This window comes from Zootoca vivipara, chromosome 2, assembly GCF_965207765.1.
Source record: "Zootoca vivipara chromosome 2, rZooViv2.hap1.1, whole genome shotgun sequence".
NCBI classification, from domain to species: Eukaryota; Metazoa; Chordata; class Lepidosauria; order Squamata; family Lacertidae; genus Zootoca; species Zootoca vivipara.
The window spans coordinates 73,365,606-73,639,856 of NC_142584.1; the positions used below are offsets into that span (position 1 = coordinate 73,365,606).

The 274,251-nt window shown below is 42.3% G+C and overlaps 7 protein-coding genes and 2 long non-coding RNA genes across 20 annotated transcripts in view; 3 read left to right on the forward strand and 6 right to left on the reverse strand.

Moving 5' to 3' along the window:
- The first annotated feature begins 21,370 nt into the window (after positions 1-21,370).
- On the forward strand, positions 21,371-82,405 carry PRKCD (protein kinase C delta). 4 transcript variants are annotated; one of them, XM_035106173.3, is made up of 18 exons: positions 21,371-21,505; positions 49,419-49,555; positions 56,031-56,230; positions 56,885-56,957; positions 64,887-65,043; positions 66,535-66,566; positions 67,414-67,499; positions 68,984-69,113; positions 69,729-69,829; positions 71,235-71,331; positions 72,334-72,455; positions 73,108-73,281; positions 74,400-74,491; positions 74,918-74,980; positions 77,241-77,379; positions 78,317-78,505; positions 78,983-79,111; positions 80,910-82,405. In XM_035106173.3, exons 2-18 carry the CDS (start codon positions 49,441-49,443, stop codon positions 81,066-81,068), a joined length of 2,058 nt encoding a protein of 685 aa, XP_034962064.1. In that variant the 5' UTR covers positions 21,371-21,505; positions 49,419-49,440; the 3' UTR covers positions 81,069-82,405. The 4 variants fall into 4 exon arrangements, with proteins under 4 accessions (XP_034962064.1, XP_034962066.1, XP_034962065.1 ...); XM_035106175.3 differs by having other exon boundaries at positions 56,885-56,945; XM_035106174.3 differs by lacking the exon at positions 21,371-21,505 and adding an exon at positions 21,686-21,824.
- Positions 82,406-85,904: 3,499 nt separating this feature from the next.
- Positions 85,905-164,765, reverse strand: PFKFB4 (6-phosphofructo-2-kinase/fructose-2,6-biphosphatase 4). Of its 6 annotated transcripts, none has more exons than XR_015948446.1 (16): positions 164,322-164,765; positions 117,536-117,652; positions 116,119-116,215; positions 115,648-115,714; positions 114,005-114,079; positions 111,645-111,701; positions 109,348-109,469; positions 107,920-108,127; positions 107,142-107,288; positions 105,843-105,947; positions 103,889-104,018; positions 102,626-102,688; positions 100,821-100,885; positions 96,787-96,836; positions 93,693-93,779; positions 85,905-88,564 (listed from the first exon to the last, which is right to left on the reverse strand). XR_015948446.1 is itself a non-coding variant. In XM_035106180.3 (15 exons), the coding sequence occupies exons 1-14, from the start codon at positions 164,401-164,403 to the stop codon at positions 93,720-93,722; spliced, it is 1,395 nt and encodes a 464-aa protein (XP_034962071.3). In that variant the 5' UTR covers positions 164,404-164,765; the 3' UTR covers positions 85,905-88,564; positions 93,693-93,719. The 6 variants fall into 6 exon arrangements, 4 of the variants coding, with proteins under 4 accessions (XP_034962071.3, XP_034962068.2, XP_088519322.1 ...); XR_015948445.1 differs by lacking the exon at positions 164,322-164,765 and adding an exon at positions 129,310-129,589; XM_035106180.3 differs by lacking the exon at positions 96,787-96,836.
- A 3,817-nt stretch (positions 164,766-168,582) lies between these two features.
- On the reverse strand, positions 168,583-181,010 carry LOC118076579 (uncharacterized). The gene is made up of 7 exons (XM_088663200.1): positions 180,790-181,010; positions 180,045-180,231; positions 177,935-177,977; positions 177,520-177,670; positions 175,669-176,046; positions 171,268-171,357; positions 168,583-169,014 (listed from the first exon to the last, which is right to left on the reverse strand). The coding sequence occupies exons 1-7, from the start codon at positions 180,872-180,874 to the stop codon at positions 168,968-168,970; spliced, it is 981 nt and encodes a 326-aa protein (XP_088519326.1). The 5' UTR covers positions 180,875-181,010; the 3' UTR covers positions 168,583-168,967.
- An 8,017-nt stretch (positions 181,011-189,027) lies between these two features.
- On the reverse strand, positions 189,028-195,858 carry LOC148686918 (uncharacterized). The gene is made up of 3 exons (XR_015948447.1): positions 195,420-195,858; positions 192,955-193,035; positions 189,028-189,635 (listed from the first exon to the last, which is right to left on the reverse strand). It is a non-coding gene; the product is annotated as an uncharacterized LOC148686918 (long non-coding RNA).
- SHISA5 (shisa family member 5) lies at positions 195,754-232,557 on the forward strand. The gene is made up of 6 exons (XM_035106181.3): positions 195,754-195,892; positions 208,568-208,730; positions 212,281-212,352; positions 225,054-225,169; positions 227,810-228,031; positions 229,779-232,557. Exons 1-6 carry the CDS (start codon positions 195,823-195,825, stop codon positions 229,838-229,840), a joined length of 705 nt encoding a protein of 234 aa, XP_034962072.1. The 5' UTR covers positions 195,754-195,822; the 3' UTR covers positions 229,841-232,557.
- Positions 232,558-234,790: 2,233 nt separating this feature from the next.
- On the reverse strand, positions 234,791-238,815 carry TREX1 (three prime repair exonuclease 1). Its single transcript, XM_060271495.2, has 2 exons — positions 238,195-238,815; positions 234,791-237,233 (listed from the first exon to the last, which is right to left on the reverse strand). Exon 2 carries the CDS (start codon positions 237,223-237,225, stop codon positions 236,218-236,220), a length of 1,008 nt encoding a protein of 335 aa, XP_060127478.1. The 5' UTR covers positions 237,226-237,233; positions 238,195-238,815; the 3' UTR covers positions 234,791-236,217.
- A 1,993-nt stretch (positions 238,816-240,808) lies between these two features.
- ATRIP (ATR interacting protein) lies at positions 240,809-258,576 on the reverse strand. 4 transcript variants are annotated; one of them, XM_035106183.3, is made up of 15 exons: positions 258,169-258,576; positions 257,957-258,049; positions 256,169-256,598; positions 255,293-255,375; positions 254,556-254,726; positions 253,435-253,550; positions 252,238-252,392; positions 250,861-250,935; positions 249,015-249,144; positions 248,007-248,714; positions 246,788-246,936; positions 245,473-245,564; positions 244,382-244,465; positions 242,855-243,107; positions 240,809-241,096 (listed from the first exon to the last, which is right to left on the reverse strand). In XM_035106183.3, exons 3-15 carry the CDS (start codon positions 256,578-256,580, stop codon positions 241,029-241,031), a joined length of 2,496 nt encoding a protein of 831 aa, XP_034962074.3. In that variant the 5' UTR covers positions 256,581-256,598; positions 257,957-258,049; positions 258,169-258,576; the 3' UTR covers positions 240,809-241,028. The 4 variants fall into 4 exon arrangements, with proteins under 4 accessions (XP_034962074.3, XP_034962073.3, XP_034962075.3 ...); XM_035106182.3 differs by having other exon boundaries at positions 258,368-258,545; XM_035106184.3 differs by lacking the exon at positions 257,957-258,049 and having other exon boundaries at positions 258,368-258,576.
- Positions 258,577-264,181: 5,605 nt separating this feature from the next.
- LOC118080648 (protein BTG1) lies at positions 264,182-265,822 on the forward strand. Its single transcript, XM_035106187.3, has 2 exons — positions 264,182-264,523; positions 265,176-265,822. The coding sequence occupies exons 1-2, from the start codon at positions 264,406-264,408 to the stop codon at positions 265,526-265,528; spliced, it is 471 nt and encodes a 156-aa protein (XP_034962078.1). The 5' UTR covers positions 264,182-264,405; the 3' UTR covers positions 265,529-265,822.
- Positions 265,823-267,087: 1,265 nt separating this feature from the next.
- LOC148686919 (uncharacterized) overlaps positions 267,088-274,251 on the reverse strand; it is a 7,851-nt gene continuing 687 nt past the window's right edge. Inside the window, exons 2-4 of the long non-coding RNA XR_015948448.1 lie at positions 269,676-269,707; positions 268,368-268,479; positions 267,088-267,202 (exon numbers count right to left, since the gene is read on the reverse strand). This is a non-coding gene — a long non-coding RNA (uncharacterized LOC148686919). The remainder of the gene's footprint in view (positions 267,203-268,367; positions 268,480-269,675; positions 269,708-274,251) is intronic.

The following is a 274,251-nucleotide window of genomic DNA, read 5'->3' on the forward strand; positions in this document are numbered from 1 at the left end:
TCCTTAACAAACTACAGTACCCAACATTCTTTGGAGGGGGGTAAATGTGCTTTAAATGTGCTTTAAAAGTTGTCAGATGTATCTAGCAAATGGTCAGCTAATTCATGACACTGGGTACCTCTCCAACATATTTTCTCTCCTTTTTCTTTTCCTTCTCCTTGTCCATGTCTATCTGTCTTTCTCTCTTTTTGGGTAAAAGGGGGCTATTTGGACCGACGCAGTGGCATGCTTGCTGTCTGACCTCGGGCCATTTGCTGTCTCTTTGCCCATCCTACCTCACAGGGCTGTTGTGTCGATAAGATGGAGATGGAGAGAATACATCACCCTGAGCTCCTTGAAGGAAAGGTGGCGTATAAATGAAATAATAAATAAATAAGGGTGAAGGGGATGTTAACTTTCCCGCACACCAGTTCCTCAATGTCAGTCACAGAGATGCACAAGTTGGTCTTGATGACGGAAAGCAAAATACTGTATACAACTGTAAATTGTTTGCCTGTATGTTTTCCAGACCACAGCTAATAACAGGAGGTTGGTTACAGATTGTGTCAGAGATTTGGTATGGGGTGTGTAAAAGGATTAGACCTTCTGTCATACTCTGTTCTTTTCTTCTGGGCTTCTGTTGCGCTCAGGAACTCCTTGTCAAACTCTGGATGGTTTTATTCTGTTCTGATAATGTCTGGTGTAAATTCTTCAGGCTTGAATCTCTTTCAAAGGAACTGGGTCAAATGAAGTTGTACTGTCGGTTCCACTGTAGACAAAGAACTGGGGAGGGTGTTTTGTGTGGTAGCAGTACATTCCCCATAAACTGCATCTATAGAAGAATGAATAAGAGGCTGAACATACTATGTTAGTTTCATGGTGGGATTTAGATTAACAAAGCATCCTTTGTTAAACATTTGCTATCCTCCCTTCCCTCTACAGTATTTACTCTTGCCTAAGAACGTTTTTCCAAGACTTAAAGTAGTTATATAACACCAGTTAATCAGGAGTAGATCCATAAGAAGGGTTGTCATGAGGGCATGTACCTTAGTCATGAAAGTTAATCAGTATGTAGTAAACAGCACATTTCCTGGAGAGAAATTTATCCTGAGGGAGAATTTATCCAAAGCACAAACAAAACACGGCTTCATTTCAACTATGCCTCAGCTGGAAAATAAGCTTTTTCTCCCACCCATTCCTCAAAATGGTAACATCATATATTTTTTTAAGGCAATAAAGCAAATTAGAATTGCAAATAACAATCTCACAGGGGAGTGTGCTGCTAATGCTGGAACCAAATCCTCTCCATAAATAAAAAGCCATAGAACAGGAGAACAAAGAAAATATACAAATTAATATTACTAAGTTATTTATTAACCAAAAAAATATCCTTGCATATTGAACTATGGCAGTTCTTCAGCATGATGTTTAAACAATGAGTAACTCCACTGGTTACAGCATTATTAATTATCTGACTGAACTATAGGCAAATGCAGTTACTCCTGCCAGAAGCAGGTCCTGCCAAAGGAGGGGGAAACCTTATGGTCCAACTCTAGAGTAAGCCACTGCATTAGAACAATGGAATTAAAAGTAAAAGGAACCACTAGACTAGACCAACGTCATGACTCAAAGTGTCATGTTCTGTTGGCAGAGAACGGCCTGAAGATTAAACACCTGGAGAGAAGGGAGTTTGACTCTGAACGGTGCCTGGGTTGCAGACCAGTAGGAACATGTATTTGTTTGTTTGTTTGTTTGTTTGTTAAGGTATATACAGCCCTCTCATAAAATAACCTAGTGGTATACATAACAACACATGTAAGCCATCCTGAACTGATGTCAGGGACTGGACAGAGGAGGAGTGGTGGAGACCGCCTCCCTAGTCTGAACCTTCCAGAGAAGAGGAACACAGTATAGATTTACAACATTGGTTTGCAGGAGGTCATAGCTCAGAAGCAGATGAAGAGCAAAGTTGGGAAATAATAGGAGAGGAGGAGGAAGAGCTGGAGCAGCTGGCTGACACGTTATCACTAGAAAGCATTCTAGACCCTCCTTCTCCCAGACCCCGGCGGGCATTGAAAGTAGGAGAGCAAAGGGCTCGGAGACAAATGACCCTAAGTGACCACCGTAAGGTGGGTGATTCTGTTGACAAATGAATGAAGTGGAAAGAAGGGAGGATAGAGATTTATTCAGAGCAACACCATTAATCCAAGAGGCTGCATTTCTAAGCCTCTCTCTGTGAGTATTGAATAAAATATATTGGTAAGAACTTTCCCTGTCTTATCTATTCCCGGCAGCCTACCATGTGGGGATCAGATTCCCTGACACCTGACAGCTCTTGAGAAGAAGAATAGGGTATGGGGGGGGAGGCAGCATAGCACTACAGTGTTTATTCTGTCAGTGCAAGCTCTCCTCTCCTCTTTGCACACAATGTTTTGAGGGTCTTCCTGACCCAGGCCTGAGCCATTTGGATGTGTGTGTGGGTGTGTGGGTGTGCAGGTCAAGATAGGGAGATGTAAATTCCTGTTGCACTAGCAGGAGCCCTTGTGCTGGTTTCAACTGGCGGAAGGCAATAAGTTGAATCCCACCCTGTACTTTTAACAAATAGATAAAATTGTGAACTGACTAAAGAACATCAGGCTGGCCACTGCTGCCATCACTATATTGTACAGAACACTGCTCTGCAATATGAGTAAAATGGGATACCTAATGAGGATTGGCACAATATGACCCAACACATAGCAAATTTGGCTACCTGATAACCCGGCAGGTGTTTCTCCTTACAAATTGTGCATTCTAAATGGCTTAAGGCAAATATTTATCTCCTGTTCTTTATACGAAGCAAGATAGGTCCATTAGACAGGTTAAAAAACAACCTGTGGCATGACCAGGAAGGGTGCCACCCTACCTTCTTTTCGATTATTCAGTTGTCATTGAGTAACTTTCCTAAAGTGTTCGTTCCCCAACATTTGGCCACTCTTAACTATGGCTTTTGTTGCCAATGCCTTGCCATCTACTAACAAAAACAAGTTGCATATGTGTTTGGTCTGACTACCACAGAAACTACAGCAAGCTCAACTAATTCTTCATGTCTTGACCAATGAATGCAGAAACCTTGAAAGATACATTTCAATGGAATTGTAAGAACTGATATTATACACCTTGGTCTTTTCAGTACTGGGCAGTTCAAATGATTTGTAAGAACTGGTGTGCAATTCAGCCTTTTCAATCCTGGGCAGCTCTTTTTGAATATAACAAAAGACACTGAAAGATAAACCTGGTCCAGAATCTTATCATATGTTCCACCTCAGTACTTTTACATTGTGTCTTCAAGCTCTTCACAATGAAACATTTATACACTAATGAAACCTTAAAATCTATTACAGTACTGTACTTTGGAAGTGTGGTTTTTAGACAATACCCTATTGCTTTCAAGCTCAAGAGTCTGGAAGCATTTTCATACATGAATCCCAGCTTTCTGTCCTACCCATACGGTTGTTTTGGGGGAAAAAACAGTAGTCCACAGCAGTTTTAAATTACCAGGGTTATGAACAGAACCAGATTCAAATGCTGGAAGCAAATGCAGGGGATATCCTTTATACAAAATGAGATAGATACAGGACAATGAATGCAGAACCTACCTTACTCTCACTTCCTAATTTACATTAAAGGTAAAGGTAAAGGACCCCTGACAGTTAAGTCCAGTCGCGAACGACTCTGGGGTTGCGGCGCTCATCTCACTTTAGTGGCCGAGGGAGCCGACGTTTGTCCGCAGACAGTTTTTCCAGGTCATGTGGCCAGCATGACTAAGCCACTTCTGGCGAAACCAGAGCAGCACACGGAAATGCTGTTTACCTTCCCGCTGGAGCAATACCTATTTACTGTATCTACTTACACTTTGACATGCTTTTGAGCTGCTACGGTAGGTTGGCAGGAGCTGGGACCGAGCAATGGGAGCTCACCCCATCGCAGGGATTTGAACCGCCGACCTTCCGATCAGCAAGCCCAAGAGGCTTGATGGTTTAGACCACAGCGTCACCCGCATCCCTTTTACATTACATTGCATTGCATTGCATTGCATTACATTACATTACATTAAACGTGCCTAAATTTATTGGAATAGATGTCATTGCCTTAACTAATAAATGAACTGCTTCTTTTCAAATTATGTTTTTATCACTTAACACCCAATTTGCAGGTGTCAGTATCGTTTACCATAATGCCCTCAGACACACACACAAACACCCAGGCCCTCTGTCCCTCCCAATTTTTATTTTTGTTTTTATATTGATTTGATTTTGCTTTTCACTCATTCTTTGGACTGGGTGGGGAGTGAAGTGCAAGCATTCAACCATGCCACCCCACCTCTCTTTCCTTTCCCCATAATGCCTCTGGACCACATTTCTCACAGGAGGAATGTTTGGAGATCCCACAAGGGCCTCCAGCGCCAGTCCTTGCCTCTTCTTCTGTAAACTGATACTGCTGAAGAGGCCAGAGACCATCTTGGCTGTAAGTCCCAGAGGACCTGCTCTCTGCCTTGCAGGCCTTTTCCCACCTGGCCTGGGAAGTTGGAGCCCTGACTGACTCCAGCTACTAAAACTGAGGCTGCTGAACAGATTACTAGGCTGGGGTGTTCTTTGAGGCTTTTTGTTGGTGGGTGGTTGTTGCTGGTGCTGCTGTTGGTTTTTGTAGTGTTGTGAATTCAAGGGTGATAGACTTCTCTAAATTCCTGGATCAAGTTAAGTGTTAGAATTAAGTTTGAAGTGTTAAGCTGGGTGCCACACTTGCTTTTCACCAAAAATTCCAAACTCCGCAAAAGCTCATCACGTTTATTGGTGTTTATACCGAATAATCAGTTTTTACCTAGATTTTATTGATCTTTGTGGTTTACAGTCATATCTCAGCTCCCAAATGATCCCTTGGGAGTCGAATGCTCCTGCTCCCAAACGATCGAAAACCGGAAGTGAGTGTTCCGGTTTTCAAACGTTCTTTGGAAGCCGAATGTCCAATGGGGATTCCGCAGCTTCCAATTGGCTGCAGGAGCTTCCTGCAGCCAATCAGAAGCAGCGCTTTGAAAGTTGAACGTTTCAGAAGTCGAATGGACTTCCGGAACGGATTCTGTTCGACTTCCGAGGTATGACTGTACATTGATTACATAATTTACTTTGCTGCTGCTACTCCAGCTGCAGCAGTGGCAGTGGTTGTGATCCACCCAGGCAGCCTCTTGATCCACCCAAGGCAAGGGGATTTGGCTGAGCAGCCTGAAAACTGGGTAGAGCACGCTGGCCTGAATGAAAAACTCCATGACTTAGCCCCAGCTATGAAGGTCCTCTAGCTACTGGTGTCTCAGGTCACCTGGGCTGGATCTAGACACATCAAAGAAGTGTTTCAGGAAAATGCATTGTAAACTTTGTATGAGAAATCACGTTGGCAAAAACGGAACTCCACAGCGCCATCTGGTGTCACACTATTATAATGCATATACAATGCGTATAAAACACTTTTTCTTTGCCAATCCAGCTGAGTCCCTGCCTGGAGCTAAGATGAATTCCAGCAGCCTACGGTATGTAGAGGGCATGGGAATAATTATATTGGCTTTACAGATAGATAACAGGTTCAGAGTCAGTGTTGTTTCCACAAATGAGAGGGTTCCTTCCATCTATTGCTACAATGTAGGGTTTTCAGGAGAGCACAGGAAGTTACAGTGGAGTCGGGGAGGAAATGATTAAAAAAAATCCTCTCCCCTTTTTTGTCCAGCGGAAGTTTCCCATGAGCCAAATTCTGCTTACAAAGACTGAGGATCCAAGCTAATATCTTGCATCTTATTTGTTTATTTATACCGTAATTGTTTCCTTGCACTCAGGTGGGAAGCTAGACATTTGCTGGGCTTGGATTTATGTATTACTTTATAATTAATAAAAGGCCAGGAAACGTCTGGCTGCTCGCTGAGTACAGGCAACATACTCTCTCCTTGAGCGCGATGGGGCCAACTCCAGAGCCTCCAGGCAGGCAGCATTATTAATGTCTTCAAGGTGACTTCCTAGGCTTTCATCAACATCACCTGCCTGAAGTTCAAGGCGGCCATCTAAGCTGCCTCTCCTTCCCAGCTCTAGGCAGATCCTGCAGAGACTGGTTGGACTGTCTCCCTTGAAGTCATTTGAGGGAAAGCAAGCTCAGAGAATCAGCAGCATTTTCATGATCTGCTTGTGTTGCATGTTTCTACATGCGTATCAGATATTTAACATGAGCAAATGAAAGAAGGGTTCTTTTATATACCTGCATCTTTTCATCTCTCTATGAGACAAAACCTTAGGTATCTTTGGATTCTCCTGCTTGGGGTTTTAATAGTGTTGTAATCTATTCTAGCTATTTGCATTCCATTCACAGAATTAATGTTCTAGACTTGGATCAATGTCGGATTTCAGTGGATATGGCAGGGTATTATTGCCTCGTTCTTCTCCAAAGCATCCTCTGAGATGAATAATTGAGCTATTCACATCGCATTCTCAGATGGTGAAACTCTGCAATTATTTAGTGAGCTTTCTGGTTCCAATTGAACATTATTGATCTAGTCAAATAAAGAGTACCCTTTTTTAAAATCTTATCTGAAACATAACTGAAATAGTAAGTTTTGTAAAAGCAAAAAACAAACAAATCTTAATATCAATTGTCCTGCAGGTAAAAAAACAGAGGTTTTTCTGCATCATCCAGTGCTTTAACGTGGGAAAATTATGGCATAAATTGTACTACAATGTAACATGACATCCTGATTTCGTGCAGTAGCAATAGGTTGTGTCCAATGGTGTCTTTACTGCAATGGAAGGCTCTTTACTGCAATGGAAGCTGTGTGCCACAGTGTGAAAGTATATGAATGTTTTTATGTGGTCTTAAATATTTTAGATGGATTTAATTGTTTAAAAAATGATTTATTTTAAGTTGTATTTGTTTAACATTTTGATCTTTGCTGTACTGGGCTCCTTTAAGAGGAAGGGCATAAAGGTAAAGGGACTCCTGACTGTTAAGTCCAGTCGCGGATGACTCTGGGGTTGCGGCGCTCATCTCACTTTACTGGCCGAGGGAGCCAGCATTTGTCCGCAGACAGCTTCCGGGTCATGTGGCCAGCATGACTAAGCCGCTTCTGGCGAACCAGAGCAGCGCACAGAAACAGTCGGCAAGCCCTAGGCTCTGTGGTTTAGACCACAGCGCCACCCACGTCCCTAAGGACCATGTGCTCACAGAAAAAGGTAGCAGAGATTTGCCAAGGTCAGGGAGCTTGTGCTATTGGAAAGACCCAAAATGGCCTAAGATGATTCTGCTGATTCATTGTTTTGCCTTCTGCCTTTTAAATATTTTTGGCTTTAAATTGCAAGCCACTCTGAGTGCCATAGCACTCAAGGCAGTATATAAATGGAGCAAGCAAGCAAGTAAGTAAGTAGATAATGCATATTTTCTAGGCTCCAGAGTTATTCTTGGATCTGTACATTATGCCTGTGGCAAAACAGAAGTTCTGTGTAATTTACCCATAATCATTTTTGCTAATCAGACACATTAGCAAAATTAGTTCACGTCAGTTATGATGAACAGATGTCCTTACTTGATATTCCTTGCTTTCACAGAAACATATTTGCAAAGACTGATATTACTTACTGATACTACAGAATGAAAGCCACAGAAAAGGGACTAAAGCATATGTGCATATTTCACTGGACTAATTAATGTCTTGTACATTGACCAATTAGAGACCTGGAATGATCCCTCAACAATGGCCTTTAAACAGTCAGAATCAGTAGAATATTTCCCCTCTTTTTTGCATGATCAACCTGACAGGATTCTCCAAGTGTCATAAGGAAATTAACGTTGGTTCCTATGTAAATAACTGAGGAAAATACAGGGTCACCCAACCCAACTTGGTGCGCTCCATATACTTTGGATCACAACTCCCATCATCCTTGATCATTGGCCATGCTAGAGCTGATGGGAACTGCAATGTAAAACATAGGGGGGGGGCGGCAGATTGAGGAAGGGTGATGTTGTAAGGTCAACAGTAATTTTGCCACATTTGTACCATTGTTCAAACTGGCTCCTTAGGAGTGGGACTGTACTCACAGCAAAATGCTGCACTTTTGCACCATTACGACTACTAATGGTATGCAGGCTGAGAACCTATCTGCCCGTGGACTGTCTCACCAAGTGGTGCATGCTTTAGTTATCTCTCACTTGGACTACTGCAATGCGCTCTATGCGGGGCTACCTTTGAAGGTGACCCAGAAACTACAACTAATCCAGAATACGGCAGCTAGACTGGTGACAGGGAGTGGCCGCCGAGACCACATAACACCGGTCTTGAAAGACCTATATTTGCTCCCAGTACCTTTCCGAGCACAATTCAAAGTGTTGGTGCTGACCTTTAAAGCCCTAAATGGCCTCGGTCCAGTATACATGAAGGAGCGTCTCCACCCCTATCATTCCGCCCAGACACTGAGGTCCAGTGCCGAGGGCCTTCTGGTGGTTCCCTCGCTGGGAGAAGCCAAGTTACAGGGAACCAGGCAGAGTGCCTTCTCGGTAGTGGCACCCGCCCTGTGGAACGCCCTCCCACCAGATACCAAAAAGAAAAACAACTACCAGAATTTTAGAAGCTTTTAATGTTTGATGCACTATTGTGTTTTAATATTTTATTGGAAGCCGCCCAGAGTGGCTGGGGAAACCCAGCTGGGTGGGTGGGGCATAAATAAATTATTATTATTAATTATTATTATTATTATTATTATTATTATTATTATTATTATTATTATTATTCTATAAAGGGAATTACGGTAGAAACAGGGACTGTTTCTTACAATGGTGTCTCTACATTAGCACATTCTTGGTGGTTGCTAACTACTGCAAACTTCCTCTCGTCACTCAAAATTCAAGGGAAGAAATGTTTCATTATGTCAACTAATAGCAGGATGACATATTCATTTTGTTGTTGTTGCTGCTGCTGCTGCTGCTGCTGCTGGATAAGTAAAATATTTCATCCAGGTTTTATGCTCCCTTTTTTTTAAAGGCAAACAGCCGGTGCCCTAAAACATATGATGACAAAATTAGATACAGCTGCCTATGGTGTTGCTCATAATCGTTGTGTGTATTTTAAAATAAAGTGTAGGTAGTCATTAGCTTATTCAATATTTCCTGAACTGCTGTGAATCTTTTGAGCTGTTTTTTCCTTCTCCTTCTCACAAGTGGGTTGAATATACAGGTACTCCTTAATAAAAGCCAGTCACCTCACCTTGAAAAGGATATTGAAGGTTCAGAAAAGGGGATGGCGATACCTCCATGTGAGGAGGCAGTGCAAGACAGGAGTGCCTGGCGTGCTGTGGTCCATGGGGTCACGAAGAGTCGGACACGACTAAACGACTAAACAACAACAACAACAGTTTAGAGAAAATGTGAGTAAGAGGTAACATGACAGAAATGTATAAAACTTGGGATAGCATGAAGAAAGTGGACAGAGGAAAGTTTTTCTCTATCACTCATATCACTAGAACATGTGGACATCCAATGAAGCTGAGGGCTAGAAGACTGAGGACAGACAAAAGAAAATACTTCTTCACAGAGACCATTGTTAAACTATGGAACTCTCTCCCACAGGAGGCAGTGATGGCTTTAAAAGAGTGTTAGACAAATTCATGGAGGATAAAGCTATCGGTTGCTACACACAGTCAAAGGCAGTATGTTTCTGAATACCACTTGCTGGACACTGCAGGAGGGGAGATTACTCTTATGCTCAAATCTTGTTCATGGGCTTCCCATAGGGCACCTGGTTAGCTACTGTGAGAACAGAAAAAGATAAAAGGTTAAAGACCCATGGATGGTTAAGTCCAGTCAAAGGCGACTATGGGGAGCGACACTCATCTCGCTTTCAGGCCGAGGGAGCCAGTGTTTGTCCATAGACAGCTTTCCGGATCATGTGGCCAGCATGACTAAACCACTTCTGGTGCAACAAAACACTGTGACAGAGCGTGCAGTTTACCTTTCCGTCGCAGTGGTACCTATTTATCTACTTGCACTGGTGTGCTTTCAAACTGCTAGGTTGGCAGGAGCTGGAACAGAGCAATGGGAGCTCACTTTGTCATGGGGATTTGAACCGCCGACCTTCTGATCGGCAAGCCCAAGAGGCTCAGTGGTTTAGACCACAGTGCCACCTGAATGTGAGAACAGAATGCTGCACTGGATAGGTTTTTCGTCTGACCCAGCAGGGCCCCTCTTATGTTCTTAAGTCTGGTTAAAATGAATAATATGGAGTTGATCAAATTAAATAATAAAATGCTAATACATGAAAGGAGGGGGGAAAACCTATCATTTAGGTCCAGGAAAAAAAATATGTATTTTATTAGCTTTTGGAATAGCAAGCCTTACATTTGGAAAGACTATATATATGCTCCTCTAATAGTTACAGCACAGCAACAAATGGTTGGTAGGCCTACAATAATTATTTCAGATATACAGTATGCAGTTCTGTAGTGGCGGTGGAAAGAAGAGTGAAGACGTATGAAAAATGGGCTGTTCAGTTGGCTGTGCTTACTTTCCTAGACCTTTCAAGCAATTTTGCATGGGAGCACACTGAGCACTGTATCCTATATGTGCTCAGCCTAGGAGGGGAAAGTGAAAGATACCACTTGGGAAAGAATTAAATGCCACAAAAATGACAGCCATGCCCTCAGAATCCTTAGTAATGCCACCAATTAGGAGTTGCGTGGCTATGACTTCCACATGCCATCCACACACAGAGGGAGACAATGAGCCCCCAATGACAGGGACACCCACCCACCCACCCATGATAACGCTGTTGCACCACCCTTTCCATGATCTCCTGTGCACAAGCACCAGCAACCCCACTGCTGTGAGTCTTCAGGCAAGGGTTGAGTCCTTAGAACAGGCACCCCCAAACTCAGCCCTCCAGATGTTTGGGGAGTACAATTCCCATCATTCCTGACCACTGGTCCTGTTAGCTAGGGGTGATGGGAGTTGTAGTCTCAAAACAGCTGGAGGGCCAAGTTTGGGCACGCCTGCCTTAGAGGTACACAACTCAGATGATGGGACACGCTTCATAGGGCTACATCTCTCCAGCACCATGTTGTGTGTGTTACAACATCACTAGCTACCAGCTTATTTTCAGGCGCAATTGTGATTACTAGAAGATGTACAACCAATGAAGTGGACTGGTGGAACAGACATCGCCTTTGCTGAACCTCTAGTGCATGACTGAGGTAATGTTTGGCTTTATGACAATTTTAAAAATCATTTTATTGTCCCATTTTCTGTGGGAGTTTTTTAAAAAAATGTTTGCTTAGAAATGTGAATACTTAAGTGTTATATAAATGTATTAAATACATAAGAAAATGCTGCTTAGGACTTACAAAGCCCAAAAGTCTGGGATTATGTTACCTGATCGACTGCCTTCTTCCATACAAGCCTTTTCCAAGTTCTGAAACTTCCCAGTTGCTTCTCTCAGTCCCACCAATAGCAGAGGCAGCTTTGACAGAAACACAAGAAAGGGCCTTCTTGTCAAAAGCTGCACCCACTGAATTTCAGAACTCAGACTCTATTTATTTATTTTTAAACCTCAGGCAGGCCTAGCCTAAGGGCTCAACAGTGGATAAAAACTATTTAAAAACAACAGAAGAAATGGGGGGGCACTCTAGATTGGCATGCAGCCACTTTGCATACGGGCAAAGCTATGGTGAATTTAATCTACCTTTGTGTAAAAATAGCAAGAAAATAAAGTTCTACTACAATATTTAAAAATAAAATCACCTAAACTAAATTAGAAAAGGGGAATAGAGAGCAGGACAAGGTAAAACACAAGAAATTATGTTTCCTATATGAAAAAGAGGTTGCATAAGGACAGTTGTAATAAGAAATTCATCAGTCCTTGAGGAAAGAACACAATGATACCTAATAAAAATATATACTTCTCTCTCTCTCTCTCTTTTACTATCTGTTGCCTGCTAACATCACGTAGCATTTATGTGGGGGGGGGGGTTATATAAAACAAAACAAAACAAGGAGATTCATCATCAACAGCATCTTTATTACGGTCACAGACCAGCATAAGTTAAAATAGAAACACACAGTAATTTTGGAAATAAAACAGATAAAAGGAGTGATTCAGAGAAGTGGGGATGCATGAGGGAAGCTGAACATCAGCTAGAGAGTTAAAAGCAAGCAATTGCAAAAGTAACTACAGAAGGGAGGGTGCAAGAGAGGGCACAGGTCTTGCGTATGAGCCTTCAGTTTAGGTCAGGTGTGTGACCCAAAGCATTCTTCGGTGAATGTCCATCATAGCAGCACAAAATCTGGCTGCCACGTATGTTACGTCTAGGTTTCCATCTTCAAGTAGCAAGGAGGTATAGAGTTGCTCTGTCCATCCAGGGAATTTGTGTAGCTGACTGTAACTAAAACTAAAACTATTGTAAAATGGTTTGATAATAATTAATAATAAATATTATTATTAAGAAGTTGATTGTACAGGAGCAACCTTTATCGAGCAATACACTAGTTTGCAACACTTTGTGTAAGAAAGTATATATAAGATTCACTGGGTACATTTACAGTAGAAACCATGTACCGGTATATTTTACTAAGAAGTTCCGATTAAATTTTTCAATAGTCATTTTAGCTGAGGAATGAAAGCCTGGCAAAGTGCTTCGATTGATTTTTTAAAAAATATATATATATATTCCTAAAACTTTTTGTAACCTGATGTATACAGGAAATAAGCAGAAATCTAGATACTTGTCCCTCTTCCACTTTATTGTGTGACATACCACTACGTAATCCTATTTTACGCATGAACACATGTGTACACACAGGTACACATGAAGGATGCATATCCATTCTGTCAAGTGTGGAGATGTATGTGCAGAATTGAGGGGGAGAGAGAGCATATGCAACAGATTTTCCCCCAGCACTAGTGTTATTTGGAAGTAAATGTTTATGCACACACTTATGTTCGAGGAAGAGCAGATGGAATTCTAGAGATGCAGCTCTAGTTGAGAAAAAGAGCACAGTGGGCAATGAAGCTTTTAAAAATCCAAAATTTGTGTCTTCATTTTTCAGTACAGTATAAATATTCAAGAGTTTAGCTGCTTTAAAATATAACTGAAATTTGAATCATTTTATGTTTGAAGCAGTTTAATGAGAATAATTTAAATACTTATTCCTGATTTGGTAATTCTGAATAAAAGATTTTTATAAAATCTTACAATTGCTTATAGAAGTTCACATAATGTAGCTTCTTTGGTAGCTTCTGCCTGAACAGGATGTAAGTTGTTAATTTTCCACTCTTTTATCAAAATAACCTTATCTGATTTTCATGGAAGAAATGACAAAAGTTTTGCCGTTACGAGTGGATTTGCAGCTAGTTACTTCAGTTTTTTTCTTTTCTATTTTCAGGAAATTCTTCAGGAGTCTCACAGAATAATGTAGCCAAATGCATTACATTACGTCTACTACATATTTTAGGAAATGGTTTGTTCATTTGTTCTCTATAGGATTTGGCCTCCTCTGTAGATATCATTACCAAACTTAGCACATTGGTTCCTGAGGTGGGGCAGCATACTTAATTGACATTTGCATGCTGACCACCATTTTGAATCAAGATGGCAGACCAAAATGTCACTTTGGCATGACTTCACCTGTTTTTTGACAGAGATTTGGCCGCCTCTTGAGATATCGCTGCCAAACTCAGCATCTGGGTTCCCAAGGTGGGGACTATGGTCTTTGTTGATGCTTGGATGCTGAGTGCCATTTTGAATCAAAACAGTGGACCAAAACATGACTTTATTTTTGGTGTGAAGGATCAAAACTAACAAATTACAGTCCTATCCTTTTTTTAAAGTTGTTGTTGTTGTTGTTGTTGTTTCTAAGAATTCAAAGTAATGCCAGGCACACCCTGCTAGTATTCAGCACTTTTAACTATAATATGCCTAGCAGAAGTGCATTTTTAAACAATTCTATCAATATGCATAAAACTAGCCTTGTTCATTCTACTCCTTAACTTTGAAATTGACTGTAACTGTAACCTTACAACCATTACCAGACAGTAAGTTCTATTGAGTTCAATAGGACTTACTTCTGAGTAGACATGCATAGGCTTGCACTGTAAGATACATGAGAGATATCTCATACTAGAAAGGAGAAGGAAGCTCCATAAATTGAGAAACCAAAATACAGGTAGGTATGTTCTTTTAATATTTATTAGCATGCTATGAGAAAGTGGCAATGGCGTAAGTCTTTAAACCCACCTCCCAGATAGAAGAAGCAGGCTTTAAAAAGCATTTTCAGGAATGGTAGTAGGAATGGAATTTCACATGGGTGTGTTTTGGCAAGCAGTTTTTTTATTTTATTAGGATAAATAAACCATTTATACAGTAGATGAGAATTTGTCTGCAAATTGAATGACCCAGCTTAATCAAGTCAGCATAGACAACAGCCCAGATCTGTACCTTTTCCTCTGGTGCTCTGGAGGACCGAGCTGCCCTGTCTCCTTATAGCCCTTAATTTGCATCTGGAACACTTCCCAGTTCCTCCTCGTTATGAAAAGAATATTGCCATCCTTCTCCCTAACTCACTACAGCTGCAGTCACATTCTGAAGCTGTACTTTACAGACTGTAAAAGGAGAGTAAGCATACTGCACCTACTAAACAAAGGTAATATAGCTTCCTTCTTCTTCCCAATGCTTAGGAAACTATTAGAGGGCTGGATACAATTGCTGGATAGATCAATTTAGCCATAGACAGAAGTAGAATCTACACACATATTTAAAAATGCTGTGAAAATGCTATTTTTAAAAAAAAAGTTTTGAAAAATACATTGAATTTTGCATATCAGTATCGCCATGTAGTGTCGCATTTGTATATTTCACTTTACAACACATTTAAAATGTTTTATTTGCTGCTGAATAGCTGAGTCCTGGACTTCTCTGTCAACAGGCCAGTTCAGTATGCTTATTCTGTAGTTTGCTGAAGTGGTTTGAAGTGTTTTACAGGAAAAAACTATCCAGCCACCTAAATTAGTTTTGACTCCTTCCAGAAACCTACATCCTCTAAAGTTTAAACTTCTCCCACAGGCACTACAGGGATCACAATCCCAAGTTTTGGGATCCCCGCAGGTATCACAATCACAATGGCCCACTGCTGTCCTCAGGAGTGAAGACAAATCTGCTAGATTCAGCTGGTGGGATTGACCTTGTGGGCTGCAGAAAAAAATGGTTCAACTTTGGAATAATAAGATGTACACTTTTCATTGGTGTCAAATTTCACTTGCTACTAAAAGTTAAAAAGTTCCTGAGGACCTGGCTGAGGTAGAGGTACAAAAATTCCTGCATAAATAACTATTCACAGTTGTATGTGTATGCAGAACAGCTTCAGTTGCCAGACATAGGTATTTTGATTCTGATGGTCTTAAATAATTGATATTTATATCCATGCTAATAAATGAGGTTCAGTAATATATTGTGGACACACATTTATTAGTCAGTACTTGGGCTTAACCTTTGTTTAACTGTAGGTAAAATATAATTCTTCAGTATAGATTAATATACCTAAGACATTATTCTCCTAATTATTTACCCAGGTGCTGGATTTTCAGTTATCTGAACTGACGTGATACTGTAACCATAAACTTGCCTTCTGAATTTTTACAAAGAAAATATAGATTGTATCAGGATAAGAAATGGTTTTTGGATAGCCTACCATGTTGCAATTAACCTCTGTACTATGCTTGTTTGTTCATTCAGAAGATTTTTTATATACTTTGCTGCCTTGCAGTGCTTGAGGTTCCTTACGCAGTCATAGCCAGGATTTATGTTTGGGGGAGGGGGCAGAACCAAGCTATCTGCCACGCGATTGGTTAGTTATTTAAGTATTTTTTTTATTTATTTACTTAATGGGGGGGCAGCTGCCCGCTCTGCCCCCCTTGGCTATGCCCGTGGTTCCTTACAAAAATTGCCTGCATGTTGCAGGAGAAGATGGTATAGAGGCAAATCAATATTTTATTTCATCACTTTAATAAAAAGGTCTGTTTAAAAATATTTTTAATTTTGTTTGTTTGTTTGTCACAAACATTACTTAGGCAAAAGGGCACCTTCCCTCTCTGTTTCCTAGTTCTTAGTGGGGATTTTTGGTTTAGAAATCAAATATGATGTAACAGAGAACTGTGGTTTAAAGGAAACCATACTAAAATCAGGATGGAAGGAAAGGGCAAGGGGGAGTACATGGATAGTTTACAGTTTAATAATACAAAATTAGGCTGTGTACTCACCATATATTTAAAGCACATCCCCTCTGAAGAATCCTAGGAAATGTAGCTTGATAAGCATGCTGGGCATTATAGCTCCGTGAGGGATAATTTCAGGGTGGGTGTGTACTTGCAATGTGCTTTAAATATATGATGTGTGTGCAACCTTATTTTGTATTCCAATATCTCAGTCTTCAATATACTTATCTACAGTATTTTCATTCTCCTTTGAAAATGAGTATAACCATTAGGCTGCCATGTGAACTTTAATCATTTTGTTTGAATCCCCAATTATCATTTGTAACATAAGATCCTTTATTTATAATTTACTACATTTTTAACCCACCCTCCCTCCAAATTCAGGGTGGCATACATTGTTTTCTGCCCCACCACATATGTTGTTGTTTAGTCGTTTAGTCGTGTCCGACTCTTTGTGACCCCATGGACCAGAGCACGCCAGGCACTCCTGTCTTGCACTGCCTCCCACAGTTTGGTCAAACTCATGTTCATAGCTTCGATAACACTGTCCAACCATCTCATCCTCTGTCGTCCCCTTCTCCTAGTGCCCTCCATCTTTCCCAACATCAAGGTCTTTTCCAAGGATTCTTCTCTTCTCATGAGGTGGCCAAAGTATTGGAGCCTCAGCTTCACGATCTGTCCTTCCAGTGAGCACTCAGGGCTGATTTCCTGAAGAATGGATAGGTTTGATCATCTTGCAGTCCATGGGACTCTCAAGAGTCTCCTCCAGCACCATAATTCAAAAGCATCAATTCTTCGGCGATCAGCCTTCTTTATGGTCCAGCTCTCACTTCCATACATCACTACTAGGAAAACCATAGCTTTAACTATACAGACCTTTGTTGGCAAGGTGATGTCTCTGCTTTTTAAGATGCTGTCTAGGTTTGTCATTGCTTTTCTCCCAAGAAGCAGGCGTCTTTTAATTTCGTGACTGCTGTCATCATCTGCAGTGATCAAGGAGCCCAGAAAAGTAAAATCTCTCACTGCCTCCATTTCTTCCCCTTCTATTTGCCAGGAGGTGATGGGACCAGTGGAGGTGATGGGACCACATATGTATACAGTACATTTTATCTTCCAAGCTAGCCCATGGAGCTAGTTAAGCTGAGAGATAGTGATTCGCCCAAGGTCACAGTGAGCTTTATGGCTGAGCGGGGATCTGAACCTGGGTCATCCTAAACCAGCATTAACCACTGCACCACTCCATCGCTCCAGTTTATGACATAATCTTCTGTCTGAAGTTCAAACATCAGCTTGAACCTGGCTGTTTTGTAAAGGTAAAGGCAAAAATAAGCAGAATACATCGCAATGTGATTTCTGAAGCAAGGGCTCTTGGACACCATGTGTCTGACATTTCAATAGGCTCCACAAAGCATATTATCAATGTTATTTTTACTATAGAAATGATTAAACAGGCACACTTCCTGTTTCACTCAACACTACTATTGAAAAAAAAGTTTTGAAAAAAATGAAAGCTAATGGACACAGACACATCAGTTCTGTATAGCATGAAAGGACTTAATCTAGACTAAGTATTGCAATTTGCGGTATTTTTAAGAAATGTAAAATGGATGAAATATAAAAGATAGGTTAGGCCAAAAGAACAATGTTCTCCAATTTTGTTGCTTACTCGGTTCTGAAAATATCCACCACCAGACAAACACCCACATCTCTCTCCCTCCCTCTGTCAGGAAAGAGGAAGTGAGACTTTGAATGACATAACTGCCAGTATTTTAAGGCCTAACAGCAGAATCCTATGCATGTTAACTTTGAAGTAAGTCCAGTTATTTCAATGAGGCTCACTTTGCACTGATACATGCTGGTAGACTGGCATGGAACCTACTTGTGCTGTACAGTTGAATGTTTGACTCTTCCTGTTGAGTACCAGGATGTCCCAGAGGCAAAACATGCTTATTGTGTTCCTGGTTGAGCAGCATCAACGCACTCCACTTGTCTCTTTTTTTCCAGAATGATGAGGAACCATTAGTGAGCACTGTTTGCGTTTGGTCAGTCAACCTGCTACAAATCCATCTAACAGTTACCTCATTCAGCCCACATTTTCCAGGTTCTGCACAAGAGTACCATGGGGGAGCCTATTGTTCTAGGATTCAGCTCAGTACATAACACTTACTGAAATCAAGACGTACTACATCCACAGCATTCCCTGGATCAATCAAGCTTGTAACAATATCAAAAAAAGAAATGAGATTTGTCTGCAAGGACTTGTTTTTGAGATCCCCATGGTGGGGTTTAGTAATCACATCATCCTTTTATAAGTGCTCACAGACCAACTGTTTATCTGTTATAGGACCTTTCCTCGCATTGATGTCAAGCTGAACAGTTGGTAATTACCATGGTATTTTTGAAGATGGGGACAAGATTTACCCATCTCCAGTCTGCAGGGATCTCACCTATTCCCCGGGAATTCTCAAAGCTTATAGGCAGAGGCTCTGAGATTACATCTTCAAACTCCTTTAGTACCCTTGGGTACAGCTCATCATGCCCTGGAGATTTGAATTCACTATTCTATATTAGTTGGTAGATAAACTGTGCAGCCCAATCCAATTTTTGACTCAACACAGACTCAGTCCAGGATATTTCAAAGAGTGCCTTCTTCCAAATGAATCACCCAATATACTAGGAGCCAGTTACAGATACTGCTAAAATGAAGAAAGGAAACTGGAATCTAACTGCAATCTCTGTAGTATTATGATTTAAATAATTATGCTGTATTATGGAATTATATTCAACAACAAAAATATTTTCTGTATCTTTTGGGTTCTGTATAGATTCTGTTAGCTTGGGCTAATTCAGCCAAACACCACCACTGGAGATGAACAGAGCATGAGGGAACTATAGCTCACATGGTATGGCTATTGTGCCATTTTGGCTGGAAGTCACACAACAGGTTTATTCTGCCCTTGAGACAGCCCTAAGTATTGCTGCTTCCAATATGACTCTTGGGTGTAAAACATTCAGGTGGAATATTGCAACATTTGTATTTTCCTAAGAGCTACAAGTGTCCAAAAAGCAGAGAATCCTTTACAAACTGGCAGTAGGATAGTTTGCTAGATCTGGCAGTAAAGGAACAAACAATAATTAGCAGATGGAATGCCAGTAATGAATTCAACAACGTATGCCTTGCATTCTTGGAATTATTTGAAATGTGGTCTGTTTTTATATAGACTCACAGCTAACTTTCCTTGTTTCTTTCCTCCTCTTCCTCCACCCCCTTTCCTTTTTTTGCTTTCTGTGTAAGATTTTGTAAGTGTATGTGACTATCAATTTTGAAATAGGGCTAAGCGAGTTAGGCAACAGGAAGTGTCACTTGTTAAGGAAGAAAGTCTATCAGTTATCGTTATTCATTTTTAAAATGTATATCCCACCCTTCCTCTCAAAGGAGACTAGTTTAATGTGGGACTGCTCTGCATTTTATGCAAAAATAGAAAACATACATTTCTCCAATGTTAATGAAAAACGAAGAATGTGTGCCCTTTCCCCTACTAAGCTAGCCTTAGGCCCTCAGGATTAGCAGAGGACACTATCCCATCGCTAGTGTTGAAGTAATATTCAGCTTTTCTACATGGAACAGGAAAGACACCGCCTTGCCCTTTGCCTCAGGCAGCAGTTAGCCTTGGGCCAGCCTTGATCCTAGATTCCACTAGAAGAGAAATGATAAACAGCAGAGAGCAGTGTAGAAAGGCCTTTATAGGTACCAGATGAGTCATGCAAGCCAGCCAAGCCACATGTTGCAGAGCAAAAAATAAAAGTAAAAATGCAAACTTCTATCAGACTTATTCATTTTTCAATTCAGCTCTACACTCTCACAATCAACTGGAGATTCCTGTAAAGCTGCAGACTCCACCCATTGTTGGCTCTACCCTGACTGCCCCTCACAGAAAGTCAAGCACCTTTCCAGGGCAAATGCACCACATAGGTCAGCTTACATTACAACATTAACAATACAATATGTTAGGGGTTGAGGGCACAAGGAGAAGGGGATGACAGAGGACAAGATGGTTGGACAGTGTTCAGACATGAGTCTGACCAAACTGCGGGAGGCAGTGGAAGACAGGAGTGTCTTGTGTGCTCTGGTCCAATGGTCCATGGGGCCAACTAAACAACAACAACGTTAGGGGGGTGGCGACACAGGAGAGGGGATTCTATGTGGCAGCCACCACCTTGTTGAACTCCCTCCCCACCAAGGGGAATCTGGCACTTCCATTATGCAGCTTTTCGTGAATGCTGAAGACGCACCTCTTCACCCTGGCTTTTGACACCAGAGGTGCATATTTTTAGAACCCACTGCCCTTATGGAGAGAGACAAGTACCGTAATTAATAAACAACGGCGACCATTTAATAAACAATTTTACTAAATACTGCATTGTCAATAAATACATTTTACTCTTTATTTAATTATAGTTATGAACGACTTCCCAGGAGGCATATCAAAGCGATTTACAATATAGTATACCACTTGGAAATTTTACGCAAGGGTGGCATATACTTTTTATAAATAAAATCATGGGCATAGAAACAGTTCAAACAATTGCACCAATAGCAACTAACCCACCCACCCCAACACACACACACACGACAACACATACATAAAATAGTATCAATTCCAATGCCATACATACGGTCTAAAATATCGGTAAGTAACCAGGAAACCAGATATTAAAACAGCATTGTTGCACCAAAGGCAGCGGCATACTGATGTTAAAAAAAAAACACCCTGAGAAATACTGATGCAGAGGGTATAGTAAAGGAAGCGGAGACCACCTCCTTCCAGGGCCAGTCTCTGCCACCCAGTTTTAATCAAACGAGACAACCGCGAGAAGCCCGAAGCCGCGAACGAGTTCCATTCGGCCCGGGAGAGTTCCTCGACGGCGACGGGAGAGACCGGGCGAGCGGCAAAAGCAGGAGGAGGGACGGGAAAGTGAACGGAGACGCTGAAGCCTCCAAGCGCCTGTTCCGTTTGGTCTGGCCCGCGCGAAGCAGGGGGTTCCCGCCCCGCTTTCTTCTCCTGCAATAGCAGCAGGTGAGCGCGTCCGGCAAAAGTTGAGGCGGAGCTCGCGGGGGGGGAGGGCGGGGCGAGCGAAGCGAGGGCGGTCCCGAGGCGGAGGCAGCGCCGCTTGACTGCCTCTCTCTTTTTTTCGGGGCAGCGCTTTCGGCCTCGGAGCGCCGAGCGAGTCCTGCGCTTCCTCGCGAGGGTCCTTCGCGCGAAACGGGTGAGTGACTCTTTCGCGCACGCGGGCCGCCTCTTACCTGCTGCGGCGGGGCCGCCACTTTCGCAGGGGCCGGTGGGGAGGGAGTAAGGGGGAGGACGAGGTAGTTCCTGCTCCGCCTGCCTCCTCGGTGAATGAGGAAGCGGCGCGGGCAGCGCCTTCTTCCCATCCCTTTTCGAAGTGAGCGAGTGTTTGTGTGTGAGAGAGATTTTCTCTTTCGCCCACCCCACTTTCCGGCGCTGAGGGGTTGTGCGAATGGGCTGAGCCCTTCTTCTCGTCAGAGGAGCGGGACCCTCCGGCGCTCGAGTCGAGCCTGGGCTGGGTGAGTTGGGCGCTTGCCTGCCTCTCGTCTGGGGCTGGGTGGCACACTTTCGCGACAGGCGCTCGGCGTTGCCCTTTCTCGCTCTCCCTCTTTCCTGCTTCTCGCTTCGCAATCAAGGGCAGCCCGGCACAGGGCAAGGCGCGCGCGCCCTCGAGCGGGTCCTGCCCAGGGCGGAGGGGGCGCGTTGCACAACCGTGGCGAGAACACAGGGCCACTGAGTTTTAACATCCCGCGCGCGGAGGTTTGTCTGCACCGGGACTTCCTCGTTTTAAGAGCCTCCATGTTTCCTTTTAAGTGCTCCGCCAAATTCTTGCAAATAGAATGGTTGACTTAGTAAGGGGAGGGGGTGGGGCTGATGGGCTCGGACTTTTCTCTCTTTCTCTGCAGCTCACTGCATATACTTGTATGGTGTGCAAGTTACCAGCCCCTCCTCAAATTTCTTTTCTGAATGGTCTCTAACACCTTTAGGTTGTTGTTGTTTTTTAAACCCTACAAACTTAAAGACAAACTTTGTTTAACTAGAAACACACACACGCGGCGCGCGGAAACTCCGAACTCCTCAAAATCACTTGTAAAAACTGCTTGTCTTGGTGTGCCAGAATGGCACTATCTGAAATCTAACCTCTGCAGCTTGGCGTTTGTAGGAATTTGGTTACCTTGCCATAAGGGACACAGGAGTCAGGACAGGGGAAACACAGCGACAGTGTTCTTCAGCTGGCAGTTGTTGACAGATGTTAAAACTGAAAGGCAGCCTCACATGACACCATTATCTGATAGAAGCATTCAGCATTTATCTGTTTGCCTGATCTTTAGTCTTACTACACCAGTGGGTGCCTGGGTGGAACACAATGGCTGCCACCTGTATTAACAATATTCATTGCATTTATGAAGTGCGTACTATGATTGCTATATCGATTGCCTCAGTTGTGCTTCACTGGAGTCCTGATGGTTTCCACCCCATTTTCTCTACTCCACAGCTAGAAACAGCATGGTGAGTAGTTTGGGGTTGAGGATTAGAAAGGGTTCCCCCCCCCCAGCTTGGTTAGTATCTATAGGCGTTTGCTTAGTTTGGAATGTGTTTGCCTTCCCATGCAGCGTATGGCTAGGTTTGCTTGCATTTAGTCATCTCAAGTTGTTTGCCATCTGAGTTTGTTTCTGTTGTGCACCTGTTCTCTTGAGCAGTGGGTGGGATGATAGAAATGGACTGGATGTTCATTTGGTATCTTCCAACAACTTTGTGGTCCTGTGAATGCAAACATGTTAAGTGTTCCTATGGCTGAGAAATTTATCAGATGTTTCAAACAGGTACAGGAGTAATGGCCAAACGTTTTGATATATGTGCAGCAAATGAACTTTCGATTTGTGCAACATGGACACTTAAGGGCATATTGAAGTGCGTATTGTGATTGCTATTTCGATTGCCTCAGTTGTGCTTCACTGGAGTCCTGATGGTTTCCACCCCATTTTCTCTACTCCACAGCTAAAAACAGCATGGTGAGTAGTTTGGGGTTGAGGATTAGAAAGGGTTTTTCCCACAAGCTTGGTTAGTATCTATAGGCGTTTGCTTAGTTTGGAATGTGTTTGCCTTCCCATGCAGCGTACGGCTAGGTTTGCATATTAATAGGTAATAATACAGAGGGACGCTGGTGGTGCTGTGGTCTAAACCACTGAGCCTCTTGGGCTTGCCAATCTGAAGGTCAGCGGTTTGAATCCATGCAACGAGGTGAGCTCCCATTGCTCTGTCCCAGCTTCTGCCAACCTAGCAGTTCGAAAGCAAACCAGTGCAAGTAGATAAATACTAGTAGGTACTGCTGTGGTGGGAAAGTAAACAGCATTTCTTTGTGCTCTGGCACTCATCACAGTCCTCCGTGCACCAGTAGTGGTTTAGTCATGCTGGCTACATGACCCGGAAAGCTGTCTGTGGACACATGCCGGCTCCCTCGGCCTGAAGTGAGATGAGCACTGCAACCCATAGTCCCCTTTGACTGGACTTAACCGTCCAGGGGTCCTTTACCTTTACCTTTATATGTAGCTAGGCACAAAGGCTTGCTGTAACAAATTTCCAGTTGTGACACCCATGCCGCAGGTTGACTGCCTGCAAAATATGCCAACAGCATTTGTTTGTTTGTTTGTTTGTTTGCCTGATCTTTAGACTTTCTATACCCAAATGTGACATTTTTGCACTTGAGAAAAATCAGCAAATTGAGCAATATGTTGCTTCTTCCTGTCATGCTAACCATTAAATTTCTAAATGAAATGGCTGAATGATCTGAACAGATGGGTTAGTCTAGGCTTAAGCCATAAAATAATTAGTTCCAGGAAGCGTAGCTAGCTGTGTCTGGGGAGCATACATGGATGAGTTAATAACTTTAGTCGTGAAGATCCGGGAATACTATGGATTGCTGCAATTTGCTTATCTTTAAGTTTGATTTAATGCAGATTGTGAAAATGCTGTGTCATTAGGTTAATGGGAGGGTGAAGCAGCATGTTAAACAATGTAATTCATTTACTCTTTGGCTACAGTGCTATGCACACTTTTCTGGGAGTTTCATCCATTGATTCCAGTGAGACTTACAGCTGACTGAACATGCATATGATTTTTCTGTATTCGCAACACAAATTGAGCATGATAATCACATCTTTAGTGTTACTTAAATTATCAAAGCACATGCCGGAGAACATATGGTTCTGACTGATGAGAACGCATGAGAATCTATGTGGTATAATGGATGGAATGTCAATAGTAGGATTGAGGAGGCCCAGGTTCAAATCCCTGCTCAGCCATGAAGCTGAATGGGTTACCTGGGCCTGTTGCTGCCTCTGAGGGTAAAAATGCTGGGGTGGGGGTACATTATGATCATATCTTAAAATGTAGGAAATAAAGGTCTACATTCTTGGTATTTGTGTGTGTGTTGGGGGGGGGGGTGTTGTACTTTAAGCTTACATTTATTAGAATATATTAGCCACACACACACACACCCTCAAAGCAGTTCTTTTTTTAAAAAAAAGTGAAACAATAAAATTATCAGTAAAACAGTTTTAAAAACTCAAATGTTTATTGTAATCAGGTCAAAATTATATATTTAAGAATGCAGCATATAATAGGAAAACAGATAGTGTACACTTGATATGTAGAATACTAAACTTTCCTTGTTCCTGAGTAGTCCAGTGGCTTTCAGATTTTGAGATGTGAATCAGTGGAGGGTTGCAGCCTGCTATTATTCATGAAATACGAAAATGTCCTTAATTTTGTCTGTTCCCCTGATATGGCAACTTGAGCCTATGAAGTACTGTAGCTTTCAGTAAGGCAGGTGAAATGGCATGTTGTACCTGTCAAGTAGTCTCTTTATATAATTACATATTACGAAGGCAAAGTAGTGCATTCCTGAGTCTTGGGCTTGTGGATGATTGGATGCTCTACAAGGAGTCAGTCAGTGCACAAAGCAGGAAATGAATCCACCTTGACGAGTTCAAAACCAGCCTTTGCCAACCTGGTGCCCTCCAGATGTTTTGGACCACAACTCTCATCAACCCTAGCCAGCGAGTGCACCAGCTGGATCTGATGGCAGTTGTATTTCAGACTGTCTAGAGGGCACCAGGTTGGTGAATAATGGTTTAAATAAATAAAAGAAGTACTGTAAAAGAATGTGACCCCAAGAGATTTTTAGTAGCAGCAACTGCATTTGTGGATGGGAACAAGACTATTTCCCTGGAGAGCTGGGAATATTCAGAGGCATGAGGGATGTGCTGCGAACATGAGACCAGATGAGTAAAAAAAAGGGAACAAAAATGTCCAGAGTTATTCACACTGAAGCAATCAAAGGTGCCTTCGGTTAATCAAATGTATTCTTTGTTATTAAAAATAATTACCAAAGAAACTTTTTTTAAAATTCTGTTGGTTTGCATACAAGAATTGACACTTGGTGGTAAGATTATAGTTGCAGCAACCTTTTCTAAGACCTTTTCTGTGGTGGCACCCTCTCAATGGAACTCTTGCCCGCCCTTCATAGCTTCCAGATGTTTTCAGATCCAATTAGTTGCACTTGTTGTTTTATACCCCACTACCACCACCCCGGCAGGTGCTACGATATTGTCTTAAGAAAGTAGTTCACCTGTTGGACCTTTTGAGGCCAGAAGAACAGCTCATAAATAAATTTATAAAGAAATAAATATAAATGCTGTGGGCTCTAAAATGTCCCTTATCAGTTTAGGAATATACATATACATATACAGCATATACATATGTGTGTGTGTAGCATTTCCTGTTCATTTCCTGGAGATGTCTGTAATCTGAATGCCAGAAAAGATTCTCAAAAGTATAATTGGTGTAGCGGCGGTCAGCCAAAATGACAATGATAAACGTGGGTGGAGAGGAAAGTAAATAAGATTACAAAGCAGTTTTGAAAACCATAGCACATTTAGCTTTTGTGAAACAAGGTGCTTATTAAATCCATATAAAAAAGCTCAGAAAAATATATTCTTATTTTTATAATTATTTTGTTACTTATCTGTCAGAGTTAAATGTCTGCATTTGAAGACAGCAAAGTGATATTAAAAAGTAATATTCTATAAATTTATTCTATAAATTTTGACACCACAAATGTTTTATAGTTCACCAAAATGTGTGTTGTTGACAGTTACTTACAATTACTCCTGTCACTGTAGAGACCAGTATGGGAGAGACAAGTTTGGTTGCAGCTGGGGCAGAGGAAGGTATATGGTTATGCTGATGTAGATGTACCATGATGTTGCTTCTCTTTGAATTCCTCCTCTGGTCACTTCTGTGGATTCATGACCTGACTGTGCATCTCCAGGCACTGTGATAGTCTTCATGGGATTTGCACATGATGGGTTTGATGTTGTCAGCCTTCATGTCTCATCATATGCGTATGAATACTTGTTTAAATCCACCTACAGGTTTTCTAAATTGTGTTTGTGTTTGTGCCTGCTTGCTGAACTTCATGCATTGAATATTCCTTTGGAAAATGAGGAGATACCACTCCAAGCACTTGCAGGTATTAATGTGTCATCTTCAAAATCTCTGAATGGGAAAATGAGGTTTTGAAAGATTTGAACCGTATTATGAGGAATAGCATGCATATACAACTGAAGCTTCAATTATTCATTATAAATGAACACTATCAATGCTGTATGCATCAGTATACTAGCAGAACATGTTTGATAGGCCAAATTCTTCTTCACTATCTCATTCTGTAAATCATCACAGTGGTACCTTGGTTTACAAACAGTCCTGTTTACGAACTATTCAGTTTACGAACTCCGCAAAACTGAAAGTACTGTCCCGGTTTGCGAACTTTACCCCGGTCTACGAACGGAAGCCGAACAGTGGAAGGGCACTAGCGGTGGGAGGCCTCATTAGGGAAAGCGCGCCTTGGTTTAAGAATGGATTTGGTTTAAGAACAGACTTCAGGAACGGGTTAAGTTTGTAATCCGAGGTACCACTGTATATTGCTGAGATCTAATGTGAAAATTCATGATCCATTTCCTTAAAATCACAATTTTGCTTAATATATGGCTTTCAAATCATTTAGGAGGCTACTGCATTTCTCCTTTTTTCTTGCATGCACTGCTGGTGTTTCATTTTCAGCCATGTACCCTACTTCTCTTACCATGGCAGAGAGCAGACTGGCTTGTCCTACCTCAGGCTGTTGTACCTTTCATGCTGAGATGGAGAATTCAATTCTTTTTTTTTAAAAAAAAACCTTCAGATTTTTACATGCAGCTATATCAGGAAAGGGGAGCCTCTGTCTCTCAACTGTTGTTGGATCCCAACCATCAGCCTCTGCCACCAAGATGACTGGTCAGAGATGATAGGAGATGGAGTCCAGAAATGCACAGGTTCCCCCATCCCTGAGCTGCATCCATTGAGAGAAAAACACAATTCTAATGTGGAGCAATAAAGCCCTGAATCAGTACAGCAGCTGAACTTGTCAACATACAGTCCTTTTCATGCAGTTGTTGCTGGCAGGCTGCTATAAAAGTAACACCAGTTTTTGCAAGCGGAATTTGAGGGCAGTTTAGAATAGAAACTTGGCTTTTAGGTATTTTAGTTCTCTGAATTACTATGCAATTTGTTTACCACACTGCCCAGTCATGTATTTTGGTGTTGTTTATGTAAGGTACCTTCTTGGACATATTTAGTGGTGATTATATTGTGATTGATAGTGTTATAAATTAATTGTGATGGCCATGTAAAGCTGTAAGAATCTTGCATTGCTGCATTTACTATTCCGATTCTAAGTGTATCTAAAACATTGAATTCACTCTGGAACATAGCTGCCAAGTTATCCCTTTTTTTAAGGGATTTTCCCTTATGCTGAATAGGCTTCCTCGCGAGAAAAGGGAAAACTTGGCAGCTATGCTCTGGAAGTGTGCTGCTCTGCATAATCTGGTTTATAATTATGCCTTTTAAACAGATAAGAAGCAACAGGGAATCAATCCTGTGCGAACTGCCCATGAACAGTAAAATAATAGATAGTAACAAAATGCATGTCTCTTCTAATTTGATTGCCACATTTTTCTGCTAGATCCAAGTTCTTGCTTCATCCTCCATGTGAGTGACAGCCCTTCAGATATTTGAAGATGGCTCTCATATCTCCTCTGCCTCCTCTTTTCCAGGCTAAACATACCCATTTCCCTCGACCTTTCTTGGTTTCCAGACCCCTGGTAATCTTGGTCACCCTGCTCTGTGCACGTCCCAGCTTGTCAATATCCTTCTTAGAACACTACTGACATGTGCTTCTCTGTCTCCATGTCTTGCAAGAGGATTGTCACCTTTCGTTTTTGTACATAACCATGTTTAGCATTATTTCTACACTAGCATTTTTGCTAACCACGGACATGGCTGATCCAGTTTTTCAACCATGACTCAGACAAGGTTTTCGATTTATATATAAAAATGATTATAGTGGCTAATTCATGAAATTATTTTAAATGGGTAAATCATAGAAATGATTATCATGGGTAAAAATGACCATGGGCAATTCAAAAAAAATGAAAGGGGGTCAGTTTTGTGCAAGAAGGGTACAATAGGGTACTGATGACGCAGCTCACAATTCCCACAAATGGTATTAAATGAGTGGATGTTCCCTAGCATGAATAAAGGAGGACACTCAGAAATAACCATGCTGTTGCAGAAATTCCAAACTAGGCAAATCACATTCTTTCCTCTAATAGTTCTTCTCCAGCTTGAAATCCAAGCCCTGCTCTGCTCATTTATCTCTCTGTGGATGGTGCAGGGAGGAAAGTCTCCCTCCCTCTTTCTCCCTCTTTAGCAATGTTACAAGGGTGAGATTGTAAACCCAGTTCAGCCCTGGACTTAATCCTAAATAAGCACAAATATGATCTGGTTGGGTCATTGACTCTAGCACTTGCTCCACAGTTGAGGGAAACCACAAAACTCAAAACAACAATACCTGTCATTTGGACGCTTAATATACTGTCATAACATAAAAAGAACTGTGCTAAATCAGACCAAAGGCGTATCTAGTGCAGTCTATTCTTCCAGTGGCCACTGGCCAACCAGCAGCTGGACATGAGTGGACTAGCGCACTCCCACTTGTAAATCCCAGAGGCAAGCTACTTCTGATACTTTAGGGCCATATCCTCATGAATTGTGTATTTATACATTAATAAATAATAACAACGCATTTGTTGTCTGTGATACAATATGCAGTGCCATCTTAAAAGAAGCACTGCATCTCTCGACCTCTGTGTGCTGCTGTTGCCATGTGTAGCATTGCACTGGGAGCTTCTTGGTGTGGAGCTGAAGCAAGCTCAAAACCTTCCATCTCTAAATGACTGCCTTGGACTGTTTCCTACATCTTGCTTGACTTACGATAAGGCTGCCTCTGAGTCCTATCTGAAATGTGATTAGTTTGGCTGTACTAATATGGTGACTGGCTTTGCAGTGATCCCACTATTGACAAAGTTGAAGGTTAGGTGCAATGATGCATGTGACAATTGTTGTGTCTTCATGAGCAGGAGAGTTAAAACTCCTGTGAGGTGGTGGTAGTCTAGAATGGTGCATTTTGCTAATTAACAAGAGTTTTCTTTCTTCTGTGCTATTCCCTTTAATTCTGAAAGTTTGGAAGAGGGACATGATTAATAGCTTTTATAGATACATGAGTAGCTGTCTAAATGCAGCGATTGGAAATTGCTTGGTTTGGGCAATATGCTTTGTGGGTACATTTTTGTACATGGGAGAAGAGCACTCAGGTTTTTAACTAAACAAAGAGGGGGCAATTATGCTTGGACACTTGACCAGCTTAAAAACTGAGGGTGGTAATTCATCAAGTATTTTTTAAATATTAATGTTGTATGAACAATAAAAGAAGATCATTATCAACAAGTTTCATACTTAGGTTACCGTAATAACAAAACCTGCATCAAATAACTATTATTGTGAAACAATATTTCTTTTAAAGTTAATGTTCATGAACTATTGATTTTATTACTTTTTTATTATGCGCTCTTCTCCAACCCTGTCACTGAAGGTTGTGTGCAAGGTCTTTTTCTCCTCACAAAAAAAACACTGGAGGCAGGGCTAACAATGTGGCTAGTCCAACATCACCACTGAATGCCATGGCTGGCATTCCCTTGTTCTAATCCAGGCATCCCCAAACTGCGGCCCTCCAGATGTTTTGGCCTACAACTCCCATGATCCCTAGCTAACAGGACCATTGGTTGGGGAAGATGGGAATTGTAGTCCAAAACATCTGGAGGGCCGAAGTTTGGGGTGCCTGTTCTAATCAAACAATTTACCCATGAAGCAGTGACCTTTGTCATTGATGGTTGCTTGTGTTCCTCCTGTTCATATAGCTAGTAGTTATTGCCCTATTGCTGCAAGGCTAGAGGGCAAGCTGTACTTGCTCCTATCCTTTCTAGCAAATAATACCATTATTGATATAAAAAATAAATGTGTGCCATCTACACAATGGTGTTCCTGTAATAACAAACAGGCCAAATGGAAAGAGGGCTCATTGTGGTAGAAGGCTGTAGCTAGCCTTGTTGTCATTTTCTAGTACTTCCAAAAATAAACAAATAACCTATTTTCTGTATCATAGCATTTTATCTGTAAACAAAGCATTACTAATGGCAAACAGTAGTTTTAAGGAAAAAAAACAACCACCTTAGTTGCTGCTAGTACATGAAAGCACAAGTCTTGTGCATGTTTACCCAGAAGTTAGCCCCACTATATTCAGTTGGCCTTATTGAAGTGGGAGTTATTGCTTGAAATGGAACTTATTCCTTAATAATTTATTGCTGCAAATATGCAAAACCACAGTTTCCTTAAAACACAGGTTTCAGAGACATGCAAGGCTATTCTATGTTTGTTTGGAATACAACATTCCAGTTTCATTTCTCATGCTTTCTAGAGCAGGCATCCCCAAACTTCGGCCCTCCAGATGTTTTGGACTAAAATTCCCATCATCCCTGACCACTGGTCCTCTTAGCTAGGGATCATGGGAGTTGTAGGCCAAAACATCTGGAGGGCCGCAGTTTGGGGGTGCCTGTTCTAGAGTCTTGTTTAATAATCTGGAAATTCATTTACCATTGGAAACATTTTTTAAAAATCAAATTTACAAGCCTTTTAAAAAATACTCAGAATGTCCTTTAAATGTTTTGTAAAACAATTTTGTTGAGTTTACGTCTGCTGCTAATTGGTGATGTAATTAGAATACTGTGGATTGAACTAGTGCAATTTCACCCCCACCCCCTGTGTTTGACTACTGATATAAAAATTACTTCTGAGACAGTAGCACTTTCAAATGAAGAGAGAAGTAATCTAGTGCTGCTTGCTGGAAGGACATGGTGTGGGGAGGGTCTGTAAATGTAAGGATCTACGTAGGGCATAATACAATTCTCACATCCACGTAGCATCAGACTATGCACATTAGAGCAGTGTGCATGTTTCCTGTAATGACCTTGTGTGATATTATGTATGTGCAGCCAAGGCAGGCAAAAAGGGAGTTTTATATCATCCTGAGGGAATCCTGCCTGTATGAGGCAGGATCAAGCACTAAGTGTAGGCAAATTTAGGAGTCAGGCCTAAAAAAAACCCATGAAAATTGAGAATGAGATTTTTCTCTAACAAAATATATTAAAGGCTCCTATCTTTGGTTGCTATAGTGTGGCAGTATCAACTACGTATGTTTACCAGAAGTAAGTTCCACTATATTCAGTGGGGCTTACTTAGCCTGAGACATCTTTATTTTAGATGGAGCAGGGGGGAGAGAAGCAATTTTGTTTTCTGTATGAATGTGTGTATTCAAATGGCTCATGAATGAATGCTAACAGGGATATTCTTGTGCCCAAATAGTTAATATATAATGCAGATATGTAGTTCATTAATTTTGAGTTATTAACACTGGTCAAATAAATGAGATTCTAACATTCAAGTATTCTCTCATGTCTATAGCGCGGACAGTGATACACAGTAGTCTTGGCTACTGTTATTTGGGATGAAACAACTTGACTGCTTTCTATTATAACTAGCAGCTCTCTATATTAAGCATGCATGATATATAGAGCATTTTGTTGTTGTTGTTTAGTCGTTTAGTCGTGTCCAACTCTTCGTGGGCATTTAAAGAATAGATTTTTTAAAAAATCCAAAGACACGGATCATATTTCTAATCTTTTTCTTTAAGCGTTATCTCAGCCTAGCCACATGCAGATTTAAATGGGATGCACAGTGCAATCCTAAACAATGTCTATGCAGAAGCAGGTCCTATTGAGCTCAGTGGGTCTTACTACAAGATAAGCATGCAGAGGATCACAGTCTAAGTCTATGGAAATAAATGCCTTTAAGCCCATCTTAATGCTGCTGAGGATCAGACCGTATTGATATAAACTCCTTAAGCCACGAAGCAGACATCTCTCTGGTTTACTGGATTCTTTTAAGATCTTAAGTTTTAAAGCATTTAAATGTTGATACACCCTAGAATAGGGTGGTAGCAGAGACACACAGTAAGGGTGGGGTGGGTGCAAATGGTTAAATGAAAGCAATTTCAGTGATGAATTAACCAGTTCTTCCAGCAAACTTCTGGGGATAATTTTTGCATGTAGCCATGATGCAGCTCCTTATTGTACATATTTGTACAGTCGTAACTTGGATTCGTTCCGGAAGTCCGTTTGACTTCCAAAATGCTCGGAAACCAAAGTGCAGCTTCCAATTGGTTGCAGGAAGTTCCTGCAGCCAATTGGAAGCTGCGGAAGCCCCATTGGACTTTTGGCTTCCAAAAATAGTTCGCATACCAGAACAGTCACTTCTGGGTTTGCGGCGTTCAGGAGCCAAAACCTTTGAGAACTAAGCTGTTTGAAAACCAAGGTGTGACTGTACTAGGTTTATTTATTCAGTTGCCAGTTGTTGTAGGTATGATAAACTTCCACCAACACACATGAGCATTTCCTATTCTCTCTTATCAGTGACTAATGTAACTTTATTAATATTACATTTATATCCCACCCTTCCTCTAAGGAGCTCAATTCCCCCTCTCCCTCTTTTATCCACACAACAACCCTGGGAAGTAGTTTAGGTTGAGAGGCAGTGACTAGCCCAAGGTGATCACCGAATGGGGTTTTGAACTCCCAAGTCCTAATCTAGCACTCTAAGCATTACAGCACACTGGGAAATTCACTATTGGCCTTAGAGCTGTTATTGCTTATTATACCCAGCATAGTGCAACAAGATTCTGTAGTGCAGTGCTGGGGAACCTCCAGACTGGGGGCCTAATTAGGTGCTCCAAGCCTCTTCATTTGGCCTGTTAAGCCATTTGGACCAAGCAACACCCACCTGTCACAAACCTGATATCACATAGTATCACATGCGACGTCAGGCATGTGCTAGGTAAACTAGTGGCTGCACCAATAAGGGGTTTGCAGGCACTACTGATCTCCTGATTGTTGACACCTCCAAAATCCTATGTGCTGCTCTTTGCAAGTGAGCTTTTATAGAGCTGTGTGCAGTGCTTTGATGCCCCAACAACCAGCTGATTACCAGTGCCCAATTGTTGGGGTTTGAGCCCACAGTGTTTACCACACAGGTAAAAGTTGGTCATCTGACATCAGATGTGATTGACAGTTCCACTTCCCCACCCTTTTGATAGTTAGAGATGGTAAGTGGCATTTTGTGAGCCAACTTTGCCCTTCAAGGGAACTGCCTGGCCCCTAAGCAGCCAACCCACATTTCCCCTTATTTTTTTGCTTCTTTGAAACTGCCATTTCAGGCAATGGGAATTAAGAATGGGAATGAGATAACTGATGCAGACGCTCTCCCCTCTTCCTCTTTTCTCTCCACACTGCTTGTGAGAGGGCGGGAGTGCCGATGAATGTGTAAGAAAGGACGGGTATGTTTTCATGTTTTCTCCCTCTTATCATTTATGCAACAGCTGCTTTCCAAAATGCTCCTTCCTGGAATGTGAAGAAAGATGAGATGGAATTCTGGGCAAGCAGAGCCATTGTTAAGCAATGGCTTATTGCTGCTAATAAGAAACAGTAGGAAACTGTGCCATTCAGGGCTGCAGTTCTCTTCCAGAAGAAATGCAAGGGGGAAAGGAATGAGAGCTGGGAGTGGGGGTGCGTCTTGAGAAATGGGCAGTGGAGAGATGGGGAAGGCATTGCTTGCAAGATGCCTATTTTGGAATTAAATTGGTTTGTTCCACCACCTCCCAGCATTTTCTCAATGGAGTCTGCCAGAGTTGTTGGAAAGTAAATTCTAATTTAAGTGCAGGGCTGGGTCCAAGATAGTTTGGTGCCTAGGGCAAAGGACAAAATTACACCTCTCTCCCATTCCATATACTAAAGGAAAACCAGACCTGAGAGCAACAGACCAGCTGCACAGGGTGGATAGCATTATGCACGCAGTTCTGTCCTCTACCATGAGACGTTATTTGGGCAGTACTCCAGCATCTGATTTTTTTAATTTTTTTTGTCAGTTTAGTTGTCAACAATCAAGCTTAAATACATATAAAATGTGACCCTCTTTCTGGGGTCTCCAGGTGTGATAATTGTATGTAGGCTGAATCCCTGTTGCTGAATTAATAAAGCTGGCGACTCAAAAAGATAGGCCTGAACATTTTGCATGACAGGACTCATCACAGCTGGAAGCTGCAAATATGCTTCCTGGTTGTTCCAAACACCACTGAGGTGTGGGCAAATTAATAAGCAGAGGTCTGGGTGGCACATGCTAGGCACATAGATTTGGGTTTTTTCTTACTGCAGGTCCTAGTTTGAGTTCCCTGTCTTCCATTTATTTCTTCCTATGAAGATGAAAATGTATTTGTGATTCTACTGTTTTCTGTACATCAACATTGCCTCAAAATGGCACAAATCCATTTCCCTTGGACACACCAGTTCTGACGTTGATTATTTTCACTTCTTTAACAGTCCCATAGCATGCAGAGCAGCTGTGACTGAAACATACATGAGAGTATGTGGGTTGTGTTCCGTGTTCTCTATGAAATGTCTTCTCAGTTTCAAGAGTGCCTTGGAAGTGCATGTGTTCTTTCTTACCTTTAACAATATTATATTGATCCTGATGCTGTAGAGGAGCTTGAATCCTAAAACAAAATGCCACTACATAATGTCTAGGACAAGGCATGCTGTACCGAGATCACAATTTCAAACTAAGGCTTCTTTTTAAAAATTTGGAAGTACTTTTCACTTTGGTGCCCTTTGTTGTTTTTTAATCCTTGACACCAGTAGAGTACTATTGGAAGGAATATTTGTGGTTCTTTTATGTTAAATTTCACCACAAATAATTGGTACGTATTTGTGAGGTTAAGCACAATAATAGTTGTTAACATTCTGGTCATAAATTAAATACTTAGACATGAAACCCTACTAGTTATTTCTAGTAGAGCTTGTTGAGGACCAGAGCCTAAACCACATGATCAACAAGTTGCCAAGAAATAATGCTTGCTTTATTCATGTCTGGAAGATAAGAGCATTTTCCTTTTGGCCTGGGAGATGCATGCTCAAATCCCAGCCCAGTCAGTGTTGTTCAGAGTCATTGTGAAGCTGAAGGCAGTCATTTCATTGAAAGCCACTGAAATAATAACTGACTGCCGCTTCTTTTCATGGTTACATGTTTAGAGGAGAATGAAGCCTAATGCACTTGATAATTATAGGAAAAGCTTCATTTTAAGGCTCAGCTGGATATTTTACAGAGCTGTAATGCAACTGCCAAAATAAAAGTGACTATCTGAATATCGCTCTGATGATCAGCAGAATGATTCTTTTCTACAAATATAAACTGAATTTAATAGGCTTTTTATATGGGTATTAAATTTTATTCCATATTGTTCCTGGCAACCTCTGGATTTGGTGTTGGAGAAGTACCGTATATACAAGCTTATTAGTTCTAGGACAGAGTGCAATAAACAGAGAAAAAGAAAAGTTGAAACGTGTTACCAGCCATTGATTGACATGCTAGGGAGTCATACTCAATTACTTCTACGCTGTCCTCTGACAGCAGAAATTGTGTATCCATCTGTTCCTCAAATTTGAAACACAGTTTACAGTCAAATGCACCAGCAGGCTGTTCTTAGTTCAGGGCCCTGAACTAAAAATGATATCCATGACTAGACAGGTAGCCACTCAATGGTACCAGCCAAATGATGGCTTGATTTTTTATTTGAACTACCGGTAGGAATCAATATAGGTTTTTAAGAAACAAACACTTAATGTGGGCAGAATTTTTGTCCCATCAACAATTTCCTTGTAAAACTGCCAAAATATTTCTTGGCTTTCTCACAGTGTTGTTATCAGTCCCTGGATTAGATGTGGAGCTGTGAGAGACATACATCTTTAGGAAGCCTCTGGAACTATGAAAGAATGTAATCCTGAGAAGAGTGTGTATGTTAAATGGCATCATACTTCCCCCTGCCCCAGAATGTATGGGGAAAATGGATTTTAACTTCTATCTATTTTATCCATTGAGGATAAAGGAGGTTTGAGATGAGAGGTTGGATTGTGGGATAATTGGACTGGCTGGGGGTTGATTCATAGCAAGCCACTGATTCAAATGCAAATGCTGCTCACAATCAGCAGTGGGGGGGGGGGGGGGAAATGGCCTGAATACTATTCCTCTCTAGTAACGGAATTATGATGAGTTGCCAGCTAATGCATAGATTGAAAAAAAGTAATGATGGAAAGAAACTAAACTCTAGAAATGCTGCAGATAAGGAAGATCCATTCTAGACTTGGACACCTATGAGATTCTGGTGATTCTACCCAAGTAAAGCATAAGGGTTGCCCCCATAGCACTACAAATGAGAGAAAACTCAGGTTTGGGATTTTTTTATTGGCAACAAATTTATTAGAAAAACTCTGAAGGATCTGCAAATAGGGATTGCTGCGGTGTGAAGTGGTTCAAAACAGTGTGGGCTCCTATAAGTCAGAGGATCATAATACATACCAATCCTTGGTTTTTTGGACAAGCTTTAAAATGATTTACTTGATTTATAGGTCTCAGACATGCATTTTCACTATGCAGCAGCAATAAAATAATGCAGGCTAAAATCATCTTAGTTGAAATTCAGCAAGATGGCGCTCCATTGTTTGCAGTGTGATGTGTGGGGTGGATGACAGGAAACAGGCCTTATTTACTTACTTTCAGGAGAAGAGAGAGTGTGAACTAAATTAGCCTACTGTAGCAATTAGAACTCTGTGGTCCTTAGCTCCTTCATATCCTAACTAGCAAATATGGATTGTTAGGTTTGACTGCAAATCTCCCACACCTGGGACCTTCTGCATGCAAAACAGATGTGTTACTTTTCATCTCCTAGAAGGTGCCTCAAGGTGTTCACCATTTTCCCCCTTCACCCCAATTCACCTAACGCAGCACTGTATCTGCCAAATGGGGAAAAGGTGGGAGCCTGGAGAATTGCCAAACTTCCCAAGCCCAGTGTGACTTAAGCAGAAAACCTGTAGAATCAGGAACTCCAGGGGAGGAAAAATTCCTCTGTGGCTGCAACCAAAATTGGAAACCAGGGAAAAAAATCCCTCACTGGGTCAAGGGTAGGTGGGTGGGTACTGGTCAAGACCCCACTGCAGAGGCAGCACTGGATAAAACCAGTCACAACCCGCGTCCTTCCCATCAAAATAAAACCAGTCATTTTGCAGTTAGTTCCAAGGTCATCTCTGGATGGAAGGCTGGGTGCAAACCATGTTCCCCTCCCCCCTGCAATTCTGAGGGAGGAGAAAGAGTGTGATTTGATCTTCATGGAATGCATGTCACAGCAAACATGGTTATGGCAGCTAGCAAACAAAGTGAGAGTATGCAATAAAGGGACAATGTGAATTTCTGATCCGGGTGTGTGTGTGATATGAATGAGTGTTTACATCCATCTGAACTCTCATTTCAATGGTGCAGTCTTGCTGGGAAGCAGCTAAAGTCTTCAAACCAACCAGCTATGTGAGTGGGAGGAGATCGGTGATTACCATCAATTAGAAACTCAGCATAGAGAATAGAAACTAGAAAGCTAGCATTAAAACTACATCCTCGGGCATGCTGCTAAATACGATGCCGTTCTTTTAGTAGCAGGCACTTATAGATATATTTATCTTTTTGCTTTTTTTTGGAGGGCATGTAGGGAAGGAGCTAGAAAATATCTGAAGGTATGTGCTTGGGGGGGGGTATCTTATTACTGAGGGTCAAACTACATGTGCTTGTCTTTTTTGTTATGTAAATATAACCCAAGGGAAAGCCTGAGCAGCCTTGCCACTGTGGAGGATGGGGAAGAGAAATGTAACTCTTCCACTCCCTGACACAACTCTGACCATCTCAACATGTCTGGTAGTGCTGGGGAGCAGGAGTCCATTGTCATGTCACCACCAATTACAAGGGGGAAATGTAACCATGCAGTTCCTGAAGCAAAGGTTTAGATAGGAGATTAATATTTGAGGTAGTTTTCTCAGAAGCGGTGTGCAGATGCTGTGAAGAAGGTAAATTCCATGTTAGGTATTGTTCAGGAAGAGATCAGAAATGAAGCTGCTAATATTATAACGCCTACGACTTCACCACACTTGGTTGTCTAAAGCGTTTGTCATTTTTGTCAAAACGGATACCGTAGAGCTGAAAAAGGCACAGAAAAAGGAAACTTAAAATGATCAGAAGCAACTCCCTATAATGAAAGGTTTCAATGTTTGTGGTTTTTCAGATTAGAAACACACACACTTAAGTGGGAAGATGATAGAGGTGCATAAAATTATACACAATGTGGACAGAATGGGTAGGGTTACTAGAACCCAGAGTAATCCAGTGAGGATGGGAGATTCACAACAGACGTGAGGGGAAAGGTACTCCTTCATGGTCTATGTAGCTGCACTGGTGAAGCCAGGGCCACAAGGTAGGATGATGGCCACCAATTTAGCTTTAAAGTAAAATTAGACGAATTCATGGAAGATAAGGCTATCACTGACTACTAATCATGAGAATTATATGCGACCTCCATGATTAGTGGTGACATTCCTCCGAATACTGGTCTCTGAAGGGGGGGGGGAGTAGTAGATTGTTGTTGCATTCATGCCCTGCTATTGGCCTTCCCAGTGACATCTAGTTGAGAATTTTGATGCTGGACTTGGGTGGGCCTTTAGTCTAATACAAGAGGGATCATTTGTGCTTTATCTTCCTACGTGACTTCTAAGAGAAACTCCCATTGGACACTTTCATTGAAATCAAAATGGTAACTTTAAAGGTTAGATTCCCACCCCCACCCCCCACGAACATGCAAGAGTGGTGGAGACATAAACTCCCCCCTCTATAGACCCCACTGTTCCAGGGCTGCTGAGACTTCCCTTGGCCTTCTGTTTATGTAACACACATCCTGATTGCATTCAGACAAATAATATACTGTATCTAATTTAGCCCTGACCTGAAAGCTTATCTCATTCTGGTTTCTCATACATGCTCCAGAATTGTTTTGTCAAATAATTAATTCTTGAATTTCGGCTTTAAAATAAATAAATAAAATCAGTTTATAGCAATGGATTCCTCTGCAGTCATTATGACAGGTTCACAAATCTTAAATAGTTTGCTTACATCCAAGTATCTTACCTTATTTTTCTTTTTTCTGATTGATTATAAATCCTCTGAACAGGAACTGTAATCATTTCTTTGTTCTGGGCAACATCTACTGGTAGTACAGTCAGTGCTTGTTCAAAAGAAACATTGCCTATGAGAGAAAGCTAAAATAGAGATTCAGGTTGAGAGTAATAGATTTAATCCTTGAATTAAGGCATTTTATACTCTTTGGTTTGCTTTCACAGTTTTTTGGTGTACAGCTGGGATAAAGAATGTATTTCTACATTCACCCCTTCCCCCACCCATGCACTAAATTACGTGTATATGGTCCAGACTCCAGAGGCTCATTATTTACACTTACATTTTCTTTCCATTGAGCATAATCCCATGGAAACTAGTAACTTTTCCACTGTAGATTTTGTATTTTATTAAAAAGTCATGTTATAATGGAAATGGACTGTTTATGGATTGTTCAAAACAATTTATCTGAAAAGAGCTACATCCAACTCTTTGGTCTGTAAAATTTCCATTTGGTCTTTGAGAGTCAGGAGGAGGATGTTGGAAAGCAAAATATGAATGGAAATTGCTCCATTAGCTGTTTGGGACTCCTTAACATTTGTGAACTATTGGTGCAGCAGAATCCCTGTAGTTAATCCATTATTTCAATTATGTTAAGCATTGAAGTTAGACTTGTGAAGGAAGTTGGCATTCAGTAGTGCAGAGCATAACTCTAAATGGTAGAAAGCTGAAAGCTGCCTATGCAAAATAAAAAAACAAAACCACTAACACTTTCTACAAGCATTCATTATTCTTAACATAAAGAAGCTTTTAAGTTGCTTTACACATCTTGGGAGTTGAATTACTTTAATGAGAGGAAAGAAAGGATACATAAATAGATGAAGGACATTCTTTTAAATGACCACTTGAGACATGTAGGAATGGAGAATAATTTTTCTCATCAAATAAGCTGTTCTGTTCTTGTTATTTATTGTGTTTTTATATTTTGCTGGAAGCCGCCCAGAGTGTCTGGGGCAAACCAGTCAGATGGGTGGCATATAAATAATAAAATTGTTGTTGTTACATTGGTCACAGGACATATGCCAGAAAACCTTTTTTCCCATATGTCCAGTCAAACTTACTGTAAGTTTGACACTTGCCCATGAAACATTAGCTCATTGTGTATATTGCTGCAAGTGGAATTTTGGTTTTGATTCATGTTTTAGTGAGAACAGTTTTCATGAAGTAACAGATCAATTCTTGATGTTGTAAAACTGTTACATGAATCACATTGATTATATTTGTAGGGAAGATCAAGCTGGTTAACAAATAAATAGTTTAATGTTGCAAATAATGTTCAAATAATATGAGCTAAAACACAAATATTATGTAAAGAAGCTTACAAATGTTACATTTGCCACTATGGATTTACACACTGCAAAGAGAAAAATGCCAAAAGAAACCATACAATTCAACTGGATTAACTGCAGAAGTCCCTAGATGTGTTGTATTGCCTTAGCAGCCCCGTGTGCTAAGGACAAACATAGGGGGGGAACCTACCCACAGGCTATCTCTGCATGTTTTGAACCTACTATTATTCACCAAGGGTAGGAATCTGTAAAAACAACATGAGGAACTGGTCCTTCTACTTAATTCTGTTAATTTGAAGGCATTGAATTTACAGTACAGTAGTTTCAATGTTGGGTGTGCCCTGATTTCCTAGCACGCACCCAGCTACATTTCATCTTTTTTGAACTAGCCAATAAATTTTACATTGTGTGGCTATCCAGTTTTCAAGTGTGTAGCATACCAAGAGGGGAAACCTGTCAGGCAGTGCTGGAAAAAATGGATATAACCTTGGTATAAAGAACAGGAATAAAATTGTATTTCTACTCACACTATTAGGGATGCGGGTGGTCTAAACCAGTGGTCCTCAACCTTGGGCCTCCAGATGTTTTTGGCCTACAACTCCCATGATCCCTAGCTAGCAGGACCAGTGGTCAGGGATGATGGGAACTGTAGTCTCAAAACATCTGGAGGCCCAAGGTTGAGGACCACTGGTCTAAACCACAGATCCTAGGGCTTGCCAATCAGAAGGTTGGCGGTTCGAATCCCCGCGACGGGGCGAGCTCCCGTTGCTCAGTCCCAGCTCCTGCCAACCTAGCAGTTCGAAAGCACGTCAAAGTGCAAGTAGATAAATAGGTACCGCTCTGGCAGGAAGGTAAATAGTGTTTCCATGCGCTGCTCTGGTTTGCCAGAAGCAGCTTAGTCATGCTGACCATGTGACCCAGAAGCTGTCTGCGGACAAACGCCGGCTCCTTCGGCCAGTAAAGCAAGATGAGCACCGCAACCCCAGAGTCATCCACGACTGAACTTAACGGTCAGGGGTCCTTTTACCTTTACCTTTACTCACACTATTAGAGGAAGGTTGTTGTTTTTAATGTAAGGTTGCTGTTTTAATATGACAAAAGCTGGGTGATGAATTTGCCAAGGAAAAAACAATTTCACTTGTCTTCAGAATAGAGAACAAAGTGTCACTGTTGTTGCCCTCTTGGTAGAACAAATTGTGAGATTATTAACATTCCAGTTTGCAACAATGTCCCTAGTTATGATTTTTTTACACAACAAATTACTTAATTGTATCACTCAATTCAGAATACTCCTCTAAAAAGGAGCTAAATATGCTTGTTTAGGTACATTTTAGTCCACCTTTTAAAACAAATGCTGGGGGGGGGGACAAGATTTGTACATCACAGCCAGTGTTAGAAATTGAGATATGAAATCTAGGAGCTAAATGGCACCTTAAACCTAGGTTATGGGCACAACGGAATGTCTAGGCGCACTTTTTTATAAGAAGAACACAAAGTTGAAAATGAATGAACTGCTGCTAAAATATTATGTTAATTTTTCACATGGTCCAGTCCTTCCCTTGCACCCCCTTAATATTCTTAAGAGGGTCTTTACTCCAGTCTTCAGAGAGTACAGTATCTGGAAGTGAGGAGGCAGAAAAAGGTCCTCCTTTCCTTCCACTCCGCAGTTTTAATTTGAAATCTTAGGCACAGTACTGCACCCAGAGCTCAGACACTGCTCACAGTAATGAAATTCCATTTCGCAAAATGAACCTAGAAGTTTCAAACACTGATTACAGCACAATTTGCTAATCAAAGCCTACTACTGATCTTTTAATCTCAACCTTTTCCAAACACCAAAGCTTTGCATAATAAGTTGCGGTTCTAGTGTGTTTATTATCTCATTTACACAAAAGCATCTATAGCAAATAGCAACCTTTTAACTACTTGTATATTGGTAAAAACATAGCTTACACTGATACAGGAGAAAAACAAATAAACAGGAAGCAAAGATATATAAATATTGATCCAGAGATATAAGGGGCTAACTTGTGAAATGGAAATACATATTTTATTTAAATACATATTTTATGTAACCAGCAAGTATATAAATTGCTGTTTATATATATAAAACAAAACATCTAGTCTCATTAAGAGCTTTTTTTTTTTGTAGACAGGGTTAGGGATGGGCAACTGGGAGCAGGGAGGTTAAACTTGGGCCTTGGAACTCAGTAGCACTTTCAAATCCATTTTTGCCTTGAGCAGGCATCCCCAAACTATGGCCCTCCAGATGTTTTGGCCTACAACTCCCATGATCCCTAGCTAGCAGGATCAGTAGTCGGGGAAGATGGGAGCTGTAGTCCAAAACATCTGGAGGGCCGAAGTTTGGGGATGCCTGGCCTTGAGAGTTGCAAGAGATTCTCACTTTGAAAACTGATGTCTGTACCTTCCAAGCTTTATGCATGTGTATGGAGTGGCTACTGGGGGTCTTTTGCCCAGATAAGAAAGTTCCAGTATAGTTCCTTAAGTTTTTTTATAGCATGAAAGGTAAAGGGACCTTGACCGTTAGGTCCAGTCACAGACGACTCTGGGGTTGCGGCGCTCATCTCGCTTTACTGGCTGAGGGAGCCAGCGTACAGCTTCCAGTTCATGTGACCAGCATGACAAATCCGCTTCTGGCGAACCAGAGCAGCACACGGAAACGCCGTTTACCTTCCCGCTGTAGCGGTACCTATTTATCTACTTGCACTTTGACGTGCTTTCGAACTGCTAGGTTGGCAGGAGCTGGGACCGAGCAATGGGAGCTCACCCCGTCGCAGGGATTTGAACCCCCAACCTTCTGATCAGCAAGCCCTAGGCTCTGTGGTTTAACCCACAGCGGCACCTGTGTCCCCTTTTTATAGCATAGGTTCATATTTATTTTTTGACTGAGAGGTTTTCAACCTTTTTGGGTCCACAGCTCCCTTGACCAACTACATTCTTTCTGTGTGGCACCCCTGTGGGACTCAGGAGCCCAGTTCGGTCACCCCCTGCCTGCAGAGCTAGCAGCCTCTCACCCTTTTTCGAACACCCTCCATTGTTGTGGAGTGTTCCCTCAGCCTCCTCTCTTCTCCCCTCAGCCACAGCTGCCACCCCTGGTCTGTGAGCTCCCCCCCCCCCCCCCGTCCCAGGTGTACTTGGTGCTGCTGCTTCTCATTAAAGCATAGCTTATTTTTAATGGCCATTTAATGTGTTATCTGAACCAGGCCAATATATTTTCCACAACACACTGAAATAATGTGAATAGATATTTACTTTTATTTCTCATAGATAACTGAAATATTGTTTCTACATTTTGTAAGTAGCTTATCCTTCTCCCACCTTAAAGCTATCACAAACAAAATATCTTAACATTTTGGTTTTGGTTTTTTTAAACAGATAAAGCACTATGTTTCTTTCCAGTAAACATTGTTTTGTTAGCAGCTGTTATGTTCCTTGGAGTGCTATGAGAGCTGCTGTAGAGACCTCTGAAATAAAGGAAAGCAAACAGTTTCTGCCCGGCTTTTGTCAGTCCAGCAGTACTTTGTTTTAAACATAATAATAATAATAATAATAATAATAATAATAATAATAATAATATAATAATAATAATAATAATAATAATAATAATAATTTATTATTTATATCCTGCCCATCTGGCTGGGTCCAGTTCATGCACAATGCTAAGCCCAAACATGGAACAGAATAAATGAGCAAATTTGGGTTCTCAGGGTGAAGTTTGCATCTGCTGTGCTCTTTGTCTGCTGCTGCTGCAGCTGCAAAAAACTAATATTGCTTACAGCTAGAGATTTGTCTGGAGCAAGAAGAACCACAGGCTGGGCTCAGATGTATTACTAAGCCCAACATCAGCAGGACTGGGGAAATAATGCAGCAGGCGTGATCTTCACTTTTGACGCCCATTTCTGCACCCTGAATCATGCTTATGTGTGAACCAGGCCAACGAGTTACCAAGTAATTGGAAACTATCATACCTGAATTCTTCTTTTCCTGTTCTTAACAGTCAATGGCATCTTGAATAAAATTTGTGGAAAGCGTGTTGGCTGTTAAATGTATTTTAGGATCCTTGCTAAGCACCACTTGCTTGCAATGGGTGTATCTGTATACGGTACACAAACACTTATGCAAATATCAGCTCAAGGAGTAGATGGGAAATGCTGACTTGTCCCCCTAAATGGTAGTCGAATAATCATGTTGGCAGTGATGAACTACTAGGAAAATGCTCACCACAGCAAAAATAATAAGCATTTGATCCACATTACAATCTCTTCCTCTTTAAAATAATATTTCATTTATCTTTGGTTTTATAGCCTGCTGTAAGGGCTTTCATTTTCAAAGAAGGATGCGTACCTTGGAATGAAAGGGTTTATAATAGTTCGTTCCCTAATCAGTAGCAAGCAAAGCATATTATCTGAGCATGTCAGTTCAGGAATATCTACTACATTAATTCAAGATTTGTAACTGTTGAGAATATTGAGTCAGAAAAAAAACCTTTTGGTTTGATCTGTTTAAAAGGATCGGATTCATACTCTAGAAACGGTGTCTTTCATATCTATGTTTGGGATAAATAGAAATAATTGGTGGAGGGGGGAGCTACGCTCACATAGTCAAATACTCAGCTAGGAGATGTACTGGCAACACCAAGAAGTGACTCTGAAATATGAGCTGCCAATGAGAAAGGCCTTATCCTGGCTCTGTTTCTGGCCATCCCCATCACCAGTGTTATTCTTCTAGAAAGAAAAGGTGCCAGGACTCACCACAAAGTTGTTGTTACAGTAAGTGCCACACTTTTACCCTTGAGTACCCCCAGAAAAAGCACTGCCCATCACTGATACTGTCTTAATTCATGGCAGCAAGGGATAATAAGCCTCTGGCAAAGGTTAGAATCACAGAATCATAGAGCTGGAAGGGACCCTGATGATCATCTAGTCCAAACCTCCTGCAATGCAGGAATATGCAGCTGCCCCATATAGGGATCGAACCTGCCACCTTGGCATTATCAGCACCACGTTCTATCCAACTGAGCTGTTCAGGGTTATGTTATTACTGTAAAATGTGTGTTCTTCTCACTTCCATTTTGCTTTGAAATCTACTCCATTCATAACGTAGGCTGGAGTGAAACAAAAAGAAAGGGGAACTTTCTGCAAAGTGGAACTGGAAAAATCTGGAAGGTGGCATACCTGTACCAATGACTGGAATGACCAATGGATGGGATGGTGGTGATCTGAATAACAAAGACTGGAAGAATAACCCAAGAAAATCTTTAATAAAACATTTTTTAAAAAAACTGGAAGAATTGAAGGCTGGACCTTCTTCATTTATTCACACCAGCCATTGTGTGAGGTAGCAAATAGGGGCAAGGAATTTGTGGCATCATTCAGAATCAGTTTATTTCAGCTTTAAGCTCATAAAAATACAGAAGCAAACAAGGCACTCATAACTGAGTTACAATTAATAAAGTAAAATATGGATAGAAATAAAATATTAGGGAAATATACAAAATCAGGGATAGGATATAATAAAGAGTTTCAATTTTCATATAGGAGACCATTACATCTCTTATATTATAAGACGGTACAGAATTTAAAATTTTTGCCACTTGCAAGGTTATAAACAGGTCTGTATCTTGCAATAAGAAGGCAAGATGTGCCTCTGCCGGATACCCGACCAGCACTCTATAGAGGACAAGTAAACACTATATGGTGGAGGGATTCAATTGAACGATTATCACACAAACACAGAACCGAGGCTCAACCCTTGGAAAATCTATGCAAAAGAACGTTGGAAGGAAAAAACATTAAAACGTGCTTTAATAAAAGCAAAACGATGGCTGGCAATCTGGAGAGAAGATAAATAGGTTGGTACATGAGATGCAGGAATAACGCCCAAATGATGAGGGATTGTGGCATCATTGTGTATCTTATGGTTGGCTTTGCTTATGTAGTAATCAGGGTGTATTACTCAGTTTAAGTTATAACATAGTAAGTGGTGCTGATTTGAAATTATACACGTTATTCTTGGTTATGTTAAAATACAACATTAAAATAGGACATTTTAATAATAGCAAATGAAACCCTTCTTTGGACTGACAAAATAGTATGCAAGAGTGTGCTGTGCATTAAAAAAATGGTTTTAAGCTAATTTAAGACAGAAGGGACACTGCAACAATTCATGTTGTAGTATGGTTTCTGGAGATCAATTACTGATACAGTGGAAAGAGCGCCACCTACCGATTTGCCAGTATGAGCCACTGACAAGCGAGTTTGTTGCAGATCTCATGTGGAAATCTACCTGTGGAACAGAATTGCTCTGTGATTAAGATTGACTTCAGTGTAAGGAAGTAGGAAAGGTTATATTTGTGTGGTTGCTAATGCAGGACAGGTGAAGAGTGTTACCAAAAGCAATGGGGAAATTAAATATAGATATAGATATAATGGGGATTACAATTGTGAATTCGTTTTTGTCTTTTAATGAGGAAACCAAGATGTGTGTTTGCCCTACAGTCTCATGCCAAAATAGACATCAGAACTGAAAATATTTTTTATAATAACACGCATGTAATTGAGAGAACAAGCGGACAGTAGGGAATGAGGTACAAATAATTTCCGAATGAGTTAAGCAAGCAAACGGGGGAAAGAAGAAAGACAGGATAGAACCTGATCTGATTTGTGGGTTGGAGTAGCTTTTGTTTCTTTAAAGACTGAAACTACTAGGTGGTAGGGGAAAGTACTAAAACCAGATGCTTTTGTACTTCATGCATATTTCACAAGTGAAATACTGGATTTCTTAATTATGCAGGCAAATAGATCACAGAAGTTTATCTGTGTGAAAGATTTCCCATGCACAGGAATGATGATTCAAGCAAGCGTCACATATTTTAAGGTTTAGATCATAGTTTTTGGCTGTAATGCTTGCAGCTTATACTGAGAGTGTGCAGACTGAATGTCTTGTGATATGTTAGAAAATGTAAGGATGACCTTGTGTCTAATTGTAACCCTCTAACAGACTTCTTTTTAGTTTATCTTTCATTACAGATTTTGTTTTTCTTTTATAGTAATATTGGACCACAGGCTTTCTAAAGCAGAGTTTTCTCTTAGGTCTGAAATATTTGTCATCTAGTGTTGCTTTAAAAGATGCATAGCTAATATATCAAATTGGAAGTATTTTAACTTTAATGTTTATATGTATGTAAGAATGCATGATTTACTTATAATTTTATACTGTATTTTTTATTTATTCTATGATATGCTTTTATGTAAGCCACCTTGATTTCAATTTGGGGATTGGGTGATACCAAGCTGTCTAGACAAAGTAGGGATAGTGATTTATTTAAAATAAGATGAAGCAAACAAATGAACAACATTTGTGCTCTCATTTAGTCCAGAGAAGAATGAAACATTCTACTGATGATGTGTTTTTGGTGCTTGTGTCAGCCTTAAACACAATGACAGAACTGCAGGGAGCCAAACACGGGTTTGCTTTCTGTTAATAAATTTGTCATTAGCTAAATGCTGGTGGGGCTTACGTGTCTTATCAAGATGGACAGTGATCTAGAGCAATAAATCTAGAGCAATAAATTTCCAACAGCAGGATAAGAAAAATGAAGAGGTTTGTGTATGATGTGTTAACTAGAAAGGTTAATTACCTGTATGGCCACTAGCCAAAGATATGTGGTTTGGTTCCAAAAAGTGTGAACTGTAGGGGCTCCTGCAGTTTTCAAGTCTTCCGGCCATCTGCAGCCTCTCTTATGCCATATCTCACACCATCTTCCAGGGTCCTCAGACCTTATAGATCTGGTTTTGGGGGTACAAAAAGTGTGAAAACCTCTATTCCATGAGCAGAGCAAGACACTTAGTTCTTAGGATCTGAGCCAATCACACAATAACATGATGCATTTTTGGTTTTTTGTTTTAAAAAGCTGTATGTGAACTAGAATGTCTGTATTCAGATTTACTCTGAATTGGATTTATTATAATTAGACCGGAAAGAAAGAAGCATCTAATATTTTTCCTATAAATATAGTCAACTAATCAGATGGGTCTCAGAACACACCAGGAGTTGATTTCAAGCAAGGTTTACTGAGTCCTTTCTTCATCTTATTTTCTCCACACAGCCCAATTTTTAACTTTAGCCTTAACTTTTTTGTTTGTTTTTTCCCCTCTGTAGGTTTACAATTGTGCTATGAGAAATGGCTCCCTTCTTACGAATATCATTCAACTCCTTTGAGCTAGGACCTTTGCCGAATCAAGGGGAGCAACTACAGCCATTCTGTGCAATAAAAATGAAAGAGGCCTTGACTACAGGTAAGAAGATTGATCAATTGACGTGATTCCATTTGTGGTCTACAATTCCTCACATATGCTCTGGCAGGACTAATTGTCCAGTATACCTGAAGGAGCGTCTCCACCTCCATCATTCTGCCCGGACACTGAGGTCCAGCACCGAGGGCCTTCCGGCGGTTCCCTCGTTGCGAGAAGCCAAGTTGCAGGGAACTAGGCAGAGGGCCTTCTCTGTGGTGGTGCCTGCCCTGTGGAACGCCCTCCCAACAGATGTCAAAGAGGAAAACAACTACCAGACTTTTAGAAGACATCTGAAGGCAGCCCTGTTCAGGGAGGCTTTTAATGTTTAATAGATTATTGTGTTTTATTTTTCCGTTGGAAGCCGCCCAGAGTGGCTGGGGAAACCCAGTCAGATGGGCGGGGTATAAATATATTATTATTATTATTATTATTATTATTATTATTATTATTATGTGCTTGTTATGAGAAAGGAAATCTCACTGAGTTGGTAGAGATGTACTCCAAAGTAAATGTTTATACGATTACAACCTTAAGGTGTCAAAGGATGCAGTTTCTAGTCTAATGTAGGTGACATAGGCCAGTTTAATCCCAATGACAGGTAAAGAGTGAAGAATGTGGCTATTTGTGAACAGCATCATTTGGATTTAAGTCATCTGATCATAGGCAGTGTATCAGGAAGAGAGATAAAGGTAGCTTCAAATAAAAAATTCAAATGGATGTACCACCATGCTGGTATGTACTACGGATTTTTAACACCTTATTTTTTAATGTGAAAGCTGAAGTGAATTATTATTTCAATTTTTATTATTTTAGTCTTGTTGCATTATATTAAATCAGAAGCATAATGTGAGAATGGATTCGGTGTGAAATGTCATCCCCATTGTTATAAGAATTTTGAGGTCATATATATATATAATAATTGTTCATAAAACATGTACATGAATGTACAGAAACATGTCTGAAGCAGCACAGGAAGACAGGCCTGACTGACACCATTTTGACTCTCTCTCTCAGACCTGGCGTTCCTCTGCAAGGAAGAAGGGGGGGGGAACCTTCTCATTGTCCCAGGAATTAAAGTGATAATCCCTGGCATCCTGATACCTGGGTGCCAGACAAAAGGGTGTGATTAACTTGGCTGGGAAACAGGGAAATGTAAATATATCTCTCTTTTGTTGATTAGGTTTTGGGGGCAGGGGGCAGGGTCCAGGATGCTCAGATTACTGCCACCAGACCTCCCCTTTCATGATGTACCTATGATGAATCTAGGGAGAGGGGTCTTGGGCTACACCCCTTCTGTGACATATGGATGATGCTTCTGGGGGGGTGGGCTGAAACCAATTTCAAATTTCTTTTTAAGGGCAGGACACCTTTGTTTGGGGTTCCTTCCTTGTTCTCCTGCGTGAGAGGAAGGACCCTGTTGCAACAGCGAAAATAAAGGCTTTGCTTCTCAAACTTCTCTGGTTGGCCTCTGTTATATTCTCCAACCGATGGAGAACCCAATAAGGGAATAAAGGCAGATTTTTGCCTATATCACCATCATGTCTTGAAAGGAGACTTCTTTACTACAATCCATTACTAAGGCTGGAAGGCTTTGTTGTCCAAGTAGCAGAAGATTGTTTTGTTGCCTGCTTTTCTTCTCTCTCCAGAGACCAGTATTCAAAAGTCATTTTTTGGGTGGAACTCAGCTCATTAGCAGGAAATGTCTTGTGGTTCCACCTACATATTCTATCATTCTTATTAGAAGAAGACCACTGTACCCAGGCATGCAAAGGATTATTATTATTATTATCATCATCATCATCATCATCATCATCATAAAATCATAGTTCAGAGAGGGGTGTGCAAGAAGAAGAAGAATTTCTCCTTTCGTTACTGAAAGCCTAGTTCAGGTTGTTGTCTGTGCTTTCTGTTCAGTTTCCGTGAAGGTTTTACATACATGTTGATACAGTACTTCCGTGTGTGTGTGTGTGTGTGTGTGTGTGTGTGTGTGTGTGTGTTGGTTGCACTGAAAACTCTCGGCATCAGGAAGGAAGGCTTTCCAACTAAAAGAAAAAGAAAAAATCACACCTTTGGCTAAAGAGATCAGGGAAACTTAAGATATGTCTGCATCTTAGGAAACAGTATCTTTGATGGCCTTTTATCAGGATAAGGTTCCCTAGAGCTGGGATAGATAAACCCTGGCCCTGTGTGGTTCCTTTCTTAGAAGACTCAGGAGTATTGCTGGCCTTCCTTGCTGATCTTTAGACCCTTAAAATATTCTGGAGGCCTTTTCTTTTGCACTGCATGAAAACCAATTGTCACCCAGGACTTGGACTAAAAATAGTTACATAATAAGTGCTTTCTTGCCCTCTAACTTTAAGCAGACTTGGCTGTTGCTATTAGAAATAGAAAAGCTTGTTCGTTTCCATTCTATTTGTTCCATGGACCCTTTTTGGAAAGAAATGAATGGACCCTTTTTTGTTTGTTTCATTTATTATGGAACAAATGCATATCCATACTATGAATGAAGATTTAAAAGTATTGCTCAGGTTTATTTTGAATACTTTTAGGTACACAAATTGTTCAGCAAAATGGATAAACTGAAAATCTTTACTATTTTATCTGTTCATAAGTAATATATATACACTTTTATGTTAGTGTAATCAGGGGGGGGGGACATGTTGAACTTGAACCAATAATAATAATAATAATAATAAATCCTTTGCCCTCTGTCTCATAATTAACATGTTCTAATTCTGGTCTTTCTACCAGTAAAATTGTTGCACCCGAACGTCACTCAAGTGAACATTTTCTGGCCAAATGTAAAATGAGGAAAATATTTTCTTAGGCCCAGGCTGATTGCTGCATAGTTGGAATTGCTACTTTTAGACCAACACAAGCATGCGGACTATCTAGCCAGAGTGGTGCATGCTCTGGTTATCTCCTGCTTGGACTACTGCAATGCTCTCTATGTGGGGCTACCTTTGAAGGTGAACTACAACTAATCCAGAATGCGGCAGCTAGACTGGTGACTGGGAGTGGCCGCCGAGACCACATAACACTGGTCTTGAAAGACCTACATTGGCTCCAAGTACGTTTCCGAGCAAAATTCAAAGTGTTGATATTGACCTTTAAAGCCCTAAACGGCCTCGGCCCAGTATACCTGGAGGAGCATCTCCACCCCCATCGTTCTGCATCTCCACTGAAGTCCAGCACCGAGGGCCTTCTGGCGGTTTCCTTGCTGCGAGAAGCCAAGTTACAGGGAACCAGGCAGAGGGCCTTCTCAGTAGTGGCACCTGCCCTGTGGAACGCCCTCCCACCAGATGTCAAAGAAAAAACACTACCAGACTTTTAGAAGACATCTGAAGGCAACCCTGTTTAGGGAAGCTTTTAATGTTTGACAGACTATTGTATTTTAATATTTTGTTGGAAGCCGCCCAGAGTGGCTGGGGAAACCCAACCAGATGGGCAGGGTATAAATAATAAATTATTATTATTATTATTATTATTATTATTATTATTATTATTACAGTGGTAACTCTACTTACGAATTTAATGTGTTCCAAACACACATTCATAAGTCGAAAAAATTTGTAAGTCGAATCCCATAGGAATGCATTGGGAGAAAAAAATTGTAAGTAGAAAAAATCCTATCTAAACCGCATCCAAGATGGTGGACAGAGCTCTGTTCGTAAGTAGAGGTACCACTGTATTATTATTATTATTATTATTACCACCACAACAAATGGGTAGGGTTTAAAAAGCTTCAAGAAAAAATGTAACAGATGCTGGAGGGGATACTAGAGCAGCATTTTTCTTTATCAGGAAGTTCATGGGCTGCCAATCTGTCTTTGAGGACATTGTGATAGAAGTTGCTACAACAAAATTGCAGAAGGAGGGGGGGGAGCTCTGGAATTCACTTTTCATTAATTGAAAACATCTGCTCTGAATAGCTGTTACTAGAAAGGATCTCTGAGACCAGGTAAAAGCTTTTTGACAGAACCAGAGGAGATAAAGCAGAAGTCTGCAGAATGCAGAATATCCTCAGGTGGCTATTTGTGAACATTTGGCAAGCTAACATCAGCCTGCTTGTCAAATACCTAATTTATAATGTTAGTTTTGGCAGTCCTTACCTAATAAAGCCAAACTGAGGTGCTATTCTTTACTACTGTTTGGACAGTCCATCATACTGAGAGACGTGCATCAAACAAAACAGCTGTTGGATAAACATAAACTTAACTCTGAACTTAAATCCTATGTCAGAATATTAAGGAACCAATCACTCTCCATACAGTTTACAGAGATTCAGCTATTTATCATGGCTCAACTAATACAGTTGCCAAAACTGGGCCTGGATTTTAGGCCACATTTGGAAATCTGAGAAACCCTTGTGGGCACAACTATAAAATGGCTGCCATTGGGCATCTATCTAGTCACAGAAAAGCTGCCCAAGGGATCTTTGTTGTCCTGGAGGACAAATAAATTTGCAAAAGAGAGAGGGAGAACATGCCTATAAGAGAGAAGTTGGCTCTGGTTCCCAAATTTCAAAACAGACATTTCCCATGCCCCAAAGCACAACCAAATAACCCGTTTCACAGAAGTAACACACATCCACCCCCCAAAAGCAGCTAAACAATTTTGGCAATTCCCCAAATCTGGAAAAACTGTGGGGGCATTGGGAAAACCAGGCAAAATTCACTCACCACCATAAGGCACAAAAACAGGCAAACTCTACTGAAGAAGTCAAACAGGCAAGACCCACCCATGTACCCCCAAAAGCAACACACATGTTGAAGGCAAAATCCATCAACACATACAAGAGAAATATCCCACATGGGTCCCAGTAGCATTCTGGGGAAGGAAAGGGAAAAGGGGCGATGTGGTTGGAGGCCTGTACTTGGTTTTCCTAGGAGCTCAGTGCCACCCAAAGCACAATAAAGGAAAATAAACTCCCCCCCTTTCCCCCCCCCCAAATTTTATATATTTTTTAAACACATGTAAAATAAACAAAACAGTACAAACAATAATAACAATTCAAAAGAAAACAAACATTAACAAAACAAAGCACAAAAAAAATCATAATCCTAACCTCAGCTCTAATCATTGTATTAAGACTTCCTCGGTTCCTCCTTACTGCGATTCATTATATACTACATTATTAGCAATTTCTACTTCATATCCCTTTTTAACCTTGCTTCCAAATATATTTATACCTTACTCCATCCAGAACCTTAGTAAATATTTCAAATTTCCTTCAACACAAAACTATTTTCCTAAGCTACAGCAATATAAGTCCGTCAAAGACCCTTTCTTGTTACTCAATTTCAATACTGTTCTTTTTCAAATAGTCTTTAAAACTCTTCCAATCTTCTTCCACCAATTTTTCTCCCTGGTCTCCCAGTCAGGTCAGCTAATTCCATATATTCCATCATCTTCATCTGCCATTCTTCCACCGTCGGTATTTCTTGAGTCTTCCAATGTTTTGCTATCAAGATTCTAGCTGCTGTTGTGGCATATAAAAAAAAAAGTGATATCCTTTTTGGGTATTTCTCTCCCGACTAGTCCCAATAAAAAGGCCTCTGGTTTCTTTATGAAAGTGTTTTTCAACACTTTTTTCAATTCATTATAAATTCTTTCCCAGAAGTCTTTTATTTGGGGGCAAGTCCACCACATGTGATAAAAGGTTCCTTCCACTGCATTACATTTCCAACACTTATTATCATGTGTATGATAGATCTTGGCTAATTTTACTGGAGTTAAATACCATCTATACATCATTTTCATAACATTTTCTTTCAAAACATTACATGCAGTGAATTTAATAGATTTTTTCCACAACCTTTCCCAATCCTCCATCATTATATTATGCCCAACATCTTTAGCCCATTCAATCATTGCTGATTTCGTTAACTCATCCTTGGTCTGCCACTCCAGCAGCAAGTTATACATCTTAGAAAGATTTTTTGATCTCGAATTCAAAAGCAGCGTTTCCAATTTGGATTCTTCCAATTGAAAACCTATTTTTTTAATCATTTTTGAAAACCTCATTAATCTGGTGATATTGGAGCCAATCACTCAATATACCCTTCATTTGTTCATATGTTTTCATTTTACATTGGTTTCCTTCTTGTATCAAAATATCTTTGTATTTTGGCCATTTGGCTTCCATGTTTCGCCTTTTATGTGCCTTAGCCTCTAATGGTGAAATCCACCTTTTCAACAACAATGAGAAGGACCAGGGTTCTCCATTGGGGCAATGGGCTGGGGACCCTAGGGATAAGGCAGTCTAAACAATGGCTAGAATAAGACTTATTAAATGTTCATTGACTGTTATTGCAGTTGATGTGTTTGGAAAAATCCTTCCTTGTTATCTTAATATTGTTGAGATTATTTCCTGGCTATAGTTTTAATAAAATTAAAATCGTCTGTTGGTCATGCTTGTGAAATTTAGTGTTTTCCTGGCAACTCTACATTTATGCCTTTTCTGTGGCATTTCCAGAGAGAGGCAAAACCTTGATTCAAAAGAAACCCACTATGTACCCAGAATGGAAATCGTCATTTGATGCCCACATTTATGAGGGCCGCGTCATTCAGATTGTTCTCATGAAAGCAGCAGAAGAGCCATTATCTGAGGTGACTGTAGGTGTGTCTGTTTTGGCTGAAAGATGTAAGAAAGGCAATGGGAAAGCAGAATTCTGGGTGAGTATGACACCATAAGATTAATGATTTTGTATTGTGTTACCCTAGGTTTATACAGCTTAGAACCAGATCTCTAAAGGACCACATGCTCATAGCATATGAATTTTGCATTTGTTAAGATTATTCTCAGCAGAACTTCATGTTCTCAAAAAATGGGAATGCTCCTTGTCTAGCTCCTTACAAAAGGAACATAATGTGTGCTTCAACGTGCTTCATGTCCTCGATGTTATTACTGTGTGTATTTCCACAACCTTGCTCTGTATCCCTGAGTGGGGTAGAGAAAAGATTAGGGTAATATGTGATAAACTGATGGGCCTTGCAATTGGTAGTACATAAATCTGGGCAAAACTCAAATGATGTTCTGCTTATTTAGAGAAGCTGTTAGTGGGAAACTGTGGGTTAATTCAAATTATGTGGAACTTCCATACAGCCGGGCAATGTTTCCATTCAGCTGACGATAAATGAAATGTGGGGTGACTCCATAATAATTAAGAAACTAACAGTATCAACACTGTTGTCATTGCGAAATAGATGTGTGAGAGAAGGAAACTGTGAGTTGCTCCTCTGCATGTGATATTTTCAGAATGTAGCACAAGAGGGTTGCAGGAATTTTAGTGTAACTGGAATGTAATTCGTTGATTTTGTTCTTCTTAGCTTGACTTGCAACCTCAAGGGAAAGTATTGATGGCTGTACAATATTTTCTAGAAGATGGAGGTAAGGAAATGGGTGAATATTATTATTATTATTATTATTATTATTATTATTATTATTATTATTATTATTCAATATTATTATTGTCCAATATATAGTAAACATTAAGTTTAAATTTGATGACATGTTAGCTTGGATCCAGAGATGTGAGAATGGAAGGCGACTTCCCTGTTCCTCCGTCCCTCCAGCAGCCTCCTAAGTCCCCTGAAGAGCCTCTTGGGGGAGCCTATGGAATGGAGTGAGTTGTGGCATGGGAGCTGAGGAAGGGGGGATCTCCCCAGATCGAATGGGAGGTTCCCCAACCCTCAAAAAAAGTTAGGGGGCATCTCAGAGGGCTGCCAGGGGAAGAGTGTGCACTGCTTTGCCTCACCCAAGTCAGACATGTGTGAGAAGAGGCCCTGCGCACATACTCACATGAGCATTCCTCCATGCAAGGGGGAATAGGCAAAGGACCATAGCTCAGTGGTAGAGCATTTGCTTTTCATGCAGAGGGTCCCAAATTCAGTCTTCAACATCTCCAAATCGGGCTGACAATGTGTGAAAACCTGGAGAGCTGCCGACAGACATTGTAGAAAAAGCTGAGCTAGGTGGGACGATGATGTAAGTCAATATAAGGTACTTTACAAGGTTGCACATAAATGAGCATAGATGCCCTTCTGATGTGTGCATGGACATTGATGGGTGGGTGACTGGCCATGGGATGTGGTGAAAGGCCAGCTGATATAGACTCTTAACCACCTTATGCACCCCTTTTGTGTGTAGAGGTCACCTGGCACACAAACTCAGAAGCTTCTGCTTCATAAGCGTTGCTGAAAATTCATTTTCTATCAAAGTGTTCTTATTACCTGAGCACTGGCAGACACTTTGCTTCAGCAAAAGAAGCCACTTTGATCCTCTGCCACCCTCACGAGGTTGCACAGGGTATGAACATTTCTGCCGCTGCTCTTCATTTTAGCCCATCATAGTTGCTCAAGGTGTTACAAAATCCAGTGATTCTTTGGGCCTGGCAGGACTGGAGCAACACTGGTTGATGCATTTGCATACTATGCCCAGTTTAAATAAACCAGTGTTTTGCTTCCAGGGAAAAGGTGTTGCATCAGCACTGAAAGCTCACTGATTTGGTGAATTTTCAGTGGATAAACTACCAAAAGCACATCTTTTACTTGTCAGTCACCTGAGGTCACCATGATCTCCTGTGAAGTGTATTCTTTTGCCCACTTGGTTTGATTGCAAATGACATGGGCAAAGAAATTCTCAAGGGGTTGCAGGCACCATGAATCATTGCCTGTAAAGCCTGCTCCCATTGCCTGCATGGGTTGATTTCTGACTATGCAGGCAAAACCTTGGGGGATTGCAGGTGATGATGGTCATATGGTTGGCATATGGACTGCAAGAGGCCACATCTTTACTTGCCCCTATATGTGGGGCAGGTGGGCATGTCTTGTGGAAAACTGCCTTGTGTGCCTAATTAGGACCTTTGCTGGATCCATAAGCCAGAGGTTCCTCGCTGATGAATTAATCAGTTAAATGTTGTAACGTTAGTTTTCAAATGTGGGGGTAAATTAAGAAAGGGAATGTGTAAGCAGAAAAATAGGAAAATATTCTCTTATATAGTATTTGTAATTTATTGTGCAAGTTTATGGCAAGAAATTTCACGATACATCTGGTCTAGGAGCTCCCTGCACATATCTCCAATGCACACATGGAGCTCTCTATTCAGTGGTGTAGGCAGCTTGCTGCACACACTTCATTTAAAAAATTAAGACATTTATTCAAAAGTTATAATACAATTACTATACAATATATTTTCAATCAATATATCCCCTCCACAGACAGCTCTGTGATGATGGCGGCATTAAAACATTCTGTTCCTCTTCAATAAAAGAGAAAAAGTGAGACCAGATTGTCTCAAAAGTATCTTTTTTGGAGATGCCTTTGATTAGTTGCTGATGATATGTGAGGCATTCTGATACAGCAAGGCTCCAGATGTTATTAGCCCAAGCCTCTATTGGTATATTAGACATTTCCTTCCATCGTTTCATGATGTACAGAGCAATTCACTTGTCATTGAACTAAAATGGCATGCTTCCAAATTGATGTGCCCTAAATTAAATTCTCTTCATATATATATATATATATATATATATATATATATATATATATATATATGAATGAAAACAGAAAGAGAATATTCCATCATTCCTGGAAATTGAGGGGTAGAAGGTGGTTGAGCGCTAGACTTGGGGTCCCACAAATGAGTCTCTCCCCCCCCCCCATATATATATAAATGATGCTTATAAGAAGCAGAACTGGTTGCCAATTTCTTTGTTTATTTTAATGAAGTTACTGACCTTATCCAGTCACAGAACTTAGCACCTCAGTGGTTCGTTTACTTTAGTGCTGAGAGTCTCGCTCTCTGCGTTAAGCAGCTTTGGAGGCAGCAAGAATAGTTTTCTCTTTCTGGAATTATGCCGCTGACTTCAGCAACAAGACGGAAGGGTTTGTCAATTGCTTTCTTTGAAAAATAGGTAGTTTCAGTAGGGAACAAAGTATTTTAGCACTTTCAGTGGGTGGGGAAGATTATATGGATAATCGAATGCTCATTAACTGCAGGTTAATGCAGAAAAGAGTTATCTGAAAAGTGTTGCCTGTTTCTGAGTGATTTATAGATTGTATTAATACATAGACATGTTTTCCATAGCTCAATTTCTTTTTAATGGACCTACAGTCAATGGCAATAACTGGCAATATTTCCATCTGATAAAACTCTTAATGGGAATTGTAGCTTTCTTGCACTGTTCATTCACTACCCCCATTCATTTCAATGGAAACTGTGCAAGAGGTCTGAGCAAAGGTTTTTCCTTTGTTTGGTAAGATGTGAAAGCTTGGTGGCATGTTCTAATATTTATAGGCTTTGCCAGCTTTCCACACTTTTTTCAAGATAGTTGCTATCACTTGAACTGCTGTACACAGCAGAATTTCCTAAATAGTGTGTAAGTTTAGATTTCCATTTTTTAAAAAATGCAAGATTTTGCTAAAAAGTTGTCCACATCTTCGTGGCTTCATAAAAATAGAATGTAGGGAGGATGAGGGGTAGGGCAAAAAGGATAATTTTTCCTTCCACTTTGTTCCAGATGCTTCTTATCCTTGATTCAGTTAAACAGATTGTATATAGAGGACAACTTCTTGTAGGCATGTCACTTAGTGGATCAGGAATTATGTTTGTAAATTGCATCCAAGATCTGAATGTGCATCCCATTGAAAACAATGTAGTGTTTACAGGCTACCTGTACACTTTTTGGTGCATTTGTATGAACATCTGTCACAGTGAGTGACTATGCATGGAGATGCATAATTCTGAGCACAGATCTCCTTTCCTGGATTGGCCCATAGTTCTGGCCACCGATTCTGTAGCCAACCTGGACTTCAGAATGCCTATGAGTGTGAGTGTGGGGGATTCTGTGCATGTCCTCCAATACTAGTTCTTCCCTTGCAATCCTTTAAATAGCAATGGGGAATTTTTGAGGCCAAGCTCCCAGACTGAAGCCACTTTATTCACTTCAGCCAATCTCCCATTTCTGACTGGATGAAAGCTGATCCCTCAATTATAGGGGAAAGAGATGTATAGTCCCTGCTCTTGCTAGCCTTTGGGCAGCTCAGTATTCTCTTTTTTCCTGCATGCCTCATGAATCCATCTCCCCAAGTATGCAGGAATCTACTCCTACTCTCTTCCTAGAACCCTGTTATGCAAACCTTTTTGGTGCCTTGCATTCATACATAACATCTTGTTCAATGCTAGATGAGCTGCCACTTTCCCTTTCCCTCTCCTCCTCTCTCATGACCAGCAGGAGGATTTCTGCAGTCATTAGCATCCCTTTCACATTAGTGTCATGTTTTGTCAACCAGAAATCCTGCCTTAAACTCTGGGAAGTTTCAACACAAGACACCTTCAAACCTGTGGGCTTGTTTTGAAGCTTCCTCAAATTCATTGTAAGTCTGGGTTCCTCTTTCATATAACATGACAAGCCGTCAAAGGGAAGAGCATGTGAGCCCAATGCATTGCGTTCTACATCTCAATTACATAGTGCTAAAATATGGCTTAGCATTATGTGTAGAGTGCAGTCAGTGTATTACATACAAAGCACTCACTTTACTAAAGGGAAAGCGAAACTCTATGATGTTAGCAAATACCTGCAACTTCCAGCAGCATCTAGTATTACACCAGTTTCCTGATGTGTATATGTGGATGTGGATGTATTGTAAAAAATGTTTCTTTAAAAACGTGGAAAATAAAACATCTCAGTGTTGGAAGAGGGGAAATTATTGCCACTCTTTTGACTTTAACTCCCTTTATTGAAAGGCCAGTGGTGTAGCAGTAAAACTGCTAGTACAGTTTGCAAAGCTAAGCAGGCTCCAGTATGGTTTCAAATGGGATGGGAAACGGTGTGTTGAGATTCCTGCATTGCAGGGGGTTGCACTAGATGACCCTTGGGGCTCTTTCCAACTCTACAATTCTGATTCACCTGGTTATCATCCAGATGAATTGACTGGTTGCTTCAAAAACTGTTCTCTTTCTAATTCTAGTGATTTATTTTTAAATAGAGCATCATTTTTGCATATATATATATATATATATATATATATATATATATATATATATGTTGTTGTTGTTGTTGTTGTTTAGTCGTGTCCAACTCTTCGTGACCCCATGGACCAGAACACGCCAGGCACTCCTGTCTTCCACTGCCTCCCGCAGTTTGGTCAAACTCATGTTCATAGCTTCGATATATATAGTTAAAAATCATTGGTATTTCAGAAGCATTTTATAAGTTTCAAATGTTATGAGCCACATGCAAAATCTAATTTTGACTAGTAGCTGCAGTTCCTCCTGTTACTTCCTTCCTTTGCAACAGAGCTCTCTGCCACTTCTTCTTTCCCTGACACCCTTACTTTTCCTACTTCTGCTCTGCTGATGTTCTTTTTCAGATGTACCTTTTATACACTTGATGCATACATTCGTAAATAAAAAGAAAAACTTAGGGAAGCAGTATCCTTCCTTTCAGGGACATGGGTGGCGCTGTGGGTTAAACCACTGAGCCTAGGGCTTGCTGATCAGAAGGTCAGCGATTCGAATTCCTGCGACGGGGTAAGCTCCCGTTGCTCGGTCTCAGCTCCTGCCAACCTAGCAGTTTGAAAGCATGTCAAAGTGCAAGTAGATAAATAGGTACCGCTCCAGCGGGAAGGTAAACGGTGTTTCCGTGTGTTGCTCTGGTTTGCCAGAAGTGGCTTTCTCATGCTGGCCACATGACCTGGAAGCTGAATGCCGGCTCCCTGGGCCAATAACGCGAGATGAGCACCGCAACCCCAGAGTTGGTCACGACTGGACCTAATGGTCAGGGGTCCCTTTACCTTTACCTATTCTTCCTTTCACCATGCAGAAGGGATCCCTACTGGCATTCAGCTCTCATCCCCTAAATACTGCAAAGCATTCAGCCATTCCACCTAATCCAGGGTCCTTCTGCTCCTCCGTAATCAACTGCTGGTCTTCTCTTCTACAAGACTCCAGCCCACATCACTCTGTATGCTCTGAATTGTAAAAAGCTTGTGGGAGAGCCTGAAGAAAGCACTGGATGACTATAAGGGAGGCAGAGCGGGACTTGGGGCTTCACAGGAATTGCTAGGAATGTTGCAGTGAATTTGTTACAGTGGAAGCACACCTTTGAGGACCAGGATTGTTCCAAAAAAATGTGTCACTGGAGTAGATAATTTTGTAATTCCTGGGCTGCAATGGAGAAATTAAACAGCTTGGGCTTTTTATCTTGGTCCTAAATGCATTTGCTAGATTTAAGTGGAGCATATATTTATTGAGATCAGTTTGAGATTACAAAAACTAAGGAAACATTGGAATAATTTTCCAGACTTGCAAATGTACTGGTTAGTATCTTGCTCCTGTCTTCTAGGCCTCAAAGTTCACAGAAACTAGCTGTTGTTCCATTCACTTTGAGAAAGGCAGAGTGCTAAAGTTGAGTAAGCCAAAGAGAAAATGGTGTCTATGTACTGATACTCTTTTAACGTGAAACTCATCAAACTCAGGTTGTTTCTAGCTTTCCATTGCACAAGAGGAAACAGCACTTGTGTTGGAAGAATGAAAAGGTCAGAAAGGGGATTTCCCCTTGTCTTTGAGACACATCCACAATTTAACTGTTTCCTCCCTATTGCTAAAGGAACACATTACACACAGCAAAACCAGATTAGTTTAGCACTGTGCTGCACATGTTCTGTGCATGTGGGGATAATAAGGAGTAGGGAGATGTGGTAGAGAAAGGATAGCAGACCAAGCAGAGGGAAGCCAGGGCAAATTTTGCATGTTGAGTCAGTGCATTTGCCAAGTTCTGCAATATTTGCTTAAAATAAAACTGCAGGGGAACAAAACACTTAAAAAAAAACCTACTACTCTTGTGTATTTACAGAGAAACGATTTCCTAATTGCATTGGTTTGAACTAATACTACCTGAAGCAGCGCCATCTTGCTTATTAAAACACTTCCCCTTCTTTTCATATACAGTGGTACCTCGACATCCGAACGACTCGACTTCCGAAGGTTTCGACTTCCGAAGTCGACAAACCCGGAAGTCTTTTCGCCACACGCGCGCTCTGCGCCTGCGCAGAAGTGGCGCGCGCAGTCGGCACATGCGCAGAAGCACAAAAACGTGCTTTGCGCATGCGCCTAACGGGCGCTTCGACAACTGAATACTTTGACTTACGAAGAGCTCCGCGGAACAGATCGTCTTCGTAAGTCGAGGTACCACTGTACTAGTGCCAGGCACTGTGATGTCATTACTTCCCCTACACTGAGAGTAAGTTGTTTTGGATCCAAGCATCATTCTTCATATTCTTGCCTAACTACAAACACCTTGCACATGGAAACAGAAGTTGTGCCCAATCTCTTGGTTGTATTTTCAAGTGATTTTAGCTCACATTTCCATCACCTTTATTTTCTCCTCCTCTGTCTTCCACAGACTTTCAATCTCTCTGCATCGGGGGTGGAGAACTTTGTTCAGCCCAAGGGCCATAGAAACTTGTGGGGAATCTTCTGCATGCCTGTGTTGGGTGGGACCAGAAGCAGAAGTGGGCAGCAGAGCAATGGATGTGATTCTTATCTGTATACAGTAAACAACATTCCAGCCATGTGCAGAAATCAAGACTTTCTGCACACATGAATATATCTGTACACATTTTTCTATCATTAACACAGGCAAGCAAGAAGCATAAGTCAATGCCACTAGGCAAAAGCAGTCAAAGTGTGTGTCGGCTGGAGAGAGTCTCGAGCTGAATAGGCCAGGGTGCAGGTTCCCTAAGCCTGCCATAAATAAAATCATTTGATTTCCCTTCGTGTACTGAAAGGGCATTTCTATAGCAGAATAAAAGAAAAATGATGTATTCATTAATCTAATTTCAGCCTTTTAAAGGTATAGTTTCACAGTAATTTGGTTCCTGAAGTTGGCCAGCAAATATTGTGTACCTTTTTGCTCATGGTAATATTTTGAATTGTAAACTGTCTTGGGTGCCTTGGCAGAAGGGGGGGGGATGCAAAAAGGGATGTATGTGTTCTGATCATTAAGTTTTAGTGGTCAGTATGGAAATAGGGGAAAGGTTGGGGTTTTGTGCCTTTTCCCCCAGCACGGTAGTTGTGGCTAAAGTGCCTGCTATCTGATATAAAATTTGCATATTGCTGAGTTTTTCTAACACGCTCCATATCTTCAGTTCATTTTAATTTTTATATTACTGCAGCAGCACTTGATAGAAGACAGTCCAATGAGAGAAGGAGAGGAGAGGAGAAGCACATGCTCTTCATTTTTTAGTGATTGTGTTAAACTAAACAATGAAACAATTATTCCTTTTATAAATACAGCAAGTTCCACTGTTTCATTTCTTTGCTTCCAGACAACAAGCAGTCAATGAGAGAAGATGAAGGAACTGTGACTATGAACAGGAGAGGAGCAATCAAACAGGCCAAGATCCACTACATCAAAAACCATGAGTTCATTGCCACCTTCTTTGGGCAACCTACATTTTGCTCTGTCTGTAAAGATTTTGTGTGGTAAGAGCTATTGTCTGTGTTTTATTTATCTATATCAGACATCCCCAAACTGCGGCCCTCCAGATGTTTTGGCCTACAACTCCCATGATCCCTAGCTAAGAGGACCAGTGGTCAGGGATTATGGGAATTGTAGTCCAAAACATCTGGAGGGCCGAAGTTTGGGGATGCCTGATCTATATTGTGAGGGACAGAACGTACCGGCAGGTCCCTCCCATCTTAAGCAGCAGCTCATCACCCAATGGGAGCGCGAGTGGGGAGGAAGAGATCTCCAGCGGAGATTCAGGAAATGGTGTCCGAGGCTCAGGCAAGGTAGCGGAGCCCATACCCAGTGTGGGAAGGGAAGTGGGAAACAATGGAAGGAGACCAGTCCCCCCGACCCCGGAACTGAGGAGGAGGAGAAGGGGGCGGAGATTCAGTATGCCGAGATTACTTTGCTGGAAGAAAACGCGCGAATCTCCATTCGGAGGTTCTGACCTGTAACGGACAACATGTACATAGTACTGCTCGGCACTGTAAATAATCAGCACTAAATAAAAGCATGAAAAGACAACGCCTGGAGGAGTCGTTACTCTAGAGTAGCCACCAAAGCCCCTGTGACATATATGTTGCACACAGCTCTGGCCTACAGCAAGAAGTGAAGGATTCAGTTTTACCATTTTCTTCTGTTAGCTTGAATACTACTCATAGGTACCATTGTGGCAGGAAGGTAAACGGTGTTTCCATGTGCTCTGGCTTCTAGCATTAGTTTTCCATAGAGTTTCCATAGAGTTACTCTGCCTCTAGGAAACCCTGAAGATGAATTTTTCCTGAGCTTTTTAAAAAGTTTACAAGGATGGCTTAAGTGGGCTTCTTTAACCAAGAACCTTCAGAACCACGTCAAAACAGCAACAACGCCTGCATCAACCACTGATGGATTAATCAACAACCTTCCCCAACCTTGTACCTTCCAAATGCTTTGGACTGCAACTTCCACCCAAAACACCCAGAGGGCACCAGTTTGGGGAACACCCGATCAGAACCACAGTTTATGTATTTGACAAATTCATACACTGCTTCTCATCATGAAGCCATCAAAATGGTATACAAGATGCACAAACGCTTAAAAACAAGAAAAGCATCTCTACAAAATCTAGAAATCAAATCAAATCACTTCTGCTGATGTGCAGTTAATATTCCATACAGTGTTCTGAAAGTTTGTGACAGCTGACTTCTTCAGCTTGGCTGTTGTTCTCTCTCATCCACTCGGGTACAGCCTCCATTTTCTAAGACACCTTCTCCCATCTGGAGCCACTTTGAAATGCATAGCTAGGTATTAACAGCAGGTTGATGTTTCCCTACTTCAAAAGTGTATTGTGACTTCTGTAAGGAAAGGAAGATTCAAATATTTCAATGGGATATTCTTAATAAGACCCTGGCCTGATAAAACAACTTGTATGTCTGAAGATTTTGTTTTATAAGTTTTGCTAACCCCCCCCCCAATTTCCTTTACAGGGGCCTAAACAAGCAGGGATATAAATGTAGACGTAAGTTGATTGCATTGTCTTTTATTCTTGGGTGGTAATAGCCGGTGAGAAACTTTACTAGGTGTAGTATAAATTGTTGATAATCGCTATAGGTAACCTATTCTTTTAGATGCCAGGTAAACCGCTACTTTTTCTGTCAGGCTTTTAGAGGCTGATCATTTAAGTCATTTTTATGATGCTGTTATGTGGTTTATGAGAGTTATTTTAACGTTTCTGTTTATCTTGTTACCTTATGTTTGTAAACCATCCTGTGACCATTTTGGGTGAAGGGTGCCATAGAAGTAGCTGAATAAATAAGATTAAATAGCAACAGTCCCTAATTATTCATTTTTGTTTTAACATTTAAACACCTGCTGAAAACATTTCTGTGCTAACAGGCTTATGCAGGCAATTAAGAAAACATGTTCCTGTAGTACTTAGTTGGTGCTGGTTTTAAATTTTATGTAGTTTTTTTATTATATCAAGATATCATTGTTGCAAATTACTTTGATTTTTTATGATATAGTGGTATGTTTTTTTATATAAAAAAATACCAGTAAATATTACGCTTGTCTAGGGCTGCCATTTTCCAGATAACAAAAGGGTCTTTTATATTTTTTGTTACAGAAAAACAAGAAGGCATCTTGTGATACCTTAAAATGCTAACAGGTTTATTTAAAATTCAACACTAATAGTAAAAGCTTTCCAATGTATCATTTCTACTGATGTACATAAAGTTGTAACTATAATACAACTGATAAATGAAAATCAGAGAAAATAACATTTTTGTGTAGAATACTTTATATATATCTCCCCCTCCATGAAACTTAACTGCCCGTATCTTTCTATTCCTGTTGCTCTTCTGAAGAATGTAATGCTGCTATTCACAAAAAATGCATTGATAAAATCATTGGGAGATGTACTGGTACTGCAGCAAACAGCAGAGATACAATGGTAAGTAATAAAATGTTTTATATGTTCATTAACCGCAGTATGTATTGTGTGTACAAAAAAAAAGACATGCAGCGGTAAAGAAAACCAGATATGTGCTTTTTACATATTATATAAATTTTGCATGCTTATTTACTTTTGCCTAATATTTTGTTTCTTAAGAATGAAGCTATCAGATATCTTGGATGTGATTTATTTTTTGCAAGTGGGAAGGCAAGAAAAGACAACATGTGGGTCTAAGCAGCTAAGCAAATTGCAGTTCAGTTTAAAGTTTTGTCTTTTTGTCCAGGTCCTGCAGTTCAGCAGAGGTTATCCAAAAGACCCCAGATAATTTTTTTAAGTCTTTAAGGAACTATGCACTCTTGTTCCCTTACCATGGGAGAAAGGGATTTGTGCAATCAATACCCTAAGCCTGTCTGACCAAGCACAAAGAAGTTCCTGAGTTTAAAGAGACAAAAAACAACATTTCTCTGGTTAGTCTATAGCCACAAGGCTATAATGGAGGAACCTTATAAAAAGGGACTATTTCTAAATTTTAACTCAGTAATAAGGAACCTGTTCCTCTTTCAAGTGTTGTGGGACTCCATCCCTGAACCTGATGGAAGTTGAAAGCCCAACAGCAATGAGTGTAACATGTAGTTTGTACTTGGTAAACACAGCTATGTGTCACAAGATGTTGGACTCAGATTCTCCAACAATTGGTGGTTAGGCAAAAAGATAGATATTTCTGAAACTTGCTGATAAAAAATAACAGTCCCTGACTGATGGGACTGAGGCTCTCCTGCAGTGGTGATCCAACATCAGACGTAACTCTCTGAGGTTGGAGATCACTTTCTTCAGTGATCTCAGTGTGACTAGTTCAACACTATGCAAAATATTTGTTGAAATGGTATGCAAAATGATTTCCTGCTGTGCTGTGCTGAGTGCCCCAGCACAGAATCGTGTAGATTAAACATGCACATGCTTCCTTGTTGTGCATGATTTGTCAGAATAAAGGCATTCTTCTTGACTTGCTCAAAAACTATTCTATTCATTGGCTCACCTGTCATTTCCAGCATGTATTGATGTTTTCCTAGATTTTGTGGCTGCAGATATATCTGCTTTAAAGAAACGCAATGTGTGTGAATGAGTGGGCAGGATACTATGCTTCAAATTTGCCCTTTCAGGCGCAAAGAAGCACAGTATACACACAACACTGTCCATGGAGACTATTTCTTGGACATTTTAGGATACGTTTTAAATTAGGATTCTTGTGGGCAGAGTTACATTAGTGTGGTCAGTGAAAAGGGCAGTGTCTCTAATATGTTAAATTCTATGAATTAAAATTATTTTTTTATTTCATTGAACTTATTGCTTGTGTCAACCTTCTGGCTACATGATTGGATAAATAATGGATTTCTTGTTCCCTCTCCTTGAAAATCTTGTGTGAGAGAAATCTCCAAATACTTCTTTTACTCTCCCCCCCCCCAACATAAACATGTCTTCAGTTTCAGAAGGAGCGCTTCCACATTGATATGCCTCACAGGTTCAAAGTTTACAACTACATGAGTCCTACCTTCTGTGATCATTGTGGTAGTCTTCTCTGGGGACTAGTTAAGCAAGGATTAAAATGTGAAGGTACAGTCTGTTTCTTTTGGCCATTACAAGCCTTGGGCAAAATAGCAGTGCTAGAGGGAATTTTGAGGAAGGAAGGGATCAATTCCGTGATTACAGTAGCACCTTGGCTTACGTTACCCTTGGCTAAATCTTGGGTTGTGAAAGCGGCAACCCCGGAAGTGTTTCACCAATCACGCATGCGCAGAAGCGGTCTACCACTTCTCCTCTGGTTGTGAAAACCTCGGGATCCAGCCGGACCTCCGGAATGGATCCCGTTTGCAACCGGAGGTACCACTGTATATGCTTGATGTAAGAGTTAAACAGAAAACTATGTGTATGGTTTGTGTTTTTAAAGTTTTTTTTAAAAAAACCAACAACTTGACAACCTTCAACTGTGTTCACAAGTGAAAAGAAATAGATGTTCTCCAAACCAAATGCTGTTCTTGTTTTTTCCATGCATGTAGTAATGTTTGCTCCTTTTTAATACTGAGAGTAAAAATGAGGGAAAGGTAAACACAGATCTCAGTTCGGTTAAAGGACTCGGTGACCAAACTGATCACAGTAAAAATGGTAGATTCATCGATTGTGCTTGTAAATTGCATTATGCTGATGCTGTTCATAACTGTATTTCTTCAGAATGTGGAATGAATGTGCACCACAAATGTCAGAAGAAAGTGGCAAATCTCTGTGGAATCAATCAGAAATTATTGGCAGAAGCTTTAAATCAAGTTAGTCAGGTATGCTGCTTAGTCCTTTTCCTCATGTCATATTTTATGATCTAATAGTCAATACAAATGATAATTTCCAAGTGATAAATTCCATATCATATGTATAACCACTTAGTAACATTGACATCCAGTTTACCCTGTTAAGTGATGGGGATATTACCACTCCTTTGCTTACCTGGATTTCAGATGAAGTGCAGAATTGTGGTAAGATTTTCCTCAATATTTAGCAAGAGGTTCAGATGAACAGCTAAAGTGCTTACAAATGCCCCATTGCAAATTGGCACTTGTGTAAATGTGCATCTGTGGTCACTCTGCGGCTGCATTCGGACACCTGGTGGATCAGGGACAAACCCTGTGTTACACATTCAGTGGTGGAGCTTCATGCTCTGGCACCAGGGGGCAGAGAGCAGGTGGAGGCGTGGCTGGTGCGCGTCCTGGGGGCAGGGCATGCCACCCACAGAGGTGTAGAACGTGTCCTGGGGCGTGGCATGGCACCCAGCGCGGGCGGGGGGCCAGTCGCGATGGCACCCCACCAGGATCGCGCTGCCGGGGGCGGTGCGCTCCCCCCACCCCCCCTCTTCCTCCGCTAGTGTACACATTATCTCCTGCTCCTCTTCTCTCACGAGCAGAACTTAGTAGAACATTCTCTGGATTAATCAAGTCACAGTCTGCCATTTAATCCAAACCAACCAAGTGGTGTAAGCAAGTCTTCCAAACTAGGGTTGTAAAATAGGAAAAGCACGCAGGCACAGAGCTGATTCACAATCCTCCAAACTGATTTGGAAAACTGGAAACGTGACAACTGAACGCAGCCTCTGTCTCTAGAAATGCAGATTTCTTGACATTCAAGTCAAATGTTCGAATGTTTAAAATAAGAATCTGCAGTCCATTTCCAGTTTTCATAGTTGAAGATGGGGATGTGGGAGAAGCTTTTGGTGACAAGAGATACTGTTTCACAAACTGTCAGATTTAGCAGCTTGGTAACCATGAATTCCTAATGTGACAACTTGTGACTACAAGCATCATGTGCAGAGTACATAGGTTTGCTACTTTGCATGTAATATGCATACACAAAAAGACTCTCGGTGTAAGAATTCATGTACACACTTGTGGCACATGCATGTTTCACATCATCAGGTGCCCATTCTCTGTATTTGTGTCCCCACAGTTTGCAGAAATGGTTTGCAGAAAATGGTTGTGTGCAATCTGTTCTGGTAAAATAAGACAACAAACCCAGTGGAAAATTAAAATCCTCCATTCTTCTTCTTCTACACATACTACTCATATTACATGAGAAAATGGCTTACATCATGCCAAACAATGTGCTAATATTTAGCCTGGCTGTTTTAGTGAAAAGCAATCATTTCTTAATTTAAGTATAAAGTAATTCTGAATATTCATTGTTGCTTTTCAGAAATCTTCCAGAAAATCTGAATCTGGGTCAGTAGAAAGTGTCGGAATTTACCAAGATTTTGATAAAAAACCTAAATCCTGGAGTGGAGATGCAACAGGTGAAAAACATTTTTTTCTTTATTGTGAATGCATAATTCTAACAGTTAACGCGTCAATTTAAAACTTGTCAATACCCATATAGTACAAACAATATTCTGTCACTTGGTTTGATGGTTTATTCTTAAAGTAATTATGCAAAGACATAGACAACAAGTAATGACTTATGCACAACACTTCTTCACATGTAACTACAGCATCCTACCTTGTAACTGAGAGCCTTAATTCATGGACAAAGATTGTGGAGAGCTCTCAACTTAATTCAACTATAATTCAATCTGACTATAACTTTTTGTTGGTGAGGGAGAGTTTTTCAGAATCTCCTTGCCTGTGAAATCACCTTTGGCTGGGTACCAAAAGCACCACCAGCTTGCCACCTGAGACAACTGCCTCACCGAGCCTCATGAGCTGGCTAGCCTTGGCTGCTAGTCTTTGTTTATGGGCTGTTTTCCAGGGAAAGGTGAACTGGCACAAGCTGATGTCATTTTTGGCAAAAGTATTAGTTTTATTTGTAGATGCATTTCAGCATGTACCAGTAGTGCAACCTGGTTTGTTATTATTAATGGCTTTCGCTTTTCTGCCACATCTTTATATTTTTATTGTTTGTATATTTTTATTTTATGCCTGAAGGGTGGCATAACAATTATCTAAATAAAATCTACCCCTTTCCATGCCCCTGTAAGCAGTGTAGGCAGAAATATAACACCTTCCCTAAACTTCAGTTATTAAGCCTCTAGTTAAGAACCCAGTCAAGAACTGTGTGTGTATAAGGCAGTTCTGATGTTTTGAATTCATGCCTGCATGGAATTTGAACTTATAATTCCATGCATACATACACATGCATGACAGCATCCATTCCCTCCGTCCTTCACTCTAGTGACAGGAGCAGATTTATAGAATGGCCAGTGATATATCCACAGTCATAGAATAGCATGCTATTTAGGGAGAAGAGAAAGCAGTTTCCTGGTCCTAATAGAAAAAATCGCATTTTGCTTTTTTTACAGATAATAGTGAGTATGATAAGCTTTGGGAGGGTCGTTCACTGTCACGACCATCTGGTAGGAGGAAATTCAACATAGACAGTTTTGTATTCCACAAAGTTCTTGGAAAAGGAAGCTTTGGAAAGGTAGGTAACTGGTAGGGCATGATTTTCTTTACATGTATAAACGACTGCCAAACTGCTGGTTGTATGTTGCTAGAATGCCTTGTATGGTATGTCAGGGAGAGAGAGAAAGTGATCCATATGATTCTTCAGGCCACCAGTGAAGTGGGACCGGGGGGCTAAGACGCAAGGCAAGAGGTGCCTGGGACCTTCGGTGGCTGTGAGGAAAGGTGTTGCTCCAATCCCCCCACATCCCCACCTCCAGTTGTGGCTTTATTGTGGCTTTTAATTGATATTTGCTGTGAAATGAAACATTTCCTGGCGTTGTGCCTTTTTGCTGCTTGGCTTGACTCAGGGAAGGAGATCCCAGGTACAAGGGGAAACATTTATGGCCTGTTGGCCAACTCTAGGCAGCACCTGTTGTACCTGATGTCTATTCTAACCCGTGAAGGCTTCAGTCACAGGATGCCATGAGACTGTTTTCTGCTTTTTATGAACACATATGACTGTAGGTTGCAAAATGACACCTTTATTTGCCTGAGCACATGGTATTGTGTTGTTAGCACTCTGATCAGGTCTAATTCCACTTTTGCACAGAGGGGCAAATCCAAGACATGATCATCTGGTGAGCTTCTAAAGCATAATTCGCATCCCAAAGTAATCTTTTGTTTTACAGGTACTACTTGCTGAACTGAAAGGGAAGAATGAATTTTTTGCAGTAAAGGCTTTGAAAAAGGATGTGGTGCTAATTGATGATGATGTGGAATGCACCATGGTAGAAAAGCGGGTCTTAGCACTGGCATGGGAAAATCCATTTCTTACTCATTTATACTGCACTTTTCAGACAAAGGTACGCTGCAATCCTTAATTTGCTGTTGCTGTGACTGTGAAATATGTGGGTGACTTATTTGAAGAGAGTATGCTTGCTTAAAGAGCATATTATTACATCTGTGTGTCTTCTTGCATACTCCTTAAGTATCCATTTGCAGGCTCTGCATTATTTGTCCATTAAACAAATAATGGACACCATTAGACTTCAGCTCATATGTTGGGGCCCATTCCTGGGTTACAGCGTAACCTAAGGTGGGTCGCAACAGTAGTACAAGCACCACACAAATATATGGTTAAAAATTATAAAGAAGGTTCCCAAATGGATGTTTGAGTTGGGAGGGACCCTGAAATAAAAACTTTTCCTGCAAAAATGAGCCTGGTGCAACTTTTCCACTAAATACAGAAATGAAATAAAGATTCACGAAAGGCTCTGGAATCTGGTAGAGAAGCGGTCTTCTCTTCCTGTCTAAATGGTTTGGGTCTGGGATACCCAAGGGCCATGTCTTCCCATACCAATCTGCCAAACCCCCAAATCTATTGGAGAGACTGTTCTCTCTATCTTCTTTTGTGACTGAGGCACAAGTAGTCCACATGAGAGAAAGGACCTTCTCAATGCCTGCATCCAGACTGTGGAATAACCTACCCTGTGAGATCCTCGCTTCCAGGCTTCCCATAGGCATCTGGTTGGCCACTGTGAGGGGAGGATGCTTGGATAGGTGGGTCATTGGTGAAATCCACCAATGCTCTCATGTTATTGTTTTCTGGGGCCCCCTCTTAACTGTTTTCCACTGACTGATTAAAACTTCCTTGTTCCAATTAGTATTTGTCATGCCAGGCAGATGATCTTTACACAGCATAACCTCATTTTTAAAGTGTTGTCATCTGCTGCTGTTTTTACGGCTTTTGTGGAATGGTCTTGTGCTTAATTGTTGTCAGCCTTCATGAGCAATGCACATGCACTGGAAGGGTGTCGTACAAGTTTTCTACATCAATAAACGTCTGACACTGCTTGTTAAGATTTCCAGCCAGAGGCTGCCACCAGTATATGACTCGACTCACTTGAAGAACAGCATGTTCATACTGTGTATATAGTGACATCAGTAAGCTAATGTTGTGTTCTTTCCTGTTTGTAAACAGGACCATCTGTTTTTCGTTATGGAATTCCTTAATGGCGGAGACCTAATGTTCCATATACAGGACAAAGGCCGCTTTGATCTATTCAGAGCTACGTAAGTGTTGATAAGATAATGTTGTGGCAAGCTTTGTGTGCCCAATTCTAAAACTGCCCTTCTGTTTAAGACGGGATGTGCTTTTAGCTTCTGCTCCTATGCAACATAATAGCAGGTGTTCTACTCATATCACAGATTGCTGCACCTCCACAAATGCTTAACTTGGCTCAGTTTTGGCAAGGTATTAAAGGGAACAATTACATTTCCAAGAAGTATACTTGTGGAAGGAGTTGACTTAGGAATAGCCTTTTCCAACTTAAACTGTATCCTAGGGTGTTAGACAAACTCTCCGGCATTTAGTGGCTAGGGGGAAAGTGAGAGGTTTCTGAAAAAGTGACCGAAAGAAAATGAAGTACTACATCATCAGTAGGCCCCTACCTTATTTAAATTAATCCCTCCATTTAAAGTCTTTTTACTGTGTTTCAGGTTTTATGGAGCTGAAATACTGTGTGGCCTACAATTTCTTCATAGCAAAGGCATCATTTATAGGTGAGTGCTGATTGACCTCGGTAAGCCTTGTAAAACATTGCAACAGTTAGGTCCTGAATTGGTGGATTCTGTCATTAACCGACAAGCAGAGTGTTTTACAAGGAACTGTTCCCTATTAAAAATCTGATTTTATTCCAAATGTGTTGAAAAGAAGCAATTCAGCAAGCACTTGAGGCCAATATATAATTGTTTTCTTGTGTTTTTCTCCTTGGCAACAAGAATAAAGAAATGTTATTTACATTAGACAAAAGACCCTTTGTTACACATTCTTGATTGCCAGGCACTTAGAGACAAGACTGAGATACTTTGTCTAGTGCCAAAGGAGATTGATAGGAATTAATCCAGGATACAATCCTGGAAAGGGGAGACAGCATCCTCAGTGGGTGGCTGTTCATGAGAGGCAGAGAGAATTCACATCTGTCTATGTTACCGGTGTCTTTTCCCTATCAATAAAATGCAGAAATGTTCTTTGACAACATAGTTCATATGATAACATTACTTGTAGATAGACTGATGCCAACAAGACTCAGGCTTGGCTGATATCTTCAAGTGATGCCTCGTTTTGAAATCTGTGCCATGTTCACCAGAGTGAACAGGCTACAGTTTCATAAGCCGCACTCAGTCTCCTATTAGCTTTCATCTAAGAGTCAGTTTGAAAGCTACTCTGGAGCATTTTATATTTAGCAACATTTTCTGAAACTGCAAGTTAGCTATTTGTTAATGTCCTGTTTTACAGAATGAAGTAGTTATGCAAATAATATGAAGGAGGTTTCTTTTTAAAATCTACCAGTCCTGTGAGTGGGAGGGCTGCTAACTTGAACTTAAATAGGGCTGCATTGTGTGCTTCTACAGAAGCTTTGTCTAAGTTTTTCATGATGAGAAATGGCAGTTGACTCTGCCTTGGCAATGGTTGCTGTTCTTGGGAATTCAGCTACCAACAAGGAAAGAATTCCTTGATGTCATATGAAACACGGGCTTTCATGATATCATTACTGGCCAGTAACAGCTTTTGGCAGCTTTTCGCTTTAGTACAATGCTAGATTCAAACTGCTAGAGATTGGGGCTGTTGCAGAGTTAATTGCTGGATATAAACTTGCACATGAATAAAACAACAGTGGGGGGAGCACACATTGTTTTTAGATGTGTTATGCATATGTACATGCCTGTGTGTGTGTGTGTGTGTGTGTGTGTGTTGCACCAGGCAACATTTTAGAAAAGCTGCTCTATCCTATTTGAGAATGTATTTTCAAGGATAATGCCTGGCACTTCTATTAAAAATAAGGTGTTGCTCAATTAATGAGAGCACCTTTTTAACTAATCAGAAAGCTTTTAATTAATCTCAGCAATGAATTGACTGGATGTTGCAGCCATTCTAAAAAGGGAAAGTTGTCAAAAGTGGGTAGGGAAATACCATTTCTTCCACTCTCCTGTACATATTTCAGAGTTATCAAGCTTCATTAAGACACAATATTTGAAACTTTTTGAAAGTTTTTGTTGATTGCATGCATCCTTAATTCTCTGCTACTGGCTTCTTGGCAGTACATTTTTTGGAAGTGTGCTTTAAGTTTACTGGCAACTGGTTCTTATGGCTGCTGTCTAAGACCAGAGTGCAAATGATGAACACATGTCTGTAGGATAGAACCCAGACTATAGCTGGAGCTTTGCTTGTTGACTCTTTCGCAGCATTTACCCCTCCGGTTAAAGCTATAATTAATTGCACAATGCAATGAACTATTGTTAATGTAGCTTGATAATGGAGCTGTGTAAATGAAAACAAATGCACCAGAGGCAAAAAGAAAATATGTGACTAAAACTCAATATTTCTGTGTTGGATGCAAGCGTGATAAATAACACAACTTGTTGAATCATTTAGAGGTGAAGGCCTTTGTTGCCAATGCAAAATTTCCTTGTGCCCCAGAGTAGACACGTTAAGGATTCTACATGGCGCCTTTACCTCAAAAGCCTTAATTTTCAATTCCCTTTTTATTTTAATTCATGCTTTTGACATGGAGTTAGCATTGGAGCCCTTCTTCTGCCTTAGTTTTCATTCAAAAAATATTGTGCAAATTATTTGTTTACTTATCTGCCAACTTCAGTGTCTTCTCCACTCTGGTAGACATGCCATTAACCATTTATTAATGCTGAAAGTATCCTATGAGGTTGAAAGCAAATACCTTTAAGTGGATGCAATTGCTAAGTCATTGGGGTGCTTTTGTCCAATTTGAATGGTTGTGCTGATTAGTTTTATTTTTTCACACAGAGACCTCAAACTAGATAATGTGATGCTTGATAAAGAAGGTCACATCAAAATTGCTGATTTTGGGATGTGCAAAGAGAATGTGTTTGGTGAGAACAAGGCGACAACTTTCTGTGGTACTCCAGACTACATAGCGCCTGAAGTAAGGAACATACATGTATAATATACCAGCTCTTGAAATAGTCATTGAGAATTCATTGAAGTCCACACATTAAGTCCACAATTAACTTGTGTGCATTCAACTTTACACACTTGGCAAATATTATTATTAATAATAATAGTAATATTTTTTTTAAAGGGGGCAGGCATCTGGGGAAAAAGACCGGCTATCTCATCCGCCGTTGCACCCAGAATGTTTTGACTAAACATGATTTTGGCTTTAGGGGCATGGAACACAATCCACATGTAAGTTGTGGGCTTACTGAAAATATAATTAATAGAGTTTCGTGTTATCTCCTAAGGAAGGGGTTGCTAATCTTTGATCCTCCTGGTATTACTGAATTCCTATTATGCCTGACCATTGGCCATACTGGCTGGGGCTGATGGGAGATGGAATCCGACATCTGGAAGCTCACAGATTTCCCACCCCTGCTCTAAATAAAGCCTAGTTAGACATTGCTTAGGGAACCCAGTATGAGAGGGAATGACCATACCCTGAGTAGAAAATTACACCTGAGCCATCTATATGCTGAGTTCTTCAAGCTCACAGTTTATACCACAGTTGAAATAGTGGTACATATTATGGGTTCAGGCCAGAATGTTCAGTACAGGTAAACTTGTTCAACCCAATTGGATGTTACTATCTGACACAACATGGTGGGCAAAAACATGACAGCCCACATCTCATTCCCTGTCAGAGGTAAACTCAAAAGTAAATAGTTTACTGTTGAATCCCAATGCAGCCAATGAATCAAAGGTGATTCATGCTGATAAAAGGACTGAGGATGTGATAAAAGGACTCAGAGAAAAAATTGCTTTAAATGGTGAAAAGCAAAAAAATCCTGATTTGTACAACTCTTGAGCAGTTAGGAAAGCTTCCCATTGCATTTTACATTGTTGTTTTCTTGTATCGACAACAGATCCTGCAAGGCCTAAAATACACATTTTCTGTGGACTGGTGGTCGTTTGGAGTCTTGCTGTATGAGATGCTTATTGGACAATCTCCTTTCCATGGTGATGATGAGGACGAGTTATTTGAGTCAATCCGTGTGGACACACCTCACTACCCTCGCTGGATTACCAAGGAATCTAAGGATATACTAGAGAAGGTATACACTTGCTAAGGCTAAATAGTTTTTCTGTTTGGGAAGATGGAAAGGGGACTGGAGAATATCTTAAGCTAGTAATAGATCTTAAGTGCATTTGCCCTGCATTCCAGGCAGAGATTTTTGTGAAATAATCAATAATCATATAACCAGCTACAGGACTGGAGGGTCTTGTTGCATTGTTACATGCATCCTAGTGATAATATGCCCCCTTGTTGCAGATTATGTTGTATATACAACAACTGGGTGGTCATATGGCATACATACCATCCCTTCTCCCCATCAGCAGCTCCCCATCAGCATTCTCCCTTTTGCAGCTGCCAGCAATAGCAACTAGAACTGGCCACAATGGCTGCCCTAGATCGATTCCATTGAGTCCAGCGTCTTATTTTTCTGAACAGCAGCTAAAGTCATAGTTTCTATTAGAAATGTGATCTGCAGGTCTAGTAACTGAAGCCAGATGCGCATTATATTTTGTAGTTGTTTGAAAGGGATCCAACAAGACGACTGGGAATAACTGGAAACATCAGAGATCATTCTTTCTTCAAAGCGATTAATTGGACATCTCTTGAGAAGAGGGAAGTGGAACCGCCCTTCAAACCCAAAGTGGTAGGTATCCTTTTGAATCTAGCCAAGTGTAAAACTGTGGTGCTTTTTGCATTGACATTCCACCTGCCTGTCCAGGAAACTCAAGACAGTCTATAATGGGATCACCCCAGACATGGACAAATCAGTCTATTTCCATTCCGTGTCCTAAGTTTGTTCACTCTCATGTTGTGTCAAAACCTGTCCTCCAGTTTCTCAAAAGTTCTTACGAAGCCTCTAACTTTCTGCCTGCTTTGCAGGGATCTTCAGAAATTTAATGTACCAGATCATTTTGAGGTGGCCCTGGCTGGAGTGTGAGTGTGTTTTTTCCCATTTAATTTTTTTCATGCACTCCACAGCCTCTCCAGCCCCTGTGCTGACTAATCTAAAGAAGCCACATGGAAGGAATCACCTCATGATATCTTCCCTTCAGTTTTAGTTGAATTCTGGGAATCTGAAGGAGGGTGCCTACTGATTGTCCAAGATCTGTGTTTACCGTTTTTTTGAGAAAAATCCTTCCCTTTACCTTAAAAAAAACCTGCACTTATTTACTTAAAACTGAAAAGACCTCACTTTAAAAAATATCACATATGCTCAGGCAGGAGGAGAGCTAGTGCCTGTCAGCATAGACCAGGCATCCCCAAACTGCGGCCCTCCAGATGTTTTGGCCTACAATTCCCATGATCCCTAGCTAACAGGACCAGTGGTTGGGGAAGATGGGAATTGTAGTCCAAAACAAAAATTGTAGTCCAAATTCTGAATTTAATGGACTTCTGGTCTGCCTCAGCTTCCTGTGTTCCTAGCAGCCACATGGTAGACAGAATGCCTTCTACGCTCACAAGAAAAACCAGCTAAGCACATCGTGGGGATTTTTGGCAGCATTAGACATGGGAAGACTCCAGAGATGATTTGTAGAATCAAAGAACACTCAGAAGTACAACCCAGCGATCTAAGCAGAACAAGAACATTGCCTCCAACCCATGAGAATTTCTCTTGCTTTTCTTTTCTCCTCTTAGAAAGTTCCATTAATCCAGGAGATGTGGGTCAGGCTAGTTCATATCTGAAGCTCCAGATATCAGATTCCTCGAGACTCTGTAGCTCACCTTGTTTTTATCTTTTATTACTCAGCCTAATGCTCTTACTATCAGAACAGAACAGCTGTGATTTGAAGAAAGAAGCAGATTACTGGTGTAGATTTATTGTGTTTGAGGTTATCTGCTAATTCTTCCTTGGGATCAATCACTAAATGAATGGGCCCATTTAGTCTAAGACTGTAACTGCTCCCAAATATTAAGAGTATATATTCTTTATTTTGTCGCTGTGCTTTTGCTGCAGATGACGATTTTCCTTGAAAGGGGATTTTAACCCATCTTCCTCTGCTGTACTGGCTCTCCAATTGATAAAACTGCCCATTTCTGATGTATAATGTATTCCCCTCTCCATCCCAACCATAGTGTGTTTCTGACTGGGTCTGGAAGGTATCTGGAATTGAAGCTGGAACCTTTGTGCCCCCAGTATGTGGTTGATCCTATTTCTTACTGGTAGCAAATTATGGATAGATGGTAGATATGCATGACTTTCTGGATTCAAGTATTACTAGACATTACAGGTAATAGTTTGATAAAACAATCTCTACCTGATGTGTAATAAATTCCTACTTACTACTTGCTGGAGCAGTGCAGCCAACCGAACTCATGCTGCAGTTGTTTGTCTGAGCTTATTATAATGAAATGGGACTCCTACTGAGCAAGGGCAAGATGGATCGAAGCCACTTTGACTAATTTTTTTCTTTCTTTCGGTCCTTTGCTTCTCTTCTGTACAGAAATCAGCAAGTGACTACAGCAATTTTGACAGAGAGTTTTTGAGTGAGAAGCCACGGCTATCATACAGTGACAAAAACCTAATAGACTCTATGGATCAATCTGCATTTGCTGGGTTCTCTTTTACCAATCCTAAATTTGAACGCATTTTAGAGAAATAGTTTATCAGCACAGAGGAACTTTCAGGTACTGCTGCAAAACGGAAGTTTTCGAGCACTCCATCCGAAATGTGATCAAAGGATACCGTCTTCTCTTTCCCTTCATTCCGAACAACACTCAATAGTGACTAATTGTGCTCATTCTTTGGCAACTGGCGGTAGCTTCATTGTGCATGGTTGAGTTTAAGTATCCTTGTGAATCATATGTAAATGACTTTCTCTGCAGTAGGGAAAATGTAAATTGTGTACGTGGTTACTTGAATGTAGTTATCCATTTGGGGGGGAAATTATGTATATGATGTATATTTTGCTCAAGAGGTGAAAGAGATTATCGAAGGGTACTACCCTTCAAATAAAGTGAAATGGCTAGGCAGTTTTTAACGTCCATCAAATTAAATAATTTGAGTTTTCTTTCGGTTGATTCTGAGCTACAAATATTGCTATTTTTAATTAATAAAAATGGGCATCGATTGATTACGGTGCTTTTCAGGCCCTCAATCCAGCAAGTTTACAGCCTTTTAAGTTGTTCTTGCTTTGCTGTTCATGAATGAAGCCCCATCTAAAAGACAAAGTAGTCGTTTTGTTTGTTTTTTAATTTAAAAACATGTGGGCCTTTCCTTATTAGACTACAGCTACCACAGACCCCCTATCTGCAACCCAGTGAGTGAGGAAGTGAAGTGCTAGAGAACAAAGTTGTGTGTATGTGTGCCATGTACCTGCTCCCTTTGAGGATGCTGTCCTGTCCTCAGTGTTGGAAGACAAATAGAACTCCAAACTTAGTTTGTTTATGGATGTGTAAGTGGGGGAGAAGGTGACATCTTGTCATTTATTTTTCCAGGTATCCATCTGTATTGGGCACACGGTGAGGTAGAACTTGACTTAAATGCAGTTGGGCACACATCTAAATAAGCATGCATGAGACCGGGCAACACACCTTTCATGAAGGATGTTGGGCAGGTCTCATTTCAAAGAACCTGCTGTTAAAGACCTGTGTGGTTTGGGTCTAACTTTGGTCTCGTTGCCAGCCAATATAGTCAACGCCTCAGCACGCTTGAGAAGATGAAGGCTAGTCCCGTAGGAGTATTTAAATACACAGTATGTGATAACTAATCATCGCTACCTTGTATCTTGATCTGGATAACAGATTTTTATGCTAGGCAGAAACACCCTACAACATGTACAGCATGTTGAAACTGTGGGGTGGGTGGGGTGGGGAGGATGTGGGGTAACAGGGAAGGAATGCTGCCAAACTGATGTATTGATTATGGATTGTTACTTGATTGGAAATATGAAATGATAAAACTTAGAAGGCTAAATAAAAATACATCTATTATCTGAAATGCTACCCTTCCTATTTTACCCTCCTTGATGTCTGAAAGCGAAGGACTTGGACACTAACCCAGTGGTCTTCAACCCCCGGGCCACGGACCGGTAGCGGTCCGTGGATCAATTGGTACCGGGCTGCCTAAGGATCATTAAATACAATTAAATTAAAATTATTAAATCAAAACAATCTAAATAAAATATAAACAATCAACGCCCCCCCCCTCTCAGCGGGCCACAGTAAAATTATCAAACGTTGACTGGTCCGCGGTGATAAAAAGGTTGGGGAGCACTGCACTAACCCACAAAGCAGGCTCTTAAGCACAAGCCACCACTGACTTTGAGAATATTCTTGCTAGCCTGCAGGGGCCCTAGCAACCAAGTATTCCTAATTCCCCCCCTCCACTACCATAAATATTGCCTTCCCTGCAATGGCTTCCCTTGGGGCCTAAAATGGATGTCCTTTGGAATTAATCCTCAGGGTGTCGATGTCACAGCAACACTCCCTTTTCAGCTCTAATGCCAACAGTGTTCTGCCATTGGCTCAGCCCTAGGCTTTGGAGGCACCAACATTAAAGCTCTGGTATCCATTAGGAAGGCTATGGTCCCCTGGGATGCTCTCTCAGGGACACATGACTACATTTTTAAACATTTATGATTCTTTTTAAGATACACAGAATCTTTAGCTTTAATATTTTTACTTCTTGAAAGTTGCGTTATGCTTCAAGGCAGAAGCGCACCACTCGCAACTTGAAATATCCCTACTGTGGAAACTCTTTGTTTTGATAGCTGCAAATCTAGCCTCACTCTTGTTGAAAGTCACATGATTTGTTAAGTCCAGCTTGCTGCAAGACGTATCTTTCCCATGTGCCAGGTTTCATAGGTTACTAAAAATATTTATTCTCTAGGCATCAGCAGCAGACACTTTGGCTAAAGAGTCAGGCAGTACAATACTTCCTAGGAGTTTGTTTTTATAGGCAAAAGCACAAGTTTCCACAGCTACAAATACCACTATGCATTTGTAAATTACTTTTTTAACACTGAGGTAATACTAAATTAAATATAGGTCTGTCATGGTAGTCTACATGAGATTTGTCAGCTAGGACTCTGGGTGATTATCCAGATATTTCAGGAAATTAGGAAGTTGAAAAATGACTCTGGGCTCAACACTGGCCTGATATAAACTGAATTCTCAGGCAACTTCCTTGGTAACAGCAATCTGTAAATCTTCCATGAATTCAGAATGTACCTCTGGCCATATTAGGCCACTTCCTAGAGCTACAAGTAAAAGTAACACTGTATTAACTAAGGTATTTCCTATTGGAATGTAGGTTTCATTATTTATTCCATAATTTATTTCCCTCCATCTGGTTAGCACTGACTAACATTACAGAAGCATTACAGAAAATTGCCAACTGCCTTCTGTAACATTTAAACAATTTCTGTAACGTTTAAACTATTTCTTTATTTACACTGCCATCAGGAATCCTTTTCAGCTCAAGGGCCACACATCCTTCTTGGCAGTGCATGCGAGTGTTGGAAGAGGCAGAGAGGCAACTCAATTTAACTTTTGTAAATCAGGCTAGTTTCTACACACACAGACACACACACTCTCTATTCTTCATGCAGGCAAGCAAGAGGCATTAGGCTACAAGAACACAGTCTAATCAGACAAAAAATACAGCATGTGCAAAGCCAGTAGGAGGTATGGACTAGGAAGTCCAGAGATAGTTTTGCCTCCCGCCCAGGCCTAAGTTTCCGCATTCCTGCACTACTTTGTCAGCTTATTTCCAAACATCATAGGATGGTAAAGGAAAGTGAAAATTCCTTGACCAGCTGAGAAAAGAAATAAAACAATACTATAATTTACAAGACAGCAGCTTGTGATGTCTACAAAACTCCCTGGTTAAACAAGACAACTTCATAGCCCATGGTTTGTAATTGATTGGTTTGACACGTCAACATTCTTTGAAACTGAAAGCTGGCCACACAGGAGAATGGGAAGTGGGAACATGACAGCCAACCCTTTGCTGGGTCTTGGGCACACAGGTTTACTTCTAGCTACTGACATACCATAATTACCTTAAATTATATTAGTTAAAATTCTTAAAATGAATGATTTGTGCCACGTTACCAAAGCATGACTTGTACTTGCCAACTCAGTGCCCTCACCCATTACACAGAATTTCATTTCTCAACATCGGGTACACAAACATTCATTCAAGAATTTGTAGTGTTAGATGCCTGGTAACTTTGAAGGAAAATAGAACACTTCTACACAGATCCTTCCTAGCCACCAGTCTGTGGTTAATGCAGACTACACAAGATAGAGTGAGCAGGGCAGAATTGATCCCAGGATCATCCCATTGGTCCTAGGAGGAAAAGTATTGACCAGGAGGAAGGGTCATTTTCTATCTGTTATTTTGTTAAGAACAAAACAACCCTTCAAAAATAAGTTTGGAATAGGGTGAAAAAAGGATCCATCCCACCATTTTCAATGTTTTTAGATTTTGTCAATAACAGAAGACTCGAGACTAAGATAAAATAGGAGAGCTTTAAATACTGAGCAGGGTGGAGTTCAGTCTGCTTTAAGCATTTAAAGCCTCCAACTTATGAGGCACAATTAACAGATTACTCCCTAACCGCAATTATCTCCATCCTAAACAAAAATGAAAGGAATCCATCATCTCAGTATCTTATAAACCCTGACTTTGTGGAACCAGCGAGTTAAAATCTGTTAAGAGGTGGTTATTCTCTGTGGAGTGAACAATTCGGTTTAAAAGGAATGATGCAAGCACAGAGGAAGATGGAAAAGATGGAAAGAAGGGGTGGCTGAGGAAAGAGTGATGAGTGATGGCAGCTAGGAAAGTGATGAGAGTTATAGAAGATTTGTTACATAACAGGGGGACTGTACTGCTGTTGTCGGCTCTATTAGTGGGCTTTACCCTAGTCACAGGCATTTTTAAAAGGCATACATTAAGACAATGTATTCTGGTCAAAAACTGCTACAATGAATTAAGAAAAGAGAGGGGTGTGCGCTCATAGAATTATCATACAGCAGTCATGAAGACAACAGAGTTTGTCATTATCCTAATGCTTTCCTTTTGTCTCAGCAGCTACGAACCATGTGGGTTCTATGCCCTATAAAATGGACATGTCAGGATACAATGCTACACTTGCATCACTACATTAAATAAATAGCACTCTTTGATGTAAAAAATTGCAGAAAGATAGCTAGAAATAAGGTTCTGATTCTCTTTGATCCAAATTAATCCAGCTTTTCCAGGAAACAACCTGAAACAATGACAGTGCTATTTAAACACCAGCAATGGCAGCCTAAAAGAAGAGTCGTTTAAGAGTAATGGCAGGGGGTAAATAAATTATGGTTGAAGAAGGAGTAGGTGTTTAAAAGAAGCAGTCACCTGTTTCTGCTAAGTCTCAAAGTGCCAGCGACACTTTTAAAAAACATATGTAAATACAGCAGGGCTGCTTAAAACCAAACATTGCTTCCAAGTATTTTCAAGTATCAACATACATTTATAATTTATTCTTGCACACAACGATTTTTTCAGTTATACAATCTTGTAAATAGAAGAAACTACTGTTATCACAGTATATTTAGATGTAGCCTATAAAAATATCTACTATACATAAAATTTTTAACCACAGTTTTACAGCACATTGAGAAATATGAAGTTTGGGGCGGTCGGGAGAAAGCAAATACTTCTGGTTAAGAAAAGGTTAGAAGAAAATACTACACCCACCTATGAAGGCTAGCTTGCAGGCGTAGCTAACTCAGAGGAGAGTATTTTCTTACAGGAACCACGTTTACCACTTAAAATCCAAAGTTATACCTGCACAATTTTCTGCTGGTGAATCCTCAACTTTTCAGGGATGAACTCAAGCCCACTAAGTAGCCAATAATAATAATATTAATAATAATAATTTGTGGCTCACATCTAGAGAAGTTAGGGCTAGGCTGTTGACACGATTCATCTGTGATTCAAGCCATTACCCAAAAACCCCTTCTCCAGCTGACACTGTACTGTGGGCCAATAGCAGAGCTCTCCCTTTTCATCTACTCCAGTAAGTAGTGATCTACCTGAATAAATACATTGTGATGTCAAGGCATATTATCTTAAAGGATGGAGTACAGCTAAAGCGCTTTTGAAGTGTCGGATAGTTTAACATAGTCCTTTTTATGTTTCTGAAATAAGGTTGGTTTATGGCTTATCTCCAGAACGCTGAATATATTGCTAAGCTACCTTATTAAAGAAATGAACAACACGGCAGTATGTTACATTATAGCACCCAGCCACATAAACAAGTCCCCACTTGGCAAAGCTTACATAGTCCATTGCAGAGAACTCTTAACATTAACAGCATGGGCAAGGTTCGATGAGGTACCAGCACAGACAGCAAGGCAAAAAAAGCATTCAAATCACACGGGACAAAGCTTTCTTCAGTTCAAGAAAAACAGGCACCTAATCTGCTGCTTGCTGATTTGTATCACATGGACGGATTATTTACACTATACGTTGGCTTAGTACAACAAACACAACTGGCCTAACATGCATGAAGTTTTATCACTAACAGGATTTTCTTTCATACGCCTCCCATTCATTTCAACAGGATATATCTGGAGCATGTCCCTGTTGGGTTGTGACCCTAAAGCAGGACTGATCCAATTTCACAAGTTCACTTACAGCATAGTATCCCTCTTTGCATATAAATACTTGAAAATCCTAGAGGGCCCGTTCTTCACTATGCTCTTGAGCTCCACTCAAGGAATGCACCGAGGCCAAGATGTGGCTGCTTAAGGTTCACGGAAAGAAAAAATCCTGAGTCCTCTTTTTTGCGGGGGGATGGAAGGTTGTTTCCATTTATGAATGTGAAATCCTGTTCTCATCAATGAAGTAGAAGATATGCAATAAAGGATCACTTTCATCTTACCCATCCAATGCCTTTTAACTTAAATATCACCAATACATAATAAAAATAAAAACTCAAAACAGGTAATACTTCATCTGTGACTGGTTCAAGAAGATGGGTGGGAACAAGCTTGCATTAATGCCAATAACTCAGGAGTGCTTTATAATAATTTGGTCTCTCTAGTAATTTGTCTTGCACCTTCCCTGCACTGTTATTGCCATTCACCTCTGGTAACCACCATGTGAATTGTTTTATTGCATCACTATCTGCTCCCTTTTCATAGGCTTCTCTGCTTGGGGTTTGGAGTTTGAGGAAGTGTAAAAGAAAAAGAAAAACCCAGGTAAAAATAGTTAAGTAAAATATGCGGTTCTCAATAAGCAGACAAAATAGGTTTGCCATATGCATGATGTGGAAAGGAAATTATTCACAAACTATTCAAAAAATAATAATAACCCAGGAGTTATGGAACATTTCAACAAGATAGATGGAGTGCACTTGGGAAAATATTACCTATTCTGGCTTTCCATTAAATGATGTTAAGCATCAAGTGAAGCCTTTAGTAAAATTACCTAGAAATTAGTGCAGCTACCCAAAAAAAATATCAAATGTTTCACTGCAAAGCAACGACTTGAAGTGGACAAACACTGCTTGTTGCTAAAATTGATATATTAACTGGATTAATATATCTCACAAAGAGACTGGTGGTACCTTTTGTTGTATACTAAAATAAATAGTCGGAAAAATTCTCAGTTGAAGAAACACCTGTTCTATGTTCAGTAAAGATTTTATATATAATATAGGAATAAAACAGGAAATCACAGCAAGAAAGGCTTAGGAAAGTATTGCAGAAGAAAGCTGAAGTTAAGATACAGCATTAAGAGCGACACCAGCATTTCATACTTTTAACATCCACAGTCGAAGAACAACAGGATAAAGACAACATATATTAATTTAAAAGCAATTTCATTCTCTGTTTTACAAATATTGGTGGTCCATTTAATGCCAACTTTGCCTTGTGCCAGACCCAGGCAGTTGAAACATCGTCTTCGAGAAGAGGAGGAGTGCTTGCATGTCTGTGTTGCTTGGCTTCCTTGAAGGCTGCCTTCATTCTCAGGTCCCTGAGTGGTTTCCTTAGCACTGCTTCTGTAGTTTGGGACGGTGCTGGCAAGGGGAGGTCAAGGCTGCTACAAATGATTAGGTACAGTCCTCAAAGCTTCTTCTCGAGAGCGGCTGATGCATACATTCTGAAAAGAGAACAAGACAGCAAGTTTTATATACTTCACTCGAAAACAATGCTTGCCCTTTGGCCAATTCCTGAACACTTCTCACTACCTACGGGCTTTCCTTTGCTAGTTCATGGAAATATGGTAAAATTAAGGCTGTAATCCTATGCACATTTACTTTAGCATAAGACCCACCGATATCAGTGATGCCTCGCTTCCCAGGAAATATACATAGAGTTGGGTTGTATAAAATCACAATATTTTCTCTTATCTGGTTCCTCTATATATTCATGTATTGTAACAGGTTCCATCATTCCAGAATACATTTCTGAATATGCATCAGTCTTCAGTTCCATTGTTCTGAACACCAGCTTATCAACTCAAGAGATCCCAATATGGGTGCATTTGCACTTTGAATGCTTGGTTTTAGGCCTCTGGGCCCCTTATGTACCCCTAGGTAAAAGTCTGTTTTTTTTCCAGTGTTCACTGGGAACTACCAACATAAGCACATGCTGCTAGCTGATTGAACAAACAAAATGAAGTGTTTTTGTTATCACAGTCAATGCAATGCACAAGAGGGAGAGATCCTTGAGAGTCACAAGTTTGTACCCAACTACAATGCCTGAACACAATACTTTTCCTTCCCTTTAAACCAATAATTGTATTAGGCAACGAGCTACTACCATCTCTCATGACAGATAAGATATGTCACGACACATTGAATACTCAACATACTAGTCTTCAGGCATTCCAGTGGCATGTGAAAGCAACAAGCAAGCAGAGACAAATTGCTAAGCTCCGGCTCCATCACCCTCCATAAGTTGGGATGTTAAACATCAGAAGCAGACAAACTCCTACAGTCATGGAGGCTTCCAGTGTGATTAGGGACCCAGGAAGATAAAGGTTCGAAATTGCTTAAGGAAGCCTCCACGGATACAAGAGGTTGTACATGTTAGATCAGTCTTTCTCAACTTTAGGTTTCCATATGTTGGACTACAACCCCCATCATCCTTACCTAGCAGGACCAGCGGTTAGGGATGATGGGAGTTGTAGCCCAGCAACACCTTGGTGACTCAAGTGTTGAGGAAAACAGTGGGTGAAGCTTAGTGCACTTCTCCCCACTTGCAATTTGTTTTTACACACAAGCAGAATGTCTGAACAACCAAAAATCACCCCTCAGGGACTCAAAGGCTGCCAATTGCAAATCTCTATCCTAGAAGCTCAGTCTATCCTAGACCACAGTCATTCTAGCAGCAGCCATTGGATGCAAGTTGCTACCTGATCCTTGAGGTCAAGTTAAACTGCCCTACATAGTTTTTGCTCAGGCCAAAAAAAGCCATTTATACATAGGCTTTGTGTTACCACTACAGAGTGTAATGAAATGCACAAATCGTTTTCTAGTTGTGTTCAGATCAGGGCTATTGGACAAGGTAGACACCATGCATTGTATGCAGAAGATCCCAAGTTCAATCCCTGAGATCTCAGCTAGCGGGCAATACAAAATACCTCTGCCTGTGACCCTAGAGAGCTACTGCAGGGCTGGATCTAGGGGTAGTCTGGGTGGTGCGGGGTGCCAGGGCGTCGGCCCAGCAGGGGGGCGCCGCGCGGCTACAGCGCAGCAAGAAATGAGATGGCCCTGAGCTACTGCAATACTGGGCTTACATGGACCAAGAGCAGCTTCCAACATTCCTCACACATTTAAACTCCTATTGGAGTTTTCAGAGTTTGTCCAGTCCAACTGCATCCGATACTCAACTCCTCCGCACAATATGAACATTCTGTCATGTCAATGAGCCAGACAGATGTGTACCCAAGGAGCTCTAATGAGTGCCCCAATGATCTTTACCTATCATCAAGCACACCATCACTTTATTCTAAAAGCCTGAACCAACTTTTCTCCACCATCAGAAGTGGTAAAGGTAAAGGGACCCCTGACCATTAGGTCCAGTCGTGACTGACTCTAGGGTTGCAGCACTCATCTCGCATTATTGGCTGAGGGAGCCGGTGTACAGCTTCCCGGTCATGTGGCCAGCATGACAAAGCCGCTTCTGGCGAACCAGAGCAGCACACGGAAACGCCGTTTAGCTTCCCACTGTAGTGGTACCTATTTATCTACTTGCACTTTTGACGTGCTTTCAAACTGCTAGGTTGGCAGGGACACGGATCAAGCAACGGGAGCTCACCCCGTCAAGGGGATTCGAACCGCCGACCTTCTGATCGGCAAGCCCTAGACTTTGTGGTTTAACCCACAGTGCCACCCGCGTCCCACATCAGAAGTGGTACATCTCCCCAAAAGTGAGATTTCCAGGTAACAGATTCGGGAGCAGTGAATTCATCTCTTTGTAGGAGAAAGGAGTCATTCTACTCTTCAATGGAAGTACAAAACACAAATGTGTAAGGCACATACCCATGGCATCCTATGATTGTACCTGCTCCAGTGTAGGTTTGCATGGTTCATGGCAACTTTAAAGAAAAATGCTGCTAATACATTTTCCATTCCACACATCAACTTCTACAAACTGACTACCTGGTGCAGAACAGAGATCAAAGAAGTAAGAAGATGACATTCATATGTCACCTGTACATGTATCAGTTTTCAGCAAGGCCTGCTAGCCACTAGCAGTATAACAGTTTTAAAAATTCCTTCCAGTAGCACCTTAGAGACCAACTAAGTTTGTCATTGGCATGAGCTTTCATAGGCATGCACTTATTCAGATACACTGCATAACAGCTGTTATTCTCCTTCTCGGAGACTACAAAAAAAATGAACTGTTATTCTACCCTTAAGTGAAATAGATAGGTTTCAGTTAACAAGAATGAACTAAATCTCTTAGAATGAAGATATTGGTAGTATCTGTACTCTTCAAACACAAAATGTGAGATGAGAACACACACTCTTACCAAAATGGCTCTTGATTTAAGCTGCTAGGGCAGGCATCCTCAAACTGCGGCCCTCCAGATGTTTTGGCCTACAACTCCCATGATTCCTAGCTAACAGGACCAGTGGTCGGGGAAGATGGGAATTGTAGTTCAAACCATCTGGAGGGGCAAAGTTTGGGGATGGTTGTGCTAGGGTTTCATACTATGTAGCCTGATCTTCCAAATCTTCTCCTCCCTGTATTACCTTGACCAGGCATAGGCACTCGGCCCTCCAGATGTTTTGGGACTACAACTCCCATGATCCCTAGCTAACAGAACCAGTGGACAGGGATGATGGGAACTGTACTCCCAAAACATCTGGAGGGCTGAGTTTGCATATGCCTGATCTTGACTATTATCCAGGAAAGACATGAGATCCCTAATCAAAGCACTGTAGGGTGTTACAGGTCTTGCATCTGGCCTTTGAGACTGCCATCAGTTAAACCTCTTAATGGAATCCAAGATATACATAGATACAGAAATCTTAACCAGTCCTGAAGAACAAAAAATCCAGTATCTAGGATCTCTGCAGAACAGTTTTCTTTCAGTTCTCAAATGTAAGACCTCCTAGAGATTCACAAGGATATGTGCTCCTTTCCCTTCCTTTGCCACTAGATATCACCATGATTGTGATATCAATCTTACAAAACTAAAATTCCTGGGTTTAAGCCAGGGATGGCTAACCTTTTCCAGCCAAGGGGTGCATTGACCCATGCCCAACGCTGCAAGAATCATGGTAAAGTGGGCTAAGGCCAAAGAAGGAAATTAATCCCTTTTATTATCTTTCCATCTAAAGTCAACCCATTTCTTTCCTTCCCCAATTCATTCTATTTGTATTTTCTTTTATGTACTTTTAGCTGATTGTTTTCCCTCAAAGTCCCACTTCCCCCACTCAAAATTCCCACAAATTCATTTTATTTATTCACTGTGGTGCTGATGCCATTGGTTTTCTTTGTTCTGTTGAAGTGGGATGGGGAGATAAATTGCCAAAAACGTTTCAAATAAGAAGCCATCAAACCTCTTGGCTGATGGGTTAGCCACTCCTGATCTAAGCAATGTAAGTATCAGCACCACCGAAACTGATTCTCCAGCCCCAACCCCCAACATGACTCCTCTTCATATAAATTATAAATTATAAATTAAGGCTGCCACCCAATTAAAAACACATTAGTTGACTGATTTAATCTATTGATTAGCGGACTAAAATTCATGAAATTTTCAGAAATTGCATCTGAATAAAATAAAAGCATATTTCTTTTGTTCTTGTATAATGTTATGTTATAGCAGACAACATCTTAGAAGAGGCTTTCCCTCTCATGTGAATGAAAATAGAAAGGCCTCTTTTAAATTGCTGTTTAACTACAAATTAAACTTTAAATCAATCCCATAATAGATTAAATTTTGCAGACCTTTTTTGAAATCACAGAAATACATCTTCCACAAAGTCAGGGGCAAGTACACTATTTTCCACAAGAGAGCTACTATTAAACAGTCATATAATTCTATGATTCTATGAATTAGCAGGCTATCTACATTGCTGACACTATTCACTAGCTGAGGAACTAACTGTAGAAAAACTATTAATTATGCTCCTCTATGTAAAACAATCCAATCACTCCAGAGTAAAGAAAAATACAGTGGTGCCTCGCTAGACGAATTTAATTCGTTCCACGGGTCTATTCTTAAAACGAAAAATTCGTCTAGTGAATCCCATAATGCATTGCATTTTTTTGAATTTTTTTTTGCCCATGGGAACGCATTAATTGAATTTCAATGCATTCCTATGGGAAACCGCGATTCACTAGACGAATTTTTCGTAAAACGAATTCGTCTAGCGAGGCAACCTCCGCTAGAAAAATCCTTTCTTTAAGCGAAAATGTCGTCTTACAGGGAGTTCGTTAAGCGAGGCACCACTGTACTCATTAATAGAAAACTGCCCCATATTATCTCCCAACAGGGTTTGAGAGTTCGATCAAGCCTTAATGGACATAAAAAAATCAGGTTTAAAATTAGCAATCACCAATTGATCAAGTGTTATATCAAAGAAGCCAGTAATCAGATGGCTCAGCCAATTAGTTCCAATCCAGGGAGTAGGGGAAAATAAGATTTGATTGTCTGATTTCTAAAAGCCACGAGCTACACAAAAACTGATATTATCTGTGGATGATTCCAAAGTGATTGGAACGATTGAAATAATTTTAGTATAATATGATGAAAAGAAGCACCACACGTTTCATAGCTGATCAGGACACGGGCTTCACTGGTGAGCAGGGACAGTTACAAGGGCTTCCTCGGGAGGTCTTGAAATGTCTACATTCTGTGTAATAATAAAAATACAGAGGAAAATGTTTATCATGCAACATGGCCGGTCAGCTTTCTTCACAAGTAAACAGCCGAGCTTGTTAAATTAACAAATATAGTCACTTATCTGCAGCAATAAAGCTTTTTTAAAAAAACAGAGAGAGCGGAATTGCCTTCTTTATAGACTGCATTTAATAATTCTGTGGACCACAGGCTAAGTGCTGGCAGCTCTCCTCAAAACACACACACAGAAACTGCTTATGTTTTAGAGTATCTCAACTACATAACTATATTGAAAAGCTTGTGATTCATTACATTATGCAAAGCACATTCATACTGCAAAAAGCAAGTCTTATCAGCCAGATACCATTAAATAAAAGTGAACAATTGGGAGGGGGTTGGGTACCAGGAGAAAGTATCAGTGGTAGAGTATCCCTGACATCTGCAAGCAGAGTTGGAGAAAAGTCTCCTATCTGAAAACATGGAGTGTCACTCACTGAATATAGACAATACTGAACTAGATGGACCAATGGCTGAGTCAGTATAACACAGCTTCCTACATTCCTATGCGCCCTGGTGCATAGGCTCTACTGGCCTCATTTTAGTCCTATTGACATTAGCCCCTGTACATATATTACTGTATTTTTCCATGTATAAGACTAGGTTTTTTCCCTAAAAAATAATGTTGAAAATTAGGGGGCGTCTTATACACAGATACATCTTCCCCTATTTTCTTAAATCGGAATCCCCAAAAATAGGGGGCGACTTATACATGGGGGCATCTTATAGACGGGAAAATACGGTGGTTCCTACTGTCTAGGATAGTGTACATTTCCATGTCTTTCAGCCCTCAAATTATATGGAGAACTTACCAATAACTGAGTATCTGGCACAAAATTAGATCAAATCCTGCAACCATTAGGAGGCTGATCTTTTCTTTAAGTTACTCAGAATAAGTACATGAGCTTCTTCTTCTTTTTTAATGCTTCTGCTCATTGTGAGGAAGGACAAGTTGGAGAACTTCACAGAGGAGAGGACTATTGATGGTGGCTAGCCATGATGGCTATTCTCTGCCTCCACAACTGGAAGCAGCAAAGCTTCTGAATGACAGTTGTTGAAAAGCACAGGAGGGGAGAGTGTGATCGAATCCTGCTTGCTGGTCTACTGCAGGCATCTGGTCAGCCACTGTGAGAACAGGATACTAGACAAGATGAGCCATTGTCCTGATCCAGAAACCTCTTCTTATGTTCTTATAAGAAGCTCTAACGGGCCTTAGAGCCTTGCCTCCTCTTCCTCCATCTCAGCCCATTTCCTTTCATTGGCCCCTTTCAGACTTCTGAAATGTCACAAGTTGTGCCTTCACGTTCTGAAGTTTATCAGCACAGCAGGAACAGATGAAGACAGAACTCTGACTAAGGTCACTGGTGAAGCATCATCTATGTTAGCACTGCATCATGGTTGTGCCAGTGCAACTCCAGCAGCAGTATTCATAGGTCAGCGCCACAAAATGCTGTGAACTTAGGTACTAGAAACCTCTGAAAAATGGTTTCAGAACAAAGGAAGGAAGAACAGAACACTATCCTTTGTCTTCTCAGAACCTTTAAGGTAGGGGTTGTCAATGCACCGCCCTCCAGAGGCTGTTGGACTCCAAATCCCATCAGCCCCAGCCAGGAAAGCCAATGGTTAGGGATGATGCAACTTGTAGTCCAACAACATGTCAACCTCCCTTGCTTAGGCTTATGCTAGCAGTGCTTGAACGCACCCTGGGTACTTTGGAACTCTTCAATTGTGGTTAAAGAATAAGAAGGAAAAGTTTCCCTTTGGGATAACACTACCTGTGCTCGTCATAACAGTCCTGATTAATGCAAAACAGAAAAACAACAAACATGGTTGAGAAGCAGGAAGTGGAGCGGAGACATGAGGACTAGGCCACCACCTGGCTGAGGGCACACTCTCTCTCTTATTCACTCACTAGCCCTCATAAGTATCCAATCACATGAACTGTCTGCTGCGGCTGATGAATATCATCACTACTTTCTATCTCTCTCTCCTTTCTCTCCACTGGTAACCAGGAAGGCTAAGAGGGGGAGAAATAAGCAGCACATTTTATTTATTCATTTCCTTTAGAGCACTTCCTTACCATTGAATATATAAAAAGACATTTAAGCAGTCTACAGAAAGGGGGAACCCTCATATGAAACAGTTAACAGAAATTACTAATAAATATTTACAGACAGCATATTCACCTTCTATAACTCCTCCTCCATGGCCCAAACAAACTTTCAAACTAACCCCAAAATCTCACAATAAAGAGAGTTCCTGGAAGGTGCTGACATTGCCATAGTTCTTTACTCTCCGGCTTCAATCCTATGCCTGTTTAGTAAGAAGCAGGTGAAACTGTGTTCTATGGGATTTACTCCCAACTATGTGAGTAAGCAACTGCACCCCTATGTGTGTACACAGTTTGGCTAGAAATCTTGGGAGACATGTATATGGCCAGCTTGTATTCTTATTGTGACAAAACATCATTAAACCTGCTACTCAAAACTGTGCAGCTTACAATACCTATTTACTTTCAGTATCCAAACATCTCTTACAACAGGAATTTGGAAGCCAAGGCTGGCTAAAATTGTGAGCAGCCTTGGAAAAATGTCTTAGTGGCCATTTTGATTCATTTAATATCCAGTATCATGGCTGCCATAATCAAGAATATGATGGCAAGAACATGGTAAAAATCTCCCAGGAAACATCACTAAACATCACTAAGAGTTACTGCTCAATCTTCCGGTCTGCCGCGCTGGCATGGAGGCGCAGAGACCTCGAGCTCCGAGGTCTCTGGCATCGGGGGGGGGAATCCGTGGGGGCACGCGGATCCCCGTAAAAACCCCGGGTAGAGCGTCCCGGGGGCTTAGCAGCCCAGCAAAGCTCCTAACGTGATTCCTCCGCTGCCTGGGAAGCTCAGTAGAGCCACTGAGAGCCGGCGGAGTGGAAGTTGCGGGAGCCATTTTGGGCACCATCGTCACCTCCAAGAAGCGAAGCCCCGAGCCTTCTGCCTGCAAGCGGTGGATTCTTCCTGACAAAATAAAGAATTGGATTACATAAGTCAAATTTATTGATTTGGACTTGGATTACAATTGGTAATTGGGAGAGAGATAGAAAATACGGAAGTCATCTCCTCCCACTGGTGGATCTGAGAAGCAGATATTTAAAGAACCCGAAATTGGTACAAGAACTTTGTTTTATTAAGGATAATTTCAAAGATCATAAAAAAAGAAAGATTTCCCCCTCGAAGCAGGGTAAGAGGGGAGATGGACAGCATTGATTGAAATTCCCTGCAATAATAAAGTGAGATTTAATTTGGGAAAGGTCTGCTCTTTCCTCGGAGCCAGCAGCCCTGACAGACCAGCTAACAGACAATATTTGCCTGACTCCCAAGACAAGCGACCTTGAAAGACTCTGAAAATGACAACAAAAGTTTATGCACCTGGGTTCCAACAAAATGTTATGAGAAAACTCTGGGAACTGAGAATCGGATTATATCATGAGCAAGTACAATTGCAAGAATGGAGACAACTTCTACAGCCGGAGGACATTAACAGTGTAACAGCAGAGGGAGACAATATAAACAATGTTTCAAACAACAGTGACATTGAAAAGCAGGAAGAAATCCAACAAGAAGAGAAAGAGGAAATAAAGGAGGAATCTGCTCAACAAGATGATTTGGGACTTATTCCCCCTATGTTGGGAGAAAGACAAGAAGTTTTAGGGCTGATTGAAATGATGGATCTTTTTGGAGTTCAGAATACCCACAATGAAATCGATGTGCAAGGAACTGGGAAAATCCAGGGTGCCTTTAATGAACATTGGAGTATAAAACATTGGGAAAAGGGGGTGGGATGAAGGAAGAGTAGATCATTTTTTTATTGGGACGGATTCAAAGGACTGGAATTCGGACTGATGATTATGGAATTTGCTGGACTGAAGGGGGGGCTGGGGCCGGGGGAAGAATAGATATATTGGCAAATAGATATATAGTAAATTTAAATGTGTAAGAATTGATGGATGGAAAAAGAAGGGAGGTCTTTGGAAGATAAAAATTAAGTAGGGGAAGAAAAGTAAGATCGATTAGATGAAATTAGGATAGGATTTGGAAATATTAAATTTAGAATGCGATAAGAGGATTCAAAAAGGGATTGTTGATATAAATACAAGGTTAAAAAAAATTGGCAATTAGAATGGGAATGATAAGAAATCTGTGGAAAGAGAATTGCAAATGGAAATCGGGATGGGGGGGGGTTGGGGAAGTCCCCACAATGTTTATGGAAATGGAATGATTATAATATTTTTTTCTTTTAATCTTTCTTTTTTCTTTTGAATTCTTTTTTTGGGGGTACTTTTTGGGGTCTTTTTCTTTTTTTTCTCTTCTTGTTTTTGGATAAATGGCTGGGTGGACACTCCCCTTCTTTCTCCCTTGTTTTTCTAGAGCTCCCTGGTGGCGGGGGGGCAAACCCAATCATAAAATGGACCACCTTCGACTGCCTACTTTCATGGGACTCTCTCGTGGCAGGAGGGGGTCTGTGGAGGGGGGATTGGAAGAAGGTGGATATTTGTTATGTATGTTCTATCTTGTTTTTTTTCCTAATGCAAAAAATTCAATAAAAATTATTATAAAAAAAGAGTTACTGCTCAATCCTAAAGCACAATCTTATCTCTACACTGTCAAGAGGATACCTACAGTAACCAAAATATGTTCATTTACGATGAGCCAGAGACCCTGCTACCCAAACCTATGAGACACTGAGCAGCTGACAGAAACCAATCCTAAATCTCAAAAATATATTCTAATGTTTTCATCTGTTCTTCCTGCAGTTTCACAAAATTATGCACCATGAAGGCAGATCAGAACTATTGTGCCGCTGCATCAACTAACCCAAACAAACAAATGGTTGCCTTTCAAGGACTTGCACACTTTACAGAATGAGTGTTTCTTAAACACTTCAGCATGACCATAAAAGCTTCTCTCTCAACTTTTTATTCACACACAGTTTAAATAGAAACTGTTAACAGCTGCCTACAAACCAAGTGGCCATGGATGAATCATTTGTGAAACACTCCTTGATCAAAAGAGTAAGGCAACACCGTTAAAGCTGCTAAAACACACGCAGCATTCAGATCCAACAGAGCGACTTAACGCAATGAAAATACTGTATTGAGTTAAGCAAACAATTGAGTGGCAGCACAACTGCAGCACAATTCTTAATCGTGGCAGTTTTTAGGGCTTTCATTGAGCAGCTTGCTGTCTGCTCTGCATCACTGCTCACCATAACATCACCTGAATACAAGGCTACAGATTGTCACAATTGAGGCACTGTTATTTCCCCGAAGTGGAGTCGTATAATTAGCTGCCAAAGTCACTCAGATGACATACGCTGTATTATGAAAGCATTGTGCAGTTAAAGAGTGTCATAATGTTGTCATGAAGGAGAGAAGATTCCATGAAACGCAAGTAAAGCAGGCATGAAGGTGATGAGTTGTCAGAGAATAAAACAATTTTCTTTGTTTTGCAGAGCACTTATCTGAAGTTCCAAAATCCACTACAAGCTTCATTTTTTAAAATGCTCAAATTAAATGACTGTTGTATGCGCCACTGCACATGACCTCTTGTTCTATTTCATTTATCCTCAAGTGATGCCAATCAGTCAGAGACCGTGAGCAGAATGTGATGACATCACAAAAAATAGTTTTTTAATGAATATCTGGTCATTTTCTAGCATCAGAAAGGAGCAAACATAGCACATTTTCCTCTATTTTTCATGGTATATAATTAGGCATTTGTGTGCTAATTCTCTAGTAGAAATAATGACATGTTTGGGAGCTTCCAATCCTATCATCACCCCAGGCCATACAAACTTATGGCACTACACTATTTGGTTACCGTTTCTCAAGGGACTTATTAAAATACTCGCAGAATAATTACCACTGGTTCAGTCTATATAAATATATCTTGCAATGCATTATACATAGCCCTTGATTTTTATTCTAATGTTCACCAAACCCACACATGTAAGAGCAACAAGGTATAAGAGGCCCGACTTCGTATTTGAGGAGGCAATTTATCCTGTGCAGGTTATACTTTTGTTTGACCCCCTAACTTGGGCTAAAAATATGCACCATTTTGTCATACTTGAATCCAATAACATCAACAGGCATGACCAGTACATTATTGTTATCCTGACTCAGGAGCGTCAACGGTTTCACCAGCGATATACCGCCAAAGTGAAGGCACCATCGCGCTCTGGCCCTCAAAACGGTCCTGGCCAATGTATTGATTCATCACCCAGGCCTAGTGCATACATGAGAGACAGCGGTGGGGGATACATGGCTCTCCTCATTGGCAAATCATGTAAACACCTCCCCATCCAGCTATTAGCCTCTTATTAAGTACAGCCATCCCAACTTGCAGCATGCCAGAGAATTCAGTGGGGGGCTTCCTTCTAAAATGAAGAGCAAAGAGTAAAGTCAAAATCAAACAAAACAAAAGTACATAGAAAATTGGTCTGAGCCCTGCTTCACACCCACAGATGCAGCTAGCCACGGAGAAGCACCCACACAATTTGGGTATCTGGCATCAACGAGGCTAATGTGTGAAAATAGTCAGGGTGGCCTAAATAAGGCATAATGCAAGAAAAAGGGTCGGAAAAAGAAGAAGCGGATGCAATAAAGGCTGCAGTAAGATGCCTGCAGGGCATTAAATATGAGAGAATAGCAGCATACTTTGTCACTTATAATTATAATACAATACAATACACACACTTACACACTTGGTTGTGTACAAACCTCTACTCCAAAGGTGAAGCTAGATATCAAAGTACAGGTACCTACAATATTCCCACAATATCCTTTAGGAATGGAAAACTGGGGCAGGGGAGAGTGCTTAACTCTTTCCCTGCTTTTCTTTTTTCTTTTTCCCAGTTATTCAACTTTAAACCAGATTACATCACCACCATTCCTTCTGCAGAGTTCCAAATTCACATATGTGACAGCAGAGGACTCCTACCTGTGGTTTGTCTCTGTGTGTATTTACAGCTTCAACATTCAGAAAGATAGATTCCACCTTGCAACCTGTAAACAGAAGTAAACTTTTAGATGTTTGTCTTCCTCGTTTTGGCAACCACCACCAATGTAAAATCAGTTCTTGTTTCCATCTCCGCATTGGGAATGATAATACTTTAAAAGTCAGTGATGACTAACTTAAGCCCATTGAAACCAATGGATCTACTCAAGAGTATGACTTAAGATACAAAAGCAGTTCACTAAAAAAATGAATTTGCAATTCACAATTTATTTTGGACACTAGATGTCACTACAGACTTGTTTGCTTAAAACAGCAACTACAGTGGTACCTCGACTTATGAAGGCGATCCGTTCCGCGGCGCTCTTCATAAGTCGAAACCTTCGGTTGTCGAAGCGTCCATTTTGCACATGCGCGAAGCGCGATTTTGTGCTTCTGCACATGCGCAGACCGCGCACACTGCTTCTGCGCAGGCGCAGAATGCGCACGCAGCAAAAAGACTTCCGGGTTTGCAGACTTCGTAAGTCGAAACCTTTGGAAGTTGAGGCATTCGGATGTCAAGGTACCACTGTACATATTAAAAGAGTGCTCCACTCTAGCTACAGAGAACAAGAGCACAGTGAATGGTAACCAATGTTACCATTCTCAGTAGTGGCACCCCCCTGTGGAACGCCATCCCACCAGATGGCAAAGAGAAAAACATCTACCAGACTTTTAGAAGACATCTGAAGGCAGCCCTGTTTAGGGAAGCTTTTAATGTTTAACAGACTATTGTATTTTAATATTGTGTTGGAAGCCTCCCAGAGTGGCTGGGGCAGGGTATAAATTATTATTATTATTATTATTATTATTATTATTATTATTATTATTATCTTTAGTTGAACCAGCTAGAATTTCAAAATTCAGGATTCAAACTCTCTCAGGCTTGATATCAGAAAGGGAAAAGGAAGCCAAAGCTTATACCGCTTCAGAAATTTTATAATGGACCAAAGGAAATGGAAGTTAATACTTAAGATTAAATCAGTTCACAGGGCAAGCATTTCACACACAACAGTGACGTCAATTTACAAATACAACATCAGCATGAGTTCTAATTTTTATCCTTCACACACCAATAATAAACTCAGTGTCCTAGTGTATACCCTTTAGTCAAAATGGCATCATCTACACACAAGGAGGTGGTAGCAGCAGGGTTCCTACAGGTACAGAGAAAAACCACACAAAACAAGGGGGAAATCTCCCCCAAACAGTCCAATGAGGACAGGACATGGAATGCTGACTTGTCTGCTGGGCAGGGGAAGACTAAAATTTGGGAGGGAGGGACATGGAATAGTGTCTCCCCAAAGAGAGCATGGCTTGCTGGCATCCTTAACACCACCACACTACATTTTATTGCAGATCGGTTTCGTGTACATTCCTAGCCTGCCCCAATCTGAAGGCTCAGAAAGAACAGAGCCAAAAAGAATTAATTTTAATTTTAACTAAGCAATCAAGTCCAAATGATGACCTGCACATCTAAATTTTGCAATCTGCAATCCTATGCACACTAACGTGAGAGCAAATCTCTCTGAATTCAATGGGGCTTACATCTGAGTAGGCATGCGTAGGATTGTGCTATGAAACACTGTCATGGACTTTCTGGTAACTTTATTTAAAAAGTGAACAATTCCTTTTGATATACAAATAACTTTAAACTAATTGGATACCTGCCACCCACAAATGAGATGTTTTCCATAATAATTATAGCTGAAATGCAAATAGATTGATAGAATACATTTTGAACAGCTTACCATAAGCCACTGGGGTTAGCTTTAAGACAGTATGCAGTGGGCACTTGAGATAAGGCAGTTGTTCTAAAACAGATGGAGAGAAAATAAACTTAATAAAGAGTAATAGAAATGCCCCTCTTCCAAACTTCTAATCATGTTAGTGCAGCAATGGAATTGGTCCCCAATATGGCACCTGCATTTGCCATAGTAGCCCTAGACATTTTACTTCGTGTCTTCCAGGGCTCCATGCCACTCACATTTGGGGTGGGGGGTGGGGAGGGGAATACAACTTTTCTTGAAAGTTTCTATCCCCCTCCCCCCCCTCTCTCTCCAAAACAAACACAAACACATTTAGCAGTGGTTGTGCTGCAAAGGAAGAGATATGTAGGTCTCCAGCATATGTAGGTCCCACATATGCATTCTTCATGGGAAGAGAAAGAAAAGAGTGGGGGGGCTCTCAAGAGGATGGCGCCTGACCTTCCAGTGCCCTGTCCCCAAAACACAACAGAAAAGAAATAAAGGGCTCCTGCCTCTGCTTGCTTGTTGCTTTTTGGGGGGGGGCGTTGCTTGTTTTTCAAAATATATTTCCTGCTTGTTTTGCCCATGGGGATGTGTGCATTTGTGTTATTTGCCCTTTTGATCATCAGTATTTTCTTCTTCTGTGAAACATATTTTGTGGTGCCTGTGATAGCTTCTTAGATTTCCATATGTGCCCCTGAGCCCCTATATTTATTCAATATAGTTTTATCCTATCTCAAAGAAAACTGCAGAGCCTTCCATCATAAAAAACAAACAGGCATGATACAGCCATGCCGTCTCTTTGCAACAAACCCTTGGATAACTCAGATATCCAAAATTCTAGAAGTTGCAATATTAAAAAGTACCCAGAATTTAAACTCCTGAATAAAAGCTCCTAACTACAGGCTTCAGGAGCACAGATTTAAAGAGGGCATTCCACAGGTGCCGCACCATTATGGGACAGGGATGGGATGGAACAGTTCTCCCCTGCCCTGACTACAGAAGGCTGAAAAACCCAGAGAGTGCCTTCTCTAGATGATCTTAGAGCATAGGAGGTTCACAAAAGCAACCCTGATACACCAAGAAAAGCAAGTGTTGATTAAAGAAGCATTTGACCCATGCACAGGCGAAAATGTAAGTCTGGCATGAGTTATGAAGAGCAGCACTTTTCCTGCTCATTTAGGATGCACATGAAATAATTGTTGGATGAAATTGTTCCTGATTGACTAAGGTGAAAATTCTCCGTGTTAAGGCAAATATAATTACCTGCAGGCTTGTCCAGAAAGTAAGCAAGCAGACAGCGCATAACAGCTTGGTGACAGATTACAAGCACATTTTCCTGCCTTTCCAACTCCATAATCACTGGCTCCAACCTTTGAACAAGATCTTCGTATGACTGGGGGAGAAGTCAACAATATAATCAACCTCTTGACTGTATACACAGAGCAAACAAAGAGCTGGCCATTACAGACAAAACATAATAAGAAATCTGAATAACGTTGTGCAGGTAAGTGTGCACACACACATACAAGACAAAACACTAAATTTAAAGCAATTTATCTTGAAAGAATGAACCATCACTGAAATTAGTACCAAAATGGAGTATGGCTAAGCTGTATGATATACTTAATCTGTCAGAGGTTGTAATCATTCCAATTTTATTTCATTTCATTTAAAAAGCTCCACTTTAAAATAAATGTGTAGCTTTGCTCTCTCCCTTCTCTGATTTTCATCATGTTTGTAAGCTTAATTGAGTAAGCCATATTGATTATTGAATGCTCTCAAGCACCAGAGTCTTCTATATAAGGGAAGGTTTATCTTTATCCATTTTGTGACCTACGGAGTCCTGCTGCTGTTAAAGATCTCCATAATTGTTTGCCTTTTATAAACCTAATAAGATAACCAGTAGGTCCATTGCAAATCAAAAACTGTAATTTTGTTATTTCCCTTATGATGAAAACCCAATTATCACTTGATCTGGGGGTATGACCAAAAATATGATACATATTCACCGCATTAGAGTAAAACCTTCAATATTTATCTCTGTTTGCACATATATTTGTAGTATCAAATAGTACCTGAACATCAGTCTATAGAAATTCTCTTTTATTGTTGTGTACAAGGCAAACAGCTACCCCATGCTGAAAGGATTATATTTATTAAACCTTTTTTCCATTTTGATTAATACAAATAACCTGATTTATACTAATTACCCAAGAAATCTAAATTTGCTGCCAGTTTGTAAATTGGACTCGGAACATGTTTAGTTAAGTTGTTAGATATCAAGATTTGATCTAACAATTCATTTCGCAATGATAGGTTTACTTTGCAAATATTAATGAAAACTACCACTTCTTGGGGACCAACCACCCTAAAACTCTTAGTCAGTAATACATCTTTGCTACTTCTATGAATGCGTGAACAAATTACAGCTAAGAACACCAAAGATTAGCCATTAAGCATGGATGCACAGCCACTAACGCAAACAAAAAAACCATTTCTTTTTTCTGAAAGGTTAGCAAACAACTGTAGAAAGCTTTCTCTATTATGACATGGCTGTTTAATGTGCTACAAATAATGGCCACCTGGGATACAACACTGTTCTGGTGATCACACAGCCAACTCATGGGAGGTGGAACACTCAGCTAACAATAAGGCATGTTGCACGTATTACAAATATTAGAACACCTGTTCCAAGCACAGCTTAACGCTTGACCTCTAATGCAAGTATGTAGAAGACTGGACCACCTGATGCAGAATTAACTCTGCTTCAACCATATGAGTTTATTTTAGCCCCCCTCAGAAATTATTTCTCCCTACATTCAAGGAATACATGAAAAGTGGTGGGCCCTGCTCAATATTTTCATCCCCACTGCCTACAACTTTGAATGGTTAAAAGGTATTTCAGTTTTACCTAAAACACCTTTGAAACAAAAAGATATACCGCGCAATGAACATAAAACGAACTGCTATGACTTAACACACATGTATACAAGTGAGAATTTGAGATATAGATAGATATATCAGTAATATTATTGTGGGGGGAAATCTGCCAAAATACTTTTGTTGAGCTAGTATGGAAAAATCGTTTTCACCCTTTACCTCAAAAGCTCTCCCTCCCACACACACACCTTAAACATTGCGCTCAGCATCCCATTGGCTGCTAGGTATTCTTACACCCTTCGCATCCAAGAAGAGAAAATATAACAAAATAGCATACCTCCCCCTTAGGATATCGATATCTGTATTTGTCCTGGTCTCTCAAAGCAAATTCTAATGGATAATGTTCCTGAATTTCTTCATATGTCATTTCTTCACAGACTCCCTAGGGAAACAACGAAAACGTGAGAATTAGTGTAGGGAATAACAGTATTGACTTATGTTACAAAGGTTGTAGAAAGTGCTACAAAAACACTGTATGTAAGTGGTCTGGATTTTCAAAAAGAACTACGCAAGTATTTTTATTACTATTACAACTACTACCAATTCCATAAGGGCACTGGAGTTTACAATGTAATATGCATTTCAACAGTGCTTGTGACATTCCTCTCCCCCCAAAAAAATCCTGAAGATGCACATTGTATGACACACTTTTGTGGTGTTGCAAAAATCCTGGGTTTTACTGTGACTTCACTGCCATGCCGTCTTAAGAGTATTGCTACCTGAAGCAAGTGCTTGGGTTACTTGTACAATCTATACAGTCCTGCCAGCTATCCTCGTGGCAAAAGCTGCGAGAAGAGAAGAGACACTATTTTCATCTCCCTTTCCTTCTTTTTTTGCTGGAGATAATACAGATAATCACACACTCTGCACACTTTCCTCACCGCACACTCCCAGGATGGGGAGCATGGTGTTCTTCTTTTAGAACTTTGAGGATGTGAGCTGATCAATGATTTCACTTAAAAATACCCTGAAGTAAGTTGAGAGTGATGCTTAAATGAGAAATACAATGCAGATCTAATTGAACGAATAAAGCTCAGTACTGTGCCAAAGTAAGATACAGTGGTACCTCTGGTTACAAACTGAATCCGTTCCGGAGGTCCGTTCATCACCGGAAACGGTTCTTATCCTGAGGTGCGCTTTCGGCAATGGCGCCTCCAACTGCGCACGCACCTCCTGCATGCGATTTCCGCTTGCATCCTGGGGCAAAGGTTGCAACCAGAGCAGCTACTTCCGGGTTAGCAGAGCTCGTAACCTGGAGCGTGCGCAACCAGAAGCGTCCGCAACCAGAGGTACCACTGTAAAGGCTTGAAGGACTTCTCAAGGATGGTGGACTAACATGAATCTAATCATTATTACCTCCTAATCCTAATAATGATGACAAATACAATACTGTTTTTATAATGTATATGTATAGCTAGGTGCCACACAACCTATAAATTATGAAAACAAGTCCCTGCAGACTTGCAATCTAACCAGAACACACACTGGAGAACTCCTACTGATGCATCATAAAGTAAGTCTTCTTCCATCATACAAATTCAAAACTGTTTCAGATGTGACCACGAGACGATCTTACCGCATCTATTTCATTCAGAACTTTCCACTGTTCGTAAGGCACTCCCAAGGCCTCTGCAGTCTGAATGGTCCTTTTCATCTGGCTCGTCCATACTTTCAGATCTTTGCTGTTTTGCTCGTTAATGAACTGTGCCAAACTCTTGGCAAACTGTAAAAGCACGTCAAATAATAATGTCATGAGGAAATTGCAGCTGAAGCACTCCAGTCGAGTTAGATGCCATTAGGACCTAATTCTCTAACCGTGAGGTAATGATGTTTCAAAAACGCTCCGTGCAAGCCTTCAACAAAACAAAGTCTGTTGGCCTGTGAAATGAGGGCCACAGCAGATATTCAACTATTCTTTAGCCTGGATCCAATTGAGTACTTCTTCAACTACAATACATTTCCCAGTTGTGCAAAGGGGGTGGGACATTCCCTAATCTATAGTCTTCCCTTCTCACTGCACCCCCCTCCCCTGCAATTCTATGTCACATTATTATTGAGGATCTTCTGACTTTGAGTAGTGGTTTTTCCACAGGATACAGGGGGCTACAGAAGGAAGGAGGCAGCCACAATCCAGCTCACAAAACAAGTTTAACCAGTTAAAATTAAATTTTAAAATACAGTCTGGGGTCAGCCCTCCTAAACCTGGTGTCTTCCTCCAGGAGCTTTGGGTTACAATTCCCATCAGCCGCAGCCATCATGGTTGTCCTGGCTGGAGCTGATGGAAATAATAGTCCAGAAGAGGCACCTGTGGGGAAAAGCTGGTCTAAATATAAACTAGACATTTGAATCCCTACCTTTTTCCCTCTATGAGACAGCCCAGTGTCTCCTCCTATTCTTCCCTTTAGATTGAGTTCACTTTCACCATGCCGACAGAGGTAGATGGAGCGAGGAGTTACGTGGATATTCATGAGGTAGTAAACAATCCGACTCTGAATGTGGTCCATTACTCGGTTCACGAGGTAACTCCGTCCAACATCCATTATTTTAATATAAGAAAGATCCCTATTCAAGGTAAGAGACAAAACTCTAAACTACAATATTCAGACCAGTGCTTCATTTATCTCCTCTAAAGGCACCAGAAATAAGGGGTTGTTTTTACCATGTGCTAGAATATGATGGAAACAACTTCCCCAGAACAAGTAGCAAGGGGAAGTTGGGTAGTATGCAATTACTGTACAGTATACCCTAACATAATTTCTCTTGGGACTAAGCCCAAGTAGACTGGCTTTTACACATGGGAAGAACTATCCAGCCCCAATAACTCGCATTAGTTAAGGCAAGCAGGACCAGCAACAACATGTGGTGTTCCTGGTGATAGTGGTGGAGGTAGTCAGGCAGCCATGCCCTTTTGCAGGAGATACCTGCGGGTATAGGGCGGTATATAAATTTAATAATAATAAATAATAATTCCCCACCCTCCAACAGTCAGTCAGCATTCTGTGCCCATTTAGCATCCCCAGTCCTCACTGGAAGTTTGTGCTGTGTGTGTGTGTATAAATTTTACTTCTATTAGGGCATAGGTTGCCCACCAAGCAGCCACAGGCACCATGGCAAATGAGAAGGCATTCACTGGTACCCAAAACTCTTGAGTTTTCTTTTTAAAAAAAATAAGTTTCTAGCCCTCCTAGAAAGGTTATTGGGCAAATGTGCAAACAACTTCTAAACAATTTCGGTGAAATGATAGAGAGTGTGGAATGGACACTTTGTATATTTTTCCTGGTACTAAGGGATGCTCCCTGCTGCCGCTAGACAGCAATAACAGAGTGTGTGATCATTATTGTGTGATCACCACAATCTGGACCAACAGGACATAGCTGACTTTCCACGGTAAGCATAAGGTTGTTGGGGGGGGGTGGCTGTCTCTCTAATTTTGTGTTCCAGTGAGGGGATAAACCTGTGTCTTGGTAGCACTTTAAGGCTGCAGAAGCGGGCTCCTATAACTGAGTGCCTCCCCATGGAAAAATATATCCCTATATGTAGAAAACTAAAATGTCAAGAAGAAAGCTGGACTAGATTTTTTCCCCTCCTAGTTTTCCATATATAACTAAAGATTTTTTCATGCATGGATAAGAATTCAAATCGAGTGAGCTGCACCTGCAATCTGAAGTTGAAAACCTCAAACAGGCATAGATTTAATCACACCAGCGAAAATTAAGCCACACATAGGCAGAATTAAGATTCTGAAGGTAAACAAAGCAACACAGAGACTTGTGGCGACTTACTTATCTAGATTTTCATCTAGTGTCTCGTATGAATTCTTGTAACACTCAATTCTTTTCATGAAGTCTTCCGCAGCTTCATCGCTACCACAGTCAACATAATCAGGACTGCCCAGCTTCACTTGCTGATTAAAAAAAAATTACTCTTCCTTATTTAATGTATCTTGTATACCGCTTATCTATTTTTTTAAAAAAAATTGCTCTAAGCAGTTTACATAAAATTAAAGTATCAATAAAAGTTAGTGTTAAGTTAACCAATTCTTTTTATAAAACATAAATAAAATCAACAGTTAACAATATACAATAAATTATGAAATGAAATTACATGGTAAGATACCTGTCAACTTTAAACATACCTATGCAGATGTGTAAACCAAAAATCTTCCACTGTAAGCTATGACATAAGTCAGTTAAGTATAGGGCTGTATCCCACTAACTTTTATTCAGATGTCAGTCATGACCAATAATTTCAAAGACTCTACTCTGAGTATGGCTAATACAGTGGTACCTCGGTTTTCGAGCATCTCAGAAGCTGAACGTTTCAGTTTTCGAATGCCGAAAACACAGAAGCAATTGCTTCCATTTTCGAACGTGCCTGAGAAGTTGAACAGCTTCCGCTGCGTTTTTCCATTTTTCCAATTGAACTTGCAGGCCGCCCTTTGTGCATTGGTTTTTGAATGTTTCGGAAGTCAAATGGTCTTCCAGAATTGATTACGTTCAAGAACCAAGGTACCACTATATAGGATACAACCCAGTATGAGAATTTTAAGATACTCTTGAATGGAAAAATGTATCACACTGACACTTTCAAAGGAACAAATGCTGAAAATGTTCCCTATTTACGGATTTTAACAAAGAAAAAACACTAAACCTATATTCAGATTTTTTTTAAAAAAAATCTGAATATAGGTTTAGTGTTTAAGTATCACTAGGGGAAATGGTGTTGCTTGTTATCCTGAGATAACACTGCTTGCTTTTTTTTGTTCAAGCTTGGCAGGATGTGCTTGCCTCTTGATGGCAAAATTCTTGTCACGTCACTTACTTTTACTTCTGTTCCCCTTCTGAACCCCAAAGTAATATTTACACATCTCCCTTACATTTATCTTGAAGCTATAGGGTCAGTTTATGGTCTCCTTTTCTTGGGGAAAAGCACATGCTTTGGCAACCAAAATGATCAAGGGGCTGGAGCAAGTCCCCTATGAGGAAAAGTTTGCAACATTTAAGGCTTTTTAGTTTAGAAAAAGGGAAATCAGGAGCGACATGAGAGAAGGGTACGAAGTGTATGCATATAGTGTGGAGGAAGTGAATGAACCAAAGTTCGTCTCCCTCTCTCATAACACTAGCAGGCTGCAACAGCCAATGATACTGAATGTCAGAAGACCTAGGAGAGACAAAAGGAAGTATTTCTTCACACAGAAGATAGTTAAACTATGGAATTTGTTTCTACAAGAGGCAGTGCTGGCCATCATACTTAAGAGAGGATTAGACAAATTCATAGAGGCGATCATGGCTACAAACACTGACCGTCATGTTTGATTTCCACTGTCAGAGGCAGTATGCTTCTGAATACCAGTTTCTGGACACTGCAGGCATGGAGAGTGCTAATGAGCTTAGGTCCTGCTTGCAGGCTTCCTGCAGGCATTTGCTTAACCACAGTGATAACTGAATGCTAGACTAGATAGCCCACTGGCCTGATCAAGCAGGCTGCTCTTATGCAGAGTTCAATCCTTGGCATCACCAGGTAGGACAGGGAAAGACTTTTGTTGGAAACCTGGGAGACAAGCTGCTGTTCAGTGTGGATAATACTTAGGTAGATGGACTGGTGCTCTGATACGGTCTAAAAGCAGCTAAGATAACAAATTTGCACAACAGCAAACATCACGTGTAACCTGTATTGCATGGGGGAAATGGTTGCCTGCTTGTAAGTTAGGTTTTTTTCAACAACAAAAAATAGCTTGAAACTTCCTTTAAAAAATAATAATGATTGTGAAGCAACTGGAGTGGACATTGCAAGAGCTTCTGTTCAAAGCAATTCTGACAATGCCTTACATCTAACAATGTGCAAGATTTGCCAGGAAGCGGAATGAAGGATGCATTGTGGGCCAAATGCCTTCATCTGCAATCTTCAGCAGAAAATTGCAGAAACAGATTGTGTGCAATCCATAAATCCAAAGGACTGTATAAAAGTAGGTAAAATGGAGAAGGGTAAAAGGAAGCAGCTGTACCATGTGACTGGTTTTGGAAATTATATTGAGACACAAAACCTTTTCCTTCTTTTAAAAGCAGAAGTTGATACTCACCACAATATTTGCAGCAATGACTTCTGGATCAACACATACTGACTCCACGAAGAAAGTCTTCAAGCCAAACAGGAACAAACAATTATGGAAGCCACAAAAAAGGAAAGGGATTAGAACAGATCCAGTGGCTAATACTGCAAATGCAGGCTTGTGTAGTCAGCAGTATATTTAGTCTTACAAACTATGTTTTGCCTTTAAATACGCCTTCTGCAAGCTGCTGAACATCCCACCAGAGATCAAACTTTATGCATTTCCCCTGCTACTTTTCGGCACCTCCAAACAGCATAGTGTTAATGAAGCAGTTGCAAATTAAGAGGGCAAGTCTTTGAAAGGGAGTCAGATGGCACACTGGCTTGGCGCCTACAGCCTTACTGTAGCCTGACATAACCTATGATCAAAAAGTACAGCTTCTTTCCAAGACTGCAGCACAAAGTAGAAGCCTAGGGTGTTGACACACCATACTACTTCTCTGTCAGTGAAGTCTGTTGCGGTGAAGCAGCAGCACTGTTGATTTGCCAGCGGCAAAGACAAAACAGACACAGAAGGTAGAATAAGAGGTGTATAAACAGGCCGTTCCTACCAGCAAATACAAGTATTAATGCAGAATACTTATCTGCAGTATTACAAACTGTTAACAAACATAGATGCTTTTGAGTTGAACTCTATGCAAGGTGTCTTTGGGAGGATGAACGAAGAATACACACCCCAGTAGTGGTGTGTGGGGTGAGGCAGAGTCACAGAGATGCCCTTTGGAATACTGGCATCATTGTTGCTTCACTGGACAAAGCAGAAGCACCAGTGGAAGCACTATAGGTGGGGTGTTGCACAGCCCCAACCCCATTACTACCCCTACCCAGCTCTGTCAAGGTAAGGAGAAGAGGCAGCTGTGTTGGGAAGGCAGCCCTGCAGTTTCATCCTGCCACCTGCACTGCAACCGCGTGCTCCCCCATAAAGCAATTCACCCACAGAGAAGCTGCATTGACAAGGGAGTTAAAGGGCTGGGTGTTCATCAGTATGCGGATGATACCCAGCTCTACCTCTCTTTCAAATCAGAACCAGTGAAGGCGGTGAAGGTCCTGGAGGTGGTTGGAGGATGGATGGCGGCTAACAGATTGAGGTTGAATCCTGACAAGACAGAAGTACTGTTTGTGGGGGACAGGCGGCAGGCAGGTGTGGAGGACTCCCTGGTCCTGAATGGGGTAACTGTGCCCCTGAAGGACCAGATGCGCAGCCTGGGAGTCATTTTGGACTCACAGCTGTCCATGGAGGCGCAGGTCAATTCTGTGTCCAGGGCAGCTGTCTACCAGCTCCATCTGGTACGCAGGCTGAGACCCTACCTGCCTGCAGACTGTCTCGCCAGAGTGGTGCATGCTCTAGTTATCTCTCGCTTAGACTACTGCAATGCGCTCTACGTGGGGCTACCTTTGAAGGTGACCCGGAAACTACAACTAATCCAGAATGCGGCAGCTAGACTGGTGACTGGGAGCGAGCACCGAGACCACATAACACCGGTCTTGAAAGATCTCCATTGGCTCCCAGTTAGTTTCCGAGGACAATTCAAAGTGTTGGTGCTGACCTTTAAAGCCCTAAATGACCTCGGTCCAGTATACCTGAAGGAGCGTCTCCACCCCCATCGCTCTGCCCGGACACTGAGGTCCAGCACCGAGGGCCTTCTGGCGGTTCCCTCATTGCGAGAAGCCAAGTTGCAGGGAACTAGGCAGAGGGCCTTCTCGGTAGTGGCGCCCACCCTGTGGAACGCCCTCCCATCTGATGTCAAAGAGAACAACAACTACCAGACTTTTAGAAGACATCTGAAGGCCGCTCTGTTTAGGGAGGCTTTTAATGTTCAATAGATTACTGTACTGTGTTTTATTTTTCTGTTGGAAGCCGCCCAGAGTGGCTGGGGAAACCCAGCCAGATGGGCGGGATATAAATAAATTATTATTAATTATTATTATTATTATTATTATTATTATTATTATTATTATTATTATTATTATTATAAAATGCTAACAAGACATCTATTATATGCTAAGGAAAAAGGCAGTTTATTCCAGCCCACTGTCTGAAATCCTAGAACAGGATCTCAGAATCTTGTCTCCCAATCAGTGGCAGTAACCATTAGCACAGTAGTTGCTAGGACCCATTATCAGCAAACAGGGCTACTGATTAGCTACACATTAGAAGCTGCAATTAGTATGGTTTAATGGAGGCAATACTTATTCCACAGGACTGCTACTGGGCAAATATCACATGGAGTTCCAGTCAATGCCATCTCTTAACTATCGTGTATTGAGAACAAAGCATCAGTCTGCACTCCCCAATATGAGCCATTTCAAACATCTTGGCTCTTAACTCACCTTATACCCATTTTCCTCCCCAAACTTATAGATGGTTTCTCTGCGTTCCCTTGTTGTGTTTGTGGCATCAAAAACCTAAAGGGGGGAAAATGTTGTATTAAAAAATAGATAGCTACAACCCTGAAGGAGTAGATCTCATGTAACAGCAACCAAAGAGAACAGATTTTTTTCTGTTCAAACGACTTTTTTCTTTTTTACAAACTTTTTACGTGTACGGTACCTGTAAAAATGAAATACAGGCACTTAGCAAATTCATGTTACTAGCTCTGTGAAGCATACATGTTTAAACACAGAGGTACAAAGTTTATTCTTGGTTCACTTCATGGAACAAGGATAGGAGGCAGTCCAAACAGCCCAATGCAAACCCCAAAATTGGGTATCCCTTCCCCAAAAAAATTCATGCTCGCTTTTTGTTGTTTTGTGCAATAAACTCAACAGTTTTGTACCACTATCCACAAATATATACTAAGACATCAAATCAGGTTTATTATTTAATCCCCACAGTTCAGGTCATTTGCCAGGATATCACAAATGTTGGACTAGACAATTAAGAACTTCCAGAAGGTTTGACTAAGGTTTGATTCATAGCATTTGAGATCTGGATTTAAAGCTTTTGAAAACTGCTATTATGTAAGTGGACTGGAACTGATCATTTCTGAACAATGAACAATGGTAAGTATGAAATATGTGGGGAATTCTTCTTTCCTGGTATGCTATGCTATGCCTTCCCACACATTTCATCGTTGTCCTTTTGTAACACCATAACATGCTTTCTAGAAGCTTTTTCGACAAAACCATGCAAATAAACATTACACACTAGAAAACTGAGGGGCAATATTAAAGATTAAAATATGGAAACCAGTAAGTAGCAAAAGGCACAAGTTCATCAACAGGAGGGGGGGAATCAGCTGCATGAATGAGGGTCAAGGATGGCTACTGGGTTATCGTTTCTTTCTGTTCTTAGATAAATCAGACAAGGTCTATGTTGTCATCATCACAAACTCTACACAGCACAAACTGTAAACTACACGTCTTACTGGAATTCAAAAAGCAAGAAGAGGGAAAAAATGGAAACATTGCAAATTCTGTTGAACATTTACTGCACCAGAAACTTAACATCACATTTCAAACAGGAGAGATACTTCCAAAAGCAGAATTTATGAGAAGAGGTTTATGGTCCTAACTTGGTCTCCCCCCCCCCCACTTTTCCATTATAATTCAAAAACATGTCATCCTAATCTCCATCTAGTATGGCATCAATAATTAAACCCCCACTGGTCTGAACAATACTGCAATATTAATTCTGCATTCAGGACAGTGATGTCAGTAACTACCCTGTTTCTCATATTTTAAGACATACCCATAAAATAAGCCATAGCAGGATTTTTAAGCATTCAAGGAATATAGGCCATACCCCGAAAATAAGACATAGTGATAGGCGCAGCAGCAATGCCAGCCGCGGCAGGAGGAGGAGGAAAAAAATAAGACATCCCTTGAAAATAAGCCATAGTGTGTTTTTTTGAGGAAAAAATAAATATAAGACATGTCTTATAATATGAGAAACACGGTAATGTCAGAAAATGCAGCTACTTAATGGTTTGGGGTGGTGTTGTTTTTTGCAAAGGGGTGAGAGAAACACTTACTGCCACATGCCCATTTTCTTCACAAAGGTATCGCCGAACATCGTTCAGTGCTGCTAAGGCACACTGTCTTAAAAAGAAGAGATAATATAACAATTATATTCCCGAAAAACATTGAATCATTAAATATACATAGTACTTGCTTTGTCTATAGCATGCTTAAAAGTGAAATAAAAAAATTCGGAATCAATTAACCTATTTTACACAGGCATCCAAGACACACACTTAAAAAATGTAGAAACAAGTTAAACATTTTCTTTCATACCATATAGCTAGTATAGCAGTACTAAGATTATAATCTGTATAAGGAATGCAACCCTTAGGGCTGGTCAATAATTTGAGCCATTGCAGGGTCCTTTTCCTTCAATTGATAAGAGCTGGTAGCAGCTGCCTCAAATGCTGAAAACACGAAACATTCCTGCAGATCAAAGCAACACTGTGAAGCAAAAGGAAAAAGACACATTACAAACTTACTTTCGGATTTTCAGGCCTTCTTCATTGTCTGGCAGGAAGAACTCAAAAGACGTGTATGTTTTTACCAAGTCTCGCCGATACTGACCAACATTAAATTCTGCATGGAAAAAAATCAAGAAACATGGCTTTAACAACATCTGCTTTCTCGTATGATGTATAGATGAGCCAGCATAGCATAGCATCAATCCTGATCCTTCGAATCAGGAACCCTACCCCCATGTACTCAACACGTGCCATGTACTCAACACGTGGCTACAAACTCTCTGCTTCAATTCATGTGCAATATAGGAAGGCAATAATATTGATTGACCTTACAGGGTTGTGTAAGGAGTGCAACCAACTAGATAATGCATGTTGGTTCTTGCTTCCCATTGTATTAGATTGCAGCCCTGTGTGCACACCTAGAAGCAAGCCCTGTGAGAACACCCTCATGTTTCGAGTCTCATAGGCTAACACCCATAGGCTGCCTGATTCACAACCTTCAGGATTCCAACTATGAAAGGCTTCGCATGTAGACTAGTGGCTGCCTTTACTCAGAATGAGTTTGCAGAAGAAAACAGTAAATAACGTTCTGTTTTTCTAAACGAAGTTGTATCCTGGTTTGGATAAATATTGTGACTTGGGAGTGTATGAATCAGCCTTCAGGTAAGGCAACCTTTGGATCCACAAAGTAATAAAATACATAACACATTCTAGATTCTTGTCAATATAATGTTCATCTAAGAGCAAATCAGCAACAGCTCAACTTTAGACGGTAATACATTAAACGCCATTTTAAGAAACACAGCCATATGACAAGCTGTACTAATGAGAGGGAAGTTCCTCCTTCCCTCAATGGTCATAAGACCAGGCTGCATGACAAGTTCAAAATTTAAGGAAAATAAAAACAGAACAGATGAAACTGTTTGTTGATTAAGCTTATTTGGGTTTTATGCTTTTGCATGGGTGCCCTTGAGTTATATGAAAATAACACATTCCCTTCCCTTCTCAAACTAACATGTTGATTATCATGCTGTGCCCTCTGCCAGTGGTCCAATCAGGAGACTCCTCAGATCTCCCCATCACCAATCAACTGGACAATTGGGATGGGGGAAGAAAGCACTTGGTGGTATTTCAGGGATTCATCACATCCCTCCCACTGCCCAGCTTTTTAGTGCTGGAAACTTCTGAAGACCACACCGATTGCCACACTCCTCAGCTGCTCCCAATGTCAACCAGCTCAATGGGGGGGGGGGAGTCTGCTGGGGGCCACAGGGGAATTAGTCAAGAGATGAACATGGTTTGCCCAGGTGTGTCCCAAAGTGCCAGGCACCCAGATAGCACTATAAAAAATAATCATAATATTAAAGCTAACAAAATAATTTTAAGCAACCTACTCCCAACAAAATCTGTACCATACTAAGAAAAAAGCAATCACCTTTTGTGGGCACTCCAATCCAGTTTAAGTAGCGTGTCAATTTCTTTGAAATGTAGGTCTTCCCTCTTGCTGGGAGGCCAACCATAACAATAAGCGTAGGGCAGTTGGTCATACATACTGAAAATAAAAATATATAAATATATACTTGTGAATCATGCGAAGTAGACCTTCAGGTTACAATTAAGTTCATTTAGGAAACAGCTGTTTGTTTTTTTGGACAGGACATGAACATACTGTCGTTCCCACTGTGGGTTTTTTTTTCTTGTTGTTGACACAACTCTTGATGTTTTCCCAGCAAAAAGAAGCCTGCCTAACTGGATGAACTGTACAAAGATACATTTTACTTTTATCAGAAGAGAAGAGATGCTTAGAAATCTAACACATTCCTAATCCTTGCTATCAGTTCTACTTGTTTATTCTTAAATTTCTGTAAAGGCAAAGGTTTCCCCCCTTGAGACATTTTTTCCTATAAAGGCAGGGTAGAAAACAGGCAGCAGCACTGATAAATGGATTTAATCCACTTAAAAACTTTTGTTTGCAATCAATACAGTTATTATTCTTTCAGGAGTTCCTAGCCTGTGCTAACTGCCTAAGTGAACATATCTCTCTCTTCCTGACATAAACAGTATTTTTCAGTATTCAAAATAATCACACAGTGTCCCAAATTCAGCAAAAAGGTCAAGCATACTGTTATGGCTAACTTGAAAAGAGGGTTACTGCGAAACAACCATCAGCTGAAATTCTAAAGCAAACTTCAGCATCTCTGATTACATTAACACCTTTGCTAAGGGCAAATTCAGTACAAGCAATCTAACTTTAGAACTTAACAGAATTCAAAACTACAAAACAAACAATGTGCAATGCTATATCCATGTGTCAACCACTCACTTAGGAAAGCGCCTGAAATGTTGTGCAACAGTCTTTTCAAATAATTTTGGTATGTGACAACAGAAGCATGTGTCGAAAAACAAAAACAAGAAGGAACAAAGTGCAAACCTGTGAAAGGCACATCATGTCCATAAACAGGTTAAGAAGCACTGGATTATCAGTCCCATTTTAGTCTCCCTCACTAAGTACAGTACTTTTGTTGACAGAGTGCAGAAAAAGCACACTACTTTATACTGCAAGACAGGGGTCTGTCCCCAAACTAAGGCCCGGGGGCCGGATGCGGCCCAATCGCCTTTTAAATCCAGTCCGCAGATGGTCCGGGAATCAAGCATGTTTTTACATGAGTAGAATGTGCCCTTTTATTTAAAATGCATCTCTGGGTTATTTTGGGGGGCCTGCCTGGTGTTTTTACATGAGTAGAATGTGTGCTTTTATTTAATATGCATCTCTGGGTTATTTGTGGGGCATAGGAATTCGTTCTTTTTTTTCCTTCAAAATATAGTCCGGCCCCCCACAAGGTCTGAGGGACAGTGGACCGGCCCCCTGCTGAAAAAGTTTGCTGACCCCTGCTAAGAGGTCCTGGAAGGAGCTGTTCAACTGTAGTCAGAAATAGCTGGGCAGCCTCCCTCGGGCTCCACAAAGGTGAGCTAGTAGACACAATATGTTAAGGAATTTAACAATAAAGAGTAGAGTGCTTTGAAAACTAAAGTATGGTACCAATATTTTTATTGTAAACAGCAAATCAAACATGTATTAAAAAGTTCTGCTAAAAATGTGATATTAACAATGTGTCACTTATGTAAATTGCATATTAATCCATGCTTATCAAAATAATAAATAAAAAAGTGTTGCCGACTCCCCCCCCCCCCGAACATGACAACTAGAAATTCTGTTTTGGCGCTCACAACCCAGGTCCCAGAAGCCACTTGGCTCCTAGCTTTTCTATCCCAGTTTCTAACACTGCTTAAGAGACCAAAACAGAGAAACTGATCTTAAACTAAAGTATGAAACCTGTCAAATATGCACACATACCCGGTATTTTATTTCAAGCTTTTAAATAATTACTCATCTAATAATATGTAGTAAGTAAAAATTGCTTCCAGGTGATCAGGTAAGGAAGGCCACCATGACTAGCACAGATATTATTTGCGCATAGGAACTCTATAGTACTTATGGACTAGTGCTTTTTGTAAACTTAATTGTAGGGAACTAGGGGTCTTAGTAGACCACAAGCTTAACAAAAGTCAAAAGTGTGATGTAGCAGCAAAAACCAGCTAATGCTAATCTAAGCTGCATCAATGGAAGTATAGTGTCCAGATCAAAGGAAGTAATATTACCACTCTATTCTGCCTTGGTCAGACCACAGCTGAGTACTGTGTCCAGTTCTGGTCATCACAATTTAAGAAGGATGTTGACAAGCTAGAATGTGTGAAAAGGAGAGCAACCGAGATGATCAAGGATTGGGAAACCAACCCTTATGAGGAACGGTTGACGGAGACTGAGAGGAGATATGATAGCCACCTTCAAATAGCTAAAGAGTTGTCACATGGAGGATGGAACAAGTTTGTTTTCTCCTGCTCCAGAATGTAGGACGCAATACAATGGATTCAAGTTACAATAAATGAGATTCTGACTAAACATCAGGAAGAAGGTTCTGACAGTAAGAGCTGTTCAACCGTGGAACGGTCTCCCTTGGGAGGTGGCCGGCTCTTCTTCCTTGGAGGCTTTTAAACAGTGGTTGAATGGTCATCTGTCATGTATGATCTAGTTGAGATTCCTCCATTGGACTAGATGGCCCTTGGGGTCCCTTCCAACTCCACAATTCTATGATTCCATAACCCCCTGCAAGGCAGGGATCTTTACTGGTCTTTAAAGCAGCTTTCCCCAACTGGGTGCCCTCCTCGTGTTTTGAGTACATCTCCTGTCAGTCCAAGCTATCATGGCTATGGGGCTGGGGGTTGATGGGAGTTGTAGTTCAAAACACCTTCAGGGCCCCGGTTGGGGAAGGGTGGTTTAAGGTGTCATGAGACTTCTTGTTTTTATTCTCCATGCATTGCAGGGGTTTGGGCTAGATGATCCCGGCAGTCCCTTCCAACTCTACAATACTATGATTCTAAGGCCCAAAAGAATATTTTTCATAAGACAAATCTTATAGCTAGCCTGCACTCTAAGAAGTCCATTGGCTTAGGTCTGGACATTTCTAAACATGGAACCACATGCAGAACGGTAGAGAAACCACAAAGAGTAACTATAAGCCATAACAGGTAACTGAGAAACGCAAGGCACAATTATGAAGGTTTTTAGACTTCAAAGGTATCATCAATAAACCAAATACTGAATATTTCTGGTAAGTGACTTTTGTAATGGAAATGGTAAGTCAGCATGCAGGATGTTGGGGGATGGAAGTGATATCTGATCCTCAGGCCCATACTTTGTGGGTATTTTTGCCCAGTAGAGGGCAAAAACCAACCGGGGGGAGGGGGGGCTCCAAATGATTTGGATTACAATTTCCATCAGCTCCAGCTGTGCTGCAAAGCACGAGGTTGGTGATGTAGCTGATGTAGCTACTTCTGTTTCCTGCCTGCTATCCTATCTCGTCTTCCTGTTTTTCTACTTAATCCTAGGCAAACAGTCACTTCTGAAATATGTATCTATTAGCCCAGTGGTGAATGTTAAGCTGATAGTGGTTCTAGATGTCAGGTAATAATTCTGATCGTTACATTGCAAGGTTAAACAGCTCCGTTGCACATTTCATGGTTTTATTCAACAGATCTTCTGAAAAAAGTAACATTTAACGAACCGGGATAATCAGCTAGGTGTTGCCCCTATTCAACTAAGTAATAGCTTCAGTGTGCTTCCTTCAACATTCAGCACAGTGTCAATGACTCTAGTAAAGGGTTGGTATTAGATTACTGTATATTCCTGCGTATAAGACTACTTTTTAACCCAGGAAAATCTTCTCAAAAGTCGGGGGTCGTCTTATACGCTGGGTCATATTTCTTATACAGTGAGTATATCCCAAACTCTATATTTTAACTGGAAAAGTTGGAGGTCGTCTTATACGCCCAGTCGTCTTATACGCCGGAATATACGGTACATCTGCACCAGCTATCTCTCACTCCCCTGCTCCAACACCCGCAGTAAATAAAGCAAAGTCAGGCAAAGCAATATTTAACTGCTGCATTGACACTGCTATTCCTTTCATAGGAGTTGTTTTCCCAATGATGCTTGTCATTTCTTGCACTATTTCTTCACAAAACGAAATTCTTGCACTATTTCATCAGGGGCGTCCTACCCATAGAGGCTGGTGGCACAGGGCACAAAGTTCTGGAGGGTGCCAGGGAAAAGGCGGAGGCTGGATGCAGCGCCTCCCGGCATCAGCTCACCACCTTCGCCTGCCTCTGCCATGCCATGCCGAAGCAGTTCCGCATCCGGATCCTCCGCCTGCTGTGGCCACCATGGCACGAAGCGTCCAGCTGAACCGGGAGCTGCCGCATCCAGCCTCCGCCTCTTCCCCGCTGGAGGGACTGCTCTCCAGCCGCTGCCCAGCTCCTCCGGCCCCACTAAGCTGGGCATGTCGCCGGCAGCGAAGTCTCCCTAAAAAAGGTCGGCAACTCTGGGAAAGGGGGGGGGAGCCGGAGGGATCTTCGCACCATAGCAGCGGATATGCTTAAGACTGCCCTGTATTTCATCATAAAACTAAATTTCCATTGCTCCTATAACAGATAAGGATGTGTTAGATTTCCTTGTCAGAATGGCTGTCCCCAGTTTGCATGCAGCACTAAATCAAACCACGGCTTAGCACAAATGAACAGATAGGCCTCTGAGAGTAAACACTGAAGCCGGCATCTAAGCCATGGCTTGTCTTAAGTGTTGTGTATGTACCCAAACTCTTAGTTTGTCACTCCCAGGCCAGCTATGATGTAATACTAAGTGCAGCAGCAGTACCAGGACAGGAGTGAAGCAGCTGCAATATTCAGTCCAGAAACCTGCACCTTTGCTTGTTGGCACTAAGCCATAGTTTGGTTTAACCTTATGTGTCTCCCTGTATTTCTACAGCCTGCATTAGAACTATGATACAATGACCATTACTTGAGTGGAGTAATAAACTGAATTTTAATATGTTGTTGTAAAAGTAATGAGAACCTGTGTTCTAGAAAAACATTCCAAAGTTTAATAGTCCACGGACTTTATCAATGACAACAACAAACACTTTCATACTTTCAAAAGGTAAAGCGCTTAATCAGCTTCTTATTAACTGCCACTGTAAGCTTGCATTTATCTGCCTTTGAACCCATCCTGTTCAATTAGCCAGTCACTAAATGACAAGGTCCTTTTTCACATCAGATTAAACAACTTGCCAAAGAGCTAGACAAATAAACCTGTTATCCCAGTGCACACAACAACACCCCCCCCCAGAGTGTTTCCGTGTCAGCCAGCAATTACTGAAATCCAGCACAACAGCCACAAAACTTTCCCTTTAGCAGTTTTACTCTTGGTTACTTGGTGGTCAGCTTGGGGCAGTGTTGCGTTCAGACAACAACCTCAAGGACAGAATGCTAAATAATACTTTGTCTTTTTCTACTACACAAAGTGTTTCTCTATGTGTTGGAAATACTTAATGTACAGTATATTACCTGGAAGGCAATAGGTTCCTCATCTCAGTAGTAAAGCCAGCCTCTGTAAACAGTTGCCATTGAGCCCATACTTCCCTTCAGTCCTCCTCTCTTTTTTTGGCCAGGCTTCAAAAGTCCCTACCTTTGCACTGAGTGTCAAACGGTGGAAAAACATTTATGGGTCAGTCATCTATTTTTAATTGAACTCTTTTACTCAGCTACTGTAGACATAGTAACCCCATTCATTCCTCTTTACTTTCACCAGCATGCTCCAAGACAAGGACAAAGATAACCATCACAACCCGAACTCTCTCTCTCTCTCTCCACGTCCATTTTCACATGAGGGGAAGGCCTGGACAATTGTTTTCCTGAAGTTTAGAGACATCCACTATGATAAATGTTTGACAGTCCTGCACTACTGCTATAGAGAGGGGCCAAAGTTTGGTGGCAGAGCACATGCCTGCAGAAGGGTCCAGTTTCAATACCCAACACCTCCAGCTGAAAGTATCAGGAAGCAGTTGATGTCCCTGCTTGAGAACCATTACTCATCAGAATAGACCATAAAAGGGCTAGATGGACCAAAGGTCTGAAGTGGCATGTCTGCTATTTGTTCATGTGCCAGTCTCCTTAGGATAGGAAGGAAGAACCTGTGCTCTTCTCAGATGTTGTAGGCCTACATCATCCTTGATGACACACCGTGGTGACTGGAGCTGGTGGGAGTTGCAGTCCAACAGCTGGAGAGTCACAGGCTCCCCATCCCAGCCTTAGAAACTGCACCATCTGGGCATTTATTTTACACTTGGTACTACCTTTAAGATCTTACACGTATGTCTGCTGGTTCAGAACAGGCCTAAACCCACCCCCCCTCCCGTAGTCTTAACAGAAATATTCCATTATTTTGACCATATCTTATTTCAAATGCACACTTAAAGCACTACCGTAGTTAAAGTGTTAAACTGTGCCAAGAAGCACTAATTCAAATAATTCCAACAAGAAGCTATTTGAAACCATTAACCAGCCAAATCCTTCTGGAATACTGGCAAAATGGGGCCAAACTGCTGTATAAATTTATTCAACTCCACATTCATGCACAGGTTCCAGGGCTGTGCAGATCTTAAAACAACCTGAAAGATTAACTCAAAAATAACTTTGGTTCATGCCAATTATAGAAAGGCCAGGTTGCACTCAGTTTTGGCTTAGTACAAAACATCTTCAGGATTAGATTACCGAAAACGATAGCAGATGGATATCACACTCTTTCATCATTAATGCTTCAACTTAAGCTCAGAGTAGTTTCTCTCCCCACCCCCCACCCCGTTAGTCAGTTCAATGACACTCTTTAAAAGCTCGTTCAATTTTTATCTTTATTTTCCTAGCCTTCAGCCTCTGTGGTAATAAATCACTCTGTTCAAAACATATATATACATATATATATAAATGTAATAAATAACATAAGTAACTCCCAAACTTATAGAAGAGTAACTCCCAAACTTATGGAGGAGCATGCAAGCCAAAGATAAGCGTTGAGGGGGAAAAAAAAAGACCCAAGAGTGGTGCTTTTTACTTTCATATCAGGAATTAGATAAAAAAAATAGTATATTCCTTTGTAAACTGTTTGGGGACCACTGCCATTCAGATCATAACAACATGCCATGTGTATCAGAGATGCAAATAACCATTTGATCACTTAGCTACGGTAGGACAAGTAGCAATCCACACCACCATTTTAGACATGGGCACAGAAGTGACTTGCACTGCTCATGACTTAACACTGCAACCTGCCAAGTGTCATGCTGGGCATATGCTGTTGTTATTTTTTTCAATGGCTGCAGCCAACATGGGGGCTTATATACCTGACTAGTGGATTTTAGCCCGTTTAAAAACGGGCGCTAGAGGAAGCGGCCTGCCGGGACTGGCTTGGCGGTGGCGGGTCTTCCCGCCACCACCAAGCCAGTTCGCAGCGGGGGCTTTTCGCCGTTTGCCTTCCCCTGGGGGAGGCAAACGGCGAAAAACCCCGCCGCGCCGCAATTCGGCTCCGGGACTGGCTTGGCGGTGGCGGGTCTTCCCGCCACCGCCAAGCCAGTCCGCAGCGGGGGTTTTTCGCCGTTTGCCTTCCCCTGGGGGAGGCAAACGGCGAAAAACCCCGCCGCGCCGCAATTCGGCTCCGGGACTGGCTTGGCGGTGGCGGGTCTTCCCGCCACCGCCAAGCCAGTCCGCAGCGGGGGCTTTTCGCCGTTTGCCTTCCCCCGAGGGGGAGGCAAACGGCGAAAAACCCCGCCGCGCCGCAATTCGGCTCCGGGACTGGCTTGGCGGCGGCGGGAAAAAGGGGAGGAATTCCTCCCCTTCTTCCCGCCGCTGCCAAGCCAAAGCGGGCCTCCCTCCGCGCCCGCTGCCGCTTCGGCTTCCTCGGGTTCCCCGAGGAAGCGCCGTCCCATGCCGGAGGTGTGCGGCAAGGCTGCCGGGGGGGGAGCGCTTCTCTCCCCCGCCGCCTCACCGCGCACCTCCAGCATGAGACTGGGCTTCGGAGCGGCGGTTGGCGGAGCGGCAGTTGGCTGTTCCCTGTGTCCCGAGAGCACGGGTCCAATCCCTGTGTCCCTGGTTGTCCCTCCGTCCAATCCCTGTGTCTCTGGGGGACATGCGCAGTACCCCAGGGACACACGGGACATCTGGACGCAGGGACAACATGGACATTATTATATAGGATAAGGTCAAAGGTAGTACAACAAAGGAGCAGAAGGCATCTGTAAGCTTCCAGAAATAGATTTTTGGAGAAAAGAAATTGCCAAAGGGGATAGGAATCTATGTAATCTTGAGACAAGAGTATCCTCTTAAGTGAAAGCCAATTTGATTATATATGACTCCAATAGACAGGCAGGCAGGCACACTCATTCTTTCAATCTATGATGGCTCGAGTGGCGGAATGGTGCCTGATGATGATTCCGGTTCATCATGGGTTAATCTATCACTCCCATTATAGGCAGGTGTTCCTTGGGAGGCGGAGCTAGATGGCATTCTAAATGGCAGTTGGGAGTTGGCAGTTGGCGGTTGGCAGTTGGCAGGTGGGGAGTAGTGTCAGAGAGGGATGCAGGAGCTGTGTTAACAAGCCTCTGTGTTATATGAAAAGAAGATGATGAACTAAGAGTTTAAACAAATGAAACCATAAAGAAATATACATGTTCTCCAGTTAAATAAAGCTTTCACCTATGTTGTGTCAAATTGGATGTTCCTCCTTATTCCAGCAACGTACCTAAACTCAAAAGGGTGGTGACTTAAGAGGGGAGATAAAACTAAGCCTGAGGAGCAGGTGGATAGTTTACATCTCAAAGTCACGCACAGAGGAGGCAAGTGGAGGGAAAGAGTGCCTTGCCGTGGCTAAAGTGCTGAGGTGAACCTGAGTTGAGAGGGAAACCTTACTGAGGGCACAAGATTGTTCCTGTAATATTTGCCTGGAGTTTTTTAAGGATATAGAGCCACGTTATTTGGAAAGCTGGAACTGTACTCTATGTACTAGCAAACCCATATAAAAACAGGGAGTTTATTTGGGAGAAAGAAGGAATAGTGGGTTGTTTGAACAATAACTAAATTCCTTCAGCACACTGTTAGTAATAGAAAAGGGAGTTTCGTCACAGCTCGCACCTGCCAATACATCTGATTTTTTGGGTGGGTGACTATGGGACAAAGTAGGCATTCTGCTATAGGTGAACAGATATCCAGCTTACAAGGAGCCCATTTCTTCCCAGGATTTGCCTCATTTTCCAGTTGTTTGGTATTTATTACTGGAACGTAACCAAACCAAAAATATTGACACCCATTGCCTGCACATGTTCCTTGATGCAGAAGCAAGAAATCCACAGGCCTGAGAAACCCAGAGTCCCAGAAGGCCACACATAGGATCACTGAATAACAGCCTGTTAGATTAGGCCAATGGCCCATCTAGTCTAGCATCCTGTTCTCACAGTGGCCAACCAGATGCCTGTGGGAAACACATAGCAAGGACCTGAGCACTTTCCCATCCTGTGGTTTCCAGCAACTGGTGTTTAGAATCATTACTGCTTACAATTGTGGAGGCAGGGCATAGCCATCATGGCTAGTAGCTTTCGATAGCCATCTCCATTAATGTATCTAAATCCTCTTTTAAAGTCATCTAGGTTGGTAGCCATCACGGCCTCCTATGGGAGCGGATGCCATAGTTTAATTATGCACTCCCTGCATGAAGAAATACTTTCTTTTATCTGTCCTGATTCTCCCATCATTCAGTTTCACTGGATGGCCATAAGTTTTAGTGTTATGAGAGAGGGAGAAAAAGTTTTCTCTCTACATGCCATGCCTGTCCATGTACTGTACATTTCTATCATATCAAATCTTACCTTTTCTCTAAACAGTCACAGATGCTGCAACCTTCCCTCCATCCCCTTAATCATTTTAGTTGCCTCTTTTTGAACCTTTTCCCAATCTACAATATCATTTTTGAGGTGAGGCAACCAGAACTATACAGTATTCCAAATACGGTTATACCAGAGATTTTTGATACTGGCAGTTTTGTTTTCCTTCCCTAATGATCCCTAGCAAGGAATTTTCCTTTTTCATCACCACTGCAGCATACTGGGTCAACATATTCATTGAACCACCTACTAAGACCCCAAGGTCTTGTTCTTAGTCCATCAACTCCAGTTCAGACCCCAAGAGCATGTATTTAAAACAGGCATCCCCAAACTTCGGCCCTCCAGATGTTTTGTACTACAATCCCCATCATCCCTGACCACTGGTCCTGTTAGCTAGGGATCATGGGAGTTGTAGGCAAAAACATCTGGAGGGCCACAGTTTGGGGATGCCTGATGTAAAACTAAGATCTTCAGCCCCACCATGTGTAAATTTACACTTGTTTACATTCAATTGCATTTGCCATTTTACCTTTGGCACTCTTTGCAGTCTCTATTTGTTTTAAGGACTCTGAAAAAATTAGTATCATCAACAAACTTAGCCACCTCACTGCTCACCATGAGCGTAGCCACAGGGGGGCAGGGAGGAACAGTTGCCCTCAATAATCAATAAAAATACATAGCTAACTGAGGTTCTGCACCCCTAATAAAAGGCCTACCCCCCCCCCCAAAAAAAATCCTGGCTACGCCCATTGCTGTTCACTCCTAACTCTAGATCTTTTATGAGTAAGTTAAAAATCACAGGTCCCAATATCGATCCTTGGGGGACTCAGCTTTCTACTTCACTGCATTCAGAGAACTTGTTCATTTATTTCTACTCTTTGCTTCCAGCAGCGTAACCCATTTATGATCCTTGAGAGGTCCTTTTCCTCCTATTCACTGACTGCTAAGCTTACTTAACAAGCTTTGGTCTGAGGTGAGGTGGTCTTTGGTGAGGTATTTTGTCAAAAGCTGAATTCCTCCTAATAACACTGGTGCTGAAAGGCAAGGCACCTCTGCGTATTATCTACCCCTTGCCTTTTTTGTTGTTGTTCATGTTGCTCCTGCTATAGCTTTTCTTTTCTTTCTTTTACTGTACTAGAAAGCAAAGAGTGTGCAAGAGAGCTGAGGTACACGGAGGCTGAGGGACAGGGGGGCAGTACACTTGGCAAGGGGGGTCGATGTCAAGAGTAGGGAGAAACCACCTGATTTCCTCTCAAAAGGTGGAAGTTATCGTATTTATTGGCAGGATCTTTAAGGCGAAACACATTCTATGTACTACTTTTTACTGCAGCCCACCAGAAGGTGGGCATAGCTGCCAAGTTTTCCCTTTTCTCGTGAGGAAGCCTATTCAGCATAAGGGAAAATCCCTTTTAAAAAGGGATAACTTGGCAGCTATGAAGGTGGGTCGCAGCTAGCAAATATTTCGAGAGCCTGTATGAGTCGCGACGCCCTTGCGCCAAGAATAGCGGGCACTCAGAGGGCATCGCTTCGATCCCTCTGAGCTGTGCCTCTCCAGGACCCTAATGGGCATGCGTTGGGCACGGCGCTCCGGCAGCGAGGAGCACAGCAACTCCCGGCACCAGCGGAGGGAGGGTCAACCAGCTACCCCGCCTCTCTTCGGAAGACGCCGGCTTTCCTATTCTTTCTGCTGAGGTGTTAAGATTTTTGCATTGCCTCTCGTTCCCCTCTTCCCTCAAGAGGCCTCCGCTACCACGTCCTGCTTCCTCAATCCTCGGCAACCACCCCCGCAGGCTCCGAGCTGATGCAACTCCAGTGTCCCCGCAATCCAAGGCGCCCCGAGATCTGCCCGCCACTACTTGCTTGCTTGCTTGCTCGCTCGCTCACTCACCGCCTCGCTGCGCACTGTGCTTTGCAGGCAGCCCGTTATTGTAAGGCACCCAGATCTTCTGCAGGGGGTTCTGCGTGAGCTCTCGAGTCGGCGGAGACGCCATTCTCGCATTGGGGGCTCTCTCTCCTGCGGTTCCGCCTGCTGCGACAAGCTCCAAGGAAGATCCGGGAAGGTGCGGCGGCGCCGACAGCCAGCCAGCCGACGCGTGTCCTGGATCCTCGGCGACAGGGGGGTGGTGGTGCTGGCAAGGCCACCGGAGGGCGGGGCCTGCAGGACGCTCCGCCCCCTCAGGCCAGCGCGGGGAACAAGTTGCGGAGCAGGAAGACTCGCCCTCAACTCGGGAACGAAGCAATGCGCGCGAGGGCCGAGGCTGGGCTCCGCCCCCTACGCGCTTCGCGGAGACAAAGGGCTGCCTTGGCCGCGCAGGCTTTAGAAACGGGCTGGGGTAACACAAGGCGAGGCGCAGTGCGCTCCGCAGGACTAAAAGCCGCATTGGGGCCCATTGTGTTTACTCGCAGGTAGGCGCATATGGGTAAAGGCAAGCACCAACCCGCTTTTTAAATGCCAATTAACGTCTCCAGTAATGTGTTCAGGCTAATCCGCAACTATCCGGGGGGGGGGGGCGGAATACAGCCATTCACTGGTTTGTTACGCCTTATTTTGGGAGCTGTAGTTTTAGGAGAGGGCCGAGAGCTCAGTGTGGAAGATCGGTAAGAGTCCTTAATGACTTTTTTTTAAAAAAATCCAACATTGCTAACAGTGCAATCTTGTGCATGTCAACTCAGAAGTGATCCCCGTTGAGTTAAAATTGGACGGTAAGTGTATATCGGATTGCAGCCTAAACCACTTTAAATCTCCAGAGGGGTAGTCAGATTGGACTGCAACCCTAATCACTGGCAGCGCTGGGGTTTATACAACTCCACCGCTCAGGTTGTAAGGGGGTGGGGCAGGAAAAAATGTCCCTTTGCTGAGGTGGTCATGGGATGGCAGCAGATTCTATCAGCCAGGCCCTGCAAATGTCCAATTTCTGGGATTGCCAGCAGAAACTTCCAACCACCTGATTTAAAAATTGAGGGGAAATAACGTATTGCCATTAGCTGTGCTCAGTGTGCTTTGGGTGAGTGGGAGTTAAAACTGAAGACAAAAGCCCCTGCTCTAACATGAATCATACTAAATAAAAACTAAAAAAAACCTTCCAGTAGCACCTTAGAGACCAACTAAGTTTGTCATAGGTATGAGCTTTCGTGTGCATGCACACTTCTTCAGATACACAGTATGAATCATACTGTATGTGCAAGCATTTTATTTAAGTAGGTAATGAACATTTCAAAGTGCAACCAGTTTGCCTGCAACTCAAGAGAACATTAAGAACATTAATACATGCAACAGAGCCATGGATTTGTTCTGGCATGAGGTCTAAGGTGACTGTTGCAATCTGATAATTAGAAGAGGTTTTTTTAAAAAAAAAACTAGGAATCCAAACAAGCTTCATCCTCACCTATGACCGGCAGTATTAACAATGAACTGCATTGCTGCCAGCCACTCTCTCACACAGAACAGTCCCCTAAATTCAACCTCACCACTCTTTTCATTATATCTCAGCACTTTTGACTCAAAAAAATTCAGCACTGTCTGGGAAGGCGAACTAAGCTGATGCTTAGGGAGCCAGAACAAAATCAGTCATTAACATCTACAGCAGAAGTGACTGAGAACTCCAGAATAGGAAAACATCTTCATTTCTTGCCTAGGCACCTTTTAATTGGTTTCTGAGCCCTGGCCTAGAGGAAGCTCCATGCCTAAGGCACTGCAAGTACTAGTAAACAGGTAATACCCATTATCACCCATCTTGGTTAATGTTCTCCCTTCAAATGATGCACACAGAACCCCTTAATGCACCTTACACAGTTCTGCACTTGTCATCCATGGTAGGCCTCTACTGTTTTAGATGCTCTCCTCGTTTATCTCCTGCATTATTGGTTTTGTTTTAGAATGCTTTTATACTGTAGTTTTATTAGCTTTAGGCTGATTTTTTTGTTTTAATGATATTGGATGTTTTTAATATTACACACTGCTTAGAGATTTTAAAATATTAAGCAAATTACAGGTGCTTTAAAATAAATATCTAGGAAAATTGCTCCCTCTCATAACCAAAATAACCAAAATCTAAAAGGATTAAAAACTAAAAGCAGTGCTCAGGCCATGCTCAGTCAAGTTAGCTAGCTCTGCTCACCCTTCCTACCTTCTTCACTGGTTCTTCCCCAACTCTGTCTTTATTATTTTGTACTCTTCATCAGGGTTCCAAGGGAAACAGCAGCCTTGAGTTCCTCTTCTATACCTTCACCCAAAAAGGCTTGCCCACCAGTTACCCTATTGCAGACTGGTCAAGGATCTACAGCATCCTCCCTCAAGTGCTGATAAGTCAGCAATATGGTGCTCTCCAAATGTTACTGCACTCCATCTCCCATCAGCTCCAGTCTGCATGACCAATGGTCAGGGCTGATGGGAGATGGAGTCAAACTATATCAGGATGACAACATATTGACTACCCTGGGAATTGATAACAACCATGTTCTGGGTTCTTTCCCCCTCTTTAATTTTCTAATTTTTTCATCCTTTCTGCTCTCCAAGCAAACCAGTAACCTATATTACTTTAGGCACCTGAACTTAATCTCTAACCCCAGTTTGATTCTGCACATACAGCTGGTGCCTATTGGCCCTCCAATCTCATTATTTGGTGCCCATCTTTCTCCAGTCTTCTCAAAGCACATTACTCCTTCTCACTCTGTACGTCTGTTATTATTGTAATTATTTTGCTATTAGGCTATCTGTCAGTATACTTTTTACTACTGTATTTTTTCCATTGATGTTTTGTAATATGTTTCTAGTGTTGAACGCTGCCCTAAGATATTTTGTAAAGGGCTGTAGATAAATTGAATAAATAATATTAATAATGTCCTGGTCCCCTCTGTCCTTCGTACCACTTACTCACATAGTTGGTACTAGACCAATCTGAATATCTGGGGTTGCCAACATGGTCCTTGTGGGTACAATGACACTTTTGAGGTGCCCATGAAGCCTCAAAGCCCACCTTCCTTGAAATACTGAGGAGGGTTACCTATTTTCCGCACTGACAAGTATATGGAGCTTAAGGAGTTAAGCTGGAAGAGTGACCCTCTTTCCCATCTCCTCTACATATTTTTCAAGGCTCAGATCAATAGCTGAACAGAAAGTGGAGCAACTGAGAGGGTAGGAGGGAAAGGGGGGAAGACAGGATAAAAGGGAGTGAACTGCAATACAGTGGTACCTCAGTTTACAAACACAATTGCCAGATGCCATGGAAACGCACAGTGTTGGGGGGGGGGAGAGGGGAACCACCAGATATATTTGATTATTCTGTCTCATGGCTTATTCTGCCTCTTTGGTGAATTATCATTCAAGTGCACCTGTACTAACATGGCATCCAACCACCCCTAACTTTATTTGTATGTTGCCTTTCCACCGTGCAAGCCATGCTCAAGGCAGCTTACAACATTAAAAAAATTACATAACTACAATATAATGAAAGTAGTCATAAACAGTAAGTTTAACATTTAAAAATACAAAAGCAAACTAAACAATTTCCACATAAATCACAACAAAATCTGAAACAAAGATACCAAACCGCAACAACTTCACCTCAATAAACAAGGACATGCAGTAAAAACATGCTCTAAGGTTTTAATCTCTGAACAATACTGCAGATCCTGCAGTATTTGGACAGCCAATCAGATCTGCAGTATTGGCTGAAGAATCCCATGCCCATTTACTGGAAACCAGCCAGAAGATCAGTTGGTAGCTCTCGATTCCCGTCTACGCAAGGCTTATGAGTTCCTGGAAACAAGCGGAAGGGGGGAAAGTATTTAACATAATTGTGCAATTATCAAGTAGGAGTTATACTTTCCCACTAGAAAACTTTTGTGTTTCCTTTTATCCAGCTTCTTAAAAGCTAGATGTGGTACTTGAAAAGGCATGAGAAACCTGTTCATAGTTTCACTGAAGATCCATTTGCAGAATGTTCATAAGATAAACAGCTGAGAGCTAAGCTTTATATTAGTCTTTCCCACACAATTACCTTACATAGTTTTAAGAAGGAAAACAGAAAATTTAAACTAAATGTTCTGTTCTGGTCCTGAATCATGGGGCAAGACAGTAGTTACTACGGTGTGTTCTCTGCTCATTCTGTTCCTCTGATGCAAATCAGGGATTAAGCACCTGTTTTCTTGGAGTGCAGGTGGGGAATTTCCACTTAGCCCAGCGTATTTTCACACGTGTTGAAAATTGTGGTATAGAAGAATAAAAACAACTAAGTGTCCCATGATACTTTAAAGCAGCCTTCCTGAACCTGGTGCCCTGAAGGTGTTTGGAACTACAACTCCCATCAACCTTCACCCAGCATAGCCAGGTTAGCTTGGACGGATAGGAGACACTCTCCAAATGTGGAAGGCGCCCAGTTGGGCGAGACTGGGAGTTAAGGGCTCTCCTTGATATCACACTGTGCCTTGGAAGCCTCTCATAAAGCAATGGGAACTTCTTGTTTTCTGATTAAAGTATTTTTCCGCGTAAAAGACTAGGTTTTTTCCCCTAAAAAATAATGTCAAAAATTAGGGGGTGTCTTATGCACGTATAGTGCCAAGGGTGGATTTTCTTAAAACTGAGTCCCCCCAAAAGGGGGCGTCTTATACATGGGAGCGTTTTATAGATGGAAAAATACGGTATTTCCCAGGTGGTAAAAGATTCAGTGGTACCTTGGTTCTCGAAATTAATCCGTTCCGGGAGTCCATTCAACTCCCAAAACCATTTGAAAACCAAGGCGTGGCTTCCGATTGGCTGCAGGAGTGGAAGCCGCGTCAGGCATTCGGCTTCCGAAAAATGTTCCCAGTTTGCGGCGTTCAGGAGTCGATTTGTTCCAACAACTATGTCGTTCGAGAACCGCTGTTTTTAACTTTAAAACAAGTGCATCTTCCTGCAGTCTTTGTGACCAAATATGAAAGCTGATTGGGTAGACAGCTTTTGGTGTAATGCCATTTCATTTCTATCATCTGGAAGATGGCCTTGACCATAACCTAACAGTAAGAGGGTCAGGAATCTGTCTATAATTACTGTAGTAAGGATTTACTAATTGTTCTACTGCTGTCTAGCTAAACTGCTTAGCTTCAAAGGTGCTGTACTACTGTGTTTTAAGATTATAGGTGCAAGACAACACTTGTGCAAATAAATAAGATGCTTTAAATATTTTTATGTAAAATTAGGTTAAAATCCTGTCTACTGAAAATAGCCAATCTACACAAAACATATTCTTCTCCCAAGTAATATGCCTGTGATATAATGTGAGGTTGTAATGGCATTCTTTAAGGATTATTTTGCTCTTTGTTTTTTTTTAACATTCAGGGCTATTAAAAGGGTTTATGATCCTAGTGATATTATGAGATTCTAAGGCTTGACTCAGATGTAATGATGATATTGGTCGACTCTAAGCATTGTGATCTTGTGCTCCCCCTACCTCCCACATACCATACTGCAAGGCCAGGTCTAAACATTTCCTGATGTTTGGGAGCTCTCACGTGAGATCTTTATTCATTTGCAATGCTGGCATGTTGCTTGACCTGCTTTTCATTCTCAGAATTCTCCGGTAGTGCAACATGGTGTGTGGCAAATACAAGATTTACATTCAGTTACTTGAGATGAGAAAGTGATTTGCTTGCTGGGACAGTTTCTGTAGTGGCCAGAGTGATGGATCTTGCAAATCACTTTACTGTATAGTATCGTGGTTTATTAAAATTATTGGTCAGGATGTCTGTCAAAGTCCTGGCACAAAGGAAATAGTCATTACTGTGCCTGAATACAGCATCTATATTAGATCAGGAGAATCAGGTAGGTAAAACTGCATTTCAATACTACTTGCGCCCAGTAATGTATGTTTGCACAATGCAGTGCAAGGGCAAATTGTGAATAAGACAAAAAAAGGGGTAACACATGGTGAGGATGAGGAACCACAACCATATATCTATCCACAAAGCTAACAAACATTCTTTTTATATATTTTTTAAAAATCAACAAAAATATTATCTACATTATTACACTATTCAAACTTTTTATTTAAAAAAATCAACCAATCAATCTTAGTATTAAATATCACTCCCTTGCTCTCTTTATGTGTGTGTTTATATGAACTTAAGATGTGGCCTGCTGGATCAGGCCAAAAGCCCATCAAGTCCAGCATTCTGTTTTCACAGCCAGATGACCATGGGGAGCCCATTAGCAAGAACTGCGCACAACAACACTCTTCCCATCTGTGGTTCCCAAAATGATATACAGAGACTTACTGCCTCTGGCAGTGGAGAGAGATATTTTAAATAATAATAATAATCAGTTAATTACTTAATAATCAGTTAATAATGGTCAGTTAATCAGTAATAAGCAGAGTTCGGATAGCAATTATAATCATCATCTGCATTATATCTGTTTATATTCAGTCAACAGGGGTAATTTACTTCTAAAATTTACCCATCACAGTCGAACCAGCTAATTAATTAAATTGATCCTGTAAAGCAAATATGTATGTGTGCATTAAAGGTAAAGGGACCCCTGACCATTAGGTCCAGTTGTGACCGACTCTGGGGTTGCGGCACTCATCTCACGTTATTGGCCGAGGGAGCCGGCGTACAGCTTCCAGGTCATGTGGCCAGTATGACAAAGCCACTTCTGGCAAACCAGAGCAGCACACGGAAACGCCGTTAACCTTCCCGCTGTAGCGGTACCTATTTATCTACTTGCACTTTGACGTGCTTTCGAACTGCTAGGTTGGCAGGAGTATGTGTGCATTACTTGATTTAATATACGGTAATTAAAAATTAAAGACATGAAATCTCACACATTTTTTTAAAGGCAAATATCACCAGTAGATGGCACTTCATAGTCACATACCCAAGCACTATGTATATGAAGATTTAAGGAACAACAGGCCAGTTGTAATCAAACCAAAAAGGTAACCAGCCTAGCAGTTTGAAAGCATACCAATAGTCCCCATAGTCACCTTTGACTGGACTTAACCATCCAGGGGTCCTTTACCTTTTTACCTTCACCTGTTATGAAACTCTATGAAGAAAGTTTTGGGGAAACAACTTTATTGCTCTAGAACAGAACTGGAGCTCATTTCCAGATCACCAAGCAGGAAACAAAGATTTAGAGATCTATTACATTTTCTAGAAGATTTTGTGCTCTGGCTCTCATTCATTTATCCAAAGCAATAAGAATAGAAAATGGACAAAGGTGAGCTAATATGTGGAAGAGGGAGCGATGTTAGAACCCATAACTCTCATATTATAATCCTGGGTTAAATATTTCAGGTGGTGTAATGGGTCAGTGCATCTGGCTGTTAACTAGAAGGTGGATGGTTCGAGCCCACCCAGAGGCAGCTGTGGATAGGATTTCTGCATTGTGGAAGTTGGACTAGATGACCCTCAGGGTCCCTTCCAACTCTGCAATTCTATTATTCTGCCATATAAAAATTTTCGTCTGATGGTACTTTGCACACTGTAAATGAGGAAGAAATTAAGCTATCAAACCATGGAATAACAAATCCCAACTATCCGGAAATGCTTTTCGGGTACACTAGCAGCTATATTGGGGGGGGGCAGACAGAGCAGGGAAGTCCCATAGTATAAATGACCTCCCATTCACGCAATTGTAGCTCCCTTCAAAGCCTTAAAATTAATATCCTTCATACTCCCAGTATCAGACACTTAAAATATGACCAACCAAGTAAACTACGCTTGTAGATTCTCTCTCAAACAATCTGGCTCATGCAATGAAAATTTCAATACTGAAGTTCAATATTGAGAAAGACAATCTCAATAGCTTTCAATCAGAAAATGCTGGAGAAAATGGGTAAGTTTCTCTATCCTAAACACCACTGCACTGGTACAATCCTTTGTTTCAATTTGGCTCCACCAGAGCAAGATAATAGCTAGTGTCATTTAATTAGATAGGCTTAATAGTCCTTAATCAGAAATATAATTTCCACATGTTGATAAGCGATGCAACTGTTTCCACATCTGTGTGCAACATGCCTCTTCTAATACACATGATTCTGTAACAAAACCTCAGCTGGCTATCCAAATAAAGATTTTGTTTTATATTGCTACACCAACCAAGATTTCACAAAACAGCGTGCAAGGTTTTGAGTTCTCCAGAGTTTGTCATAGGCTATGTGAAAAACAGATTCAGCAGGGCTTTAAACTTCTTTTTATTTCTTTATTGCCTGTTCTACCAAGCAACAATCCAGGATGATAATATAATTTAGATATCATTTAATTTAAACATCATTACAAATATTCCGCAATAGCAATAAATAGTAAATAAAAACACCAACAGGCTCAAAATTACAGTATCATACTTACAACTGTTGGGCCCCTTAATTCCCAGAAGTAAATAAAGTCTTTAACAGCTGCCTTCAAGGCCAATTGAGGGGCACAATTGTAGCTCACACACAGCCAGTGCATTGCTTTAAGGGTAGCTGAACTATGACCCCATATGTGCTCATTCTTCAGCCTCTCCTCCCTCTTGCAAACTCTTCAAAATCAGTGACCCTGGACTGTCCACTGTCTAAAACGGGTGGATACAGGGGTGAGGCGGGGGGGCAGGGAGGCAGCTGCCCCCTATAATCAATACATACGTCAATACATCAATACATCAATGCGTACGTGCACATATGTACATATGATGGCTACATCCACCACTGGCATGCAACCCTCAGAAGCATGGCTAATAATCAAGGCAGCTGTCAGGCTAAAAAGAGAACGGGAATGAAAACTTTAAGGGACCATAACTACGGTGATATAATCGGAACCGTGGCCTAGAGTGCTTTGCTGTTGTACTGTTCAAAAAGCCAGGGAGTTTGGGATCAGTGCAGGAAACCCAGGTTCAACTTCCTGAACCCTTAAAGTTTGCTTAGTTATCTTGGAGAAGTCACTACTATATTCAGACTTACATAACTAATAGTACTCTTGCCAGGCTAAAATCAAATGAGTCCCAAGTATATAAATGCTCTGTCTCGCTCTCTCTAGGGCATGAACTCAGCCTAATTGCCAAGACTATGCAAGTAATGTTTTGAAGTTGAGCAGACAGGAGCGCAGGACAAAACCATTTCTGAATTTTACCTATCTCCTAATCCCATTAGATTCACTTAACGCTGCCCAAATCCCAGTCAATGTAGGAGGTTTGCCACATACTGCATATGTTTACTCAAAGTGATCTTTTAACTATGGATCACAACACAGAATGAACAGTACCTTATCTCCAGCAATTAAAAACTAATATTGTGATGTCTAGTCACCATGCTAAGCCATTATGTTGCTCTGTCCTGTTCACTGCAAGCTTTGTTTGAAGGTCAGTCAAGGGGTAAATCCCTGCAGTGTCAACTAGACTCTGCCCAAGCTTAGAATGAGGTCAGGATGCCTTCTGTCTTCAATCCTCAATCCTTGTTTACATGATGGTGCAGAGTAATGAGACTAGAAACTAAAACACTTCCGTCTCATTTCCCAAACAACTGGTAAGCAAGTTACTCTCTTTAAATCCAAATCACCACAAAGTTATTTAATCATTTTAACATAGGCATGCCTCCCCCTTCCAGATAAAAGACCCCCACACACACTTGTTAGAACCACAAGTTAATAAAATACATGTTTCTATTGTAAAGAGAGTCAGTGATAAAGCTTAAGTGTATATGTAAGTGTGTGCACAGTTTTCAACAAGATTGCCTATCGGCGTGGGAATGCAACGAAAGGGAAAACAGATGACACTGAAGACAATAAGCACAAAATAATCTGTCCAGATTAAAAGCTTGTCAAGAAAGATGTGCATAGCTTAAATGGCTACATTTAACCAAATTTGTGTAATCTCATTCATATCCTCCCAACACTTATATCTTCCTTAAAATCCTACTTCTAGGATGCTGAAAGTGCCTTTTTGGTACATTTATCTTCCCAAACTCCATAGCTGCTGCTCTCCCCCCCCTTTTTTTAAATACTAACTACCTTAATGTCATGATGACAATTGGTAATTAACAAGTCCATTTCAAAAAGTATTTTGCAATGAATTATATTATAATGATGTTTGAAAAATAAGGGTGTTAACCGCTCCCCCCCCCAAAAAAAAACCACTAGTTGAGAGACCAAAGGTAAATCCCAGATCTGCAAAAGAATGAAGATGTTCTAGTGACTCAAAAGGTCACATATCTTGTTTTATAGCCATGAATCATATTATGCAGAAAATCAGGAACCATTTCACATATTAATGATGTAAGGACAGATTTCTCCACTTTACAACTTCTCTTAGGAACAAAATAATTTGTTATTTGACAGTGTTAAGAATAGTGAGGCACAATGTCCATTTTTAATTAACCCTTTATAATTTGAAATGTTTGGTTTTTCAAGCAAAGCAAAAATCTTCTAGGTGAATAAAATACAGAGAGTAAATCAGAGGTAACTCGTACTTCTACATTGCAAGGCAATTCCCCTAAGAGGACAGGTTTACAAAAGGTAAAGGTAAATGGACCCCTGACCATTAGGTCCAGTCGTGACCGACTCTGGGGTTGCGCACTCATCTTGCATTATTGGCCGAGGGAGCCGGCGTACAGCTTCCAGGTCATGTGGCCAGCATGACAAAGCCGCTTCTGGCGAACCAGAGCAGCACACGGAAACACCGTTTACCTTCCCACCGTTTACCTATTTATCTACTTGCACTTTGACATGCTTTCGAACTGCTAGGTTGGCAGGAGCTGGGACCGAGCAATGGGAGCTCACCCCGTCACAGGGATTTGAACCGCCGACCTTCTGATCAGCAAGCCCTAGGCTCTGTGGTTTAACCCACAGCGCCACCCGCGTCCCTTTTACAACATCTGAGTTTGCTCTAATGAAGACAATATGAAGATTCATTGGGCAATACACATGAGTAAAGTGCCCCTTCTTGTCTCAGGTATGACATTTGATCAGGGTAACCAATGTGGTGTCCTCTAGATATCTTGGACTGCAATTCCCAGTGTCCTATCCCATTGGCCATGCTGCTAGGGCTGTTCAGAGTTGTGATCCAAAACATCTGTTAGGGCACCTTGTTGGCTACTCCTACCTTAGATGGTCGATACTGTATATAAAAAAGAGGTTTTGTTGTGTTTTAATATTTCAATTACAAGGTGCCACGGTGTCAGCCCCTCACAAATCATGACACAGTTTGGCTGAAATGAGACTAGCTCCATCTGTGTCCTGACCTAAGCCCAATGAACCTACATTCATTGTATAGGTTACACACTCTTCCAGATACAGTGGTGCCTCGCTAGACGAACTTAATTCGTTCCACGGGTCTTTTCTTATAACGAAAATTTTGTCTAGCGAATCCCATAGGAATGCATTGAAATTTTTTTGATTTTTTTTTTTTGCCCATAGGAACACATTAATTGAATTTCAATGCATTCCTATGGGAAACCGCGATTCGCTAGACAAATTTTTCATAAAACGAATTCGTCTAGCGAGGCAACCTCCGCTCGAAAAACCCTTTCGTTAAGCAGAAATTTCGTTAAGCAGGGCATTCATTAAGCGAGGCACCACTGTAATGGCTGATGGTCACAAAGCCAGGAAGGCCAACAGTGGTTGTTTGCTCTGCTGTGTTTTGTATGAGAAAACTCACGCCCTGCTGCAACTTTGTAACCAAGGCTTATGCACAGGAAACTGAAGCAATCTCATACTCTACTCTGTTTATCCCTGCCTTTACTTCTCCCTTCCTCCACTTCCCCTGTGTGAACTTTTAAACTTCAAGCTATTTGGGACAGGGATCTGTCATTTTGATTTGCGTGAAGCACAATACACACCAACTGTGAGCGGAACAGTGTTTGTATAAGGTACGTTTACATTGCAATGTAGTCGAAGCAAAATTCCAAGTATGTTTGGTACTTGGCCAATAAAACTATTCCTATTCCTAACTGTGCTAAATAAATAATTGGTCACAGCATTTATTTATTTATTTCCAATATTTATATACCACCTAATGACAAAAGTCCTCTGGGCGGTTTACAAGTAAAATTTTAAAACATGAAATACAATATGAAAATAAAATCTAACATGGAATAGAACCAGAAAAAGAGAATATAAACAGGGCCGTCTACAGGCCCAGGTCTGGTGGCGTGGGGCGCCAGGGCACCAGGGGTGCCGCTGCGCCCGCTGAGAGGCGCGACGGAGGCCGCCCCAGGCGCGCCTCTCAGCTTTTCAGCGGCTTCAGGCCACTCTCCGGAGGCGCGCGGGCCTGGGGCTGCCTCCGCTGCGCGCAGGGGCGTCGCAACAGGGGGCGGACAGCGCCCCCTGGCCCAGGGCCGGCCCTACGGCCAGGCTGGTTTGCACAGGGCTCTGACCCTCCAGGCGGCAGCCGCACTGTACCCGCCGCGCTGGGAAACGGAGCGGGGCAGGGGCACCGGAGGGATCCGTCGCACCAGGGCGTCAGGTATGCTTAAGACGGACCTGAATATTAAAAGGAGTAAAAAATATTTAAGATGGAAAGTATTTTCACCTGGCACCGAAAATGGTCAAGTAGGCACCAGGCAGGCTTCTCTGATGGTGCCAACACCAAAAAGGCCCTCCCTCTAGTAGCCAGCCTCCTTTTGTTTTGTTCACAATCTGTCCTGCATTCATACATGAGACAACTAGCTAAAGGGAGGTTCACAGGCACAAAACAACTATGCTTAATGTACTGGGTATGGACTTATCTCAGACTAAGTAACAAAATATTAATATGCAAATCTGCATGTAGGGCAGGATCCAATGAGGCTTCCTTAGCCCACCCTCTGTGCAGCAAACCCCCTCCAACAACAACAACAAAAGCCACCGCCACCAGAGAGGGTCAAGGAATCTTCTGGAACAGTAATGATAGAGGGGCACAGAGGCTGAAGCTGAGCTACCAGAATTCAGAGAACCTGCTTTGCACAAGAAGTGCCTTTACATTGGTGCAAGACACTGCTGAGTCCAAGCCACAATTAACTGGGGGTTGGGCTGAACATTCATTTTTCCTTCATCCTCTTCAAAATACTTGGAATTTCTGTAAGCATTGGATGTTCTGGAACGGAACAATAAATCTCAAGTCAGGGAAGTAGCTGACAAATGAAAACACACTCAGTGTGCTGTATCATAATTTCAAGGCGGGCATAGAATGTTTTAAAACGCTTCCCAACACACCCACAGTCTAAGCAAGGAATTGCGTAATGCAGTACGTGCTGTTTCTGTAGCAACATCAATGATTACTCCCAGGGCAAGGCATGAAAGGAGAACAGATTTCTCAAAATACTTCCTGTCCTGTGCAAGGAGCATGCATGTCTCAAGTGATCCTAATGAAACCTTTGAAACAAATGACGCATTTATTTATTTTTACAAGCATTAATTCATCTGCCCTGGTGGTTGGAGGTACCCCTTTTGTGAATGCATCATCTTAGACCCCTCCCCAAAAGGGGGAAAAACCCACACACAATTGCACACAATAGAAAAGTTTCTATTCTCATCTCTTGTTCTGAACCCATTTGTGCAACAGGAAGGTTTTCTTCATGAAACTTAAATTAGTATAAATAGGTTTTTAACCTCCACCCAACAGGAACTGGTGGGCTAAAAATCTAGCCAATGTCATATTTTTTGGCTTGCAATTCAGATTTTTATATTTTTAAACCAGACAGTGGGATCAGCCTAAACTGAATCTATACCAATACTAAAAGTATCTAGAGGCTTGAGGGATTTAATACATATATCCACCAAGCTTCTCAGCTTTGTAATACATATTATGGATGGTATCCAGTTGGTGCCCCTCCATTAATGGAAAGCTTTTAAATCCACCAGAGCCTTCTTTCAACAGAACAGGGACTGAATCAATCTTTGGCAACTCCCCCTCCCCCTTGCAGTTACCTGTATCATCTCCTATTCTGTTCCACCCCAAAACTCCAGATTTGGGAGGAGCGTGGTGGGCTGCAAGTGGGGTGGGGAGGGAGGAATTGTCACATTTCCCCCCAATCCCTGTTCCACTGATGCAATGTTCCCCTGATCAAAGAGCATCCCATCATCAGTGGGACAAATAGCTGATTTTATTTTGAAAAATGTTAGGCTACTAAAGGTAAAAGGTAAAGGTAAACAACCCCTGACAGTTAAGTCCAGTCGCAGACGACTCTGGGGTTGCGGCGCTCATCTTGCTTTACAGACCGAGGGAGCTGGCGTTTCGTCTGCAGACAGTTTTTCCGGGTCATGTAGCCAGCATGACTAAGTGCTTCTGGCGCAACCGAACACCAAAACCAGAGCAGCACATGGAAACACTGTTTACCTTCCCACGGGAGCAGTACCTATTTATCTACTTTCACTTTTTGGCGTGCTTTCAAACTGCTAGGTTGGCAGGAGCTAGAACGGAGCAACGGGAGCTCACCCCGTCATGGGGATTCAAACCCCGACCTTCTGATCGGCAAGCCCAAGAGGCCCAGTGGTTTAGACCACAGTGCCACCCTTAAGTAGTTAGGCTACTACTCATCTGATTTTATTGGTCATTTTAATGTAAACCACATAGAAGTTGTGAGGATTAAGTGGTACAGTGGTGCCTCACTTAACGAATGCCCTGCTTAATGAAATTTCCGCTTAACGAAAGGATTTTTCGAGTGGAGGTTGCCTCGCTAGGCGAATTCGTTTTATGAAAAATTCGTCTAGCGAATCGCGGTTTCCCTGTTCCCTGTTCTAGAAATGTCTGCTTTGAGCTGTCAAGTCTAAAGTCACACCATATTTGTGAATGAATAGCTCAGTCACTCCTTCATAAACAAATAAATTTGTTGCAGCTCACTCACCCATACAGATAACTGCAGGCTGTCCTGCTTAAGTTTTTATCTCCTATTTTTCTACAACTTGGCAACATGGAGTGCCTAATTACTGAGCTGTTTCAACCTTGGCAACTTCCTATAAATATTAGTTACTGTGCTGTAAATTCTAAACAGTTTTAAGCTTTTAGTGATATTTGCTTCTACTTACTCTGTTACTTGTAACAACGTCCAAACATAATTTTGCTATACCAAAAAATATGAGAGCCTCAGCCCAAATATGTATATGGAAGTGTATTATGCAATGGCAATTTGCAATCTCTAATTTTTTTAATTCCTTGGAGAAAATTTCACAATAGTTAATATTCTCAACATGATATATACACAAAAGCCATGCAACACCTATCTACACACATTTTTTTCAGGTTCACACTTGCAGGAAACTTCTAGGATTCACTAGAGGTCTTTTTAAAAGAGGAAACCGCATGCAGTGTTGAGGTGGTTTTTTCATGCGAAGAGAACTGATTATCAGCACTGTATCAAGTTTTCTCATTCATCCATTCCTGAACAAGCATGCATGCTAAGTAGTACCTGGGGGAGGGTCAATAAAAATGTATCAGATGCTGTTCTTACATCAATGGAAGACTCTTGGATGTAGTTTTTGCACCACCTCTCACATTGTTCTAGATGTTCCCACAACTCTGTGATGTTGTGTGTGTGTGTGTGCATATGCATGCACACAGGGGACTGTAGCAAGAAAACTGCATTTGTAAAAAAAATCACCTACCTCTCTCTTCAATTTACAATACCCTCTGTGACTGGACTCATAGCATTAGATATACAGTGGTACCTTGGTTTGCAACCATAATCTGTTCCGGAGGTCCAGTTGTAAACCAAAACGGGTTGTAACCCAAGGCGCGCTTTCACCAATGAGGCCTTCGAGAAACATTGGTTGTAATCCAAAAAAGGGACACGCACTTCCAGGTTTTACGTGGTTGTAATCCAAAACGGTTGTAATCCAAAACGGTTGCAAACCAAGGTACCAGTGTATTCCTTAAATTAGCAACCAATTCCACTATGGATAGATGGGAAGCAGAGCCACTCAATCAGGTCTACTAAGGTGACATCCACACCATACATTAAAGTAACCTTATCCCACTTTAATAGACATGGAGACTTTTGGTTTGGAAACAAACAAACAAAGGTTAGCAGCAACTATAGTTTGCCCAACTTGGGTATCAATCACAGATTACTATGGTTATCATAAAGCCAGAAGTGAATAAGTGCCTACTGAAGAGAAGGACACACGGCATGTTCACATTGCATGTTCACATTGGCCTAACCATAGTTTAGCCATCATGTCTTAACTGGTTCTAAAGAGTTCTACAGTATTTGAGTCTTGTGATAAAGCAATATCATTTACTAGAAGGAAAAGTGCCAAATATTCGCTAGATGCAAAGGCTGGAAGGCCCTCAGCGTAACATTGTTTCCTCATGACATGGAAGCTAAATATCTGAGCCATTTGGTTGATAGGGGTGAGGAATGCAATGCATCCTTCTAAACCTCTCTGACTGTCCCTCAGGACACCCGCTAGGCCACGCTCCCTCACCAGGCTACACCAGTCTTGCTCTGCGCCTTTCTCTGGGCTTTTTGTCTAACTGGAATGCATCCTTGACCTGCAATAATGCCTCTCGCTTGAAGGGATGGAGAGAGGTGTGACTTTTGTGTGGCTTGAATGTAGACTACCGGACAAAGTTAAGAGCTACATCCATTGCTCTGCCTGCATTTGCCCCTGGAGCTCCCCCACCACTCGCATATGGCCCCCAGAAGAGGGGCCATGGGAGAATGCAATCTTCAGACTGAATAAAGTTGCCCACCCTTGGTTTAAATGTTCATAGTTTGCTTACTAATAAATACCTAACTCGTTGTGCCATTATTTATCATGCTTGACCTCAATAAGAGTAGTCTATTTTTGCTCTGGGCCCGTTACAGTATTTTACATAAAAAGCACGGTTTAACCCACTGTTGTCCAATAAATGGTCATTGATTCAGGAGCAAACCCACCTGCCAACTCTTGTGCAAGGAGGGAGGAGGTGGCAGCAGTTATTTCCTTGTGGCTGTTCCTTCACATCTCATGCATTTAAGGGGCTGTTGGTGGAAAGAAAAACACAAAGCCCCCCTAGACAGAGCACCATATGCAGCACTTTGAGTGGCTCAGAATGGTAGCCTTCATCTGTTTATTACATTCAGATATCTCTTTCAATCCAGGCTATTTTAAGTGGCAGTTAACATAACTGGTGTTTTTTTAAAAAATCAAAATTGGTTCTTTTAAACAATGACTACTTTTTAATGATTTTTTTTTCCACTCTGCTGGTCAGCAATAACCAAAAGGCAATTTCATGACACCCCTCTCCTTAAAAGTACACATTCATTTCAAATCTGATTTAAGGTACACTACAAAAATGTTCCATTTCCTGCCATTTACATTGTTATTATACAGTGGATGCTTGGGTTGCGAACGTGATCTGTGTAGGAGGCATGTTCGCAACCTGCAGCTTTCGCAACCCTCAGCGCTGCATCTGCGCATGCGCGGGTTGCAATTCAGCGCTTCTGCGCATGCGCAAAGCACGATTTAGTGCTTCTGCGCATGCATGAGCACCAAAACCCAGAAGTAACCAGTTCCAGAACTTCCAGGTTCGGCGCGGTGCACGACCCAGAAACGCCCAACCTGAAGCGGCCCTAACCCTAGGTATGACTGTACTTCTACATTGTGCCTTCTTTTTACAGCAGTATTAGCTGATGAAATGTAAAATAAGATAGGAACAAAATGACAAATAACACATTCACAAATCCATCCTTTTCATGTTTACTTAGCTAAGTGTGCATTAGACTATAGCCCAAATCTTGTATCTGTTTCAAAGGCAATTCCAGAATCATATGCTAAAACCTGGGGCTTCTATATTCAAGTTAATGCAGAGTGTGGAGATGCTCCTCTTGCTTTGGGACAAGGGACGGCTATTTGGATTGAAAAGACAAACATTTAAAAGAAGTCTTCTGTACAAGGAACCACATGTCCTCTCACACTTTGGCAGACCTTTGACTAGTTTGTGAACATGCACGTCAAGAGTTCAGCTGAAGCCACAGTTTCCTTTTCACCTTTAAAATCACATTAACCCAAAACAGCAGCATTCCTCAGATTTCCTTTGTTTTATCCAATAAAAGTTTGTTTGGGAAGGAGACAGTATATTCTCCCATTTCAATTATCTGTAATACCAGAGAACATTTTTATTACAGCTTAAAAGAAAAGCTACGAACATGAGTTTGACCAAACTGCGGGAGGCAGTGCAAGACAGGAGTGCCTGGCGTGCTATGGTCCATGGGGTCACGAAGAGTCGGACACGACTAAACAACAACAACAAAAGAAAAGGGCAAACTCTGCATTCTTATTACTAGTATCACAGCTGAAGGGTACAGTAATGTATTTTAGAAAAAAGGTTATACTGGCTTATGAGAAGTTTAAGTACCGGGTAGGTGAAAAGATGTGCCATATTCTTCTTCAAATGTATACCATCTGTTCTTTGACCAAGTTAAGACACTTTTGTATTCTGGCATTCCCTCACCTAACTGGTTTGTAGCTGAGAGATCAAAAAGACACATAAGTGTTTATTATTTTCCACAAACAAAAAATGTTGTTTCTTTGGGAAAGAATGTTTCAAGTGTTATTTCTCTACAGTTATGTGTTTCAGGAAACAAAGCATTATTGGAGCTCCTGTAGCATTCTCACTCATCTTGCAAAATCTGATGACTTTTAATTAGGTATTAGAGAATGGAAGCAGAATATGAGCAATTGAACCTCATTGCTGATGATCCACAATGCTGGACCTTCCCCAAGTTTAGCTCAGTGCAAATGTAACAGGACCACGTTTCAGGTGGTACACAAGAGGTGCATTTAGTCTGTACTAGAAACCAGGCCCCCTTCATGGATCAATGCCTTGTCGTGGCGAAGGGGCTTGAATAACTCGGAGAAGCTATGAGCTATGCCATGCAGGGCCACCCAAGATGGACAGGTCATAGTGGAGAGTTTTGACTAAATGTGATCCACCTGGAGAAGGAACTGGCAAGCCACTCCAGTATCCCTGCCAAGAAAACTCCATGGACAAAGACAACAGGCATATAAAAGTTATGACGCTGGAAGATGAGCCCCTCAGGTCGGAAGGCGTCCAACATGCTACTGAGGAAGAGCGGAGGACAAGTACAAGTAGATTCAGAGCTGATGAAGCGGCTGGGCCAAAGCCGAAAGGACGCTCAGTTGCGGATATGCCTGGAAGCGAAAGGAAAGTCTGATGCTGTAAAGAAAAATATTGCATAGGAACCTGGAATGTAAGAACAATGGATGGAGGTAAGCTGGATGTGGTCAAAAATGAGATGACAAGAATAAATATCGACATCCTGGGCATCAGTGAACTAAAATGGAAGGGAATGGGCGAATTCAGTTCGGGTGACTATCATATCTACTACTGTGGGCAAGAATCCTGTAGAAGAAATGGAGTGGCCCTCATAGTCAACAAAAGAGTGGCAAAAGCTGTAATGGGATGCAATCTCAAAAATGACAGAATGATCTCGATACGAATCCAAGGCAGACCTTTTAACATCACAGTAATCCAAGTTTATGCACCAACTACCGGTGCTGAAGAAAGTGAAATTGACCAATTCTATGAAGACCTACAACACCTTCTAGAAATGACACCAAAGAAGGATGTTCTTCTCATTACAGGGGATTGGAATGCTAAAGTAGGGAATCAAGAGATAAAAGGAATAACTGGCAAGTTTGGCCTTGGAGTTCAAAATGAAGCAGGGCAAAGGCTAATAGAGTTCTGTCAAGAGAACAAGCTGGTCATCACAAACACTCTCTTCCAACAACACAAGAGACGACTCTACACATGGATATCACCAAATGGGCAGCATCGAAATCAGATTGATTATATTCTCTGCAGCCAAAGATGGAGAAGCTCTATACAGTCAGCAAAAACAAGACCTGGAGCTGACTGTAACTCAGATCATCAGCTTCTTATAGCAAAATTCCAGCTTAAACTGAAGAAAGTAGGAAAAACCACTGGGCCAGTAAGATACAATCTGAATCAAATCCCTTATGAATACACAGTGGAAGTGAGGAACAGGTTTAAGGATTTAGATTTGGTGGACAGAGTGCCTGAATAACTATGGATGGAGGCTCGTAACATTATACAGGAGGCAGCAACGAAAACCATCCCAAGGAAAAGGAAATGCAAGAAAGCAAAATGGCTGTCCAACGAGGCCTTACAAATAGCGGAAGAGAGGAGGCAAGCAAAATGCAAGGGAGATAGGGAAAGATACAGGAAACTGAATGCAGATTTCCAAAAAGCAGCAAGGAGAGATAAGAGGGTCTTCTTAAATGAGCAATGCAAAGAAATAGAGGAAAACAATAGAATGGGGAAAACCAGAGATCTGTTCAAGAAAATTGGAGATATGAAAGGAACCTTTCGTACAAAGATTACCATAATCAAGGACAAAAGTGGTAAGGACCTAACAGAAGCAGAAGACATCAAGAAGAGGTGGCAAGAATACACAGAGGAATTATACCAGAAAGATATGGAGGTCTCGTACACCCCAGGTAGTGTGGTTGCTGACCTTGAGCCAGACATCTTGGAGAGTGAAGTCAAATGGGCCTTAGAAAGCACTGCTAATAACAAGGCCAGTGGAAGTGATGATATTCCAGCTGAACTATTTAAAATTTTAAAAGATGATGCTGTTAAGGTGCTACACCCAATATGCCAGCAAGTTTGGAAAACTCAGCAATGGCCAGAGGATTGGAGAAGATCAGTCTACATCCCAATTCCAAAGAAGGGCAGTGCCAAAGAATGCTCCAACTACCGCACAATTGCGCTCATTTCACACACTAGCAAGGTTATGCTCAAAATTCTACAAGGCAGGCTTAGGCAGTATGTGGACCGAGAACTCCCAGAAGTGCAAGCTGGATTTCGAAAGGGCAGAGGAACCAGAGACCAAATAGCAAACATGCGCTGGATTATGGAGAAAGCTAGAGAGTTCCAGAAAAACGCCTAGTTCTGCTTCATTGACTATGCAAAAGCCTTTGACTGTGTCGACCACAGCAAACTATGGCAAGTTCTTAAAGAAATGGGAGTGCCTGATCACCTCATCTGTCTCCTGAGAAATCTCTATGTGGGACAAGAAGCTACAGTTAGAACTGGATATGGAACAACTGATTGGTTCAAAATTGGGAAAGGAGTACGACAAGGTTGTATATTGTCTCCCTGCTTATTTAACTTATATGCAGAATTCATCATGCGAAAGGCTGGACTAGATGAATCCCAAGCCGGAATTAAGATTGCCAGAAGAAATATCAACAACCTCAGATATGCAGATGACACAACCTTGATGGCAGAAAGCGAGGAGGAATTAAAGAACCTTTTAATGAGGGTGAAAGAGGAGAGCGCAAAATATGGTCTGAAGCTCAACATCAAAAAAACCAAGATCATGGCCACCGGTCCCATCACCTCCTGGCAAATAGAAAGGGAAGAAATGGAGGCAGTGAGAGATTTTACTTTCTTGGGCTCCTTGATCACTGCAGATGGTGACAGCAGTCACGAAATTAAAAGACGCCTGCTTCTTGGGAGAAAAGCAATGACAAACCTAGACAGCATCTTAAAAAGCAGAGACATCACCTTGCCGACAAAGGTCCGTATAGTTAAAGCTATGGTTTTCCCAGTAGTGATGTATGGAAGTGAGAGCTGGACCATAAAGAAGGCTGATCGCCGAAGAATTGATGCTTTTGAATTATGGTGCTGGAGGAGACTCTTGAGAGTCCCATGGACTGCAAGAAGATCAAACCTATCCATTCTTAAGGAAATCAGCCCTGAGTGCTCCCTGGAAGGACAGATCGTGAAGCTGAGGCTCCAATACTTTGGCCACCTCATGAGAAGAGAAGAATCCTTGGAAAAGACCCTGATGTTGGGAAAGATTGAGGGCACTAGGAGAAGGGGACGACAGAGGACAAGATGGTTGGACAGTGTTCTCGAAGCTACGAACATGAGTTTGACCAAACTGCGGGAGGCAGTGCAAGACAGGAGTGCCTGGTGTGCTATGGTCCATGGGGTCACGAAGAGTCGGACACGACTAAACGACTAAACAACAACAGAAACCAGGCTTTTAGTGTTGCAGCTCTAGCTCTCTGGAATCAATTACCAGCTGAGATCAGACAGACACCTAGCACAATGTTGTCTGTGCCTCTACTGAATACAGTTTTGTTTATGAAGGCTTTCTCTGGGGTGCTAACCCCGTCATTTATGGAAAATCAGATTTATATTTCATGAAATGTTTCAACCTTGGCAACTTCCTATAAATATTAGTTACTGTGCTGTAAATTCTAAACAGTTTTAAGGTTTTAGTGATGTTTAGTGATGTTTCCACATAGAAGTTGTGAGGATTAAGTGGTATAGAAATCCTATTGGTTAATTAAATCATTTCACCTCCATTAAATACACAGCAGACATGTACCTTCTCTACACGTCTGGATCTGACCATATGATCTTTTGCGTTTCTATGGACTGTTCTAGAAATGTCTGCTTTGAGCTGTCAAGTCTAAAGTCACAGCATATTTGTGAATGAATAGCTCAGTCACTCCTTCATAAACAAATAAATTTGTTGCAGCTCACTCACCCATACAGATAACTGCAGGCTGTCCTGCTTAAGTTTTTATCTCCTATTTTTCTACAACTTGGCAACATGGAGTGCCTAATTACTGAGCTGTTTCAACCTTGGCAACTTCCTATAAATATTAGTTACTGTGCTGTAAATTCTAAACAGTTTTAAGGTTTTAGTGATATTTGCTTCTACTTACTCTGTTACTTGTAACAACGTCCAAACATAATTTTGCTATACCAAAAAATATGAGAGCCTCAGCCCAAATATGTATATGGATTGTATTATGCAATGGCAATTTTTTACTAAATGTATTCTTGAACTGGGTGGTTGAATCTTTGTAAAAAAATAAAATAATACTTTAAAAAATCAATAAAATTATTTGGGGGGGAAACAATCATTGTTGTTGTTTAGTCATTTAGTCATGTCCGACTCTTCGTGACCCCATGGAACAATCATGGAATCATAGAGTTGGAAGAGACCACAAGGGCCATCTAGTCCAACCCCCTGCCGAGCAGGAAACACCATCAAAGCATTTTTGACATATGCCTGTCAAGCCTCTGCTTAAAGACCTGCAAAGAAGGAGACTCCAGCACACTCCTTGGTAGCAAATTCCACTGACGAACAGCTCTTACTGTCAGGAAGTTCTTCCTAATGTTTAGGTGGAATCTTCTTTCTTGTAGTTTGAATCCATTGCTCCGTGTCCGCTTCTCTGGAGCAGCAGAAAACAACCTTTCACCCTCTTCTATATGACATCCTTTTATATATTTGAACATGGCTATCATATCACCCCTTAACCTTCTCTTCTCCAGGTTAAACATACCCAGCTCCCTAAGCCATTCCTCATAAGGCATTGTTTTCAGGCCTTTGACCATTTTGGTTGCCCTCTTCTGGACATTCCAGCTTGTCAGTATCCTTCTTGAACTGTGGTGCCCAGAACTGGACACAGTACTCCAGGTGAGGTCTGACCAGAGCAGAATACAGTGGTACTATTACTTCCCTTGATCTAGATGCTATACTCCTATTGATGCAGCCCAGAATTGCATTGGCTTTTTTAGCTGCTGCATCACACTGCTGACTCATGTCAAGTTTGTGGTCTACCAAGACTCCTAGATCCTTTTCACATGTACTGCTCTCAAGCCAGGTGTCACCCATCCTGTATTTGTGCCTTTCATATTTTTTTTTGCCCAAGTGTAGTACTTTACATTTCTCCTTGTTAAAATTCATCTTGTTTGCTTTGGCCCAGTTGTCTAATCTATTAAGGTCATTTTGAAGTGTGATCCTGTCCTCTGAGGTATTAGCCAACCCTCCTAATTTGGTGTCATCTGCAAACTTGCTCAGGATGCCCTCAAGCCCATAATCCAAGTCATTGATTAAGATGTTGAATAAGACTGGGCCCAAGACAGAACCCTGTGGCACCCCACTAGTCACTACTCTCCAGGATGAGAAGGAGCCATTGATGAGCACCCTTTGGGTTCGGTCAGTCAGCCAGTTACAAATCCACTGAATGGTAGCATTGTCTAGCCCGCATTTTACCAGCTTCTTTACAAGAATATCATGGGGCACCTTGTCAAAGGCCTTGCTGAAATCAATATAGGCTACATCCACAGCATTCCCTTCATCTACCAGGCTTGTAATTCTATCAAAAAATGAGATCAGATTAGTCTGACAGGACTTATTTTTCAGAAACCCATGCTGACTTTTAGTGATCACAGTGTTTCTTTCTAGGTGCTCACAGACCGTTTGCTTAATGATCTGCTCTAGAATCTTTCCTGGTATTGATGTCAGGCTGACTGGGCGGTAATTGTTTGGGTCCTCTCTTTTCCCCTTTTTGAAAATAGGGACAACATTTGCCCTCCTCTAGCCTGCTGGAACTTCGCCTGTTCTCCAGGAATTTTCAAAGATTATTGCCAGTGGTTCTGAAATCACCTCTGTCAGTTCTTTTAATACTCTTGGATGTAGTTCATCTGGCCCTGGAGACTTGAATACATCTAAACTAGCCAAGTATTCTTGTACTACCTCCTTACTTATTCTGGGCTGTGTTTCCCCTGCTGAATGATCGGCTCCATATTCTTCAGGTCGGGCATTGTTTTATTTTTTGGAGAAGACTGAGGCGAAGAAGGTGTTGAGGAGTTCTGCCCTTTCTCTATCCCCTGTTCGCATTTCACAAACTTCTCCTCTAAGTGACCCCACTGTTTCCTTGTTCTTCCTTTTGCTACAGACATACCCATAAAAGCCCTTTTTGTTGCTTTTAACCTCTCTAGCAAGCCTGAGTTCATTCTGTGCTTTAGCTTTTCTGACTTTGTCTCTACACGTGCTGGCTATATGTTTGAATTCCTCTCTGGTGATTTTCCCCTTTTTCCATTTTTTGTACATACCCCTTTTAAATCTTAACTCAGTTTAAAGTTCTTTAGATAGCCACCCTGGCTTCTTTAGGCACCTTCCATGTTTCCGTCTCATTGGTATTGCCTGAAGTTGTGCTTTTAATATCTCCCTTTTAACAAACTCCCAACCATCATGAACTCCCTTCCCTTTTAGTATTTCTGTCCATGGGATCTCACCCAGCATTTCCCTAAGTTTTCTGAAGTCGGCTTTCTTAAAGTCTAGGATTTGAGTCTTAGTATGCTTGGTTGCTCCTTTCCACTGAATAATAAACTCCAGAAGAGCATGATCACTCCCACCTAATGATCCTGCCACTTCTACCCCACTAACCAGGTCATCACTATTGGTTAGGACCAGATCTAAAATGGCTGATCCTCTTGTTGCTTCTCCCACTTTTTGGACAATGAAATTGTCTGCAAGGCCAGTGAGGAATCTGTTCAACCTTATGCTCTTGGCTGAGTTTGACATCCAACAAATATCAGGATAGTTGAAATCCCCCATTACTACTATCTCACTTCCTTTAGAATGCTTGGTCATCTGTTCCAGGAAGGCATCATCTGTGTCCTCAGTTTGGCTTGGGGATCTATAGTAAACTCCCACAATTAGATCACTGTTATTTTTCTCTTCCTTAATTTTGACCCAGATACTCTCAATTTGGCTTTGAAGTTTTAAATCCTGGATCTCTTCACAGGTATACACATCCCTGACATATAACGCTAATCCTCCTCCTTTCCTGTTTGGTCTATTTCTCTGAAATAGATTGTATCCCTCTATTACTACATTCCAGTCATGAGACTCATCCCACCAGGTTTCAGTGATGTCGTATTTAGTTTGCTGTACCAAGAGCTCAAGTTCATCTTGTTTATTTCCCATGCTCTGTGCATTAGTATACAGACATTGAAGACCATTGATCATTCCCCCATGTCTCTTATTTAAGGATATTTTCCTCCCACCACTAGGTCTGTGTGCTGTTTGCTCCATTTGGTCCTTGACATTTGGGTGATCATCTTCAGCACTTGATAGACTCCTACCTTCAGGACCACTGTCTCCCTCCCCCACATAAGTCAGTTTAAAGCCCTCCTGATGAGGTTTTTGAGTTTCATGGAAAAAACATTCCTCCCAACCTTTGTGAGGTGCAGCCCATCACTTGCCAGAGGTCCGTCTTCAAGAAACTGCAGACCGTGATCTAAGAATCCAACCGTTCCTGTTTGCACCATTTGCGAAGCCAGTTGTTCACTTCCCCTATTTTCCCCTCTCTCCCTGGCCCATGTCGTTCAACTGGGAGGACAGATGAGATGACAATTTGTGCATTTAATTGCTTCAACTTCCTGCCCAGAGCCTCATAATCACTTTTGATCTTCTGGAGGCTATGGCTTGCAGTCTCAAGAGAAAAGAAATATTTAATTCAGAAGACAAGACTGACTTTTTTGTTATGACACATTGCCACGCTAATGTGAAATTCCTTTCCAAGGAACTCCAGCCATGGAACTGAAAAAGGTCATGACCACTTTTTTCCCTTAGATCATAGGTTTTCACATTAACAGTGAAGCAACTGCCAATGTATTTTTAACTTAATACCAGAGAAAATGATTTTTAGAATTCTTTTCACTCTTGTTGAAGTCATGTTAGCCATATTAAAATAACTACAGATATATATTTTTTAATGGTTCTATACACTAATGCAGGGTTCGCCAAACATTCTGGACTACTGGACACATTTCAAAATTTGAGAGAGTGCTGTGGGCACCAAACACAAAGGCCACTGAGAGATCCAGCAGAACTAGGAAACAGCTCTCACCTTTGTCTCTAGCCCGCCAGAGATCATTGACCAGTGCAACCAAGGCAGTTTCAGTCCCATGATGAGGCCTGAATCCCAATTGGAAGGGATCCAAATGGTCCGCATCCTCCAGGTGTGCTTGGAGTTGTTCAGCAACCACCTGCTCAATCACCTTGCCCAAGAATGGTAGATTTGAGACTGGGCGATAGTTGGCCATATTGGCCAGGTCTAAAGATGTTTTTTTAATAAGCAGTTTAATGACCGCCTCTTGCAGAGGGAAGCATTCACGACCCCACATTGCCCAGCCCTTCCTGGCTCGCTTTTATTAGCCAGGGTCAAGGAGACAGGTGGTCGGTTTCACTCGTCCAAGCAGCCTGTCCACATCCTCGGAGGCAACAGATTGGAATTGATCCCATGTAACATGACTAGACAGGGCTCTAGCACTCTCCCGCACCGGCCCTGCTCCCACAGTGGAGTCTACCTCCTTCCAAATCTGAGCAACTTTATCTGCAAAAAAACTGCAAAAGCATGATGGTGGAGATACAGCTGTTAAAGGCACAACGAACCTGTTTTCCACAATGCCAACCCTAAACCAAAGCTTAGGCTGCCAACCTGTACCTGCTTATGTGGGAGTAAGTGCCATTAATACCAAGAGGGATACTACTGAGTAGACATGCATTCCATCGTACTGTAGGTTAACTATACAGTGAATTCTTAACACTTACATCCTCTGCACAGCAGGAGACATACCTAAGCCTCTTTGCAAAGTTTTCACATTTTTCATTTACCATTTGGGAAGGGGATTCTTTAACATCTACCACACTTTTTGTGTAACAGCATTTGCAGAAAATATATTCTAGAGCAGTTATTCCCAATTGGTGGTCAACAGACCTGAGGGAGTCTATGTAATCCACCCACTACTACAGAGATATCAACATTTTCAAAACTAGGGGGTCCATGGCTTAGCTTTTGAAAAAAAGGGGTCTGCAGTACTTAGCTAATTGAGAAACACTGTTCTAGAGAGTACCTGATTTCAGAAGAACACCCCCCCCCCCCGCCACAGGAAAGATGCATCCTGGTTGCTAGGGAAAAAGGAAGGACAAACTACAGAGATTCTAGTAGTTTGTGCATTTGACTTTGACTTTGTAAAACATGCTGGAAGCTTCATTGAAGGACAATACATAAATCCTTTAAATAAATAAATAGAATTATGTCCCATTATTGCAAACACCACATAATCTATGAATCTCACGGTTCTCATTTAACACAGGGAGATAACAATCAATTCACTATTATAGCAGTTGATGGTATTTCACTTGAAACAGAAAAGTAACTGTAGTTAAAGCAAATGTTGTTAAACAAGCTCCATAAACATTTGTTACATTGTGTGCATCAAAACTTTAAGTTTAATGACAAAACATCATTATATTGGTGCTGTCCCTTATATCTTTCAATAAACAGAAGTAGACAAGCCAAGGTTTATAGGGTATAAACTCACTCTGTATCCCCAACTCAAATTTTTGTACAGTACTTTACTTTCTCACAAGAGTACAGCAAAGTGCTAGTTCAAATCAGAGGGAGAAATTGCTGGGATTAGACTCTAAAAAAGATAATTAGAATTCTAAAAAAGAAAGGAAGGAAGGAAGGAAGGAAGGAAGGAAGGAAGGAAGGAAGGAAGGAAGGAAGGAAGGAAGGAAGGAAGTTTAGTGCACTGTTAACGTATGTTCACTTTGAAATACTTTTCTTCTCAGTTTATGAAACTGCGTAGCATGATGAATAAGTACTTCGTTCTCCATTCTTCTGGCAATTTTAAATGGAGAAGGAGGCACCTGATGCAGTTATAAAGTTGAAGGGGGAAAAGGATGGTTAACTAGATGGAATGAGAATTATTTTACAGAACATGTGCATGAATGCTGTTTACAGTATTTCCAGATGACACATACAGTACCAGTAATAGGCATAACACTAGCTTAGCAGCTTCAGGATTCGCACCTCTGCCAACTCCACCTCTGACTTTTACTCACTTAGCAATCAGGATTCCTCCTTGTTGCAGATAGGCTCCTAAGTGCATTCAGCTGGAGAAGGGATGTCGGGGTGTGTGGATATGATGCTAGGAGTGTGGTTAACACACATGTCTCAGTTGGTGACTTGCCGATCTTGTCTCGTGCTATTTACCCTTCCATTGTTTCATCAGCAGGCAGGCATTACAACACGGGGGTCCATGCCCTCTTGGTGCCAAACTGGTTGAAATCATCCATTCAGTAAAGCTGTAGTCTGTGTTCACTCAGGGTGCTGCCCCTCTGTTGCCCCTACTCTTCTCCCGCCCTCAGGCATGATTTAAAAATTAGTTTGTACCTTAGACCAGGGTGGTCCAACACAAGTCCCCAGGGCCACATGCAGCCCTCAAGGTGTTTTTGTGGCTGTCAGCAACATTTGACATCCCCCAATCCTCACCCTGCCTTCCCAAAGCTGAGTAAGCAAGGTGCTGGGCTTTGGGAAGGAGGCATGAGGGCTCTGACGTGGTCCTCAACAACTACTATTGCAGCCCACTTGGAATGAAAAGTTGGACCGCCCTGCCTTAGACCATTTTTAACAGGTGCACTAGCAGCCAGCGCAGTTGTAAAAGGGGGGGGGGCTTAAATGTGGTTATGAGATCAGGAACAGGCCATGAAATTATGGGATCACACACAGAGCCCAATCTTTCTCTGCAATGGATCCCCCATTTAACCAAACCTAAAGGATGCATTAGCACCAATGTTTAAGACTAAATATGATGGTTAAGTCTAAATATTCTTATCCAGCTACAAGCCTTGGTTAGGAATTCTGGTTAGCGTTAACCAGGGGTCCAATGCTTTTTGACACCTGGAAATGTAAGAAACTTCTGTGGGAAGCACCACATACCCATCCCACAGGGGGGGAAGCTATTGGTTGCCAGGAACACACACACACTTACCTGCAACAAGCAAAACACAGAAAGAGAAAATGCCCTTTAAAAAGTACACACGGGCACCTCCACCAACCAACCAAAAGCCAGAAAACCCATATGGAAAGGCCTTTGTAGGCATCAAAAGTTGGTGTCCAAGGGTAGCATCCAAGGGCATTGGGTGCCACCTTGGGGACTTCAGGCCTTAACTATGCTTAATGTCAACACTGATATATCCCCAAACCACAGTTAAAGACCAGATGAGGCAATTCTTCCCTGAGAGGGGAAAATACTGCGTTGGTACAAGCCGCCCCACTATCTTAACAACACATAAAATACATTATTTGTGTCTGCACTGGCTGTTGAAAAATTCCAAAAGCAAAGCACACAACCTCTGTGCAGCACTTTAACAGGGCTATAAGAAAACAAGATGTGGAGATAAGCCTTAAGAATGTGCATTGCTCTGGGGACCTCCAGGGGGAAGCGTCACCATTACTGAAGGCACTACATAATTCAAAACTGAATAGATCCATAAATAATTCCTGCTTCTGAAGTGACTGAAAAACTATACAGCCAAAACAGAGTTGTCCACAGGAAACAAGCCTCATCATTAGGCAGGTGTAGACTGCCTTCCAAAATAGCAAGAAGCAGTGGGCTGGGGCGATAAATCTCTCATAACTGTGGCTATCACTATGGCCCCTTCAGTTTCCTTACGCAGGTTAGCAGAAGAGCTTTTTTATTGCATTTATATCCCACCTTTTTCTCCAAGGTGTATATGGTTCACCCCCTCCTCAGTTAATCCCTACAATGACCCTGTGAGGTAGGTAAAGAGGCTATGACTGGCCCAAGTTCACCCAGTGAGCTTCATGACTGAGTGGGGATCTTTGAACCCTGATCTCCCAGGTCCTAGTCGAACACTCTAACCCAGGGGTCGACAACCTGCAGCCCACGGGGGTCATTTAAATGGCCCACAAGCCACCCCCAAACTGAGCCATCGGTTGGCAAGTCCCCGCACACTCCGCTAAACCAGCGCAGCCCAGAGTGCGGACTCACTTCCGTGGCACCATAAATTGTGTCTTCGCAGACGCAATCCAACCCACAGAGCGATCTCCATGGGAGTAAACCAGCCCAGGCAAGGTAAACCTTGCCAACCCCTGCTCTAACCACTATACCACACCAGCTTCCTAGAGTACTTCTACTATGGGGCAGCTACATAAACAAAGCAGGTAAATAAATATGGGGAAAGCAAACTGCCACTTAGAGAAGGAGCTGAAATATTTTCCTTGACACTTGAATCTGTTTCATTCTGGATTGTTTTATTTGATGTTTTAATGTGTTGTAAACCGCTTTGAGTGTTTTTCTTTAAAATATAAAGCAGCATAGAAATGAAATGAATAATAATAACAACAAACTTCATCTCCAGGGGGAGGGGGGAAATGGTGCCTAGACATTCTGTTGTGGCAACCATAGCATAGCCTAGGTTTAAGGTGCCGCTTGGCGATCCATTTATATATCTGAGTTTCTAACACTGCTCCAGCCACAGCCCACTCCTTCTTCTAGCTTAAGCCTTGAACTACAGAGGATGACCTTCTGGTGCACTCTATCTTCCAACTCAATCAAAGGCCACACTCTGTTTCTCAATAATTACATAGGAACTGAAAGACCTAAAAACATATTTAAAACCAGGGGTCAGCAACCTTTTTCAGCCGTGGGCCGGTCCACTGTCCCCAAACCATGTGGTGGGCCAGACTATTTGGGGGGGGGGGGGAATGAACGAATTCCTATGCCCCACAAATAACCCAGAGATGCATTTTAAATAAAAACACACATTCTGCTCATGTAGAAACACCAGGCAGCCCCCACAAATAACCCAGGGATGCATTTTAAATAAAAGGACACATTCTACTGATGCTGATTCCTGAATTGTCCATAGGCCGGATTGAGAGGGCAATTGGGTCGCGTCCGGCCCATGGGCCTTAGGTTGCCTACCCCTGTTTTAAACTAATTACCATCTCTCACTGCAATCTACGGCCCTAACTTAATCTTGATTTGCGATTTCAAGCAATAATAATATTTTTCTGTACTCTACAGGACAGAACCCTATATTCTGACCAAGAAAGAACCTAGTAAATAACATCATATGTGATGTCTACTGTACTTTGTTTTAACTCTGAATTATACACTGGGAGAATTCTCTGTATGCTGCCAGGTATAGGAGAAGGGAAGGAGATTGATAGCACAATTCTATGCACTTCTATTCAAAGTGGGACTTACACCCAAGCAAGTGTGTATACACCTCAGTCCTATACATAGTAACCCGAGAGGAAGACCCATTGACCAAAATTAGACTTTGAAACTTCTGAGTAGGGATTCACTGAATTGTGCTGTTAATCTCTTTTTCTGAGCACACAACATAGGATAGGATTGTGCTATTAACCAACCTATGGAATGCAGGGATCCACTGTGTAAGCTGTCCATTGCAAATACTAAACAAATTACTGACAATGAACCAGAAGCTAAGAGGCAATTGCCATAGATCACTCTTCTCTATACAATTGAACAAAATTATTTCACACTGATGTGTCAACTATAAAGGCCATTTGTCCCAAATCCTAGCTCTATTATTAATGAGAATGCTCCTGAAATTCACAGATGTATCAAAAAATATAACAGTGGAATAGATCAGAATGAATCTATTTTCATGGAAGGACCATTTCACATTATTGTTGATTTCATACATGGAAGCCACGTGTGCAGATAACGGTGTGCAACTCATGCATAACTTAAATAATATACTAATTCTGTGCACATGTTGATAAATCATTGTGTGCATACACGCTGAGCTACAACCAATCATTGCTTTTTAGCACAATGCAAAAAAATTCACATGCATATAGCATTGGCAAACATTACAACTTAAGTGCTGTAATTACATCCCTTTCCACACAGGAGTGACCAGGTAAAAGGTAAAGGGACCCCTGACCATTAGGTCCAGTCATGACTGACTCTGAGGTTGCGGCACTCATCTCGCGTTATAGGCCGAGGGAGCCGGCGTACAGCTTCCAGGTCATGTGGCCGGCATGACAAAGCCGCTTCTGGCAAACCAGAGCAGCACACGGAAACGCCGTTTACCTTCCCGCTGTAGCAGTACCTATTTATATACTTGCACTTTGATGTGCTTTCAAACTGGTAGGTTGGCAGGAGCTGGGACTGAGTAACGGGAGCTCACCCCATCGTGGGGATTGAACCGCCGACCTCGCAGGCCCTAGACTTTGTGGCTTAATCCACAGCGCCACCGTTCAGCGTATTAGGAAACATTTACATGGAAGCATCTCCCAACTTCTTTTCTTAGCCTTTTATTTCTACACCGGAAATGCACTGACTCTATTCTTGGTCCATCAATGAGCCATGCTGCTACAGGGCAGGGAACTAACTCAGGCTGAGGGACCTGCATTTAGCCCAGACTTGGTACTAGAGGCACATTCAACCCATGACACAGAAATGCATGCAAACTCATCTCCACCAAAAGTGATCGTGACAACTAGTAACAAATCTTCCTTATAACTGTATTTCCTTAGTTTGCACAACAAACTAAGGAAGCACAACATCATTGTTTCACAGACCTCAGGGCTGTTTACTCCCTTGAAGCACCTGCAGGAACTAGTCACTGTTGTATACAATATTTGTATGGTAAGTGGACTATCCATCACACCCAATACTAGCACTGCTAGCAGAGAGCTGAACAGAAAATGGTAAGGTGAGAGAGAGAGGTGTCTACCTCACCAAACTGACAGCCCAAAACAATGAAGTCAAAAAAGATACTGTAACTAATGGTTGGGAGACACTTAGTTAGCTTTTTCAGACAGCCACCATAAACTCAAAAGGATGCAAAGCCCAGCATCCCTAAAGCACCAGAGGCCTGACATCCTTCCAATTTTTGTAGCCATCTCTCTGATGCCCTGAAACCTGGTTTAAAATAGGAAATATGCCCATATGGTGCTCATTAGCTGCTTTGCGACTTTAAAAGTGTTCAAAGCACAACAAAGAGGGGTGCCTCTGAGCGCGTGTGGAGTGCCACTCCCTTGCCACTAAGCCTCCATAACGATACCATGATCTAGTTGTGAAGATCTAGCTTACAGTCCTCTCTGCACATCCAATGTTTTCAATAAATTAACCACTTCCTGAATTACCACTTTTTGAATTATGGTGCTGGAGGAGACTCTTGAGAGTCCCATGGACTGCAAGAAGATCAAACCTATCCATTCTTAAGGAAATCAGCCCTGAGTGCTCCCTGGAAGGACAGATCGTGAAGCTGAGGCTCCAATACTTTGGCCACCTCATGAGAAGAGAAGAATCCTTGGAAAAGACCCTGATGTTGGGAAAGATTGAGGGCACTAGGAGAAGGGGACGACAGAGGACAAGATGGTTGGACAGTGTTCTCGAAGCTACGAACATGAGTTTGACCAAACTGCGGGAGGCAGTGCAAGACAGGAGTGCCTGGCGTGCTCTGGTCCATGGGGTCACGAAGAGTCGGACACGACTAAACGACTAAACAACAACAACAACCACTTCCTGAATGGTAGTGTATTTGCAGGGAAGGAGAAAACGACAGTGGATTTGGAGGTCAGGAGCAGTTCCTGTCGGCAACAGAAACAGCAGCAGCAGCAGCAGCAGCAGCAGCCTAGCCCAGCCCAGCCCAGCCCGCCCCGGGCAGCGCATGGTAAACACAAGGAGGGGCGAGGGGCCAACAGAAATAAGAGCAGCAGGGGGAGGAGGGGCGGAGGACGCCACGCTCCACACGCTTCATAACATGGGACTGGCGCCCCGGGATGGAGCACTAGGAAGCCTCCGGGTTGTCATTGCCACGGGAGGAAGACCTGAGGCGAGAAGGAAAGACGAGGGAGTCCGCTCTGAAAAGCAGGGCGCATCGCCACCTTCCCCAAAGGAGAGCTCTTGTGGGGTGGGGAGGGAGGCCAAGTTCCCCCAAGCACAAGGCAGCCGTCCTTCGCAGCTTCAAGCAGCCAGTTCGCAGAGTCGCAGCTCGCCCCGGCGGGAAGACGAACGACATGTTGCCCCCCCCCCCAGTCCTTCCAGCTTCCTTTGGGCGAGGCCAAGAAAGGCAGGCTGCAAACAAGCCTCTCCTCGCTTGCAGCAGCAAGTCATAAAAATAGCCCCGGGCCAGGAGGACAATCCACGCGCTCCCAGGCAGGCTGGAAGAGGCGGGATTCCAGCAGCTCCTGTCCCCTCAGCTCCTGCGGCCGCGTACGTGAACGCCGCCTGGCCCCGCTCCCCAGGGCGCTTGTACTTTCCACGCGCGCTGTGTCCCCCCCGCACTCGCAGGCAGACACGCGCCACACGAGCGCGCGCTGCGCTCTTACCTCTCCAGTCCCGGCCTTGCACAGAGCGCGCGGGACGAGCGCCACTGCTGCAGCCTCCGCCGTCGCACCTGGGCACCGACATCCGTGCACCTCAGGCGAGCCGCCACCCAGCCGGGTTTCGGCGCTGCACCGGCTGCTGGGTTAGCGGAGCCCAGCCTCAGTCAGTCGCCGCCCGGAACCGGGTGGAAGGAGGCAGGGAGGGAAACAAGCCCGGCAGCACCCCCCCTCCTCCCGGTTGCTTGGGCACGGCCGACGCCACTCGCTATCCGGAGCTGAAAGGGTCCTTCTGAGGCGGCTCCTGAGCGCCGAGCAGGAGCATCTTGCTAAGGGCGCAAAGCCCCTGGAGAGGCTTCCCCCGCCTCGGCGTGGAGGGAAGGAGGGAGGGGGCGTGTGCGCGGCGGCGGCAGTCCAGGGCTCCAGCCGCTCCCGCTGCTCGGGCAAGCCGATTGGAGGGCAGGGGGGAAAGGGGAGGGGAAAGGGGCGGAGAGAGCTCGCTACCATCATAACTGGCTCCTTCCGTACAGAAAAGTCCCAAAGCGCCTCGTGTATCACTAAGAGAAGAGCGGGAGGGGGGACGGTTGGCAAAGGTGTTGGTCCATAAGGCTCAGTCAAGCAACACCACAAATAGCACTTCAGAAATGTTCAGTCAAGCAACAGAGTTATCAGGACTGACCGAAATGACACATAATGTGAGCAACCTTCACCAGGCTGGAAATTGCGCCAGAGGGCTGGGGACCCTTAGAATACAATGTGGACTCTAAGGGTCCAATGTCTGGCTCACAGAATTTTCTGCAAGCTCCAGCCATCCCTAGGCCACATCTGCGGCGAAACTAGGTTTATTTCACCCAGGTCAAACCCGGTTTTGTACACACACCCCACACGCATGTGCATACGCACACAGGCCAAGAGCCTCACTGACACCCCTCTGGAGGCTTCACCTGGGACAGAAAACCCAGCTACTCCCACCCCATAGCTACAGCACTGCCACATCCCATCCCAACCCTGCTTGTGCCGCTTTGAGTGTGTTTGCCTAGCTGGGATGTGGGACCCTGAGCTCTGATAATGGCTCTGGCTTGCCCAGATTGAGCATAGAGATGGGTACTCAACTAGTGTACAAAGGGAAAAGTCACCTTAATCACTCTGCCCACTATTGGCATGTGGCCCCTGGAAGGTTGCCCAAAAGGTAGTGAGGCCATTGGGTTGAAAAGGCTTCTCCACCCATGTGTGTGTGTTACACAAAGCAGGGTGGGGAGAAGAAATCTACCATGACTTGCCTTGGAAGCTGTTTTCATAAGGCTGTAACCTATGAAAGGGGCATAGACATAACAGTACTTGGTTTGCGTTCAAAAGATCCCCAAACCAACCCCTGACATCTCCAAATGGAGTTGCGAAAGACTGCTGGAGTCTGAACCCCTCAAGAGTTGCTGACAGCTGCTGTAGGCTAGGTTTCAGGCCCGCTAAGCCATTTTGAGTGAACCAGCACCGGCCCACATGCTCCTCTCCACTACAATGTTAGGCAACAGAAGCAGATTTAGGGGAGCACAACCGGTTTGGTCACACTGGGAGCAGAGACTCTGTGGCACCACAACTATTATTTAGAACAGAACACAGAAGGTAGGGGATGCCAAATTTTGGCGATGCAGAGCGCGCCCCTGAAATTTGAGACCCCAAAGTCCACAACTGTAAGCAACCTTATGGGACAAAGTGAATGCATGGCTTGAAAAATAGGAAATGTGAAAATAACCAAATCCCTATTTATTTATTCATAAAGGTAAAGGGACCCCTGATCATTTGGTCCAGTCGTGACCGACTCTGGGGTTGCGGTGCTCATCTCGCTTTACTGGCCGAGGCAGCCGGCGTACAGCTTCTGGGTCATGTGGCCAGCATGACAAAGCCGCTTCTGGTGAACCAGAGCAGCGCACAGAACAGCCGTTTACCTTCCCGCTGTAGTGGTAACTATTTATCTACTTGCACTTTGACGTGCTTTCGAACTGCTAGGTTGGCAGGAGCTGGGATCGGCAAGCCCTAGGCTCTGTGGTTTAACCCACAGCGCCACTTGCGTCTATTTATTCTTACACTATCCCTATTTGTACATATGATATTGATTGATACATCAATCCCTACTTTTATAGACTCTCTACATTATTATGTTTAGTATAGGTTGTGAACCAAATGCTTCTGCTGGAGTGCCAAACAGTACTCCAGCAGTGGGCACGGTGCCGCCACTGAAAGTGGACCTTAATGTAGCCTTCTAGAAACAGCACTTGGAAGAATTCTTGGCTTGCTGGAGCTTTTGATAAACTTGTCTCAGTGCCATACATGCTTCTATCTAAGAATAGGAGGGAGCTGTGTTCCAAGAGTGGAAACTGGGATAAAGGTGATGACATGTTCGGGTAGTGAAAATATAATTAACCGTGCATCACTTTATCAACACACAGCATTCCACTCAATTGCTTTGCTGGGATTATACAGTTTGAGTTGAGGCCTGGGTACTTGTTGGACTGCCTTATGTTAATAAAAGAAGGGCACAATAAATGAGGGGCAGGCCAAGCCGCCCTCCACAGCCCACCCCCTCTCTGCAATAATGTGCTCATTGCCCCCCACAACCCCAAAGGTGTCACCTGAATAACTTAAGTTCACTGCCACTCTTATTACATTCACTTGGGGGGGGGGAGTTTTTAATGTTCTATTTAAAACTGTGCTGTGCAGTTGGAGTCTCAGCCATCAGGTATTTTCCTAGCTTGTTGCTATCTGCCCACTGCCACTGCCTCCTGGTCATTTGTCGAGTGGCATTTATGCAGCAGCCCCCCATACCTTTGCCTGGTAAGTTCTGTGGCAACAGCACCACTGCTATTTGATGAGATGAAAGTCATAGAAACCTTAGGGAGAGGTGAGCACATCATCTTGGGCTTCCCAGTACCAAGGAAAGAGAAAGCTAGCAACTTCTGAAAAGTAAATTCCCAAAGTTTATTTTTTTTAAAAAAAAAAATGAGGGTAGAAACCTCAAGAAAATTTGGGAGAGGTTTCCTATAGAGACACTGGGTGGTGCTGTACTCCCCCTGAAAGGAGCTGGTACATAGTTTAGGGGTGCTTCTAGATATACCTTTGTCCTTGGAGACAAAGGTAATCTCTGTGGCAAGGCACCCTACTACCAATGCCAACTCCATGCTCCCTTGAATAGGGACAGCTTGTCTAGAGTGACTCATGCATTGGTAACCTCACAAGCGGATTACTGCAACATGTTCTGCAGTTGTATAAAGCTTTCCTTGACAATGATCTAGGATGGTGCAGTCTCATGTGCACATAGTACACCTGTACTGCTGACAAAATGGCAATGACTGCTAGTTCATCAAGGTCCTGGTGACTTATAAAGCCCTGAAGACCATTGGGTCAAGTAACCTGAAATACTGCCTGGCCACATATAGATCTTCTGCATGAACCTTGGGAAAACCTTATTGGTTATAGTCAGCATTCTACTGACTAATTTGACAACAACTCTGAAACTGGCCATTTCCTGTCATCAGCTCCGTGTTTGGAATGCTCTTCCTTGTGCCATATGGAATGCTTCCTCTATTATCTGCTTTAGATATCTTTTCAAGACCTATTTACACAAGCTTTCCCAGACCACTGAATTTGGTTACTGAAGTTGGACTCTGTTTGACAACTTTGGATTTGTGTCTGTTGTTGTAATCATATGGGGATTAATGGTTTTATATGGTTTGTATATAGTGACTTGTGTTATGTAGCTTAGAGATTTGTCTTGGATATTATTAAGCAGGTCATGAATGTTCTTAAATAAAGAAGAAATGACTTAAGGATGGATAGGGGTTTCTTAAAAGTGAGTTGTTAAAGGCACAATCCCAAACCATTCCAGAAAGCAAGACAAAGGAGAACCACATAAAGAAACCAAGGTGGCAATGTAAGGGAGCTTTGTGGGTAACTTTGGTTTTTAAAAGGGGGCATACATATGATGAAATGGAAGGATGGGTGAAGTGACAAATGCACATTAGTAGCCAAAGCTTGCAGGGAGAGTGGCAGGAGGACTTAACCCAAGAATAGGGTTATAACTTTCAGAGAGTGGAGGAAATACAGCTAAGCCTGTGGTGAACAGTGAGGCAAAGCATATTCCATGCTACTGACACAACTTCCTTTTGCTGGGCAGGCGAGCAGGCAGGAGCGTGAAAGGAATGCAGGTTTCTATAACCTTCAGATAAGAACACTCTCTCTATGACCACACCAAAAAGAGAAGCCATTTTTCACTAGAGCCTGGAAACACAGTTTATTACTGATTTTTAGACATGTATTGTCTGTATTCTAGCAGCAGATACTAAATGGAGTATCAGCAGGACTAAAAGTTAAAAGCAAAAAATGTTTATATTTGTAATATATTCACCAACAACACAGCACTGGGAGGAAATAAGGAAGAAAGAAAAATCAAGCAACAGCTTATAGCCTGCACTTGATTGTTAAAAAACAATACTAAGACAAGTCATGTCAGTGCCATATTAGACATCTTCAGTATTTAGATAGCCTAAAGTATATCATATTCTCCAAGTATCCTGGAAAATATTTTATTAAACAATCAAATATTAAAAGGTCAAGTAGTAGTTAACATGTTTAATTTCTTCTCCTTAAGGATGGTAATTTTAATCATTCCATTCATCGCAATTCTCCAAGTCAGATTCTTCAGTATCTGCAAGAAAAGGTTGAGGATAGTAGTGTATTCTATTGAAGCCAGTATGTACTGGTTTCCATTATGGTTAATTAAAAATATTGGAGATCATTGCAATTTAATAGCATTGTAATTTAAAAGTCATTGTAATGTGATTAATAGCATAACCCTCTTTGGGGTTCAATGGGGCTAACTCTCAGGAAAGTAGGTAATTCTATCCTTACTTGCTCTGGGAGCAAGCCCCATTGAGCTAGGATTGTGGTGCAAGTTAGACAACAAGTTTTGCATGAATAGATAGGCTGCAACTAAAAGGAGACTAATATGAGCATGACATTGTACATTAGTAATGCAGAAATTACAGCACCGAACAAATTATTGTATTGGTTTTGTACCTCTGCAAACCTCAGGTTCCCCCAGGGAACCCAGTATTTCTCTCTTGTTTCTCAGTGATTTGACTCAATTTCCCACAGCATTCACCATCTTTCCTATTAAAGGGAGTGATCTTACCATACGGAAGGGAGTGAAATACAGTTGTACCTTGGTTCTTGAACACCTTGTGACTCGAACGTTTTGGCTCCCGAATGCCGCAAACCGGGAAGTAAGTGTTCCGGTTTGCGAACGTTCTTTGGAATCCAAATGTCCGATGCAATTTCCGCAACTTCTGATTGAGTGCAGGGCGCTCCTGCAGCCAATCGGGAGCCATGTCTTGGTTTCCGAATGTTTTCGGAAGTCAAACGAATTCCGTTCAAGAACCAAGGTACAACTGTATTGGAACCGGAGCATTAGTCAGCATTCCATCTCATAAAAATGAGTAAACAAGTATTACTAACATTGGATGTCACCCATATTTTTGAAACCATCTTTGGGAAACTCCCTTTTTTGGGTTGGGGACAGGGTATAACATTTTTAAGATAAATAAAAGCAAGATAGAAGTGTGTTCAATGTACGCACATACAATGCCAGTTACATGCCTAATGAGTCTGTAACCAAGATCAGAGTCCCGAGAGTGTGCAAAGAATTATACAGGGTGAGTCTTTTAAAAGAGGCCCCATGGAACATGTGTACTCTGTATCCACGGGGTCTCTTTTAAAGGACTTACCCTGTATAATGTGACCTTTCATTCACAGTTTCTAGTATCAAACAGAAAAGGTTCTTTTGTTTCTTTCTAGTACAGATACTAACTTTTATAATCCAACATTTAAAAAAAACACAAGTCAGGTAGTTGTGTAGGACTCTGATTTTGTAATATAATATTGCTTATTTGTTTGAGTAAACATATTAACCTTTTATATCTAGAAGCAATAGTTAAAGGCAGGAAGAGATGGATAACTTTCCCTAGCCCAATGAATGTTCTCTAAAGTTACATAAAGGTAAAGGTAAAGGACCCCTGACAGTTAAGTCCAGTCGTGAACGACTTTGGGGTTGCAGTGCTCATCTCGTTTTACTGGCATAGGGAGCTGGCGTTTGTCCGCAGACAGTTTTTCCTGGGTCATGTGGCCAGCATGACTAAGCCACTTCTGGCAAAACCAGGGCAGCGCATGGAAAATGCTATTTACCTTCCCGCCAGAGTGGTACCTATTTATCTACTTCCACTTTGACATGCTTTTGAACTGCTAGGTTGGCAGCAGCTGGGACCGAGCAATGGGAGCTCACCCTGTCACAGGGATTTGAACCACCGACCTTCCGATCAGCAAGCCCAAGAGGCTCAGTGGTTTAGACCTCATGGTCTCATAAAAACATCTGAAAGAGGCCTGGTAAAAGTAAAATTATTCCTTTAATTTTTTTTACAAACACCAGGGAGAGATGAGTTTGTGGTTCCTGTTCCGATCCAGCTTTCTAAATATGACACTGCTTGCTAATTGCTGTTGCATCATAAATGTCAGCTTCAGCGTCTGTGATTCCTCACATATGGCTTTAAATCTGTCATAACCATGGTACTCTTCCCCCCACTACCATTAGACTTAGAATTAAATAGAACGTGAATATGGTGCCATGTTTATCCCAGACTTTACCCAATATTTCAGCTGTTTCTAGCAATAGCTTTTTAGGAACAGACCGAGTTCAAGATCCTTCCTATCTTCACACATTTCTAATTGACATAATGAATGAATATTAAACATTTAAAAGGGAAAGGAAGCAATGGCTTTTCAGAAGCATATTCACCCAGTTATTGGGGGATGACTTACCGTACTTTGTTCCAGTGAAAATTATTGAACAATAAAGCAATATAGTTTTAAGTTACGTTGAAGGGGAGGGGGTTTCCAGGTGATCTACCTGAAAGGTGTATTGCCTTGTGTCTCTTCTGAACAACATCCTTAAGAGCAGCAACTATGTCGTCATCAATGGGAGGCATTGGATTCTGAGCTACCTGTTTTCAAAGTTAAAAAAATGAAACAGTGATGTAGATTTAAGAAGTCAAATCTACTTTAAAACTATCAGCATAACTAATCAGCCATCTGATTCTTTTTAGGAGTTTTTATTCAGTCAGGATCAAGTAGCTTGCTGTCTGCTCCAAGAAGCAACACAGACATCTAGGCAAATTCATGGATAAGGCTATCAGTGACTAGTTTGTTTATTTATTGCATTTCTATCCCATCCATTTTCTCCTAAGGTGGGGGACATGGTTCTTTCCCCCATTTAATCCCCAAAACAACCTGGTGAGGGAGGTTAGGCTGAAAGTCACCCACCAAACTTCATGGCCAAGTGGGGATTTGGTCTGCTCTATTTCAGTTTACATTTCATAGTTAAATCTTCAATCTTCTTCACTTTGCCGTTATATTTTTATGCTGCTGTGATTTATACCCTGTTTCTCATATTTTAAGACATACCCATAAAATAAGCCATAGCAAGATTTTAAGCATTCAAGGAATATAAGCCATACCCCAAAAATAAGACATAGTGATAGGCGCAGCAGCAATGTGGGCCGCGGCAGGAGGAGGAGGAAAAAAATAAGACACCCCTTGAAAATAAGCCATAGTGTGTTTTTTGAGGGAAAAAATAAATATAAGACATGTCTTATAATATGAGAAACACGGTATTGTTCATTGCCTCCTTTAAAAAGGTGGACTGTAAATGCCCACATATTTACTTTTATTCTTAAAAGCATGTTATGAATAATCTTTCTGCCCGCAAGGCAATCATCAACAAACACAACAATACACATAAAAACACAATTAAAATGTAACCAGAATGTGGAATTAAAGCCTCATCAGCAGCCAGGCAAAACATAAAAAGAAAAGCCTCTTAAGAGACGAGCTTAGCACCCTAGCCTACATTAGGTAACATAAGTGAAGATCAGACTAAAGGCCTGTGCAGTCTAATATTATGTTCTCTCTATGGCCAGTACGGTGGCCAAGTGTCCTACTTTACAGAAGGACCATCAGAAGATAATTCTCTGTTTCAAGGGCTGTCAAACCCTAGTAGTCGGTTTAAAGATAAAGAAGCATGAGAAGGGGTATTGAAAGTCCTCACCAACAGTGCCTACAAGTAGGCACCCAGACCAGTCTTCCCCACTGTGGTAAGATGCATTTCCACTTAAATTACAGTCATTATCTCTAAAAATTGCATCAACACATAGGAAATATCAATATGCAAATCATTTTCTTTTTTTCCCTGGTGATTCATTTCCTTCTTTTTGGTAATCCAGGTGCCTATGGGAATCTCTCAAACAGTTCATGAACTCATTGTATCAGGTAATTTGCATGTATTCTGAATGATAGTCTGGGGCAGATTGAAAAGAGACCTCCCTCTCCCTCACACACACCTCTGGAAATTGTAGTCTATCTATGAATTAAATTGCCAAACAACAATTTTTAGCAGGGCATATGATATAAAACCACCAGGCCCACATAAAGCATTCTCTGAATCAGAAAGCAAGGACCAATCCATAAAATTATTTTCTACTTTCCACAAGATGAAGTTGATCACATCATAGAAAAGGAAAGGAAAAGGAAAAATTCACACAATTTAAGTCAGCCCCACTAAATCCGGTTTTTAAAAGATGGCCAGCCACACAGCAAGGACTGTCAATGTTTGGAGACTTTTAGACACCTTATATTTTAAAAAGTTACATCCTAAAATTTAGAGAAATGCAGGGTTTGGATATTTATTGCTACATAATGTTATTGCCATATTTTCTCTTTCTAAACAAGTTTCAAGTCATAATAAAAATAATTTGTTAGACAAATCATCCAAAGGGGATTTATTTATTGAATTTGCAAAGTGTTCTAATGTTCCAAGACTTCTAAGAAACAACAAACCATTTTTAGTCAGGTACCAACAGCTGAAGACTAGCAAATTGGAAACAAAGCTTTGTCTCTTAGATGAGAGCTGCCATCACCCCAGGCGTTTTATGTAGCAAGATGAATGAACTCCATCTGCTTTCTTCTTGGCTTCAAGAAAGCAGCTGAGGTAATTAGCCTGTCACTGGGACTTAGGACTGATTTTTATTTTATTTTTAACATAAGAGATTAGAATAAGCCTCCAGTTATTAAGGTCCTTTTGCTTGTGTAACCAGAGCTTGTGCAAGTGCAGAATTCACATTATATAGCTGGCTTGCACTTGCCTCACTTCCTGAAGACAACTGAAGACAGCTTACTATAAGCACCCTGAGGATTTCTTGTTTCAGCTTGCATGCATTTACAAGAGCTAAATAAAAAAATTCCTTCAGTAGCACCTTAAAGACCAACTAAGTTTATATTTTGGTATGAGCTTTCATGTGCATGCACACTTCTTCAGATACACACGAAAGCTCATACCAAAATATAAACTTAGTTGGTCTTTAAGGTGCTGCTGAAGGAATTTTTTTATTTTGCTTCGACTCAGACCAACACGGCTACCTACCTGTAATTACAAGAGCTAGTTAGCAATGTCAGCTACAAACATAGGAAATTCAGGCCATCTATGGCATAGTTGGGCAACCCATACCCCTTACTGTCTGAATTTGACCAGGACATCCTGGAATTACAGAAGCCATCTTGGCTTCTGATTGGATCCTGAAATGTCCTGTGCTCTCACCTTGCACCTGTGCACCTCCTCCTTGTCACTTGGCCCAAGTGGTGCCAGCTTCCAGAACAGGCATCCGCAAACTGCGGCCCTCCAACTCCCATGATCCCTAGCTAACAGGACCAGAGGTCGGGTAAGATGGGAATTGTAGTCCAAAACATCTGGAGGGCCTAAGTTTGGGGATGCCTGTTCCAGAAGTATGTGGTGAGCCTGGCTCCTCCTGCTTAACAGACTATGCTGAAGCCATTAACTAGTCTCTTTCTTAAGTTTATGGCTTTAGCCAAGTCTATTCTACAGAATCTGTTCTATGGTCTTTTTCTACAGAACTAGCTCATTGTTCTGCTAATCAGTTCCAGTATACCTGAAGGAGCGTCTCCACCTCCATCATTCTGCCTGGACACTGAGGTCCAGTGCCAAGGGCCTTCTGGCAGTTTCCTCACTGCAAGAAGCCAAGTTACAGGGAACCAGGCAGAGGGCCTTCTCGGTAGTGGCACCCGCCCTGTGGAATGCCCTCCCACCAGATGTCAAAGAGAAAAACAACTACCAGACTTTTAGAGGACATCTGAAGGCAGCCCTGTTTAGGGAAGCTTTTAATGTTTAATAAATTATTGTATTTTAATACTTCTGTTGGAAGCTGCCCAGAGTGGCTAGGGAAACCCAGCCAGATGAGTGGGGTATAAATAATAAATTATTATTATTATTATTATTATTATTATTATTATTATTATTATTATTCTGCACGCTGATTCACAGCCATTTTTCATAATCCGCTGTGGAGATGGGTGAAGCTATGGCAGTGTGGCCTACATCACATCGGTGTGGTACCACTGCTAATTTATCTTGTACCATTCTATTTCCTGGTATCACAGTCCTAGTCCTGGTCCAAAAGTCCTAATAAGTATACAGTATCCACTTATCGTGGCAACAGCTATATTTATCCAATGGGAAATACTGAATTCTCCAGTGGCACCCGAATCTCTCACATTTAAGAACAACAGCTCCAACACTGTGGTATTGTTGGCCTAATGCAGCTCCTACATTGAACAGTACCCATGCACATTTGGAACAAGGGCCTGTACAGTGGAACAAGCTGTGCATTTTCCCTCCTCTCAAAATGAGACAAGGTTCATTCCCAATCAGATCTTACTACTCACAATATCTTTCTACCCACCTGCTGGTGCCATTAAGTTAATGGGGAGAGTGATACCACCCACTTAGGCAGGCCAAAGTTCAGTGTCTGCCATCTTCTAGGTCAGGCATCCCCAAACTCGGCCCTCCAGCTGTTTTGGGACTACAGCTCCCATCATCCCTAGCTAAAAGGACCAGTGGGTCAGGGATGATGGGAATTGTAGTCCCAAAACAGCTGGAGGGCCGAGTTTGGGGTTGCCTGTTCTAGGTAATCCCCAGCTTCCAAACAGAGCACAGAGATAAGAAGCATTACCTCTGAGATACGGCAAACTGGTTTATTAAGTGAATGCTTATTATGTGCTCACCATTTTGGCTTGGTTTTTAGACTTAAAAGTTCACTAGAAAATTAGCTGAAGACATAGGCACAAAGTTTGCATTTTGAGCAGTTTTAAAAGCCAATTTGGGGGACGGGGAGGAGATTAACAGGAACGCTTAAGCTATCATCAGCTAACCAAACCGGTGCAGTATTGAAATAAAAGATACTTGCTGGTTTCAGTTGGGCCCCTTTTCTGATCCGACTCATTAGAATGTCACGGGAGAAAGGAGTTAGTTGGTTGTCACTCTTTGACCTTTTCAGCTGCACGTCCTTCAAATTTTGGATCAAATTATGTTGAGATGCCCTTTCGGAAGGAGACGTGCAAGGTGCCGGAGAAATGACAACTGCAGGGAGATCAGCATTATGAGACGATTCATCTGATTTTGATATGGAGGAAGGTGCTGCTAGTACCGGTAGATCCTTAAAGCCATCCTTCACTCCTAGACTATGGGAGTCTTGTTTATTGTTTGGGCTGCAAGTTGAACCCAGCTCCGTGGGCATTGCAGGATAAAGCAGAGGATGGTCAAGGGTTTTTTCCAATAAGCCTGCAGAAAGACAGGTGTGAAACAGGTAACTGTGCAGCTATTCAGTTCCTCAGCCCATTTAATTAAAGTTTTCGACACAACTGTTTTCTTCCAAAGCCCCACCAAGTTAAGCAAGAAAGCAAAGTCCCAAGTAAAGCAAGCTTTAAAAAAATAAAAATCAACAAGAGCAATATTGTATCTGATTGTTGATGTGCATGTACGAAGCCACTGTTACTTACCGTACATCCCAAACACAGATTTCTTTATTTTTACAGTTTCCAAATCCACATATGGATTCAGGGCTATGCACGTAAAAATGCAAACATCCACACACAAAAATTAAAGCCAACTTTATGCATTCTAAAAGGGTGCTTGCGTATGAATTCGTCAGGGTAGTTAGAACAGCTTGAAAGGCTGGTTCTATTGCACCAGTTCTGTGCGATCTGCAGGAATTGCCCGTTAGTTGCTGGTTTCTTCTAAAGCCCCGAATGGTTTGGGACCTGCTTTCTCATCTGATTCCTCAGCACCCCAAAGCATGCATGGTGGTATCATGGACCCCATGTCACCAGGGCTGGATCTAGACACCTCAAAGAAGTGTTTCAGTTAAATGTGTTGTAAATTTAAACAGGGAAAACAGGTAGAGGAAAATGGGACCCCACAGCGCCATCTGGTGGCACAATGTTCTATCGCATATACAACATATATAAATCGCTTTTTCTTTACCAATGTAGCTGAGTCCCAGGTGGGATGGGGTGGGAATGGCAGGATCTGTCAGAGGGTGAGGAAGAGGACCCAGAGATGGGGGGACAGAGGCAGTTTGATCAGTGATATGGATGAGGGTTCTATCCTGGGGTCCCAGGACATCCCAGTAGGGAAGGGGAAGCCGGACCCCACCATGCCTCTGAGGAACAAGGCTCCCACAGTAGCCAGGGAGCCACCCTGCCAATCCATGGAACTAGCCAGATTGGAGATGGAGGGAGAAACAGAGGGTTGGAGTAGAGTGCTCTTCACTCAGGGTGTGCCATCATCAGTGCAAGCATGAACAGATCCAGCCCTCAGTTGCAAGCATAGTCTTCTTACCTGGGATGGGTATGGCACAAACAACAAGCCCCACCAAGCACCAATAAAAGCAGAGGATGAAAGACAAGACAGGTGGTGGCTAGGGCCTTTTCTGTAGAACAACCCCACCCTGGTGTTCACTTTCTGAATATAAGGCAGGGACTATTAAGCCTTTAAACAAACAACTTTAGGAACTGTTAATGGTACAAGGGAGCAGGGAAAGCTGTCTGCCCTGAGTTTCTCACAGCACAGCACGGCACAGTCACTAGCCAACTGGTGGCTGCCATACTTGTGCAACCACATTCCATACTGTGCTTGTATGCGGCAAGGCAGCCAGTGACTGTACCAATACATCTGACAGCTTGGATAAATGTTTTCATAACATTAATACAGAAAAATGTTTTCACTACCTACACAGGTGCTCACGTGCAATACCTTTCGCCTTTGCCTCTTTCAATACTGCTTCTATACCCCCACATTTCTCAATTACTTCCAAAATCTTCTTTGATGTTCTCCTGTCCTTAAGGTGGTCCTGCGTTATGCCAGCCTTAGCAAAGATCATCTTTAGTTCAGGATCTAAGCTGGTCTGCAAGACAAGGTACAATTGTAAAACTGAGCAGCGTGTTTCTTAATCATGAACCCCCAATACTTCCCATATAGAAACGCTTAGGACTGAGTTGTAAAGCATGTCAAAAGCCTGCATAAAGGTAAGGCTCAAACAAGTTAGAATGTCACTCTCAGATCATGAGAGAAAGCTACCGGTAGTTTTTTGTAGCAACCATTTTAAAAAGGAGAGAAAAAGAGGAAGCATTGATAGTTGAGCAAGCAATAATCCACAGCAATTACTTACAGCAAAACCAGTTCGGGGACTCCATCCAATGTGACAGAGATGTCTAAAAGACAGATTAGCATTTTTAGCAGATATCACTGAAGACTTGGATTGTCAAAGCAAGCATATCAAAGCAAGCATGTTCATTACAATACTGTAGTACAGGGGTGGCCAACTCCCAAGAGACTGCGATCTACTCACAGTTAAAAACTGGCAGTGATCTACCCCCTTTTGGAGGGTTTGGATCAAAGTTGTTGAGCTTTTTAGGAAGGAGGAAGACCCATTTGGGGGGGGTTGTTGAGTTTTTTCAGGGAGGAGTTAAAGAGCTTTTTTTAGGGGAGCCACAGTTGTTCAGCTTCTTAGGGGGGAGCCAATGATCTACCAGTGATCTACCGCAGACGTCCAGTCAGGGACGTAGAAAGGGGGTGTAATGGGGGCAGGCTGCCCCAGGTGCCACCCTGGGTGACACTCGGCGCACCCCTCCCTGGCCCGCCCCCTCGCCTCCGCCCACACATGCGCAGTCCGTATGGGCTGCCGCTGCCGCGTGGTGGCCTTGCAGGCTGCCGCATGAGCAGCACCTTGTTACAGGCCACCTTGCATGAGCGGCAGCCCGTTATGGGCCGTTGTGCGTGAGCGGTGCCCCGTGCAGACTCCGTACAGGGTGCCGCACAGGCGCCGCACCCGGTACCAGCTGGGCTAGGAACGCCACTGCATCCAGTGATCTACCAGTAGATCACGATCTACCTGTTGGACATGCCTGCTTTAGTACAAACTCAGGGCTGAAACTAGGCTTTCTGTTACCCAGGTCAAAGACCCAGTTTGGCACACACACCCAAGGGCATAAAAAATAGGCAATATATTATTTGAATACAAAGGAATCCTAAGAAGCATTATGACTATGATCAAAGGGAAAATGAGCATCTCTGCCAGTAAAAGCAAATTGTTTGTCAAAAGCATAACTTCCATCGGCAGCAATTGTTTATCTGAAGTCAGGTTTTGAATTGGATTTATTTGGTCACAGGATCATTATAGGCTGTTAATGATTCAGGTAAGCAACACTGTTCCACAGATAAGCAACTAAGTTCCCCATCTTAGTGGAGAACCAGCTGATGCAGTTAGTTACCTTTACCTCTACATGAGAAGCAACCCAAGTTAAGATGTGATATGGCACTAAGGCAGGGTTGATCACGGAACAAGAACTAGTCAGACCTGCCTCCTGTGCCTTTAACACCAACTTCATTGGGGTGGGGGGGGGAGGACTTCAATTTTACAGTATCTGCTCATGTCCGCAGATCAAGCAACTGTTAAAGGCATAGCAGAAAGTTGCAGCCTCAAAGCTGCTCCTTTAGCACAATGTGGACTCTGCCAACAGTTGCCTGGAATCCACATTAGGTGACCTGAAGCACCAACCATGCAATGAAACCCTTCTGTTAGAAAAGAAATCAGACTTTTCTGAATAGTCTGAATAGTCAACAACATGATGCTGAATTTTAGTAGTAGTAGTAGTTTGTTGTTGCACTTCTATCCCACCTATTTCTGCAAGGAGCTCAAGGTGGTGTAGTTGGTTCTCCCCTTCCTCATCTAATCCCCCACAACAACCCTGTGAGGTAAGATGTGCAGTGACTGGCCTGAGGTCACCCAATGAGCTTTATGGCTGTGTGGGAATTAAAACTCCGGTCTCCCAAGTCCTAGTCCAACAGATTTAATTTCTTTCTCTTTTATACAAGGACATCTCCTTCAACTTTCCAGCCAGTAACTTTGGGATAGCATCTTCCAAATATTGTGCAGATAAGTTTCTTACTCATAGGCTGCAATGCAAGAACCGCCCTGCCGTATTAATCCCAAGGCTTGTTTAGTCCAGCATTCTGTTCTCAGTGTCCAGTGCCTGATCCTTATGGGAAGCCCAAAAGCTCAATCCTCACTTCTGATTCCCAACAGTTGTATTCGAAGCCATACTGCCTAGATTCACAACTAGTACATGTGAAAGAATCCGCCACCAAAGCAATTTTTCTTTCATTCATTACAACCTGAAAAACCTGAATGCAGTGCTTTCCAGTTCACCCAGTTCAGTTAAGTGATGTGCATGCATGCAGGAATCCAACTTATGATAAGCTACTTGATTTTAACTTACTTGAAGTTACTGGGGACGCCAATATAGTCTTTGCTTAGCTTATGTTTTCTGGGTTTTCCTTTCCAGTTTGTTATCTCACGCAGTGTTTGAGAAACACAACATGAAGGAGATGAGACCCTGCAGTTTGGTGATCTTGTAGTTGGATGATGAGGCTCAGATAATGGACAAGTTGCCTCAGCTACAGGAGCTGCAAGACAAACAGAAATTTCTATTAAACTAACAATAGTTCTCTATCTCAGTTTGGGCTAGTTTCAACATAGGGTTAGTAGTTACAAGAACTTCTTGAATCTCATCCCTAAATATTCTTCCTCTTCAGATTATTATAAGGTTCAGTCAAGTCATTCTAGGGCACTAGAGCTTTCTGTATCTCTAATAATAGCAAGAGCTACATTATATTAGTATTTTTAAAAGTCACTTAGCAATGAGCCAGAGATTAGTCCTTCCAACGTTTGAAAAGCAGTTTTCTTTCTTCTTCTCTCTCCTTTAAATTGAACTGGAGGCTCTGTTTGCTAAGAATAGCTTTGAATATTTTAATTAAATCATTTGAACAAGGCACTCAAACATTGTTATAGACAAATAAGTTTTAATAAAAGCTAGAGGTTATTATTCATTCAATATAATAAAAATAAGAACAGAATTAAACCAAGTGTGGGTAGCATGCATATAAAGAGAAAATATATAGCCTAAAGTCTCACAGTCCCCAATTGCCGCAGCCAATATTTTTAAAAAAATATATAGAACTTACCAATAACAACAATGCTTTTAAACAATGTCATTTTCCCACAACTCAAAGTATACTCTGCCCCACTACTTTTGGGAGAACAGCTCATGAAAGAGTTTATATAAGAAGGTGAGCAATGAATATATATGTAATTGTACTGCTTTCACATCATCTGTGCCTATCAATTGATAAAGGAACAGTACTGCTGAAGAGTCTGCGGTTGCTGGTTAACACTGCTGATTACAGCTGAGTAGTTTCAGAACTGAGAACTTGCATCCTCAGCATGGCTCTAATCCTGCATATACAACCAGATACTCTTCTGGGGACTCCAACTGAAAAAAATATTACACTGATGCCTAGTATTTAGTGTAACATGATTTCTTGAGTTTCTAAATTGATGCTGCCTCCCAGAATAACCCTAAAGTGTCTGGCAGTGCAATCTGATACATGCCTGCTCATAACTAAGCTCCACTGAATCCAATGTATCTCACGCTCAGAAAAGGGTTATGGAATGGCAGCTGGATGGTTTCTCTGTATCCTGGGCAGTCATGGAGCAACTCTTAACACAGCCATAGGAACTGCCCCTCAATATGAATTCATGACCCTCTTTCACAACACATTCTGAAATTGGTGAGGTTTGCATTGGACAACAGAAAACCATTCTTCAGCTGGATCCGAGGTTGATACAAACTGTGTACAACAAACATGTACTTCAGATGTCTGCCATGCAGATCTTACAGCTGCAACTTTTTGAGGGAGTGCCTTTTGTAAACTCTCCAGGCAAGACAATATTACCTGCAATTGTGCAGGCATCTATCCATCCTTCAAAAGTAAGAATTTTGTTCAGATCAGGTTTATACGGTGAACTCATGGCAAACATGTCTGCTGCTCAAAGGATGGCAATACTGCTTAAAATATTTGTTCCGCTATCAAACTGCAGGGCAGGATAATTTTTAATTCCGAGTTTGGGGCGTGTCGTCCAGAAAAACATGCTAAACTTATTTCCCTGGCTGCGACACACTTAAGGCAATTCAGGATCGACTCTGAGGGTCAGCCAGGCAAATAATTGTCCATGCAAGTTGTATACTCACATGAGCAGTGAAATGTATATCCAGTTTTATACACATTTCCCCATAATGTGTGCATTTTTGTATACTCCTTTGGTTGTAGAATTGCAGTGGAAAATTCAGAGAAGTGCACATTTTGACAAGAAGCTCCATTATTAGGGAAGTGTGAATTAAGGAGGTTTGCATTAAAAAGAAAACTGAATTCCTATCCACCCCAGTCCTGTTCTATGGAAGAGAGAATTTCAGCAGGTGTGGTTGTTGTTGTTGTTTAGTCGTTTAGTCGTGTCCGACTCTTCGTGACCCCATGGACCATAGCACGCCAGGCACTCCTGTCTTCCACTGCCTCCCACAGTTTGGTCAAACTCATGTTCATAGCTTCAAGAACACTGTCCAACCATCTCGTCCTCTGTCATCCCCTTCTCCTAATGCCCTCAATCTTTCCCAACATCAGGGTCTTTTCCAGGGAGTCTTCTCTTCTCATGAGGTGGCCAAAGTATTGGTTACCTTTACTGAAATTCTCTCTTCTACACAACCTTGAAAGATGCAGGATTCCAGTCTTCCTTTTTTGCCCAAGGCCACCCTACTCCTGAGCAACGTATCTGAAAACAAATCAGGTAACATGAGCTTATATTTTCCTCTGTCAACTGAACAGTGTTGTTTTCAGTGTTGCCATTCTTGTCTGTAGAGGAAATGTTTTCCTTTCCCGATAGACTGTTTTTGTTGTTGGTGTGGTTGTGCTAGTTTTCTGTTTAACTTCAATCTACTAGATGCTGGTTTTATACTTTGCAGCCTTTGCTTCTTCTTTCCTTCAGTTTTGTCTCTACTCAGATATACGCAGTAGAAATCTCACATCACAATGGGCAGAGAACAAGCATAAGGCCAAGCTGCTAAATGTATGGTATTGGGCAATTCTAACCATCTGAATCAGAAGACCTTTCAACATGAGTGTGTTGATTGGATTTAGCATTTATGAATGATTCAGAGCCACTTTTGGTTATGATTTAGATATATGGTGGCCTCTAGTGGTGATACGCATGTGTACACCCTATGGGGAAACCAGTATGGTATCAGTCCATAGGGCCTTTGCACACAATCTTCAACAGCAGCACTTGACTTCTGCTTTTTCCCAAAGTCCCTGTTCTGCTGCATTTATATGATACACGGTCTGCGTGTAAGAGATGGAAGCCTCTTTTCGCTGGGGCAGAGAATAGCACTAATGAACATGCATCTAGCAGGGTTTTCTTTCCTGGGTGTCTTATGTTGTTTAGATTAAATACCATCAGTCTATTTAATTACTTTGCATTAATATGCTGTTCACAACTCTGCGGACCTGTGGGTACCTGTATATAAATAAAACATAACATAGCGTTGATGTTTTCGAAAAATCTGACTAGCTGGACACTCCCACAGAAGTGACAGGGAGAAGCCAGCCTCCAAAATTTAAAATTAGAATACATTGATGATTTACAAAACTATGAGGCCGTGCTGCAGTAGCCTTACAACTGCTCACCATTTTTTTAATAAAATGGATGTCCACCTGTATCTGCTGAGCAAATATACATAGGAATGTGCTGCAATCTACCGATGCCTTTAGCGAGACATACTGAGCTTATACCTTCAGTAATTTAGGCTGCAATCCTATCTCTACTTTTCTGGCCACAAGACCTATTGAATTCAATAAGACCTACTTCTGAGCACACATGTTTAGGCTCACACAGTTAGCTATTGATGTACACACTGTACCTTTAAAGCACAATGGAAACACACTCCTTCCCCACCACCACTGCCAAAATAATAATAATAATAATGACAGCATTTTGCTAAGAGTTGCTAGTAACTCTGTGAGGGATAAACTACAGTGCCCTAAAGGAGAAGAATGTGCTTTGAATGTGCTCAGGTTTAAGGCAGGTGAGGGTGGCTTGTCCAAAATTGTCTCGTGCGCCCAATGGAGAATCTGGTGGGCCAAGATTGGCAAGTGGGCAACAGGTTCCCCACTCTTAGTATTGTGTGTATGTAGCTACCTGCATTGTGTTGAACCAAAGGTGAACTGTTCCAGAAGCTCTGCAGATGCCGTCTTGGTAGTCAAGATAACCCCACAATTTATTGGTAGTTGTAGCAATGAGCCCATATATGCTTACGGTATATTCACTTGCTTTGATATAGGCTAACTGGCTTGCTTTGATGTTATCCTTATCTAGGGGCTTGGAGTGCTGTGCTTTGAACCCAGAAAGGGGAACCACTATCTGTAAGATTTGGGTATTTGCCACCTATGCCTGCATCTGGTCAGGTGGTGTGATGGGAAGTCCTGGCCAAAGTGACATAGGCTGCTTTTTGGATAAATAATATATGAATGTTTGCTGCAGGGAGCACAAGCCACCTCCTTGCTGCAATGTCCATCCCCCATCTGTTAAGTCTGGCTACTCTGCTGTAAGTCTACACTTTTCTTTAATAAAGCACTAGACATCAGTCTGATGTTTTTGACATTCCTCTTTGATATCTTTGATATCCCTGCACCCAACCACTCCCACGAGCCCTTCTTTCAGCCTGCGGTACAGAAAATGCATCTACATGCTGTAATTAATTGCTTAATTGCTGCTTATCACCCTGCTGTTACAGGTACAGGAATACCATCTCCCCGCCTGTCCCCCCAGCAATCCTATACCTGTATGCTTGAACGGTGCCTAGTATGAAAATGTGGCCATAAACATACCCATTTATTTTTAATTGCCCTGCTCTCTTTTGAGTCTGGAAACCTTAAAGAGAAACCAGCAGACCCTTTGCTTGGAAATTAAACAAAGGGTTTGCTGGTTTCTCTTTAAGGTTTCCAGACTCAAAAGAGAGCAGGGCAATTAAAGGCACAGAAGTCCTGTCCACTATTGAGCCTGGCAACCCTACTGGTGCAGCTTGTTCTGCAAAGAAAGCAAAGCTGCACCTGCCAAAAGTCCATCTTGTACACCAAGCATATCCAACATGGTGCCCTCCAGATGTTGTTAAGCTCCAGCTCCCATCGTCCCTGACAATCAGCCTTTATGGTTGAGGTTGATGAGAGTTGTAACCCAGTCACATCTGGAGGTTTGTGATGGCTATTGCTCTGCACCAGGTGTTTTAAAGATATATAACCCTTCTTCTTCCTTGCATCTTCTATCTATTCTGCTCACCCTACAAAGTGGGAATAAGCCACTATATTCTAGGTTAGATCTTGGGGTTGCTAAGTCTCTCCCCCCCCCAGCTCCTTCAGCTTTAAGAGCATTAAATATCAACAACAGGTGATGATGCTCCAGTTTTGCTTGATGATCTCTGCAAATGTTGCTGCTGTTAATTGCACAACAGCAGTTCCATCCAGGGTCCCCACCTCCCTGTTAGTTGGCAGTCTTGAATCCCTTACACTGTTTGGTGAATAAAGGCAGTGCCACTAAACAGTGAGGAGGCAGCCAGAAGGAAGGAGGCTTGTGAAGCAATTCCGCAAGCACCAAAAGCAGCCAAGAGGAAATTGGCAGGGTTTGCTAGGCTGCAGGTGGGGCTTATTTAATCAGGTAAGATGGGTCATGCTCAGTAAGCTTATAAAAGCAGCAGCTGAGGAGTGTATACAAGATATTTAACACAGGATGCTACAAAGTAAGCTATGCATTTCTGTGTAAGTTGCCAATATAAATTTAAGGGTGAACAAAACATCTACAATCAGAGCAATGGCAACAAAACAGTGACCTATCTGGGCAGGGGAGAGATAATAACATGACTTTTTTAAGCTCGCAAGGGGAAAGTCACTTTGCTGGAGCAGTTAAAAAGAAGAACAGCTGTCAGAAGAGGAAGGGCTATACATCCTGCTGCTGCTGCTGCTCCATTTAAATTCCCTTTCATTTAAAAAATGCATCAGTAGCAGACATTTACATGTACCATTTGTTGTTATTATTACTAATTAGGTTATTCCAAAGGAGCCTAGGGTTGCAAGCATCAACATGTTGAAACAGTACAATTTAAAGTAGAATCCCCTCTTCTGTAGCGGGTGCGGTCATGCGATTAGAGGCTGGCTGCCAAGCTTTTCGGTACATGGCCCTGAAAGCGAAGCTTTGGCTATGGCTTAAGCTATGCTTTAAACCCGTGGGTTTGGCCCCCTTGATATTGAAGGATGATTTTCAATCCTCCTGAGTTGCCCTTTCTATGTAGATTTAAGACAATGTCTCATAGCCCCATGCCTATCTCAGCTTAGCTGTCTATCCAGAGAAAGTCAGGTTGTACATTTGTTGAATAATCCCACTGGGAAAACAGCTTTCTTGGTGTCCAATTTTCTCTTCCTAGCCCTCAAGCGTCGTAAGAGTAAAATCAACTGCATTGATGCGGGTTTATCTGTATAGCCTTTGTTAGTGCTGCCCGTGTTTTATTTTAGTTTTTAGGTGTCTTAGATGTTTTAACTTTGTACTGAGAAATGTATCTTTTCTGACTTACAGTTGAAGAAAGAATGATGATGATGATGAAATAGAATAAAAACTTAATTAAAAGAATTGAAAAGTATTAAAAATATTTAACGTATGTGGTTACACTCCTAGCATAGAGAAGTTAGCTAAGCAGGTGGAATCTTAACTACAACACTGTCATCAAGTGCAGAGTTTTGCTTCTCTGCAATAAGAGTGATGTTTCACCATTCATGAATCCTGGCCTGGATTCAACTAACTCAGGCATCCCCAAACTGCGTCCCTCCAGATGTTTTGGCCTACAACTCCCATGATACCTAGCTAACAGGACCAGTGGTCCGGGATGATGGGAATTGTAGTCCAAAACATTTGGAGGGCCGAAGTTTGGGGGTGCCTGAACTAACTGGTCCTGCTAGTAAAGGTAAAGGACCTCTGGATGGTTAAGTCCAGTCAAAGGTGACTATGGGGTGCAGCACTCATCTCGCTTTTCAGGCCAAGGCAACCAGCGTTTGTCCACAGACAGCTTTCTGGGTCATGTGGCCAGCAGAACTAAACCACTTCTGGCGCACGGAGGACAGTGACAAATGCCAGAGCTCCCAGAAACTCCATTTACCTTCCCACCACAGTGGCACCTATTTATCTACTTGCACTGGTATGCTTTTGAACTGCTAGGTTGGCAGAAGCTGGGACAGAGCAATGGATACTCAACCTGTTGCGTGGTCGTCAAACTGCCAACCTTCTGATCAGCAAGCCCAAGAGGCTCAGTGGTTTAGACCACAGCGCCACCCGTGTCCACAGGTCCCACTAATAGAAGGACTTCCACTATGGGAATAGGGCTTTCCTCCTCTCATACACCCTGCTAAATTGTGTCAGGGTGATAGTGGCTCGGAGAACCCCACAGAACAGCACAAGGGGGAAGACTGTTCTGTCTGGAGAGCAGAAGCACTTGTGCTAGCAGAATGTTTGTAACAGTGTGGTGTTGAATTCCTCCCTCCCTATAGGATTTATTCATTGGTGTGGGATCTTTCCTGCTGATTCTATGATGTAGGAAAGGCTTATATATCACTGATGGGGGACATTTTGGAGCCTGAAGGCTGCATTCCATCATGGGCAACCTTCTGGGGACCTCATGCCAGTGGTGGGTGGAGCAACCAGTGTAACATTTACCTTTGTACATTAATACTTGAGGTTTCTAGAAGCCATGGGTAGGCAAACTAAGGCCTGGGGGCCAGATCCGGCCCAATCGCCTTCTAAATACAGCCTGTGGACAGTCCAGGAATCAGCGTGTTTTTACAGGAGTAGAATGTGTGCTTTTATTTAAAATGCATCTCTGGGTTATTTGTGGGGCATAGGAATTCGTTCATTCCCCCCATATATATATATATATATATATATATATATATATATATATATATATATATAGTCAGGCCCCCCCACAAGGTCTGAGGGACAGTGGACCGGCCCCCTGCTGAAAAAGTTTGCTGACCCCTGTAAGCAGCCACATACCCCACACAAGAGGTATTATCACAGCTCAGGCCAATTCCAGACAGGCAAAAGCACAAAAGGAGGGTGTGCAGCAGGACCACTGCAGGATGTAGGCTAATGGTGGTGGATATGAACTGGGAAGAGGTGTTGCCTGGGAAGCCCCCCCCCCCCAAGGGCCAGGTGGAGAGGCCTGGAAGGCTGAATCTGGCCCTCAGGCCTGATGTTTCCTACCTTTGTTTTATAGCAGTGCTTCTGCTACGGCTTTAGGCCAGGCATCCCCAAACTGCGGCCCTCCAGATGTTTTGGCCTACAACTCCCATGATCCCTAGCTAACAGGACCAGTGGTCAGGGATGATGGGAATTGTAGTCCAAAACATCTGGAGGGCCGAAGTTTGGGGATGCCTGACTTTAGGCCTTTTTCTGAGAAACAGCAGATGAGACGGTAAACCTATTTTCTGGTTGTACTACTTCAGACTCCAGACTCCCATGATTTGATTTACAGTGGTACCTCGGTTTATGAACACAATTGGTTCCGGAAGTCTGTTCATAAACTGAAGCGTTCATAAACTGAAGCGAACTTTCCCATTGAAAGTAATGGAAAGTGGATTAATCCGTTCCAGATGGGTCCGCGGAGTACTTAAACTGAAGCGTTCATAAACTGAAGCATGGGTGTAATTGGTTCCGGAAGTCTGTTCATAAACTGAAGCGTTCATAAACTGGAGCGAACTTTCCCATTGAAAGTAATGGAAAATGAATTAATCCGTTCCAGATGGGTCCGCAGTGTTCATAAACCGAAAATTCATAAACCGAGGTGTTCATAAACCGAGGTTCCACTGTATTTAAGACATAAGAATTTCATGCACACAGAAAATCAAAATGTCAAGGAGGAAGGGATAGTATTCTCTGACTCGATACTGTTTCTCTGTTCTAGGATTTTGTTTTCTACTATGTGAATCTGAAACGGAACAAGGCAGATCTGAGAACTAAGGAAGCCTTGATATGCTGATATGCGAGGGTCAAGCTAGATGTGACTACTTTTGAATCATGTCTTTGCGACTGGACAAATTTCTTTGCTTACAAAGAGCAGCTGGGGGGAGCCCTGGTCCCTACTGGGACTGTGCTGTGTGGTGGTGGGTTCTTTTCTGACCCAATTCTTTTTAAAATTGCAGCAAATAACCAATTTTAAGTGGGTGATTTTCAATGGAAAAATAACATAGGGGAGTTTTGGACACCTCCCAATATAAACTTGGGGAGGGAGCCTCATCACTAAAAAGAAAAAATGAATCAACCAAAGAGATATAGGCAGTAAGCAAAAAGATGTTTACAACACATTTAGAGCAGCATAATGTTACATTATGGTTCTTCATTTGCTTCTTCATAGTTTTACCAATTGCGAAATGAATCACTGCTGGCATGTACCGTACGTTGTTTCTCAACTTGGGGAAACAGGCTAGAAAAATAACCACAGGGGGAAGGCAGTAGGTTGTGGTAGAAAGGAGGGGCTTGGTAGAACTACAAATGAAGCTTTGACTTCTGGGCTTGGAAAAAGGAAAGCCGTTTAGTTTACAGTGAGTCATTCCTTGTTTTTTAATTTCCAGGCCAGCAGGCATCTGTTAATTATCTCCAACACGTTCTTTGACTGCTGCTTGAAAAATAGTTATCATGTTAATCAAATAGAATGAATTATATTTGAAGCTTTAACATTATTTTTACAGGGCAGCAGAGTTACTCGCCTTTATTTCTTTGGTCAAGTTCACAATTAAATAGAGGAGCTATCAGATTTGTTGTTGTTTAGTCGTTTAGTCGTGTCCGACTCTTCGTGACCCCATGGACCATAGCACGCCAGGCACTCCTGTCTTCCACTGCCTCCCGCAGTTTGGTCAAACTCATGTTCGCAGCTTCGAGAACACTGTATCAGAGAACATTATATCAGATATAATACCCTTAATGATTCTATCTTCTTAATTAATTTTATATAACAAAATAACAACTTTCAAGACTGGCCACTGGATAATTTCCCCTCTTCCAATCATCTCCTCCTGCATATGGGTTATCATTCCTGATGAAGAAGAGAAGCTTGCATTTTAGAGCAACAAATTGCCTCCCTTGCTACACATACATAGCCATATTTGAAGGTTGTGCTCACACCATGCATTTAAAGGACATGACTGCCCTGAAATAAACCTCAGAACTGTAGTTTACCCCTCACATAGCTAAGATTCCCAGCACCCTTAACAAACTAGTTCCCAGATTCTTTTAAGGATGTCAGGTGTGTGCATAGTGTGAGGGAGCAATAGTTGCCTTGAATAATCAACACCCTTTCTCAACCCAGTGGCAGGAAAAAAGTAGTGTTCAGGCACTACACTTTGCAACCCAGGGTGGGGAAGATCCCGCCCTGCTGCATGTGTGCATGTTGGTTCCCCATCCCAATCTACAAAAAGCAGCAATGCAATTCCTTTTAAAAACCAAACAAACTGGGAACCTGCATATTATGGCTCATTTGGGTATCTAGCATTTGTAAGGAATTTTTCTACTATTTGTAGAAAGGAGGAGCAAAGGGAACAGACACGAATCTCCTCATTCCTTTCGTGAAAAACTAGCCTGATCGCACTTCTCAGTGTTTCCAGACAATAAATGAGTCATAGCAATTATTGACATTTAGGAAAGCAGCTGAACTATTTAAAATTTTAAAAGATGATGCTGTTAAGGTGCTACACCCAATATGCCAGCAAGTTTGGAAAACTCAGCAATGGCCAGAGGATTGGAGAAGATCAGTCTACATCCCAATTCCAAAGAAGGGCAGTGCCAAAGAATGCTCCAACTACCGCACAATTGCGCTCATTTCACACGCTAGCAAGGTTATGCTTAAAATTCTACAAGGCAGGCTTAGGCAGTATGTGGACCGAGAACTCCCAGAAGTGCAAGCTGGATTTCGAAAGGGCAGAGGAACCAGAGACCAAATAGCAAACATGCGCTGGATTATGGAGAAAGCTAGAGAGTTCCAGAAAAACGTCTACTTCTGCTTCATTGACTATGCAAAAGCCTTCGACTGTGTCGACCACAGCAAACTATGGCAAGTTCTTAAAGAAATGGGAGTGCCTGATCACCTCATCTGTCTCCTGAGAAATCTCTATGTGGGACAAGAAGCTACAGTTAGAACTGGATATGGAACAACTGATTGGTTCAAAATTGGGAAAGGAGTACGACAAGGTTGTATATTGTCTCCCTGCTTATTTAACTTATATGCAGAATTCATCATGCGAAAGGCTGGACTAGATGAATCCCAAGCCGGAATTAAGATTGCCGGAAGAAATATCAACAACCTCAGATATGCAGATGACACAACCTTGATGGCAGAAAGCGAGGAGGAATTAAAGAACCTTTTAATGAGGGTGAAAGAGGAGAGCGCAAAATATGGTCTGAAGCTCAACATCAAAAAAACCAAGATCATGGCCACTGGTCCCATCACCTCCTGGCAAATAGAAGGGGAAGAAATGGAGGCAGTGAGAGATTTTACTTTCTTGGGCTCCTTGATCACTGCAGATGGTGACAGCAGTCACGAAATTAAAAGACGCCTGCTTCTTGGGAGAAAAGCAATGACAAACCTAGACAGCATCTTAAAAAGCAGAGACATCACTTTGCCGACAAAGGTCCGTATAGTTAAAGCTATGGTTTTCCCAGTAGTGATGTATGGAAGTGAGAGCTGGACCATAAAGAAGGCTGATCGTCGAAGAATTGATGCTTTTGAATTATGGTGCTGGAGGAGACTCTTGAGAGTCCCATGGACTGCTAGAAGATCAAACCTATCCATTCTTAAGGAAATCAGCCCTGAGTGCTCCCTGGAAGGACAGATCGTGAAGCTGAGGCTCCAATACTTTGGCCACCTCATGAGAAGAGAAGAATCCTTGGAAAAGACCCTGATGTTGGGAAAGATGGAGGGCACTAGGAGAAGGGGACGACAGAGGACGAGATGGTTGGACAGTGTTCTCGAAGCTACGAACATGAGTTTGACCAAACTGCGGGAGGCAGTGCAAGACAGGAGTGCCTGGCGTGCTATGGTCCATGGGGTCACGAAGAGTCGGACACGACTAAACGACTAAACAACAACAACAACAGGAAAGCAGATCACATGTTAATGAAGCTGAAGCCCAGAGTTGAAACGCCCATTGTCTCTACCGAAGAGACTTTTCAGTTTGGTTTATAATCTTTTATGCTAATCTTCCCTCCTGAAGAAGTGATTGCTGCCCCATAGAAAACCATTCAAGTGCCCAGGAGTTTAGCTAGCTGTGACTGGGCAGAAGTGTTTCAGTTCATAAACAAAAAGGCAGCGCCAAAACCAAGAGTTTTAATCTTTCCTACTTATTTCACATATTAAATAAAATTGTAGCATTAAAAAGTTACCGTATTTTTCGCTCCATAAGACACACTTTTTTCCTCCTATGAAGTAAGGGGAAATGTCTGTGCGTCTTATGGAGCGAATGCATGGTCCCTGGAGCCGAATTGCCCAGGGGCGAAAAGCAGATCCTGCTTTTTTTTTTTTTAGAAAGAGCTAAAGGCTAACAAGAGGGAAAGAGGAAGCCACTCAGCAGCTGATTGCAAGAGATCAGGGAGGGAGATAAGGGACACTAGCTCCCTTCCGGCCTGGCCCCTTGCCCAGGCCTCCATTGTTGAATGTTCTGCAGAGGGAGGCTGTTTGTTTCCCCAGCAACATGTGACTGGCTGATTGGATTATCTGGCTGATTAGATTATCAGAAGCTGCAGAACTGTGAGTTGAACAGGGTTTTTTCCTTTGCAAAGTAAACTCAACAACTTTGAGCTGATCCTTTAAAAAAATGGGGCTTTTCCTCTTTGCAAAAGAAGCTGCACAACTGTGAGCTGACCCCCCCCCAAAAAAACCAGGGCTTTCCCCATTTCCTCCTCTGAAAACTAAGTGTGTCTTATGGTCACATGCGTCTTATGGAGCGAAAAAAATATGGTGCTCTGCTATTACCAAAATCATATACAAAGCCCATCATTGTTATATCATATTGTAGGTGGTGGATCTGTGGTTGAGGGATCATGGATCCTGAACAGTAACATATTTTGCTATGTGAAGGGCGGCGGGGCGGGGTGGGGGGTGGGACTTGAATAGTGCTTGGCAACCATGAAGTGTATTCCATTGTTGTTATCCTGCTGGGTTGGGTTGTTTCATGGAAATGCAGTGTGTTGGGGGGTTGCTGTGAAGTTACTTGCAGCAGAAGCTCAGTTGAATGCTGGGTGGGATGAAAGAACTGAGGACTCCAGCAGAGTTGTCTGGATGCCAGGTCTACCTGTAAAAAAAAGACAGCAGGTCTATCCATCGAGAAGTAATGGAAAGGTGGACCTGCAATAAAAATTTCTCAGAGTCCACACCTACATAGGCATCACCACTGCTAGACTAGATGTACAAAGAGAGAGTGTGAAAGTGGTCACATGAAGGAAATGTCACCATCCGTTTCCTCACTGCAAAGTTTTTATTTATTGTAAACTTCTCCCACTGGCATTGCAATTCCGTTTCTGCTTCTCTTTGGTAATGAGGAGGAGTGGCCTGCAGCAGTGTGCAATTTATTGTGAGGGAACAAAGGAGGAAATGCAGCAATATATTCTTAAGTTTAGCATGTAGTAACAAGGCTAGGAAATGTGGCATCCTGCCACAAATGTCATTTTGCTAGCATAGAAGCTCATGCTGAAAAAGGAAACAATTCCAACGAACAATAAATAGCTACGGTAATTAGTTTTCCACATGGAAAAAGGGGGGGGGAGGTGCTGCATTTCCAAACAAAATGGCCATCATCTGGCAGAACCTCCAAGAGACCATGGCATCTTTCATTCTGATAATTGTTGTGGAATCCTACCAACTTCTACACATTTACAGAAATAAGAAAGACATAGTTAAATGGGTTAGGCTGTAGTCCCTGGGAAGGATCACAGGGACCAGAAGATCCTTTGGGCCTCCCTTTCTGTGGACAGTGAGGCCCATCCTGAAAGAGAGAGACTCAATGTCTTATGCTTCATCTATCAGGACAGTGTTTCCTAACCTTGTGCCTCCAGATGTTTTGTGACTACAATTCCCATCATTCCTGACCACTGGTCTTGCTAGCTAGGGATGATGGGAGTTGTAGTCCAAAAACAGCTGGAGGCACAAGGTTGGGAAACACTGCACCAGGAGGCTGCCCCTCTGACTCACCGAAAAGGATGTGCTGCAGGAGCATGCCACTTCCCCAACACACAGCTTGGAATGAAGGACACACCTCAACACCAGCCCTGAAGCCGGCCTAGTTTATATCTTTCCTGCTGGCAATAAAACTTTGTTTAAGGAAAGAAACATCAGAAAGGGGGAGGTTAGGAGCCACACTCCTTTTTAATTGCTCTGCCCATGTGTAACGTAGGATTATATCCAGCGCTGCAAGCCATTAAATAAACTGTAATCAGTTAATCATACAACTGATGAATAGATTACTCTCTCCATTAAAGTTGCTTTCTGTCTATTCTTGGTTTGCCTTTCTCCAAACTGCCATTTCTTTGCAAACACTTCTTGATGACCAAGAAGGGGAAGGAAAGCATAAGCCCAGAGAACCGGGACAGGCCATTTCCTCATCCTCCAAAGGCCATCCATTGAGAGCCAACATCCTGTTCTCCATACCAACAGGAACGTATTGCACCGCTTTATTTTGAGAGAACCTGCAAGCAACCTGCATAAATTAAGCACACATTGAATTCTAAGGAATTCATATTTCAGTAGAATAAAATACATTCTAAGAAATAAGAGCTCCAAAAATACAATTAATAATCATCCACCATCATCCACCATCTTGCACAGCATATTACAATTGCTACAACAGGCAGTAGTTCACCAAGATCCTCAACAATTTAAAAGCAGCCAATAGGGGAGAAAGTTTGGGAACCAATGTGTCCTAGTTACCTCCTTTGCCTGCTAGCACTTGCCAATATCATTTTTAGCCCCAGGTCCCTATTTGCTTGTCCAAGATGCTGATGTGATACCTGATCACCTGTGGTTTCTGTGTGTGCCCAAGAAAAGGGGTTATGTGATAGGATCCAGAATCATCGTACAGCTTTGAATCAAATGTGGGCTTCAGAAGGGCTAAACATGATGCCTTCTTGTCAGTGTTACTTCTTCTACAGTATTCCTGTTCCAACGTCCACACTAAAGGTTGGTTGTAAACTGACTGGTTGAAACTTGGGGGCCCCAACACAAGTGGGATAGCAATAAAGTAGTACATAACAAGAACAACAAGAACAACAAAAATTATTTCCACCCCACCACATGAAGAATGATTTCTTGCCATTGGTCAGTTACAGACATCCTGCACAAACTGGGATTAAGGAGCAGAACATTCTGGCCCTAGGACATTCCTTCCAAGGCAGGTCTCAGCCCTGGGAGCTCCAGTAATTGATTTCCTTTATTTAAAACAAACAAACAAACAAAAACCCACAACGGGTTGTAAGGAAGAAGTTCGTTGTCAGACCTGGATATTGGGACTTTTAGGTTGCAGTCCTACACAGCAGGTATGGAGAACCTGTGTTCTTGAACTTCGGCTTCCATCACAGCCCCAGACAGCAGTGGTCAGGGATGATGGGCAAGGATGAAGGGCAACATCTGGAGGCCGACAGGTTACCTGCCCCCCCTCCCGCTATACACGGGAGTAAATCTCACCGAACACAGTGGGGCTTCCTTCCCGGGAAGCAGGCACAGAATAGTACTGTTAATCTCAGAGGGGTGGGAACACAGCTGTAAATTGGGCGCCGCTGGGAGGGACGGAGAGGCTCTTCACATGCTCTGGGGCTTCTTCTTTCTTGGCCCCCGGGGAAACTACCGCCTCGTAGGGCAGAGCCAGCCCTGAAGCAGAAGCAAGGGGGGGAGGTGCCAGCAGAACTCCCATTTCGCTCAGGCGTTCGCAGGGACAACTGGAGCAAAAGCAGCAGGAGGGGGGCGGGAGGAGGCGTGGCCGCGGCTCTTCGCTTTCGGGCAACGCGAGCCACTCATTTGTGAGGCGCGGAGTCGTCCCGGTGGGTCGGTGGCTGCTGCTCGCTGGCTGACTGAGGGGAGGAGGAGGAGGATGGCCTGCGCCCGGAGCCCTTTCCTGACCTCCTATGCCTTACTGGCGCTCTTTCTCCTGCTGCCTGGCGGTGAGTGACGCGTTGCGAAGTTGAGGGGGACTTCGCTGAGACCCTGGAGGAGGGGGGGGGAGGGCTGACTGGCTGCCTGCCTGCCTGCCTTCCGTCAACAATGGTGGGAAGGGAAGAAGGGACGAGGAGCGGCGGGCTGCCCCGGGAGAAGTTCCTCCGAAGGAGAGCTAAGGCGTCAGCAGCGGGGAGGTGCAGAAGTGGCCGGCTCTGCATTTCAGGGATCAAGAACCAGCTGGTGGCGATTCGGCGGTGCTCTGCGCATCCGCTGTGGATGGCGAGGGGAGGGGGAGCTAAGTAAGGCTTCTCAGGCTTCTCAGAAAGGGGGTGCATGGAGCAGACACCCAGGGCTGTCGAGGGGAGGAAGAAACTGACGCTCCCTCTGCCACACAGAGACATGTTTTCTTTCTCATGTTTGATTAAGGGGCGTTTTCAGTTGGTTCGGGCTTCGCCGAGGCCCCACTCGTGGCTCATCATGCGTGTATGTGTCTGAATCTCCCGGTTTTTGTTTTCTTAAAACCTCCGAGGCCTCTTTTGTGAGCTTGTTCTCAACTGTCACTGCCATCGGCCTCACCAAAACCCGCTTTTTTCGTTCCCAGACTGGCGCGTGCGGGGGGGGGGGGGAGAGGTTAACACCCGATTGTCTACGACTAGGTCTGCTGCGTTTTAGAATTGCCTGTCTGCACCTCAAGATCTTTATAATTTAAATAAGACTTCTTGTCATAAATAAAAGACAACTAAGGTCTGAACATTAGCAGTAGTTTTAGACAAATGGTGTTTGTTTGTTTGTTTTGTTTGTTTGAAAACCGCCCATTCCACTCTGGCTTAGAGCTATCTGGGGGATAATATAAACTACCGGTAAGCGTTGGAAGTAAAAGAATCTCTGCTCCCTGCTCTGTCCCAAGCCTATAAAATGGGGAGGGCAAGACACAAATGTTGGAGCATAGCTGTCAAGTTCTCCCTTTTTTAAAGGGAAACTCCCTTATGCTGAATAGGCTTCCTCGTGAGAAAAGGGAAAACTTGACAGCTATGTGTTGGAGGTAGGAGGCTTTTGTGTTCCAGTACTGAGACCAAAGTAATTTGCTGTATGTCACTGTATTGCCCTTGCTAGGAGAGGTGCAGTAGAATTAGATTTTGAAGCAGGCAACTGAAATCCTAGGAATGGCGTAGAGGGGACTTGGGCAACAATGGTGAGGCAGGCAAGGTTAGACTAGAATGGTTCACAAAAGGCTATTATAGAAGAGGAAGAGGAAACATTTCTTCTTCTTCTTCAGTTGCTTAAAGTTACACTCTAAACTTAGTTGGTCTCTAAGGTGCTGCTGGAAGGAATTTTTTTAATTTTGTTTCGACTCTAAATTTAGGCAGTGTAAAGAAGATGAACAACAGGTACCAATGTACATGGTGACTTCCAGTAAAAGGGAGATGAATGTATTTGGCTAGAGGCACTTAAAAGCTAAAGCAGAAATGCGTAACTTATGGTCCTAAGCTAAACACAGCCGATCAGGGGCTCAGTAAACTTCCTGCTTTTTTGTATAACTACTACTACACAAAGAAAGCACACATAGTACAACCCAAAGTATAATTGGTATAAGTCAAAGCATGCTGTGCCTTGTTAGCCCCCAAAGGCCTTCCTGAGGGGCCAGGCTTTGCATTTCTGGTGTCACCATCTGTCTGCCTTTGCCATAAAACAGGGCTGGGGAACCTTTGGCCTTCCAGATGCTTTTGGACTCCAATCCCCATCAGCCCTAGCCATCATGCTTAATGGTCAGGAATGATGGGACTTGCAGTTCAGCTACACCTCAAAGGCCAAATGTTTTCCAGCTCTACCATACACACCCTCCCACTAAAACCAACGGACTTTGGTTGTCAGGAACAGCAAAAGCAAGGGAGTTGGTGAGCACCTGGCGAGTCTCAGGGCCATGGTTGGGGGCCTGCATTCAGCTCACCAGAGCCCCAAATAATGGAGGCCTGTGCTAAACATTTTGCTGTGCAGATAACAGAGGGAAGGAAGAGAAAAGGGTGGCAGATGTGGCCATACAGTAGTTAAACATCCATGGGCTTTGTTGCAGTTTTGAGATGAAGAATGGCATGGACACATGTTACATATGCTACTTCATATGATGTACATATGCCAATCTAGGCTGTAAAGCTGCTCTGTGAGCAAAGGGTTTGTTTGTTTGTTTGTTTGTTTGTTTGTGTTTTAGAAGGTGGGGTGTGAAGGCACAGGAGATTAGATGCCCATGAAGATTAACTGAGGTTTTCATGGAAAAGATTGAAAGAAGCTGCAAAGTGGGATTTTCTGCTTTGTGCCTTTGTGGTGCCCATGAGAGTGGGAAGCCACCCTTTCTCGCTTTCCCAGCACATTTGATGGAGCACCTCCCACTTTTCTCATATGCTTCCCCATCCATGATTTACTGTTGTTCCCAACACAGCTTTTTATAACACAGGAAATTTCCATTATAGAAGAATTGAGGCTCTGAAAGGAGCAGTTGATGAGCTTGTGCAGAAGTGGGGTTGAGGGAACACAGCATAAAAGGAAGAACTTTGTTTTTGTTTAAAAGGTTGCCATGGACTTTTGCTGCAGGGGCAAATACACACTTTAAACCTGAGACTGATGCCTAAGGGCTTAAGGAGTAGTTGCTGGTGTTTGAACAAATCAAAACCAGGGTCTAAGATATGAAAACAGAGATGGTGTGTGTACTTTTGTAACCCAAGAAAATACGGTATTTAATAAAAAATATTTAATAAAAACAATTTTAAAAAGTGTTGATAGTGAAGGGCATGAAAACAGTTACAGCAACAAAGGTATTTGTATTTAAAAGATTTATAGTCTGTGTTTCTCTCTCTGTGTGTGTGGTTTTTTTTAAAGTGCTTAAGGCAGCTTAGGATAAAAGTTAAGCAATAACTCACCACAGAAAAATAAACATTAGAAAGCTATCAAATGGAGAGAAAATAACAGCTATATATAAGGAAGCGTGTTTGATTTGTGGGAACATTAGAACATGGAGTAACTTTCCTGTGGAAGTAGAGAGAGAGGCTGAAAACTTTTACAATTCTCAGATAATATTATGCTACTAAATAGAAAAAGCAAAAATATTTGTCAGTAGATATAGCAGGATGGACTAAGGCCATAATTCTGTATTCATTTACCTGGAGGCAAGTCGCATTGCACAGTGTATTCAAGTGCACTGTAAATAATGCAAAAGTCAAGATAAAGAACATTCTCTTCCCTTAAAGATTCCCTTAAAGGAATCCAAGTATTAACGCAAAACAATATTTTCTAGAAGGGACATACATTTATTTTGCTTTTTTGCACACTGCTGCTACTAAATAAATATACATTTAATGCTGCTGTCTTCTGCTCTATACTTCTTGAACTAGTGCATTGTTTGTAGCTGAGCAGAACATTTTGCAAATGATATCTGAAAGAAACAGGTGCTCTTTTTAACAAATTAAGTTGTTAACCGCTAAAAAGGGGAGGGACAACCGAACATTCAGCACAAGGAAGTACTCAAGTATGTTTCTCTAGTCTCATTGGCCATTAGAGAAAAAACTGGTGGTTTGTCATTCAAAATTAAAGGCTTATTTATTCATATTAAATTTGTAATATCATAAGTACCATGGTGTGTGCATACAGTGAAAGTCCTGTTTAGCAGTCATGTATAACCCAGTGTGTATATTAGTCCAGTTATTCATCGACCTAGATTCTGTCTGCAAATGGTAAATACAGTACTGGGTTGTAGTCAACCTATTCCTCACAGAGGCCCAAAGAAGTGAATGAACCTAGGTTAGTTATGTAGCAGCTTCATTGCACCAGGACTTCCATTAGCTCAATGGGGCTTCCCCCCTTCCCCTCCTAAATTGACTTAGTGGAGGGTCTAGACTAGAGAACCACTGGAACAGGGTGGGGTTTGGGATAGGACAGGGCAGTTTGTTTGTGCTAATGAAGCAATATGCTTAGTATTACATTTAATTTCCCCCACTGTTTATTTGTGCTACCTTTGCTTGCACACACCCCTAATTAAAAGAGCTTGCAGTTTTTTTATCTGTTTCAGGAATGAAAACTTGTATCATGTCAACTCCAAGGTTGCAAGACTGTCTTTATATGACTGTGCTTTGTAGTGCATAACCTTGGCTGTAAAACTTGCAAAGTTTGTAGCCTTTCAGACGTCACTAATCTTTGACCTTGGCTGCATACTGGAATCATTTTTACATTTTTTCTGAGACCATTCTTGAAGCCATTTAATGTCACAGGCCTCTGAGCCTGTATCTGCGGCAACACTGTCTAATTCTTAATATATAATTTTCCTTTGTGTGGGACGACTTCTACATTTTAAGCCTTACATTTGTGAGGCTGTGAAAAGTGGTTCTAGAGGGAATGGCTGTAGCTCAGGGGCATAGAGCATAGGTTCAATGTAGGGTTCAATCCCTGGCATATCCATTCAGAGTTCTGAACAGCCTGTAACCTAGAGAGTGGCCACCGTTCAGTATAGAAGGGAGTGAAAGGCCTCCCTTTCCTTCCAATACAACTACGCACCTAGAGATTAAAACTGCATGAGTGATATGAGATCATTTCACTGTGAAAAGATACCTTCAGTTGATAAAGGAGTGTTCATCAACACCCATGTAACTATCCTGAGCAGCCTATTTGATCTTTTGTATGACGCAGGTGGCGCTGTGGGTTAAACCACAGAGCCTAGGGCTTGCCGATCAGAAGGTTGGCGGTTCGAATCCCCGCAACGGGGTGAGTTCCCGTTGCTCGGTCCCAGCTCCTGCAGTTCGAAAGCACGTCAAAGTGCAAGTAGATAAATAGGTATCGCTCCAGCGGGAAGGTAAACAGAGTTTCCGTGTGCTGCTCTGGTTCACCAGAAGCGGCTTTGTCATGCTGTCCACATGACCTGGAAGCTGTACGCTGGCTCCCTTGGCCAATAACGTGAGATGAGCGCCGCGCCGCAACCCCAGAGTCGGTCACAACTGGACCTAATGGTCAGGGGTCCCTTTACCTTTACCTATGGTGTAAGTAACCAGATCAGGGGTCGGCAAGGTTTACCTTGCCTGGGCCGGTTCACTCTAGCGGAGATCCCTCTGTGGACCGGAACTCGTGCACTTCCACAATTTGCAGCATCTATGCAGACGCGATTTCCAACATCTGCGTCTGTGCAGGTGTGATTTCTGGCACCTGCATTTATGCAGACACGATTTCTGGCGCCGCAAAAGTGAGTCCCCATGCTGCACTCTGCCTGTTTAGAGCAGCGTGTGGGGACTCGCCGAGCGGGCAGCTCGGTTCGAGGGTGGCTCGTGGGCTGGATAAATGACCCCCGTGGGCCGCTTGTGGCCCAGGGGCCTTAGGTTGCCGACCCCTGAACCAGATACTTCATAACTGCAAGTACTGTGATGGACTTCTAAGTTGGAGTTGTAATATTGGGCAGAAATGTGGCTTTGAGCATGACAAGGCTGTTCAGTTGTGCACAGTGATGGAGCGTGTCAAAACACAAGCTGGGGGTTGGGGCATGCCTTGAGGGGGGCAGGGCACAGAGGGAACTGGATGCGGCTTGCCTCGCATTGTAACTCACGCACCCGGAGCGCCTCCTCCCACCCTCAGTCAGGTTTGATCCAGGGGGTGGGTGTGCTGCAGCTGGGCACGTTGCCCCTCCCAGCCTCTCTCTGTTTTGGAGGAGCTGCATGTGGCATAGCCCTGCTCAGGAGAAGTATGGTACTGTTTAACCTACAAGGTTAAACTGCCTATCACTATGGCTTATTTTCGGGGTATGGCTTATTTTCGGGGTATGGCTTATTTTTTTGGAGAAACACTGTATGCCACTGGTTGTGCAGCATGCTCTCTGGCCCATGACACTCCTCCCTTAGTCCTAATCTGAAAGTTTTACTGTAGCTAGTACATAATGCAGCAGTGCTGGTCTCTTTACCATGATTAACATCAGTACAGAAATAACATTCACTACCCCAATATTAATAATGATCAAGGAAAGGGAATAACCACAGGAGAGGGTATCATGTAAGCCTGCAACTCACTTCTGATCTCCTAACTATATGGCTAGAGGACCAATAGTGTAAGGCCTTCTATTGCAGTGCTGGTGGAGAAGTATTTTCCGTGCTCCTGCATTGAATGGTTGGTTGGATATTTATGTATTTATTTATTTATTTATTTATTATATTTCTGTACCGCTTAATACAATAACACCTCCAAGTGGCTTACATAAAACTGACAAAAATGCTACTTCCTGAAAACCAAACTAATACAAGCTAAAAATAGTGCACAACCATATGTCACAGATAAAACTGTACAAAAAATAATAATTAAGAGTAAGAGCCTATGAAAGAGCGGGGGTAAACATGTGCATCTTAAAGAGGCATTTAAAAGCCATTACTATCTCTGCTTCACAGATTGCCCAAGGTGGGTGTTACCATGGAGACAGTGACAATCTGCTGCAGAATGGCCAGTAGGGTCTCCTTGGAAGACCTTAAAAGTTCAGCTGGATCTGTACTGCAGGAGGCAGTCAAGAGCTTTAAATGGCAGTGGCAAAACCTTGAAGTTGGCTTGCTAGTTAGTAATCAGGCAATGCAGATTTTGAACGCCCTGTGTAATATGTGTAAAAACTGTTTGTTCCACTAAGCACCGTAGCAGATGCATTTTGCACCAGCTGCAGCTTCTGAACCACTGTATTCCCACATGAAGTGCACTACAGTAGCCTAATCACGAGGATAGCAATGTGTGTGGGCCAATGTAGCAAGATCATCCCTGTCCAAGAATGGCTGTACAGTAGTTGGTAATGCCAACATTTGCAAAATTGGTAATAGGTGCTCAAAGCCGCTGAGGTCACCTGGACCTCTTGTGACAGTGGTGGATCTAACAAGACCCCGGAACCATGCATATGTTGCTTCAGGGTGAGTGCAACCCCTACAGGCTACACAACACTGCTTCCAGACTTGGCACCCACCCATCCACAGGGTCTGTCGTATCACCCCTAAGATGGCCGTCGCCATGCGGCCACCCCCAAGATGGCCGCCAGACAACTTCCGGTGCCGCTGCTGCTGCTGATCCCGTATTTTTCTGCGGGAGACTTGGCAGGTATGCTGATTGCCACAACAACACATATACTTTAAGGCCCTTTTTGTGGCTCTATATCAGGCATAGGCAACCTTGGCTCTCCAGATGTTTTGGAACTACAACTCCCATGATCCTTAGCTAACAGTGTTCAGGGATCATGGGAGTTGTAGTTCCAAAATATCTGGAGAGCCAAGGTTGCCTATGCCTGCTCTATATTTTCTTCCAGTGCTTTGCGGCCTAGTGAAGAGGAACAGAACCAATGCATACCACACGTATGCAAAAACAAAACTGAAACCTTTTTCTTTTCTGGTGACAACAGCACCTCCTAAAGGAATAAATGTATCTTGTTCTTGCATTGGAGAGTTCAGTTTGTAACCTACCAGTAGGACTTGCTTGTCCTCACCGAAATCAGAATAATCTGATACCATACATATTTATAAAAAATGATTTATAAAATATTTAAACCCTTTATCTTAAAATATGTTCTTCATCATGTTAAAATAAAACATTACATAATCTATTTTTTATTTTTCCAATTTTTCAGGGGAGAAAAACAAAAAAGGCTTCAGGGAAAAAACGGGTTTTTTTCTGAATTTTTCCAGGTTTTTTCCAGGCCTTCACATCTCTACTGCTGGCACTGACTAGCAGTGGATCTCCAGAGTTCCAGGCAGGGGATCTCTTCCAGCCCTACCTGGAGATTCTTGGGACTGAACCTGGAAACTCTTGCATGGCATGTGTTCAGCCAGTGAGTTATGGCCCTATTCCCCATGGCTGCAATCTTTAGAAAGATCTTTAGAGCCTCAGGTTCTTCATGAAATGGACAGAGTCAAGATGTTATAGTACTTTCTAATCAGCTTGTATCTAATGTGAAATTCCATGTCTAGCATAATTGTACCTATGTTGTTTTCAACTATAGGCTCACCCAGACTTCCTTTTGCACCATGTTTTAAAGCTCTGTGTCGAAGCAGCACTTTAAATTTTGCCCTGGCACTTTCCACAGGAAGACACTCGTTTTAATGCTGAATCAGAGCAAATGGCATTCCATGGAAAACCCAATTGCCGTTTTCTCTAATTCAGTGGTGAAATATTGGACCCCCAAACCCCACATTCGAACATGGAGCTTGTGGCACAAAAGGCATTCTGGGTGAGCCCTCCTTCACAGCTCTGAGAGTCAAGCAAGGAAGACCTTTGATTAAAAAGTACCTTATCTTCAAATGCACAGGAAATAAAGCAGCGGTGTGGTCTGGTTCCTTCCTCCTCGTGTACAGGAAGTATGTTAAAAGGCAGCAGCTTGAGAAAGGGGGAATGGGGGGAAAGTAGCAAGTTTTATTTCCTCCATGCAGGCAGCATCTCCTAAGTGTTCAGTGTTGTCTTCCTGGTCTACAAGAAAAACAGCCTGGATTAGACTAAGAATTTATTAAGAGACCTTTGAATGTCAGGAGGAATTAGGAGAAAATTGAGGATGCCACCATTGTGTTTTGAGTGCATTTTTCTGTATGGATTATCAGATCTATAGCAGCTCATTGGCCCATGCAGTATTTCAGTCTGTTCCTTTAAATTGACAGCATTTCCTTAGGACTCATAGTTGGAATCCAGTGATCTGTACCCCCACCCCCACCTGCTCTGTATAAAGCAACTTTTGTGCAGAGAAACAACAAGATGTTGTAAAAGCAAAGTACAAAAATCTGGCCCATTTGGGACTTAATGTCATTTAACAGACCAGGATAACAGGCCAGATTTTGATTATCTGAACCAGATCAAAGCCTTCAATTCAGAGGCTAAATAGACATTTTGTTAAGCATGTGCTTGCATTCAACATATAATTTTCAGAAATGCTAATAGCATCCCCTGGTGGGTTGATAATTGGGATCGCAGCGGGATAAGTGTCCTCAGTGTCATGTCTACTTTAGCCCTTATAAAGGATTTAGAGTCCTCTCCAAAGTATGCAAACACTATGGGCGCAATCTCTAGAAATGCAGGGTTGTTGAAGGTTGTTATAACAGGCAGAAGGTTGTTATAAAAGCACATGTACCCACTATGGGAAACAACTACCAGTAAATAAATAATAAAATGTTTATGTCTGGCCTTGGTATAATTAGCTGTTTGGGGCAGCTAACACAATCAGTACAAAAATCATTAAGCAATAAGACTTACTGCCAGGCAACTGTGTGAAGGACAGTAGCCTAAAAACCATAGATATCAAACCCCAGATTACTTCAGTATCAATGGCAAACTATGACTGTTTGGATGGGCTCCCTCCTTGAAGTCTGAAAAGCCTTCTTCAGGGAGTCAAAATCATTGGGGCAATATTGCAAAGTTTCTGTGCCTGCTGGCCACTGCTCTTGACTTCTCTAGAAGAAAGTTAGAGCTGTAGTAGAGTAGACAAACTTCAGAAGTGGGGAGGCCAGCACATTGGGGGGGGCAGCCAAACCAAATGTGCACGTGTTTGTTAAACATGCACTTATCAGTATGGGTGGGAAGCTTTGTTTACTTATTGGAGTGCAATCACTACCCCCCCCCCGGCAAGATCACTTCCAGTATTGGAGCTGGACTGGGGAGGGAATCAAAGCAGTAGGGTGTTGAGGGGATAGTTTTGCCCCGGTCCTCCATGCACCCCTGCACACCTGTGAATATTCAAACTGACAGATACATGTTAAACAAACACATAGATGTCTGACTTGGTCCTTGAATATGCAGTTCCCAGGCCATGAATACTTTTAAATATTATAATCAGTGCGTTCAACTAAGCCTGGAAAATAACTGGCAGCTGATGTAGGTTTGAATTAAACACTGCTAATTATAGTTGTCTTGCTAGTTTGCTTTACAGCGTTTAATCATATGTGTCAACTTGTGGAAAGCAAATCTATTTTTGAGTTTCATTTCAATTAAGTTTGAAATAAGCAGGAAGAAACCAATGTGCAGTGGTGGACCCTTCAGAAGGCTTAGAGCTCCTGCTTATCACAACAATAATGGAGTGAGGGAACATTTATTTTCAGTTTGAGGTTAATGTTGCAATCCTGAACAGACTTAGTAGAAAGTAAGGCTGATTCTTTACTGTTTGGCATGTTTCCAAGTAAATATATTGAGTATCTTGCTGTGAGGTTCAATCTCTTGAATTTCCCAGTTTATGTCCGGCTGTGATATTAGACTGGATGAAGGCCGATAAACTGAAGACAGAGGTATCATGGGTGAGTGTATTATCTGCCCAGAGAATTGGTGCTCACATCCTGTGCTTGATGAGATAACAGTCCCAGTTCCTCCAAGAAAAAGGTTTTCACATTGTGGGATGGCCCTTGATCTATCTATGTTATTAGAAGCATAGGTTGCTTCTGTAGTATAGAGTTTCTTGTACCAGCTAAGGCTTGTGGACCAGTGGACATCTTAAAGGTAAAGGGACCCCTGACCATTAGGTCCAGTTGTGACCGACTCTGGGGTTGCGGTGCTCATCTCACGATATTGGCCAAGGGAACCGGCGTACAGCTTCCAGGTCATGTGGCCAGCATGACAAAGCTGCTTCTGGCGAACCAGAGCAGCACATGGAAATGCCGTTTACCTTCCCACCAGAGCGGTACCTATTTATCTACTTGCACTTTGACATGCTTTCGAACTGCTAGGTTGGCAGGAGCTGGGACCGAGTAATGGGAGCTCACCCCGTCGCGGGGATTCGAACCACTGACCTTCTGATCGGCAAGCCCTAGGCTCTGTGGTTTAACCCACAGCGCCACCCGCATCCCCTGTAGACATCTTACCTGGCCTCAATTAACCATGCTCTAGTAATCTCAAGGTTAGATTAATGCAATGCACTCTGTTTGAGGTTGTCTTTGCATATGGTTTGCAAAGTCCAGTTAGTGGGTTACTCACTGGGGTTGCCTTCCCTGTCCATTTCCAGGCCCAATTCAAAATTCTGGCTTTGACCTTGGTGGCAGGTGGCACTGTACATCAAGATGCAGATAGCCTTCTGTTGGTGCCCCTACCATCTGAGGCGAGTTTGGTAAGCCACCAGAAACTAGTTGACCTTTTCAGTCCTTGCATCCTAATTATGAAGTGCTCACTTCAAGTTCAGAGCATTCTGCCTGGCACTTAACTTGTTATACTGTATTGGACATAGGACAGAACCTTTGAGATGTAATTTTAGACCTGCTTGTTCCTTTTATCTGTCCTTTGAGATCTTGCCGCCTTTTAGGTTTTGTGCATTTTTAATAATTGTTTGGATCTGTTTTATCTGTACAGTACTTTAATTCTGCCCTAGGAATTTATATTGAAGTGTGATATAAAAATATATAAAATAAGATAGCCGTATTTTGTTGAGCTCTTCAGGCCAATATATTTTGGGACTATCCAGAAGTACCACTTCAGCCTGAGACCTTGGAAGGGATTTTATTTCTCACAATGTTTAAAAACTGATGATATGGCTTTTTTTAAAAAAAAATTCAACTGATGATTCAGATTAACAAAAATGCTTGGATCTAGTGAGCAGACTCCCATTCTTGGGGTGCTGTCACTGTCAGAAGAAGGTGAAGTGATATTATTATTATTATTATTATTATTATTATTATTATTATTATTATTTTGCATAATCCTTCTTCCTGTTGGCCCTCCTGAAAAACTGCAGCCCTCCAGAACAGTGTGAGAGATGATGTGGGGGGGGGGGTGCAGAGGAAATGAGAAATCAATGACAGCTACATTCTTTCCCCGCTCCAACTTATACCAGCGGGAGTTTCCACTGGATTGAAAACTGTTCAGTGAATGGAAGGAGCCCTTCCTTTTGTGGTTCAAGAGCAAGTCTGGATTCAAGCCAAAGACTTGTGATATCATGATTGCTCCTCCAGAAAAACAAACAGCTGCTTTAGAAAAATTATGGGGAGGAAAAAGGCAAGGTTGGATTAGCCATCTCCATTGACACCATTGTTCTCCAGTTCTGGAACCCCATACAGCAGTTTTTTAAAACAACAACCATGAGACCCAATCACAGATCTCCCACATCATTTTTGTTTGTGCCCTTGACTCAAATTACAGCAGTAGCCTGGGAGATGCATCACACACAGAGAGAGACTGCGAGACAGAGACAGAAAGAATACTCAAGGGCTGTCTCAAACACCACCCTTTAATGTTTAAGTAATAAATAGTGGTTTTCTGCTCTAGCCGATAATCAAAGCAGGAGAAGGCTGAACTGGTAATGCAGGCAAGAACTACATTCAGAAGTTTTGCCCAAACCAAGGAGGTGGTAGCAGCCACTTTGGGGCATCTAGCTGTTTATGGAGATAGCAGTTCTTTTGTAACAGATGGTTTCTTTCCAGATGGATTGTAGAAAAATGTAAGCCATGTAAAACACACAATGCTTGGCAGCTTTCTTCCCCCATATATATTTCCTTCACGGGTTTTACTAGATGCTCAAACACTACTTTCAATAACCTTTTCCTTCTGGATGAGATCATTCTCTTTTTTCCAATGATGTACTATTTAGGGTTGCAATTATGCAGGAGTCAGAAGCTTGTGCGTATTGGTATATAATTTCCAGGAGATCCAAATAAAAAGAGGCTATGCTGATTTGTAGTGAATTTGCTGTGGAACATGTGTAGTGCAATGACTTGTTTGTTTTACTTTATTTTCAGGTTTCTGTGAAGACTGCATAGCATACACCACTTTTTATGGAATTCTGAAACCAGCAGTATCTTGTCCAGCATTCTGCTGTGGAAGTTGCAACAACCGATATTGCTGCTCAGACATCGTACAAAGATTGAATAAATATGAGCAACTTGAATGTGATCCAGCAAGGTATGACTGGAGACTCAGCTCACTGTGAAAGTTTTGCTTGACACTGCAGATTAAATATTGACTTGGATGCCACAGTTAAAATTTAGTTCAGTTATGTGCCCGTCATACCTGCGTTTTCTTTCGTTAGAGATAATTTTCAATTTTGTCGACAAAAATCTTTGAAAGTGTAGAATAGTCTTCATGTCCTTACTTATCTTGTTTATAAAAGAGACCAGGTCTTGTGTGCCTGCAAGGGTCTTGAGGATTGAATTGCCTTCATACAGGGAAATGTAGTTCCACCCAAGTTCAAGATCGCTGTGCTAAAGCCATTTTATTTTAAAAAATCTTCCCTTGACCCAACAATGTTAGATCATGACAGGCCAGTTTAAAAAGCTCAGTCTTTGGAAAGCTGCTTGAGCACATTTGTGCCATTTCAGTATCTGAGGTTCTTGGATAAAATGGATTATCCAGTCGTATTTCATTCCAACTTCAGAATGGGGCCAAGAGGACTTGGGTTGCCTTATTTGACAATCTGTGCCAAAAGAATAGATTTTTACCGGGGGGGGGGGGGGAGGAATGCATCCCTACCAGTTCTACTGCTCCTCATAGCAGTTTTTTAAATTAAAAAAAAACTCTTACAGTGATGCCTCGCAAGACGAAATTAATTTGTTCCACGAGTTGTTTTGTATTGCAAAAATTTCGTCTTTGGGTTTTCCAATTTAAACAAATCAAAGCACAAAAAATGCAAAAAAATCGTCTTGCAAAGCACAACCATAGAAAAATTCATCTTGTGAGTCAACAAAAAAATCGCAAAACGCTTTCATCTTGTGAGTTTTTCGTCGCACGAGGCATTCGTCTTGCAAGATACCAATGTATTGATGATGGTATATTTCTAGATCACCTCTCAGAGATAGGACACATTGAAAATGATGCCCCAAAGACCTTTCTGGGAGGTGGTCTGGGGGAACTGCTGCTCAACATTTTGGCCATTGCCCTGTGGCAGCCTTCTCAGCCCAGACAGCAATATATGTTGGTGGGTGGTGTGTTGAGAGACACATTCACCAGCCTCCTCCTTCTCAGGCAGACAGATACAGAGTCTTCCGCCAACTCCGTTATCAGCCATGCACACTGCCACCCATGCACTTGCCCCCTGCCTTCTCAGCACACGGAAATGGAGAGGTTTAAACCTCCCTTCCCAGACCATGGGAGATCCCATCATGTGCCTCCTACTCTCCAGTTAATTGGTGCTGGGAACAAATAAAGGAGCCATGAGCTCCTCAGCTTTTCCCAGAACCACTGAGCTACAGAAGGAAAAGCTGCACTGTGGGATTCCAGTGACCCACTGCATGTCTCCCCGCTGCCTAGAAGTCTGATTCTGGCAGTCTTGCTACCCTCAGGGTTTATAAATTGCAGCATAATCCAGACAATAGGTTCTCTTGGTGGCAGGGTTAGCCTTTCCTGATGCATGGTTTCTGCTTGTTCCTGAAAGAGTAGCGCTCACTTTGAATTTTAAGGTTTGGAGTTTGAGGGGAGTCCTGGACCTGACCTTGCTGCTGTGGCCAAGGGGGGTTTGACCCAGTGGCAACTGCTTCCATTTCTGGTGAGGCCAGACCAAATCATAGTGACACGTACTTGGTTACAGCAAGACTGTAGACCATTGTACATGGCCTTTGAAAGTTCCATTTGGTTCAGAATGCAGCAAGTCTGGTACACACAGGAACAGAGCTTCATGTGTATATTGCACCCATTAATAATAATAATAATAATAATAATAATAATAATAATAATAATAATAATTAATAATAATTTATTATTATTTATACCCCGCCCATCTGGCTGGGTTTCCCCAGCCACTCTGGGCGGCTTCCAACAGAAAAATAAAATAAAATAATAGATTAAACATTAAAAGCCTCCCTAAACAGGGCTGCCTTCAGATGTCCACTAAAAGTCTGGTAGTTATTTTTCTTTTTGACATCTGGTGGGAGGGCGTTCCACAGGGCAGGTGCCATTACCGAGAAGGCCCTCTGCCTGGTTCCCTGTAACTTGTCTTCTGGCAGCGAGGGAACCGCCAGAAGGCCCTCGGCACTGGATCTCAGTGTCCGGGCAGAACGATGGAGGTATACAGGTATACAGGACAGAGGCCGTTTAGAGCTTTAAAGGTCAGCACCAACACTTTGAATTGTGCTCGGAAACGTACTGGGAGCCAATACAGGTCTTTCAAGACCGGTGTTATGTGGTCTCGGTGGCTGCTCCCAGTCACCAGTCTAGCTGCCGCATTCTGGATTAATTGTAGTTTCCGGGTGACCTTCAATGGTAGCCCCACATAGAGCGCATTGCAGTAGTCCAAGTGGGAGATAACTAGAGCATGCACCACTCTGGCGAGACAGTCTGCGGGCAGGTAGGGTCTCAGCCTGCGTACCAGATGGAGCTGATAAACAGCTGCCCTGGATACAGAATTAACCTGTGCCTCCATGGACAGCTGTGAGTCCAAAATGACTCCCAGGCTGTGCACCTGGTCCTTCAGGGGCACAGTTACCCCATTCAGGACCAGGGATTCCCCCACACCTTCCCGCCTCCTGTCCCCCACAAACAGTACTTCTGTCTTGTCAGGATTCAACCTCAATCTGTTAGCCACCATCCAACCTCCAACCGCCTCCAGACACTCACACAGGACACACAGGACCATTTTAGAACATTTGCATTGGTTATTACAAACACAGCTCCAGACACAATTCAAAATGTTAGTTATTACTTGTAAAGCCCTAAATGGCTTGGGTCCAGGGTACCTGCAGCACTATCTCCTACCATGTAATTTTCCCACACACTTAAGATCTGAGGAGAAGGATGCCCTTCCCTCTGTCGGGTTGTGGGTGGCTGCTAGGTTGTTTAGAATGTGTGAAAGCCTTTTTTGTTGCTGCATACCAGCTGCAGATTTCTCTCCTGTGGAAGGTTTGCTTGGCTTCCTCTCTTCTAATTTTCTACCACCAGATGAAGAATATTCTATTCAGGCAAACCTTTTATGAGCCTTTTAAGTGTCTTACTGTGATGTTTTAGTTACCTGGCTTGCTGCTTGACTTAACATGGTGTTGGGGGTGAGAGGTAAATGTAAACAATTTTGTTTTGTTTTGCATTTAGGGATAAAATTTAGTATACATGGGGTGCTTCAGCATTTAAAGGTGCATCTTAAACACAGTGGCTTGAATGCTAAGTGAATGGAAGGAGGTTCACAGGAAAAAGGTTATTTGCTCAATTTGGGGTCATGCCCATTCTCCCAGCAGTTCCCTGGGCCCGATTCCACTTTGCTCAGGAGGTCCCCTAACCCTTCACAGATGTTTGAGAGGCACTGGAGGGAGGAAAGGATTGGGAAACTTTCACTCATCTTAGGCTCCCAGCTAATTATCTCTATATTCAATGGGAAAAGCTCCCCTTTATGGATGAGAAGCACAGTTCTCCATGTATGACTTCCCTGCACTAGATATTAACGCAGCCTGAATAACATTGTAAAGGATAGCTGCATGGGATGAAATAATTGCTAAACATTAAAGGTCTTACATTTGTTTTTATACTACAGGTCAGATCCAGCTCTCATGCTCAACTCTGCAATGTACAAATCGGACGACTTTCACTTCGACTCTCAACCCAGGTAAATAAATGGTTTTATGTACACACATTTAACTAATGTGATATCTGTGGTGCATGCAATTGCATGTGAAAGTCCTTATATTCTTATCACATGTTACACTAGAAAGCCCTGCTTTATGGCATATGCAAAAAGCTGTGTTCACAGGGTGCAAGTTTATGGAGTTTCAGTAGCCACAATTAGAAATCTTAAGACTACTTGTTGTGGAATACTCTCTTTAAATTCATGTAGTATGATGGTGGTATAAGTTGGTGGTCATGAACTCTCAGATTCATGTAAATGAAAGTCTTGTGATTTAATGAACCGGTTTTTTGTCAGCATTTGTCTACCAAGCCCTTAGACCTCTTCTGATATATTGCAAAGTGTCATAACTGCTCTTCACTGTTGTCTTTTTCTGTTGAAGGTGAAAACTAAGTCCTGGAGTGGAGTAAAACCCTTATAATAAGTGATATTTCATGCTGAGAAGCGAACTTTTTACAAGCCGTAACTATTTCTTGTTGGGTGTTAGTTTCATGCTTTCAAGAACAACAAAGTGGCAATTCCCCCCCCCAATATTAAAATGAACCTATGAAATAGGTTCTTTGGATGAATGTATATCTATGTTTTGAGTAGATCTCAGGAAGTGATGGATGACTGAACTATTGGTTAGCAAACAGGGAAGCTCACAAACACCTATGGCAGAAGGCAATCCTTGTTTTGCATGGGGGTTAAGTTCTGCACCCACACATGCATCAGCAGGGCCCATGTAAAGTGTTCCGCCCCACCCCCATTCCACCCCTTGAGTGACATTTTATTGTCACTTTGGCGCCATTATTGGGTTTGGCGCCATCCATATGCATGCGATGTGTATGCGATCACACATCAGTTGGACGTGTGTCAATTGGTCATTGCCTGTAGTAATATTTGATAAAGCACATTCCTCGTTGTAAACTCCTCATGTAGGCATTTGGGGGCAAGTGATCCTCCATAGCTGTTCTGAGGAGGCACTGCTTATTAATACCCGTTGAAGGGGGAGGTCCCACCACTGTGTTGAAGGGGGAGGTCTCACCCCCACATTGCCAAACGCATGTTGCTCAAGGGTCTTGAGCTTTCATTCAGTCCCATTGGGAGGAGAAGGAACCTGCAGTGATTGCGAGAGGAGGTGATCCTTTATCCTTGGGGGCTGCATTTGGTGACAGCTTGTTATTACTCCCTGAATCTGATCTGTGATCTTGCAAAGCAAAAATGACCATGAGTTGTGGCATTGGTTGGAGTGGAGTGCCTGGCCTTTGGCAGCAGAGAGCTTACCTGCATTTTGGGAGAAGTATTTCTCCTTTGTGGAGAACTCTACATCTTGCTGTGGAGGGTGCAAGGAAGAAGAGGGCCAGAGCAGGATAGTTCAGCTAGGACACAGTAGGCGTAAGGAGATACAGAGGCAGGTGTGGCACTTGGCCATGAACAGCATGTGTTTTCCTTTCCCTTGCTTACCTGTGTGGTGTGCTCTGTCCTGGTACCCTCAGATGTTGGACTGGAGTGTGATGTTGGCTGCTTGTGCCTGGGCTCCCAACATGAAGTAGCTGTTCCAGGTTTGAGACAAGAAATGACAGCAATGTGCTCATGCTCCCTTGTGTGCCATATGGCCTGCCAATTTGCGTAAGGTGCTTCCTTTGTGAGGATACTGTTATTTCCTCTTCTTCTCCCTCGCCAGAGCAACCTTGTGAGCTCTTAAGTGTACACAACATGGATGAGTCCAGAGAGAGATACGATCCCACACTGAACACCTTGTTATCTGAATAGTGGTCTCCCTGTGTGAGTAAAATACTACTGGTACTGGACCTTAGAGAAAATTTCCTGTAAATTTACATATATAATCCATGGTGGTATTTTGGCCCATAACCATTTCCATTTTAGTCATGTCAGCTCTTGTTGGAGCTTGTTTACCCAACACAAAGATCCATTATTATTAAGGACATTTTGCCGATTAAGCCTTTGTCTTGATCTGATATTAGTAAGATTTCAAATGCTGTATTTCCTTAATAAGCATGATAACATCTCTGTTACTTGAAAATATTGTTATATTTGTGGTTGAAAGTCGGTCATCAATTAATAACTCCCATATATGATTTAATCCCTTGCCTGGTTATTTATTTATTTTTATTGAAGCCAGTTCTGCTTGGGACCATGGTGACACTTCCAGTTTAAGTTTTTATTTTTAGTTAGCCAGCCACCTTAATGATATATATATATATATATATATATATATATATATATATATATATAATGGATTTTTTTTTGTTTTAACATTATATACCACCCTGATGATAGATGCTATGGTGGTATAGAAATACTTTTATAAATTAAATCAATAAATATAACATTTATTTATATATCATAGGATTTCTTTCCACCCTTCACCATTAGGTCCAAGGGCAGATTACAACAGTACAGTATAATCATATAATTTTAAAATTAGATAAAATAATGTTAATAATGCAATAATGCGATTTAAACAAGAAGCCAAACAATTTTCTAGTTTACATTTTGTGTGTAATCTCAGCTCTCAAAGACTAGGGTAAAGAGGGGTGTCTTCAGCATCTAATAGCATCTGTAAATATGGGACCCAGGTGGCGCTGTGGGTTAAACCACTGCGCCTGCGGCTTGCTGATCAGAAGGTCAGTGGTTCGAATCCCTGTGACGGGGTGAGCTCCCGTTGCTCGGTCCCAGCTCCTGCCAACCTAGCAGTTCAAAAGCACGTCAAAATGCAAGTAGATAAATAGGAACTGCTACAGCAGGAAGGTAAACGGCGTTTCCATGTGCTGCTCTGGTTCACCAGAAGTGGCTTTGTCATGCTGGCCACATGACCTGGAAGCTATACGCCAGCTCCCTCGGCCAATAATGTGAGATGAGCGCGCAACCCCAGAGTCGGTCACGACTGGACCTAATGGTCAGGGGTCCCTTTACCTTTACCTAGAGTAAATATGCTAGATGTAGCTTTTGGGGAGGACAATCTGAGGGCAGGCACAGAGAATATGGCTACATTTTATAACTGCTGGATTTCCACTTATACAAAAAGCTTGAGCAGAATGCATTGAAGCTATTGGGCATTTTAGGATGACTTAGTCGTGCCTTATATTTTTCTGTGGTTCAGAATGAAAAACAATGCTCTGCACCTTTAAGAAGGCTTTTTTGAGCAAAAGTAGGTGTGACCAAGGAAGCCTGCTCTGTTTTCCTGCTGATGTCACTGACATTGAAACAGCACATATCCACCAGGCTTCAGTACATATGCAAGAAAGCAGCCAGTTTCGTTTCTGAGTGAAAAGAGGAGAGAGAGAGAGAGAGAGAGAGAGAGAGAGAGAGAGAGAGAGAGAGAGAGAGAAAGAAAGAATTTGGGACGGGTTAAAAGCCTTTGCTGAGAACAAAAATGGGGTAAGCTTTGCTTGTTCTGTCTGCAAGGATATTGTCTCGTGTTAAAAATGGGCAAACATTGGGGATATCCTACATTGCTTTAGATTATGTAATTGCAGAATGTACAGGGATGGTGCCTATCAATTAATCCTTCTTACTTAAGGTTTTTTTAGCCAGTCATATGTAAAAGCAAGTAACTTCATGGGAGCAGTGAGGTATGCAACTTCCAAAAGAGATAAATTCAACCTCTGTAATTCTTATTCTTATCCATTGAGCATGTAAGGCAGATGTATAAACTGAACGGAAACAATGAATCACTCCTTAGCATCTTGTTACTTCCCCTTTTCTAAGAAAAAAAAAAGTTTGGAACTGATTTTACTGAAGCTTCCATGGAACTTTTCACTGAAGCTGATGCAGTTCACTGAAATTAAACAATGTTTTAAGTAAAAATGAAAATGTGTGTTTAATCCTTCATGCAGGAAGTAATTTCTGCTTTACTGTTCAAGTATTGCAGCTTTTGAACTATTTTACTTAGATTAAACTGAAATGTTTTGAATAGCAAAACCATTTAACTTTGTGGTAGTAATGAATCTAAACAGAGAAGCATTTATATATGTTTAGATACGCAATAAAGCAGGTTAATAAACACGGATTCCATTGTCTTAGAAGGAATAGTAGCAATAATAAATTTATTGTTGTTAATAGTAAATAAATTGGGGGGCTACACTGAGTTATCTGAAAGGTTTTGAATGGCAAAGTGTGGGGGCCTGCAGTAGAAACTTTTTAGTGGTAGCTCCAAAACTGTGGATTGATTTCCCTGCTAAGGGGCATACAGTATTGCCAAAACATTATAGTCTTTCAGGGGGCAAGTAAAGCTGTACTTCTTCCACCAGGCTTTTGGAGGTGAGAAGGTGTAGTTAATTGAGGTCAGCCTATGGTACCTGTTGTTACCTTAACATTGTTTTGGGTTTTACTTTATTGTTATTATTTATTATTTTCGTAACTTACAAGAAGAGCCTCGAAAGTGACATGCAGCAAATTAAAAGTGCAATAAAAACAGCAAAGCCGTGCATGGTGCTAAAAGTGGCCATCCACAAATAACCAGGGAAACTAGGAAAATATCCCACGCAACCAAAAGATGAACACCGAGAACAGGCCATAAAATGAAACGATGCCAGGGTCCAAATTCCCCAAGAGAATAGGATGGTCTTTGCCTGGCACCTACAAGCTGACAGTGTTGGTGCCTGATGAGCCTCCCTGGACTCCCAAAGCCATCTGGGGCTCAAGTTTCTCGCAGCAAGTAAAAACTTATTTTCTCCCCCACCCCCTCCTGTATTATACCAAAAGTGGGGAAAGGCAATTTTTGTTCCACTGTGTGTTGACACTGCATTTAATTTAGTGTTTAAATTGGCTTTAGAAATAAATATTGGCGTGTGTTCAGCATTTTGTACACTGCCCTATGATTGTACGGTGAAGAAGGTGGCGCAAGAATAGTTTAAATAAGTAAATGATTTTGATGGGATAAATAGTGCCAATGCAGTCATTTCTTGCTTATGGGCAGTTATTTCCCAATGGGCATCTGATTGGGAATAGAAGGGTGGACTAGATACCAGTAGGCCTTTGTTCTAAGCCAGCAGTGCTCTTATTAGGTTCTGGAGTCCTTTCCAGCCTCAATTCCTTAAACCTTGTTCTTTTCTTAAAGAAAAAATGTGCATCACATTTCTATTGCAGTGGTTTGTAGTAAGGCATCCTAAGGGTAGAATTATATGTACCATGTTAATGAATTTAATAACATAAATAAAATAGCAGCTGGAGGAGCAGAGGACAAATGGTGAAGAAGGCACTATTAAGTGGCGGGGGCCCTCTTCCCATCCTTTGGACCCACTGGGAAACTCAACAAACCACCTGCACCTGGAACTGGGTGTGGAGAGTGCAGTTGATTGCAAATAAAAAAACAAGTCTAGAATGAGAGGCTAGGGTGATGTCCGCTCTTTTCAGGACCTCTTCTCATTTTGAGACTTTTGTGGGTGAGCTGAGAGTTTGTTTGGACCCTAGGTGAGAACCCAGAGGCTGAAAGGAGGGAGGGAGGGAGGGAGGGAGGGAGGGAGGAAGGAAGGAAGGAAGGAAGGAAGGAAGGAAGGAAGGAAGGAAGGAAGGAAGGAAGGAAGGAAGGGGAGAAATGAATTGAGATAGCTAGATGATTGATAGTTATTGCTATTAATGTAACATTTTTATATGTAGCTGTGTATTTGTGTAACATTTTGTTGAAGTTGTCTGTGGTTTCTTTAGTTTTCTGTACACTGCTTAAAGATATTTTAAATATATGAAGCGGTATAGAAATAATCAAATCAAAAATATGCAGATATGGAGAGACTGCTGCCAAGCTAATATTACATGTGGCTGCTTTGCAACATGTAGCATGGCTCACAGGACACTTCCAAATGGACACTTCACCATCCACTGCAATGTCAGTCTGGAAAAGGACAGAAAGAAACATTTTTTTAAAGAAATGTTTCCTAATACAGTATGGTGGTTTGATACTTGGGTGCCTGTTCCCCAGCGTACTGATCCTTATCCTTCATCTGGTTGAACAGGGTATTTCCCATGTATATTATTGCCAATTAAAACTTGGATTGAGAGTGCTGTGATCATCTGCAGAAAACCACTGTGGGCATTGGACACAACCCAGCCTCTGGGTTCTGCATGCAAAAGGCAGTGTATGAACACCTGTGTGCATCAGTGGAACTAGCATTTTGGTCTCCAAAAATTCGTACACTCATGGAGCCCCTCCACTGCAATATACAGTATACCAAACCAGGTACATAGCACCAGAGCAGGCCAAGGCATTGCTATATCACACAGGACCTCCATGCTATGTCCCCTAGTAAGGAATCTTGCACCTAAGCTATCCTTTGCACACAAATTATGTCAGCTTTAAGTGCATAGTGGTGGAAAAGGGAGCAGGTGGGAGCCCATAAACTCTTATCAGAGTTTTTGCAGGACCAGATGTCTTTGGGTCTGTGAGCTCTAAGCACGTTGTAATCTTGCGCGGGTGTGAGAAATGCATTTGCTGAAGGATTTCCTGCCCATATTGCTGCAGAGCTGCACTATGCCCTGTAACTGAAAAATGCCCCAGTAGCTGCCCCGCAACTATTCTGGAAGTCACCCAGAGTGGCTGGGGAAACCCAGTCAGGTGTGTGGGGTACATTAAAAAAAAAGTTGTTCTGCTGTAATATATACACTATTACAGCACATATGATTTTGTAATAAACGTAAGTCTTACGCAAGTCTGTACTGTTGTAAATGAAAGTAGGCCACTATAGTGCAGTGTGGGAGTAGGGCTGAGCATAGGCTACCTAGAGAGTTAATAGCTTGACTTGTGAGGGCTCATGTATTGTCGAAAGATAGCCAAACTCTCTCCAGTTGTTGCAGCAAACCCCTACCCCTCTCTATTCAGAAGTAAGTCCCAATGATTTAAATAAAGCTTTCAAATTAGTGTGCTCAGGAGTGCTGTCCAAGGAATACGTGGCTGTTTTCTGATCCCCAGGATCCAAAGTTCAAATTGCATAGCTTGAGGCTCCTAGCATTACAGGTGCTTTTTAAAAGATTATCCAGTTGTTCTGCAATTGATATAAAAAGTGTACAGAATAACAATTCTGGCTTACTCCCAGGTAAGTGGGGTTAGGATTGCAGCCATAGTCATTTGCATTTTAGAGTCAGGCTTTAGAAAGCTGCCTTTAAACCCAGTCATACTCTATCCATGTAGCTTACCATTGTTTGAACTGACTTTCAGGGGCTCTCCATTTCCCCCCAGACAGAAATCTCTCTCACCTCTGCCTGGAGGAGGTGGTGGGTCTTACATTATGGAGTAGAGCACAGACTGTGGGATGCTAAGGTAACATGTTGCCAGAGCCATACCTAGCAGTTGATGAAACTACCCCCCCCCCAAACCGGTGGTACAAAAATCACGTATCAGACTAAGGAGTATATGATGCATGTGTGTGTGGCAATGCACTGCCACAATTGTGGCGAGATCGAACGTGGTAGAAACTCCCTGTCCTTCTCGCCCAGCAGCACAAAGGTGATTGTTACCTTGGGGGGGGGGGTGCACCGATACAGCTTTTTGCCAGGGGGGGGGCAATACAGCTCCTTGCCAATGGCACAAGGGACTCCAAGTCTGCTTCTGCACATTGCAGCTGCTCTATTCAGGTAAAACAATCTATGAAACATAAATAATTCACTGTCATTGTCAAATGCATCTCATTGAAACACCTAACTTAATGGGTCTGATTCTCAGTTCAAAACTAGAAAAGTTATTTCCCCACGTACATGTTATGTAATAGCAATCTGTTCCTTTGTATTGGGGGGGGCAGATATTAAGATATGTCATAAACACCTTTCTGCACAATCCTAATTAAACCTATTCTTGGTAACTGCTACGTCCAGTGATGTTCCAGGAAATACTGCAGAATATCAACAAGCAATTTGCCATGTCAGGAATAGATTCAGCCTTTAATACTGAATAGAATGCAACTGTATGGCCAGAGGATATCAGTCCGGATCACTTTCTACTGGTGCTATAAAGAATAAAATGATCACATGCAACTATTTAGTATCCACAACTGGTAACAGTGGCTTCATGGACATTACCCATCTTTACTTTATTCAGTTTAGTTACCTGCCCACAGGGCTGGCCCAGCAGTGCAAGTACCTCATGCAAAAGCTTAGGGTAGCAAATTTGGACGGCTCAGAAAGGCATTGCTAGACTATATTAGGAGAGAACAACACCAAAGGCCAAGAGCAAGGCGGTATGGGAGAAACTGAGCGCACAGGCAGCCACTGGGGAAATTTTTTTTTGTTTGTGTCCAAAGTGCAGGGGAGAGGGGCAAGGAATGCATTCTACCAAAGGCAGAAGCAGAAAGCAAGGGAAAGTGGGGAAGAGTTTTTATTGTGTACTGTACAAAGGAAAAGGAGTGTGCATGTGCAAAGTGTTTTGCTTCAGCTGTGTGATCCCATTAATTATCAGCACTGCATTCCCACCCACACCAGCTGAAGCAAAATTCTTTTTTTAAAAAGCCTGCATATTTGAGGCAAAGACACCTTTGGGTGCTCATGATTATTTGATATGTTTTGTACAAATATGAACCTTGTATTCTACTATGGAATATATTTTATGCTTTAAAAAAAGCTTATTATGACTATTATTGTATTGTCTTGTAATTATTACCCCTCCTCCTCCTCCTCCTCTTCTTCTTTTTCTTCTTCTTTGTTTATCTACCTACCTACCTACCTACTTACTTACCTACTTACCTGGATGTTTTGTTAATTTATTATGGTTTTAAAGAAAAATGGATATTAAATAAAGGCTGGACATGGTCTTAACAACAACAACAAAAGTGTTTTAATGTTGGCATAGTTTGGCCTGAAGCTTCACTCTCTTGGGCCTCAGATGGAGGCTTACCCAATCCTATTAACTAGAGATACTTGGTATTAAGACTTGGCAAAATATGTACTTCACCATTCCGCTGTAGCTTCTCTGCTTATATAAAGTGTGGTTATGAGATGCTGAGACTGACCTGATTCACTGACCAGTGTCATGCTGTCCTCCAACATGTTCAACAAATGGGGGGGGGGATTGGGATCTGTGCAGCCTCTTCTCTTCCTTTGCAATGGGTTATAACAGCAGCAGAGGACAGTTGCTTTTTCCTGTTCACCATACCCTAAGAATAAATCACCAGGTCCTAGATTTTTTCCTCCGGCTCTTTAAGGAGCTTGTGCAGCAAAGAGAGAATCAAACTAGAATGCCTCCTTTCCAATGAGGCTGAGTATAGGACCTGATTAGCTTCCAGAAAGAAAACAACAGAGTGGGTTCACTAATATCAGAGACAAGGGAGAAACAGGTTCTTGAAAAATTGTCTATTAAAAAATGGTGGCGTTTTTCTGAGAATCAATTTCTTCTATGTATGAGCTTTCAGAACTCACCACCAATGAGCAATTACATGATGGCTAACCCCATACTGTAATGCATGAGCAATTACATGATGGCTAACCCCATAATCTCAACTTTTTCAAACCCATGATCCCTTTTGGCTAACATAAAAAACATACCCCCTTCAAACCTGGCTCCCCTATTTATATTATTTGAATTTTCAAAAGTATTGAAATATTGTGACATATACATATGAGTACATGTGGGTTTTTTAAAAAAAACATGAACATACCCTGAAATCTTCATATGCCATTCTGGGGAGGGGGTATCCCACTGGTTGAGATGTTGTAATGTATGCATTGTCAACTAGACATCTAGTGTATGGCCCCTGTAAGAGAAGCAGCTATGATCCAGGAGGTCAGGTCCTAAGCTACTGACTCAGCACTCTTGCCTGGCTGGAGAGGTCAGTTGCTCCCAAGCTTTATCAGTTGCTCCCAGGCTTTATCAGAAATAATGTTTGTTTGACCGCTAACTCTGCTTGTAGCTGAAGACAATAGCCACCCAACCTCATTTCCTGCCACTGTCTTTTCCACCTGGGGACAGCTTTCATCAGCTCCTCCCCTACAGCTTGCACAAAACAACCACAACCCACATCCCTTCTTTCCCCTCACAGTTTTAATAGCCGTGCTGCTGCCTGGAGATAGAGTGGGTGGGTGGCAGTCTGCTGTTGGTGATGTTGCTAATGACCGTCTGGTACAGTAGTCTCGTTGAACCTGAGATCTGAGTATCATATGCATGTGTAAGAAATACACCTATATATTCTCTGGCTCCTCATTAGATCGTATAATTTTTTCACCTTTTAGAAATAACATCCATATATTTTGACCAAGTTGCCTCATCTAGAGTTTGATGATGATGATGATGATGGCGGCAGCTTGGGGCAGGGGCCATTTGGCATACTTGATGGGCGGTAGTAGATTAAAGAACCACCATGCTAGCCTCTAAAATCAGCACCCAAAAGTGAAGAAAGACCTGATTCCGCTTGCATTACAATCACTGTTACAAGGACTGTGTTTAAGATGGCCTCCAATAAGTGTGATTCTCCCTCCCTGCCCTTGGTTGCACAGGAAATTTCATTTTGTGGTGGTGTTGCCAGTTCAGGAAGGCTCCATAACGTGCTGCAGCACTTGGCTGCTCCTATACTGGTGTCTAATTTTGCATAACACCAATAAGCTATTGCTTTTCGCATTTGAGGAAAGGAACACTCCATGAATCCAAGCTGTGGGTGTTTCTCTCCATCCCTGTTTTGGTATGCGCTTCAGGAATTAGTCAGTACAGTACTGAAGTGGTCAGATGGCTTGCTGCTGCAGTCTCAAAGATATACTAGCTTGCACTTCATAAAATATTTTGGCTGTGCCTTCAGTTTTCTCATCATGCAGTGGAAAGATTATCACTGTAGCTGACAATAATGTAGCTTACCCACCAGTGTATTAAACGTAAGTGCATTGGCTGAATGTTGTTGAACACAAACTTTTTTTTAGCCTGACTGGCCTGATGTTTGGCAGAAGCATGGAGCAGAATATAAACATGCAACTGAAGATGTAGTATCACTGTGAAATCCTTAAATGCTTCATTTTGTTTCATTGTGGCCATTTTGTTTCCACCTCACTGGAGCTTTTTATTGTTGTTGAATTTGTTTAAAGAATAGAAGGCAAGTTAAAAATCGAGGTTCGATATGTAAAACCCTATCACAGATTCTGCTTAATGTGGGGGAAATGTAATTTTTTTGCCCTTATGAGTAAGAAAATAATTTGAATGTGCCTGGGCAATTCCTGCTAAAAATAATAGAAGCCAGAGATAACTGAACTAGATTCCTAGGGCTGGGCTGAATTAATTGGTCCCACAAGTGGAAGTTGGCACAACTGGACTTTACCCCTCCTCTCCTTCCCCCATGTGTCCCCTAGATTGGCTTGGGTGGGTCAGGATAATGCCCAGAACAGTACTTGGGAGGAGAGGGGAGATTATTCCATCAAGCAAGCAGAAATGCTTTTGCTGATGAAGTTATCATGATATCACTATGTTGAAACCCTTCCCTAATGGTTACAATTAGGCTTTGGTGTGCTCCTTCCCCTAACCAATGACTAGAAAACACAGAATAATTTGTGCAAAGCAGTCAACACTAAAAAATAAATATTAAAAAATTAAATTATGAAAAGTTTCTCAATGCACATGATTTATGAATGCTGCTTGGTTGCTGAAGGTTGCCCAATTTGGATTTTGCCTGGTGCAGATTCTCTTTTCATCTAAATCTCTCCTCAATATCAACTTCTTTTCCATTCTCTATCCTAACCTTTTGGGGATACAGGTGGTGCTGTGTAGTCTTTCCCCATCCCTGAATTGCCCGTCTACTGTGGATTATAAGACGTCTGAACAGGAACCATGTTACCTTAGTGTGCTCAGCGCACTATCAGTACTAAACAAATGCCAAACAGTAGTGGTCTTGTGGCCTGGTCTAATGAACACTCTATGCATAGTAGGTCCAGCACAGAAAAGGGGCAGAGCTAAAGATTTGTCCTTGGCAAGTGTAGGTTAATGCATACTGCTAAAGATTGATGACGTTTGGAAGCCAAGTGAGTTGCGCACATGGGGACGGTCACCTTGATGACATACATGTAGCCATGTGCATGCCAGTGCAACCAAGCACCCCAACACAGTGTGTACCTACTCACCCACTCAACAACAACAACATGCTATTTATACCCTGCCCATCTGGGCGGCTTCCAACAAAAGATTAAAAATACGTTAAAACTTCAGTCATTAAAAACTTCCCTAAACAGGGCTGCCTTCAGATGTCTTCTAAATGTCAAATAGTTGTTTATTTCTTTGACATCTGATGGGAGGGCGTTCCACAGGGTGGGTACCTCTACCAAGAAGGCCCTCTGCCTAGTTCCCTGTAACCTCACTTCTCACAGTGAGGGAACCACCAGAAGACCCTCGACGCTGGACCTCAGTGTCCGGGTTGAACGATGGGGGTGGAGATGCTCCTTCAGGTATACTGATACACATGATGCATCTATATATGCCTCTCTGCTGCTTTTTCTTTCTGCAGTATGACTATGCCTCTTTGTGATGCTTCTAGATCATAGTACTGAATTTTTAGTCCTCACTTTTTTATTTAACGTAATCCATATGATAAACCTCTAAGGGAAATTGCATCTTTGCACACTGAACGTTATTTTTATGCATTTTTTCTAAATATAACAAATTAGATCAAGTATTTGATGAACAAAGGATAACTGTGATTTATCAGTGTTTTCAGTTATAACTGAAGAAGATTGCCTCCAGTTTTGATAGACACCTTAGTTTTCAAATGTGTCGTTTCCTCTTGCAGCGGGACTATCATAGCTGTTGGAGTTTCCATATTCGTACTGTTTGTGGTGACCATCATTCTCTGCTTTACCTGTTCATGTTGCTGCCTGTATAAAGCATGCCGAAGGCAACCGCGGCGTAAGTATCACCTATGGTTTACTTTTTACCTTCTCTTAGTAAAGAAAGAAAGAATGTTGTTCTAACAAGAAATTATTCATGACTCATAAACTTTTTTTTAAAAAAAATAGTGCTGTCTAGTATCATGCGTAATTTTGGGGTGTAGCTGCAGAAAGCAATTCATGTTATTTAGACACATCTGAGATCAAGAGCCTGTTTACCTCAGCAGCCTTTTGGACTTGCCAACAAACAGTTACGGTAGGAATTGTCTAAATGTCTAGTCATGTTTCATGGGATCAATTTCAATCTGTTACCTCCGAGGATGTGGACAGGCTGCTTCAACGAGTGAAACCAACCACCTGTCTCCTTGACCCTTGCCCATCCTGGCTAATAAAAGCGAGCCGGGAAGGGCTGGGCGATGGGCTCTGTGGGGTGGTAAATGCTTCCCTCTATGAGGGAGTATTCCCAGACCCGCTGAAAGAGGCGGTCATTAAACCGCTTCTTAAAAAACCATCTTTAGATGCGGCTAATATGGCCAACTATCGCCCAGTCTCAAATCTTCCATTCTTGGGCAAGGTGATTGAGCAAGTGGTTGCTGAACAACTCCAGGCACGCCTGGAAGAAGCGGACCATTTGGATCCCTTCCAGTCGGGATTCAGGCCTCATCATGGTACTGAAACTGCCTTGGTCGCACTGGTTGATAATCTCCGGCGGGCTAGGGACAAAGGTGAGAGCTGTTTCCTAGTCCTGCTGGATCTCTCAGCGGCTTTTGACACCATCAACGATAAAATCCTTCTGGACCGTCTAGAGGGGTTGGGAGCTGGGGGCACTGTTATACAGTGGTTCCGCTCCTTCCTCCTGGGCTGTGTTCAGAGAGTGGTGGTGAGGGATGAGTGTTCGGACCCCTGGGCTCTCACTTGTGGGGTGCCTCAGGGTTCTGTCCTCTCCCCCATGCTTTTTAACATCTACATGCAGCCGCTGGGAGAGATCATCAGGGGGTTTGGGCTGGGTGTTCATCAGTATGCAGATGATACCCAGCTCTCCCTCTCTTTCAAATCAGAACCAGTGAAGGCAGTGAAGGTCCTGTGTGAGTGCCTGGAGGCGTTTGGAGGATGGATGGTGGCTAACAGATTGAGGTTGAATCCTGACAAGACAGAAGTACTGCTTTTTAACATCTACATGCAGCCGCTGGGAGAGATCATCAGGGGGTTTGGGCTGGGTGTTCATCAGTATGCAGATGATACCCAGCTCTCCCTCTCTTTCAAATCAGAACCAGTGAAGGCAGTGAAGGTCCTGTGTGAGTGCCTGGAGGCGTTTGGAGGATGGATGGTGGCTAACAGATTGAGGTTGAATCCTGACAAGACAGAAGTACTGTTCGTGGAGGACAGGAGGCGGGCAGGTGTGGAGGATTCCCTGGTTCTGAATGGGGTAACTGTGCCCCTGAAGAACCAGGTGCGCAGCCTGGGAGTCATTTTGGACTCACAGCTGTCCATGGAGGCGCAGGTCAATTCTGTGTCCAGGGCAGCTGTCTATCAGCTCCATCTGGTATGCAGGCTGAGACCCTACCTGTCTGCAAACTGTCTAGCCAGAGTGGTGCATGCTCTAGTTATCTCCTGCTTGGACTACTGCAATGCGCTCTCGTGGGGCTACCTTTGAAGGTGACCCGGAAACTACAACTAATCCAGAATGTGGCAGCTAGACTGGTGACTGGGAGCGGCCGCCGAGACCACATAACACCGGTCTTGAAAGATCTACATTGGCTCCCAGTACGTTTCCAAGCACAATTCAAAGTGTTGGTGCTGACCTTTAAAGCCCTAAATGTCCTCGGTCCAGTATACCTGAAGGAGCGTCTCCACCTCCATCATTCTGCCCGGACACTGAGGTCCAGCACCGAGGGCCTTCTGGCTGTTCCCTCATTGTGAGAAGCCAAGTTGCAGGGAACTAGGCAGAGGGCCTTCTCGGTGGTAGCGCCTGCCCTGTGGAACGCCCTCCCAACAGATGTCAAAGAGGAAAACAACTACCAGACTTTTAGAAGACATCTGAAGGCAGCCCCATTCAGGGAGGCTTTTAATGTTTAATAGATTACTGTGTTCTATTTTTCTGTTGGAAGCCACCCAGAGTGGCTGGGGAGACCCAGCCAGATGGGCGGGGTATAAATAAATAAATTATTATTATTATTATTATTATTATTATTATTATTATTAATTATCTGAACAACCAAATAGCCATGATTTTGTAAAGTGAATCAAATATGTAGGTTGAGTTCAGCTAAACTGTAGTATGTTCGGAACATTTTCTGCAAGCACTACTGATCTTCCTCTCCCCTCCCTTCCCCTCAAATCTGCACTGGGGTTTCCTCAACCCCTGGAGCAGATTTGGAGTGGTGGGGGGCAGGGGGTGCAAAAGGAGGATAAGTTCTGATGTGCTTGCAGAAGTCATTCCACATGCCCAGTGACTTAGCGGGATTCAACCCTGTGTAGTGTCTGTTTGTGTCTCTTAGGAGGACTAAGATATTCGTGTGTGAGGGGAGGGTAATGTAGGAATGTAGTCGGAATAGCTTTAGAATGCAGTTGGTGGCAGTTGGGTTTACAAAAAATGGGGGGGGGGGACAGGGAGCAAAGCGATTGTTTAGAAATATAATCATCTTCCCATGTCTTTCAGCTGTCGTGACCACAACTACAGCCACAACTGTGGTGCAGGTGCCATATCCTCAGCAGCCTGGGATGCCACCACAAGGTTACCCTGTAGGGATGTATCAAGGATATAATCCTCTGCCAGTGCAACCTCACCAGGGGATGCCAGCAGCACCCTACCCAACACAGTACCCTCCACCTTACCCCACACAGCCTGCAGGACCACCACCCTACCATGAAACCATGGCAGGTAAGGAGAGAACCTGTTGAGAAGAACGGGGTGCTTTTTCTTGCACTCCCAGGTGCAGGAGTGGAGTTGGGGTGTCTGTGGGTGTTTTTATCTGGAGTCTTGAAGTGGAGCAAATACAAGGTTTCTGAGAGGACACGAACCATTAATGTGCTCATTCTACTTCTTAGCTTAGGACGCGGGTGGCGCTGTGGGTTAAACCACAGAGCCTAGGGCTTGCCGATCAGAAGGTCGGCGGTTCAAATCCCTGCGATGGGGTGAGCTCCCATTGTTCGGTCCCAGCTGCTGCCAACCTAGCAGTTCGAAAGCATGTCAAAGTGCAAGTAGATAAACAGCGGGAAGGTAAACGGCATTTCCGTGTACTGCTCTGGTTCGCCAGAAGTGGCTTTGTCATGCTTGCCACAAGACCTAGAAGCTGTACGCCGGCTCCCTCGGCCAATAACGCGAAATGAGCGCCGCAACCCCAGAGTCGGTCATGACTGGACCTAATGGTCAGGGGTCCCTTTAACTTTACTTCTTAGCTTATTTTTTCTAGTTCTTTGCTAGTTCATCAAGGTTTCCACCAACCAAATTCTCATTCCATGCTCCCAAGATTTCTTGACATGAGGACAACAATGTGCCCCTTGATGTGCTATTTAATATCTGAGATTGGTGATCCTTGGTTGGGGCTTGTATTATGCTATGGTTGGCTGCAGAGTTAATTGGAATCTGTTTCTTTTATGTGGCTGGGACAGTGAGGATGCGGGGGTCAATTAGATTCTCTGCTGACTTCTATAAAAAGTGATCTTTATTACTGCATAACCTTTCCTGGCATTATATTACACCAAACTTCCTGGTGATGGTGACCTCTGAGCAAACTTAGGATCCTAACTAAAGCACGTTTCTGTACCATTAAACTACCAAGTTTGTCAGTTTTTGCCTGTTGTACTGGTGGTATCAAATATGCTGGCATAATGCCATACTGGAGCAACTGTGGCCAGTGGCGGAGGAAGGGGAGCATGGGGGATGCGGCCTGCCCCAGGTGTCATCACCGAGGGTGTGTGTGTGTGTGACAAAATGAGTTTTTTTAAATAAAAATAAAAAGGGGCTCACAAAACTTTTTAGGAGTGACATGTTGGCTTAGGCACCTGCTGGTTCCAAGCTGCCTAAAATGGCAGTGTGGAACTTTCGTCTGCTTCCTGCCTCTCCCTCAGCCACCCTACAGCTGGAGGGGGGGTGGCGGAGAGGCTCCAAGCGTTGGAGAGGCTCGCCCCACCCCCACTGGTGGATCGCCCCGCCCCCGGCTGCAGGACACGCCCCTCCACCAGGCACCAAAGCAGCTAGCTATGCCGCTGACTGTGGCATCCCTCAGACTGCTATGCTGGCATCTTGGTCGTCTTTCAGCAGCAGGGCCCAAATGTATAATCCTGTCCTCACTTTATAGATTGGTCAGGGGTCTAATCACACTGAGCAGCATACCTGTATAGACACTCAGCTTTGGGTTACCCTTAAAAATATGTAAGGACAGAGTCCGTTATGTCATAAGAGACCCCTGCTTGAACTTCCATTCTTTTTAAGAAATTTGTTCTCCTTTAAAGGAAAATAACTTTTTAAAGCCTTGATACAATCTGCTTTGAAGATTTTGCTGTTGAGGCTGAAAGTCCTTCTTGAGCTGACAAATCAGTAGATTCTCTGAGAGCGCTCATAATCAGCCGAGGAAAAAGCATAGTATTTATAAAATATATGTTTAAAATGTTGTCTTGTTTTACAGCTGGAGCTGCTGCAGTTCAGCCACCTTATAACCCAGCATACATGGATCCTCCGAAGCATTAACTTCAAATGGATTTACTGCTCTGTATCTGCACAGAAGCCTTTTCAAACTGAATCTGTATTGTGGCATACTTTCTTAAAATACTACTCTGATGCAGGCGGGGTAGAAACCCTGACAGTGTTTTTGTTTGTTTGTTTTTTAATGCCTTGAGCACAACAAGGAAAAAAAAATCACCTGGATTTGTTTTCCTATATCTAAATTTAAATTGTTGACAGTTTCTTTTAAAAAAAGAAAAAGACAACTTCTGAGTAGGAGTTATGGATATGCCATACAATAATCTGAATCTAGTGAAAGGGAGTGGTTGATAAGACAAGCAGCAACAAGCGCCTGCTACCATGATTTTGCCAGTAATTGTTAATGCTTATAAAATGAGAGGTGTACCTCAACAAAATCAGTGTAAAACTAGATATACTTTTTCCATTTAACTATTACAAAGTAAGATCTAATGGAAAAAAGTAAGAGAAATAGTATTGAGTAGAATGTTTTGGGGTTTTGGCAAGAAATAGTGTAAGTTGTTAAAGAAAACTTTTCTGTATTTGTGCAGCAATTGCCTAGTCATTTGCTTCATTATGCTTTCCCAGTTTTAATTTCAAGCATGTCAGTTTCATAGGTAACTTTCCTTTGTCTAATATTCCAGTTTCCCCTTTCCTCTAAAAAAAAAAATACCAAAAGAATAATATGTACTGTACCACTGCATGAACATGGTTGAATGAATCATCTTAACATGTCAGACCTGCAGTAAAATGTTAGGCTTAGTAGAAGAGCTGGATATAAATACATAAATATTGTATTCTCCTGTTCTGGTCCTAATGCTCCTATTGAGAGTGCCAGCCAACCATGCCTTCCTTCAGGTGTAAGGAAGCTTAGGCATTCCACCCTGCCTCTCCTTTTCATTATTTTTCCTGTCTGGCAGTTCAACATTCCGTGGGTACCAAGCATGCTCATCAGGAAAACCCTACAGCATCAGACCAAAGCCTTGTCTAGCACAGCATTTTGTTTTCTGTAGCCAACCAGGTGCCTATGGGAAGCCCAAAAGCCACAGTAGTATTCTCCCACTCATGATAGTGCAGGAATGGTATTCTAATGTATGCTGTCTCTGATGCTGGAGGTAATATAGCCAACATGACTAGTTGCCTGTTATTTTCTCTATAAATCTTTCTAATGCCCCTTCAGAACCATTTATTTTCTTTATTTGAAGCTGCTTAGCAGTGCAGTCCTCTCCATGCATACTTGGAAGTAAGTCCCCGGGAGAGCAACGGGCTTTTTACTCCCAGGTAGTATAGGATTGCACCTTAAATAGACTAACAGAAATTTGCTTCCAGCTCTTGACATTTAATGGATGCCTGTACCTGCCTGCATCTATCCCTGTACCAAAATCATCACAAACCACTGTCAGAATTGCTTTTGCTGTGAAGGAGAAATGTGAAGAGGAAGCAACCTGTTTTTCATTGCGGATGGCTCCTATGTAGTTATAAGTCCCTGCATTTCTCTATGTGAGCAATCAATGCTTTGAGGAGTGCTACTGTGATCTTTGTGCCTTCTTAAACGTCTTGATATAGTTCTTTCTGTCGCATTTTCCTATTCAAGAATTTTCTGGTAAAATGACTAAGGCTGCAATCATGTACCCTTAACCTGGGAGTAAGCCCCATTGAACTCAGTGGGGACTTGCTTTTGAGGGAAAGTGCATAGGATTGCAATGTGGATCATGTTATGTAGGCATAGACCCTCTCTTCATGAGATTTCATTTTACATTAGTAGAATGTAGACCATATGCAAAGTTTTAGAAACTAGCATTGACTGCATTTCCTTACTGTGACTTGTAGTGGGGAAAAGACCTGTCTTGTGCCGATTATTGGGGATGTAGGAAGGCTATATAGATATTGATTTCCATATGCTGTGTTAAGCTCTACTTTTCTTTCTGGGTGTATAGTAACAAACTGCTGAAAAGTGTGTCTTTCTCTACCTCCTTCAGGAAAAGCATCAGAGTTATCTTAATTCACCATTGTGCCAGCATGGATTGAAACCCTGTCCACACTTCCACAAAAAGTGATTGTATCACAAAGCATAGCTCTGTCGACTGCCATTACTTTGCCATGGCTATGAGACAGTATCTTGTGTGTTTTTAACCTTCCTCCCAGTATTAGGTAATTGGTGGGAGTGAGAGTTAGGAAGAAACTGTTACGATCATTAAAAGGTTTCAACATCATAAGTAATTCCTGTTCCATTGTGACCTGTGCACAATCTCAGCTCACATAGTCACATGATGACACCAGTGTGTGTGTATGAGCAGAATTTGAGAGTGTTTGCTTACATATAACAAGTATTTCATTATTTGCAATTCTGCTGTTACATGAGTCTTGTAACTCAATAGTGCTTATATGTGCGTATCTGAGGGGGAAATTGTGGCCTGTGAAATACTGTGTGTTATATATGTCAATTTAATAAAAAAAATTGTTTACTGAAGCAGAAGGGAAATTGAATTTCAGCTTCATATTGTAGATTTTCAGTGTTTACTTTTTTATTGTGAACTTTGGAAGTGCCTTTCACAAACTTTTCAAACTGCATCAGTGTACTATATATCAATATACAATGCAATTCTTTTTGATATTCTTTTTTTAAAAAAATAATCCTGATTTGTATGTTGCTTATAGTAAACAAGAAAATTCAAAAGGATTGGCATGTTTGCAGCTTTTTATAATAAATATATTGTCAAAATGTACTCACTTTGCATTATTTGTTGAATTCTGCTAGTATTAGAAAAATGGTGTTCAACTCCCTGCATGTAAAAGACAGTGGTTCTGACCCAGAGAAAATTAATTGCACTAACTGAAAAGAATCCAAACCCAGTGACAATATGAACACAGTAAGGGCTTGTGCCCCTGCTTGTTCTGCTGGCTAAGCTCCTGCTATCTAAACTCGCTTTTCACTTTCCAAAGCCCATTCCTGAAGCCACTACTCTCTTTTATTCTGCACCCCTGCTTTGCACCCAATTTTACATTCACTCCATGTCCATGCCTTGTCCCCCTCCTTTTGTGCATCCCCACCACCCCTGCTTTACTCTCATACTTCTGCTTCAAACACAACTTCTCATTCCCTTGGTGTTGTGTAACCAGTCTTCTCTTTTGATCCCCAAACCCTGTACCAGCTTCATGCAAATCCAGGAATGTGATGCGGCACTATAAACACTCCAATGGGGGGTTGCATGGTGAAAGCCTTACATTTTTTCCATATAAGATACAGCTCTCAAAGCATCACACAACCCTAATGTGTTTGCAGGTTATTTTGGGTGTCAAACCACTGGGGCAGTCTGTGATAGTGAATTAGGGGCCAGAGGAGCCCTGCTTTTTGGAGATTCATTCCCCGTGTCTGCAGTCATGGGATTGTTGTCTATGTGTTCTGTGAAATGGGATTATTGTCCTTTGTTCTCTCTCTTTGCTGTCTGATGCTAGAGAGGGAGCCATGTGCTCCGTGTGTGTTTATATGTAAATAAAGTAGATTAGCCAGTTGCTGAGGTCTGTTACGCAAACTGCAAAGACACTGCGGATCCCTAAGTGTGCTAATGCCTTTTGGCACCCGAAGCTTTATGCCAATGTGCTTGTCCCCAAGATATTGTTGGACTCCCAACTCCTGTCAGCTCCAGCCAACAGGGCCAATGGGGATTTGGAGCTCAGCAATGTCTGAAGGGCACCATGTTGGCTACTCTGCTTTATGGAATACAAGCTGTCTTTGGGTGGCAAGAGAGACTTGGAAATACTAGGTTCGCACCTAAACTAAACACAAAATAACAAAGATTGAAGGTGGGTAAAGAGGGAGTCAAGCTAAGGGTGGAACAATCTAGGGCAGATTTCACAAACTCTGGACATTGAGAGCTTAGAGAACTCTGATGGGCTTGGTCACCTATGAAGGCTTTGTCCATAGCAAAGAGGGATACTGATCTAGAGTTCTGTGGAGGCAGGGGGGATTTAAACTTATCATTGGGTCTACGTTTCCACTAAAGGTGATGAGTGAAATGAACAGTGTGCAAATAGAGCCTAAGTTTTTAGTGAGAGGTTCTAACGCATAAAAATAGCTAGTGTGACTGGTAGTGGCAGCAGTGCCTCAAAGAGAGCTTCCTCCAGGGATCTAAGTAGATCAAATCAAGTTCTGTCTGGATTGACATGTTTAGGTTAGAGGTCAAGCATGAGGAAGGCATTCGCGTTCTTGCTTTCACACTGGTAAATATGCCTTGTGAAAGTATCTCATCCATCAACCTAACTTGGGGGAACCTTTGCTGGACAATGGGCCAAATCTTTATCTCCCCACCCTTGGCAGACCTACAATATGAGCAGTGCTGGGTTGTTTCGAAAGCCCTTTTGCAAACATGTCCGTGCTGCTCTTTAAACCTCTTTAAATCCAGAGGTTCAAACAGCAGTGCTGGGAGTGGAGGGAAGCAGTTTCCATTGAAACTATTGCTAAGATGGACTTTTTCCCCACACTCCCACGACCCATCACTTTAAGCTCCTGCTATTCATGTCACACATCTGGTTTATTGGTTATATCTTGTAGAGTGGGTGTGGCTTGCCCAAAATGGCCTGGTTGGGTCAAATGTGGAAGGCCATGGGTGAGAGATTTAAAGTGAAGTCAGCAAATACAAACTACAACCTTGCCCTTTATGCCTAAGCCTTAGCTTTGGGCGCCTCCCAAGGCGACATGGAACTTTCCAGAGTCAAGATTCTAGGAAATAATTAAAACGCTTTCCTCAACCACTTGAGCTTTTAAGCATTTTTTTTTAATGAAAAGGGAGGTGGTTGCTTTTACCCACCTTCATCTACTCCAACATTTCGACTTCTTGCACAATTTTTAAATTTTATTTTATCCTTTTAACTTTTTACATTGTGCAGAATGGCTTGTAAAAAAAACAAAGGAAAAAATCACAGCCCTTGAAGACACCAACAAAACAATAACGGCAAGAATCACCAAAATAATATTAATTTATTATCCGCCCTTCACCCTAAGATCCCAGAGCAGGTTACAGCATTGAAACATAGTATTAAAAACAGTTTAAAACAACTTAATAACCATAAAAATAAAGTGCATCCTAAGAACATAAACCTCAAACCTCAGCATTCTTTAAAAACAGTATAATGAAGGTGCCAGAAGCATCTCTGTGGGAAGGGAATTCCACAACTTAGGGGCCACCACAAAGAATGCCTTCCCTGAACCTCTAAGGGCAGAAGAAGAAGAAGAGTTTGGATTTGATATCCCGCTTTATCACTACCCAAAGGAGTCTCAAAGCGGCTAACAATCTCCTTTCCCTTCCTCCCCCACAACAAACACTCTGCGAGGTGAGTGGGGCTGAGAGACTTCAAAGAAGTGTGACTAGCCCAAGGTCACCCAGCAGCTGCATGTGGAGGAGCAGAGACCCGAACCCAGATCACCAGATTACGAGTCTACCGCTCTTAAAAACTACACCACACTGGCTCTCAGAGGAACTACCAAGAGGACCTTCTCTGCTGATCTCGGCACACAAGAGACTCTGTACAAAAGGAGGCAGATATTTGGAACCTGAATCAATTAAGGCTAAAAACACCAATGTGAGCCCCTTGAATTGGGACAGGAAACAAACTGGCAACCATTGCTGCTGTTTTCAAATAGGGGTTATAGAACAGTGTTTCTCAACCTTTTTTGGGCCAAGGCACACTTGTTCCATGAAAAAAATCACGAGGCACACCACCATTAAAAAAGTTAAAAAATTTAACTGTGCCGCCCTATATTGACTATATAATTTATGACTGTAAGAAACACTTGCCAATTGCTGTGTTGGTTGCAATCTCCTGTAATAAGGCTTCACAAGCCGCTGATTTCTCTGCCAGCACAATCCTTTGCTCAGCAAGTTTCAGGTTGAGCTCATCCAGCCAGCTTCTTTAAGTTTGTCTAAAACCACCCTCCCGTGGTGGTGGCTGTTGAGAGCTGCGCTCGCCCCGCGTCGTGACCCGGCCGGCTTCCTTTCCGGCGGGTCAGTGCTGTGTATTGGTGGCCGCCAGGCACGTGACAATGCAAATCGCCCTTCTCGTCGCCGCACGTCGTGGCACACCAGCCAGCGTCTTGCGGCACACTAGTGTGCCGCGGAACAGCGGTTGAGAAACGCTGTTATAGAAGATCTAAATCAGGCATCCCCAAACTGTGGCCCTCCAGATGTTTTGGCCTACAACTCCCATGATCCCTATCTAACAGGACCAGTGGCCAGGGAAGATGGGAATTGTAGTCCAAAACATCTGGAGGGCCAAAGTTTGGGGATGCCCGATCTAAATGGAGGGGAAAAATAAGAACCAGAGCTGGTGGAAACACATTTTTGCAGCTTGCAACTTACAATATACAAAATCCAATGTATATTCTTAAATTAAACAGGATATTTAACTGCAACCCACCCAACTACTAGCCCAAGAAACAGAATCAAAATACCCTTAACACTCTTAATTTCATCAGGAATTATGAAAAAATTACCAGAACTTCTATTGTTTAGTGGAATATAATTATTATCTGCTGGTTTACCATCTTCTGGAAAAGGCCAGCGTGAAGTATTTGCTGCTACCCTTTGCCGTGACTGCATCTGTAAGTGATTGGAGTGGAGTGGTTGAATGTTCCCAGGTGTTTTTGAGAAGGAAGCGTATCTTTCTTTTTCCTTGTACATGGCTCTAATGGAATTAAATGGCATTGCATTGGAATCCATCCAGCACATAAGATCACTGGCACGTTGTTGAAAGATGTTTATTAGCGCAATGACATCTCCTTCTGCATTGTGACTGTTCGGAGGATATTCTCTGTAGAATTTAAAATACAAGTCACGAAGGGCATATTTTTTCCTGCTGCCAGGTGCGCTAGGTTGGTATCCAAACTGCTGAAGCTGGTTGTTCTCGCCGTCCAAGGCTTTCATGGCTTTAATAGTATCTGCACAATAGATTCCGTCAATGGCTAAGTGACCCAGTGCAGAGAATTCAGCTCTCAGCAAAGGAAAATCATAACGATTGCCGTTGTGTGCTACCAAACAGATTGGTGGCTGCTGCCGTCTGAAGAAGGCAACAATCATGTGCAAAAGATGCAAGTTAAAGGTTTGCTTTTTGTTCATGGCAAACGCTTCATTTGTCAGTCCTGTAATTAAACTTGCCTCCGGGGTGAACTGCTTGTCTGGATTAATGCAAATGGACAGCTTATCTGCTAAACGTGGTAAGAGAGGTAGTGGTTTTGGGCAAGGATTGCTGTATTGAGGATTCTCCAAGGAATGTCTAGACACAGCAAACAGGCACATTTCTGCAATTTTAGGCTGCGATGGTGGTAAGCCTGTTGCTTCCAGGTCCATAAAAACAAATGTCTCAATGGGTTTGGAGGGAGTCGGATATGTTGACCACATTCTCAGTTCTAGGAAGAAAGAACAGTGAAAATTTGGGAAAGGCACAAGATGGCCAGTGCAATGTATAGATCTCATGATAATACTATGCCCGTAGCTACCCTTCCTTTTACCCTCTCTGTGTGGCCAAAATGCTTTAATAAATGAAGTAGACACACAGCAGCAAGCTGCAGATATACGCGAAAAAGCCCCATGCTCAGGTCATTCGGGCTACACTGCCGACCCCACCGCACGCTTCGCAAAGGAGCTGCACTTCATAAAATCAGAATCCTTGGAAGGGACCCACAAGAGCAATCTAGTCCAACCCCCTGCAATGCAGGAATCACAGCTGAGAAAGGCTGCATGAGCCTTCCTACTGGGTGGCAAGAAGGACTCTGTCACACCGATGTGTAGAGGTCTGCATGGGATGCGGGCACCAAGCGCCCACTCTGCCCTCGAACTAGACGGTAGAGGTTTCTTCTCGACCTTGGAGGGAAGTCCGTGTTTTCTCCTGAGCCAGACCTCCGGGCGCCTCAAGGGCAGGTGGCTCCACACCGCAGAGTTGCGTAGAAAGAGCCGCGCGCCCCTTTCCCCTCCCGGGAGCTGAGCAACGCGACAGAGGCTCGAGCTCGTCTTCCTGTGGCGGAGAGCCAGTAAGGGAGCAAAGCGACTCCCAACCCCACGTTAAGCATGGCCGCATTCGCCGTGTAAATGCTTGGAAATCCTGTCTATGAACCCAAGAAAATGGCGCCGTCCTCCTGCAGGGGCCACTGGCGGGAAAGGGAGACGATGTGCCCGCATTGCCACGTTTTGGGTTGCGCAAACGGCCCTCGCAAAGGAGGGAAACGTTAGGACGGCCGAGCTCGTCCCACCCTACTCCCTTCACGACCTCGCCTAAACCCCTAAATTCAAGAACAGCTGCGGGACCAAGCAGCATTTCCCTTTCCGTTTTGCAAGCGATCCGACTCGGAGCCTCCTGTTTAAAATACATACTGGGAGTAGAATGGCGCGCAGGCAGCCTTCCGCGATGGAGACCTTCTGTCCCGTCCAGCGCCTTCTTCACCCCTTTAGGATTTTTTATTTTATTTTATTTTGATCTGCCATTAGGCGTTGGAAAGCCGCTCCCAAAGTTCCGGGTGAAACCGAAAGCTCAAGCTCAGCTCCTCCCTGGCCACAGTCCGGACAAATCAGGATCTCACAAAAGCGAGCTCGTGGAAAAAGAACAGTGTTTAAATCTGTGCATGTTACTGCAGCATCTAGCTTTGCCAGGGTACCGTGCTGTTTATAACCTGTTTTGGCTTCTTTGGAACTGACTTCTTTGGGGGGGGGGGAGAGACTGCAAGAGGAAAGCATGTAGGTTGTTCTCAAATCCACAGACAAAATAACTAGCTACAAACAAGTTTATAACAAAAGGGGCTTGCTTACATTCATGGGAGAGAACAATTGTAGAACCTGCCCAAACTTTATACTGTAAGCAGCAGGCACCAGCCAAGCAGGCTTTCAAAGACACCGAGACCACGTTTTAGTCGATTGTGGCTCATGCTAATAGCAAAAAGGATAACGGGGGACAGAAATGGGATGGATTTGCTCCTGTTCCACATTTAAAATATTGTCAGCATATAAGTCAATTATTTTCATTATGGCTAAAATATATAACTTGCAGAGCATTAGAATGAGTCAAGTGTTATTCAATGAATTCTGTAAAAAAAAAAGCCTATTTTTTCAGTTTGGTGAAGATTTTTACAATTCAGATACTGAAGTAGTCCTGTCATTTTTCATATTTCATATGCATTTTTCATATGCATTAGGTTAAGTATTTTGCCCCCACTTTTTAAAATAAAAGTTAACTGTATCCATTTCTCTGTCCTCACATCTCACAGAAGCATATTTGTTTCTGTTCAGTAGCTAGAGCTTTAGACCTACTACTGGGAAAATCAGAAATAATACGGACATCATAACAACAAAACAAGCACCTGTTCTCTAAGTTGCAATCCTATGAGTTTGATATTACCCACTGCAAGCAGAAGCATTTGAAACACTAATTAAATTGTTTCTGCTGTAACATGCTTACACAACTTTAAAACTGATTTCACTACTAAGTGTTGGACGCACAGATGTTATTAAATACACATGTGAGGTCTTGTTTTTAGTGACTCAGTCCCTGACGTAGCATAATTCCTAGAGAGGTAGCTCAATACACTCCTATAATTCCCAGAGACTTTTTCCCCTTACAGCTAGACAATTCTTACTGTGAATAGCACCACTTTGAAACTCATCAAGAATGAGGGTGGCTCCCTCTTGAAATGCAATACTTCAAAGATTTATTTCAGTTAAAGGCAGAAATATTAGAACCAGGCACTCAGGAAGTATGAGATATACTGCTGCATTTCTAGTGGAGAAGTTTATGAAAGAGACCTAGGCAAACTGGGGCAAGGTACTTCTAGGAGATTGGGTGTATGCATTTATAGTGAAAGAGAAGATCACTGCATGGCAGAAGCAGTATTATTGGATATATATTGTTTCTGTGCGCTGCTCTGGTTTTGGTGTTTTGGGTTTTCCCCCAGTATACCTGAAGGAGCTTATCCACCCCCATTGTTCTGCCCGGACACTAAGATCCAGTGCCGAGGGCCTTCTGGCGGTTCCCTCACTGCGAGAAGCAAAGCTACAGGGAACCAGGCAGAGTGCCTTCTCGGTAGTGGCACCCACCCTGTGGAACGCCCTCCCATCAGATGTCAAATAAATAAACAGCTATATGACATTTAGAAGACATCTGAACGCAGCCCTGTTCAGGGAAGTTTTTAATGTGTGACATTTTAATGTATTTTAAATTTTTGTTGGAAGCCACCCAGAGCGGCTGGGGAAACCCAGCCAGATGGGCGGGGTACAAATATAAGAGGGGGGGAATACATTTACCTTTACTGTATGCCTACTGAGGGGAGCCTGTTCTGTTCACTGAGGCTCTCCATGCTATTTAGAAGCCTAGAAAATCCTGGCTCCGACCCTGCCCTGTTAGAGTTAAAAACAGAGAAGATGTACCTGCAGTCAGTCACCTTAAAGCAGATTCTGCAGTGAGAAATACCTTCACAGGTATACAACATAAGGCTAAAAGTGTCAGAAAGGGTAGATACAAAAGTGTGCAGAGCAAGGGATGGGATATTTTATACAGTCATGCAAAAGCCAGAGGTAACTACACCCTCTGCACACACCCTTCTCCCCATCCTGGCAAGTGAGAAGGATTGTCACCATCCATGTTCCACACAAACTGAAGCAAGGGCAAAAGGGTAGAACGCAGGGCTTACGGAGGGACATGGTCTGGGGGGTCCTAAGGACAAAGTAGAGGGGCTTGGAGGGATGCATTTCCGCTTCTGACAAACAAATCAATCATATGCTAGTCAATTTAGAATTAAGACCCACTGACTTTAACGAAACTCATGCCCTTGTGAAGCATTTGCCACAGACAGGAAGTTGATTGTATGTTTTAGGAACACAAGCATTCTTCTGAAAATACATTGAAATACATATTTATGAAATACAAGTTCCCACAATATTCAGTGATCTAAGGAAAACAACATTTGAAGAGCAAAGCAGGCCTTCCCATAAACACAGAAACAGCTTTTTAGATTTTATTTTTTAATATCACATCCTTCAGCCACCAGTGTTATATTACAATATATTAGGCTGCAAATTAAATGAGTAAAACAGTTTAAAAAAAGAACCAACGTACTGCTTCCATTGGAATAGTTCCTGGTTACTGGACACTTGGGTCAAGTTTAGTATATCAAATTTGCCTTTTCTAGAAAGTAAACCAATATATTCTTGAACCAAGATCAGCTGCAGTCAATTTCTTGATCCTCAGCTTCTGGTTCCAATGGGTACAGTTCATCCAATGCAAGTTCTGGGGAGGAAAAACGTGTATCTTATGAGTGAAAGAATTTCCCGGTGGACACCAACTCCCATCATCCTTGACCCATTAGCCATGCTGGCTGGGGTTGATGGGAACTAGGGCCCAGCAACATCTAGGAGGCCAAGGTTTCTCGTTCCTGACTTATAGTACGGTAAAGAGAAATGGAGGAAAATGTGGACCCTTGTAAAGACTCCCAATTTCCATTAGCCACAACCCATCAGCCACTGTGACCAATGGTCAGAGATGGTAGGTATTGTAGTCCAACAACAACATCTGAACAGCCTCCTCACCCCTTGTGCTGACAATACTGAGCTGGATGATCAACAGTCTGAGTTGTCATAGTGCAGCTTCTACATTTAGAATCTGGCTTAGCATGATGTGCATGAGCAGGCAGAAGCTGGAGTAAGCCTTGGGTCCACACACTGCCCACTCCTCCAACACGGCTGGGAAGAGGAGTTCAGAAGCATGTGCTTCTGCCTTTGGCTAACCACAGCTTGTTTAGTTGTCCAGACTCAGAACTGTGGTTAAACTTAATTACGGTTCATTTAAACAAGTTAGCTTCAAAAAAGCAGGGTTTAAACATGTTTCTGTTAACACAGTTTATCAGTCCAGACAACTCAACAAATCATCGTTATCCAAAGTGCAATTGGAAGCTTCTAAATTCCTCCTCCAAGCCGTGCATAAAGGGAGGAGGAGGGAACTGTACAAGTCCAAAGTTTCCTGCAAGTCAGGAATGCACTGCTAAACCATGGTTTAGTACAACATAGGAATGTGGCCAATCTAAATATTAACTATTTGAAAAAGATGGCTGTCTGGGTTTCACATGAGGAATGGTACTAGGAAAGTTGTTACTATGCCAGTGAAGAAGCAACAATAAGGTCCTCTGGGAATAATTTATACAAATAACTGTAGTGCAATGGTAAACACTATTACTCCCATTAAAAGTACCTGAGGCTCCAGGGCTGGGAAAGACCTTTGCCTATGACCTTGAAGAGTTGCTTGTAGTCAGTGCCAAAGGCATTGGGCTAGAATAAGGTTTCCCAAACTTGGGTCTCCAGCTGTTTTTTTGGGACTTCAATTCCCATCATCCCTGATCACTGGTCCTGCTAGCTAGGGATGATGGGAGTTGGAGTCCAAAAACAGCTGGAGACCCAAGTTTGGGAAACCCTGGGCTAGAAGATATACCAGTGCTCAGGACTCAACAGCAGATTCATATGCTCAACTACAGCAAGTAATAAAGTGGAATATTAAAATATGGTCATGATGCATCAAGGAATATAGCTGCAAACTGCAGAGAGGCAGTACTAGCACTGGCCCCAGAATACCATGTACTCCACTTGCATTGCTACTGCATATTTATCTTCCTGCCCTATTATTACTACAGGAATGGGTAACAACAGCACAACCCACTGTGCCAGCCCAATTCAAAACTGTAATGTGCTGTCCATTTAAACGCGGCCTTAGATTCATTGGTTCTAGCAAAGGAGAAACATTCCCTTTGCATGTGCAGTAGATTGGCATGATATTAAAAGTAAGGCTAAACAAATGTCCAGTGATCAGTACTGAAGTCAGTGAATAATGAAAAGCTAGGAAGCTTAACACTGCAAGCCTGTGCACACCTGCTTGAAAACAAGTCCCACTTGGTACTCAGGTTTACTTCTGAGAAAACATGCACGGGATTGGGCTGCAGGTTACTTTAATGGCATCAATATCCACTAAGTGACACATATTTCATGCCATCAGCCTCACCTTCACAGGCTTTCAGATCTGGAACTTTTCTGAGGATGGCTCTGACACCAGGCATGACGTGATCATATTGATGAAGCACTTCCAGGCAATGTTCATGGAAGAGTTTATCCCTTTGAGACAAACTGTGTAAGAGCAAAACAGTGTCCCGTAAAAACCGAACAACTTGCTTTCCACACACATCGAACAAGTTTCCTTCCACCCTTCTGACCGTCAGCCATTGTCTATGCATCATTATAATAAGAGCCTTCACTACCTGTAGGAGAAAGCACAACACAGTTCTCAAACATAGCTTTTCCACTGCTGCCATTTTGCAAAGAGAAACTCATGGAGGGTAAGGCTATCAATGGCTACTTGCCATGTTGCCTATGTTCTACCGCCACTATTGGAGGCAGCATGCCTCTGGGTACTAGCTGCTGGGAATCACAAGTGGGGAGAGTGCCGTTGCACTTAGGTTCTGGCTTGTGGAATTTCCATATGTACCCAGTTGGCCACTGTGAAAACAGGATGCTGGACTATGATGGCCCTTTGGCCTGATCAAGCAGTGCTCTTATATTCCTATGGAAGTGTACTCAAAGAATTAATGAATTGTAGAGTTGGAAGGGACTCTGAGGGTCATCTTGTCCAACCCCCTGCAATGCAGGAATCTCAGCTAAAGCATCCATAACAGATGGCCATCCAACCTCTGCTTAAAAACCTCCAAGGAAGGAGAGTCCACCAACTCCAGAGGAAGTGTGTTTCACTGTCAAGCAGCTCTTACTATCAGAAAGTTCTTCCTGATGTTTAGTCCATAGCTGCCAAGTCCCTCGTATTCCCTGGGAAACCCCCGTTTTTCCAGCCATTTCCCGCTGGCAGCCTGGATTTTTTAAAAAAAACCATAAATCCCCTGGATTCTTACCGGCCCGGGGAGGCTCCTTCTACACATGTCTGGAGTCTCTAGACATGCACAGAAGCGATTTCTGGCACTGCAGCCATTTTGGAAATGGGCAGAGCATGCGTAGAAGCGATTTCTGGTGCTGCTCTGCCCAGTTCCAAAATGGCCGCAGCACGACTTCTGGTGCCGATCCCGGATTTTTCAATCTGGGAGTTAGCACCTATGGTTTAGTCAGAATCTCCTTTCTATTAACTTGAATCCATTGCCTCAAGTCCTACCCTCCAGAGCAGGAGAAAACAAGCTTTGCTCCATCTTCCATGTGACAGCTCTTCAGATATTTGAAGATGGCTCTCTAATCTCCTCTCAGTCTCCTCTTTCCCTGGCTAAACATACCCAGCTCCCTCAACCATTCCTCATAAGGCTTGGTTTCCAGACCCTTGATCATCTTGTCACAGTACAATAAAGTAAAATTGTTATTATAAATATTAATTATTCTTAAATCACATGCTATAATAGGAAAGTAGTGTTCCTTTCTAGTAAGATTACACTGATAATGTATCATGGATGGGTTAATTTTTCACACTAAAAATAAATACAGACAAACTTGCTACAACCGGAATTATGCCCTAAAGGCCTCATTGCATTCAGTGGGTTACCTCAGAGTTGCACTGGCAGTCTGTTCCAACCAGTGAAACAGAGTTGCTGCAGCACTGCGCACACTTGGTCAGCAAGCGAACAGTCTAAGACAAAACGAAACGAAAACCAAAGAACAGACTGTGTAGGTGTCAAGATGAAGCAGGGGAGGGGAGGAAGCAAATGTCCTTAAAGTATCAGACTCACAGTGCACTCTCATATACATGTGCTCAAAGTAAGCCTCATTAAATTCAACGGGATGTAAGCAAGTCTGCAATCCTCTGCACACCTACAGTCGTAACTTGGTTATTGAACTTTATCAGTTCCGGGAGTCCGTTCAACCCCCGAAACCGTTCTAAAACCAAGATGCAGCTTCCAATTGGCTGCAGGAGCTTCCTGCACTAAAGCGGAAGTTCAGCTTCTGAAAAACATTCACAAACCAGAACACTTACTTCCGGATTTGTGGAGTTTGGGAGCAGATTTGTTTGGCAACTAAGCCGTTTGAGAACCAAGGTACGACTGTACCTGGGGAAAAAATCTTCCAAGCAATGTGCATTGGATCGAGCTTTAATATCCATTTTAATACGCTCATTCAATAGCATATTAACCAGGGCTAGCTCCAGGCTAGAGGAGGCCCTGTCTGCTAGGCTTCCCACCTGTTTCTGAGTGGTTTCCATTCAACACATCACACCATAACTGCCCCTTTTCCTCCCATGGCTCAATACACACAACGCAAATCCCACTTCTGTAATTCTGGGCACACATTCCCTCCTCTTTTCCTAACTGGGGCTGGACTTGGCAGGCAGCAGGAGAGGCAGCAGGCTGGGGTGCCCAGTGGTGACAACCCCCTAGGTGCCAAAAGGAATGCCTGGCTGCTACTGCTTGCTGCCTGCAGCAAGAAGATATCTGACTTCCTCACTGCTGGTTTCCACAAAAACCTTCTTCAGGTATGCACTTTTAGGGTTAACAAAACCTGCAAAAGAAGCTTGCGGGGCTGAGCACTAAGCCACAATCCCCCTCACCAGCATTTCCTGTTAAATTAAGAAATTGAACCTTTATTCCAAACTTCCAAACTCGCACTTTTAAAACCACACAGAGATGCACACCCTTTTACCTCTTGTTCCAACTGCAGCCAACGCATCTCAGACGCTGACTTATCTGGTCGTGATGTAATATACGTGTACAGTGCCAAGAGGAGACAGGTTTCTATAAAAAGAAATGCGTAGTAATAAAGTATTTCTATGTTATCCATTAGTAATGCTAATGCACTGCCTTTAAAAAGTACAAAGTTATTTTGAATAGCAGCTCCCTAGGCCTTTTTATATAAAAAATTAAGTAGCATTAAAAACCACACTTCAAATCCATTTCAAAAGTGCCTCCTAAAACAGGGCAATGGGAAGGGAAAGGAGGAATTACCATAAAGGACCAAGACTTGAATCCTCTAAAATAACCTTGAAAGAATAATGTGTCAGGTGGTGATTTGCACCACCTACTTCAGGCATAGGCAAACTCAGCCCTCCAGATGTTTTGGGACTACAACTCCCATCATCCCTGACCACTGGTCCTGTTAGCTAGGGATGATGGGAGTTGTAGTCCCAAAATGTCTGGAGGGCTGAGTTTGCCTATGCCTGGCCTACTTCATTTGGATGAGCTCTTCTCCTTTGTGTCTGTTAATCTTCTTACTCCACCCTCAAAGAAACTTCTCACAGCTTTCTTCATGGGTAAGGGCCCACCGCCTCAACACTTTCTTTCTCTCTCTCTGCTGAGGGGGAAAGAGTTCAGCCAGTCTTCCTGAACTCCAGTACAGGACCAGGCTTGGCAACCAAAAGAGTGCTCCAGCAGTTGATCGCTGGGCCTGGATGCTACCATGATGCCCAAAAAGGACCAGAACCTCAAATCGCAAGACACCTATCTGCAAAATCTTTGGCCTATTTAAAGAGCCCAAGGGAAACCACAAAGCGGAAAACAAAATTATGGTGGTAGTTCACAGCACCAAACTGTACACTGCATTTGTGCAAATTCTTAGGCTTTTTTGGCAGTTCACCTACACATCTGAGGAGAATGCTAGTTATTTTATAAATACTACAGGTCGCCAGATCCTCTGGTTGTTGACACAGGGTGCAAAACTCACAGGTACGTGTGAGCTACTGCCAACATTTCTTCTTGTAAGCTAGCACTTCTAATTTTTTTCACTTCTTTGAAAGTCTGCTTTAATTGAGGCGCTGGAATGTTAATGGATAGCAAAATATTTTAATGCAGAAGTTCAAGAATGCAGAAGTCTTGAGGCAAGTAATACAGTTTTTTCACACTGTAAGCTTAAAACACAAAAATCTGTTAAAATAAACTAGTTAATTTTTGTTTTCACTCCAGCCTTACAAAGTCAATGTTTCATAAAAGCACTAGGATAGTGAAGATTTTCTCCCTCTCACCTGAACAAGAACAAAACTGAGCAGCCAGCTCCAAGTGCTGAGCAAATAAAGTTAACAACTGAACAGTCAGATGGACAGCAAACAAGGGAGAGTCAGAAGACAGGCAGCGGAGGAGAGTCTGTGTTTGTCCGTTCAATAAATGCTGAAAGCTTAATAGAAAAATAAAATACAAATTAGAGTAGAGGCAATAATTATTGCAGATAGTATATACTGTTAGAAAATGTCTAAAAGAGTCAAAACAAAATAAAAAAATCCTTCCAGTATCACCTTAGAGACCAACTAAGTTTGTCATAGGTATGAGCTTTCGTGTGCATGCACACTTCTTCAGATAAGTGTGCATGCACACGAAAGCTCATACCTTTGACAAACTTAGTTGGTCTCTAAGGTGCTACTGGAAGGATTTTTTTATTTTGTTTTGACTGCGTCAGACCAACACGGCTACCTACCTGTAAAAGAGTCAAGTAATGCTATGCATATTTACTCAGAAGTAAGTCCTACTGTATTCAAGTATGTATGTTTAGGATTACAAAAAGCAAGTTTTTCCACAAAGGCAAGAGTATTATAAGGAATCAAAACAGGAAAGGTTTGTAGCAGCATATAAAATGTATATATGGTTACATTTTCTTTCTACTATGCATTTAATTTGCATATGGATAAAGCACATGCTCAGAATGGCCCTATGCTTTGCCTATAAGACTTGAAAAAAGTTTTCAGGCAAGAATTGGACACAACCTCTTAGGAATGTATTCTGCACAAGAACAGTTGTTTTTCTATAATATTCAGTGATACATAATTGTTATTTGCTTGCATAATTTATATGCATTTCAGCTGGAAATATGCAGAGGTTTCTCGAGGATTGTGCCCTTCCCCTCCAATTATTCACAGTTGCTTATCAATTAGCCTTTCTAATTGTCTTTCTGTAATGAATGGCTGCCTTTTATATGTAGAGTGTGTGTGTGTTTACAAGACCTATCCTAATGGCATCCTTTACTAATTTGTTGGGGGGGGGGCTATTGTTTTGTTTTCGTTTGAACTATTTATTTTGTGCTTTTATCCTGTATCTTTCACTTGTGAATTGCCCTGAGATCTTCGGATGAACGGCAGTATATAAATTTAACTAACAACAACAACGATATAACTACGATGCCTTTGAATCTTAAATCAAGGCAGGAAGGAAACAGGTGTTTAGAAAAGACATTTCGCTCAAGTTGTATTTTACCTTATAAGTAAATCAACCGTTGACTTTTCAGCTAATTTCACCAGAACTCTGAGACACTGATTCATGATTCCATGTCTTTGGTACCCTGCTGCTGTAGCACACGAAGCCAAGAGCTGCAGCACCTTTTTAAATAGAGGATGTTGGGACTGGTCCACATTAGCAGAATTTAGGTCTGGACTGGGCTCCTGAAGAACGACTCTGCACTGCTTACTGCGAGCAGCTTCATCCTTCTCCAGAATTTCTGGAGCTCCCAAACCACAATCCGGTTTCATGGTAAGGGAGAGCAGTGTATAAAGAACATCCCAGCTATAGGATACCAAATAATAAAGAATGCCCAGGGACACAAGTGCAAACTCTTCCAGAGTAGACAAATAATCATCTACACTTGATGCCGCACTTGAGGAGGTCCTGGAAGAGCAAGCAGATTGGTTCCCAGAAGAGCTTCCTGTCTTCATCATTAGGAGGAGGGCTTGGTGGTATGCACCAATATGATGTTCAAGGAGAGGAAGAAGATGTATTGCTCCAGGAATTTTATAGCGCTTAAGGTGGGATATTCTTTGCTCGGTTTCTTCTGAGTTTTCTGCCAACGAGCCTTCGTCCACAGCAATCAAATTCAATCCAGTTAAGGCAAGCTTTTGAGCGATTCTCAGTGAAGTTTCTTCTTCCTCAGAGCTTGCACTCCTGTTGCTGATGCTTCCTGTAGATCCTCTACGCAAACAGGCACAGAAAAAAATAAGTTGCTTAGTATCTTTACCCACTGCAGTTTGCAAGGCTTACAAAGAGCAAGGTCAACCTTTTCTTAATTTAACGTTTCCCCAAGAGCAGGTGCCTTCTAACTCTACAATTCTATGATTCAATAATGATCCCAGGGCAGATTACGGCATAAAACATCTACATGAAACAGAGTTTTTCTGCTTGCTGGGCTTTTGGGGTCAGCACAAGACGGCAGCAGGCATTACTTAAAATTACATTCTAAGTATCACAAATTGCTTTAAAAAAAAAACATACGTATTGAAAGAACTCGACTGCACAGAAGGTCCGGACTGAGCATCAGTGTTACAGCTAAGAAGATAGCAGAGTCCTAGTGATGATTCAGGAATGACAGGCTGTTTCAGCAATGCATTGATCAAAATGGAACCTGCAACAATATAACAATCCAGTGTTCAAGATGGACATTGCAACAGGAGTGTAAAACTGCCAAGCAGATGTTTTTGCAAACATGGTGGAAAAAGAAAACCAACAGTAATTTGCTATATATGCCGTGCCTTGATGTAAGCGACTTATGGTATGAGAAGAGTACCACTTGGACACATAAACAGAAAGATGAGCACACACGTACATATGTACACAACAGCCATTTCTACATATCACAGTAAGCTGCAAACCATGGTTTACTGGACACAAGCAAACCAGGCACCCTCGGCTCCTACCCACTCATGCTGGGAAGAAATGAAACACACACACCTAGACTCACAGCATGACACCCAAACTAGGGATCACAGTTTGTCCTGCTCCCATATTTGTATGAGCCTGGATGTAATGCTTAACCAGCAGTCATGGTTTGTTTCTTCCCAGTGCAAGCAAGGAGGAGTGAAGTAAATGTAACTCATTTGTGCCAATGCCATTATGTTCTCCCTTCTACTTGGAAAGAGAACCAAGTCCATAAATTCTGACTACGTATGAAGAGGGCAGTTTGCCAGGAATTCCATTTTAAAGCAAGCTATATTGCCCTTGCCTCTTGTTTTTGCTCTAGGGGCGGAAAAATATGTAGCCATTAAGAGGCAAGGGCAATATAGCTTGCTTTAAAATGGAATTCCTGGCAAATGTGACTGGGCAGATGAGGAGAGTTGTTGCTCAGCAACCCCAATACTATGGGTGTAAAAATAAGGCTAATGTTCAGATAGAACTGTGTGTGCGTGTGAGAAATACTGACTGCTAAGTCTACTTTCAGAAGACAACACGGTTCCCACACAAAAGAAAACCAAATTCAGTCACTCTCATACCTATTTATTGCAGTATTAGGCTAAACCAATACTGCAGTTGCACTTACAAAACAGCAGGTGCAAGGAAGACAATGTGACTCATTACAGACAATCATAAGCGTGACCAGTTGCAGAATGGAAAGAACAGACATCTTCAACATCTATTTTTGGACCAAGTTTTCTTGTGGTGACATCTGCAGCTGAAGAGAGTCCTAACCCACATTATGGGAACCCCAAATTCACAATCGGAGTAGTTTACTTGAAATCCACTGCTTAGAACCTACGGTGCTTAGAAATGTACGGTGGCACATACATTGTTGAAACAAATAAATATTGGCCCTTTTATATTTGGCCTCATCCATCAGAAGAATGGTCAGGGTTTGGTCAAACAGACACTTTTGAAGCCGCCACAAAGGTAATTCACTCCCAAGTACCATCAACCAGCTGTGAGTCTGGTAACTATAACAACGTTGGCTAGATTAGCTATGAAACATTAACAAGAATTAATATTTAATGTAGCTTAGAAACTCATTGTGGTTAAACTGTCATTCTTGTTTGTTTATTCCCATTCATACATTAAAGGTTATTGATAAGGTTGCTTCAGCGTTGTGGCTCAGAATACTCGCAATTCATAAAAGCAGTGCCAATTTTCTGCTTGGTTTATAACTCAAAAGGGTTTGGGGGAAGCTGGCATTCTGGGAAACAGGGACACACTCAGAAGAAGAGGACTTAGAAACTTATTGCAGGGACTTCACTACTTAACAACTCACAGCAGTATTTTGCGGCTCCTATTATCATTATGGGATCATATTTTATGCCAACCCCAGTCGTAAGAAATGTATGCAACTGAAGTATTTCTTAGCTGAAATTACCTTTTCTTTGAGCAAAGATATTCAAACGTGTTTCTTGCTTCACAAGCTCATTTTCTTGGTTAGGCATCTTACTGTCTGGAAAGAAATCTTTGTAGTAATTCAAGCAGTCATATTCAATTCCTTTTTGACTTTTGCCCCTATCTATACTGCCTTTTATCATGAGACAATAGCACTGTTGGTGATGTTTCATTTTCATGCTTTGATTTAACTGTAGCAAACAGAGATACATATATTTAAGTGGGTTAAAAATGTATTTTGCTACATCAGAAAATCAGTAGGGGCTCACACCCATTCCATAGGCTAGATGTAGAATAAGTAAATGTATTTGCATGGTTAGGTTATCTGAAGGAAGTATAAACTGAGAACTTCAAGACTAAGGGTACTATTTAAGAACCTGGATCTGGGTTCAAATCCAGTCACTTGTAAACTGACAGGTAGGATGGTAACTTTGTTAATTTCTGCTTCTGTGCTTTTAGTAACAGTATGACCTGGAGATATTAGTAGGTGATCATGCTTATCTCTGTGTTCTGAAAGCTTTACCTTGAATTAATGTAAACCAGTGCTATTAAAGGCAGAAGAGCAATCCAGGCCAGTTTTATTGAGAAGAAGTATGTGGATTAGGAATTAACAGTAAACCATACAGTGTAAATACAACAGATTATGCCAAGCATCTAACTCTCTAACTTTCTTTTGCCAGCAATCATGTCAAAAGGCCTTAAAAAACGGACACCCTTCAATTAAATTAAATTAAATTAAACTAAACAATCATGAAGATATCACACAGATCCCTGTGCACCTAACAGAAAGTTGGATTTCAAAACTTAGAAGCCTTGTCAGCTAGCTCATTGCTTTCAATTCCAACACATCTAGAAACCTAGTAAAAATGGCATGATACTCCTGAGTGAATAACCTCCAACTGGGGGGAAATTATAGAAAGGGAGCAAACTGAAGCTCAGTAAATCTAACAATGAACTGCAGTAACCAATAGATTTTTTTAAATTTATCATTTAATTTAGCTTAACAGAAAGTTTGCATATATTTTTGCATTAAACCCAGACAATACAGGTGGAGGTTCCTTTTAATAGTTTGGTGCCCTATGGTAGACAAACACCACTCACAGGTAGTCTATGGACTTGGAACTACCAGTAAACAGCAGTGGGCCCTCTGTGAGTGTAACCAGAAGCAGAAGACCCAGCACTTGTTCAGCTGTTCTGCATGGCGGTGCTGACTCTAGCTGTTGCTGCACATCTTCAATTCATTCTTGCAGGACCTGCTTGAAGTCAAACTTGAGTGATATCGATTTTTGCCCAGGTGAGTGACCAAGGTGACATCATGGCAAGATGTACAACAGTCAAATATAACTAAGAATTTACATACCCTTAATAAATGGCAACGCTTGGACACACAATTGTGTTCTGGAGTACGATGGTTTCGGCGAAACCTCAGATCGAAAAGAATCTTTAGTGGGGAAACTTTTCTTCTCCTGAGTACATTCTTCAGCTTTTGAAATGTTACGAGGGCTCTTCTTTGGACTAAATAGTTAAATAAAATATCCGAATCAGTTGCAAAATATTATTTTAAATGATTAGTTTGTTATTTACATTTGTAAACTGTTCCTCATCCAGGAGAATCCCAAGTCAGAGGAAATAACAACAAAGTACAGTAACTGAAAAATAATTCAAAACCGCTCAGGAGCAACATCTAAAATAAACAGAACAGTTCACTTACCCAGGGCCGTCTTAAGCATGTCGGGCGCCCTGGCGCGGAGATCACTCCGGCGCCCCCGCCCCGCCCTGTTTCTTGCCGCGGCTGGTGCGCGCAGTACAGCTACCTCCCTGCCAGCCTCACGCCACCCAGCCTACCCCTAGAGCCGGCCCTGCACTTACCTCCCCCAAATACTTGTGTGAATCATTAGAAAATGAAGAACACTTGAATAGGAGAATATGCAGGGTAAATTTCTTCTATATCAACTAAAATAATTTTCTCCAGAATACTGGATGCATGATCTGTAGTGTGTAATATTTTTCTCATATTATCCCTCCTCATCCAAAGAAACCCTGTTGGACCTTATTGTATATATTTTATGCAAGAAGGTGTTCCACAAATGGGTGGGCCAGCACAAGAAAGCCCCTATTCTGGGTCATGTTGACCAAAGGGACCACGAAACAGGCCTTCCATGCAGATTGCTGGGCCCAACCTGGCAGATATGGGAAGAAGTGTACCATCAAGGCCTTGGGTCTCAAGATATATAGTGGTCAACACCTTGAATCAGGCCTAATAGCAAATAGGCAGCCAGTGCAGTTTGCATAGGAGCAGTGTCAAGCAGGTGCAAGCAGATTGCACCAGACATTAGTTTGTTCTCCAATTATAGACTAGAAGGTTTTGCAAATTAAAGACAACCTTGTTTTAAGAATTATGCTGTGCATTCAATGGTAAGTCTCCGCACAACAGCTTGCAAGATGAAAACAGCAGTGCAATTAATTACATTCAGCTATAACAAGGATGAATGCTCAAACTCCTGGCTGGCCAACTGCCTGGAATTCAGTGGACAGAATTCATCTTCTTACTTCATACCTGGTATATGGCATTGAAGGAGTAACAGGTTTAACTCTTTCACAGTTTGAAAGCTTCATTCTCAGCTCATTCATTTCTGCATCTCTGAACTGCAGCTCAGACTTCAGAGACTCCAACTGAAAGAATAAACTTGACAGTAGAAACCCAGGAAAACAAGATTGCTTCAGAAACAGAGATTAAACAACATTGCCATGGAAAGTTGTTTTTTTTTTAAAAAAAAGGTAAATTATTAATTTCAGTTAGGAAAGCTGAGTGTTTAAGAGTCCATTCCTTTCTTTGTGAAAACATGAGTGATTGGGATAGAGTGTAACAAGAGCTTTGCTAGTGAAATATAGACACCACACTTGCCATCCATTAACATCACAACCAGAAATAACAGGGTAGATTTCTCTAATAGAGGTATTTAACCTTAATCTCAAATGGCATTATACATCAGTTTAAAATGAAATGTACATTGCTCTTTTTTAAATAAAAAACACATTTTCTAAAAACATAAATTGTAAAAATAGAATTAACAAGAATGAACCCTTATGTGTATAAAACAAGCCACTAATCATTTTGACAAAAAGTAGCTCATTAATTCCTTAATTCAATAGCAGTAATAAAAATATCAAATCTGACATGTACGTCCATCTTTTCAATGTTCTTCTATTTAGGTAAAGGTAAAGGGACCCCTGACCATTAGGTCTAGTCGTGACCGACTCTGGGGTTGCGCGCTCATCTCGCGTTATTGGCTGAGGGAGCCGGCATACAGCTTCCGGGACATGTGGCCAGCATGACAAAGCCGCTTCTGGCGAACCAGAGCAGCACATGGAAACACCGTTTACCTTCCCGCTGTAGTGGTACCTATTTATCAACTTGCACTTTGACGTGATTACGAACTGCTAGGTTGGCAGGAGCTGGGACCGAGCAACGGGAGCTCACCCCGTTGCGGAGATTCGAACCGCCGACCTTCTGATCTGCAAGCTCTAGGCTCTGGCACCACCCGCGTCCCGTTCTTCTATTTAGCATAGCACTAATAGTCCTTAATTTTTTGCTTAAAGGGGGGGGGAGGAGGAAAAGATTAAAAAGAACCTTTAAAAAAGGTTTTGTTATGGATTCCCCCCTTAATTAAATAGTACCTTTCTGGAAAATTCCTTTTCTTTTTCACATATAGTTTGAGCTTTCTCCATTTCTAGTAGCGCATATGATTTTCGCTGTTCCTCCGCAGTGGATTCCATCTGCTGCATTGAATCCCGTAAAATTCTGATTTCTCCATTTTTTATTAGGATTTCATCCTTCATTTCCTTCAGCTGCAAATTCACAAACAGGATGCAAGCAGAAGAATTGTATGCATTTGCAAGCTTTATTTCACAAACCACCCCCCCCAGTAAAACCATTGCTCCCATTAAAATTAAGAATGTGATGCCAGACACCGCCATGTAAAACTGCATCAGACTGGACTGTTAAGAAGAGCAGTAGACATCAGACTTCTCACCCCTGGTTCACTTAATCACTGAGGTTTTGCAACAAGCTATATATATATATATATATATATATATATATATATATATATATATATAGTCTATACAACCTATCAGAGCTAAGTTCAGCTTCCACATACATTTGCCTCACTACCCCAGTGGTCAAATAACTCTCTAAATTCCATAAAAACAGTAACCGCTGAGAGAAAAAAATGAATCAGCCACTTGTCATCCTTATTTATTAGCATATACAACTATAGGTTCTCCCCCCCAAACCCCTTGTAGAGGCATTTCCCCAAAAAAATCCAAATCTTGGGTCCACAACTTCAGCACTGGCATATACCACAGAGCATGGCTGCCTTAAGACCAGAACTCTTTCAGAAAACAAAACAAACCTTTTTCTCAGCTTCCTCATATTGTGCTTGAAGTGCCTCAAGTCTAAATTGGTATTTTGTTGAGGTTTCTTCTGTGCTACTTCCTGTTTACAGAAAAAAAACTTGTGAATTGTGATCTCAGGATTTTAACTAAACAATTCAATTATTTTGTGATTGAGGGTACCGATTAACGATCTAGATCTACATGTGAAGATTTCGGTATAAAACTTGTTCCATGAGATTTTTGCTCCATGGGATCTTCCAAAACAACTAAGCAGTATAAAGTCCATAGAGCTTGGCATTTAATTCTGCTGGCACCCTAGTACTCAGAAAAAGAAGACAGCATGGCAACCTGCACAATCTGTGTACCATCAGTATTCAGTCTGCTACATGGACTGAAGTAGAATCAACAGTTTTCATGGTGCAAAAAGATCTAAATGTCCAGAAACCACACATCCAATTCTATAGTGAAATCCTAAACATTTCTACCAAGAAAATAAATTCTAATGACCCTAAAGCTGCAACCCTCTTCACACTCTTCTGGAAGCGAGCCCCACAACTCAATGGGGTTTACTTTTGTGCCCATATGCACCCAATTGAACTCATGGCTCAGGGTCCCTTCTATGATTCTATGACATGCCTATACTGCCAGCACAAATGAGGACCAGAATACTGTACACTTTGTTACATAGCACCAGGCTGTACCTCTGAGACCTGAAATTCTTAACTGCACTGTCCAAACATTGTGGGTAGCAGATGGGTGGGCAGGGAGGGAGAGAGGGAGGGATAAAATACCTAAAGCATATTTGTTGCAGTTTCTTTGCAAACGCTTTTGTAAGAAGATGCTAACTTCTCCCTACTGATGCAAATTTGAAACGGCATTTAGGCTGCACATACCAAACTGTCCTGTAGATTGGGGGGCAATATTCCATTGCTTAATATGGTCAGATGTTTCGATGGTGCTATTTGGATGGGAAGACAGCTCCACATTCTGCTTAGGTTTCACTGTGTTTGCATTTATAGAAGTGTTTTGTGTCAATGCCTGGGAAGCAATAATATCTATCTCCTCCAAATCATCTGCTGTAAAGTCATCATTGTCCCCAAACGGATCCTGCAGTTCTTTATGCTCAGTCCCAGCATTACTTTTGTAACGCTTGCTTGGGGGAAAGCCATCTTCACAGTTCCCAATATTCCTTCGGCTTGTAGCTCTCTGGAGAGATAATGGCGAAGTGGTAACTTTTGCCTGATCCACACCATACAATATGGAGCTGTTTCTCTTCTTATTCCCAAATAAATGGTTCACCGACATTCTGCGTTAGAAATTAGTCTGGCAAGTAAGGGAAATATAAAATGTTTTAAAGTCAACCTGATTTAAAAGCACCAAATTCTGCATAAAAAATGATTTCAAACAACAACAACAACTTCCTATCCAAGTGTCAAAATCCAAGAGGGATGAGACAGATCAGCAAGGGGCCACTGTTCAAACTAGCTTTGAGTGTTGTTGGCTTCTCTCTCACTCATCAGCATTTATTCCCTACAAAAGGTACTCTTACAGCCCAACTGTATGCATGCTTACTTGGAAATAAGTCCCAATATATTTTCTGGTCCTTACTCATAGCTAGATGTACAGATGACTTGAGTTTACACCTGCTTGTTAGTATGTCCAATGATATGTCAAGCCCACAAAAGCATCCAAGGAATGATTCTGGTACAGTGGACGCTCGGGTTGTCAACATGATTCGTGCGGGAGGCACGTTCGCAACCCACAGTGCTGTGTCTGCGCAGGTCACGATTCGGCGCTTCTGCACATGTGCAAAGTGCGATTTAGCGGTTCTGCGCATATGCGAGCGCCAAAACCCGGAAATAACCCGTTTGGGTACTTCCGGGTTCAGCACGTGGGACGCAACCTGAAAAGACGCAACCTGAAGCATCTGTAACCCGAGGTATGACTGTATTTATATAGAATCAGCAGTACTACAAACATTTTAAAGCAGATTTAAACCAGAGCAACAACTTGCATGTGGATCAGTCTTTCTAGTGATTTCATAACTTATGGGGTTAGATTCTTAATTTCGAGCGAATATAAGCAGACATTTAACTTTGTAATCACAAGATTTTCTTAGCTTTCTTTTAAGAACAGTTTGCCTTCTGCCCTACAGTGAAAAGTATGAAGGCAGAACTGAGATACAATTTTCTTAAATTTATGAACTCTGAAATTGTGAACTGGAACCCACTGTGTACATTGAAATATGTGTACATATGGGTTGCTGACAGAAGAGAATAAATACTCAGGTACTGTATTACCCAAGTCCACACATGCTGACCCAAAAGCAAGCCCACTGAGTTCAGTGGGCCTTTCACCATAGTAAAAGTACACAATATCTCAGACTCTAAAGCCCTCACATTCATAGACTCATCTCTAGCTCAGTTAGTAGAGTTGCAAGGTATACCCTGAGGGTCATCTAGTCATAGCTGCCAAGTTTTCCCTTTTCTCGCGAGGAAGCCTATTCAGCATAAGGGAAATTCCCTTTAAAAAAGGGATAACTTGGCAGCTATGCATCTAGTCCAACCCTCTGCAACGGAGGAATCTCATCCCATCCAATATGAAACCATACTGAACCCTGCTTAGCAGTTTTATCACTGTATCACAGTCCACCATATCCTTATAGCATCCCAATCACCTACCCCATAACTTCAGGGGAAACGGCACACGATGTATATATTAGATATGCTGGAAGCCTTCCTACCACGTTTCTATTTGGTCATGTAGCATATCACCTGCAAAAAAAAAATTGCTTATGGCGCAATAAACTAACTAGATGCCTCTCACTTGCCCCCAACAAAAGCATGCAGCTATCCTCCTGCAATGTGTGACTTGAGAATGGGAATTAACTTACACGCTTGTCTAATATCGCAGCCTGTGTTGCAGAAGATGAGGCATTTGGGAGGGGGCAGAAAGTTACCGACAGACCTGATAGTATTCAGAAACAGCATTGCCATCATCCCCGTACCTCTTCCGCCGCAGAAGAGCCGTGGAGCAGCGCCCCCCCCCCAATCCGGCGATGCCTTCACCTGCAGCCGAGAATGCAAACTCACCGGATCTGCCAAAGGCGACCTGCCGAGGTATAAACTGGCCGCGCGCCCCAGCCAGGCGCACACAAAAGAAAGTCTTCCCCGCCCAACCGGGAAGCGCCTCGGCGGGCCCTTCTCTCCCGCTTGCAAACAGAGGGCTCCTCCCCTGCCCCGGCCAACCAATCAAGGGCCGACTCTGTGCGGCCGGCGTTGAGCTGACCAGTCAGCTCAACGGAGGAAAAACCGCAGAGCTCCAAAGGAAGGCAAATGCAGAAATGCAAGGCCCTCGGCAATTGGCCGATTGGGACTTTTCTGTCTCTGCGGATTGGCCAGAGGCCCAAAGCCGGATGTCCGGGTTGCCTCTGACTCCTTGGCCATCCCTAGTTCACTCCTGTAAAAGGGGTATCTGCGTCCCCGTCTTCCAAAACAACATTTTTTAAAAAAGTAGAAGCAAATACAGAAGCACATGGTTGTTTCAAACTGGAGCTTCATTGTGTGCGAAGAAGTTATTCACGTATTTAATTTACATTTTTAAGATTGTATGAAAACACACACCAGCTAAGCAGAATACTGTATGTATGGCTTTTATTAAAGTATTTGCTTGTATTCCTATTCAGGGTATTGTTTTATTCCGCCTTTTAATTCTGGTATTTTGCAAGGCGACTTTCAAACTAAGCAATAGTAAAACTCCCCACATTATTACAATATGTTGAAGCAGAATTATATCTGACAACCCTCTTCCAGTCACTTTGTGCTCCTACCACTCTCAGCTAGGGGCTATGGAGATAGTTGTTGTTGTTTAGACGTTTAGTCGTGTCCGACTCTTCGTGTCCCCATGGACCAGAGCACGCCAGGCACTCCTGTCTTCCACTGCCTCCCGCAGTTTGGTCAAACTCATGTTGGTAGCTTCAAGAACACAGTCCAACCATCTCGTCCTCTGTCATCCCCTTCTCCTTGTGCCCTCAATCTTTCCCCAACATCAGGGTCTTTTCCAGGGAGTCTTCTCATGAGGTGGCTTCATGAGGTGGCCTAAGTATTGGAGCCTCAGCTTCAGGATCTGCCCTTCCAGTGAGCACTATGGAGATACTGAATAATTTAACAAGGGTCCTTTACCACCCTACGATCAAATTTGTCATAATCCACTTCAGATCTGTGTTACTGAGTGTCTACTTGATCTATGAAAGGGTGATTCTCTGACTGCACAAAGATCTTAGCAAACTGTACTGAATCAGGCCATTGGTTCACCTAGCTCAAACTTCATATAGTTTACAGTCGTTTTCAGACAGCCCTACTGAGATTCCAGCGATTCAACTTGGGCCCACAGAGCTATGGCATTTCCCGTCCTGCTCCCCACATTCTGATTATGAATCTCCCGTATGATGTCTAGAAGCCTAAAACAACTTGTGGGCACTGAATTAATTACTGTTGCCTCATTAACATCTTCAGGTGCTTTGCAGAGCTCTAAATACCCCTCAGTAATGTCACTCAATTCTGAAAAGTGAATGAACCTGGTGTATAATGTTACGGAAATTACTTGGGGGCGGGGGTCCACATCTTTAAAGTTGTTAAATGTTACAAATATTATGCATAAATGTATCCTTTCGACTTGACAGCTCAGGGAAGTTACCTAGCTTTAAAAATCATATAAAATCAACTCCTTTGCCAGTTTCCTCCATTCCAATGCTATTTTGCCCTTGAAAAGGGACTCCAGGAAGTGCCCAGATGTGACAATTGCTGAGCTGACTGCTGGCCAAGAAAAGCTTAATCCCATCACCAGACTTGCCAAGGGATGCCAAGTTACCAGACATGCAAAGGAACTTGTATTGTACTCTGGGTGCTGGGACTTCAGAGGTGTTTGCCTATGCTAATCTTATACCTGGGTCTTGCCCTGACATGTCTGTTTATGCTAATCTTGAACCAAGGACTTGTCTGGACATGTTTGCCAAGGTTGAACTAATGCAGGGTCCCCAAACTACGGCCCGGGGGCCGGATGCGGCCCAATTGGCCTGCCAATCCGGCCCGCGACGACCCCTGCTGCCCGCCCGCTCTTACGGCGCGCAGCGCGGCAGCGCTCTTCCGGGTCGGGGAAAAAGCGCCAAAAATCCTTTGTGCGCATGCGTATGGGCCTCTCCCGACCCGGAAGAGGTCATTTCTGGTGTACTTCTGGGTTGGGAGAGGCCCATACGCATGCGCACAACGGATTTTCGGCGCTTTTTCCACCCTGGAAGTGCGCCGCCGCGCCAGTAAGCGCCCGTGTGCATGCGCACGGGCGCGCACTCCCCCGCCCGCCGGCCCGCACAGGCGCGCGCTCCCCCGTGCTCCGGCCCGCCGCGCGATCGGCGCAGTGGGAACCGGCCCAAACGCCGGTAAGTCTGGGGACCCCTGAACTAATGTAAGCCCTGTCTACCCCTCCCCTTTGGTGACATTTCAGTGATGTAAAGATGATGTATCAGTGATGCTGTGTGAACTGTATCCTGGGATGTGGTGGGAAGTTTTTAAAAGTCAATGTCACCCCATGCTCTGGGTTCAATTCCTCTTTGAACCTGTTGCGCAATAAACTTTGGTCTACGCTATTTGCTCCGGTTGCTGGCTGGGCTCCTTCTTTGTTCCGCAGGGACCCGCGGGCTCTGCCCAACGAGCTAGGTGGCTGAGCAGCCTCACACCTAGATTTTTTCCGTAACAATCAAGAAAAACTACCAGCTCTCCATCGGTTACATAAAATATGGAGTATCTGTTTTTTTAAGTCCTCTTCCAAACAAGACATGCAGGTGGAGCATAGCTCTACAGCAAACTGCCGCTTGCTCAAAGGTATGTAATTGTCAAGTGGGCAAGAGGCAGGAGATATAGACAAGTTGTAGAACCAATCCTGCATCAGGCAAAACAAGAATCATATGTCAGGGACAGAAGGCATAGTCATTATTTATAAATTGTAGTGTTAGGGGAATTAGGGGAATAGCAGTATTCCAAGCACTGGCCATCCTTGGAAGTGGTAATAATCCCTTCAGAAGTTGCCTGCATCAACTTTCTGTTGAAAATGACAGTTCTGTCTCTTCAACTATATTATATCTGACACAATGACCTAGTCCACTTAGAACATCAATAACCTTTCTGCTTCCCATCACACTATTTACTTTGCAAGTTTCCTCTTCCATTAGCTGCTTATAATAAATATATCATGAGGTAAATATTTCACCTTCCTTTTGTGATGAGAAATCAAGACAGATCTGGACAGAAAATGAGCTGACTTTCAAGTGTATACGAGGGTCTTTTACACTGGGGTGACTAACCCACAGCCCACCAAGAGGTTTTGGGAGGCCCCTGAGAATCCCATCATAATTCTGTAGCTTCTTCTTTTTTACAAACAGTGGGTTGTGCGTGTGCGTGTGTATGGGTGTGCACATATGTCCTACTCCGGGTAGATCCATTGAAATTAATGGACCTAAGTAAGCCACATCCATTAAATGCAATGGGTCTCCTCTGGCGATTCCCTCCACTTTTATTGTTGTTAATTACTTTCATTGGGCTTCTCCAAGTGCCTTTGGGTCCTTTTTAGAAGTCAACTGGGGCTTCCAATCTCTCCCTTCCAATCTTTTTTCCTCTGTAGCTTCCTCTGGGTGCTATTAATAAAATTTGTTTGAGGATGTCCTAAAGAACAGAAACCACAGCTCTGCAGAACAAAAATGGGCACATAGATTTGAAGCTCAACCTTATCAGTCCCCTAGGAATTTATGAGCTGTTCAGCTGCATAAGGAACCGTGTACGTTTCCCAGTGCTAACACATTATGAAATGCCACAGCCTTGTGTGAGAGTGCCAACATTCCTCATGCAGTATCAGAATGCCTCATTCAAAATACTCGGCAACTGCAGCTTCTACTGTCGTGCCATGTATTTGTGAATTACTATCCGTGAGTCACACTTCCTTCGGTCACGCTCCAAGTAGCACAAGATGTACATCAGCCTAAATAAAATTTATACACTTGATGATGAAGCCTGCTGTGTAGTCTGTTTCTCTTATCCAGTAAGCCTTGGTAACAATAATGGGTTATTTATTAAATGAATAAACCAAAGGACATTGTAATATGTTATTATTCTAATAATATTTGGCAAATATCCTAAGTGTATTGAATGCTTTAGGTAAATTATGTCAATAATCCTGAGAAGAGTGGTGGCACTTCTGTGGTGGGTCAGATCATGTGTGCCTAGTCACTTCAAGCAGGCTGCCAAGACCTCAGCAAAACCAATCATCTTGAAAGGACACTTGTTCTCAAACTTCCAAAAGTGTCACTTCTTCCTCTTGTACACCACCATTGCTAGCAAGCTGGAGTGCTCTCTTCCTCCCCTCCCCACCCCACTTTCCCTTTCTTCATTATTGCAGGATTTGGAGGGTCTCCTAAGATGCTGCCGCAGCAGCAGCCCCAATGTCTTGCTTGTTATTTTTATTTTTCACAGTGAAGCTCCTGACAAGTCACACGCACAATCTTTAATTCCCCAGAGTGTCTCACTCGGAGAAATGAAGAAGACAGGCGAAACAATTCAGAGCTTTGCTTCACCAGCAGCACATCCAATGAGAAAAGCTAATAACAAGAAAGACGTTGTGAGAGTGGTGCTACTGCCAGCTTGGTTGGTAAAGAGGAGGCAACAAGGGGAAAGCAGGCAGACAGCAAGTAAGAAACCCTCCCATTTTTCTAAACTTCGTTCAAAATTTATTAGAGGTTATTGGAAGCGCTGGGAGGCAGCATACCCAAAAAGCTTTTTAAGTTGTTTTTGAAAAAAAAAGACGATTTTCACACAGGTCCTGCCACCACAAAAACAAAACAAAACAAAAAACACAAGGTGCCACAGACATGACACTAAAAACATGGTGACCCACGGGTATCTGCTGGTGGATGGGGGTGGGGGGTGAATAGCGAAAAGTCAAGAGTCTTTGACTTACTAGATCCCCTTTTACCCAGACCTTACTTCATGCATCTTGTGAACCGCCTTGAGGGTATAAGGCGGTATACAAATTTAATAAATAATATCAAGCCTCTTCCTTCGCTTTTACTCCACAGAAGTCTCCTCTTAGGACACACAAAGATAACTGTATGACCCGATAACAATGAGAATAACTTAAGATAATAGGCGTCTTTGCAGCACTCCTGTGAAGCCTCCTGTGCTCGGATTAGTCATGTTGCCCCCGCCCGGCCGCCTTCGCTCCCTCCCTTTTCCCGCCTCCTGGGCGCTTCTAATACTTTAAGTCACATCTCACAGCGGGCGCCCGCGCCCCCTTCCCTATGGCCCCGGAGGCGCCACGCTCCTCCCTTGCCAGCGATTTCTAGGCATCGCAAATCAGACCCACCATCCCCAAAAGGATCGGCAGTCTCCCCCTTCCCCCACTCCACTCCCTCATCCCACCCCCGCCAGCGGCTGACTCAAGAGGCGCCGCCAGACTGACGCAAGGAACAAATAAACTTGCCCCTTCCGCGCCTCTCCCATTGGTAGAAAACCAGGTCCGCCCCCTCCCAAACTTTTCCTGCGGAGTTGCGGGGGGGGGAGTACCGTGGAAGAGTGCGTGCGGGGGAGGGGAGGGGGAAGGAGAGACTCCTTCAACCGCCACCTTCCACCGACTTCCTCGTTGCCCGCCGCCCAATCAGGAGGCTGAAATGTCCACTCGTCGCCCAATCCGGAGGGGCGGCTCGGCGTCGGCGACGCGGAACGCCCGGTTTCTGTGATGTAGCGGCTCGGGGGGCGCGGCGTCATTGGCTGCCTGGTGTCCCGGCCCCTCCCGCTGAGTGTGGCGGCGGTGGGTGGGGGGGAAAAGGCCGCCTCTCGTCTGTGAGTCTCGATCTGTTTACTCTTCGCGCAGCTGCGGCAGCGCTGAGTGGGTGGCGGCAGCAGCAGCAAGGGAGCGTCGGCGGCGCGGATCGGCACCTCGCAACACCCCCTCCGCTTATCTCCCTCAGCTCCTCCGCAGCCACGAAGCCAACCCCCCGCCCCATCCCCCCTGCGCGCGCACAAACACACACACACAGTGTGGGGAAAGATCAGGATCGAGTGAGGCCGCGAGGGAACTGTGGAGGGCCATGAAGACGGAGATCTCCTCGGCTGCGGGCTTCATCACCCGCCTCCTCCGGACGCCCGGCGGCATCGGCGACGAGGAGCTACGCTGCTTCAGCGAGTCCCTCCAGGAGGCGCTGCGAGGTGAGGCGGCGGAGGATAGGGGCGCCCCCCATGACTCCCAAACCTCTCTCCCCCCCTCCCCACCCAGCGCCGTTGTTGTTGTTGTTGACGACGACGATGATGGGGGAGTTGAAGAAAAAGAGCCCCGAGAACCCCTCAGCCGTCGCACGCGGGTGGTAGGGGAGTCGATGCCTCCCTCCTGCCACAAAGAGGAAGCCACCCCCCCCCCAAAAAAAGAAAGAACGAACAGAGCAGCCTCTCGTCGCTTCTCCCCCCTCCCCCACCCGGGTTGGATTTCGAAATATCTTTCCCCAACTCCTAACTGTCCCTTCTATGGGGTTCTTATGGACCACTTTTCCTCTCTCCTTCCCCCCAACCCCCCCCCCCCAATTCTCAACGATTAAATTCGCCTCAGTTTGAGCCTCTCCGACTTGGAGGAGGGGACTCGCGACCTGTCTCCTTGGAAGCCCCCCTTTACTTTCAGTGATAACAGTACTGACGTCCTCGTTATTTGTGTTTCTAAACAGGCTTCTCTCCCCCACCTCCGCCCTCCTTTTGTTGTTTTCTCTGTGTTTTGAATCCCTGTTCAGGCAAGACAGCTGAAGAACGGGGACTGTGTGCCAGAGGCTGTAACTCTTCTTCCTCTTTCCTTTGTTCCTTCCACCCTCTGCAGACCATTATAAGCACCACTGGTTCCCCCTGATGCCTTCCAAAGGCTCAGGATACCGCTGCATTAGGATCAATCACAAGATGGACCCCTTGATAGGAAAGGCAGCGGGTATGATCGGACTAAGCCACGAGAGACTCTTCCAGCTCCTGCCCAGCGAATTAACTCTTTGGATCGACCCCTTTGAGGTGTCCTATCGCATCGGAGAAGATGGGTCGATCTGTGTCCTCTATGAAGGCCCTCAGCCAGCAGTGAAGAATGCCAAAGCTCTTGAGAGCATGAGCAGCTGTAAAGAGGAGTGGAGAATTGGCAGAGCCAGCCCTTCCAAAAACTACAACATGATGACAGTTTCCAGTTAAAAAAATTAACATTCCCTGTACAATGATGTATGTATGTATCCCACTTTGATAATGAAGTTAGATGATGTAATTGATATGTTGATTTTCACCCCATAGTCATTAAAGTTGTAGTAGTACTGCCAAATTCTTTGTTTTGTGGCCAAGGGCTAATGTATAAAAACAGTTCTTTAACTGTGTACTTTTTCTGGATTGTATACTGTAAATGAAATTGTACAGTCAAGATGATTGTTTTACAGATTTATATTTTGGAAAAAAATCCTTGGCTATTTGTAATAAAAATGAAATTAATTTAAATCTTTTTTTTTAACAATGGCTTTTAGTTCGCAGTAGCTATCCCCTACCACCTCTGCATTTATTGAGCAATAATTGGAGGGGGGGGTATAGGGAGGAGGCAATGTGGGTGGTGGGAATTAGAAACTCTGACCAACTGGAATTTTTAAACCTCTCTAGTGACTTGGCAGCACAGACTATTTCAGGATCATAAACACAGCTGAACAGAACAAATATGAATTGTCTAATGTAAATATCCAGGCCAGCTTTTTATTCCCAAACAGCTGTCATGCATGGAATCAAATTTCTTGGAATTAAAGTTCTAGGAATGTACTCCATAGTTCTTTCCCACTTGTCCAGGAAAATACCTTTTTAACATCTATTTACATCAAAAAGTATTAGATAAAAATAGGTCAGTTAAAACAGAAACATATTTTGGTTTATATAACATCACAGTGAAATAATCTAATGTGTATAGTATGCACATTACAGAATGTACAGTAATTGTTGTTAAAGCTTTTCTAGAATAACCTGAATCTAGGAATCTGCTGCCCTAAATGGAAATTATTGTCTTGATCCCAAACACCTTTTGTGGAAGTTCCATTCATTTCAGTAGGAGTTATTTTCATATAAAGTTTTTGGGATTAGGATGCAAATTTTATGTTAGCGTGCTGCTTCATGTTTTAAAATATTTTAATATGTTAACTACTAACTCCCCTTTTTATTTTCTATTTAAACATGTTTGTCATTCACTAAACATTAAACACCACTCAAAATTAAGTCATTCTGCCCTGCCCCAACAGTCTCCAAAGCCAAGAACTGATCCAAACACTACCTTAGATAGCCTAAGGCCTTTGGTCATGCTAGGTGGAATTCTTAGTAGTTTCTGAAAGAGCAATGTAGACAAACCTAGCAAAATATCACATTAGCATGGTAAAAGAGAAAGTTAAGGGGGCAAGTCTGGGCAAATTCAAAGTGATACTTCCAACTTGGCTGAAAAGGTAGTGGGAGTAGGAAAACTGTTTTAAGTTTAACATTTGATTACGGGAATCTAATACCTGTTTTAAGTAAGAGTTACTTCTAATAAAAGCTATTTTTAAAACTTAGGATGTAACATTTCAAAATACATAATGGATAAAGTCTGCTTCTGAATAATATATTTCAATAAATTGCTTCAATTATCTCTTGTTAGCTGACAAAGCTCAGTGAATTCAGTGGGGCTTTTCAGTAGGAAGGCTTTGGACTGGAACTTCAGTTAACAATTCTGTGCATTGATAACAAAACAAAACTTACTGAAAATCATTTTATTTTTATTTAGTTAACACTGCTGATTTTTATTGTATTGCAATGATTTTTGGTTCTTGCCAATGAGCGGAGTCGCATGAAAGTTGTGGTGACCAAACGCTGGAGAGAAAACAGAAAAATAATAATCCTAATACATCTTTTGTTTTCAGACAGGTAAACCTCAGTCTAACTGGAGCTCAAAGAAAGGGAGCAGGGGAACCTCTATTACTGTTAGCAGGCAGGTCTGGTTCTGGAGTTGGGTGGCCTAACTGTGTGTGTGTAGGAGGGTGCTATCAAAGCCACATTAAAAAAAAAACTACATGGAGCATCAAATTAGAACATTTGATGTTTCTCAACCCTCTCCCTGGAGGAACAAAGATTGTTACATTAAAAGGCAGCTGTGACTCCCCCGCATACCAGAGTTGGGAGCAATAGCCCACAGCAGTCCATGTAGATCCTGGAAGGTTTATACAGAGTAGGCGCTGAAGGTTTATAAAGAGTAGGTGCTAAGAGAGATGGGGAGGAACAATCTATATTCAACTACAAAAGCCCTAACAGCATCCACTAGGCTTTGGCCAATGTCACTCACAAGAAACATCTCACCCTTCAGGCAGCCGTAACAGTCTCTGGATTGCTTGGCATTGGAGCCACACATGTCCTTCAGCCATTCATGGAAGAGGTCCTCATCCTTTAGCACTAAGAACTGCCCCAGAACCACATAAGCCTTGTCAAAGTCTGACTTCCAGCTTCCAAGGACTTCTCCAATGCCAGCTGAAGTACCAACAGACTTGTCCCCCCCATGGGGGGTGAGGGACAAAGTCCTGATGCTCTTGTCTGATGATCATATTGCCTGGAGCTCTGACTGCTTTCTCTCCTCAACTGTCGCTCCTGCCCCCCACCCCCAAATTCCTTTTAGGATTCTGAATAAATGTTAGTGAGTGGCCTATAGGTTGGAAACATTTCTTGTCGGAGCATATTTCCAATATAATGCTTCAAGCTGTGAGCCTTGTTTTTTTATATACCGGTACTTAAAACCAATAACATTGATTGGCAGTAACAACATTTTCTCCCCTGTTAGATACGGGTATTATACATAGAAAATCAAGAAACTGAATTTTAAGTAACATAAAGGCAATCTTCTGATACCAAGACTCTGAACATTTTACAATTACTTCCCAAATGCTTTCTTATGCTCTCATAGATCCATGAAGGATAGAAGTAGATCTGATAGAAGTAGTGTGGGTCAGAATATCAACTGGAAACAGCAGGATTAGAGAAGTCTTACTTGTGGTCTTCCCATAGGCGTCCGTTGGCCACTGTGAGAACAGGATGCTGAACTAGATGAATCATTGGCCAAATCCAGGAGACTGTTCTTATGTTCCTTGGCAAAATGATTTCTGATGTGAGTTACAAAGCAACAGTTCTGTTACTGTACGTAAGGAGAACTGGATTGTTACCTAATTCATAGAGGCATTTTAAACACTTCTGTGCAAGGCAAAATGTTGCAGTGCAATCTTACACATGCCTACTTGGAAGCAAGTTCCATCAAATTCAGTAGAAAACTTGCATCGGCAGCTGAAGAGTCACAAAAAATTATGGGTGGAGTTCAACATGGTGCGAAGGCAGGCATTCCGTTAGTGCAAGGATATATCCTTGTGCCACAAATACCCCCCTCCTCCCTTGTGTCCCCCAAAATACATTCTAGGAGTTCCCCCAACCCTCTGAAGCAGACTTGGAGACCATGCAAGGTGTGTGCAGGGGAGGCAGAGGAGGGGAGATTCCTATTGTGCAAGTGAAAATTGTTCCACTTAGACATTTATTTAGTTGACTACCATCTTGTGTTTGTAATATTTATTACTAGTGTGTTGTAAATGTGCATGTAAAAGACACACATGCTATCAATGGGAGATAACCAAATGTGAGATAACCAACATTAGTTATACTCACAGAAGACTCATTCAAATTGGACAAATTGGATTTCATCCTATATGTGTACAAAGCATTTCACTTCATAATACATATGAGTTTCTAGGAAGTTCTGTCAAAATTATAGGAATATATAACCTTAAGACTGCTCTTAACTAGGGTTTGAAATATATATATGATCATTGTTTGTTTGATTTTAGCCTTGAGACACCAAACAATGTACTTCCCTAAGACATTTTTCTGAATTAGATACCTATTTGTCTTCAAACGTTATGTGTTGTAATGCAGTGTTCTATATTACCGTACTCTAGTTCCTTCGTACTGCAATCCTCTCAGAGTAAGTCCCATTGAATATAGTGATACTCTTAGTAAATATGTATAGGATTGCACTATCACTAGAATTTCTCTGCTAGTGTTATTGTAGATATAGTTCTAGTAAAAGCACACTTTTAAAAAGCTAATGTAGTATAATTATTATAAGCTTCTTCATTAAGCCAACTCAGGTTGTTTAATACACACAAGGGTTGGGGGGGGGAAGATTTGGTATAATGACATATTTAAATCTACCTATCTACTTATATAAAAACTTGCATAAAATTACAAAAATAAAAACAAGATCAATTCTGACAGAAATGATTGTGTGAAAATAAGTGATGGTAATACTTACAACATTAGTCTTTATGGTCTGTCTTGTAAAATCTACACCAAAAACCAGAGAAATGCTGTCATTTTAATATTTATTAGGTGACACCCACTTATGACTGTCCACTGAAAAAAGGAATCTGCCAACAACAAGGTCATTTTCCAAACAAGGAAGGCCATTTCTGACAACACTCTTCCCCCTCTGCAGCACTCTGATGCATCTAAAAGCCTGTTTAGATATCTAGAATTTTGATGTGTGTTTTAATCTGTTTTAAGTTTATTGCTGATTACATTTTAAAAAATGCTTTAAGTTGTTTTTAACAATAATTTTATGGTTTTCTTTATTGCAAACTGCTTGAGGTTTTTTTCTCCAATCAAGCAATATAGACATTGTATGAAATAATGATAAATAAAACAGTTCCAGAGGGCTAGGGATGAAATGGGGTGTGTGTGTGTGTGTCACAAAATGACCTCCTTTCCCATTCTGCTAATGAGACTGTTGCCATCCACGAGTGGGCAGTCATCATTGAATGTCAGCCAACAGAAAAGTCCAGGAGAAAGGAATGAAATCCAAATGTAAAAGCTAGACCAAACAACCAGCATAGAAAAAAGCTGGAGATGTTTTACATATAGTGGAAAGTAACAAGGGTGTGGGTGTTTGTGTGTTTTTAAAACAGCAACTCTGCTACACTATAAATCCCAACATATTCCAGGGGTGTCTACTATACTATTAGTATCTGCTGCCTTAGATGTTATGTTTTTATTGCTGCTGTTTTTGCTTCTACCATACTGACGATAAAAGAATTTGGAAGTTCCATAATATAACTGGATGCTGTGAACCTTTATTCAAGCAAGTAGCTGTTTTGCAATTGAAAATGACTGGCTTGACATGACTAAGGATGACACAGGAAGAAACTCTAGATCTCAAAGGGCAAAAGCAGAAAGGGCGGTGGGGCACTCAGTCAACAGAAACTATGAAGTATCTTTTTTTCTGCAATAACCTGTTTTTTGAAGTCGTATTTCAGTAGATCCTAATGCAGTTGCTGGAATTCCATGGAAAATAACTGCATGCAATTCAAATCAAGGAATGCTCAGTTGTATGACAAACCAAGTTAATATCTCTGTATTACGGTAGGTAGTCTGAGTCTCTTGGCAGCGATTTTGTTCTCTGCCAAGGCTGGCATCAGGGCTAAGCATCATTTGAGACCTGTCAAGGTGCACAGCCCTGCAAGGGGACCACGGTTGACCCCCAAACCTCCTGCTTCTTTTCCTCCTTGCTGTGCTTTCACCTGCCTTTCCTGAGCATGCAAGAGGGAGGAGATAAAGCAGCATCTTTCAGTTGCCCTGTGCTTTCCCTCTCTCCTCAATCTGCCCAGAGGCAGAGTGCAAGTAAACAGGCACTGTGGGCTTCATTGAGGAGATGGCCCCTCAAGGCCCCTCAAAACTTGGAGCTAATACCATTCTCTACATGCATTATTCTTCCTGTTTCAGGACTAAAAAGGTAAAGGTAAAGGACCCCTGACAGTTAAGTCCAGTTGCAAACGACTCTGGGGTTGCGGCGCTCATCTCGCTTTATTGGCCGAGGGAGCTGACATTTGTCCACAGACAGTTTTTCCGGGTCATGTGGCCAGCATGACTAAGCCGCTTCTGGCGAAACCAAAGCAGGTTACACCTATTTCTCATTCTCATTTACTATGAAATAGATTTGCAGAAAGCAGGCGTAACTCCCGGAAAGTGCTTTTGACCTCTGCCTTCTCCTTGTCCCCACAGAGACACATATAGCTTCCTGAACTCACCCTAACAACACAATGCTATGATTACCTATTTTGATGTCTGAACCCATTGCCTCAGCTAATGCAGCAGGACTTTTTAATTGATAACTTTTGAGAAATATTAAAAAAAAAACCCACTTTGTAGCATTGAATTAAGTCAGTCTTTCACATTCACTTGTGGTGGATGTGCCATGGAGAAGGGGGTGACAATCAGAGTCTATGTTTCTCCTACCTAACAGTATTTATTGCTCACTGAGGGCATTATTTTATTATTGAGTGTACAGTAGAACCTCGGTTTATGAACACCTCGGTTTATGAATTTTCGGTTTACGAACGCCGCGGACCCATCTGGAACGGATTAAATTACTTTCCATTACTTTCAATGGGAAAGTTCGCTTCAGTTTATGAACGCTTCAGTTTATGAACAGACTTCCGGAACCAATTACACCCATGCTTCGGGTTAAGTACGCTTCAGGTTGAGTACTCCGCGGACCCATCTGGAACGGATTAATCCACTTTCCATTACTTTCAATGGGAAAGTTCACTTCAGTTTATGAACGCTTCAGTTTAAGTACTCCGCGGACCATCTGGAACAGATTAATCCACTTTCCATTACTTTCAATGGGAAAGTTCGCTTCAGTTTATGAACAGACTTCCGGAACGAATTATGTTCATAAACTGAGGTACCACTGTATCTTGTAGGTTGTTTAAAATTATGTTGTGAGCTACACTGAGGGCCTTTGGAATGAAAGGCAGGTAAAAATAATAAATAAATACATAAACAAATGAACAATATAAACAAGCTGTATGTATTTAAAGCGTTCTCTGTTGTGACTCTGTTGTGACCACTCGAAAAAACAAACTTTGAATGTACATGCAGAGATGCTCACACAACCGAGTTGACAGAGTTTTTAGCAAAGAAACAGGCTACCATATGATTAGTCATCATAATGGCTGATATCCTCATATCCACTGTTCCTAATTGTTATGCCCGTCATGTCCAGCATAACAGCAGGGCTGTCATGTTCTTATGTTATCTACATATGGTGACATGGGTGAAATTGTGCAAATTCAGCATTATATTGGCAGGAAAAAATAGCACTATGACAGCAAGGGACAAATTGTGAAATTAAATGGAACGCAACAAGAGTGACTGGTGCATGAATACATTTCTGATATTTTGTCTAAGGACCTTATAAGGCCATTCTTGTTTGTGAAATAAATAAAACACAACAAAAAGTACACAAACAAACTGAACTATTTCCACATAAATCATAGATCTAAAATAAACAAACAAAAAATAATATCAATAACAGCAACAACCCCCCAACAAAAAACCCGAAACAATACCCCAGCCCAATAGTCTCATCCGCAGCCTCAGCTTTTGTAGCTGGAGTCAGTCAGGACCCCACTCTCCCTGGCCAATTGGGGAAAGCACTGCAAGGCAGGGAGTAGGTCTTCCAGGATTCCCAGCCAATATGGCAACCCTCCCACATGACTAGACAGCATTTTGACATTTTTTAAAAGTTAGTCATCAGAGCTGTATCAATCACTTTGTTGTATTTGTGTCTCATGGGATTAATCATCGGAAACATGTTTAAAACTGAGTCATTTGCTAACACCTTTAACCAATCCTGGGCATGGCTGGAGTTGCTGATTAACAACTACTACTGGGATACCTGTCCTTATGACAAACAGGAGATGCTTAGCAGTATCTCCCTCACCTACCCTGCTCACAAACACATCTAGCTTCCGAATTCTGGCTTGTTTGGGAGCCATTAAGTTCCCACTTCACACATATATATGGGATGTGAAACACAGAGCAGTCAAATACAACATCCCTAGAGTGGACATAAAAAGGGGATATCTGGACCAGCCAGTTGGAACTTCCTGTTTCCTCCTAGGCTGGGACAGACTTCCTCTGCATGTGACCAGAGGTGGGCGTGGCCTCACCTGTGCAGGTAAGGACAAAAGCACAGGGAAGGAGAGCCATCTCTCTCTCTGACTCCATTCATCGAAGAAGCAACATCTTCTTAGTCTGAGATGCTCTCTTGGCCAGCCAAGAGAGGACAAAGGAGCTATCTCATTATGGGATAGTTTCCAGGTATATTACTTTTGTAACAAGTCTGCCTTCTAGGATCCATTTGTGAATAGAATAAGTGAGTGAGTAAACTTTTTATACTTTTATAGGACTGTTCTGTGTCTATCTTTTTATGAAGGACTAAAGAGGTGGCACTGTGGGTTAAACCACAGAGCCTAGGGCTTGCCGATCCGAAGGTCAGCGGTTCGAATCCCCGTGACGGGGTGAGCTCCCATTGCTCGGTCCCAGCTCCTGCCAACCTAGCAGTTTGAAAGCACGTCAAAATGCAAGTAGATAAATAGGAACCGCCACAGCGGGAAGGTAAACGGCGTTTCCGTTTGCTGCTCTGGTTCGCCAGAAGCGGCTTTGTCATGCTGGCCACATGACCTGTAAGCTGTATGCCGGCTCCCTCAGAAAATAACGTGAGATGAGTGCCACAACCCCAGAGTCGGTCACGACTGGACCCATAGCTGCCAAGTCTCCCACTGAAAAATGTGGCATCATCAGCGGTGCAGCACCGGAAGTCGCTTCTACGCATGTCCGGACATGTGTAGAAGCGACTTCCAGTGCTGCGCTACCCATGTATGGGCACCGGAAATTGGGCGGCACCAGCACCGGAAGTCACTTCTACGCATGTTCGGACATGCGTAGAAGCAACCTCCGGTGTCGCGCTACCCATGTCTGGGCACCCGAAATCGGGCAGCGCCAGGAACCAAAATGGAGCCTCCCTGGCAGGTAGGAAATCCGTG

Bases quoted from the DNA above. Each gene is read 5' to 3' on its own strand.
- PRKCD (XM_035106173.3), top strand. From the start codon at position 49,441: ATGGCTCCCTTCTTACGAATATCATTCAACTCCTTTGAGCTAGGACCT. The intron at 65,044-66,534 runs GTAAGAGCTATT...TTTCCTTTACAG, and splicing joins GTCTGTAAAGATTTTGTGTG to GGGCCTAAACAAGCAGGGAT. The intron at 69,830-71,234 runs GTATGCTGCTTA...GTTGCTTTTCAG, and splicing joins CTTTAAATCAAGTTAGTCAG to AAATCTTCCAGAAAATCTGA.
- ATRIP (XM_035106184.3), bottom strand. From the start codon at position 256,580: ATGTCGGTGAACCATTTATTTGGGAATAAGAAGAGAAACAGCTCCATA. The intron at 254,727-255,292 runs GTTTGTTTTGTT...GTGAATTTGCAG, and splicing joins ATGAGGAAGCTGAGAAAAAG to CTGAAGGAAATGAAGGATGA. The intron at 246,937-248,006 runs GTAAAATACAAC...TTTTCTATTAAG, and splicing joins ACGGTTGATTTACTTATAAG to CTTTCAGCATTTATTGAACG.
- PFKFB4 (XM_035106177.3), bottom strand. From the start codon at position 129,802: ATGCGGCTTTTAGTCCTGCGGAGCGCACTGCGCCTCGCCTTGTGTTAC. The intron at 102,689-103,888 runs GTAATTATATTT...CATCTGTTTTAG, and splicing joins CTTTCTGGACAAGCCTGCAG to AACAACTGCCTTATCTCAAG. The intron at 100,886-102,625 runs GTAAGCTGTTCA...TTCTGTTTACAG, and splicing joins GCTAACCCCAGTGGCTTATG to GTTGCAAGGTGGAATCTATC.
- LOC118076579 (XM_088663200.1), bottom strand. From the start codon at position 180,874: ATGAGCTGTTCTCCCAAAAGTAGTGGGGCAGAGTATACTTTGAGTTGT. The intron at 177,671-177,934 runs GTAAGTAATTGC...CTTGTCTTGCAG, and splicing joins GTCCCCGAACTGGTTTTGCT to ACCAGCTTAGATCCTGAACT. The intron at 171,358-175,668 runs GTATCTTTTATT...GAAAACAGGTAG, and splicing joins GGCCCAACTGAAACCAGCAA to CTCAGAATCCAATGCCTCCC.
- TREX1 (XM_060271495.2), bottom strand. From the start codon at position 237,225: ATGTGGTCAACATATCCGACTCCCTCCAAACCCATTGAGACATTTGTT.
- SHISA5 (XM_035106181.3), top strand. From the start codon at position 195,823: ATGGCCTGCGCCCGGAGCCCTTTCCTGACCTCCTATGCCTTACTGGCG. The intron at 195,893-208,567 runs GTGAGTGACGCG...CTTTATTTTCAG, and splicing joins CTTTCTCCTGCTGCCTGGCG to GTTTCTGTGAAGACTGCATA. The intron at 228,032-229,778 runs GTAAGGAGAGAA...CTTGTTTTACAG, and splicing joins CTACCATGAAACCATGGCAG to CTGGAGCTGCTGCAGTTCAG.
- LOC118080648 (XM_035106187.3), top strand. From the start codon at position 264,406: ATGAAGACGGAGATCTCCTCGGCTGCGGGCTTCATCACCCGCCTCCTC. The intron at 264,524-265,175 runs GTGAGGCGGCGG...CACCCTCTGCAG, and splicing joins CCTCCAGGAGGCGCTGCGAG to ACCATTATAAGCACCACTGG.